The sequence below is a fragment of the Mus musculus genome, chromosome 5 (genome assembly GCF_000001635.26).
Source record: "Mus musculus strain C57BL/6J chromosome 5, GRCm38.p6 C57BL/6J".
Classification (NCBI taxonomy): Eukaryota; Metazoa; Chordata; class Mammalia; order Rodentia; family Muridae; genus Mus; species Mus musculus.
This window is the reverse complement of record NC_000071.6, coordinates 11,651,794-11,940,151: the sequence shown is the minus strand read 5'-3', so window position 1 is coordinate 11,940,151 and position 288,358 is coordinate 11,651,794. Positions and strand designations below refer to the sequence as shown.

General features: G+C 37.9%; 1 protein-coding gene, 6 long non-coding RNA genes and 7 pseudogenes across 19 annotated transcripts; 6 read left to right on the top strand and 8 right to left on the bottom strand.

The window, feature by feature from the left end:
- On the bottom strand, window positions 11,434-12,530 carry Gm5288 (predicted gene 5288; annotated as a pseudogene).
- On the bottom strand, window positions 17,348-22,109 carry 4933402N22Rik (RIKEN cDNA 4933402N22 gene). Its single transcript, NM_001177510.1, has 5 exons — window positions 22,005-22,109; window positions 20,797-20,956; window positions 19,374-19,523; window positions 18,580-18,752; window positions 17,348-17,867 (listed from the first exon to the last, which is right to left on the bottom strand). The coding sequence occupies exons 1-4, from the start codon at window positions 22,009-22,011 to the stop codon at window positions 18,596-18,598; spliced, it is 474 nt and encodes a 157-aa protein (NP_001170981.1). The 5' UTR covers window positions 22,012-22,109; the 3' UTR covers window positions 17,348-17,867; window positions 18,580-18,595.
- Window positions 22,110-27,388: 5,279 nt separating this feature from the next.
- On the top strand, window positions 27,389-39,455 carry Gm43131. Of its 3 annotated transcripts, none has more exons than XR_001784797.1 (5): window positions 27,389-27,674; window positions 32,214-32,433; window positions 35,725-35,855; window positions 37,390-37,436; window positions 39,390-39,455. It is a non-coding gene; the product is annotated as a predicted gene 43131 (long non-coding RNA). The 3 variants fall into 3 exon arrangements; XR_001784798.1 differs by lacking the exon at window positions 27,389-27,674 and adding an exon at window positions 28,193-28,224; XR_001784799.1 differs by lacking the exon at window positions 37,390-37,436.
- Window positions 39,456-41,923: 2,468 nt separating this feature from the next.
- On the top strand, window positions 41,924-45,523 carry Gm34493. 2 transcript variants are annotated; one of them, XR_868275.2, is made up of 3 exons: window positions 41,924-42,055; window positions 42,877-42,931; window positions 45,235-45,523. It is a non-coding gene; the product is annotated as a predicted gene, 34493 (long non-coding RNA). The 2 variants fall into 2 exon arrangements; XR_868276.2 differs by lacking the exon at window positions 45,235-45,523 and adding an exon at window positions 43,332-43,459.
- A 38,467-nt stretch (window positions 45,524-83,990) lies between these two features.
- Gm29755 lies at window positions 83,991-85,392 on the bottom strand (annotated as a pseudogene).
- A 4,413-nt stretch (window positions 85,393-89,805) lies between these two features.
- Gm6465 lies at window positions 89,806-94,751 on the bottom strand (annotated as a pseudogene).
- Window positions 94,752-95,552: 801 nt separating this feature from the next.
- Window positions 95,553-162,671, top strand: Gm43132. 6 transcript variants are annotated; one of them, XR_003955859.1, is made up of 11 exons: window positions 95,553-95,908; window positions 100,152-100,197; window positions 104,759-104,978; window positions 108,108-108,238; window positions 109,798-109,844; window positions 114,376-114,480; window positions 115,319-115,373; window positions 118,952-119,191; window positions 131,937-132,077; window positions 154,433-154,480; window positions 162,120-162,671. It is a non-coding gene; the product is annotated as a predicted gene 43132 (long non-coding RNA). The 6 variants fall into 6 exon arrangements; XR_003955855.1 differs by having other exon boundaries at window positions 154,303-154,480; XR_001784794.2 differs by lacking the exon at window positions 162,120-162,671 and adding an exon at window positions 155,765-155,891 and having other exon boundaries at window positions 154,303-154,480.
- Window positions 158,924-160,029, bottom strand: Gm8929 (predicted gene 8929; annotated as a pseudogene).
- Window positions 162,672-164,857: 2,186 nt separating the features above from the next.
- Gm8926 lies at window positions 164,858-170,612 on the bottom strand (annotated as a pseudogene). Its single transcript, XR_376780.3, has 6 exons — window positions 170,591-170,612; window positions 169,526-169,682; window positions 168,309-168,468; window positions 166,898-167,047; window positions 166,104-166,276; window positions 164,858-165,387 (listed from the first exon to the last, which is right to left on the bottom strand). The product of XR_376780.3 is annotated as a predicted gene 8926 (transcript).
- Window positions 170,613-170,843: 231 nt separating this feature from the next.
- 1700003C15Rik (RIKEN cDNA 1700003C15 gene) lies at window positions 170,844-190,319 on the top strand. Its single transcript, NR_045478.1, has 4 exons — window positions 170,844-170,931; window positions 182,500-182,719; window positions 185,983-186,113; window positions 190,050-190,319. It is a non-coding gene; the product is annotated as an RIKEN cDNA 1700003C15 gene (long non-coding RNA).
- A 2,321-nt stretch (window positions 190,320-192,640) lies between these two features.
- On the top strand, window positions 192,641-251,171 carry LOC108169027. The gene is made up of 6 exons (XR_003955864.1): window positions 192,641-192,718; window positions 195,899-196,138; window positions 197,628-197,715; window positions 220,407-220,547; window positions 242,734-242,911; window positions 250,574-251,171. It is a non-coding gene; the product is annotated as an uncharacterized LOC108169027 (long non-coding RNA).
- Window positions 247,385-248,670, bottom strand: Gm8924 (predicted gene 8924; annotated as a pseudogene).
- A 2,130-nt stretch (window positions 251,172-253,301) lies between the features above and the next one.
- Gm8922 lies at window positions 253,302-259,125 on the bottom strand (annotated as a pseudogene). Its single transcript, XR_376769.4, has 6 exons — window positions 259,104-259,125; window positions 258,046-258,202; window positions 256,759-256,918; window positions 255,339-255,488; window positions 254,545-254,717; window positions 253,302-253,831 (listed from the first exon to the last, which is right to left on the bottom strand). The product of XR_376769.4 is annotated as a predicted gene 8922 (transcript).
- A 286-nt stretch (window positions 259,126-259,411) lies between these two features.
- Gm33847 lies at window positions 259,412-275,985 on the top strand. 3 transcript variants are annotated; one of them, XR_376773.2, is made up of 6 exons: window positions 259,412-259,444; window positions 263,669-263,714; window positions 267,359-267,578; window positions 270,686-270,816; window positions 272,348-272,394; window positions 275,713-275,937. It is a non-coding gene; the product is annotated as a predicted gene, 33847 (long non-coding RNA). The 3 variants fall into 3 exon arrangements; XR_376772.2 differs by lacking the exon at window positions 272,348-272,394 and having other exon boundaries at window positions 275,713-275,985; XR_001784787.1 differs by lacking the exon at window positions 270,686-270,816.
- Window positions 275,986-288,358: the final 12,373 nt, after the last annotated feature.

Genomic DNA, 288,358 nt, shown 5'->3' with positions numbered 1-288,358 from the left:
TCTGCCATCTCCCTAGCTTATTCGGGTGCATTTTTTGGATGCCTTTGTTACCTACTTTGTCATTAATTTCAGAGAAGTCATTATAATATTTATGAAAGGATAAAATCAGACAAACTTCCCTTTTTCTACTCACGTTCTACTGAATTTGTTTGTAAAACAAACAACAACAATAAAAAAATGAAACTCACTAGCTATCTTTGAAAAATTCATCACTGAATTTGTAAGTAGAGTTAATGTATAGAGATTCTAAAAAGGTTAGAGTGCCCCTCATGCTAACAAAGAATGAGTGAGTTCTGGTCTAACCTTCCAGAAACAAGGTGCTTGTGCTTGGTTGTGTGTGTCTGGGTTGACTTGTGATAATGATTAATTCTGTAACTTCCAAATAAGCAATTTTGTCATTTATATACTGATTCCATTTAACAATGAATTGTTTACACTTGAGTGTTTAAAATGGACAACATAAAGAAAAGCTGTCCGTTTTGGCATTTTTCATTTGGTCACATATTTTACTGTCTACATGAAATCACATCCTCATCATAATAATAATAAATGGGCAATTAACATGCCTGACAAATTAAGGTATATATATATATATATATATATATATATATATATATATATATATATATATATAGAGAGAGAGAGAGAGAGAGAACTGTAATTGTTGTTAAGTATATAAACTTGAAGATCATTACTTGTTTGATGATTAAAAAAACCCTACATTTAAAGACTTATTTTCTTCTATCTTAGAGAATAATTTTCTTCTTATTCTTTTTTATTATTAGATATTTTCTGCATTTTCATTTCAAATGCTATCCCAAAAGTCCCCTATACTCTGCACCCACCTTGCTCCCCCATTCACCCACTCCTGCCTTCTGGCCCTGGCATTCCCCTGTACTGGGGCATATAATCTTCGCAAGACCAAGGGCCTCTCCTCCCAATGATGGTCGACTAGGCCATCTTCAGCTACATCTACAGCTAGATATATGAGCTCTGGGGGTATTGATTAGTTCATATTGTTTTTCTTCCTATAGGGTTGCAGAACCCTTCAGCTCCTTGGGTACATTCTCTAGCTACTTTATTGGGGGCTCTGTGTTCCATCCAATAGCTGAATGTGAGCATCCACTTCTGTATTTGCCAGGCACTGGCATAGCCTCACAAGAGACCCACATCAGGTCCTGTCAGCAAAATCTTGTTGGCATATGCAATAGTGTCTGAGTTTGGTGGCTTTTTATGGGATCGATTCCCTGGTGGAGCATTCTCTGAATGGTCCATCCATCTCAGCTCAAAACTTTGTAACTCTGTAACTCCTTCCATGGGTATTTTGTTCCCCTTTCTAAAGAGGAATGAAGTATCCACACTTTGGTCTTACTTCTTCTTGAGTTTGATGTGTTTTGCAAATTGTATCTTGGGTATTCTAAGTTTCTGGGCTAATGTCCACTTATCAGTGAGTGCATATCGTGTGAGTTCTTTTGTGCTTGGGTTACCTCCCTCAGGATGATATCCACCAGATCCATTCATTTGCTTAAGAATTTCATAAATTTATTGCTTTTAATAGCTGAGTAGTACTCCATTGTGTATATGTACGACATTCTGTATCCATTCCTCTGTTAGGGACATCTGGGTTCTTTCCAGCTTCTGGCTATTATAAATAAAGCTGCTATGAACACCGTGGAGAATATGTCCTTATTACAAGTTGGAAAATATTCTAGGTATATGCCCAGGAGAGATATTGCTGGATCCTCCAGTAGTACTATGTCCACTTTTCTAAAAAACCACCAGACTGATTACCAGAGATTTTGAACCAGCTTCCAATCCCACCAACAATGGAGGAGTGTCCCTCTTTTTCCACATCTTCACAGGCATCTGTTGTCCCCTAAATTTTTGATCTTAGCTTTTCTGACTGGTTTGAGGTACAATCTCAGTGTTGTTTTGATTTGCATTTCCCTGATGATTAAGGATGTTGAACATTATTTCATGGGCTTCTTAGCCATTCCATATTCCTCAGTTGAGAATTCTTTGTTTAGCTCAATAACCCATTTTTTTTAATGGGGTTATTTGATTTTCTGGAGTCCAGCTTCTTGAGTTCTTTGTATATATTGGATATTAGTCCCCTATCAGATTTAGGATTTGTAAAGATCCTTTCATAATCTGGTGGTGGCCTTTTTGTCTTATTGACAGAGTCTTTTGCCTCACAGAAGCTTTGCAATTTTATGAGATCCCATTTATCGATTCTCAATCTAACAGCACAAGCCATTGCTGTTCTGTCCAGGAATTTTTCCCCTTTGCCCATTTCTTTGAGGTTTTTCCCTACTTTCTCCTCTATAAGTGAAAATATCTCGATTTCATGTGAACTTCCTTGATCCACTTAGACTTGTGCTTTGTACAAGGAGAAAAGAATGAATCAATTTTCATTCTTCTACATGATAACCACCAGTTTTGCCAGCAACATTTGTTGAAAATGCTGTCTTTTTTTCCACTGGATATTTTTAGCTCCTTTGCCAAAGATCAAGTGACCATAGGTGTGTGGATTCATTTCTGGGTCTTCAATTGTATTCCATTGATCTACCTGTATGTCGCTGTACCAGCACCATGCAGTTTTTAAAACAATTGCTCTGTAGTGCAGTTTTAGGCCAGGCATAGTGATTTCACAAGAGGTTCTTTTATTGTTGAGAAGAGTTTTTGCTATCCTAGGATTTTTGTTATTCCAGATGAATTTGCAAATTGCCCTTTCTAACTCTGTGAAGAATTGAGTTGGAATTGTTATGGGGATTGCACTGAATCTATAGATTGCTTTCGGCAAGTTAGCCATTTTGTACTATATTAATCTTTCCAACCCATGTGCATGGGAGATCTTTCCATCTTCTAAGATCTTCATTTATTTCTTCCTTCAGAGACTTGAAGTTCTTATCATACACTTCCTTAGTTGGAGTCAAACCAAGGTATTATATCTTATTTGTGACTATTGTGCAGGGTGTTGTTTCCCTAATTTCTTTCTCAGCCTATTTATCATTTGTGTAGAGAAGGGCCACTGATTTGTTTGAGTTAATTTTATATCCAGCTACTGCACTGACGCTGTTCATCAGGTTTAGGAGTTCTCTGGTGGAATTTTTAGGGTCACTTACATTTACTATCATATCATCTGCAAATAGTGATATTTGGACTTCTTCCTTTAATTTGGATCACTTGATCTCCTTCTGTTGCTTAATTGCTCTGGGTAGGTCTTAGAGTACTATATTGAATAGGTAGGGAGAAAGTAGACTGCCTTGTCTAGTCCCTGACTTTAGTAGGATTGCTTTCTGCTTCTCTCCATTAAGTTTGATGTTGGCTAATGGTTTGCGGTATATTGCTTTTATTATGTTAAGGTATGGGCCTTGAATTCCTGATCTTTCAAAGACTTTCATCCTGAGTGGGTATTGGATTTTTTCAAATGTTTTCTCAGAATCTAAAGAGATGATTATGTTTTTTTTTTCCCGTTGAGTTTGTTTATATAGTGGATTACGTTGATGGATTTCTGTATATTAAGCCATACCTGCATCCCTGGGTTGAAGCTTACTTGATTATGATGAATGACTATTTTGATGTGTTCTTGGATTAGGTTTACAAGGATTTTATTGAGTATTTTTTGCATTGATATTCATAAGGGAAATTTGTCTGAAGTTCTCTTTCTTTGTTGGATCTTTGTGTGGTTTAGGTATCAGAGTAATTGTAGCTTCATAGAATGAATTGGGTCAAGTACCTTATGTTTCTATTTTGTGAAATAGTTTGAGGAGAATTGGAATTAGGTTTTCTTGGAAGGTCTGATAGAACTCTGCACTAAACCCATTTGGTCCTGAGCTTTTTTTTTTTTTTTTTTTTTTGATTGGGAGACTATTAATGACTCCTTCTATTTCTTTAGGAATATGGGGCTGTTTAGATCGTTAATCTGATCCTGATTTAACTTTGGTACCTGGTATCTGTCTAGAAATTTGTCCATTTCATCCAAGTTTTCCAGTTTTTTTAAATATAGCTTTTTTTTTAGTAGAATCTGATGATGTTTTGGATTTCAGTTTGTGTTGTTATGTCTCCCTTTTCATTTCTGATTTTGTTAATTAATATACTGTCCCTTGCCCTCTAGATAGTCTTGCTAAGTGTTTATCTATCATGTTGATTTTTCTCAAAAGAACCAGCTCCTGGTTTGGTTGATTCTCTGGATAGCTCTTTTTTTTTTTTTTTCCAACTTGGTTGATTTCTGCCCTGAGTTAGATTATTTCCTGCCATCTACACCTCTTGGTTGAATTTGCTTCCTTTTATTCTAGAGCTTTTAGGTGTGCTGTCAAGCTGCTAGTTTGTGCTCTCTCTAGTTTCTTTTAGGCAGCATTCAGAGCTATTAGTTTTCCTCTTAGGACTGCTTTCATTGTGTCCCATAAGTTTGGGTATGTTGTGGTTTCATTTTCATTAAACTCAAAAAAAAACCAAAACACTTTAATTTCTTTATTCCTTCTTTGACCAAGTTATCTTTGAATAGAGTATAGTTCAGCTTCTAAGTCAATGTTGGCATTCTATTATTTATGTTGTTATTGAAGATCAGCCTTAGTCCATGGTGATCTGATAGGATGCATGGGATAATTACAATTTTTTTTTTATCTGTTGAGGCCTGTTTTGTGACCGATTATATTGTCAATTTTTGAGAAGGAACCATGAGGTGCTACAAAGAAGTTATATCCTTTTGTTTTAGGATGAAATGTTCTGTAGATATCTGATAAATCTATTTCTTTCATAACTTCTGTTTCAATGTGTCTCTGTTTAGTTTCTGTTTCTAGGATATGTCCATTTGTGAGAGTGGAGTGTTGAAGTCTCCCACTATTATTGTGTGAGGTGGAATGTATGCTTTGAGCTTTACCAAAGTTTCTTTAATGAATGTGGCTCTCCTTGCCTTTGGGGCATAGATATTCAGGATTGAGAGTTCATCTTGTTAGATTTTACCTTTGATGAGTATAAAGTGCCCCTCCTTGTCTTTTTTGATAACTTTGGGTTGGATGTCAATTTTATTCGACATTAGAATGGCTACTCCAGCTTGTTCCTTCATACTGTTAGCTTGGCAAATTGTTTTCCAGCCTTTCAGTCTGAGGTATTGTTTATCTTTTTTCCTGAGGTGGGTTTCCTGTATGCAGCAAAATGTTGGGCAAATGGATGTATCTGGAGGATATCATCCTGAGTGAGGTAACCCAATCACAAAAGAAGTCACTTGATATGCACTCACTGATAAGTGGATATTAGCCCAAAAACCTAGAATACCCAAGATACAACTTCCAAAACACAAGAAAATCAAAAAGGAAGACCAACGTGTGGATACTTCATTCCTCCCTATAATACAGAATAAAATATCCATGGAAGGAGTTGCAGAGACAAAGTTTGGAACTAAGAGGAAATGATGGACCATCCAGAGACTGCCCCACCTGGGGGTCCATCCCATAATCAGCCACCAAACACAGACACTATTGCATATGTATGCCAGCAAGATTTTGTTGATGGGACCCTGATAAGGCTGTCTCCTATGAGGCTTTGCCAGTGCCTGGCAGATACATAAGTGAATGCTCACATTCATCAATAGGATGGAACACAGGGTCCCCAATATAGGAGCTAGAGAAAGTACCCAAGAGCTGAAGGGGTCTGTAACCCTATAGGTTGAGCAACAATATGAACTAATCAGTACCCCCAGAGCTTATATCTCTAGCTTCATATGTAGCAGAAGATGGCCTAGTCGGCCATCATTGGAAAGAGACCCCTTTGTCTAGCAAACTTTATATGCCCCAGTACAGGAGAATGCCAGGGCCAAGAAGTGGGAGGGAGTGGGTAGGGGAGTAGGGCAGGGGGAGGATATAGGGGACTTTTGGGATAACATTTGAAATGTAAATGAAGAAAATATCTAATTAAAAAAAATCTGTCCAGGATCTTCTGGCTTTCATAGTCTCTGGTGAGAAGTCTGGTGTAATTCTAATAGGCCTGCCTTTATATGTTACTTGACATATTTCCCTTACTGTTTTTAATATTCTATCTTTAGTTAGTGCATTTGTTGTTTTGATTATTATGTGTCTGGAGGAATCTCTTTTCTGGTCCCATCTATTTGAAATTCTATATGCTTCTTGCATGTTCACTGGCATCTCTTTCTTTAGGTTAGGGAAGTTTTCTTCTATAATTTTGTTGAAGATATTTGCTGGCCCTTTAAGTTGAAAATCTTCTTTACTATCTACTCCTATTATCTATAGGTTTGGTCTTCTCATTGTGTCCTGGATTTCCTGGATGTTTTGAGTTCGGATCTTTTTGCATTTTGCATTTTTTTTTATTGTTGTGTTCATGTTCTTTATGGAATCTTCTGCATCTGAGATTCTCTCTTCCAACTCTTATATTCTGTTGCTGATGCTAGCATCTATGGTTCCGGTTCCTGATTTCTTTCCTAGGGTTTCTATCTCCAGAGTTGCCTCCCTTTGGGTTTTCTTTATTGTTTCTACTTCTGTTTTTAGATCTTGGATGGCTTTGTTCAATTCCATCACTTGTTTGGTAGTATTTTCCTGTAATTCTTTAAGGTATTTTTGTGTTTCTTCTTTAAGGGCTTCTACTTGTTTAGATGTGTTTTCTTATAATTCTTTCAGAGATTTTTGTGCTTCTTCTTTAAGTACTTCTACCTGTTCTGCAGTGTTCTCCAGTTTATCTTTAAGTGTATTATTAATGCTCTTCTTAAAATCCTCTACCAGCATCATGAGATATGATTTTAAATCTGAACCTTACTTTTCGTGTGTGTTGGGGTATCCAGGATTTGCTGTTGTTGGATTACTGGGTTCTTATGATGCCATGTGGTCTTGGTTCCTGTTAGTAAGTTTCTTAAGTTTGCCTTTCGCCATCTGGTAATCTCTGGTGTTAGATGTTCTAGCTGTCTGTGGCTGGAGGTTGTTCCTCCTGTGATTCTGTAAGCCTCTGACAGCACCTCTGGGAGTCCAACTCTCTCTTGAGTCCCAGTGGTCAGAGCACTCTCTGCAGTCTAGCGCTCCTCCTGTAGGGAAGGTGCACAGAGGTCTGGGTCTAAGCTCTACCTCCTGACTGAAGATGAAGGCCCGAAGGGACCCGGTCCAAGAAGCTCTGTTGCTTTTCCCAGCTGTCCACCCTCCTGCACCGACTGGTCTCTGAGAGACCCTGGATACAAGATGGTGCTCTCACCTGAGTCCTGGGGTCAGAGCCCTCCTGGAGGGCGAATCTCCTCTAGCGGGGACGGTGACCAGAGAATGTTCGCTTCTTAAAGAAAGTTTGTTTTTGATGTCTAGCTGCAAACCATTTTTATAAAAATAATTTAGGTGCTTTAAAAATATAATTTAGAACCAAGATTCCTTATTTGATTCTTATTTCCCTCATATAGCTATTTTAGAAAAGACACTCACCTATCACTGATGCTTACTGAATGATACATCCCTATTTATTTACTAATTCCAATATTTTGTCAAAAACCTGTGCTCTGCTCATGTGTCTTTAAGGGTTCTAGACTTGCTTCAAAATGTACATCATACCCTGTGTATTTCACTCATTTTGCCATTAGACAGTATTTTGTTTGTTTTTATAAGTGTGTTTATTCTTCTAGGCTCCTCCCAACATTTCTTCTAGGTTCCTCCCAACAGTTATCTAGTAACAGCCAAGTAGGAGCCTGGCTTGCTACTTGTTATCAAAGAACTGTTTGACCTCTTTCTACTCTCTCTCCTTCTCTGTGCCTCTCTTTCTCTGCCTCCACTCCCTTCTCAAACCCCTTCTTATGCTTCAAAATAAACCTCATTTTATACTAGATCTGTCTTATGGCTGGGATCCCAGTGCAGGATGCCTTCAGCAGGACCCACTAAGGGGACCCCTTCTTGTCATGTCATACTGCATTTAAGAATAGGAACCAGAGAAAGTCATGCACCAGTAAGCTTTATGCATAATGGCAAGTAAAGCCAGAACCAGCAGGTAAAATGTAAAATTCTTGCTTGTTTCTCATATAGCTCAGACTTTCCTTGAACTGTTTCATCTTAACTCCTCTGTATGGGAAATACAGACATTTGCTCCCTTGCCTGGCAAAAATATTTTTTAAAAAAGTATTTCTTGTATTTGTACTTTAGGATTAAGAGGAATTGTTCATTTTATGACCTTTCTAATCTACCAATTGCATTCTATTTTTATATTTCCTAAAAACACTAGCCACTCAGTTGAGTGACCTTTCTAATCTACCAATTGCATTCTATTTTTATATTTCCTAAAAACACTAGCCACTCAGTTGAGTGAATGAATAGTTGCAGGTTTTGATTGTCATTTTGAATAACTTATTCTTTATAAATAAGTTTCAAAACCCTTCATTTTACTTTTTTTTCATCAATCTTTTTGAAAAGAATTTCAAGTAATTTTTTTCTATTGAATTGCTATTTCTATCAAATGCCAACAAAGGCACTTCATAGTGAATTCCAACCACTTGATTGCTTTTTAAACCACGTACACTAGTTATCTCTTTTTACTAAAGAAAATCCATTGTTGAGGTTAATCAGATACAGTTTTGACTTTAAATTTAAACCTGGATACAACAGTATTATGGCAGAACACTTAAAGAAAGTTTGGTGAGTATGCAGAGGAATTGGAAGCTGAAAGGGCCTGAAAGACTTCAAATGTGAGAGTAATGGACTTATTACACATTCTAAATCCTAAAATTCCTGACTTTAACAGACCAATCCTAAATTGCAATTGATAGCTCTGGACTGAAGGGATAATGCTTGTCACTATGAAGAGAGCCTGTGAGATGTTATTGCTGAAGCCTAGTTGCAACTGAAGATCCCAGTGTATTGGAGATGCCAGTACCATGTGATGATCACTAAGAGCAGCAGCAAGAGTAGAGAAGATCAACCTAGAGAAGATCAACCTAAGCTTAGAATGCCACAGAGTGCAGAGCTGGAGAAGTGAAGCAAGCCCATTGGAGGAGCCCAAAAGTTCATATGTGGAAGGAGCTATATCATTGAAGTTTCCTTGGAGAATCAAGATTTTTGAGATGCCAGAGCCACAGGCTAATCGCTGAAGAAAGCTGATAACAGGGAGTAGAACCAGCCCAGGAAAAAGAATTTTGCAGTAAACAAAGATGAAAATGGCTTTGGAGATTTGAAGACCACTTTGATATAAGACAAGGAGATGTTTGTAATTTGCCCAGGCCATTTGCTGTCATGCTTTGAGGATTCCAGTTAAGTGATTGGATGAATCTCAGTAGAGAGTTTGAACATTGGCCTTTTAACATGGACAATACTATAGACTATGGGAATTTAGAAGTTGGACTAAATGTATGTTTTTATTTTGCTAAGGCTAAATATGGCCCCCACAGATTTATGTGTTAGGACAAGCCTATGGAGGTTAGGGAGTAGAATGAAATGGTTTATAAATACTCATCCCAGGGAGTGGTGCTACTTGGACATGTGGCCTTGTTGGAATAGGTGTATCACTGTGGGTGGTGGCTTTAATATCCTAGCTCTAGCTCCCTGGAGGCTTTGACTCTGCTAGCAGCCTTCAGATTAAGATGCAGAACTCTCAGCTCCTCCTACACCTTGCCTGCCTGGATGGTGACATGTTGCAGCCTTGATAATACTGGACTGTACTTCTGAAGCTGTAAGTAGCTCCAATTACACATTGTCATTTTTAAGATTTGCCTTGGTCATGGTGTCTGTTCACAGCAGCAAAAGCCTAACTGAGACAGTGGGATGGTTGTTTCAATATGCTAGTCTTAGAGAATATCACTATTAAGAGGTGAGGCCATGCTAAATTAGATTTGGCCTTGGTGGAAGAAATGTGTCACTGTGGGGGTGGGAATTGAGACCCTTCTCCAAGCTACCAATGACAAAAGCTTCTCCTGTTTGAATTCAGAAGTGGATACACATTCTTACCTCTTCAAATGCTATGGCTATCTAGACCTATGAACCAATAAGCCAGCCCCAATTCACAATTGTTTTTTATTAACGTTGCTTTGGTCATGTTGTCTCTGTAGAACAATAGAAACCCTAAGTCAGTCTTTGCCAACAGGAGTGAGATATTGACATAATAGGCCTGACCATGTGTTTGTTTGGAGGAATGTGGATTTCGGGACTTTTGATTTGGGAAGTGGTGCAATGCATTAAGGGTGCCTTTGGCCCATCCTACAAGAAATATGGAAGAAATTGGTACTGAGGGTGACTTAAAGTGATGCAAAGGTTTTATAGTAGGAAGATATCAGTATGTGGCCTAGAAACTGTTTGAGTGGTATTTTGGTGAAAAATATGGCTGCTTTTGCCATTATATGAAGAGACTTAGGAGGCACAGTCTAGCATGAAGAGAGTCAGAAAAATTGCATGACAACTGAAGTCTAACAAGAGCCCAGCATAGACTTTGTTCTCTGGTTCACTCTCATGACAGTGTTTTGATGAAGTTTACCAAGCTCATAAAGGAAAAATACAAAATATGAGGGGCAAGACTTAAAGGAGCACTAAGAAGTGAAATGGAGCTGGATCCTGTGTGGAAGAAGCAGCTTAAGGGAGTGATGATCTCAGGGCAAGATTCCAACTAGCTAAGCTCATGGTTATTGCACGTAAACTAGCAATAGTTATGTGATATTCAGCAGTATTACCTGGTTATAGTTTTTATTTGTACTTTTATTTGTACTTTTAATGTGGAATGAACTACTATCCGGGAATGGAGGGTCCTCTTGTGATCCAGAACTTGAGGCTGAATGCACTGGCTTTTGATTTATATCTTGAAGAACCATGGCAATGAGAAGCTTAAAGAGATCTCCAAATTCAAGGCCAATCTAGAACAGAGAGAGTTGCAGGTAGAGAAAAGCTTAGAGCCGGGTATGGTAGACCATGCCATTTATCCCAGCATTCAGAAGACAGAGCCCTGAAGATCTCTGAGTTCAAGGTCAGTAGACAGAGCAAATTCCAGGACCACCAAGCTTAGGCAGTGAGTGAAATCATTAAAAATGGAGATTTGGTGATGATGTAATAGAACTAGGGCGCATTTTCCAGCCCCAGCAAGAAGCAGAACTTGGCAGCTTCAGCCACATGGCTGTGCTTTTACAGTCAAGAGTAGAGTGGGTTACTGGAACAGTTGATACTGCATAGCAGGAGCTTAGAAATTTGCAGTGGTTACGAAGACACCAGCAGAGTAGACCCTCTGGCATCACTTACATATACTATCATATCATGTGCAAATAGCTGTCCTTTCACTTCTTCTTTCCCATTTGCATCCCCCTGATCCCCTTTAGGTGTCCTATTGCTTATTAATTTGATGCTGTCTATTGGTTTGTTATTTATTGCTTTTTTAAATTTTAAACATTTTTTTATTATTTTTTTATCAGAACAGTTTATTGACAAGATAGCATGTAATGACCCAGTCCTTAAATATACAACATCAAACAGAGAGTCCTGTCTAGAGATGGTTAATCAAGGGCACCCCATGGGCGGGCAACTCCTGGTGCAGCTGCTGGAAGATCATGGCACAATGGTTCCTCTCCTGGGTCTTGCCAAGAGCGTGGTACAGCCTGGCCTGGAATTAAACAGCATCCCTGATGCGCTCTCTGCAGTCGACTTGTGCAAAGTAGTTCTTGGCTTCACTGAGTTTCTGAATGGCCGCTTCCAGACCTTCCGCTTTATTCACTGGGTCATAGGAAGCTGCCGAAGCCACTTGGCACTTGGACACTAAGAACATGCACGACCTTTGTCCAGGATAGCCCCGTCAGCTAGGATGGGCTCGATAGCCATGTGAAGAAGGGTTAAGGCCTGTTCTGGGATTCTAAGGATGAGCTGGACATAAGCCAAGTTGAGCACAGTTTCGAAGGCCAAGTACTGTAATCGCTATTCTTTGGAGAGGGCCAGAGCTTCCAGGAGCACAGGCATGGTGATAGTCGGGGACTAAAGAGCACCAGTACAGCTCTGTCACTGACAGGAGGACACTGATGACTATTTCTATATTCTTTAACTTCTGACAGTATGTCAGCAACTTCTGCAGAAGCTTGTGTGCCTCTGTCATTTGGTTCTGAGCTTGCAGTACGACTGCTTTCCTGTATACACCTTCTATGCCATTAAGCACTGTGATTCCTGTAACAAGTGAATCAGCCCAATGAATTTGCCTTCATTCAGTGCTCTGTCAAACTGTATTTTTTGATCCCACAGCATCCATTTCTGGGCGTGCTGACTGTTGGGTGGAAATCGGTCTTTCAAGTGCTTTAATACTTCACCAGCAGCCACGAAACAGCTCTGTTTTGCATGGAACTCTGCAAGATGGCAGAGAGCGAAGGCAAAGGACTCAGTATTGTTCTGATGCACGCCCGCATTCAGCAACTCCAGGCTGTTCATGCTAGGCAACATCTGGGCTTGATGCAGTGCCATGGTGCTGCGGCCGTACAGCCTCCAGATGGCCGTTTTCTGTGCAATGCGGATATCGATAAGTTCCAACAAGCTGTGTTTCCAGTGCAGGAGGTCAGAGTCCTTTAGGGCATCCATCAATCTGTTGGCCTTTTTCCCAGCAAAACCTCCGTGTTCAAAACTTTTTCAGCTCAACGCACAGTCTCCTGCATTATTTTGACCACCTGATTCTCACTGGACCAGAGGACAAAAGTAATGGGGAAGAAGGTTATGGTGGGAGCCTGAGATATGCTGCTCTCAACCTGGCTGCCCTGCACTGCCTCTTCTGTCACTATTAAAAGGCAGAGCTCGCCCTGCAGGAGGCAATTAGGATTGCCCAGGAGTCCAAGGATCATGTGTGTCTGCAGCACTGTTTGAGCTGGCTTTATGTGCTGGGGCAGAAGAGAGCCCATAGCTATGTTCTGTTGGAGCACTCTGTGAAGAATGCAGTACATTTTGGGTTATTTATTGCTTTTATTATGTTTAGGGATGTATCTTGTATCCTTCTATTCTGGAGGACTTTTAACAAGAAGTTGTGTAGGGTTTTTCAGCATCCAAAAGATGATAATTTTTTTACTTATTTTTATTTTATTTATTTTTTTCTATTTTGGTGGATTGAGTTGATGGGCTTTGCTATCTATCAACACCTGAATCCCTGAAATGAAGCGTACTTGAACATCCTAGATGGTGTCTTTGATGTGTTCTTGGATTCTGTGTGTGATATTTGAATTTTCATGATGGAACTTCTTCTCTGATTCCCTTTCCATGTTGTGTGTTTGTGTGATTTAATTACCAGGTTGCTTGTGGCCTCAGAGAAGGAGTTTGGCCATGATCATTCTGTTTCTATTTAGTTGAATATTTAGAGGACTATTGGTATTAGGTCTTCATTAAAAGTCTTGGAGAATTCTGCACTAAAAGCATGTGGCCCTGGCTTTGTTTTTTTTTTTTTGGGGGGGGGGTGGGGCAGTGAATGACTTTTGATGACTTTTTCTTGTCTCTTAGGGAATATAGAATCATTTAGTTACTTTTCTAGATCTAGATTAACCTTTGGTAATTGGTGTCTATCTAGAATTTCAACAATTTCATATTGATTTCTTTTCAGTATTTTAGAGTATAGGCTTTTGAAGCCAGACCTAATGATTTTTTGAAGTTCCTCAGTGTTCATTGTTATGTCCCTCTTTTCATTTCTGATTTTGGTAATTTGGGTATTGTCTCTTTGCCTTTTAGTTCATTTGGGAAAGGGGTTGTCTATCTTGTTGATTTTCTCAAAGAGCCAGCTCTTGGATTCCTTGACTCTTTTAAATATCCTCTTTGTTTCTCATTGATTGATTTGATTTCTGTTTTATTTCCTGCCATCCAACCTACCAAACTCTCAATGGGATGAGACTTTGCCTCACCTTGGGAACTGAAGCATGTAATAAACAAAGCTCTTGCTGTTCTCTGTGGTGGGTGATGCACATGACAGCCTCACTGCAAACCCTGCATAGCCAGGTTTAAGGGTGTATTGAATTAGCCCACTTTGTCAGTGTTACCTGCAAGGTGCCATGACACATTAACCAAAGTCAGTATACACCTCCACTATATTTTTTACTTCGGTCTTTCCAGTCATATTGGAAAATATTATAATGCGTTCATGAATGCACACACATACACACACACACACACACACACACACACACACATACACACACACACAGAGAAAGAGAGAGAGAGAGAGAGAGAGAGAGAGAGAGAGAGGAAGAGAGAGAGAGAGACACACAGACCGACAGAGACAGAGAGACAAAGTGACAGACAGGTAGAAAGAACTTGTCGAAGATCTGTTCCTTCTACTCTTTTATTTGCTAAGAAGGAACCCGTGTTTCTAGGATTGATACCAAGGATGAATACCAGTTGATGCATCTCATTAGCTGATCATCTCAACCAAAACATTTCATGAGTTTTATCTATATTTATGTTCTATGTGATGTTTGTGTTTGTGAGTGTATGTGTGTGTGTGTGTGTGTGTGTGTCGTTTATTAAAATTGTGAACATTCTTTGCAACCTTAGAATAATGTGTAAATTAACAAAAAGACAGTACAAATGGAATCCCTGGAGGAAGCTGGGGGTGGGTAGCTTGGAGGTTAAAGTGACTTGCAGCCCCTCTAGAGACTTTCTTTTCATTGTATGTTACAACTCAAATGCAATACTGCTCGTTATTTTATTTTTTTCTGCTATAGCCCCCAGACTAGAGATGAACCTACTACATTGTGAATGCTGGCAAATACTCTACAACTGTATTACATCCCAGGGCTGGAACCCAACTCATCTTCTGCAACAATTACAGGGCAGGCTGGATGAAGACACTCAACCTACAATGTGGCCATCTCAGGACTGGTTCATGAGAATGGCTTCCAAAATGCTTTCAAGACTGGGAATGTTTAGCTATCTGGGAGAGAAAATAAGGAGACTCAGTCTACACTGTACATTAAGGGCTGTTTTCTGTTAAAGGCTGACATAGATTATTGACTCATGTCACATGTGAAAGTAAATAAAATTTCAGGTTAATGTATGCATCTGGTAGGATTTACCAAACACACCATCATACATGAGTGGACTTAGAAAGACCCAGGCCCCTCAGGTTTCTAAGGTATTCAAGGAGTCCCCACAAATACAATAGTAACATGCTAGTGTAGTCTAAATTTTCTCTTACTGGTCTCACCTCAGTTCTAGTGTACTGCTGAGTGGGGTATTGGGCTATGCACAGACAGGCTGGTCTCCAGTTGAGCTGTGGTCTGAACCCCAGAAGGGTGATAATTCACCTACATGATATGGTAGACATGCCCTCTTGCTCCTGGGAACTCTGGCTCCTGCCTAAGTTACCACCCCCCACAGCACCCACATGGGAAGCATGGCTAGAAGTAAAGTAGGCAATTTTCCAAGCTTCTTACCTTCAGTCTCAACTCCTCCCCAGTTACCTAGCAACAGTAAAGAATGAATATAAGGGTGGCTGCCTGGCTCCACCTTGCTCTCTTCTTGCTCTCACTCTCTCTTCTCCTCTGTCTTCTCCTACCCTGTCTCCTCTCATCTCACTCTCTCCTTCTTACTCTTTCTCTCTAGCCTTCCCCCATCTCTCTCTTGCTCTCTCTCTCTCCCTTCTATCTTTCCCATGCCTTTCTATAATAAAGCTCAAAAATCATAGATTGTCTCTGTTCATCAAGGCTACACTCACTCTCAATAGACTGGGAACCTCTCTTTCCTCATCCCTCTCTCCCATCACCCCAGGGCTTTTGAGAGTAGCCCCAGGGCTCACACGTTGGGTTGCCCATTGACCACCCAAAAAAGAGTTAGTCAGAGGCTTGGATGGCCACCTGGGGCTGAGTGGAAAGAGGCTGACAGCCCTCCCATGTCCACCTGACCAGAGCATAGATGGGACTCTGGTTGGGCTTTGGGTCTTTCCTCTCTCTCTTCACCAGGGCCCCCTTTTAGCTTCCACACTGCTGATGAACTTCTGTCACTTCATGAAAATTAGAAGACCTAAAGTAGAGAGTAGCCAAAGCCTCTATCCTGATACTCTGCTGAGATTTTAAATGTTCTGGTGTGTCAATACTATTTGTAGATTACTTCCTCCACACTATAATGCTCTGACTAATCTCCAGTCTCAATTAATTATTTCTATTCCATTAATTGGACAGCAGTCATCTGGAAGAAGCTCTTCCTCAATATACTCCCAGATATGCTATGGGAAAAGGTCAGCTGCACATGTGTCTCCTAGGTTCCCCACTTGCACGGACATGCTCTCTACCAGAAACATGTGGCCACAGCTGCAGGCTCCATTCACGGTGGCTGCTCTTGAGCTTCCTCCCCACATTGCTCATGTTGATACTTTTGTTCTTACTAAGAAGGTTTCATCAGCCCAACACAGCCTACAGGAGGCCAGACTCAATTCTGAATTTTAAGGATATGCATAATCTACATGGTCATCCTAGATTAGAGGTAAAAGATCTGCTCTAAAATTGAAAATAAGGGATGCTGGGGTATGATCCTGAGTACACAGTGAGCAGTGGTAACACCAGAGCCCTGCATACATGCCAGGCAGCCTAGGAGAATGAGCATGCACAGCTCAAGCACCTGCACCTACACATCTCCTGAGATTTCTCCACTTACTTGGAGGTGATCCAGTCAACCTAATATAGCACATGCACTAGAAGGAGAATTGGTACCTGCAGAAGGTGTGGGGATGCCTCACAGTTTAGGGAATCTACTGCTCTCTCAAAAGACCCACATTGGTCCTAACAGTCATGTAAAACAGGGGTTATTATTCCTTCTTCTGGCCTCTGAGTTTACTACACTCAGGAAGTGCTGCAGACATACAGTAGGAAAAACAAACATTCACATAAATAACAATATCTCTAAACAGCACAAAAACAAAACAATAAACCAAAAAACCACAGGAAATGTGTGTTCAAGAACAACATCATCTACCAAATGACATTTCAAAGCCTGACTTAGAAAGCCATTATCTCTATTGTGTGGTTGTCACTGATGCTGTATTGCAGGCAAAACTGAGGTACATGGCTCTGGCCTTCCTGATTTATTTCCTATTCCTTTGGGAATGTTTTTATTTCCTCAGCAGCATTAGAGCAATGACTGTATATTAATCAAAATCTGGTCCACAGTGTCAGTCAAAAATGTGCTTTATAGAGTGCTATAATTTAGGTGTAGGAGAATACATAGCAGCATGGATAGAGTATGGAAATGATTGCATTATAAAGTGTGTTTCCATGGGGTAAGCCACATTATCCACAAGAGACCATCTTCCTGTATACCCCTTGGTGACATTTACTTCACTCTGTAGCCTAGGCTGCCTGACACTTACAGAAATCCATCTCTGGCTGTGGGTTCTAGGTTTACAGGAGTGGAGAGGAAACCTGAATAAGGAAGATGGTCTTAGAGTCAAGAGTTGTAAATCAATTTTTATTTACTAGAAATACAATGTTTAATAAACAGGCTTTAAAAGTACAATACTAAAAAGAGATGAAAAGAAAAATTCAACCATGAAAACCAAATAAGAACATATAACTTCAGCAAAACCTAAAAACTAAATAAAACAATAAAGAGCAAAACTTTAACCAAAACTTGAACAGAAAATGATTGAACATCAGCACCCTTTCACTGCATGTTAAGGAGTATAGACCTACAGCCTGTATCTCCTCTTGGACTGCTGTTGGAGGGGCAGTCACCTCAGTTGTTTCTCAAGAGGTGTTGCCAGAACAGGAAAGGGAACAACACCCTGAATCAGCTGGCTCACTGGCTTCCTCCCATTCACACCGTGTAAATGTACTGAGTGTAAGAAGATTCATTCAAGGTAGACTGTGGATGTTGGGGATGGAGTTCAGCAGGGGGCTCCTGAGGTGGAAACTCATTCTGCAGGAGGCTCTCTTCCTGGGATGTGGACATTTCAGCTCTTGCTGGAGTCGCTGAGTCCTAGGAGAGGAAGGCAGTTCTTAAGACACAAGCTTGGTGGAGAGCTAAATGTCATCTGTCAGACTGCTGTCTCCCACTACCTCAACAGGACAGTTAACAATGATCTATTAACTGAAACCATTGCTGTTATATACATGTAGGGCAAAATGTCAAACAATACTCACAAACACATGGACTGGCAAGCTGTCACTCAGACTTCTATGCTTGCAAACCAAGAATTGGGCAATAGGAAGAGACCTCATTGGATTGCAAGAAGAAAGGAGAAGCCCACCTGCCCCCTAGATTAATGACCATGAGAAGCATTCATTTGATATGTGCATTTGATTTTAACCCTGGAAGATTCTTCCCACCTCTAGTCACATAACCCTTGCGTGACCTCTGTCCCAGGACCTAGATGCTGCTCAATGCTCTGCATACCATCCCACTTATCATGAACACATGCAGAAATGTGGCATGTTATTCATCTGTCACCCTTTCTAGACTTCAGATTAAAGCAGAGCAGCAAGGTCCACTTGCCAATGATTTAGTTTCTCACAAGAGGCTAACTTCCCAGAATATGTGTGTATAAAAAGGGCAATGAACAACTACATGCCAAGAGGTGGGTGGCTGTTTGGGAGTGTGGATTAGAAAGGTAGTAGGGGAAAGCAAAGATGAATCCAATGGGGCAAATGGTGTCAAACAGTATTTGCTTGAGTGAGCTGCTTGTCCCTACCTGAAGTTGTTGGGTCTCATGGTTGCTGGTCTGCTCCTGTTCGTCCATTCAGGTTCAAGTCAACCAAATATTTCTCAATGAGAGCCCAATCAATCTCTACTTCCTTGTTCTTCTGGTTCTGTGTGATGGACATCTTAAGATTCTTCTCCATCAGGAGCTGGCTATGTAGGTTTCTGGAAAATACCTCTGCATAGTAAGATCCTGCAGCCTCCTCCTCTCATTCTTATGTATAGGCTCAATAACCCCACCAGGACCCAGGCTCCCATGAAGACATAATACAAACCATCTCAATAAACACATGACAGCTGCACAAACAGCAAACAGCCATTTCAGAGAAGAAGAAATCATTGCTGCAGTTGGAACACCAATAAGGGTCCATGTCTCTCCAAAAGAAAGAGGGATCTCCATCGATCATTGACCGCCCAATGCATTAAGGCAACATCAATTAGTAGGGTGCAAATACCATCAGAGTAGATCAGCAGAACGAAAGGGAGGGCATCTATCCTTGTGTTATATCACACTCAGCTCTCTAAAACACTGCCTGATAACCAGACTCTCAGTAATGCATAATAACTATGCACAATCACTCTTCTACTGAGGCTTTTAAGGATGCCTGGACAATGCTGGGAGGGGTAACAGTGTCTTACGGATTTATGAAAACTGAGTCTATTATCCCAAGGCACACTCATGGCTAAAGGCAGAACTGGCAGAAGCAGAACTGCGGACTCTCCAGTCCAGAAACCAAGGAATGCAGAAATTGCCATTCCACTGTTGACTTGCTAACTGGTACTTACGTAAAGTAGTCTATCCACTTATTGAGCTCCTGGATATTCTCTTGGGCCTCAATTATCCCCATCTCTAACTTATGCACAGAAGACAGGACCTGGTTCTTCGTTGATCTCAGTTGTTCATAGAATGGATTTTTCTTCTGGGTGGGCTTGGTCCTAGGAAGACAGAACTCCGTGAACATGGGCTTTTAGGAACACATTTCTCAGGCTGAGTGCTGGACTACCCCAGCCATGGAAAGCATATTCTGGATTCTATATACTGGGATGATCTTCAGCTTTGAATATTTGTTATCCTGGTCCAGGACAGCAGAAGCTAAGCATCAAGATGGAGGGTTCCCTGGCTCCCTGTGTTCACGCAGTAGGGTTGGATGTAGCAGTCTAACCAGCTATGCTCTCAAGAGCCTAGGCCACAGGTCTTTGCCCACCAGAAACCTGTGATTACATTTTTCCTGTTTTCACAACTGGGGTGGTAAATCCTGAATAACTTATACCATAGAAACAGACCTTACACATAATCCTGGAGTTGTGATCAGACATCAGCACAGCTTTATAACATGCCCAAGGGATACAAGTGCATGGACAACTGTGACCACATAGGCAAAGAACACTGTTGAATAAAGTGGGAGCTCTGAAACTTTAGCACTAACATCACCTTGAAATTGTTGTGAAGATGAATCCCCACACCAAAACACAGACCCCATAGGTTCCCAAGTTTGGGGGGAAAATTAAACTTACAAAAATCATGCACATGTAGGTACATGTGCACACACACAGTCTCACACACTTGAACACACTCACACAATTGAACACACACACACACACACACACACACACACAAACACACACACACACACAGGATAAAAGGAAACAGAATGAGAGACACAGACAGAAACAGAGAGCACAGTGCGATGCAAAAGAAATGTATGCAGCATTACTGTCTTGCAGTATAAGGCAACAGAGAGGAACAGGAATGAGCCTCAGGCCTTCTAGATATACACTGAGAAGGAAAATGTGGGAACAGGCCCCTCTAGATACTACGAGGAGCTTCTAAGCACTCAGGCACCTGCCAGGCAAGTATAAACACTCAGCATTCACTCAAATCACCTACAACCTTACAAAGCCACATCCTGTCAAGTGCCTTCCAAATGCATGCTGGGAACTCACTCTCCACTGCCTCTATCCCTGAATTCTTCATTCAGAATACAAGTCCTTCTTTTCTACTGGAGGAAGCAGAAGAGTCCATTTCTCATCTCCCTCCTGACCAAGCTTCAGGTTCTGCCTCTCTGCTATGAAGCATTCATGGACATGAGGTTGGGCATAGGGACAATCTGGTGGTACAGCTTCATAGAACCCACCTCCTATAAAGGATATGATGAGGCTGACATTGAAGACCCCAGACTGACACCACAGGGTTTGGAGCAGTGCATACCTATTGTAATTGGAACTCTTTTTGAAATCGATCAGGTGATCTCTCTGCTCATTTCTCAGCTGGATGAGGAGGTGCAGCTCTGTGGTCAGCCTCTCTTTTTCCTTTTTGAACTCCTTCTTACTTAGGTCAGGTGCAGTGGATGATGTGTGTCTTCGAGCCCCTTTAGGTAGAAGAATACAAAAATACTTTCATGTGAGAATTCAAAGAGTGTAGGCAGACCACCAAAAGAGAGACAATGCCTGGAAACTATTGACACCAGAAAGAGTTTGTTCTGGGCTTGAGATGCCTCCACAGTGGGTCTCAGTTCTACCAGTACTCTAGAGAGACCAGGAGATGTAAACAGCCAGGTGTTTCCTCTGTCTCCCTAAACAAGCTTATTATTACCAGAGAGATGTCTCCCTAAACAAGCTTATTATTACCAGAGAGACAGCTTTCTCAGGATGATTATCAATTGAACAGAGTGTAATTTGGCTTCAGAGCCATCAGTCCCGTGGTTTCACAAGTCAGATGGTAAAATCACAATTCTCAAGTACTTTAGTGCTTGGAGATGCTCAGATCTCCTACCCAGTTATGCTAGGCCCAGGACTTGGGCTTCAAAAGTCACGCAGTGAGAGAACATGGTCAAAATACTATCAATTGCCCCTACTGAAACACCAAACACCCAAGAAGTAGCAATAGGATCCCTTCTCTGTCTGGGTGTCTCCACTCTGTGGTTACAGTGTAGAAATGCCTGCCACTCACAACTGGTGATTAAGAAAGGTAAAGTGGGAACTGTCATGGACAGGATGTCAGAGTCATTCTGAGAACATGAGGTCATGGCCTGGAGCACAATTCTCTCTATTATACTACTCCCAAATAGCCACTGAAGTTAAAGAGCCCTGAGAGTGAAATACAGTCATGCCCTTCCCTAAAAGGGCATAGGTTAGACACTCTGTGACTCCTGATGGCCTCATTGTGTCGCCATGTAATACACACAGTACTCAGTGAATATAAATACTTAAGAGTTCTTAGCATAACAGTTTTGGCCTTGCCAGCTCCTGCTTAGGGGATGGAGAAAGTAATGTTCTGAAATCCTTGATGTTCAAGAATTTTGATAATTATGGAAATTCTTTGCTACCCAGAGACTCCAGTTCCTGATCCCCATTACTAGAAAGGCCATCTCAGGCCACCCCTTCCAGGGAGCTCAACATCCACTTCCCAGGACTTACTCCACATTCTCCAAGTCCACCTCCTTCGTCCTTCATTACTCTCAGATGGAAGGCCAGCACCCTTCCTCCTCTCTCTGGTCTCTCTCCCATCCACACTGGCTCTCCCAAAAAGATTGCAGAGTCGAGCAAACATGTTCACCAACCTAGTGGCTAGACACTGAGTGAGAATCCTATATGAGCTTGTTGTTACAACACTGGTGACATCACAGGAGATGCCAAGAACTCTCCAGGAGACAATAGAGTTTCCAAGAAGAGATTGCTGATGTCATGGTCTACAGCCTTTGACTCCCTGCACATGTTCATGTGTTTCAATACCAGAACACTTGTCAGAGGGCTTGATTTCTATTCTATAAAGGAGGGAACTTCACTGACTTCTGTTGCAGGATATTTGATTGCATTTTAAACCCCAAGATTGTACTATTTTCTGAAAACAAAAACAAAAACAAACAAACAAACAAAAAACCCCCAAACAAACAAAAACCCTTTTTATAGTGTAGCTCATCCCTACCACAGACTTTTAACTCAAGAGCTTTCTGTTTGCTGTACTTTCTTGTCTGGCTCAGGTGTAGCACAGACCTTTATTGTAAGACAAAATAAAGTCAACTCCAGGTCAAGAGGTAGAAGAATTAACCAGTTGAGAGGGAATGAAAACAACTAAAACAATGGAAGGTCTTTAAGTTCAAGGATATTTAAGATAGTGTGGAGAGAGATAAAAAATGCGTTCCTTCTTAGAGGTCAGCAGGGCAGGAAGGTCAGCTGGGTGCTTTCCTGACTCTTTGAGCTGGCTCCTGAGTCTTCATTTGTAAAATGAAATGCGTTGCATATGTATGTGTGTGTGTGTTTTTTAAATGTATTTATTAGTTATTCCATTCGATTACATCTCACATGATATACCACTTCCTGGTTACCCCTCCACCAATCCCTCAAGCCATATCTTCCCTCTCCTCCTCCCCTTCACCTGGATGAGGGTGCTGCTTCAACCCACTCACCCTTTCCTTCCCTACTGCCCTCTATACTAGGGCATCAAAACTCTCCACAACCAAGGGCCTCACCTCCCACTGCTTTCAGCAAGGCCATCCTCTGTTACAATGTACCTGGAGCTATAGATCCCTCCTTATACACTCCTGGGTTTGTAGTCTAGTCTCCGGGAACACTGGGTGGTCCTGTCAGCAGTTGTTGTTCTTCCAATAGAGTTGCAATCCCCCTCTGCACTTCCAGTTTTTCCCCAAGCTCCCCCAAGGAGTTCTGTTAGCTCAGTCTAATGGTTGGTTCCAACTGTCAGTTGCTGGCCAGACCTCCCAAAGAACTGCCACTCCAGGTTCCTGTCTGCAAGCACCTCTTGACCACAGGAACAGTGTCTGGTTTGGTTTCTGCAGACAGGATGGATCCCCAGGTAGGGCATTCCCTGGATGGCCCTTCCTTCAGTCTCTGCCTCATTTCTTGTCCCTGTTCTTCCTTTGCTCAGGAACATTTCTGGGTTAAAAACTTTGAGATGGGTGGGTGTAACCAACCCTTGACAGAGGGCAATATCGGGGTGGGGGTAGGCAGACGCACAGCTAACCTCTGGAGTTGGTCTCTACAGGTTTTATCTTCCCCTTCGCTGTGCATTTCTGCTAAAGTCATCCCCTTTGTGTCTTGGGAGCCTCACGATTCCCTGATGTCTGAGACCCACAAGAGGCTATCCTCTGTTCCTCACCCCCCAACCCCTACATATTTTTGTTCAATTTCCTGACCCTTTTTTTTCATACTTTTTTTTTCTTGGACCTTTGTACCTGTCTCCCCTCCCTTTCAGTAGCTTATACTTGCCCCCACCCCGTTATTTCCTTCCCTTCCTCTGTCTCTCCTATGTCCCATTCTACCTCCATCTCATATGATCATCTGTTCTCCCCTTAATGAAGGACTGAAGCATCCATACTCTGGTCTTCCTTCTAAGCACCATATGTTCTGTGGGTTGTATCATGAGCATTGTGATTTTTGGGTTAATATCCACTTATCAGTGAATACATACATGTGTGTTCTTTTGTGTCTGGTTTACCTCACTCAGGATGATATTTTCTAGTTTCCTTCCCATTGCCTTCGAATTGTATGAAGTCGTTGTTTTTAATAGCTGACTAGTACTCCATTCTGTGAATGTACCACACTTTCTGTATCCATTCTTCTGTTGAGGGAAATCTGGGTTGTTTCCAGCTTCTGGCTATTTTACATAAGACTGCTACAAATATACTGGAGCAGGAGTCCTTGTTATATGTTGGAATATTTTTTGGGTATATGCTTAGGAGCAGTATTGCTGGGTCTTTAGGTAAAACTATTTCCAACTTTCTCAGGAACCACCAGATTGATTTCCAAAGTGGTTTTACCAGCTTGCTGTCCTACCAGCAGTGGAGGAGTGTTTCTCTTTCTCCAGGGCCTGTTCAACATCTGCTGTCACCTTCATATTTGATCTTAGCCAATATGACTTGTTTGAGGTGGAATCTCAAGGTTGTTTTCATTTGTATTTTCCTAATAACTAAGAGTGTTGAACATTTATTTAAGTGTTTTTCAGCCATTTGTGATTCATCCGTTGACAATTCTCTGGCTCTGTATTCTACATTTTAATAGGGTTATTTAGTTCTCTAGAGTCTAACTTCTTTAGTTCTTTGTATATTTTAGATATGAGACCTCTATCAGATGTAGAGGTTTAAACGATCTTTTCGCAATCTGTGGATTCCCATTTTGTCCTTTTGACAGTGTCCTTTTCTTCCAGAAGCTTTTTAATTCTATGAGGTCCCATTTGTTGATAGTTGATCTTAAAACATAAACCATTGTTTTTCCATTCAGAAAGTTTCTCCTGTGCTCAAGTATTCCAGGGTCTTCCCCACTTTCTCTTCTATTCGATTCAGCAAATCTGGTTTTATGTGGAGATACTTGATCCACTTGGACTTGACCTTTGTACAAGGAGATAAGAATGGATCAATTTGCATTGTTCTTCATGCTGACTGCCAATTGAACTAGGATCATATGTTGAAAATGCTGTCTATTTTCCACTGGCTGGATTTAGCTGCTTTGTAAAAGATCAATTGACCATAGGTGTGTGGGTTCATCTCAGGGTCATCAGTTCTGTTCCAATTCTGTACCTGCCTGTCTCTGTACCAATACCATGCAGTTTTATTACTATTACTCTGTAATACAGCTTAAGGTCAGGGATGGTGTGTTTCCCCCAGAATTTCCTTTATTGTTAAGAATATCTTTCGCAAGTGAAAGATCTGTATGACTAGAACTTCATATCCCTGAAGAAAGAAATTGAAGAAGAACCCAGAAGATGGAAAAACATCCCAAGCTCATGGGTCAGTGTAATTAACAGTAAAAATGGGCATCTTACTAAAAGCAGTCTACAGATTCAATGCAATCCCCATCAAAATTCCAACTCAACTCTTCATAGAGTTAGAAAGAGCAATTTGCAAATTCATTTGAAATAACAAAATGCCAAGAAAAATATTCGAAATATTTTGGTTAGAATCACACCAAATTTTTTTATATTATTTGTAACTATTGTGAGAGTAATATTCAATGGAGTGATTGTCTTTCGAATTTTTAGAGGAAATCCACATGGCTCACTGACAGACATCCAAAGAAGTGACATATCATTTTTGTTTCGTTTGTCTTTACCTCTCTTCTTCCTGAACTTTAACTGAAAAGCACAAGACAATCAATGCAAATGAAAGAATTGTCCATTTCATGTTGATGATAAATTGAATCATGGAAAATGTATGCATCCTCTTGCGGTTTTACCCAGAATAAAGAATATTAAATTATTTTAGTCCGGATGGCTATATTAGTTTAATGGACCTATTAGGAAAGGAGAATCAATTACTTCTTTGTCATCAATATATTGACTCCTTTTCACTAAGACCATTAGATTCTCAAGCTACTCAGATCTCCAAGCAGCCTTCTGGTAGATACATTCAAATAATGTTAAAATTATACTTTGAAAACATTTTTGAAAAAAAAATCCTTTCATCAAGAAACCTGTAAATTTGAATCTTGAAAAAATCTATCGAATGTATTTGTTATCTATCATTTTTCCATCTATCTATCTATCTATCTATCTATCTATCTATCTATCTATCTATCATCTTCTTTTTTATTATTGTTGACTGATACAACAACTACTTTTAGACACACTTGTTTTATTACGGAAAATACCACATTATATAGAGTAAAATCTATTTACTATTTCATTTCTGAGTTTGTGTTTAGATCTTGGCAATTGGGTAAAATGACACAGTGGGGATGGTGAGTAAACATCAATTGGATATGCCAATTTCAATTTTTTTGGTATTTATTTGGTCGTTGGAGGGCTGGCCTTTATGTAAATTTTAATTTTGTTTTCTGAAGTACCTTTTTAGTGTTTTAAATTTTCTTGTAATTTTATTACCAGCACATGTGAATTTCATTTTGCTAGTGTATTGCACCAGAATTTATCTAAAACATGAATTCATTATTTTGAAGTCAAGTTTTTCAAGATATAGAGGTAAGGTTTATAAACAACTAAGAAAAAAATAATTTCATAGCATTGCTTTGAAATATCTACGTAGTCTTATCAGAAAGCAGTTGGTAGCAAATATTTCTTCTGTCACATGAGGTATGCATACACATGTCAGTCTTACATCTTCTTGGTTATGACTATTTTAACAAGTGTGAGATTAGAGTTCATTGGGGTTATTACTTATGTTTATCCAAGACACTGTATAATCTTTCATGGGTTTTCTGTATGTTTGTATGATTTCTTTAGGAGGTGTGATGCCAATCCTTTATACACAGATGCAGGCTTTATTATTAAAAAATAAATTACATATTTGAATTAATGGTCAAATTTGAAGGTCTTGTGCTCTGTTGTGTACATCTTACATTGCATAAAATTCAGATACAAAACACATTTTTCCTTTATCTTTTCATATTTTTTTCAATAGCTTGGGCATTTCATCGTGGAAGAGGGGGTAGAGCAATTCTAGCAGACTTTGCCTCCTTAAACTATTAGAAAAGTTACACCAGTAAGCCTCAACAGCATGGCTGCCTATACATAATCTGAACAAGGACAACCGACAGATGTACTGCTGTCGAAGGGAGAAGACTCAGGAGGCCTCGAACCTAGAGAAAGAATTCATGCCATCTAAGGGATGTTGAAAGTGAGAGAATGGCCTTTCAAGGGAATACAACACCAACTGGTTATTTAATGCCATGAAAACACATATAAAAAGTAACATCAGTTACTAGAGACTGATCAAGCTGTATTTATGTATTAAAGAATACCACCATTACCCCACACTAAGGCCAATAACAATTAACACAAAAAGAGCCCATGAATTTGAAAAAGAGTAGGTGTGAAGATGAAGTTTATGGAGGAAAGGGAAGGGGAGATATGATATACAATTACTTTATCATTTCAGGGACATAAAAACTATATACAATAAAAAAGAATGAAGGGATTAATTTGGCTAGAAATTCAAAGGTGCAGTGCATCATCAAGGCAGAGAGGTCATGGACTCAGAAATCTCAGGCACTTGGCCACTCATGAAACTGTGGTCAGGAAGTCGTGACACCGAAATGATTTATTGTGTTTTGCTATCTTACTTCTCTTTTTTCAGTGTGGGAGCCTATCTGATAAAGTCATTTCTCGCACAGTGAGAGGAGGTTAGTCTATCTTTTTTTTTTGTTTCTTTTTTGTTTTCTCTAATGTATTTTATTCTATTTTTATTAGATATTTCCTTCATTTACATTTCAAATACTATCCTGAAAGTTCCCCATACCCTCCCCACATCCCGTGCTGCTACCCACCCACTCCCACTTCTTGGCCCTGGCGTTCCCCTGTCCTGCGGCATATAAAGTTTGCAAGACCAAGGGTCCTCTCTTCCCAATGATGGCCGACTAGGCCATCTTCTGCTACATATGCAGCTAGAGACACAAGCTCTGGGGGGTACTGGTTAGTTACCTGGGGATACATCCCACAAATCAGCCACCAAACCCAGACACTATTGCATATGTCAGCAAGATTTTTCTGAAAGGACCCTGATATAGCTGTCTCGTGTGAGTCTATGCCAGTGCCTGGCAAATACAGAAGTAGATGCTCACAGTCATCTATAGGATGGAACACAGGGCCCCCAGTGGAGGAGCTAGAGAAAGTACCCAAGGAGCTGAAGCGGTCTACAACCCTATAGGTGGAACAACAACATGAACTAACCAGGTTAGTCTATCTTAATTAACCTAATCCTTATAACCTATTACAGATTAGTCTAATATCTTTACTTCAAGGTGATTCTATATCATATTAAATTTTCAGGTAATATAAACATTCCCATTTATAATATCTAATTTATAACACTCTACAACTACTATAAGTAAATTTGAAATAGCTTTTCTGGAAGAAAGATGCTAAGAACTTCACTTCTCATTTTTATAAAGTAATTCTTTCCTTCAATCAGTAGTCCTGATTACTTAGCATCATTCTCTGCTCCCTGAAAAACTGTACACCAGCTCCCTCTATTTTACACCTCATAGACTTATTGATAATTGATTTAGAAACCGTAAAACACCATGGCCATTGTTCAGTCAATGTTCAGTCATGTTTGTCTGCAGTTAGAATGAGAGAAAAGTGTTCTCCTCTGAAACCTGTGATCTCAATTTTCTTATTGTCTTGGTAGATTATTATATCACACTTGTCTCTTGACATTTGTTGAAACATCTCAACCAAAAATAAATGGTCTGCTGTACATACACCAGTAATATTGTTACTTACTAGTTCACATTTAAAAGAAAGCAAACAAATATCCAGAACTAAAGCATTTTAATGTCTGTACTAATATTCTATGGGTGGCAAAATAAATATTTATATGAACGGTAAAAATGAAAGTTATTGTCAAATGACAGAAGGCCTTAATCCAGTAAAGATTTTACATTGTTTTTAATTTTCAAATTTCAGAATTATTTATAATAAAACAGACAAGAAATTCCTTATACATAGTACCTTAGTTACATTTCTAATTCTGTGAAGAGACATTATGATCAAGCAACTTTTCAAAAAAAAGTGTTTATTGGAATTTAGAGTTTAGAAGCAGGATCCATGATCATCATATTGGAGGAGATGACACTAGCTACATAGGCATGGTATTACAGAAGTAGCTAGTAATTTACATCTTATCTGCAAGTAGGACGGAGAAAGAGAGAGACAGAGACAGAGAGACAGGAGACAGAGAATGACAGAGAGACACAGAAAGAGACAAAGAGTGGACCACAGACAGAGAGACAGACAGAGACAGGTAGAGACAGAGAAAACCACAGAAGACACACTAACTTGCAGAGAGAGAGAGAGAGAGAGAGAGAGAGAGAGAGAGAGAGAGAGAGAGAGAGAGAGAGAAGCTAACAGAGCATGATGTGTTTTTTTGAAACTCAAAGCTCACTGCCAGTGACATATGTCCTCCAACAAAGCCACAACTCTTTCCCACAGGGTCCCACTAACTGGGTCCATTGTTCAAATGTATGAATCTATGGGGCCATTATTATTCACACCACCATAGATAGGAACCCCACTTCATACCTTGATATTTTTGTTTTGTTTACAGCTGATTGAAACAAAAATTGACAATGACCTCAAAGCCTAGTCTTCAGAAGCAGGTGTTTTGAATTTGATATGTTGTTTTCCAAAAGATCTGTTAAGCATTGACATTTTTATTAAGGATGAGGTCTGAAAAATTATAGATGACAATATGTAATATTGAAAAATAATTTAGTAAAACTGTGCATGGGAAAATGAAAGATATATAGAGAAACTAGTGAACAGAATCTATGAGACACAGAAGAAGCAGAGTCTTAATGGTAGAAAAAAAGGAGCATAATATAGTTTAGAATTGTAAGGGAAATGGTAATAAATGAAATAAAATGAGAAAATATGCTCTAAAATTTAAGTAGAAAGAAACAGACAACTGAAGTTGATATGCTTGTAGGCTCCCAATGTATCAATGTAAACATGATCTGATAATTAAAGCTGCTATTGACATCTTGGACCCATTAGATTCTCCATGAGTCTGAAATGGATATCTTTGAGATAATTTCTTCCTTTCCCTATTGAGACAAATATAATTGATGTGTGAGGCTAAATTCATACTGAAAACCGTTTATTTTGTCATATGGCAAAGGGTGGAAAGTCAGATCCTAAATTTTCCAGTCTGACCTAACCCAGTAGTAACTGTGAAGCTCTGTTCTGGTGACTGCATTTTAAGAGGAAATCTGCTGCAAGGGCTTCTGGAAAAGCCTTTTATACTTCAGATGAAAATGGAAAAATTCATCTGGAGAACTTTCCTACCTACTTTACTCTTTTCAGGCATGGTTTTTGGCGAGGGAACAGCCACCCTAGGCTCATAGAACCTTAAGTTAATATGCCTATGAAAGTAAAGCTGAAATGCAGATAGAACCACAACCTAATGTCATCTCTCTCTCTCCCTCTCTCTCTCTCTCACACACTCTCTCTCTCTCCCTCTCTCCTCCCCTCCCGCCCTCCCTCCCTCTCTCTCTTGTATATACATATATATATATATATATATATATATATATATATACATTTTTTTTTTTTTCTTCCCCGAGACAGGGTTTCTCTGTATAGCCCTGGCTGTTCTGGAACTCACTTTGTAGACCAGGCTGGCTTCGAACTCAATAATCCGCCTGCCTCTGCCTCACAAGTGCTGTGATTAAAGGCATGTGCCACCACGCCCGGCTCTATATTTTACTTTTATATATATATATTTTTTACTTATATATATATTTTATATAGCATTGGATCATCAGATATTCATGCTCTGTAGTACCAGGAAGCATTTGTGAACTCTGAAAGACCAATCAGGAGAGGATCTGATACAATCACACAAGAGTCTTCATATATATATATATATACATATATACATATATGCATATATATGACTTTTATATATTGTATATATATATATATAAATTTTATATAGTTTATAATGACTTTAATATATTTTATAATGAGATGATATATCTCATTATATACATATATGACAGAGAGAGTGATAGACATAGATATACATTTAAAACGAACATATATCAAAATTGCATTTGAATAGTCATTTTCAGAAAACTGAAAGCTTAGACAGTATGTTATCTGAAGATAATGGCAAATAAATGCTTGCACAAAGGTTACTTATTTCTTAAACAAATGTTACTAAATGACTCACTGTAACTTAAAGTAACAATAATAAACATGTCACATAGGACTTATGGTATAAAAAGAAATAATTCAATAGAATTATCCATAATCATAAAAGTTAACAATAAGGTAAATGGGATGATATGCCTTTATTAATATAAATGGGAAATTTAAGTATCAGGGAATGATACACAACATTAATTTTAAATATTATTGTCAACTTGGGAATAATAATTAGTGATAGAATCTCCAATTACGTAATTAATCATGAAAAGTAAATATAGTCTATAGTCTTAAACAAATGAAATATAAAATTGAACTAAGTATTACTATAAATTTGTGAAATTTAAAAAAATAAGTTTCTGTGTGTGTGTGTCAAGAGAGTTACACTTAAATCCATAAAGAGCTTTCATTTCTCACTCAGTAAAATGTCAATAGTTAAAACACACTACCATCTATGAAGATGAATTCTGCAACAAAATGAGATAGTGACTAGGCAATATTTTTTGACCTTTCTTTTAAAAGCCAAATATATTTTGGTATTTTCAAAAATGAAATAAAAGTAGATGTGTATCACTGACGTTCACATACATTTACAACTGCTTTATTTGTAATATATTTCAATTGTAGAAGAAACATGCAGACAAATATGTAAGTAGAAAGACTAATACATCAGCAGAAATCAGCTGCTTCACACATGAGCCAAAATGTGCACCGATCTCAAATACAACAGGAATCAAACGAAGCCAAAGCCAAGTATCTGATACCATGTGATCACTTTACATGACAACATAGGAAATGTAAATGAAATTTTTTTTGTCACAGATAGTAACTTCCTAATTTTTTAAGGTGAATATATGGGAGCAAATTAGTTGAAAGAACTCAAGAAGAAATTTCTAAAGTGACAGAAATCTTCAATTTTTTTGTGATGACTGTGATATATTTACATTCTGTTTCCACCAAGGCAACCCAGGCCCAGAAATCATGTATTTTCTCTCCTTTCATGGTGTTAGCATTGGATCATCAGAGATTCATGTTCTGTAGTACCAGGAAGCATTTGTTAACTCCGAAAGACCAATTAGGTGCCGATCCGATCTGATACAATCACACAAGAGTCTTTATTCACAAGTTCAAACTCGGGCTTAAGTCATGCTGACACACAGGATGGTTTCGGTGGATAAAAGCCCCAAACACTCCTCAGGACAAGATTTTATAGGAAATATCAAGAGAAGGGTGAGTGTTTCTAGTCTGGTTAAGCATGTAATTGGGGGTGGGGCTACTATGGTCTTCATCATAATTGGCTGGCGCTAGAAGCCAAACCATAAACTTAACTTCTGTTTTCCTCATGACTGGTGATTGTTAGGCAGGGAGGGCTTGTAATATGGAGGTGCAAATTTGTTGAGAGAATAACCTGGAGAGACAGGTCGTGTGTGTGTGTGTGTGTGTGTGTGTGTGTGTGTGTGTGTGTTTGTGTGTGTGTGTGTGTGTGTGGCCGGTGGGGGGTGGGGGTGCCTGGAAACTGGTGCCAGGCGCCAGGCACTGGCCTATTAGTTTGCTTGAGTTCAAACTTGGGTTAGGTTCTATAAGATGGAGTCTAAACCCAAAAAAGTTGGTCTCTAAGTTCTACTCGGAATACCGAGATAGTCTAGAAATTTAGTCAGGGGATATTTACGAGGAACAGAAAGACAGAAGACAGAGCACAGTAGTATAAAGAGTTAAGGGCAATAATAGAACTGTAATCATTAGATTTGATAGGAACTGGAAGGCAGGGTGTTAGCATTCTGTCTAAACTCCACCCCAAAGTTACCTGGCAAAGGCAGGTAGGCCTGACCCACTATAAAAAGGGGTGCTCATACCCTCCTCCTTCTCTTGTTCCTTTCTTGCTCTCTTGGGATCTTGCTCCCTTACTCTTCCCTCTCCCCGCCTCACCTCCATGTGGTCATGACTGGCTTCTACTTCTCTACTCTCTCTCTACCTTTCTCTGACTCTACTACTCTCTTAATTCCCCTCCCCATACCCTGAATAAACTCTATTCTATACTATACCTTCATATGACTGGTCGCTCAGTGGGAAGGGATGCCTTGTCATGGCCCCGCTGTGACACCCCCTTCCCCCATACCTGACTACACCCCCATAGAACATATTCCTTCTCTACTTAACTTTTTATAAACACATCACAGGGTAAACAGGGAATATTGGGAGGAATAATTAACACACATGGTCTTTTGGAAAAGCCACATGGAACTCTGCTACTATAAGAATTTCATAAAATATATCCTTCTATACATGCAAAGATTTTATGGGGGAGGCCATATTAAAAGTAATTTCCCCTGCTACCAGATTAAATATCCAGTTGCAGGAATGGGTCACCTCTTGGTGAAATGTTAGTAAATAGGTTCATAAAGACATCCCCCTCCCTCAAATTAGAGAATATTCCAAGTAGTGGCTACCCTCTGGAAATTGACAGTAGGACCCTAAAGCTAAAACATCACATATTTGAATCATAGAACCTGTAGACATTAATCTGGTACTCAACTTCAAGCTTCAACTCTACTGTCTTCAGTGCTATGCAGGCTGTTAGAGGAGAACTGTTAGCCTCAACCTCACCCAGATGTGAGCTCTTAAAGCCACAATGACTGGATTGACAAATTAGGCCCACACTTTGAATGGTAACATACATTTCACTGGAGTACCCAAACAAATGTTTGGATTAATGGCCTGTTCCATGAGATCAAACCTAACCTTAGAAATATTAAGTACAACAAAACTTGTGGCTAGGTAAGTCAAAGTTTCTAGTGGAGAATGAAGTACTATTATTTTGTTTAATAGATATAGTATTAAAACCACTCCCAGTGACTTTCTCCTGTACCCGTAGATCAGAGTCTCTCTGACCTCTAAAGAAAAGCCTCTATTTGTTGTAGTAGGTAGTAGTCAATACAGAGCCTCAAGCATTTCAACAGGAAGAATAAAACAAGCTGTCTAGTACTCAGCTGTAAATCAGACATTTATGTGTCATATTTAGGCCCAGCAAATTATCTAGAAGTGGGCCAGAAAGCTTAGAAAGGCCAAGGTTGTAGATAACATCAAGAAAACTGTTTTTCCAAGCACATGGAAAATAAACATATGAATTCACAATTATGTGACAGCACACATAAGGTATGCAAAAATTCCAGCTAGGAAAAACTACAGTGTACTTGAGGAAAGTTGGTATGTAATTTCACCACTAGCTGAGAAGCTATTAGCGCTTCCTAGCTATTGAGGAGGAAAAGCTAATATTTTGATATTATGACTCCTGGTAGACTCACCACACAACAGAACAGGGTTCTATTCCAAGGTAAGTTAAGTATCAAAAACTGGAGAAAGACGAAAACCAAGAAATCATCTCATAGTTGGGTAGGAAGGAAAAGGAGGGTTGAAAGGTGTTAAATGATGGGCAGTCATATGTCCCAATATATTATGTAAAGTTTTCAAGGAATTAATAAAATATCTTTTAAAGCCTATGCAGGTACCATAATATCAAACAGTTAGAATGCATGTGCATTGTGTAATGAATTATACATTTAAAAAGTGGGAGTTAATTAGGCAATGAAGGTAATCTTGATGAATGAGGTTCCTGCTTTTACACAAAGGTGCACAGAAGTCTCTGCCTCTGTCTATGTTCCTCTCTCTGTCTCTGTCTATGTTCCTTTTTCTGTCTCTGTCTATGTTCCTCTCTCTGTCTCTGTCTATGTTCCTCTGTCTGCCTCTGTCTATGTTCCTCTCTCTGTCTCTGTCTATGTTCCTCTCTCTGTCTCTGTCTATGTTCCTCTGTCTGCCTCTGTCTATGTTCCTCTCTCTGTCTCTGTCTATGTTCCTCTCTCTGTCTCTGTCTCTATTTATGTTCCTGTCTCTGTTTGTCTTCGTCTCTATCTGTCTCTGTCAGGCTCTGCCTCAGTTTCTCTTCCTCTCTCCCTCCTTCCCTTCCTGTGCTTTAGAGTTTTTTCTCCATCCACTCTTCCTTTATTCTCTCACCCTCTCCCTTTCTCCACATACTTATCTCCTCCCTTCTCCCTTTGCCCTTTTCATTCTCTTCCTTTTCTCCTTCCTTCCCCTACCATCTTCCTTCCAGGTTTTTTGTTCTGTCTATTCCAATCCCTCTAGCCTCTTCCTTTATACACCCTTTAGTCTCCATTTTCTTCTTTATTCTCTTGCCTCCCTACCTTCTTACCTTCTTTTTTTGTTTCCTCCTATTCCCATTCTTCACCATCTTTGCCTCCTCTGACATCCACTTCCCCTCTTCTCTTTCTTCTTTCCTTTCATATATTGGCCCCCACTTTTTTCCTTATTTTCAATGTTTCTCTTTCTCTATCTTTTCTTCCTTTATCACCTGAGGAAACAGTAAGGCAATATTTATGATCAGAAATATGGCTTTCAATAGATACCTTTTTACTTCAGAACCCTTGTTTTTTAATAGAATACATACCTACTTAGAAGAAAAAAACTGTTTGATTGCTAAATCACCTACTCAACATTATTCCATTACAGCAGCCAGAATCTAGCACTTCAGAAACAAAGTACCAGAGAAACAAATGGGCAGCAAACATCAACTCTGAAATACATTGTCTCTGATCTATTCAGCTTGGATAGTGAATTTCTTTCCATAAATAGTTAATAAGGTATGTTAAAAATATGAGTATATATATATATATATATATATATATATATATATATATATATATTTGAAGTAGTTACATAATTTTCATTTAACTTGTCATTCTTTCATTGACAGACCTGTGGAGCTTGGTCCACTCATACTATTTTTGGGAAGCCATTTGAAAATACTGTGAAATTTAGGACAAATGGGTATATAAAAATCTCTTCTTTGGTATAGTTTCAGAGACTACTTTGTAGCAGTGGTGAACTATCAAGATCATTTCAAAATTAAATTTATATTTTATTCAACAATTATGTAGTTGTTTTTATTTTTTCCTGGAAAGATAGATTACATATACCATTTAATCTTAAAATTATTTTAAAAGCATATATTTCTTATAAAATTTTAATTTCTCTTTAATTATTTTTGAATCCATCAAATGTAAACGGTTTCAATAAAATTGCAAATGCCACAAAACCCAAAAACCCAACCAACTACCAGATGGAACTTTTCTAAAAGGTGAAACAGAAGTATTTGGACAAATTTGCCAAGGATTAAAGTTAACTATGCTGAGAAGGCAGAAGTAGCCAACCTTGAGGAGATTAATATTCTCATAGAAAGAGAAAGTGTCCCATACATGGGAAAGATTAAGGGTGAAATGCCACAGAATTTGACTTGTGACAACAATTCTCTATTGTTTATATCTTACGGCAGCAGCTGATATATATATAACTCTTCTTTGGCTAAAACAAAGTGACTGATATAAATGGACTGTCCTAATAGACATTAAAAGCAAGGGACTCTGAAGGCTTTTCATATTTCCTGGAGAAGGTTACATTTCCTCCTATGCTTGAACACATTTTTTGACTAATTTCAAGATGCAATGTATTCAGATATTTTCTGTAAGCATTGAAATGCTATATTGAATTGGATAGTATTCAGCTTTACTCTGTCACCTCACATATGATAAAACTCTGCCTTGATTGAAACTGGAATCAGACGTGCTAAAAACTAAATTCTTGCTAGCAGAGAGATAGCCATGCTTGTAACCCGGGTCAGCAGTGAGTTATATATTGATATGAGCAAGTTACTGGAACTTTTGCTCATTTCCCTTTTTTGGTAAAGGAGAATATCAATGAAAGCCACACCACAGGGCCACAGAGCTCTTAAGAAAGGAGGAAGAAGCACTAGGAACAGTGTGTTTCTTTTGAAGTATTACTTGCTAAGTACCAGCTCTCACAAGAGGGCTATTTCCATGCTAGGCCACAAGTCTAATATGCATGAAGTACACTATTGTGGCAATGCAAAGTTTTTCTCATACCTTTATTGTGATCCATTATTTCAACCCACAGTATATGATCTTCCTAAATTATCTTTACATTTTCCAAAAATGGGGTCGAATGATGTAGTGAATAATAGAGTAAAAATAATGTTCATGAGTCTTCAAAACTATGTGTTAATATAACGCAGGTATCTACTGTCTTTGGTTGAGAAATCCTAAGCCTGAACTTAATTTTCTTAATGCAGAGTATTAAATTAGATATTGTTTTCCTTAGATATCAGCTCTAATGACAAGAATAAACTGTTAAACCAATTCATTTAGGTAAGTGTATAAAATATCGATTTATTTCAAAATATCATGTTTAGTTACAAAACACAACTCAAAATAGCGTCTACTGTTATTTTAAAATTTCAAAATATTTTTAAAATTAATTTCGTGTGTGTGTGCACATCTGTGCATTCATTTGTGTGTGTGCATGTGTGTGTGCATGTGTGTGCATTCGTTTGTGTGTGTGCATGTGTGTGTGCATGTTTGTGCATGTGTGTGCGTGTGTGCATGTGTGTGCATGTGCGTGTGTGTGTTCATGTGTGTGTGTGTGTGTGTGTATGCCCGCATTCGTGCGCATGTTTGTGTAGCGTAGTGTGCATATGAGTATAGAGTGCTCTAGCAGCCAGAAGAAGGTAATACATTCCCTGAAGCTTTGGCTAAACATGGGAACAGGAACAGAACCTAGGTCCTCTGTCTACCAGCAAGTAGACTTAACTATTAAGCCATTTTTCTAGCCCCATTATTTAACATCAAAGTTTTAAAAATATTTTATTCATTTTATGTTTTTGTATTTGTGGGTGTCTATGTATCTGAACATAGTGTGTGTCATGGAACACACATATAGGTTTTAGGACAAGTAGAGGAATAGGTTCTCTCCTTCTACTATGTGGGATCCCAAGAACAAAATCTCTTTGCTATGCTTGGCAGGAAGTACCTTTGCCAATTGAGCCATTTTGCTGGCCTGGATTAGCATTTCCATTGTATAAAGAGATTAAAATTAATTCTGACTTTCCACTGAATTATTGTTAAAGAACGGTAGTAGACAGCTCATAGTTCTTATGGAGAGCCTACTACCATCATTCTGTTCAAGTGGGCATATAATAAACTGACTCCTAATAACTTATCATCAAAGAAGAATTTTCTTAGTGTTTTATAGATAGAAAACAACACAAAGACCCACAACTGGTCAAGGCATAGAGAGAACAAGAGGCTAAGGAATACTCAACACTAACTGGAACATATATATTCCATCTCCTCATCTTAAGGTTGAAAGATCATTGCAGAATAAGGGTGTAAAAAGATTTTAATACCCAAAATTGTGAATCACTACAGCAAGTCTTTTTCAAGACACACATATGGTACCCTCCTTAAATCTTCACAAATGCTTAGTAGGATCCAAACTTTCTTCTTTCTAGCAAAATCATATCTTTGTTAGTAGGTGGTTCTCATTGCAAACAATAATAAGAAATGCGAAGGATCCATGGCTTTTATTATATATTGGTAATTTGTCATTAATTTATAAAATGATAAAACAATAACAATAATTTATTTTTACCAAAAATACTCAAATGAAGAAGAAACTATTTAAAACTTTAAGATTTATTATTATTTTATGGGTATGACTTATTTTTTTCTGAATGTATGTACACACATCCTGTACATACAGTACCCTCAATGGTTACAGATATCATTTGATCTTCTGGCACTCTATTCATAGGAGATTTTGAGCAACCATATGAGTGCTGGGAAATCAATCCAGATTCCCTGCATGAGTAGTAACAAGTGCCCTTAGCCATTGAACCATCTCTTTAGGACAGAATAATTTTATTATATCAAAACATGATTGAAAATAGTATAATACTTGCATATGGTTCTCCATGCTCTAGCTAACCACGGTTACATAAAATATTTGTGATACTTGGAAGTAAAATATGTTGTTTTATATACGAGCATAAGACCAAATATGAGGCTGTCTCATTAATTAACTAATTAATTGTTTATTACACATTAGAAACATTGTACAGGTAAACAACTAATAAATTCTCCCTCTTAGTGAAAAACAGTCTTCATAATCTACATGGATATTGATCGACACAGCACACACAGAAACTTCTCAGCATACTGATGCATTTCTGTCCTAGTAGGCAAGACCAAACAATGTCTTGAGTTTGAAAATCCTACAAGCTAAAAAGAGGAATAATTGTGCCGTGTTTCTTAAGTTTTCAGATTAAAATATTTGGTGCACAATTTAAAAAGAAAGGTCATGGGGAGGAATATCCAGAGGATGATACTTTGCCCCAGGAAAATGTACAGCTCATTGCCTACGTTAAATGACTATGCAACTGCACAAGAACCTAAGAGATGGTACTCACTGCTCTAATATAAGGAGCAAACAGCCAAGCTTTGTGCTTGTTTTTTTTTTTTCCACAAATTGCTTGTTTTTTTTTTCCCTAAAATGTTGAACATCAGTTAAACATTACCAGAAAATAAATTATTACTCACCATCTGTCTTAGAATCTGAGTATTATATTCCCCATTATAGAAATTTAGTAATCACAACCTTAGAAATGGTTATGGAAATTCATCATTCATTTGATATACAGACAATACAGAATTGTGAGAACAAAATAATCAGCACTAAATAATTATTGTTAGAAATTGCAATAACAAAACTTCAATAATACCTCATGGTAAAATGAGTACTATTACTTTGCTTTTCATCCTGGGGTGGCAGTTGTAAAGTTAGTTACCATAGCACATTTATTCACAAAAAGACAATTCTTTAATATTAAGCAGAAGAAATTGTGTTGGACACCGTTACCCACATTACTGCTCACAGTGATGGAACAATAAAAGGAGTGCAGAGAATTATCATAGGGAGTACTGTGCATAGAATAGAGGCAATAATACCTGTTCTATTATCAGTCTGTTCCTGCATACAAAATCCATACCATATAGTGTGCCCCGAATTCTACCTCACAATAATATTAATCAATTTAAAATCAGGACTTTATGGAATTGTTTTGGTAATATCAACTTAAGTTGATATTCAATGCCTTAATGCAGCTACCACTTTGTGTATCTCAATGGAACAAAGACCGGTACAAAGTGGTTCTTCTGGCCTTGATTTTTCAGATTTCATGCCCCAGCTAGAAGAAATGACCAGTGAGCTTACTAAGAGTCTAGTCTTATAATAAACTATAAACTTTTGTGCTAGAAGAATCTAAGGATGGAATTTTCCTAAGACAGGCACCAAAACTTACATTTAAGAGCATTACCAAACTCATGGTTTCACTACATATATTTACGTTTTGAAGGGAAAATACTGTGTTTAAATTTTAGCAGCCTCTGAGCACAACTTGAGGGATTTAAAAGTTTAAATGATTTACTGAGTTGATTTCCTTTGCATGATGATGCCTTGACAAGGCATACTTTCTTTGGTTGCCTGATTAAAATCAACTATTAGGTGAAAATTGGAGCGGGTCATGAAATGAGTGTGTGAGTGTTTGACCTGATTAATGATTTCAGTGAGCTGTGTGGTGCCAAAAAGGTGCAAATACCCAATTTCTGGTCACATCAGAATGGGCTAAAGAGTTTACTCTTTTGATCTGCATTTACTCTTCACAAATGTCTACTAAATTCTATGTTGTTTGATTATAAATCCACTTAAAGATGTTTAGATTTAACTAATAAATAAATGTGGCTTTTTTTTTTTTTTTTTTTGCTTTCGACTAAAGCCTCCAATCTGTACCACAAACACCTCAGTCCCTTGTGCGTTCTATTCTTTTTTCTAATTTAATGATTTAATGTGGTTAATTATCTCTAAATCACACCTCCAGTTTATTCCCTTGTCTGACTTAGTTCTTCTAAGACAATGCTCATTAGACTCATCCATGTTTCATAAGGAATTATATACTTATTTTGTCATGTTGATACAAAGTTTTGCTACAGAGTCCCAGACTAGGTTGAAACTCAGCAAAACAAAACCACCTTGAACTTGCTATCCTGCCTCTGCTTCTGGAAGGCTGTTTCTATAGAATTGCATCAGTATCCTTGGAATATATATTGCCTGTTCTAATCTTTAGTGTTTCATGCAGAAATATTCTTTTGATATGACATTCTAGTGAATGGATGTTGTCCCAACTTCTTTGTCAAAAAAAATAAAAATAAAATAAAATAAACCTGTGATGAGAATCCAAACGACAATGGCAAGTAAAAGTACCATGTGAACGAAGCTTTTCCTTATTCCCCCACTAAGTGATTGATAAAAGATGAGATAGCTGGATAAACTAGACACAACCAAAGTTTACACTGAATTTCAATAATGCCATGAGTGTATGTTATCAAGTAAAGATCAAAGCATTATAGATTAATATGTTGTATGGTAGGAAGAACTTCTAAAAAAATTTTGTATTTCTTAAAGTAGCATCATTCTTTGCCTGTGGTATCTCTTATAATTCCCACATTCTTTATCTCAAGAAAATTACTTAAGGAAATGCATGCTCTTTGAAATGAGTACTAAGATCACCTCTCATTCATGTGGAGTATAGTCTTGGGGATGACTTTACTTTAAGAATAATTTTTACCCTAAAATATGTAAGTACAAACCTATTCTCTGAGAATTTACATGCAGATTCACTTACACATTGAATATATACAATCAGTATAATGTATTTTTATATCTCCCATACATTTATTTTTTTTTTTTTAGCTGTGTAAGTTACTAAACAGTTTTGGCTATTAAACTTCAGTTAATATCACTGACGACAATAACTGCTTACTGATAGGAGCTCGGTATTGGCTGTTCCCTGAGAGGTTGTACAAGTACCTGACCAATTCAGATGCAGATACAGCCAACCATCAGAAGGAGCCCAGGGACCCCCAAGGAAGAGGTAGGAGAACGACTTTAGGAGCTGAAGGGGATTGTAATCTCATAGGAAGAACAATATTAGCTAATTGGACCACCCAGAGCTTCCAGGTATTAGACTGCCAACCAAAGAGTATACAGGAGGGAGCCATGACTCCCTCATGATACATATGTAGCAGACGAAGGCCTTATCTGAAATAAATGGGAAGAAAGGTCCTTGGTCCTGTGGAGTCTTGATGCCCCAGCATAGGGTAATGCTAGAGCAGTGAAGCAGGAGTAGGTGAGTGGGTAGAGGAACTCCCTCGTATAGGCAAAGGGGATGGGGGAGAAGACGGATAGGATGGGTGGATTGTGAAGGGGTAACCGGTAAGGGGTATATCGTTTGAAATGTAAGTGTATAAAATGATTAATAAAAATAATATTTCTTATCATTCAGAGAGCATTGCCCAAATAATGTATGTGCAAGAGGGCATGCCCCATGGTCCCAAGTGATATGATGATGTTGCTATTGTAACTTTCCATGATGCTACATCCATAGGAAACTGTTTACTATTCCTTCTTGGAAGGTAGATTTATCGTGAACATAATGACTAAATGACTAGAAATAAAGATTAAGCTTGGCATTATTAAAATGCCTTAAAATTTCAAGAGAATTTCGTAGCCGTTCAGGGGTATACCTGAAAGGGAGGTTGGGAATGAAATAGGATGGGCGGGCAAGAGAAGAAGGAAGCCAAGACAAAGGTTCTCTGATCAAGGCTCAAAGTTTAATTTTCAGCTGTGCGTTTATATAGGGGAAACCCAAAGACCCATCCTTTGTTTCAGCTAGGTTGTGTTGCTTGGTTTCAGCTGGATTCTGTGGCAGAAGAAGCTCAGCAGCTCAGCAGGCAGTCTGCTTCTGCAGGTGGGCAAGGCAGGAGATTTTTATCTAGGTCAGAAGACTCCACCCAGTTTGGTGGAAGATGGACTGTGGCAAACAGTTAAGGTCTGATTAGCCTGCTCAGGACTGAAGGGGAGGGCACAGAACTTTTTTGAAAATAACAAAACAAAACAAAACAAACAAACAAAAAACTGCCTTAGAATGAAAGACCTATCCTTGAGATGTGAATTTTCACATGAATAGAGGACCTCCTTGCAGGAGTCTTCCTGTGTGTAAGTATCTGATCACAACGGGAACAAAATAAGAAAAATTCACATGCTATGAATGTGGAAACAAACTTAGAGATCTCACTCACACAATAATCGACATTCTTTTAGAATGTACCAAGAGTTCCCCCTAATACTCATGTTCTTGGCTTTTGAAGCTATGTTGCCAAAAATCAGGGCACAACTCACTGTTGCCAGGTGTGCCATGTCTCACAGGCTGTCAGAGAAACCCTGAAGGCTGTTTGTAAGATGTCATGCTTGTGGTGGGCTGGGTATTTCCTAAGACTTTAATATACACAAAAGTAGCTTGTAATAATTACTTGAAATGGAGAACAATATAGCTTGAATGTTAAAGTGTTAGATGAAAACTACATTGCCATACCTGCAAAGAAAATACATTGAGTGTAAGATAAAAATGAAAGATTTAGGAAGATGATTGTGCATACTATTTAGTAAGTTGTGGAGCAGAATACACGTAGCTTGGTTTTGAGAATTCCCACACCTTGATTCTTGTAGATATCAATGCATTCTTTAATTAAATACTTATTTAAAATAGTGAATTTTATACTGATTACCCTGGATAATGCCCAGATTTCTTATCAGTTAGATTGAGAAATGCCCCCTGGACTTTCATTGCATCTTGAGTATACTATTTCTGTCATTGAAATAAGTTTACACATTTGAATTTTAATTTTGTTCATCAGAACCTACAAAGTTTCTCATATTTCCCTGAAAATTTGGTACCAGACAGTATTCCTGCAGCTCACATTCCTGAACTAGAAATTGATGTAAGCGACTGTGATGCCCATGACTCCTACGAGAGTTGTTCTTATCCTTTACTCTCAAATTTCATAAGATTTAGAGATAAGACAAGCAATTATGAAATAAGCACATCAGACACAGTTTTGTATTTTTATGAAAAAGATGTTTCAACGGACTGTGGATACACTTGATCCAAAATATGCAACTGCAACTTTGGTCAGAGAATTGTGAGAGATCAGCTTACAGTGTAGATTCTCATGTGGATGGAAGATATGTGACACACATTCCTTAAGTCATGCGCAAATGTGATAACATACAGTGGTTTATAAGAGAACATTAAATGTTGTGAGTTCCTTGCAGATAAAGATTGTTCCTTATTCATATATGTACATATTACACACACAGTATGTCCCTGAAAAGTTCTTTATGATGAAGTTATGCTTATTGAATTTGCTGTTTTGAGTTATACTACTTCACTAGAGTGAATATAGGAGTCTGTAAACCTAGGTCAGTGCCATGCGTAGGAATCCCATGAAGAGCTTAATAAAATATCTCATTTTTTCTATGATATTCTTTTTCTATGTGACATAGACGCTTAATTCAATTAGGAATGAGTTAGCAGTGTAAAATAAAAATAATGTAAAAAAGAGGAAAAAGATAACAGAAATTTTGGTTATAAAATTAAAAGTAGCAACTAAGAAAAGAAAAGGTTATATTTATTTAACATTTTTTAAGGTTTTTCTTTAATAAGATATCTTCTTTATTTACATTTCAAATGTTATCCCCTTTCCTAGTTTCCCCTCTGAAAATCCTCTATCCCCTACGCTCTCCCCCTGCTCCACAACCCACCCACTCCCATTCCTGGCCCTGGCATTCCCCTATACTGGGGCATAGAGCCTTCACAGGACCAAGGGCTTCTCCTCCCATTGATGACTGACTAGGCCATCCTCTGCTATGAATATAGCTAGAGCCACAAGTTCCACCATGTGTTTCTTTGACTGGTGGTATAATTCCAAGGAGCTCTGAAGATACTGGTTAGAAACTTTTTATATAATTATATAATGTTACAATTATATAGTAGCAAAATCAATATTCATCTAATTTTATTGTAATTATACATAAAGACAGTAAAGATTAAGCAAAATAAATTGCAGAATATATATTCATTTAACCAGCCATTAGCAATTTGATTTTTGAAACATGTACCTTAATTTAAAATATCATTAGAAAATAAGATGAATTCTTCTTGGAAGAGGATAGCTGATTTTAATTCATAAAAGTCATCTTCTTTTCTTTCAGGTTGTGACAAAACATTCTTACCAAAGAAAGCAATATACATGAGAGGAAATGTTTCTTTAGCTGATAATTCTAGATTATAGTACATGTCAGTAAGAAAGGCAAAATAGCAAGGAAGTTAAAGTATTGCTCCACAACCTTAGAGCAGAGAAAATAAATGGATGCATTCTTCAAGTATTTAACTGACTTCCCTTTTCAATCAATCCCAGTTTATTCAGTCCAAGAGTGCTCCCTATATTCAAGGTGTATTAGTCAGGGTTCTCTAGAGTCACAGAACTTAAGGATAGTCTCTATATAGTAAAGGAATTTATTGATGACTTACAGTCGGCAGCCCAATTCCCAACAATTGTTCAGTCACAGCTGTGAATGGAAGTCCAAGGATCTAGCAGTTACTCAGTCTCATGCAGCAAGCAGGTGAAGGAGCAAGACTCCCTTCTTCCAATGTCCTTATATTGTCTCCAGTAGAAGGTGTAGCTCAGATTAAAGGTGTGTTCCACCACACCCTTAATCCCAGATGAAAAGGTGTAGCCCAGATCAAAGTTCTGTTCCTTAAACATGGAGATTTGATCTTCTGCAATCCATAGCCACTATGGCTCAAGATCTCCATACCAAGATCCAGATAAGGATCTCCAAGCCTCCAGATAAGGGTCACTGGTGAGCCTTCCAATTCTGGATTGTAGTTCATTCCAAATATAGTCAAGTTGACAACCAGGAATAGCCACTAAACAAGGTAAGTGCTCCGACCACCATTAAACAATTAAGAAAATTCCTAACAGTCATATCCACAGACCAAACTTATTGAGGAAATTCCTCATTGAGAATCTCTTTCGAGGTGTTTTTATACTCTTTCAAGCTGACAGTTAAAACTAATTATTGCACAAGTATTCTCTTTCTCTCCCTAAGTACACCCAAACCAAGCCAATATTTAAAGAAACAAAATGAGAACAAAGAAATAACTCACAACAAAGGTCTTGCTATTGTCCACAGACCCTCAAAGACTCATTTAGGTTCATATTTTATATAAATAGACTATAGCCCATCACAGGCTGCTTAGACGTTCATACAAGACTTTCTTGGAGAAAGTATATCTTCTATCATTTTTTTAGTTTAAACAAATTTGAGTTCTTTGTAAAGTTTAGATATTAGAGCTTGGCGACTCTTATAGAAGAATAGGAAGGATCGGGGCCAGAAATGGGATAGAAACTCCACAGGAAGACCAACAGAGTCAACTAACCTGGACTCTTCAGGCTTTCAAGAGTCTTTACCACCAATCAAAGAACATACATGGGCTGGGCCTGCTAGACCTCCCCACCCATATGTAGCAGATGTGCAGGGTAGTCTTCATCTGGGCCTGGAACAACTAGAACAGGGACTGTCCTAAAAGCTATTGGCTGTACTTGAGACGTGTTCTTCTAGCTGTGCTGCCTTGTCTTGTCTCACTGGAAGAGGAGATGCCTAGCTGTGCTGCCTTGTCTTGTCTCACTGGAAGAGGAGATGCCTAGCCCTGCAGAAGTGTCCAGATTAGAGCATACCCAGGGGAGCTCCACCCACTCAGAGGAAAAGGGGAGGGGTGACCAGGAGGGGGTAGCAGTGAGTAGGATGTAAAGTGAATAAGGAAAACAATAAATTTAAAAATAAACAAAAGCAAGATCAAAACAAACATATGATTTGAGCATTTTGATATTGTGGTAGTTATTTTGCAGACTTTGTAGTAGCATAGAGTCTGTAGGTTTCTGCTTCACTCTGATGGCTGTTATTAGAAATCCTCATGAGTTTACCAAATGTAATCTATGAGGAAAGCCTTCAGCTAGCTACTACCAAGTGAAACCTGGGACTTAGCAGTTGAAATACTTGGTTAAAGAACACGAGTAACTAACTTTGCCTTTTGAATAAATGCTTTCCACAGCTTCTCCTTTTACAGATGTGTTTATTATTCACTGTAGCATATCTTATGCTTTTTGCTGTTTTTCAGTGTTTGTTAATGCACAATATGAATAAATTGTGTTACCAAATTACATTTCTCAAAGTAAATTTTGTGAATTTTGATTGAATGCTTTGATTTTTTACAAATTACTAAAATGTATACCGCCAAAGAATATATGTATAATAAAATTTAATACGATTATTGTTAATAATAAATAATGTTTCCTATTTATTGTCATTTCCTTCATCTATTGATTTTTTTCCTATGTTTTCCCCTTACAGAGCTGACATAGATGAATCTTTAGCTCATGGACTGAAGAGATAAATGAGAAAAACAAAGAGTTTCCATGGAATAATCATCAGATTTTATGGTAATTTCAAAATGAGAAGTCTACTAGAGAGGCAAACTTGATCTCTTTCTAATAAGGTCCAGAGACCTTTGAAGTTATGTGTATGTAACTGTAACACATTCTTGCTTGCCAGAGGGTTTAATTCAGAACAAAAAATATAAGTTAATAACATCCTGAAAGCTTTCCTAATATGATGCATTGTTGTGCCTTGTTGGAGATCTCCAGAAGACCAGCAAAGAGTCAACTCTGAAGCAATCACACTAGGATCTCTTTATTCCAAGCTAAAGCTTGGGTCACACCACCTACTCTGATGCAGCAGAGCAGGAGGAAGGAGTCCCTAGTTCTCAGTGGGACATGGTTTTATAGAACATGTTAGGCAAGTGAGGGAGTTTCTAGTCTGGCACATATTCGATTGTGGGGGCCATTACAAAATTTTTGGTGCCTTTAGCGTAATTGGTGCTGCTGGGAGTCGAATCATACACTTCTGCTTTCCTCCTGAATGGTGGTTGGAAGTGGATTGCCAGGGGAGTAACCTGGAGACTGTTAGTTAACTCAAGTTCAACCCTGGATCAGGTTCTCTAAGATGGAATCTGAATCCAAGATCACTAACAATTACTAATTGCTTTATGTGTGTTTTCTTCTTATCTTCACACAATTAGCTCTTCATTACCATAAGCTCTTAAATTTATAATTTTATCACCCACGGTATATAAATAAGAAAGCTGGTGCCTATAATTATTCAGCAGTTTTGTCCAGTGCCCACAGCTGGAATGTACCTATATAACAAACATTTTACCTTCTTACTTCTGTACTACCTATAAAGGTGTCTGTGGATATCAGCACTTATTAACCTAGCAGAAGCTACAATCACCCTGAGAAGAAACCTCCAGGCAGCTACAGGGAGTAATTTTGATTAGGTTAGCCTCTGTACACACCTATGGGTGATTATCTTGGTTAGGTTAATTGAAAAGGCTGACCTACCCTAACATTGTAGCATACCTCTTGCTTGGATCCTGTACCTCTTGCTTGGATCCTGTACCTCTTGCTTGGATCCTGTACCTCTTGCTTGGATCCTGTACCTCTTGCTTGCATCTTGGACTGAAAAAGAGGAAAGTTTGTCGAGTCTGAGTTTTCCTCATACTCTACTCCTGGCAGGTTCTTCTACTGTAATTTTTTTCACCGTGGTGGAGTTTAATCCTGAACTGTAACTTAAAATTAACCCATTGTTTAAGAGACTTTTTTGTCAAGGATTTTAATACAAGATCATAGGAGGCAATACCCAGGTTCCAGATATGCTAAGCACTTAAACTGTCTAGCTGCTGTTGTTTTTTTTTTTCTTGATAAAGAAATGGAATTGTGTATGTGTTTCAGAGAGACCAATGAAGCTTCTTTAATTAACATTGCACTCTATAGCAGGTTTCCATATGGAGTCCATTCAAAGTTGTCATTTTTATTTATATCTTGAAAGCCCAGCTGGGTGACAACTGTTGAAACAATACAATTTCAAGAATACACAGCAAAAGTGAGAAAAGTAAAATTCTTCTCAGGCTGCATGACTTCTCCATATTTGTACTTTGTACAAGCAAGCTGATGTGCCAATACATATTTTAGAAAGACAAGAACTCAAGCATATTGTGTTAGGGAAAATATCCAAAATAATTTAAGTCATTGATTAGATGCTGATCTTTCCACAACGACTCAAGTGATTGTCACTTACTCTTGCAAATGTAATTCAGATATTTTTCTGCATTTATAAACTCAAAACAACTAATCATTCATATTTAAGGATACTTATGATATATGATGAAACAAATTTACTTATCAACAATAAATATCAAAATTCAGTGTATTAGTAATCTGTATTGTGAAATAGAGGAAGAAAAGGGGAATTCCGGACAAAAATTACAAAGGATCTGTAGATATAGATTAGCAAATATGTGTGTGCTTGTTTTTATTTTGGATTAGCTTAAGAGTTTTTGAGTGTGTTATACTTTTGTAATAACAAAAATTAACTCAATGCTGTATAAACAGAAACTGTACTTTTTAAGCATATGGATATATAAAAGTACACTTAAAGAGGATTATGCATACAGCAAGGGAATTATATATTATCAGTCTAGTATATCATGATGGCTTTATGTCCATTGTAAACCACTGACTTAACTATGTCTGGCCAAATATGGGTAGGTACCTTTCCAGATAATTTCTTCCCACATGCATTCTGACAGTTGCCAGTAAGTTTTTGATTATGACTCATCAAAAATCTAAAAGAATATATATTTCATTCAATTATCTCCAGAGGCTCAGGCAGTGTTAAAGCTAAAATAGCTCTTGATGTTTAAAAGAATGAAATAATGATGGCTATTTTGTTTGTTTGTCAAAGTGTTTATTTTTTTTTTTCTGCCTTGATTCTCTGAGTTTATCATTATGTTATATTTTCAACAAAATAGTATTTTTGTGCCTTGCTCATTTGGTATGAAAATTAAAGAATAAATGTCACCTGCACTCCTAAAGTCATGTGAAATATAAGCATTCTCACTCTTCCATAGAAAAAGAAACAGCTTGTGGCTTAGTATGCCAAGACAATGACTTAGAACATTAGCCATGTACTTGTCTCAGCCAATGTGGCAAAACCAGCACAGTGAGAATGAGAAGTTACTCTCCTCATTCTATTTTTCAGAACTTTATCGTTGAACTTATCAGTCCACACTTAACATGATTATTATATAAACTCCAAGTGAGTGTCAAAACCACTGAGAGCATGGGACAAGGCAATAGCTCCATGCAAACGTTGCTTAGAATATATCAGCTATAGGAGCCTCTTATTCAAATAGGACATCATAGTTGCCTAATGAAAGAAGTGTGTGTATTTATATCAGTAAGAGTTCATGATTATGAGGGTTTAGAAGTAAAAATTTCAATTCTGATAAAGTTAGGTAGATTTCAACAATTTTCTCTTCCAAAACCTAGTGCCGACTCTATTTTGTACACTTTGCACAATAAATTGCAATTTTGTTCCACTACTCTAAGATTCTGCTTCCTTGTGGTAATCAGAGAGATGGTAATTGCTGGAAAATTTATCAAGGCTGCCCTCGGGCACACAGGGAAGCCTTGGTTTTCTGTAATCATCATTTATTAATTCCTTAACTTCAAATTTCATCAGATTATCAACATCTTAATAAATACTTTGAAAATTTGGCCAGGCAGAACATCACATAAAGTAAATGCCACTGGCAAATAATTGTGGTTTCTTTTTCTCTCCAATTATTGATTTTCTCTTTATGTTCAAATTTTTTCCACCTGTTCCTAAGACGTGATCTGTGCCAGCTAATACTTTGCATTTGTGCTGATGTTTTATAGGTGGTAACTCTCCAGGTTCTATTCCATTCCAGTTAACACATTTTGACCAAACCTAAAACATTCACACACACACACACACACACACACACACACACACACACACACAATTAATGAGAGTGTCTTAATTATGGTTTTATTGTGTGAAATAATATACCATGACAGTGGCAACTCTTATAATAGAAAGCATTTAATTAAAGCTTCTTACAGTTCAAAAGTTTAGTCCATTACAATCTTGGCAGGAAAGCATTGTGGCATGAAGTCAGATAAGGGGAGAGAAAAGGCCCTGAGAGTTCTACATCCTGATCAACAAGCACTTTTTCCAACAAGACCATAATACTCCAACAAGGTTGCTCCTCCTAATAGTGTCACTCTCAATGGGCTTATTGGGGGAAATTTTAATTCAAACTACTACATTCCATACTCCCTGGTCCCAATAGGCTGATAGTTGTATCATAATGCAAAATACTTTTAGTCCAACTTCAACAGTCGCCATCGGCTAACAGTTTTATTTATTTATTTATTTATTTATTTATTCATTTATTTAGTTATTTAGGTTTTTCGTTTATTTTGGTTTTTCGAGACAGGGTTTCTCTGTATAGCCCTGACTGTCCTGGAACTCACTTTGTAGAACAGGCTGGCCTCAAACTCAGATATCCACCTGCCTCTGCCTCCAAGTGCTGGGATTAAAGGTGTGCGCCACCATGCCCTGCTAGGCTAACACTTTTGACCCTGTGAAAAGTTTCTTTTGAGACTCATGGCTATTTCTTAACTGTAATCACCTATAAAATTAGAATATTAAAGCATATCACATACCTTCAATATATAATGGCATTCCAAAAAAAAAAAAAAAAAAAAAAAAAAAAAAAAAAAAAAAAACCAAAACAGGAACATAATGAGAATATACTGGAACCAAATGAGATAGAATACCAGCTGGGCAAACGCCCAACTCTGCATGTCCATAACTAATGTCAAAGTGATCTTCAGATCTCCAATGGCATTCAGCTTTATTGACTGCAATGTACTTCTTTTTCTTTGGCTGTTTCAACTCCTTGTTCCATGTTTTCTTGTCAGATATCCTGTGGTTCTGTCATCTCCAACATGTTGGAGTTTTCAATGCAATTTAGGCTTCACTTTCAGAGCTTCACACAATGGTATCAATGTAGGGAACATCTCTGACACATGTATGGCCTCAGCACCTTTTCCTTATCTTTTGAGGGAGACTCCATAACCCCTTTGTTCTATCCCTCATTCTAAAGGCAGAGCCACATGGCTGAAGCTGCCAACTTCTGCACCTTGCTGGCACTAGATCGTGGCTGGTTGTTCAAGCTTCTGTTTTATAGCTCTCTATATTGTGGTTGGCTTCCTTCCCTGCCTAAACCTGGGTGCTCTGAAGACCAGACAAGCCTGAAAGACAGAGATATACTTACCCCTGTCTCCTGGGTGCTGGGATTAGAGGTGTGTACCAACAAAACCTGGCCTATATTTATATTGAATTTCTTTGGACAAGTTGGAAGCTTAGCTGGGTGGCATCTTGCCATGAGGTCACCACTCATTTTATTTCATTTTAACATCAAGATTTTTTTTAGTCTTTATCTCATAGAACAGAAAATTTCCACTTTCTTTTGCTCCTTTTCCCCTTATAGTGTACATTTTGTATTTTTCCATACTGAGCTTGCTACTTTTTCTTATAAATCTCTATAAGAATTAACACTAATAACCAGACAACACAGTCAACTCTTTGAGGTTTCCTCTGCCAATGTCATTAATCCAAAACTCTTTAATTTAGCCTCAGACAGACTTTTAGGACAAATGAAAAAAAACAGTTTTATTCTTTGCCAAAATATCATAAGAGACTGCCATACCTAGGGATCCTTCCCCTCTGTTGACATCAAACTCAGACACTATTGCTGATGCTAAGAAGTGCTTACTTACAGGAGCCCAGTGTAGCTGTCCCCTGAGAGTCTCTGCCAGAGCCTGACCATTACAGATGCTGATGTACACATCCAAACATTGGACTGAGTGCAGGGACTCCAATGGGGAAGTTAAGGCAAGGACTGTAAGCTGAAGGGGATTGCAGCCTCATAGGAAGAACAACAATATTAACCAACATGGCCCTCTAAAGCTCCCAGGGACTAAATCCCAAACCAAAGAGTAAACAGGGGAAGCCCATAGCTCCTTCTGGGTATATAGCAGATGATTGCCTTATCTGGCAGCACTGAGAGGGGAGGTCCTTGGTCCTATGGAGGCTTGATTATCCAGGATAGGCTAGGAAGCAGGGGGAGGGAGGAGGGGATGGCGAGTTGTGGATGGGAAACTGGGAAGGGGGAAATAACATTTGAAATGTAAATAAATAAAATAAGCAATAAAAAAATTAAAAAACAAAAACATTCTCTAGTCCAATAAAAATATTCTTCTTGTCTAAAACCACATAAGCCGAGCTCCCATGCTTCAAATAACCTTCAGCTGTCTTGTCACCCTTGTTCTTACTAGTATGGCCCATTGAGCCCCACTTAAAGCTTCATTTCAAACAAAAGAATACCCAGGCCTATCACAGCAATGCCTCAGTCCCTGATAACAACTTCTGTTTCAGTTATGGTTTTATTGCTATGAAGAGACACTGTGACAAAGGCCACTTTTATAAAATTTTAAGCATTCAAACAGATCATGGTGTAAGTCAATTTTTAAAGCATTTAAAAATAGGTGTGCTCTTCCCTGGAGAAGACCATTGATCCCAATTTGCTTATGATCCTTTGCCTAGACTTGAGGCTCATTACCTTTCCAGTAGTCCAGGCTATCATGTCTGTTAGTGTTGTCCTTGCTTAGGGTATCCATTACTAAATAACCCACTCAAGAATATACACATACAAAACTATTGCATAGGCAGATCAGGCTATATTTGTATGTTTTCACACACATATACAAACATAATTAAAGAGAAAAAATCATGAATTTGAACATAGCTGAGACAGGGGTATATAGTAGACTTAGAAGTAGGGAAAATAATGTTACTATAATCTCAAAAATATTTGACGTTTTGGAAAATAGATTGTAAGAGAATTAAGACAAATATAAATTTATTCTATAATGTGGAATAATACTACTTTTGTTTCTCTGGATAGTCAAATCTGAAGCTGAATTAGTCAGTCTCTAAATATAACTCATGATATAACGTGCATGAAATCATAGTAATAAAACATAACTTTCATGGAAAATGAACAGGCTCTTTAGTGCTGGGGAAATATAAGAACTGCTGAGGTAGAATCTGGTCTGTTCTCTCTACAGGGCAATGCTAGTTTTAGAAGCAAAAGAAGTTTTTAAAAAGTCAGTGGTACCAACACTAATGTTGATGTTTTTAAACTGTACAGTAAAAACCATTAGCAGAAGGCTATCGGCTGAGTCATTTCAGAGAAGAGAAGGAAGCAATTGCCTTAGTCCCATGGTAGCAGTATTTCATGTGCACGAGTACCAGTGAAAGAGGCCTTGGGCTTTTTTCTTGTTTTGTTTTAGGATTCATAATACCATGCTCCATTTCTATCTTCTTTGGAAATAAAAATGGTTTGCCCCAGGGTCCATAGATCTTCCTATTAGAATTTATTTTTGAGATGATCAGTGATTGTGGGCCAGGCAGTCTGAGACAAGCACACATAAGTTAAAGCACAGCAAGAGTTTGTAGCTCAGTAATTCATAAGCAAATTAAGATTTCCTTTCCATTAAGTTACTTGATTCTCTTGATGATTGAAAATTTACAGTGTCTATCAAATTTGTTCTTAGACATGAATTTATGGTTTTTTCAATTATGCTCTTAAATTGATTTTAAGTAAATGCTTTCTTTGGAATTATAAAAGAGAGTAGATTTGAAACAGAGTAACAGGATATAATAATTCACTTTCTTGTTCTTTATCATGTCTTACAACATTTGAACCATGAGACAATTTAAAATCCACTATTTACTCACTGCCTGTTATTTATGGAGTATTGTTTAATACTTCACATCTAAAAATCACTTCACCACACATTTCCCTCATATTTCATGCAACCTTGGCATGATTATTCTACTTTAAAAATATAATCTGATGCCAACACTTCAATATCTGTTAAAGAAGAGATGATGAAGCATTAGAAGTTAAAATAAAGAAAAGAAGTTAAAAAGGATCCAAAGGATAAGAAAAATCAAGGAACGTATGGTAGCACAACATCAGTTCATGAACACAGGAACTCTCTGTCTTGCGAGTATAAGAAAGGAACATGCCAAACACAAAGCAGAACACGAATTTACATGGCTACTGCCTGCACCAAGTATATCAAACAAGTTTATTCTGGGATCAGCCCTCTAGAATAGATCTAAAAGATGATAGTTTACAGCAGGCATATTTGTCTTCTGCCTCCTAAAATCTTTCCATCACCTCTTCTGGGGGCTTCCCTGAGTGTTGGGTTGGGTTCAACATGTATCAGTTAGGGTTGGATGTCTCCCAGTCAGTGATTAAATCTTCTACAATTGTATGTCCCTCTACTCTTGTAACTTCCATCCAAGCTACAGCAGACTCTATGTTAAATCATGACGAATGAAAATACCACGTAGCACTAAAATAAATTTGGACATTCATCATTATTAATTTCCACAGGAGAGCTAATTTTCACATTTGTAATTGAATTCCCCCTTTTAAAATTGTCAGTTAGTTACATAACTGTTAACTTTATGACTTACTGCATCATTTGCATTATTAATCACAAATAATTTGATAAATATGATGTCATAAATGTATTAATATATTAACCTTATAACATTCATATTTAGTTCATTACTTGATAAACAAATATGGACACCAAATTATTTTAGGTTTTAATTTAAGATTATTTTCTGGAATATAAAATTGCTAATATAATTTGTCACAACCCTGTTTTGAAATGTAAACATATTGTATGATATGTTTAAACTTGAGAGTACCTATTTTCTATAAATCCTACATTTTAGTTATATGATTTCATTCAAACTTTTTCTTACAGATTTACAAAATATAAAAATATATCATCATTTACACATCATTCACAGTTACCATACTATGCAACAGCATTCCAAATTTCTTGCCACTAATTACAACTTAAACAGAGTAATCAACTTCTGACATGACACCCTCTCTTCCACTTTTCCTTGGTATCCACCATTCTATTCTTATCAATTTAGATTCCTCATATGATCACAGTCATGTGGCTCTGATCGTCTGTTTCAGGATTTTTCATAGAACATAATGTTCTCTCTCTACCCATGTTGCCATCAATAACAGAATTTCATTGTTTTGTTAATCCTGAATAACATTTCATGAAATATAAGGATATTTATTTAGTCAAGATTTTATATGTATCATAACTCAAATGTAATATTATATATTCATAAATATTTAAATTGACACATACTTATAAAAGCTCATAAATATATGAGCTTCAAAGTAATGATTAAATTAAAATCCACTATTTTAACTGATAATCTTATTAAAGAACCTCATATATGACACCTGTAATGATTATCAATTAAAATTAGGATTAAATTACTACCCCTAAAAGCAAAGATCCAGACAAATAAATATTCCTCTAGCTTGTAATTTTGTATGATATTTAAAACTGCAGAAGGAACTACATTTCTGGCATGCCCTGTCATTTGAAGTATGATAGAAATTTGTGATAAAAAGACACTGGTCCTTTAATTACCTTATTCATTCTAAAATATACTTATGTTTCATTTCATAATTGATATATATTGATCATTTGAATAACATTATGTTTATAAAAAAACCAAATCATGTAAGAAACTTGAGAGATTTCCAGAACTATAACAGAAATTTGTTTTTTTTTTTTTTTTCCTGAACAGCAAGTCACCAAGAAGATTATAGCACAGTCAGCCTCTGAGGAAGCTATGAGGTCCAGTGACTATTGTCCATGTCTTCAGTGATGCTTATCACATTCTTTATGAGGCTCAAAACTACTTGAGCTCAGTCTTTGGCCTAGAATTTTGTTAATGTCTAATACATTGTATAGGACACACAGAAGAACTGACTTTTCAAGGGGCTTAGGTTTCAATTCTGTTGTGTAAATTAGGCTAAGGAAAACACTAATTTTGCCCTTTGTCTCCTTGTTTGGAATTATTCATTGTTATGTTGTTTAATTTGGTATTCCTATTCTGAGTGCCTTAATTTCTTTGCACAGTTGTGGGCATAACACCTGAAATGGAAAAGGTCTACAATGTCAGAATTTCTGGTTTCTGTTCATAAATAAAATAGGTGATATCTCAAAGGAGTGACAGGTCACATCTTGACTCTTACCTGCATCTGATCTCCTTTCAAGACTTGAACTTTCACCTGTGCTTTGCCTTGTAATGCTACATTTGTTATTGTTTCCTTGTATCTCCCTAGCTTCACCAGTTCCTGTCACTTCCCTATAGCATGATGCTGAAGACTGGATTTTACTATGTAAACATTTTCAAGACACTGAAGATTTGAAGTATTTTTTAATATAGCCAACTTTTCTCATAACAAGTCCTTTATTTGAATCAGGTAAACACATGCATTGTTAACATCATGACTGTAGAAGATTAAACTCCTTTTCACGGTTCCTTTTATTTATTATTGTTGTATTTCTTTGTCTAGATTTGCTACTGTCTTCCATATGTTCCTAGTGTGCTTCTTTCTACTTCATATCCCCCTTTTGACACAAGCCTTCTCCTGAATCACTTAACTTGACCTTTTCATTAAGGAACATAATATGTAGCCTCACTACAAACTCAGAGTCATAAAGACCAATCAGGAATGGATAGAATCTACTAAAAACATGAGCAAAAGCCAACACTCTGACCTATCTCATACATCAGTGTTTCAGAAAGAAAAAAAATTACGTTGGTTTGAAAGGAATAAGTTCAGGTCATGAGAAGAACTGCAGAAGGGTAATAGGCATAAAATATATTGGAAGAAAAACACTTTCAATAAAATGGTGTAGGGGGGAATCCAATCTTCAAATATTTATAGTATCCCTCCACTGAATAAAGCAATGATTTCTACATGGATGTGCCTATACTACAACATGGACAACATACTGTACTCTAAATACAGCTTTGCAGAAAAATGTTTTCTATATGTATGTGATAATTCCCTTGTCCAGGTGTATAGTCAAAATATAACACCTACAGTATATTATGTTCATGTACCATTCTAGCTTTTATTGAAAATATATGTTTAAAAAAGAACATCAGATAGACTGCTCTGTACTTTCTGTTAAATTGGTTGGAGTAAATAATGAAATATTTCATCTCTCAAAATAATGATGCTGTAGACAGATCAGAATGTTGGCTTTGACTCATCATTTTGTAAGACGCTATGTCCAATTGGCCTTTATAATTCTGGGTTTTTAGTGAGGTAACATAATATATTGGAATGTCAAAACTGCTTTTTTTTTTTTTCGAATTTCATAAAGAAACAATTCCTTCAAGTTAGACCAGTCATTGGTTGACCACTCCCACAAGCTTTGAGCCACCACTACCCAATGCTTCTTGAAGGTAGGACAGGTTGATAGATTTTGTGTCTGGGTTGGTGTCCTATTCTCACCATCCAGAGCATAACCTGGTCACAGAAGATGACCAGTTCAGGCTCCATATCCTCTATTATGAGGAGTCCTTGCTAGGGTTACCTTCACAGGTTCCAGGAAATTTCCACTCCATGAAGTTTCCACATTACTCCTAAATGCTTAAACATTTCACTCATCTCTCCCACTACTCTCTGCCTCCATCCTTTCCTCCCCAACTTAACCCTCCTTTACCCATCACTACCTGCCCTGAGTTCAATCACTCAATCTATTGTAATTCTTCTCCCTAGACATAAGTGAATATCCTTTATTTAATAGCTAATATGCAATTGTAAGTGAGTACATATGTTTGTATTTATGTGTTTTTGTTTCCTTACTCAGGATGATATTTTTCCTATTTCAACCCATTTGCCTGTAAATTTCTTGATATCAGTTTTCTCTAATACCTGTGAAATAATCCATTAGGTAAATGTATTGCACTTTCTTCATCCATTTTCAGTTCAGGGATATCTAGATTGTTTCCAGTTTCTGGGTATTATGAATAAAGCTATGAACATAATTTTAAAAAAATGTTCTGGTGGCAGGATAGGGTATCATTGGGGTATATGACCAAAAGTGGTATAGCTGTTTCATGACAGATATCAATTTTCAATGATTTTCTTTGGAATAACCCAATTGATTGAAAGTGGATGTACAAATTTGCAGTCCCACCACCACTGGTCAAGTCTTTGCCTTGCTCTACATCCTTGCCAACATGAACAGTCATTTGGGCTATTTATCTTTGCCATTCTGGCAGGTATAATATGGAATCTTTGGGCCGTTTTGATTTGCATTTTCATGATAGTTAAAAATGTTGAACATTTAACTGTTTCTTGGCCATTTGAAATCTCTCTAATAATACCTGTCTGTTTAGATCTGTACCCCAAATTTAATTTGAATCTTACATTCTTCTTAAAATGTACACATTCCAATAATAGTTGTATGTATACTTCCAGTTGGTTTATAAACCCTCATTATATGTATATGCCTAAATATATGTATCTATATCTAATCTATATCATATATATACATAACTATTATAAATGTATACAGTCATATTGTATGTAAGTTCTACATGCTGCTTTATTAATTAGGTCCTTTAAATTATAGTTCCTTATCTTTGAATTTCACTGTCATTCTTTCAAGTGATCTTCCTAATGTAATCAAGTGACCTTACTCTGCAATCTTTGACTTCTCCAATGACTTTCAAATTAAGCTTAATACAAACGGAGGTTCCTGTAGTTTACTTGCAAAATCTCTCTTTTATGAGCTCCCTTCTATGAAACAAGCATATAAAGTTAAATCTATTTGGCTACAGGCTTAGAGTTCTGCTTGCTCTGATTTGGCCAGTTATTACTACATGGTCACACTGAGTTTCAAGGATGTGCAAGATTCTGTACAAAACAATGTCATTCATAGTTGAACCAAGAACAGCATCTTTACCAGAAGGTAGCTCTTCATCTTTTAAAATGAGGACTCAGCATTCAAGTGTACATTTAGCAAACCACAAGACACCTACTTTTCTATTCAAAGCTGGCAAACAAGTTAAAGTTTTCTTTTTTTAATTTTTCTTTTTCTCTTCTTTTCTTTTTCCTTTTTTTTTTTTTTTTTTTTTAATTTTTAAGACGTGTTTTCTTTGTGAATTCCTGGCTCTCCTGGAACTCACTCACTCTGTAGACCAGGCTGGACTTGAACTCAAAAATCTGCCTGCCTCAAAGTTTTCTTATTTTAGAAAACATAAGCTACTAAAAGAATGAAAATACAGTTAAAACATTCCAAAAGCTGTTCTGTAGGAAAAAGCATGATAATGTATGAGTTGTAAATAAATGGAAAAAGGACACATGAAAAAATAAGTTAGAAATTTTATGAACACATGAGATAGGAAGAAATCTCAAATACTGTCAACAAATCATACACATACCTATTTCTGATGTAAAACCCCATCAAAACTACGTATATTTATACTTTGTTTTCAAAACTGTGATTACATGATTTTTTTTAAAGGCCATTGACTTGTTTGAGTTTATTTTATATCCAGCTACTTCACTGAAGCTGTTTATCAGGCTTAGGTGTCCTCTGGTGGAATTTTTAGGGTCACTTATATATACTATCATATCATCTGCAAAAAGTGATACTTTGACTTCCTCTTTTCCAATTTGTATCCCCTTGATCTCCTTTTGTTGTCGAATTGCTCTGGCTAATACTTTAGTGCTATGTTGAAAAGGTAGGGAGAAAGTGGGCAGCCTTGTCTAGTCCCTGATTTTAGTGGGATTGCTTCCAGCTTCTCTCCAATTACTTTGATGTTGGCTACTGGTTTGCTGTAGATTGCTTTTATCATGTTTAAGTATGGGCCTTGAATTCCTGATCTTTCCAAAACTTTTATCATGAATGGGTGTTGGATCTTGTCAAATGCTTTTTCTGCATCTAACGATATTTTTAAGATAATGGATTATATCAAGTTGTAATGGAAGGGAAGTTCCATCCATTATAATAGTCTTAGGGTTTCTATTGCTGTGATGAGACATGACCATGGAAACCTTTCTAAGGGAAAACATTTAATTTGGGTCTAGCTCAGAGTTTCAGAAGTTCAGTCTATTATTAATGCAGGAAACATGGCAGACATGGTGCTCAGGAAGGCATTGAAAGTTCTAAGTCTTGGTCCACAGACAGTAGAATGACATCATTCTGTAGTGGACATAACTTGAGCATATGAGATTACAAAGTCCACCCACACAGTAACACACTTTCTCCAACAAGGCCACACCTACTCCAAGAAAACCACATCTCCTAATACTTCCATTCATTCAAATACATCAGTCTGTGTGGTCACATATTTAAATCACCACCATACAGACATTCTGTGAGAAAAATTAGAATATGTAATTTACTAATGTTCATGTAATAAAAAATCACATGTCGAAAAATTCATGGAGGTTTCTGATAACAAAATCCTCAATAAGTTATGGAAAGTACAAATAATACAGTAGAAATCTCTATGATTTAAGTCTCTAATTAAAAGAAAGATGACCAAATAACTATCCAAATAGTGGTTACCTGTGTAATATGCTTATAATGAAGTATTAAAAATAAAAAATACATTCATGTAATTACAAAAATACAGCCACATAGTCTTTAAGAAAAGCTCCAGTGTATAATATTGTCAATGCAAAAACACAACTTTTACATTGAATATGAGATCGTTAATTTTGTATCCAAATTATGTGTTGACAATATATACTAGAGTCTTTTCTTATGTTGTAACTCAAATGATTTGTAGAAATCAGAGAAAAATGTTCTAATCTAAGGAAAGAGGTGCTAACCAAGGTACAAAAAGCATAAGACTCACAAAATAGACAGGACCACAAAAGTAAATTCTCCACCTCAGAAGTGTTTAAAATTTTTTTTTCTTTTATCCCAACTTGCCCTGTGGTATAACAGCTTTATGAGACTTAGAGAGAAGTAATTAGATGATTATCTGTCTTTTCTCATTATAAATACACATAAAGTTATTGTGGATACACAATTGGAATTTTCCATTTGAGTCCTAACCTAGCAAATAACAGTTGTGTTCATAAGTTCATCAGCTGTATTTTGTCTTGAAGGCATTATTTCTTTTGTTTTCTTTCTTTTTGTTGTTGGTGGGTTTTTTGTTTGTTTGTGTGTTTGTTTGTTTTTTTCTGAGACAGGGTTTCTCTGTATAGCCCTGGCTGTCCTGGAAATCACTTTGTAGACCAGGCTGGCCTCGAACTCAGAAACCTGCCTGCCTCTGCCTCCCAAGTGCTAGGATTAAAGGCATGAGCCACCACACCAGGCAAAGACATTATTTCTTTTTTTTCCCCATTTTTTATTAGGTATTTAGCTCATTTACATTTCCAATGCTATACCAAAAGTCCCCCATACCCCCTCCCCACTCCCCTAACCACCCACTCCCCCTTTTTGGCCCTGGCATTCCCCTGTACTGGGGCATATAAAGTTTGCAAGTCCAATGGGCCTCTCTTTGCAGTGATGACCGTCTAGGCCATCTTTTGATACATATGCAGCTAGAGACAAGAGCTCCGGGGTACTGCTTAGTTTATATTGTTGTTCCACCTATAGGGTTGCAGTTCCCTTTAGTTCCTTGGGTGCTTTCTCTAGTTCCTCCATTGGGGGCCCTGTGGTCCATTCAATAGCTGACTGTGAGCGTTCACTTCTGTGTTTGCTAGGAATCTTGCTACTGTATGCAATGGTGTCAGCATTTGGAAGCTGATCATGGGATGGATCTCTGGATATGGCAATCATTAGATGGTCCAACCTTTTGTCACACTTCCAAATTTTGTCTCTGTAACTCCTTCCATGGGTGTTTTGTTTCCTATTCTAAGAAGGGGCAAAGTGTCCACACTTTGGTCTTCGTTCTCTTGAGTTTAATGTGTTTAGCAAATTGTATCTTATATCTTGGGTATCCTAAGTTTCTGGGCTAATATCCACTTATCAGTGAGTACATATTGTGAGAGTTCCTTTGTGATTGGGTTACCTCACTCAGGATGATGCCCTCCAGGTCCATCCATTTGCCTAGGAATTTCATAAATTCATTCTTTTTATAGCTGAGTAGTATTCCATTGTGTAAATGTACCACATTTTCTGTATCCATACCTCTGTTGAGGGGCATCTGTGTTCATTCCAGCTTCTGGCTATTATAAATAAGGCTGCTATGAACATAGTGGAGCATGTGTCCTTCTTACCAGTTGGGGCATCTTCTGGATATATTTCCACCGGATCGTGCAATATGTCTTTTGCCTCTTCAACAAAGTTCTTTGAGCCTTGAAGAGAAAGATTTGATGGAGACATACAATTTAGCATTTAGTGAGTGTATCAAGATCTTTCAATTTCTGCACAGTGTTTATTTATAGGTCTACATTTGATTCCAACTACTGAAAGTAAAATCTTCGCAGAAGATGGCTGAGCAAGGCAATAAATTTAAAATTAACTTTCTCTAATGCTGTTCCAGTGATCAGTAGACAAACCACATTTAAAGGCAAGCCCCATTACCAGCAATAGATGGCCAAGTTAGAACAAACTCAGTGGTACTTTTCTAGATATTTGTCTCATAATGATCTGTCTGGGGAATTTTCTTGGTGCTATGAAGAAAGAACAACACACATACAAAGCCAGGCACCCTAAAATGCCAGCAGATTTTAAAGGCCATGAAAATCAAAGGGTATTAAAACAGTGTATAACACAATAGATACCTAGTTCAGACCACTATATCCAGAAATATGACAGTCATAATCAAAGGACCATATACTTGCGATATTCTTAAATCTTAAATATTAATAAATACTAATAAACAATATTGTGAGGTAATATGTGTTCATTACAATGATACACATTAGAATCTTATTCATAAATAGAAAATATGATAATTGGAGTAAGTTGTTTTTCTTGAGAATGTATACAAGTATTGAAGGAATAAAAGAAATACTAAAAATAAATACAACAGAATCCATGTCTAGCAATTATCTTCAAATATGTAAAATCACATATTCATAGCTTATGCTAAATAAATTTTAAAATACATTTTAATTTTATTTTTGACATATTTAAGTTATATTTATCTCTAATTTGCAAAAGATAACAAAATAATGCAACAACTTCTCTACCACATATTGCTGTATTTCCAAATAGAATATCTCTGAGCATATTATATTTCATTAACAAGTCATATTAATGAGCTGTGTTTCTTTTCATCATCATGAAAGTTTTATGTGTATATTTTTATATATTTATATATACACATATAAATTAATTCTATCAGAACAAAGACTATTTCTTTAAATTATATCTACATCTATATATCTATATTTATCTATCTACCTATTTATTTAATTCCAATCCTTTGCATGCTCAGCAGCATTGTTATATTTTATATAATTATATATTATACTATATATTTAATATAGCATATAATTATGCATAGCAGCAAAATATATTACAGATAACATATTATTATACATTTATGCTACTGTAAATTCTACCTTATTTGAATCAATTAATTAAATTATGAAGTGTATGAAAGGATTTTCTTCAAGAAATTTGTTTTTTTAATTTAATTTTGTTTGTATTTCATTTTTACACTCCATATTCCATTCCCACCCTTCCCTATCCACCCTCTGACTGTTCCAGATCCCACCCCTCCTCTCCACCCCACCCCATCTCCCCTTGAATAGCCCCACCTCCACCTCACTAGACCTCAAAAAACCTGGGGCCTCCAGTCTCTTGAGGGATAGGTTCATCATCTCTGAATGAACACAGACCTGGAAGTCCTCTACTGTATGGATGTTGGGAGCCTCATATCAGTTAGTGTATGCTGTCTGTTTGGTGGTCCAGTGATTGAAAGTTTTGGGGGGGGGTCCAGATTAATTAAGCTGAATTAGGGAAGGCTGAAACAAATCTGTTAATGAAGTTTAGTATGATAGTAAATTAGGGTAAAAGACATCAATTGTCTCAATACATGCTAAAATGGCACTTTCAAATTTAACTTGGAGGCTGTAGAGATGACTCTGAATAAATCACTCTTATATAGGGCCTAAGTTTAGTTTCGAGAATCCATGTCTGTGACTCATAATTGACTATAGTTCAAGTTTCTGGTGGTATTGTTCTTTATCTAACCTTTTCAGGTATCTGCATGCTTGTGGATATATCCACACACAGACACATATAAATATACACAATGAAAATAAAACAAATCTTCAAAATTGATATTTATTGCCAAAACATATCTCAGCATATAATACAGCATAAAGTACATTACAAAATTAAACCTTTACTTTTACTTTGAATCCAAATTGTTTACAATCTCACCATAATTATTTCTCATTCTCTTCTAAATGAAGATAATTTTCAAGTGTGCAACCATAATACAAAATTCTTAGAGCAATTCTGCAATTGCTTTTCTTCTGCCACTTCCCTTATTCTTTGCCTTGGTGCACTTTTAGATTTAATAAAGTTTCCTTAGAAAGTCAAAGAGCTTTTCCCAAACTACATCTTGAAACCATAAGAAACATGTTCTTTGGCCCAATGTCTATTACTTCCCATTTCACACATATATTTTAGAAACCACAGATTAGAAGCATGTTTACTTTCTTGAAGAATAACACTTTTGTGTAAATCTACAGTTGTTAGTCATTAATGCCATTTGTGGATATATCTTTAGAATGTGAGCCAAACTCACATTTACTCAAGGAACATCAGAGATCAGGCTGGGATTAAAAACCCCAGAATAAACCTTTTTATCCTATTAAGCTTGTTCAACTTCCTCTTTTTCTACATAAGTTGGAATATTATTAATATTTGCCAGGAATCACTGCTGAAACTTTGACTCAGTTGAATGTACTTCAAATGTGTAAATTACCTTCAATACCTTTTAGGAAATTTTGAGTTGAATAGGGCAAGTTCAGCAGTTATGAATTGGGAAGTAAGAAAAACATAGTTTTTGAAACCTGAAGTTTCTGCCTCCTTATTCCTATAGTCTCTTCATTTTATAATACCATGGGTAGGTAAGGGAATAGTGAATGATAATAAATGTGCAACTAAATAGCTACATCCATGCCAAAGACTTCAAGCAATTCTGTTATGTATCTTCTCTGAGTTTTGATTTTCATGCTTCCTAAAGAGGTAAATTTTAAATATATGTGAAATAGAAACCCATGTGTCATATAAGATATGATCTAATTAATTAATAAAATAGTTATAATATCTGTATTCCCCAAATTAGGTTTTATATTAGGGTGTAAGTACACTACTATAAGTTCTTTTAGTTAAACCATGTAATGACCCTGAAAATACACAGACCACTCACCCAGATGTAGGAGAAAAACTGACTGACAGGCCCACTCTTGACAGTCTACATCATGCCATGGCCTCTTTCACCACTCTCCTGCAGCCAGGCAGTAACCAGGGCAAAGTACCAATTCAGATCCCTAGAATCACCCATCCTTCAATAGGCTTCCCAACAATTTGACAGTAGTAGTCCCTTCCTCTTCAACTGTTTCCATTCGACCTTATTCCAGAGACTAAGTGTTGTTGCAATTGTCTTAATTCCTTTATCTTCTAAAGAAGATAAGCACCCTGGTTATACCCTTTCTTTACAGTTTCCTTTTCCTCTTCCCTTTAAATCTTTTTATTTATACATCCATGTTGTCACCTCTTCTTGGACACATAATCTGACAGGTTTGCTCTGTGTGTGACATTGAATTTTATGTTTACATTACATTTTATTTACAAGCAGGATTTCACAAAATGGAAAGAAAGAACTTTGAAACATTCTTCAAATGTACTGAATATATTTTCATCAAATGTAATACAAATCACCACATACTATACAAAGAGAAAGAAAAAATAAATAAGCTACTGAATGTTTTAAATCCTTAAAATGATAAATGTATCTCCCTTCTAGGTTGGGCTTAGTTGTTTGATTTTTAATTACAAACCTGTTTGTTGTTTTAGAATCAGTAAAACCGAGATCTAATGTTTTCATTGTAAATATATTTTCTCAATATGGATAGGAATAATAAAAATTTAATTTCTTGTAGCTAATGTCTTGGCAAATAACAATTTTAATCTCAAAAGTTATACTAATAAAATACCTTGCCTTGTTTATTTACAAATGTGTGCTTACATGTTTGACAGCCAAAGAAGAAAGATAAATGGTAAGGTATACATTTTGTACATCTACTTTAGTTCAGAGGCCCTTGGGAAAAACAGTGAATAAATCCCTAATGTGTTAGTGACAATTTGATTTTATTTTTGGCTTTCATAATTTTAAAAATAGCATTTTTTTGAAGAACTAGCTAACTTATTTTTAGCACTATTTTGAAATAAGTGAGAGATTTTTAAAGTGAGCTTCTGAAGGATGGAAAATTGAGAAGTTCAGAAACTTCTCAAGGTCATATCTAAAAAAATAACAAAACAAAACAAAAAAAAGAGTCCAGGTAAATTCAATCTGTAGTAACTGCACAGCTAGGCTAATTGACGAGTCTGATTGCTTAAATGCCTTTGGCTTTCTGAAATTAGTTATAGAGATTGCACAATTATGCTTGGAAAACTGGATTTTTCCCTTTCATTGATTTATAGAACTTGAAAAAACATTAACTATGTTATACCAGGCTAAGTTTTAGAACTCTAAATTTCTTGGATTTTATCCACTTTTATAATGTCATTCTGACTATTTAAACATAGAGGTTGTGTTTTTGACACCTGTGTTATGGCAATACTATTAGCAAAATAGCCTATGCAAAGTTGATGAGAACTTGGACAAACATTTTAACAACTAAAGCCTTTTAAGTAGTTACCATGCCACCAAGAAGCTTCCACTCATCTGACAATCACTGAAGATTGATAGGTGTGTGTGTGTGTGTGTGTGTGTGTGTGTGTGTGTGCGTGTGTGTTTGTGTGTGTGTGTTACTTACATGTGGTCTGGAAAATGCTACTGAGGACTTCCTCATGTATTTGCTATTAGTTTTCTTCTTGCCAATCATTTCAAATGTTGCAGTGCAGTATTTTATGAAACTATATAAAATTATTTGTATCTTTCACAGTGTGCTTCATACCTCTCCCTTTATCTATCTATCTATCTATCTATCTATCTATCTATTACTTAAAAATAGACATCAGTTCATTTCTAGTTCATTTTAGATGAGAATGGAAACAGTTTCTTACTACTGAATTTTAACACTGGTCTTGAATAAGAGCTAAATAAGGTGTTTTTCCCATTCCTTCAGTATTCTTTGAAATCCTTAAGTTTCTATAGCATTCACAGGCTTATTTTTGAAATAAGATGTTACACCTCTTACTGTTGTATTAATTAAGAAGTATTTTATAATTGCTAGCTTAGTTTCAAGTTGTTTGTCTCTATTATAATATTTTTTATTAAGGAAAGAGGAAAAGGAAGAAATAAAAAAAAGTAGTAAAGGAAAATGAGAGAGGGGAAGGGGAGGGAGAGGGGGAGGAAGAGGGAGAGGGAGAGAGGGAGGGGGAGGGAGAGGGAGGAGAGGAGGAAGGCCTGCAAGTAGTCAGACTGGCTGTGGTGTCTCCTAGGCCTATAATCCTAGCATACAGGAGAAGATATGTGAGACGTACAAAGGTCACCATCATCTGATTAGAGTTAGGGTGACTAGCTTAAACTCTAGGGGATTTGTTTCAAAATTATACATGGCAACACAAAATAGACTAGGAAGAAAATTCTCAGTACTTTAGGGTGTCAATGAGGTAGGGACTCACAATTCTCTTACCTCATCACTCCTATTTCTAGTGATACCTAGTATCTTTCTGTGACTTCATGATATTAGTCACTGTAGTCAAACATATAAGTTTAGACATTGAAGAGGGGTTCCAAACCTTACATTTCTGCTTGTATCCTTCTCTATTGCTTTCAATGCACTCATGGCATGTTGTTAGCACCCATTCACCTAATGTCAACATTTAGATTCAAGTAAACTTTATTGATAAAATACTAATACAGACTTTAATATTACATTGTTTTGAATATTACCTATGGGTTAATAGTTATACTGATATGGCTTTTAAACATTTTATGTCTGTCCTAAGTGTAATGAATTTCATTTATATGAATCTCATTATTTTACTATGAAAAATTTAGTAGCACTTATTGTACTTAAGATATCTTAACAGTAGATATTTCTTGTCTTACTTTCTGATATTTAATTCTATTTCACTGATACTTTCTTCTTCACTAACTATTCCTACTTGTTTACATTTAAAGAGATTTTGTTTGTTTGCTTTTGCTTTGAGACAGCCTCTTACTTTACAACTCAGGGTTGTCTAAGATTGATAGGAATCCTCCTACTGTAATCTCTGGAGATTACAGATGGGAGCTACCTTGATTGCCTAAGAGGTTTTGTTTTGTTTATTTTTTAATTGAATACAATGCAATATGATTACATCTACACAACACTACATTCTCCAATTAAATTCCCTCCAATATGACACTCAACACATACCTGACCGTCAGTTTCATCCCTCTGCCGTGCTTCTCTCACATGACTCACTAAGGCCATAACTACATTGTAGGACCCTATTGCTGGATAGACCACAGAGTTTTGCTACAGGACATAGAGAAATCAGCCTGAATTCCACGTGAAAATGTCTTCCCTACTGGCTATATTTCTTAGTGCCAGAAGGTAATACGCAGGCTGATAGGGGAGAAGAGATATCAGTGGTCTTACCCAGTACTACAAATAACCGCCCTCCCCCCCCCCCCCCCCAAGGAGAAGTTTGTCAACTGCTTCAATACTGACGTAGCTGCTATGGAATGATTCATCCTCATCACATTCTGATTATTCTGATTTTCTGTGTCAAGTGCACCATGGAAAATTAACAGTGGACACATGCTCAAAAGAGAATTATATTCCCTTTCCTAGTGAAAGAAAGATGACATTTCAAGACCTGTAAGTCATATAAAGTACTCAGAAATTGCTGGTTGTTTGTGAGTCTAGAGGCTGCCTGGGGCTGAGAAAAAAGAAAAGCAAACCTGGGTATGCCCTGTAGTTAAAATATTCCTGGGAACAGCTTAACCTTAAAGATAAAGAGGAATGTGAGGACATAACAGGGCTATCTAAACTGAGTCAACAATTCACAGAACTCTGACAACCTGCACGTACATGTAATTTTTCTGCTGATGTTTTAATAAGCCAATAGTGTGTTGATATGCTGAATTCCACATCCTTAAGACCCTTAACCCATAAAAACTCCTAGCTTCTTAGCCTCGTGGCCATCATCTGTTATCTCCTGTGTAGGATGCATGTCAGCCCGGAGCTCCATAATTAAATGACCTCATGTAATTACATCAAGATGATACTTCACGATTTTTTGTGTGCACGCCGAATCGGGTATTGAATTGGGGTTTCCCCACTAGGTTCTATCACTAGCAACTAACCATTGAGAGTAGTTCCACCAATAAGGGACATGGCATGAAGAACACCCTTATTATCTATGCTCAGATTAGGCTTGCTGTGTTTTCAGCAAGTCTTGTGCAAGTAGCAACACATGAGCTCCTCTCAGTTCATGAGTGTAATAGTTATGTCATCCTTAGGAGACAGAATTTCCTAGCACTCTTCTTCACCCTTAAGAACTTCCATTCTTTCTACTTCCTCTTCAACAGGGTTTCCACAGCTTTGGCCAAGCTTGGAGGGGCACAAGTGTTAACTTCTATGCTCCATTCAGGCCTGAGTCCTCAGTCTGTGATTCTCTGCACTTTGACCAGAAGCATCTCATCTTTCATTAATTACTTCACATGGAAAGAAAAGTTGATCTGACAAAGTTTAAGAACAGTCTGTATCTATGAGTTTATTTAGAAGGTATTTTTTGGGGGGAGGGGGGTGGAGACAGGGTTTCTCTGTGTAGCCCTGGCTGTCCTGTAACTCACTCTGTAAACTGGTCTCAAACTCAGAAATTCTCCTGCCTCTGCCTCCCAAGTGCTGGGATTAAAGGTGTGTGCCACCAGGCCCGACTTTAGAAGGTAATTTTAATGAAATGGAAATGTCTAGTTCTATGGAAAGATAGTTCTATCAAATAATGTTTTGCTGGGGCACACAGGTGAAAGAAGGTCTTGTAAAGCAAATGCATGAAAGACTCTTTTCCTGAAGCAGATACAGGGGAAAGGATGTTTTGATATAGAAAACATGAGAAAGGACCTGGAATGAAGGAGTATAAATATGATCCCATAGACAGTGGGAGATGAGCACGGAGCCTTGGTTTGGTTTGCTCTGCCTTGTTATTCTTCACTAAAGACACACATATATTGGTTCTCCTTACATAGCACTGTTAAATTGTGATAACTCTGCCATTGAGAGAAACTTGCCAAGAACTGCTTGTGAGGTTCCTGAGGCAGCTTTCTGCTCCTGCAGCCTCATCCCAGGCTAGGTGGTGGGGCTGTTGGTTTCTTCAGGATTGACTTACAGGTGCTTAATGTCTGATGTCTCCTTGTTGAAAGGACTGGACTACAGCTGCTGGTTCTTGTCTGGTAGCTACCTGCTTTGAGGACTGGTCTGTGGCTGCTGAATCATATATGGTGTTTGATATGGAACTGAACTGCTGACAAAGAAGATCAATCTTGTCCCAAAGAAATATTGCTGAACTGCTCCACTTCCCCTGTATCCTAATAACTTTTTTCCCACTACCTCTGCTGGGTGGTGGGCTAGATGAGAGGTTGAGTCCTCTAAAAATCTCTAAAAGTAGGTTCCCAAAAATGTATGTACAACTTGACAACTCTGACAATTAGCAAAATTACCATAGCACATTCTACTCTAGGATATAGATTACAGTATTAAGGATGAAATTTCTTCTTGCAAAGACAAACCCAAAACAGATCAGAAACCAGTGATTCACTTACAACAATCATGTCGATATTGTATTGTATCTATATACCTATAGCTACCTTTCTCTTGGATAATGGTTATTAAATTATGCAGTGTCCAGGTCCAAATCAAACCATTGATGTGTTTTCTCCCTGAGCATCCTCCAAAACAGCATGAAACCTATGTAGAAGAGAGGCATTTCTAGGCGAGATAGAGATTAAATTTCTAGAAAGTTCTTTCCAAAAGTGGGTGGTATTTTCAGCAGAATCATCTTTACCATATAGATATGGTAAGGAAATAAGGAGAGTGGTAATCTGTGTGGTTTTGGAGCCTTCCTCATATGGCCTGAGGAATAAATTATAGGGAGGCATCTTGTGCCTCGCCTTGTGATAGTCATTGAATAAACGTGTCTGCATAGGCTCATGAATGCAGAACAAGTTCTCAAGCTCATTTAATCTTTTAAAACATATTTTGAGATTAGCTTACTAATTAGCTGGTTCCTATTAAGTTTTTTCATGTGTACTTTGTTTTGGTTTACCCAACTATTATTTATTATACTTATTGTCCACTGCCCTCACCTCCAGTTAATCCTTTAATCTCCCATATCTTTCACATAGCAAATATTATACAACACATCAAATTTTATTTATATTCTTTTTGCCTAGCCCTCTTTTTTGGTTTTATTTCCTGACACACCTGTTCCCATCACTGTTTAAGGCTTTCCACACTTAGCCAATATCTCTACTTTGTAGCTGTTTAAAGCAAACTATATTGATTTCATGAAATCAGATTCCCCTTACTTTGCATTGGAGAAGCCAAATCATAAAAAGTACTATCATGGGTGTAAAGTCCTAGTTTTGATAAAGACATCAGAAATCAACTCTTAGAGCACAATTGCTTCTATAGCTGCCAATTGACACCACATTATCACAGGAACACTATGATATGGGCAGTGATACATAAACACCTGCGTCTCCAGGACACTGAGGGGAAATAAAACCTGCACTTTATTCCGTTCTCACATAAGTTATCAGCTACTAGAACCAATATATAGAGAAACACATCAAGAACTTAGTTTCAAAGAACTGTGAGGAAACAAATTTTAAGTTTACCAAACTCTGTCAATTCAAACACTGCTTGAAAGAAATTTTTGCAGAATATTTTTCAGTCTGTGTATGAGGAAAGGGCACTATGTTACACCCTGTACTAGCTGAACACAGCAAGGAGACCAATACAAGGATGAGACAAAATGGTTAATTTTAAATTGAATAACTGTTGTCTTAAATGCAAAGACTTTAATTAATATTTAGAAACATGCTCACTTGTTTATTCTTTAAACCTTTTTATTAATTTTTCATATATTATTTTTGGATCATATATTTTCACTCCCTCAGCGCTTCCCCAATTTCCCCAACATTCCTGTAGAATTCATATTCTTTCCCTCTTTTATCCTCTCTCAAAAACAAAAACAAAAAGACAAAAAACCAAAACAAACATTCCAGTATAACACACACAAAAAAACCCCAAAATACAAAGAGTATGAAATTTGTTTTTGTTGTTGTTTGTTTGTCTGGGCTACCCACTTTTGTGCATGACACTAGCCTTGAAGACAGCCTATTTTCCTCTTCCCAACAGTTATTGATTACAAATAGCTTCTTGGTTGAGGATGATATTTTGTGTCCACTTATCATCTCATTACTAGGATTTTTGCATATTTTGAAACTCTGAAGAACTTGTGGAATCTTTGTGAGCTCATGTTTATCAGACCTGTTAGGTTTAGATAGTATTCTTGCCTTGAAGTTATCCACCAACTCTGGCTCATTCTGTTTTCAGTTCTTCATAGACTTTTGAGCTTTGAGAGGAAGTTTTTTTGAAAAAGGCTGAGTGCTCCTAAGTCCTTCACTTTCTGCACATTGTCCAGTTGAAAATATGTGTTAATAACCACCTACTGCAAGAAGTTTCTTCCTTGAGGGTTTAGTGATACTCTGATCTATGAGTATAGCAATATGCCATAGGCATCATTTTATTGCTACACTCTTTTGCAAAATAGTAGTTTCTTTTTTCTTTAAGGTCCATAACCTAGCTAGTTTCTGTTTGTTTTATTTTTTATTTACTAATATACTTCTTTACAATCCAGCCATTGACTCCCTTTTGGTCCCCCATAATTTGTCCATCCTATTCCTCCTTCCCCTGTCTCCAAGAGGATGCTCCCTCCAATACCAGGCACACCCTTCCCTGGAGACTCAAGGCTCTGGAGGATTAGACTCATCTTCTACTGAGGCCAGACCAGGCAGTCCTCTGCTATGGATGTGCCAGGGGCCTCGAACCAGTGCTTATAGGCTACATGGTTGGTGGCTGAGCTTCTGGGAGATGCCAGGGGTCCTGTCTATTTAATATTGCTGGCCATCCTAGGGGGTCATTCTTCAATTCAGCTTCTTTAATCCTTCAGCTTATTCAACCATAGGGGCCTCCAACTTTAATCCAATGGTTGGATGTAAGTATCTGCATCTGTCTCAGTCAGCTGTTGGGTAGACCTCTCAGAGAGTAGCCATGCTAGTCCCCAGTCTGTAAGCACATCACAGCATCAGCAATAGGGTCAGACTTTAGTCCTCCCTGCCCCATGAGATGAATCTCAAGTTGGGCTGGTCACTGGATTACCTTTCCTTCAGTCTCTTTTCATTTTTTATTCCTGCAATTCTTTTAGACAGTAACAATTCTGGGTCAAAAATTTTGACTTTGGGTTTGTAAAACCATCCCCACTTGGGGACTCTTTCTATCTACTGGAAGTGGACTCTTCAAGTTCCCTCTCTCCACTGTTGGGCATTTTGGCCATGGTCACCTCCAGTAAGCACTGAGAATTTTTCACCTTGCAAGTCTCTCACACTTTCAAAGGGGTCCGCATCACAACCACCCATCCTTGAGGCTACATATTTCCGTTCATCCTGCTGACCCTATATGCTTCTTTCCTGTCTTCCTTTATACCTGATTCTGCTGATTTTTCCTCCACACCCTACCCTCTCCCACCCAGGTCCCACCCTGCCTGTGCCTTCTGTGATTATTTTCTTCCCCACTTCTGAGTGTGATTGAAGCATCCTCACTTGGGCCCTCTCTTTGTTAACATTTTTGAGTTCTGTGGATTGTATCGTGGATATTTTGTGCATTTGTGACTAATATCCACTGATTAGTGAGTTCATACCATGCATGGACTTTTGGGTCAGAGATACCTTACTTTTTATTCAATTTCTCTTCTATTAGATTCATAGTATCTAGTTTTATGTCTAGGTCCTTGATCCACTTGGATTAGAGCTTTGTGCAAGGTGACAAATATGGATCTATTTTCATTTTTCTACTGACAGACTTCCAGTTAGTCCAGCACCATTTATTGAAGATGCTTTTGCCCCCGTGTATGTTTTGTTGCTTCATTGTCAAAGGTCAAATGTCCATAAGTGTATGGGTTTATATTGGGTCTGCAACTCTATGCCACTGTTTTATCTCTGTGTTTCTGTACCAATACCATGGAGTTTTTATCACTAAGCTCTGTAGTACAGCATAAGGTCAGAGATGGTGATTCCCATAGAAGTTATTTTATTCTTGAAAATTAGTTTCACTATCCTGGGTATTTTTTACTTGTCTATATGAAATTGAAAATTGCTCTTTCCATGTCTTTGAAGAATTGTGTTTTAATTTTGAAGTGGATTGCATTGCATCTGTAGATTGTTTTTGGTAAGTGTTAATCCTATTGGTCCATGATTATGGGAGATCTTTCCATCTTCTGAAGTTTTCTTTGATTAATTTCTTCAGAGACCTTGAAGTTCTTTTCACACAGATCTTTCTATTGTTATGTGAGAGCTACCTCAAGATATTTTATATTATTTTTGACTATTGTGAAGGGTATTGTTTGTCTATTTTCTTTCTCAGCCCATTTATCATTTGTATAAAAGAAGGCTCCTGATTTATTTGAGTTAATTTAACTTCCAACCACTTTGCTGAAGTTGTTGATCATCTGTGGAAGTTCTCTGGTAGAATTTTTGGGGTTGCTTATGTATACTATCTTATCATCTGCAAATAGTAAAACCTTGACTTCTGCTTTGCCAATTTTTATCCCCTTTAATCTTTTGTTGTCTAATTTCTTTAGCTAGAACTTTGAGCTATATTGAATAGATATAGAGGAAGGGGCACCCTTGTCTTGCCCCTGCATTTAGTAGGATTACTTCAAGATCTCTCCCTTTAAATACTGGCTGTTGGTTTACTGTATACTGCTTTTATTATGTTTAAATATGGGCTTTGAAGTACTCATCTCTTCAATACTTTTAACATGAAGGAGTATCGAATTTCGTCAAAAGCTTTTTTTCAGCATCTAATAAGGTAAACATGTGTTTTTTTTCTTTTGAATTTGTTTATATAATTGATTGCATATTAAGCCATCCATGTGTTCCTGGGATGAATCCTATTTGATCATAGTGAATGATGACTTTGATCTGTTCTTGGATTCAGTTTGTGAGAGTTGTATTGAGTATTTTTGCCTCAATATTCATAAGGGAAATTGGTCTAAAATTCTCTTCATTGTTGAGTCTTTTGTAATTTATGTATCAGCATAACTGTGGCTTCATATAATGAATTATGTAGTATTCTTTTTGTTACTATTTTATGGAATAGTTTGAGGAGTATTGGTATTATTCTTTTAAGGTCAGGAAGTATTTTGCTCTAAAACCACCTGACCCTTTCTTTCTTTCTTTCTTTTTTTCTTTTTCTTTCTCCTTTTTTCCTTAGGGGTAATCAGACTGTATAAATAGTTTATTTACTCTTCATTTAACTTGAGTACCTGGTATCTGTTTAGAAAATCATCCATGATCAACAGTCTACTAAAAGTCCAGTTGTTCACCAGTTGTTTGGTAGTTTGTTTATTTTCATAATGTGAGTACATAATTGGTGTATTCTTTCCATTGGTTGTTTTTAAATCTTCAATTTTTTCATGAATATAATTTTCAAATACTAACTATAGTTTCTCTATTTACTTTTATTTTCAAAACTACTGGTTTGATATAGCAAATGACATTTAGATTGCCTGAGACATCACATATGTATGATATAATAAGCCCATGAATTTCTGAACTTGATCTTAGCTGCCTTTCTTTTGCACCATATCCATGAGAAAATGGTGAAGGATGCCTGGTTTATCATCTTCTTTCTGGACACTAATTCTCCTGTAGGTTATGTTTTGGACATTGAGGATTAGAGGTTTTGCTACTGTTGAAGGAACAGTAATTTCAGCTTGTAAGTGAGCCATCTCCAATCCACCTTCATCATAGTCTCCTTTAGATCCTTAAAGTTTCTAGCTTGAATAGGGCCCTATTTTTACCTTTCAGTTCCTCCTGGCTCTTGGTACACATAACATGCAAAGTCTTGTCCAGTTAATCTGGAGGTATAGAGGGAAGTGCATCTTCTACATCCTAGAAGTGAAAAGCATTCATTTGATTGATTTGGGTGGGGTGGTGGTAGAGGTATATCAGTCCTTATTTTTCCTAATTAGAAGCATATACATTCTCTAAGGCAAAACTGTATTCTGGCAATTCATATCAGCTTCACTAGGCAATCTATGAAAATCTAATCTGTGGTTACTCTCGAAGTAAGTGTTTGGCATACTACATAAATAGTCACAGAATCTCGTAACTTCTGTGGCCCTAGATACCACATGTGCCACGAATGCTGCTGGTTTATCCCCAGTCCAGATCCTTAGCCTCAGGCATTTGTTTGAAAGAAACATCACCTGGAAACTTTTCCTTTCATTCTTAAAACTCATAGCACAAAATGCTAGGTTCTGAAACATTGCTATGTATTGACTATATCCTATACTTACATAATACAGATATTTCTAGATATCCTTCTTATTTCTGCCTACTGCATAAATACATTTTTCTTCAAAGTCCTTTCATATACCTCCATAAAGGTCTTTTTTCAAGGAAACTGATGATACAAATTTTAACACATTCTTGTTTAGTCTGTACTGAACATTTTTACAATTCATGAAGAACAATTGAGTTTGAAGCTGTGATAAGACTTTGTTGTGCTATGTGCTTTTTTCCTGTGGGCTAACTTTACCTTCCACCCTCTACTGAGTAGAAGGGATCTGAGGAGGCCATTGTTTGTTGTGGGTTCACATTTGTTTTGATGAGCCTGTTGTTATAATTATTGCATTTTATCCTTTCTAAGTAATTGAGATCCACCTCTGCTGACCTTTTTTTTTTTTTTTTCATTGTTTATCTTCTAATCATCTCACATCCAAATGAGGGTGTTAGCTTGGCTGTCTGAGGTTTTCTTTCTTTTGTCTTTTGAGTAGTCTCCCTTTTATGGCACTCTGCTGCTGAATCCCTCTCTTCAATCAGTTTCTTAGATATCTAAGATGTGTAACTCATCCATCATTTTTATTTACTGGAAACTGTTCGTTAAAGAAGCCATAGCAAAGGTGCTTACGGTTTTCAGATTATTTTTGAATTCAAGTTATTTAAAGAATACTTCACTAATCCCCCTATAAACCTCATAATTTTATTTTATATAATCTTATTTTATATAAGTATACATGCTGCAAAAATATAAGTCCATATTTTATATACACAGTCATAAATCACAGGTTGCCTATTTATAACTGAATTTTGTCATCTTTTCTAGTTTAAATTATAAAAGTTGTATTACTAGGCCCAACAACATTCTTCTGTGATATTTCATTGTTTGACACTCTTATGAGAATGCCTGAACAAATGTAAGTAAAGAATGTGGAATCTGGCTAGCAACATGGCATGCCAAGTTGCTAACAATTTTTTTTAATTCATATTTTTCTTATTCTTCATATAGGATAGAATTATACTTTTACTTCTTACTGGTAGACATTATAGTTGGTAACAAATTTGTGTATGTTTATTGCAAAAATATAATCTGATTTTCTGAGCAACGTTCATTAATTTTACTTGGGTATAGAATGCATACTTTAGTCAAGATCAATTAGTGCCACCTACCAATGGAGACAAATGTCTGGCCATCGAAGTGTGATTTTTACAAAATGTACTTTGTATGACTGTACAGCTTAAGCTTTGTTGATAAGTTTTTATTGATAATTACTTATGAATTTCTATGTTATTCTCATGGAAGTTCCCTTAAATACAATATCATTTGGTCAGGCATGTCTTGAGTTTCCTGAACAAGGTGACCTTATTGGTGTGATTCTATAAACTATGCCTGATTCAGTGAGAGCAGTGTTTGTGTGGTTTGTGGGCTGACTCCTGAATCCCTACTTTTCTATTCAGTAGCACTTAGGACAATAAGCCAAAATCAGAAATGGTGATACCTTGCCATAAATTATGTGACAAGAGGGATAGGAAATTCATTCTTGTCAAAAGCCTGGGTTTTCAGAGCTGGAGAGATGGCTCAGAGGTTAAGAGCACTGGCTGTTCTTCAAGAGATCCTGAGCTCAATTTCTAGCAACTACATGGTGACTGATAACCATCTAGAAAGTTAACCTTGAGATCTGGTTCCCTTTTCTGGCCTGCAGGCAAATATGCAAACAGAATGCTGTTGTAAGACTCCAGGGAGCCTTAGCTTTCTGGAGATCCTGTGAATAAAACACATGAAGCTGGGATTGAGGCAAAAAGCAAGAGGAATTTAATGTTCCTGTGCACCAAGTTCGTCCCAGACCCAAAGGAGAGGCAGTGGCCCCCAGCACCCAACTGGTGAGTTTTTATATGGTTTCCAGGGTTAGAATAGAGCATCAGCAACTAGGCACAATATGATTGGCAGAGCAGTGCACCATTTAAACTGGTCTTTAGGGAATGAGTTGACAAGGACATCCCTTGTCTGAAGGTGAGCAACAGTCAGTCCTGTGGAATGTGTCCCCATCTGTAGGTCAGTTCCCACCCTGTGGTCTGAGAAATGTTAATTAGCCTCTCCCTTCCAGAGGGGCAAGTGTTTCAGGACCTTACCAACATTCCTAAGCTGATCTTTTCACTGTAAATTTAATAAATTAATAAATCAGGGTTTCCTAGGTGATTTTGGGTCCCTGTTGGTCATGTGCAACAGCTTGAAGAGCCAAGTTGTGATATTCCTTGGAATTCCCATAATGACACACTCAGACATGCCTAGAAACAACCAGAAAAGTGGCCAGAGAGCTCCATTTATACAATGAACAGGGCATTACTGGCTAATGCTGCAGGATGTTTGATCACACTTGAACCCCAGGACTGTGTTTCCTACTGAAAATCCCTTGCTGTGGTGTAACTCACCCCTAGCACAGAGCTTTAAACCAAGAGCTGTCTATTTATTGTAAAAAAAGGCTATCTCTTTCTTTTGTTGTGCCTCAATCCTAGCACACAACTTTTATTCCAAAGGTAAATAATGTCAACCACTAGTCAGTAGGCAGAGCAAGTAACCAGCTGACAGGGAAAAAATATAAGTAAACAGAAAGGAGTTTTTTTGAACAAAGGGTATTTAAGACAACATACAGGAGGAGAAAGGACTAAATCATCAACCACAGGGGACACATGCAGTGACCTATTACTCTAGGTGAATATGTAGCAGAGAATGGCCTTGTTGGACATCAATGGGAGGACAGACCCTTGGTCCTGTGAAGACTTGATGCCCCAGTACAAGGAAATGCCAGCACCAGGAAGATGAGCAGGGTGAGAGGGATGAGATAGGGGGTTTTCAAAGGGGAAACCGTGAAAGAGGATAACATTTGAAATGTAAATAAAGAAAATACCTAATTAAAAATATACCTAAGATGAAAAAAAAGAAAATTAAAAAACATTTAAAAAAAAGAAATGTAAGTAAAAAATATCTAATTTAAAAAGAAGAACATTGGATAGTAAAGACTTGTATAACAGTTGAGAAAATTAATGAAAAACATAAAGGGAGAAGAGGAAAAAAAAAAGAATGTTTCCCTTCTAGATGTAAGCAGAATAGGATGGTCAGTTGGGTGTTTTCCTATGTCTCTGAATTTAAGGTCACTCTACAGAGCAAGATTCGGAACAAACAAGCATAGACAGTGAAGGAGTTGGAAAACAGAGCTACTGATAATGTAATAGAACAAGAGGGCCATGTTCCAGTTTCTGCAAGTTGCAGAACTAGGCAGCTTCAGCCATGTGTCTCTGGCTTTATAGTCAAGAGGAGCAAGAAACTACTGGGACAGATGATTGATGCTGGTTGGCTGTAGCTAAGAAATTAGTGGTGATTAAGAAGAAACCAGCATCACAGAGGTGATATCTTCTGGGAAGTATTTTCTCAGAGCAAAAAGAAGCAATGTTCTAGAGATAGCTAAGGTTGTACCTTGTGATGCAGCTGTACTTGGCAATGTGTAAGAGTCACCCTGGTGATACTGGTATTAAAGGCATGAAGGGGTGATAAAGAGCAGCTGAGGCATGGCACTATCAGAAGCCATAGAAGGCCATTGGTGGAGAGGTAGCCTCCATTGCAATTGATAGCTCTGGACTGAAGTGATAATGTTTGGCACTATGAAGAAAGCCTGTGAGATGTTATTGCTGAAGCCTAGTTACAACTGAAGATCCCAGTGTATTGGAGATGCCAGTACCATGTGATGATCACTAAGAGCAGCAGCAAGAGTAGAGAAGATTAACCTAAGCTTAGAATGCCACAGAGTGCAGAGCTGGAGAAGTGAAGCAAGCCCATTGGAGGAGCCCAAAAGTTCATGTGTGGAAGGAGCTATATCACTGAAGTTTCCTTGGAGAATCAAGATTTTTGAGATGCCAGAGCCACAGGCTATTTGCTGAAGAAAGCTGATAACAGGGAGTAGAACCAGCCCAGGAAAAAGAATTTTGCAGTAAACAAAGATGAAAATGGCTTTGGAGATTTGAAGACCACTTTGATATAAGACAAGGAGATGTTTGTAATTTGCCCAGCTCATTTGCTGACATGCTTTGAGGATTCCAGTTAAGTGATTGGATGAATCTCAGTAGAGAGTTTGAACATTGGCCTTTTAACATGGACAATAATACAGACTATGGGAATTTAGAAGTTGGACTAAATGTATGTTTTTATTTTGCTAAGGCTAAATACAGCCCCCACAGATTTATGTGTTAGGACAAGCCTATGGAGGTTAGGGAGTAGAATGAAATACTCATCCCAGGGAGTGGTGCTATTTGGACATGTGGCCTTGTTGGAATAGGTGTATCACTGTGGGTGGTGGCTTTAATATCCTAGCTCTAGCTCCCTGGAGGCTTTGATTCTGCTAGCAGCCTTCAGATTAAGAGGCAGAACTCTCAGCTCCTCCTACACCATGCCTGCCTGGATGGTGACATGTTGCAGCCTTGATGATACTGGACTGTACTTCTGAAGCTGTAAGTAGCTCCAATTACACATTGTCATTTATAAGATTTGCCTTGGTCATGGTGTCTGTTCACAGCAGCAAAAGCCTAACTGAGACAGTGGGATGGTTGTTTCAATATGCTAGTCTCAGAGAATATCACTATTAAGAGGTGAGGCCATGCTGAAGTAGATTTGGCTTTGCTGAAAAAAATGTGTTACTGTGGGGGTGGGAATTGAGACCCTTCTCCTGGCTACCAATGACAAAAGCTTCTCCTGTTTGAACTCAGAAGATGATATACAAGATGATATACATTCTTACCTCTTCAAATGCTATGACTATCTAGACCTATGAACCAATAAGCCAGCCCCAATTCAAAGTTTTTTTTTTTTTTTTTTTTTTTTTTTTTTTTATTAAAGTTTCTTTGGTCATGCTGTCTCTGTAGAACAATAGAAACCCTGAGTCAGACTTTGCCAACAGGAGTGAGATATTGACATAATAGGCCTGACCATGTGTTTGTTTGGAGGAATGTGGATTTGGGGACTTTTGATTTAGAAAGTGGTGCAATGCATTAAGGGGTGTCTTTGGCCCATCCTACAAGAAATATGGAAGAAATTGGTACTGAGGGTGACTTAAAGTGATGCAAAAGGTTTTATAGTAGGAAGATATCAGTATGTGGCCTAGAAACTGTTTGAGTGGTATTTTGGTGAAGAATCTGGCTGCTTTTGCCATTATCTGAAGAGACTGAGGAGGCACAGTCTAGCATGAAGAGAGTCAGAAAAATTGCATGACAACTGAAGTCTAACAAGAGCCCAGCATAGACTTTGTTCTCTGCTTCACTCTCATGAAAGTGTTTTGATGAAGTTTACCAAGCTCATAAAGGAAAAATACAAAATATGAGGGACAAGACTTAAAGGAGCACTAAGAAGTGAAATGGAGCTGGATCCTGTGTGGAAGGATATAAGCAGCTTAAGGGAGTGATGATCTCAGGGTAAGATTCCAACTAGCTAATCTCATTGTTATTGCACATAAACTAGCAATAGCTATGTGATATTCAGCATTATTACCTGGTTATAGTTTTTATTTGTACTTTTATTTGTACTTTTAATGTGGAATGAACTACTATCTGGAAATGGAGGGTCCTCTTGTTATCCAGATCTTGAGGCTGAATGCACTGGCTTTTGATTTATATCTTGAAGAACTATGGCCATGAGATGCTTAAGGAGATCTCCAAATTCAAGACCAATCTAGAACAGAGAGAGTTGCAGGTAGAGAAAGCTTAGAGCCGGGTATGGTAGACCATGCCATTTATCCCAGCATTCAGAAGACAGAGCCCTGAAGATCTCTGAGTTCAAGGTCAGTAGACAGAGCAAGTTCCAGGACCACCAAGCTTAGGCAGTGAGTGAAATCATTAAAAATGGAGATTTGGTGATGATGTAATAGAACAAGGGGGCATTTTCCAGCCCCAGCAAGAAGCAGAACTTGGCAGCCTCAGCCACTTGGCTCTGCTTTTACAGTCAAGAGTAGAGGGGGATACTGGAACAATTGATACTGCATAGCAGGAGCTTAGAAATTTGCAGTGGTTACGAAGACACCAGCAGAGTAGACCCTCTGGCATCACTTACATATACTATCATATCATGTGCACATAGCTGTCCTTTGACTTCTTCTTTCCCATTTGCATCCCCCTGATCCCCTTTAGGTGTCCTATTGCTTATTAATTTGATGCTGTCTATTGGTTTGTTATTTATTGCTTTTTAAAATTTTAAACATTTTTTTATTATTTTTTTATCAGAACAGTTTATGGACAAGATAGCATGTAATGACCCAGTCCCTAAATATACAACATCAAACAGAGAGTCCTGTCTAGAGTTGGTTAATCAAGGGCACCCCATGGGCGGGCAACTCCTGGTGCAGCTGCTGGAAGATCATGGCACAATGGTTCCTCTCCTGGGTCTTGCCAAGAGCGTGGTACAGCCTGGCCTGGAATTAAGCAGCATCCCTGATGCGCTCTCTGCAGTCGACTTGTGCAAAGTAGTTCTTGGCTTCACTGAGTTTCTGAATGGCCGCTTCCAGACCTTCTGCTCTCTTCACTGGGTCATAGGATGCTGCAGAAGCCTTTTGGCACTTGGACACTAAGAACATGCACGACCTTTGTCCAGGATAGCCCCTTCAGCTGGGATGGGCTCGATAGCCATGTGAAGAAGGGTTAAGGCCTGTTCCGGGATTCTAAGGATGAGCTGGGCATAAGCCAAGTTGAGCACAGTTTCGAAGGCCAAGTACTGTAATCGGTATTCTTTGGAGAGGGCCAGAGCTTCCAGGAGCACAGGCATGGCGATAGTCGGGGACGAAAGAGCTCCAGTACAGCTCTGTCACTGACAGGAGGACGCTGATGACTATTTCTATATTCTTTAACTTCTGACAGCACGTCAGCAACTTCTGCAGAAGCTTGTGTGCCTGTGTCATTTGGTTCTGAGCTTGCAGTACGACTGCTTTCCTGTATTCACCTTCTATGCCATTAATCGCTGTGATTCCTGTAACAAGTGAATCAGCCCAATGAATTTGCCTTCATTCAGTGCTCTGTCAAACTGTATTTTTGATCCCACAGCATCCATTTCTGGGCGTGCTGACTGTTGGGTGGAAATCGGTCTTTCAAGTGCTTTAATACTTCACCAGCAGCCACGAAACAGCTCTGTTTTGCATGGAACTCTGCAAGATGGCAGAGAGCGAAGGCAAAGGACTCAGTATTGTTCTGATGCACGCCCGCATTCAGCAACTCCAGGCTTGATGCAGTGCCATGGTGCTGCGGCCGTACAGCCTCCAGATGGCCGTTTTCTGTGCAATGCGGATATCGATAAGTTCCGACAAGCTGTGTTTCCAGTGCAGGAGGTCAGAGTCCTTTAGGGCATTCATCAGTCTGTTGGCCTTTTCCCAGCAAAACCTCCGTGTTCAAATCGTTTTCAGCTCAACGCACAGCCTCCTGCATTATTTTGACCACGTGATTCTCAGTGGTGCAGAGGGAAAAAGTAATGGGGAAGAAGGTTATGGCAGGAGCCTGAGATATGCTGCTTTCAACCTGGCTGCCCTGCACTGCCTCTTCTGTCACTATCAACAGGCAGAGCTCGCCCTGCAGGAGGCAATTAGGATTGCCCAGGAGTCCAAGGATCACATGTGTCTGCAGCACTGTTTGAGCTGGCTTTATGTGCTGGGGCAGAAGAGAGCCCATAGCTATGTTCTGTTGGAGCACTCTGTGAAGAATGCAGTACATTTTGGGTTATTTATTGCTTTTATTATGTTTAGGATGTATCTTGTATCCTTCTATTCTGGAGGACTTTTAACAAGAAGTTGTGTAGGGTTTTTCAGCATCCAAAAGATGATAATTTTCTTACTTATTTTTATTTTATTTATTTTTTCTTATTTGGTGGATTGAGTTGATGGGCTTTGCTATCTATCAACACCTAAATCCCTGAAATGAAGCCTACTTGAACATCCTAGATGGTGTCTTTGATGTGTTCTTGGATTCTGTGTGTGATATTTGAATGTTCATGATGGAACTTCTTCTCTGATTCCCTTTCCATGTTGTGTGTTTGTGTGATTTAATTACCAGGTTGCTTGTGGCCTCAGAGAAGGAGTTTGGCCATGATCATTCTGTTTCTATTTAGTTGAGTATTTAGAGGACTATTGGTATTAGGTCTTCATTAAAAGTCTTGGAGAATTCTGCACTAAAAGCATGTGGCCCTGGCTTTGTTTTTTTTTTTGGGGGGGGGGGCAGTGAATGACTTTTGATGACTTTTTCTTTTCTCTTAGGGAATATAGAATCATTTAGTTACTTTTCTAGATCTAGATTAACCTTTGGTAATTGGTGTCTATCTAGAATTTCAACAATTTCATATTGATTTCTTTTCAGTATTTTAGAGTATAGGCTTTTGAAGCCAGACCTAATGATTTTTTGAAGTTCCTCAGTGTTCATTGTTATGTCCCTCTTTTCATTTCTGATTTTGGTAATTTGGGTATTGTCTCTTTGCCTTTTAATTCATTTGGGAAAGGGGTTGTCTATCTTGTTGATTTTCTCAAAGAGCCAGCTCTTGGATTCCTTGACTCTTTTAAATATCCTCTTTGTTTCTCATTGATTGATTTGATTTCTGTTTTATTTCCTGCCATCCAGTCCTACCAAACTCTCAATGGGATGAGACTTTGCCTCACCTTGGGAACTGAAGCATGTAATAAACAAAGCTCTTGCTGTTCTCTGTGGTGGGTGATGCACATGACAGCCTCACTGCAAACCCTGCATAGCCAGGTTTAAGGGTGTATTGAATTAGCCCACTTTGTCAGTGTTACCTGCAAGGTGGCATGACACATTAACCAAAGTCAGTATACACCTCCACTATATTTTTCACTTCAGTCTTTCCAGTCATATTGGAAAATATTATAATGTGTTCATGAATGCACACACATACACACACACACACACACACACACACAGAGAGAGAGAGAGAGAGAGAGAGAGAGAGAGAGGAAGAGAGAGAGAGAGACACAGAGACCGACAGAGACAGAGAGACAAAGTGACAGACAGGTAGAAAGAACTTGTGGAAGATCTGTTCCTTCTACTCTTTTATTTGCTAAGAAGGAACCTGTGTTTCTAGGATTGATACCAAGGATGAATACCAGTTGATGCATCTCATTAGCTGATCATCTCAACCAAAACATTTCATGAGTTTTATCTATATTTATGTTCTATGTGATGTTTGTGTTTGTGAGTGTATGTGTGTGTGTGTGTGTGTGTGTCGTTTATTGAAATTGTGAACATTCTTTGCAACCTTAGAATAATGTGTAAATTAACAAAAAGACAGTACAAATGGAATCCCTGGAGGAAGCTGGGGGTGGGTAGCTTGGAGGTTAGAGTGACTTGCAGCCCCTCTAGAGACTTTCTTTTCATTGTAGGTTACAACTCAAATGCAATACTGCTCGTTATTTTATTTTTCTTCTGCTATAGCCCCCAGACTAGAGATGAACCTACTACATTGTGAATGCTGGCAAATACTCTACAACTGTATTACATCCCAGGGCTGGAACCCACCTCATCTTCTGCAACAATTACAGGGCAGGCTGGATGAAGACACTCAACCTACAATGTGGCCATCTCAGGACTGGTTCATGAGAATGGCTTCCAAAATGATTTCAAGACTGGGAATGTTTAGCTATCTGGGAGAGAAAATAAGGAGACTCAGTCTACACTGTACAGTAAGGACTGTTTATTCTGTTAAAGGCTGACATAGATTATTGACTCATGTCACATGTGAAAGTAAATAAAAATCCAGGTTAATGTATGCATCTGGTAGGATTTACCAAACACACCACCATACATGAGTGGACTTAGAAAGACCCAGGCCCCTCAGGGTTCTAAGGTATTCAAGGAGTCCCCACAAATACAATAGTAACATGCTAGTGTAGTCTAAATTTTCTCTCACTGGTCTCACCTCAGTTCTAGTGTACTGCTGAGTGGGGCATTGGGCTATGCACAGACAGGCTTGTTTCCAGTTGAGCTGTGGTCTGAAGGGTGATAATTCACCTACATGATATGGTAGACATGCCCTCTTGCTCCTGGAACTCTGGCTCCTGCCTAAGTTACCACCCCCCACAGCACCCACATGGGAAGCATGGCTAGAAGTAAAGTAGGCAATTTTCCAAGCTTCTTACCTTCAGTCTAAACTCCTCCCCAGTTACCTAGCAACAGTAAAGAATGAATATAAGGGTGGCTGCTTGGCTCCACCTCTCTCTCTTACTTCTTGCTCTCACTCTCTCTTCTCCTCTGTCTTCTCCTCCCCTGTCTCCTCTCATCTCACTCTCCTTCTTACTCTCTCTTTCTCTCTAGCCTTCCCCCATCTCTCTCTCTTGCCTTTCTATAATAAAGCTCTAAAATCATAGATTGTCTCTGTTCATCAAGGCTACACTCACTCTCAATAGACTGGGAACCTCTCTTTCCTCATCCCTCTCTCCCATGACCCCAGGGCTTTTGAGAGTAGCCCCAGGGCTCCCAGGTTGGGCTGCCCATTGACAACCCAACAAAGAGTTAGTCAGAGGCTTGGATGGCCACCTGGGGCTGAGTGGAAAGAGGCTGGCAGCCCTCCCATGTCCACCTGACCAGAGCATAGAAGGGACTCTGGTTGGGCTTTGGGTCTTTCCTCTCTCTCTTCACCAGGGCCCCCTTTTAGCTTCCACACTGCTGATGAACTTCTGTCACTTCATGAAAATTAGAAGACCTAAAGTAGAGAGTAGCCAAAGCCTCTATCTGGATACTCTGCTGAGATTTTAAATGTTCTGGTGTGTCAATACTATTTGTAGATTACTTCCTCCACACTATAATGCTCTGACTAATCTCCAGTCTCAATTAATTATTTCTATTCCATTAATTGGACAGCAGTCATCTGGAAGAAGCTCTTCCTCAATATACTCCCAGATATGCTATGGGAAAAGGTCAGCTGCACCTGTGTCTCCTAGGTTCCCCACTTGCACGGACATGCTCTCTACCAGAAACATGTGGCCACAGCTGCAGGCTCCATTCACGGTGGCTGCTCTTGAGCTTCCTCCCCACATTGCTCATGTTGATACTTTTGTTCTTACTAAGAAGGTTTCATCAGCCCAACACAGCCTACAGGAGGCCAGACTCAATTCTGAATTTTAAGGATATGTGTAATCTACATGGTCATCCTAGATTAGAGGTGAAAGATCTGCTCTAAAATTGAAAATAAGGGATGCTGGAGTATGATCCTGAGTACACAGTGAGCAATGGTAACAACAGAGCCCTGCATACAATGCCAGGCAGCCTAGGAGAATGAGCATGCACAGCTCAAGCACCTGCACCTACACATCTCCTGAGATTTCTCCACTTACTTGGAGGTGATCCAGTCAACCTAATATAGCACATGCACTAGAAGGAGAATTGGTACCTGCAGAAGGTGTGGGGATGCCTCACAGGTTAGGGAATCTACTGCTCTCTCAAAAGACCCACATGGGTCCTAACAGTCATGTAAAACAGGGGTTATTATTCCTTCTTCTGGCCTCTGAGTTTACTACACTCAGGAAGTGCTGCAGACATACAGTAGGAAAAACAAACATTCACATAAATAACAATATCTCTAAACAGCACAAAAACAAAACAATCAAACCAAAAAACCACAGGAAATGTGTGTTCAAGAACAACATCATCTACCAAATGACATTTCAAAGCCTGACTTAGAAAGCCATTATCTCTATTGTGTGGTTGTCACTGATGCTGTATTGCAGGCAAAACTGAGGTACATGGCTCTGGCCTTCCTGATTTATTTCCTATTCCTTTGGGAATGTTTTTATTTCCTCAGCAGCATTAGAGCAATGACTGTATATTAATCAAAATCTGGTCCACAGTGTCAGTCAAGAATGTGCTTTATAGAGTGCTATAATTTAGGTGTAGGAGAATACATAGCAGCATGGATACAGTATGGAACTGATTGAATCATAAAGTGTGTTTCCATGGGGTAAGCCACATTATCCACAAGAGACCATCTTCTTGTATACCCCTTGGTGACATTTACTTCACTCTGTAGCCTAGGCTGCCTGACACTTACAGAAATCCATCTCTGGCTGTGGGTTCTAGGTTTACAGGAGTGGAGAGGAAACCTGAATAAGGAAGATGGTCTTAGAGTCAAGAGTTGTAAATCAATTTTTATTTACTGGAAATACAATGTTATTAAACAGGCTTTAAAAGTACAATACTAAAAAGAGATGAAAAGAAAAATTCAACCATGAAAACCAAATAAGAACATATAACTTCAGCAAAACCTAAAAACTAAATAAAACAATAAAGAGCAAAACTTTAACCAAAACTTGAACAGAAAATGATTGAACATCAGCACCCTTTCACTGCATGTTAAGGAGTACAGACCTACAGCCTGTATCTCCTCTTGGACTGCTGTTGGAGGGGCAGTCACCTCAGTTGTTTCTCAAGAGGTGTTGCCAGAACAGGAAAGGGAACAACACCCTGAATCAGCTGGCTCACTGGCTTCCTCCCATTCACACCGTGTAAATGTACTGAGTGTAAGAAGATTCATTCAAGGTAGACTGTGGATGTTGGGGATGGAGTTCAGCAGGGGGCTCCTGAGGTGGAAACTCATTCTGCAGGAGGCTCTCTTCCTGGGATGTGGACATTTCAGCTCTTGCTGGAGTCGCTGAGTCCTAGGAGAGGAAGGCAGTTCTTAAGACACAGGCTTGGTGGAGACCTAAATGTCATCTGTCGGACTGCTGTCTCCCACTACCTCAACAGGACAGTTAACAATGATCTATTAACTGAAACCATTGCTGTTATATACATGTAGGGCAAAATGTCAAACAACACTCACAAACACATGGACTGGCAAGCTGTCACTCAGACTTCTATGCTTGCAAACCAAGAATTGGGCAATAGGAAGAGACCTCATTGGATTGCAAGAAGAAAGGAGAAGCCCACCTGCCCCCTAGATTAATGACCATGAGAAGCATTCATTTGATATGTGCATTTTGATTTTAACCCTGGAAGGTTCTTCCCACCTCTAGTCACATAACCCTTGCGTGACCTCTGTCCCAGGACCTAGATGCTGCTCAATGCTCTGCATACCATCCCACTTATCATGAACACATGCAGAAATGTGGCATGTTATTCATCTGTCACCCTTTCTAGACTTCAGATTAAAGCAGAGCAGCAAGGTCCACTTGCCAATGATTTAGTTTCTCACAAGAGGCTAACTTCCCAGAATATGTGTGTATAAAAAGGGCAATGAACAACTACATGCCAAGAGGTGGGTGACTGTTTGGGAGTGTGGATTAGAAAGGTGGTAGGGGAAAGCAAAGATGAATCCAATGGGGCAAATGGTGTCAGACAGTATTTGCTTGAGTGAGCTGCTTGTCCCTACCTGAATTTGTTGGGTCTCATGGTTGCTGGTCTGCTCCTGTTCGTCCATTCAGGTTCAAGTCAACCAAATATTTCTCAATGAGAGCCCAATCAATGTCTACTTCCTTGTTCTTCTGGTTCTGTGTGACAGGCATCTTAAGATTCTTCTCCATCAAGAGCTGGCTATGTAGGTTTCTGGAAAAAACCTCTGCATAGTAAGATCCTGCAGCCTCCTCCTCTCATTCTTATGTATAGGCTCAATAACCCCACCAGGACCCAGGCTCCCATGAAGACATAATACAATCCATCTCAATAAATCCATGACAGCTGCACAAACAGCAAACAGCCATTTCAGAGAAGAAGAAATCATTGCTGCAGTTGGAACACCAATAAGGGTCCATGTCTCTCCAAAAGAAAGAGAGATCTCCATCGATCATTGACCGCCCAATGCACTAGGACAACATCAATTAGTAGGGTGCAAATACCATCAGAGTAGATCAGCAGAACGAAAGGGAGGGCATCTATCCTTGTGTTATATCACACTCAGCTCTCTAAAACACTGCCTGATAACCAGACTCTCAGTAATGCATAATAACTATGTACAATCACTCTTCTACTGAGGCTTTTAAGGATGCCTGGACAATGCTGGGAGGGGTAACAGTGTCTTACGGATTTATGAAAACTGAGTCTATTATCCCAAGGCACACTGATGGCTAAAGGCAGAACGGGCAGAAGCAGAACTACAGACTCTCCAGTCCAGAAACCAAGGAATGCAGAAATTGCCATTCCACTGTTGACTTGCTAACTGGTACTTACGTAAAGTAGTCTATCCACTTATTGAGCTCCTGGATATTCTCTTGGGCCTCAATTATCCCCATCTCTAACTTATGCACAGAAGACAGGACCTGGTTCTTCGTTGATCTCAGTTGTTCATAGAATGGATTTTTCTTCTGGGTGGGCTTGGTCCTAGGAAGACAGAACTCTGTGAACATGGGCTTTTAGGAACACATTTCTCAGGCTGAGTGCTGGACTACCCCAGCCATGGAAAGCACATTCTGGATTCTATATAGTGGGATGATCTTCAGCTTTGAAAATTTGTTATCCTGGCCCAGGACAGCAGAAGCTAAGCATCAAGATGGAGGGTTCCCTGGCTCCCTGTGTTCATGCAGTAGGGTTGGATGTAGCAGTCTAACCAGCTATGCTCTCAAGAGCCTAGGCCCCAGGTCTTTGCCCACCAGAAACCTGTGATTACATTTTTCCTGTTTTCACAACTGGGGTGGTAAATCCGGAATAACTTATACCATAGAAACAGACCTTACACATAATCCTGGAGTTGTGATCAGACATCAGCACAGCTTTATAACATGCCCAAGGGATACAAGTGCATGGAAAACTGTGACCACATAGGCAAAGAACACTGTTAAATAAAGTGGGAGCTCTGAAACTTTAGCACAAACATCACCTTGAAATTGTTGTGAAGATGAATCCCCACACCAAAACACAGACCCCATAGCTTCCCAAGTTTGGGGGGAAAATTAAACTTACAAAAATCATGCACATGTAGGTACATGTGCACACACACAGTCTCACACACTTGAACACACTCACACACACACACACACACACACACACACACACACACACACAGGAGAAAAGGAAACAGAATGAGAGACACAGACAGAAACAGAGAGCACAATGCGATGCAAAAGAAATGTATGCAGCATTACTGTCTTGCAGTATAAGGCAACAAAGAGGAACAGGAATGAGCCTCAGGCCTTCTAGATATACAATGAGAAGGAAAATGTGGGAACAGGCCCCTCTAGATACTACGAGGAGCTTCTAAGCACTCAGGCACCTGCCAGGCAAGTATAAACACTCACCATACACTCAAATCACGTAGAACCTTACAAAGCCACATCCTGTCAAGTGCTTTCCAAATGCATGCTGGGAACTCACTCTCCACTGCCTCTATCCCTGAATTCTTCATTCAGAATACAAGTCCTTCTTTTCTACTGGAGGAAGCAGAAGAGTCCATTTCTCATCTCCCTCCTGACCAAGCTTCAGGTTCTGCCTCTCTGCTATGAAGCATTCATGGACATGTGTTTGGGCATAGGGACAATCTGGTGGTACAGCTTCATAAAACCCACCTCCTATAAAGGATATGATGAGGCTGACATTGAAGACCCCAGACTGACACCACAGGGTTTGGAGCAGTGCATACCTATTGTAATTGGAACTCTCTTTGAAATCGATCAGGTGATCTCTCTGCTCATTTCTCAGCTGGATGAGGAGGTGCAGCTCTGTGGTCAGCCTCTCTTTTTCCTTTTTGAACTCCTTCTTACTTAGGTCAGGTGCAGTGGATGATGTGTGTCTTCGAGCCCCTTTAGGTAGAAGAATACAAAAATACTTTCATGTGAGAATTCAAAGAGTGTAGGCAGACCACCAAAAGAGAGACAATGCCTGGAAACTATTGACACCAGAAAGAGTTTGTTCTGGGCTTGAGATGCCTCCACAGTGGGTCTCAGTTCTACCAGTACTCTAGAGAGACCAGGAGATGTAAACAGCCAGGTGTTTTCTCTGTCTCCCTAAATATGCTTATTATTACCAGAGAGATGTCTCCCTAAACAAGCTTATTATTACCAGAGAGATGTCTCCCTAAACAAGCTTATTATTACCAGAGAGATGTCTCCCTAAACAAGCTTATTATTACCAGAGAGACAGCTTACTCAGGATGATTATCAACTGAACAGAGTGCAATTTGGCTTCAGAGCCATCAGTCCCGTGGTTTCACAAGTCAGATGGTAAAATCACAATTCTCAAGTACTTTAGTGCTTGGAGATGCTCAGATCTCCTACCCAGTTATGCTAGGCCCAGGACTTGGGCTTCAAAAGTCATTCAGTGAGAGAACATGGTCAAAATACTATCAATTGCCCCTACTGAAACACCAAACACCAAAGAAGTAGCAATAGGATCCCTTCTCTGTCTGGGTGTCTCCACTCTGACAGGTCTGTGGTTACAATGTAGAAATGGCTGCCACTCACAACTGGTGATTAAGAAAGGTAAAGTGGGAACTGTCATGGACAGGATGTCAGAGTCATTCTGAGAACATGAGGTCATGGCCTTCAGCACAATTCTCTCCATTATACTACTCCCAAATAGCCACTGAAGTTAAAAAGCCCTGAGAGTGAAATACAGTCATGCCCTTCCCTAAAGGGGCATAGGTTAGACACTCTGTGACTCCTGATGGCCTCATTGTGTCGCCAGGTAATACACACAATACTCAGTGAATGTAAATACTTAAGAGTTCTTAGCATAACAGTTTTGGCCTTGCCAGCTCCTGCTTAGGGGATGGAGAAAGTAATGTTCTGAAATCCTTGATGTTCAAGAATTTTGATAATTATGGAAATTCTTTGCTACCCAGAGACTCCAGTTCCTGATCCCCATTACTAGAAAAGCCATCTCAGGCCACCCCTTCCAGGGAGCTCAACATCCACTTCCCAGGACTTACTCCAAATTCTCCAAGTCCACCTCCTTCGACCTTCATTACTCTCAGATGGAAGGCCAGCATCTTTCCTCCTGTCTCTGGCCTCTCTCCCATTCACATTGGCTCTCCCAAAAAGATTGCAGAGTCGAGCAAACATGTTCACCAACCTAGTGGCTAGACACTGAGTGAGAATCCTATATGAGCTTGTTGCTACAACACTGGTGACATCACAGGAGATGCCAAGAACTCTCCAGGAGACAATAGAGTTTCCAAGAAGAGATTGCTGATGTCATGGTCTACAGCCTTTGACTCCCTGCTTATGTTCATGTGTTTCAATACCAGAACACTTGTCAGAGGGCTTGATTTCTATTCTATAAAGGAGGGAACTTCACTGACTTCTGTTGCAGGATATTTGATTGCATTTTAAACCCCAAGATTGTACTATTTTCTGAAAACAAAAACAAAAACAAAAACAAACAAACAAACAAAAAACCCCAAACAAATAAAAACCCTTTTTATAATGTAGCTCATCCCTACCACAGATTTTAAATCAAGAGCTTTCTGTTTACTGTACCTTCTTGTCTGGCTCAGGTGTAGCACAGACCTTTATTGCAATACAAAGTCAACTCCATGTCAAGAGGCAGAAGAATTAACCAGTTGAGAGGGAATGAAAACAACTAAACCAATGGAAGGTCTTTAAGTTCAAGGATATTTAAGACAGTGTGGAGAGAGATAAAAAATGTGTTCCTTCTTAGAGGTCAGCAGGGTGCTTTTCCTGACTCTTTGAGCTGGCTCCTGAGTCTTCATTTGTAAAATGAAATGCGTTGCATATGTGTGTGTGTGTGTTTTTTAAATGTATTTATTAGTTATTCCATTCGATTACATCTCACATGATATACCACTTCCTGGTTACCCCTCCACCAATCCCTCAAGCCATATCTTCCCTCTCCTCCTCTCCTTCACCTGGATGAGGGTGCTGCTTCAACCCACTCACCCTTTCCTTCCCTACTGCCCTCTACACTAGGGCATCAAAACTCTCCACAACCAAGGGCCTCACCTCCCACTGCTTTCAGCAAGGCCATCCTCTGTTACAATGTACCTGGAGCTATAGATCCCTCCTTATACACTCCTGGGTTTGTAGTCTAGTCTCCGGGAACACTGGGTGGTCCTGTCAGCAGTTGTTGTTCTTCCAATAGAGTTGCAACCCCCCTCTGCACTTCCAGTTTTTCCCCAAGCTCCCTGAAGAAGTTCCATGAGCTCAGGCTAATGGTTGGTTCCAACTGTCAGTTGCTGGCCAGACCTCCCAAAGAACTGCCACTCCAGGTTCCTGTCTGCAAGCACCTCTTGACCACAGGAGCAGTGTCTGGTTTGGCTACTGCAGACAGGATGGATCCCCAGGTAGGGCAGTCCCTGGATGGCCCTTCCTTCAGTCTCTGCCTCATTTCTTGTCCCTGTTCTTCCTTTGCTCAGGAACATTTCTGGGTTAAAAACTTTGAGATGGGTGGGTGTAACCAACCCTTGACAGAGGGCAATATCGGGGTGGGGGTAGGCAGACGCACAGCTATCCTCTGGAGTTGGTCTCTACAGGTTTTATCTTCCCCTTCGCTGTGCATTTCTGCTAAAGTCATCCCCTTTGTGTCTTGGGAGCCTCATGATTCCCTGATGTCTGAGACCCACAAGAGGCTATCCTCTGTTCCTCACCCCCCAACCCCTACATATTTTTGTTCAATTTCCTGACCCTTTTTTTTCATACTCTTTTTTTCTTGGCCCTTTGTACCTGTCTCCCCTCCCTTTCAGTACCTTATACTTGCCCCCACCCCCTTATTTCCTTCCCTTCCTCTGTCTCTCCTAGGTCCCATTCTACCTCCATCTCATATGATTATCTGTTCTCCCCTTAATGAAGGACTGAAGCATCCATACTCTGGTCTTCCTTCTAAGCACCATATGTTTTGTGGGGTTGTATCATGAGCATTGTGATTTTTGGGTTAATATCCACTTATCAGTGAATACATACATGTGTGTTCTTTTGTGTCTGGTTTACCTCACTCAGGATGATATTTTCTAGTTTCCTTCCAATTGCCTTCGAATTGTATGAAGTCATTGTTTTTAATAGCTAACTAGTACTCCATTCTGTGAATGTACCACATTTTCTGTATCCATTCTTCTGTTGAGGGAAATCTGGGTTGTTTCCAGCTTCTGGCTATTTTACATAAGACTGCTACAAGCATACTGGAGCAGGAGTCCTTGTTATATGTTGGAATATTTTTTGGGTATATGCTTAGGAGAGGTATTGCTGGGTCTTTAGGTAAAACTATTTCCAACTTTCTCAGGAACCACCAGATTGATTTCCAAAGTGGTTTTACCAGCTTGCTGTCCTACCAGCAGTGGAGGAGTGTTTCTCTTTCTCCAGGGCCTGTTCAACATCTGCTGTCACTTACATATTTGATCTTAGCCAATATGACTTGTTTGAGGTGGAATCTCAAGGTTGTTTTCACTTGTATTTTCCTAATGACTAAGGATGTTGAACTTTTCTTTAAGTGTTTTTCAGCCATTTGTGATTCCTCTGTTGAGAATTCTCTGGCTCTGTATTCCACTTTTTAATAGGGTTATTTAGTTCTCTAGAGTCTAACGTCTTTAGTTCTTTGTATATTTTAGATATGAGACCTCTATCAGATGTAGAGTTGGTAAAGATCTTTTCGCAATCTGTGGATTCCCATTTTGTCCTATTGACAGTGTCCTTTGCCTTCCAGAAGCTTTTTAATTCTATGAGGTCCCATTTGTTGATAGTTGATCTTAAAACATAAACCATTGTTTTTCCATTCAGAAAGTTTCTCCTGTGCTCAAGTATTCCAGGGTCTTCCCCACTTTCTCTTCTATTCGATTCAGCAAATCTGGTTTTATGTGGAGATACTTGATCCACTTTGACTTGACCTTTGTACAAGGAGATAAGAATGGATCAATTTGCATTGTTCTTCATGCTGACTGCCAATTGAACTAGGATCATATGTTGAAAATGCTGTCTATTTTCCACTGGCTGGATTTAGCTCCTTTTTTAAAAGATCAAGTGACCATAGGTGTGTGGGTTCATCTCAGGGTCATCAGTTCTGTTCCAATTCTGTACCTGCCTGTCTCTGTACCAATACCATGCAGTTTTATTACTATTACTCTGTAATACAGCTTAAGGTCAGGGATGGTGTGATCCCCCCAGAATTTTCTTTATTGTTAAGAATATCTTTCGCAAGTGAAAGATCTGTATGACTAGAACTTCATATCCCTGAAGAAAGAAATTGAAGAAGAACTCAGAAGATGGAAAAATATCCCAAGCTCATGGGTCAGTGTAATTAACAGTAAAAATGGGCATCTTACTAAAAGCAGTCTACAGATTCAATGCAATCCCCATCAAAATTCCAACTCAACTCTTCATAGAGTTAGAAAGAGCAATTTGCCAATTCATTTGAAATAACAAAATCCCAAGAAAAATATACGAATTATTTTGGTTAGAGTCACACCAAATTTTTTAAAATTATTTGTAACTATTGTGAGAGTAATATTCAATGGAGTGATTGTCTTTCGAATTTTTAGAGGAAATCCACATGGCTCACTGACAGACATCCAAAGAAGTGACATATCATTTTTGTTTCGTTTGTCTTTACCTCTCTTCTTCATGAACTTTAACTGAAAAGCACAAGACAATCAATGCATATGAAAGAATTGTCCATTTCATGTTGATGATAAATTGAATCATGAAAAGTGTATGCATCCTCTTGCGGTTTTACCCATTGTAAAGAATATTAAATTATTTCTGTCAGGATGGCTATATTAGTTTAATGGACCTATTAGGAAAGGACCATCAATTACTTCTTTGTCATCAATACATTGGCTCCTTTTCACTAAGACCATTAGATTCTCAAGCTACTCAGATCTCCAAGCAGCCTTCTGGTAGATACATTCAAATAATGTTAAAATTATACTTTGAAAACATTTTTGAAAAAAAAATCCTTTCATCAAGAAACCTATAAATTTGAATCTTGAAAAAATCTATCGAATGTATTTGTTATCTATCATTTTTCCATCTATCTATCTATCTATCTATCTATCTATCTATCTATCTATCTATCTATTATCATTTTCTTTTTTATTGTTATTCACTGATACAACATCTACTTTTAGACACACTCATTTTATTACAGAAAATACCACATTATATATAGTCAAATCTATTTACTATTTCATTTCTGAGGTTGTGTTTAGATCTTGGCAATTGGGTAAAATGACACAGTGGGGATGGTGAGTAAACATCAATAGGACATGCCAATTTCATTTTTTTTTGGTATTTATTTTGGTGGTGGAGGGCTGGCCTTTATGTAAATTTTAATTTTGTTTTCTGAAGTACCTTTTTAGTGTTTTAAATTTTTTTGTAATTTTATTACCAGCACATGTGAATTTCATTTTGCTAGTGTATTGCAGCAGAATTTATCTAAAACATGAATTCATTATTTTGAAGTCAAGTTTTTCAAGATATAGAGGTAAGGTTTATAAACAACTAAGAAAAAAATAATTTCATAGCATTGCTTTGAAATATCTATGTAGTCTTATCAGAAAGCAGTTGGTAGCAAATATTTCTTCTGTCACATGAGGTATGCATACACATGTCAGTCTTACATCTTCTTGGTTATGGCTATTTTAACAAGTGTGAGATTAGAGTTCATTGGGGTTATTACTTATGTTTATCCAAGACACTGTATAATCTTTCATGGGTTTTCTGTATGTTTGTATGTTTTCTTTAGGAGGTGTGATGCCAATCCTATATACACAGATGCAGGCTTTATTATTAAAAAATAAATTACATGTTTGAATTAATGGTCAAATTTGAAGGTCTTGTGCTCTGTTGTGTACATCTTACTCTGCATAATATTCAGATACAAAACACATTTTTTCCTTTATCTTTTCATATTTTTTTCAATAGCTTGGGCATTTCATCGTGGAAGAGGGGGTAGAGCAATTCTAGCAGATTTTGCCTCCTTAAACTATTAGAAAAGTTACAGCAGTAAGCCTCAACAGCATGGCTGCCTATACATAATCTGAACAAGGACAACCGACAGATGTACTGCTGTCGAAGGGAGAAGAGTCAGGAGGCCTCAACCCTAGAGAAAGAATTCATGCCAACTAAGGGATGTTGAAAGTGAGAGAATGGCCTTTCAAGGGAATACAACACCAACTGGTTATTTAATGCCATGAAAACACATATAAAAAGTAACATCAGTTACTAGAGACTGATCAAGCTGTATTTATGTATTAAAGAATACCACCATTACCCCACACTAAGGCCAATAACAATTAACACAAAAAGAGCCCATGAATTTGAAAAAGAGTAGGTGTGAAGATGAAGTTTATGGAGGAAAGGGAAGGGGAGATATGATATACAATTACTTTATCATTTCAGGGTCATAAAAACTATATACAATAAAAAAGAATGAAGGGATTAATTTGGCTAGAAATTCAAAGGTGCAGTGCATCATCAAGGCAGAGAGGTCATGGACTCAGAAATCTCAGGCACTTGGCCACTCATGAAACTGTGGTCAGGAAGTAGTGACACCGAAATGATTTATTGTGTTTTGCTATCTTACTTCTCTTTTTTCAGTGTGGGATCCTATCTGATAAAGTCATTTCTCGCACAGTGAGAGGAGGTTAGTCTACCTTTTTTTTTCTTTTTTGTTTTCTCTAATGTATTTTATTCTATTTTTATTAGATATTTCCTTCATTTACATTGCAAATGCTATCCTGAAAGTTCCCCATACCCTCCCCACATCCCGTGCTGCTACCCACCCACTCCCACTTCTTGGCCCTGGCATTCCCCTGTCCTGGGGCATATAAAGTTTGTAAGACCAAGGGTCCTCTCTTCCCAATGATGGCCGACTAGGCCATCTTCTGCTACATATGCAGCTAGAGACACAAGCTCAGGGGGGTACTGGTTAGTTACCTGGGGATACATCCCACAAATCAGCCACCAAACCCAGACACTATTGCATATGTCAGCAAGATTTTTCTGAAAGGACCCTGATATAGCTGTATCGTGTGAGTCTATGCCAGTGCCTGGAAAATACAGAAGTAGATGCTCACAGTCATCTATAGGATGGAACACAGGGCCCCCAGTGGAGGAGCTAGAGAAAGTACCCAAGGAGCTGAAGCGGTCTACAACCCTATAGGTGGAACAACAACATGAACTAACCAGGTTAGTCTATCTTAATTAACCTAATCCTTATAACCTATTACAGATTAGTCTTATATCTTTACTTCAAGGTGATTCTATATCATATTATATTTTCAGGTAATATAAACATTCCTATTTATAATATCTAATTTATAATACTTTACAACTACTACAAGTAAATTTGAAATAGCTTTTCTGGAAGAAAGATGCTAAGAACTTCACTTCTCATTTTTATAATGTAATTCTTTCCTTCAATCAGTAGTCCTGATTACTTAGCTTCATTCTCTGCTCCCTGAAAAACTGTACACCAGCTCCCTCTATTTTACACCTCATAGACTTATTGATAATTGATTTAGAAACCGTAAAACACCATGGCCATTGTTCAGTCAATGTCCAGTCATATTTGTCTGCAGTTAGAATGAGAGAAAAGAAATCTGAAACCTGTGATCTCAATTTTCTTATTGTCTTGGTAGATTATTATATCACACTTGTCTCTTGACATTTGTTGAAACATCTCAACCAAAAATAAATGGTCTGCTGTACATACACCAGTAATAGTGTTACTTACTAGTTCACATTTAAAAGAAAGCAAACAAATATCCAGAACTAAAGCATTTTAATGTCTGTACTAATATTCTATGGATGGCAAAATAAATATTTATATGAATGGTAAAAATGAAAGTTACTGTCCAATGACAGAGGGCCTTAATCCAGTAAAAATTTTACATTGTTTTTAATTTTCAAATTCCGGAATTATTTATAATAAAACAGACAAGAAATTCCTTATACATAGTACCTTAGTTACATTTTTCAATTCTGTGAAGAGACATTATGATCAAGCAACTTTTCAAAAAAAAGTGTTTATTGGAATTTAGAGTTTAGAAGCAGGATCCATGATCATCATATTGGAGGAGATGACACCAGCCACATAGGCATGGTATTACAGAAGTAGCTAGTAATTTACATCTTATCTGCAAGTAGGAGGGAGAAAGAGAGAGACAGAGACAGAGAGACAGGAGACAGAGAATGACAGAGAGACACAGAAAGAGACAAAGAGTGGACCACAGAAGAGAGACAGACAGAGACAGGTAGAGACAGAGAAAACCACAGAAGACACACTAACTTGCAGAAAGAGAGAGAGAGAGAGAGAGAGAGAGAGAGAGAGAGAGAGAGAGAGAGAGAAGCTAACAGAGCATAATGTGTTTTTTTGAAACTTCAAAGCTCACTGCCAGTGACATATGTCCTCCAACAAAGCCACAACTCTTTCCCACAGGGTCCCACTAACTGGGTCCATTGTTCAAATGTATGAATCTATGGGGCCATTATTATTCACACCACCATAGATAGGAACCCCACTTAATACCTTGATATTTTTGTTTTGTTTACAGCTGATTGAAACAAAAATTGACAATGACCTCAAAGCCTAGTCTTCAGAAGCAGGTGTTTTGAATTTGATATGTTGTTTTCCAAAAGATCTGTTAAGCATTGACATTTTTAATAAGGATGAGGTCTGAAAATTATAGATGACAATATGTAATATTGAAAAATAATTTAGTAAAACTGTGCATGGGAAAATGAAAGATATATAGAGAAACTAGTGAACAGAATCTATGAGACACAGAAGTAAAGAAGCAGAGTCTTAATGGTAGAAAAAAAGGAGCATAATATTGTTTAGAATTGTAAGGGAAATGGTAATAAATGAAATAAAATGAGAAAATATGCTCTAAAATTTAAGTAGAAAGAAACAGACAACTGAAGTTGATATGCTTGTAGGCTCCCAATGTATCAATGTAAACATGATCTGATAATTAAAGCTGCTATTGACATCTTGGACCCATTAGATTCTCCATGACTCTGAAATGGATATCTTTGAGATAATTTCTTCCTTTCCCTATTGAGACAAATATAATTGATGTGTGAGGCTAAATTCATACTGAAAACCGTTTATTTTGTCATATAGCAAAGGGTGGAAAGTCAGATCCTAAATTTTCCAGTCTGACCTAACCCAGTAGTAACTGTGAAGCTCTGTTCTGGTGACTGCATTTTAAGAGGAAATCTGCTGCAAGGGCTTCTGGAAAAGCCTTTTATACTTCAGATGAAAATGGAAAAATTCATCTGGAGAACTTTCCTACCTACTTTACTCTTTTCAGGCATGGTTTTTGGCGAGGGAACAGCCACCCTAGGCTCATAGAACCTTAAGTTAATATGCCTATGAAAGTAAAGCTGAAATGCAGATAGAACCACAACCTAATGTCATCTCTCTCTCCCTCTCTCTCTCTCTCACACACTCTCTCTCTCTCTCTCCCTCTCTCCTCCCCTCCCGCCCTCCCTCCCTCTCTCTCTTGTATATATATATATAAATATATGTGTGTGTGTATATATATATATATATATATTTTTTTTTTTTCTTCCCCGAGACAGGGTTTCTCTGTATAGCCCTGGCTGTTCTGGAACTCACTTTGTAGACCAGGCTGGCTTCGAACTCAATAATCCGCCTGCCTCTGCCTCACAAGTGCTGTGATTAAAGGCATGTGCCACCACGCCCGGCTCTATATTTTACTTTTATATATATACTTTTTACTTATATATATATTTTATATAGCATTGGATCATCAGATATTCATGTTCTGTAGTACCAGGAAGCATTTGTGAACTCTGAAAGACCAATCAGGAGAGGATCTGATACAATCACACAAGAGTCTTCATATATATATATATATATATATATATATATATATATATATATATATATATATACATATATGCATATATATGACTTTTATATATTGTATATATATATATAAATTTTATATAGTTTATAATGACTTTTATATATTTTATAATGAGATGATATATCTCATTATATACATATATGACAGAGAGAGTGATAGACATAGATATACATTTAAAACGAACATATATCAAAATTGCATTTGAATAGTCATTTTCAGAAAAATGAAAGCTTAGACAGTATGTTATCTGAAGATAATGGCAAATAAATGCTTGCACAAAAGTTACTTATTTCTTAAACAAATGTTACTAAATGACTCACTGTAACTTAAAGTAACAATAATAAACATGTCACATAGGACTTATGGTATAAAAAGAAATAATTCTATAGAATTATCCATAATCATAAAAGTTAACAATAAGGTAAATGGGATGATATGCCTTTATTAATATAAATGGGAAATTTAAGTATCAGGGAATGATACACAACATTAATTTTAAATATTATTGTCAACTTGGGAATAATAATTAGTGATAGAATCTCCAATTACGTAATTAATCATGAAAAGTAAATATAGTCTATAGTCTTAAACAAATGAAATATAAAATTGAAGTAAGTATTACTATAAATTTGTGAAATTTAAAAAAATAAGTTTCTGTGTGTGTGTGTCAAGAGAGTTACACTTAAATCCATAAAGAGCTTTCATTTCTCACTCAGTAAAATGTCAATAGTTAAAACACACTACCATCTATGAAGATGAATTCTGCAACACAATGAGATAGTGACTAGGCAATATTTTTTGACCTTTCTTTTAAAAGCCAAATATATTTTGGTATTTTCAAAAATGAAATAAAAGTAGATGTGTATCACTGACGTTCACATACATTTACAACTGCTTTATTTGTAATATATTTCAATTGTAGAAGAAACATGCAGACAAATATGTAAGTAGAAAGACTAATACATCAGCAGAAATCAGCTGCTTCACACATGAACCAAAATGTGCACCGATCTCAAATACAACAGGAATCAAACGAAGCCAAAGCCAAGTATCTGATACCATGTGATCACTTTACATGACAACATAGGAAATGTAAATTAATTTTTTTTTGTCACAGATAATAACTTCCTAATTTTTTAAGGTGAATATATGGGAGCAAATTAGTTGAAAGAACTGAAGAAGAAATTTCTAAAGTGACAGAAATCTTCAATTTTTTTGTGATGACTGTGATATATTTACATTCTGTTTCCACTAAGGCAACCCAGGCCCAGAAATCATGTATTTTCTCTCCTTTCATGGTGTTAGCATTGGATCATCAGAGATTCATGTTCTGTAGTACCAGGAAGCATTTGTGAACACCGAAAGACCAATCAGGTGCCGATCCGATCCGATACAATCACACAAGAGTCTTTATTCACAAGTTCAAACTCGGGCTTAAGTCATGCTGACCCACAAGATGGTTTCGGTGGATAAAAGCCCCAAACACTCCTCAGGACAAGATTTTATAGGAAATATCAAGAGAAGGGTGAGTGTTTCTAGTCTGGCTAAGCATGTAATTGGGGGTGGGGCTACTATGGTCTTCATCATAATTGGCTGGCGCTAGAAGCCAAACCATAAACTTAACTTCTGTTTTCCTCATGACTGGTGATTGTTAGGCAGGGAGGGCTTGTAATATGGAGGTGCAAATTTGTTGGGAGAATAACCTGGAGAGACAGGTCTTGTGTGTCTGTGTGTGTGTGTGGCGACTGGCCTATTAGTTTGCTTGAGTTCAAACTTGGGTTAGGTTCTATAAGATGGAGTCTAAACCCCAAAAAAACTTGGTCTCTAAGTTCTACTCGGAATACCGAGATAGTCTAGAAATTTAGTCAGGGGATATTTACGAAGAACAGAAAGACAGAAGACAGAGCACAGTAGTACAAAGAGTTAAGGGCAATAATAGAACTGAAATCATTAGATTTGATAGGAACTGGAAGGCAGGGTGTTAGCATTCTGTCTAAACTCCACCCCAAAGTTACCTGGCAAAGGCAGGTAGGCCTGACCCACTATAAAAAGGGGTGCTCATCCCCTCCTCCTTCTCTTGTTCCTTTCTTGCTCTCTTGGGATCTTGCTCCCTTACTCTTCCCTCTCCCCGCCTCACCTCCATGTGGTCATGACTGGCCTCTACTTCTCTACTCTCTCTCTACCTTTCTCTGACTCTACTACTCTCTTAATTCCCCTCCCCATACCCTGAATAAACTCTATTCTATACTATATGGTCATATGGCTGGTCGCTCAGTGGGAAGGGATGCCTTGTCATGGCCCTGCTGTGACACCCCCTTCCTCCATACCTGACTACACCCCCATAGAACATATTCCTTCTCAACTTTTTATAAACACATCACAGGGAAAACAGGGAATATTGGGAGGAATAATTAACACTCATGGTCTTTTGGAAAAGCCACATGGAACTCTGCTACTATAAGAATTTCATAAAATATATCCTTCTATACATGCAAAGATTTTATGGGGGAGGCCATATTAAAAGTAATTTCCCCTGCTACCAGATTAAATACCCAGTTGCAGGAATGGGTCACCTCTTGGTGAAATGTTAGTAAATAGGTTCATAAAGACATCCCCCTTCCTCAAATTAGAGAATATTCCAAGTAGTGGCTACCCTCTGGAAATTGACAGTAGGACCCTAACGCTAAAACATCACATATTTGAATCATAGAACATGTAGACATTAATCTGGTACTCAACTTCAAGATTCAACTCTACTGTCTTCAGTGCTATGTAGGCTGTTAGAGGAGAACTGTTAGCCTCAACCTCACCCAGATGTGAGCTCTTAAAGCCACAATGACTGGATTGACAAATTAAGCCCACACTTTGAATGGTAACATACATTTCACTGGAGTACCCAAACAAATGTTTGGATTAATGGCCTGTTCCATGAGATCAAACCTAACCTTAGAAATATTAAGTACAACAAAACTTGTGGCTAGGTAAGTCAAAGTTTCTAGTGGAGAATGAAGTACTATTATTTTGTTTAATAGATATAGTATTAAAACTACTCCCAGTGACTTTCTCCTGTACCCGTAGATCAGAGTCTCTCCGACCTCTAAAGAAAAGCCTCTATTTGTTGTATTAGGTAGTAGTTAATACAGAGCCTCAAGCATTTCAACAGGAAGAATAAAACAAGCTGTCTAGTACTCAGCTGTAAATCAGACATTTATGTGTCATATTTAGGCCCAGCAAATTATCTAGAAGTGGGCCAGAAAGCTTAGAAAGGCCAAGGTTGTAGATAACATCAAGAAAACTGTTTTCCAAGCACATGGAAAATAAACATATGAATTCACAATTATGTGACAGCACACATAAGGTATGCAAAAATCCAGCTAGGAAAAACTACAGTGTACTTGAGGAAAGTTGGTATGTAATTTCACCACTAGCTGAGAAACTATTAGTGCTTCCTAGCTATTGAGGAGGAAAAGCTAATATTTTGATATTATGACTCCTGGTAGACTCACCACACAACAGAACAGGGTTCTATTCCAAGGTAAGTTAAGTATCAAAAACTGGAGAAAGACGAAAACCGAGAAATCATCTCATAGTTGGGTAGGAAGGAAAAGGAGGGTTGAAAGGGTGTTAAATGATGGGCAGTCATATGTCCCAATATATTATGTAAAGTTTTCAAGGAATTAATAAAATATCTTTTAAAGCCTATGCAGGTACCATAATATCAAACAGTTAGAATGCATGTGCATTGTGTAATGAATTATACATTTAAAAATTGGGAGTTAATTAGGCAATGAAGGTAAACTTGATGAATGAGTTTCCTGCTTTTACACAAAGGTGCACAGAAGTCTCTGCCTCTGTCTATGTTCCTCTCTCTGCCTCTGTCTATGTTCCTCTCTCTGCCTCTGTCTATGTTCCTCTCTCTGTCTCTGTCTATGTTCCTCTCTCTGTCTCTGTCTATGTTCCTCTCTCTGTCTCTGTCTATGTTCCTCTCTCTGTCTCTGTCTCTATTTATGTTCCTGTCTCTGTTTGTCTTCGTCTCTATCTGTCTCTGTCAGTCTCTGCCTCAGTTTCTCTTCCTCTCTCCCTCCTTCCCTTCCTGTGCTTTAGAGTTTTTTCTCCATCCACTCTTCCTTTATTCTCTCACCCTCTCCCTTTCTCCACATACTTATCTCCTTCCTTCTCCCTTTGCCCTTTTCATTCTCTTCCTTTTCTCCTTCCTTCCCCTACCATCTTCCTTCCAGTTTTTTTGTTCTGTCTATTCCAATACCTCTAGCCTCTTCCTTTATACACCCTTTAGTCTCCATTTTCTTCTTTATTCTCTTGCCTCACTACCTTCTTACCTTCTTTTTTTGTTTCCTCCTATTCCCATTCTTCACCATCTTTGCCTCCTCTGACATCCCCTTCCCCTCTTCTCTTTCTTCTTTCCTTTCATATATTGGCCCCCACTTTTTTCCTTATTTTCAATGTTTCTCTTTCTCTATCTTTTCTTCCTTTATCACCTGAGGAAACAGTAAGGCAATATTTATGATCAGAAATATGGCTTTCAATAGATACTTTTTTACTTCAGAACCCTTGTTTTTTGATAGAATACATACCTACTTAGAAGAAAAAAACTGTTTGCTTGCTAAATCACCTACTCAACAGTATTCCATTACAGCAGCCAGAATATAGCACTTCAGAAACAAAGTACCAGAGAAACAAATGGACAGCAAACATCAATTCTGAAATACATTGTCTCTGATCTATGCAGCTTGGATAGTGAATTTCTTTCCATAAATAGTTAATAAGGTATGTTAAAAATATGAGTATATATATATATATATATATGTATGTATGTATATATATATATATATATATATATATATATATATATATGTATTTGAATTAGTTACATAATATCCATTTAACTTGTCATGCTTTCATTGACAGACCTGTGGAGCTTGGTCCACTCATACTATTTGTGGGAAGCCATTTGAAAATACTGTGAAATTTAGGACAAATGGGTATATAAAAAGCTCTTATTTTGTGTAGTTTCAGAGACTACTTTGTAGCATTGGTGAACTATCAAGATCATTTCAAAATTAAATTTATATTTTATTCAACAATTATGTGGTTATTTTTATTTTTTCCTGGAAAGATAGATTACATATACCATTTAATCTTAAAATTATTTTAAAAGCATATATTTCTTACAAAATTTTAATTTCTCTTTAATTATTTTTGAATCCATCAAATGTAAACGGTTTCAATAAAATTGCAAATGCTACAAAACCCAAAAACCCAACCAACTACCAGATGGAACTTTTCTAAAAGGTGAAACAGAAGTATTTGGACAAATTTGCCAAGGATTAAAGTTAACTATGCTGAGAAGGCAGAAGTAGCCAACCTTGAGGAGATTAATATTCTCATAGAAAGAGAAAGTGTCCCATACATGGGAAAGATTAAGGGTGAAATGCCACAGAATTTGACTTGTGACAACAATTCTCTATTGTTTATATCTTACGGCAGCAGCTGATGTATAACTCTTCTTTGGCTAAAACAAAGTGACTGATATAAATGGACTGTCCTAATAGACATTAAAAGCAAGGGACTCTGAAGGCTTTTCATATTTCCTGGAGAAGGTTACATTTCCTCCTATGCTTGAACACATTTTTTTGACTAATTTCAAGATGCAATGTATTCAGATATTTTCTCTAAGCACTGAATTGCTATATTGAATTGGATAGTATTCAGCTTTATTCTGTCACCTCACATATGATAAAACTCTGCCTTGATTGAAACTGGAATCGTACCTGCTAAAAACTAAATTCTTGCTAGCAGAGAGATAGCCATGCTTGTAACCCGGGTCAGCAGTGAGTTGTATATTGATATGAGCAAGTTACTGGAACTTTTGCTCATTTCCCTTTTTTGGTAAAGGAGAATATCAATGAAAGCCACACCACAGGGCCATAGAGCTCTTAAGAAAGGAGGAAGAAGCACTAGGAACAGTGTGTTTCTTTTGAAGTATTACTTGCTAAGTACCAGTTCTCACAAGAGGACTATTTCCATGCTAGGCCACAACTCTAATATGCATGAAGTACACTATTGTGGCAATGCAAAGTTTTTCTCATACCTTTATTGTGATCCATTATTTCAACCCACAGTATATGATCTCCCTTAATTATCTTTACATTTTCCAAAAATGGGGTCGAATGATTTAGTGAATAATAGAGTAAAAATAATGTTCATGAGTCTTCAAAACTATGTGTTAATATAACGCAGGTATCTACTGTCTTTGGTTGAGAAATCCTAAGCCTGAACTTAATTTTCTTAATGCAGAGTATTAAATTAGATATTGCTTTCCTTAGATATCAGCTCTAATGACAAGAATAAACTGTTAAACCAATTCATTTAGGTAAGTGTATAAAATATCGATTTATTTCAAAATATCATGTTTAGTTATAAAACAGAACTCAAGATAGCCTCTAGTGTTATTTTAAATTTTCAAAATGTTTTTAAAATTAATTTCGTGTGTGTGTGTGTGCACATGTGTGCATTCATTTGTGTGTGTGCATGTGTGTGTGCACGTGTGTTCATTCGTTTGTGTGTGTGCATGTGTGTGCATGTGTGTGTGTGTGCGTGTGTGTGTGCATGTACGTGTGTGTGTGCATGTGCGTGTGCGTGCATGTGTGTGTGTGTGTATGCCCGCATGCGTGTGCATGTTTGTGTATCTTAGTATGCATATGAGTATAGAGTGCTCTAGCAGCCAGAAGAAGGTAATACATTCCCTGAAGCTTTGGTTAAACATGTGAACAGGAACAGAACCTAGGTCCTCTGTCTACCAGCAAGTAGCCTTAACTATTAAGCCATTTTTCTAGCCCCATTATTTAACATCAAAGTTTTTAAAATATTTTATTCATTTTATGTTTTTGTATTTGTGGGTGTCTATGTATCTGAACATAGTGTGTGTCATGGAACACACATATAGGTTTTAGGACAAGTAGAGGAATAGGTTCTCAACTTCTACTATGTGGGATCCCAGGAACAAAATCTCTTTGCTATGCTTGGCAGGAAGTACCTTTGCCAATTGAGCCATTTTGCTGGCCTGGATTAGCATTTCCATTGTATAAAGAGATTAAAATTAATTCTGACTTTCCACTGAATTATTGTTAAAGAACGGTAGTAGACAGCTCATAGTTCTTATGGAGTACCTACTACCATCACTCTGTTCAAGTGGGCATATAATAAACTGACTCCTAATAACTTATCATCAAAGAAGAATTTTCTTAGTGTTTTATAGATAGAAAACAACACAAAGACCCACAACTGGTCAAGGCATAGAGAGAACAAGAGGCTAAGGAATACTCAACACTAACTGGAACATATATATTCCATCTTCTCCTCTTAAGGTTGAAAGATCATTGCAGAATAAGGATGTAGAAAAATTTTAATACCCAAAATTGTGAATCACTACAGCAAGTCTTTTTCAAGACACACATATGGTACCCTCCTTAAATCTTCACAAATGCTTAGTAGGATCCATACTTTCTTCTTTCTAGCAAAATCATATCTTTGTTAGTAGGTGGTTCTCATTGCAAACAATAATAAGAAATGCGAAGGATCCATGGCTTTTATTATATATTGGTAATTTCTCATTAATTTATAAAATGATAAAACAATAACAATAATTTATTTTTACCAAAAATACTCAAATGAAGAAGAAACTATTTAAAACTTTAAGATTTATTATTATTTTATGGGTATGACTTATTTTTTTCTGAATGTATGTACACACATCCTGTACATACAGTACCCTCAATGGTTACAGATATCATTTGATCTTCTGGCACTCTATTCATAGGAGATTTTGAGCAACCATATGAGTGCTGGGAAGCTTTGTGCTTGTTTTTTTTTTCCACAATCAATCCAGATTCCCTGCATGAGTAGTAACAAGTGCCCTTAGCCATTGAACCATCTCTTTAGGACAGAATAATTTTATTATATCAAAACATGATTGAAAATAGTATAATACTTGCATATGGTTCTCCATGCTCTAGCTAACCACAGGTTACATAAAATATTTGTGATACTTGGAAGTAAAATATGTTGTTTTATATACGAGCATAAGACCAAATATGAGGCTGTCTCATTAATTAACTAATTAATTATTTATTACACATTAGAAACATTGTACAGGTAAACAACTAATAAATTCTCCCTCTTGGTGAAAAACAGTCTTCATAATCTACATGGATATTGGTCGACACAGCACACACAGAAACTTCTCAGCATACTGATGCATTTCTGTCCTAGTAGGCAAGACCAAACAATGTCTTGAGTTTGAAAATCCTACAAGCTAAAAAGAGGAATAATTGTGCCGTGTTTCTTAAGTTTTCAGATTAAAATATTTGGTGCACAATTTAAAAAGAAAGGTCATGGAGAGGAATATCCAGAGGATGATACTTTGCCCCAGGAAAATGTACAGCTCATTGCCTACGTTAAATGACTATGCAACTGCACAAGAACCTAAGAGATGGTACTCACCACTCTAATATAAGGAGCACACAGCCAAGCTTTGTGTTTGTTTTTTTTTTTTCCACAAATTGCTTGGTTTTTTTTTTTCCCTAAAATGTTGAACATCAGTTAGACATTACCAGAAAATAAATTATTACTCACCATCTGTCTTAGAATCTGAGTATTATATTCCCCATTATAGAAATTTAGTAATCACAACCTTAGAAATGGTTATGGAAATTCATCATTCATTTGATATATAGACAATACAGAATTGTGAGAACAAAATAATCAGCACTAAATAATTATTGTTAGAAATTGCAATAACAAAACTTCAATAATACCTCATGGTAAAATGAGTACTATTAATTTGCTTTTCATCCTGGAATGGCAGTTGTAAAGTTAGTCACCATAGCACATTTATTCACAAAAAGACAATTCTTTAATATTAAGCAGAAGAAATTATGTTGGACACCGTTACCCACATTACTGCTCACAGTGATGGAACAATAAAAGGAGTGCAGAGAATTATCATAGGCAGTACTGTGCATAGAATAGAGGCAATAATACCTGTTCTATTATCAGTCTGTTCCTGCATACAAACTCCATACCATATAGTGTGCCCTGAATTCTACCTCACAATAATATTAATCAATTTAAAATCAGGACTTTATGGAACTGTTTTGGTAATATCAACTTAAGTTGATATTCAATGCCTTAATGCAGCTACCACTTTGTTTATCTCAGTGGAACAAAGACCGGTACAAAGTGGTTCTTCTGGCCTTGATTTTTTCAGATTTCATGCCCCAGCTAGAAGAAATGACCAGTGAGCTTACTAAGAGTCTAGTCTTATAATAAACTATAAACTTTTGTGCTAGAAGAATCTAAGGATGGAATTTTCCCAAGACAGGCACCAAAACTTACATTTAAGAGCATTACCAAACTCATGGTTTCACTACATATATTTACATTTTGAAGGGAAAATACTGTGTTTAAATTCTAGCAGCCTCTGAGCACAACTTGAGGGATTTAAAAGTTTAAATGATTTACTGAGTTGATTTCCTTTGCATGATGGTGCCTTGACAAGGTATACTTTCTTTGGTTGCCTGATTAAAATCAACTATTAGGTTAAAATTGGAGCGGGTCATGTAATGAGTGTGTGAGTGTTTGACCTGATTAATGATTTCAGTGAGCTGTGTGGTGCCAAACAGGTGCAAATATCCAATTTCTGGTCACATCAAAATGGGCTAAAGAGTTTACTCTTTTGATCTGCATTTACTCTTCACAAATGTCTACTAAATTCTACGTTGTTTGATTATAAATCCACTTAAAGATGTTTAGATTTAACTAATAAATAAATGTGGCTTTTTTTTTTTTTGCTTTCTACTAAAGCCTCCAATCTGTACCACAAACACCTCAGTCCCTTGTGCGTTCTATTCTTTTTTCTAATTTAATGCGGTTAATTATCTCTAAATCACACCTCCAGTTTATTCCCTTGTTTGACTTAGTTCTTCTAAGACAATGTTCATTAGACTCATCCATGTTTCATAAGGAATTATATACCTATTTTGTCATGTTGATACAAAGTTTTGCTACAGAGTCCCAGACTAGGTTGAAACTCAGCAAAACAAAACCACCTTGAACTTGCTATCCTGCCTCTGCTTCTGGAAGGCTGTTTCTATAGAATTGCATCAGTATCCTTGGAATATATATTGCCTGTTCTAATCTTTAGTGTTTCATGCAGAAATATTCTTTTGATATGACATTCTAGTGAATGGATGTGGTCCCAACTTCTTTGTCAAAAAAATAAAAATAAAATAAAATAAACCTGTGATGAGAATCCAAAAGACAATGGCAAGTAAAAGTACCATGTGAACGAAGCTTTTCCTTCTTCCCCCACTAAGTGATTGATAAAAGATGAGATAGCTGGATAAACTAGACACAACCAAAGTTTACACTGAATTTCAATAATGCCATGAGTGCATGTAATCAAGTAAAGATCAAAGCATTATAGGTTAATATGCTGTATGGTAGGAAGAACTTCTAAAAAAATTTTGTATTTCTTAAAGTAGCATCATTCTTTGCCTGTGGTTTCTCTTATAAATCCCACATTCTTTCTCTCAAGAAAATTACTTAAGGAAATGCATGCTCTTTGAAATGAGTACTAAATTCACCTCTCATTCATGTGGAGTAGAGTCTTAGGGATGACTTTAAGAATAATTTTTACCCTAAAGTATGTAAGTACAATCCTATTCTCTGAGAATTTACATGCAGATTCACTTACACATTGAATATATACTTAGTATAATGTATTCTTATATCTCCCATTCATTTATTTTTTTTTTTAGCTGTGTAAGTTACTAAACAGTTTTGGCTATTAAACTTCATTTACATATCACTTATTGCTGACTACAATAACTGCTTACTGATAGGAGCTCAGTATTGGCTGTTCCCTGAGAGGTTGTACAAGTACCTGACCAATTCAGATGCAGATAGAGCCAACCATCAGAAGGAGCCCAGGGACCCCTAAGGAAGAGGTAGGAGAAAGACCTTAGGAGCTGAAGGGGATTGTAATCTCATAGGAAGAACAATATTAACTAATTGGACCACCCAGAGCTTCCAGGTATTAGACTGCCAACCAAAGAGTATACAGGAGGGAGCCATGACTCCCTCATGATACATATGTAGCAGACGAAGGCCTTATCTGAAATAAATGGGAAGAGAGGTCCTTGGTCCTGTGGAGTCTTGATGCCCCAGCATAGGGTAATGCTAGAGCAGTGAAGCAGGAGTAGGTGAGTGGGTAGAGGAACTACCTCGTAGAGGCAAAGGGGATGGGGGAGAAGAGGGATAGGATGGGGGGGGGTTGTGAAGGGGTAACCGGTAAGGGGTATATCGTTTGAAATGTAAGTGAATAAAATGATTAATAAAAAATAATATTTCTTATCACTCAGAGAGCATTGCCCAAATAATGTATGTGCAAGAGGGCATGCCCCATGGTCCCAAGTGATATGATGATGTTGCTATTGTAACTTTCCATGATGCTACATCCATAGGAAACTGTTTACTATTCCTTCTTGGAAGACAGATTTATCATGAACATAATGACTAAATGAATAGAAATAAAGATTAAGCTTGGCATTATTAAAATGCCTTAAAATTTCAAGAGAATTTTGTAGCCGTTCAGGGGCCACGAAGAACTGGGTATACCTGAAAGGGAGGTTGGGAATGAAATAGGATGGGCAGGCAAGAGAAGAAGGAAGCCAAGAAAAGGTTCTCTGATCAAGGCTCAAAGTTTAATTTTCAGCTGTGTGTTTATATAGGGGAAACCCAAAGACTCATCCTTTGTTTCAGCTAGGTTGTGTTGCTTGGTTTCAGCTGGATTCTGTGGCAGAAGAAGCTCAGCAGCTCAGCAGGCAGTCTGCTTCTGCAGGTGGGCAAGGCAGGAGATTTTTATCTAGGTCAGAAGACTCCAGCCAGTTTGGTGGAAGATGGACTGTGGCAAACAGTTAAGGTCTGATTAGCCTGCTCAGGACTGAAGGGGAGGGCACAGAACTTTTTTGAAAATAACAAAACAAAACAAAACAAAACAAAACAAAACAAAACAAAACAAAACAAAACAAAACAAACAAAAAACTGCCTTAGAATGAAAGACCTATCCTTGAGATGTGAATTTTCACATGAATAGAGGACCTCCTTGCAGGAGTCTTCCTGTGTGTAAGTATCTGATCACAACGGGAACAAAATAAGAAAAATTCACATGCTATGAATGTGGAAACAAACTTAGAGATCTCACTCACACAATAATCAACATTCTTTTAGACTGTACCAAGAGTTCCCCCTAATACTCATGTTCTTGGCTTTTGAAGCTATGTTGCCAAAAATCAGGGCACAACTCACTGTTGCCAGGTGTGCCATGTACAACCACTCTGGAAATCAGTCTGGCGGTTCCTCAGAAAACTGGACATAGTACTACCGGAGGATCCAGCAATACCTCTCCTGGGCATATATCCAGAAGATGCCCCAACAGGTAAGAAGGACACATGCTCCACTATGTTCATAGCAGCCTTATTTATAATAGCCAGAAGCTGGAAAGAACCTAGATGCCCCTCAACAGAGGAATGGATACAGAAAATGTGGTACATCTACACAATGGAGTACTACTCAGCTATTAAAAAGAATGAATTTATGAAATTCCTAGCCAAATGGATGGACCTGGAGGGCATCATCCTGAGTGAGGTAACACATTCACAAAGAAACTCACACAATATGTATTCACTGATAAGTGGATATTAGCCCCAAACCTAGGATACCCAAGATATAAGATATAATTTGCTAAACACATGAAACTCAAGGAGAATGAAGACTGAAGTGTGGACACTATGCCCCTCCTTAGATTTGGGAACAAAACACCCATGGAAGGAGTTACAGAGACGGAGTTTGGAGCTGAGATGAAAGGATGGACCATGTAGAGACTGCCATAGCCATAGCCAGGGATCCACCCCATAATCAGCATCCAAACGCTGACACCATTGCATACACTAGCAAGATTTTATTGAAAGGACGCAGATGTAGCTGTCTCTTGTGAGACTATGCCGGGGCCCAGCAAACACAGAAGTGGATGCTCACAGTCAGCTAATGGATGGATCATAGGGCTCCCAATGGAGGAGCTAGAGAAAGTAGCCAAGGAGCTAAAGGGATCTGCAACCCTATAGGTGGAACAACATTATGAGCTAACCAGTACCCCGGAGCTCTTGACTCTAGCTGCATATATATCAAAAGATGGCCTAGTCGGCCATCACTGGAAAGAGAGGCCCATTGGACTTGCAAACTTTATATGCCCCAGTACAGGGGAATACCAGGGCCAAAAAGGGGGAGTGGGTGGGCAGGGGAGTGGGGGTGGGTGGATATGGGGGACTTTTGGTATAGCATTGGAAATGTAAATGAGTTAAATACCTAATAAAAAATGGAAAAAAAAAAAAAAGAAAGAAAAATTCACATGCTATGAATGTGGAAACAAACTTAGAGATCTCATTCACACAATAATTGACATTCTTTTAGACTATATGGAGAGTTCCCCCTAATACTCATGTTCTTGGCTTTTGAAGCTATGTTGCCAAAAATCAGGGCACAACACACTGTTGCCAGGTGTGCCATGTCTCACAGGCTGTCAGAGAAACCCTGAAGGCTGTTTGTAAGATGTCATGCTTGTGGTGGGCTGGGTATTTCCTAAGACTTTAATATACACAAAAGTAGCTTGTAATAATTACTTGAAATGGAGAACAATATAGCTTGAATGTTAAAGTGTTAGATGAAAACTACATTGCCATACCTGCAAAGAAAATACATTGAGTGTAAGATAAAAATGAAAGATTTAGGAAGATGATTGTGCATACTATTTAGTAAGTTGTGGAGCAGAATACACGTTGCTTGGTTTTGAGAATTCCCACACCTTGATTTTGTAGATATCAATGCATTCTTTAATTAAATACTTCTTTAAAATAGTGAATTTTATACTGATTACCCTGGATAATGCCCAGATTTCTTATCAGTTAGATTGAGAAATGCCCATTGGACTTTCATTGCATCTTGAGTATACTATTTCTGTCATTGAAATAGCTTTGCACATTTGAATTTTTAATTTTGTTCATCAGAACCTACAAACTTTCTCATATTTCCGTGAAAATTTGGTACCAGACAGTATTCCTGCAGCTCACATTCCTGAACTAGAAATTGATGTAAGCGACTGTGATGCCCATGACTCCTACGAGAGTTGTTCTTATCCTTTACTCTCAAATTTCATAAGATTTAGAGATAAGACAAGCAATTATGAAATAAGCACATCAGACACAGTTTTGTATTTTTATGAAAAAGATGTTTCAACGGACTACGGATACACTTGATCCAAAATATGCAACTGCAACTTTGGTCAGAGAATTGTGAGAGATCAGCTTACAGTGTAGATTCTCATGTGGATGGAAGATATGTGACACACATTCCTTAAGTCATGCGCAAATGTGATAACATACAGTGGTTTATAAGAGAACATTAAATGTTGTGAGTTCCTTGCAGATAAAGATTGTTCCTTATTCATATATGTACATATTACACACACAGTATGTCCCTGAAAAGTTCTTTATGATGAAGTTATGCTTATTGAATTTGCTGTTTTGAGTTATACTACTTCACTAGAGTGAATATAGGAGTCTGTAAACCTAGGTCAGTGCCATGCGTAGGAATCCCATGAAGAGCTTAATAAAATATCTCATTTTTTCTATGATATTCTTTTTCTATGTGACATAGACGCTTAATTCAATTAGGAATGAGTTAGCAGTGTAAAATAAAAATAATGTAAAAAAGAGGAAAAAGATAACAGAAATTTTGGTTATAAAATTAAAAGTAGCAACTAAGAAAAGAAAAGGTTATATTTATTTAACATTTTTTAAGGTTTTTCTTTAATAAGATATCTTCTTTATTGACATTTCAAATGTTATCCCCTTTCCTAGTTTCCCCTCTGAAAATCCTCTATCCCCTACCCTCTCCCCCTGCTCCACAACCCACCCACTCCCATTCCTGGCCCTGGCATTCCCCTATACTGGGGCATAGAGCCTTCACAGGACCAAGGGCTTCTCCTCCCATTGATGACTGACTAGGCCATCCTCTGCTATGAATATAGCTAGAGCCACAAGTTCCACCATGTGTTTCTTTGACTGGTGGTATAATTCCAAGGAGCTTTGAAGATACTGGTTAGAAACTTTTTATATAATTATATAATGTTACAATTATATAGTAGCAAAATCAATATTCATCTAATTTTATTGGAATTAAACATAAAGACAGTAAAGATTAAGCAAAATAAATTGCAGAATATATATTCATTTAACCAGTCATTAGCAATTTGATTTTTGAAACATGTACCTTAATTTAAAATATCATTAGAAAATAAGATGAATTCTTCTTGGAAGAGGATAGCTGATTTTAATTCATAAAAGTTGTCTTCTTTTCTTTCAGGTTGTGACAAAACATTCTTACCAAAGAAAGCAATATACATGAGAGGAAAAGTTTCTTTAGCTGATAATTCTAGATTATAGTACATGTCAGTAAGAAAGGCAAAATAGCAAGGAAGTTAAAGTATTGCTCCACAACCTTAGAGCAGAGAAAATAAATGGATGCATTCTTCAAGTATTTAACTGACTTCCCTTTTCAATCAATCCCAGTTTATTCAGTCCAAGAGTGCTCCCTATATTCAAGGTGTATTAGTCAGGGTTCTCTAGAGTCACAGAACTTAAGGATAGTCTCTATATAGTAAAGGAATTTATTGATGACTTACAGTCGGCAGCCCAATTCCCAACAATTGTTCAGTCACAGCTGTGAATGGAAGTCCAAGGATCTAGCAGTTACTCAGTCTCATGCAGCAAGCAGGTGAAGGAGCAAGACTCCCTTCTTCCAATGTCCTTATATTGTCTCCAGTAGAAGGTGTAGCTCAGATTAAAGGTGTGTTCCACCACACCCTTAATCCCAGATGAAAAGGTGTAGCCCAGATCAAAGTTCTGTTCCTTAAACTCGGAGATTTGATCTTCTGCAATCCATAGCCACTATGGCTCAAGATCTCCATACCAAGATCCAGATAAGGATCTCCAAGCCTCCAGATAAGGGTCACTGGTGAGCCTTCCAATTCTGGATTGTAGTTCATTCCAAATATAGTCAAGTTGACAACCAGGAATAGCCACTAAACAAGGTAAGTGCTCCGACCACCATTAAACAATTAAGAAAATTCCTAACAGTCATATCCACAGACCAACATTATTGAGGAAATTCCTCATTGAGAATCTCTTTCGAGGTGTTTTTATACTCTTTCAAGCTGACAGTTAAAACTAATTATTGCACAAGTATTCTCTTTCTCTCCCTAAGTAAACCCAAACCAAGCCAATATTTAAAGAAACAAAATGAGAACAAAGAAGTAACTCACAACAAAGGTCTTGCTATTGTCCACAGACCCTCAAAGACTCATTTAGGTTCATATTTTATATAAATAGACTATAGCCCATCACAGGCTGCTTAGACGTTCATACAAGACTTTCTTGGAGAAAGTATATCTTCTATCATTTTTTTAGTTTAAACAAATTTGAGTTCTTTGTAAAGTTTAGATATTAGAGCTTGGCGACTCTTATAGAAGAATAGGAAGGATCGGGGCCAGAAATGGGATAGAAACTCCACAGGAAGACCAACAGAGTCAACTAACCTGGACTCTTCAGGCTTTCAAGAGTCTTTACCACCAATCAAAGAACATACATGGGCTGGGCCTGCTAGACCTCCCCACCCATATGTAGCAGATGTGCAGGGTAGTCTTCATCTGGGCCTGGAACAACTAGAACAGGGACTGTCCTAAAAGCTATTGGCTGTACTTGAGACGTGTTCTTCTAGCTGTGCTGCCTTGTCTTGTCTCACTGGAAGAGGAGATGCCTAGCCCTGCAGAAGTGTCCAGATTAGAGGATACCCAGGGGAGCTCCACCCACTCAGAGGAAAAGGGGAGGGGTGACCAGGAGGGGGTAGCAGTGAGTAGGATGTAAAGTGAATAAGGAAAACAATAAATTTAAAAATAAACAAAAGCAAGATCAAAACAAACATATGATTTGAGCATTTTGATATTGTGGTAGTTATTTTGCAGACTTTGTAGTAGCATAGAGTCTGTAGGTTTCTGCTTCACTCTGATGGCTGTTATTAGAAATCTTCATGAGTTTACCAAATGTAATCTATGAGGAAAGCCTTCAGCTAGCTACTATCAGGTGAAACCTGGGACTTAGCAGTTGAAATACTTGGTTAAAGAACACGGGTAACTAACTTTGCCTTTTGAATAAATGCTTTCCACAGCTTCTCCTTTTACAGATGTGTTTATTATTCACTGTAGCATATCTTATGCTTTTTGCTGTTTTTCAGTGTTTGTTAATGCACAATATGAATAAATTGTGTTACCAAATTACATTTCCCAAAGTAAATTTTGTGAATTTTGATTGAATGCTTTGATTTTTTACAAATTACTAAAATGTATACCGCCAAAGAATATATGTATAATAAAATTTAATACGATTATTGTTAATAATAAATAATGTTTCCTATTTATTGTCATTTCCTTCATCTATTGATTTTTTTTCCTATGTTTTCCCCTTACAGACCTGACATAGATGAATCTTTAGCTCATGGACTGAAGAGATAAATGAGAAAAACAAAGAGTTTCCATGGAATAATCATCAGATTTTATGGTAATTTCAAAATGAGAAGTCTAGTAGAGAGGCAAACTTGATCTCTTTCTAATAAGGTCCAGAGACCTTTGAAGTTCTGTGTATGTAACTGTAACACATTCTTGCTTGTCAGAGGGTTTAATTCAGAACAAAAAATATAAGTTAATAACATCCTGAAAGCTTTCCTAATATGATGCATTGTTGTGCCTTGTTGGAGATCTCCAGAAGACCAGCAAAGAGTCAACTCTGAAGCAATCACACTAGGATCTCTTTATTCCAAGCTAAAGCTTGGGTCACACCACCTACTCTGATGCAGCAGAACAGGAGGAAGAAGTCCCTAGTTCTCAGTGGGACAAGGTTTTATAGAACATGTTAGGCAAGTGAGGGAGGTTCTAGTCTGGCACATATTCAATTGTGGGGGCCATTACAAAATTTTTGGTGCCTTTAGCGTAATTGGCTGCTGGTGGGAGTCAAACCATACACTTCTGCTTTCCTCCTGAATGGTGGTTGGAAGTGGATTGCCAGGGGAGTAACCTGGAGACTGTTAGTTAACTCAAGTTCAACCCTGGATCAGGTTCTCTAAGATGGAATCTGAATCCAAGATCACTAACAATTACTAATTGCTTTATGTGTGTTTTCTTCTTATCTTCACACAATTAGCTCTTCATTACCATAAGCTCTTAAATTTATAATTTTATCACCCACGGTATATAAATAAGAAAGCTGGTGCCTATAATTAATCAGCAGTTTTGTCCAGTGCCCACAGCTGGAATGTACCTATATAACAAACATTTTACCTTCTTACTTCTGTACTACCTATAAAGGTGTCTGTGGATATCAGCACTTATTAACCTAGCAGAAGCTACAATCACCCTGAGAAGAAACCTCCAGGCAGCTACAGGGAGTAATTTTGATTAGGTTAGCCTCTGTACACACCTATGGGTGATTATCTTGGTTAGGTTAATTGAAAAGGCTGACCTACCCTAACATTGTAGCATACCTCTTGCTTGGATCCTGTACCTCTTGCTTGGATCCTGTACCTCTTGCTTGCATCTTGGACTGAAAAAGAGCAAAGTTTGTCGAGTCTGAGCTTTCCTCATACTCTACTCCTGGCAGGTTCTTCTACGGTAATTTTTTTCACCGTGGTGGAGTTTAATCCTGAACTGTAACTTAAAATTAACCCATTGTTTAAGAGATTTTTTTGTCAAGGATTTTAATACAAGATCATAGGAGGCAATACCCAGGTTCCAGATATGCTAAGCACTTAAACTGTCTAGCTGCTGTTGTTTTTTTTTTCTTGATAAAGAAATGGAATTGTGTATGTGTTTCAGAGAGACCAATGAAGCTTCTTTAATTAACATTGCACTCTCTAGCAGGTTTCCATATGGAGTCCATTCAAAGTTGTCATTTTTATTTCTATCTTGAAATCCCAGCTGGGTGACAACTGTTGAAACAATACAATTTTAAGACTTACAGCAAAAGTGAGAAAAGTAAAATTCTTCTCAGGCTTCATGACTTCTCCATATTTGTACTTTGTACAAGCAAGTTGATGTGCTAATACTTATTTTAGAAAGATAAGAACTCAAGCATATTGTGTTAGGGAAAATATCCAAAATAATTTAAGTCATTGATTAGATGCTGATCTTTCCACAATGACTCAAGTGGTTGTCACTTACCCTTGCAAATGTAATTCAGATATTTTTCTGCATTTATAAACTCAAAACAACTAATCATACATATTTAAGGATATTTATGATATATGATAAAACAAATTTAATTAACAATAAATATCAAAATTCAGTGTACTAGTATTCTGTATAGTGAAATAGAGGAAGAAAAGGGGAAGGACAAAAATCACAAAGGATCTGTAGATATGGATTAGCAAATATGTGTGTGCTTGCTTTTATTTTGGATTAACTTATGAGTTTTTGAGTGTGTTATACTTTTGTAATAACAAAAATTAACTCAATGCTAAGTATAAACAGAAACTGTATTCTTTAAGCATATAGATATATAAAAGTACACTTAAAGAGGATTATGCATACAGCAATGGAATTATATATTATCAGTCTAGTATATCATGATGGCTTTATGTCCATTGTAAACCACTGACTTAAATATGTCTGGCCAAATATGGGTGGGTACCTTTCCAGATAATTTCTTCCCATATGCATCCCGACAGTTGCCAGTAAGTTTTTGAATATGACTCATCAAAAATCTAAAAGAATATATATTTCATTCAATTATCGCCAGAGACTCAGGCAGTGTTAATGCTAAAATAGCTCTTGATGTTTAAAACAATGAAATAAGGATGGCTATTTTGTTTGTTTGTCAAAGTGTTTATTTTTTTTCTGCCTTGATTCTCTGAGTTTATCATTATATCATATTTTCAACAAAAGAGTATTTTTGTGTCTTCCTCATTTTGTCTGAAAATTAAAGAATAAATGTCACCTGCACTCCTAAAGTCATGTGGAATATAAACATTCTCACTCTTCCATAGAAAAAGAAACAGCTTGTGGCTTAGTATGCCAAGACAATGACTTAGAACATTAGCCATGTACTTGTCTCAGCCATTGTGGCAAAACCAGCACATTGAGAATGATAAGTTACTCTCCTCATTCTATTTTTCAGAACTTTATCGTTGAACGTATCAGTCCACACTTAAAATGATTATTATATAAACTCCAAGTGAGTGTCAAAACCACTGAGAGCATGGGACAAGGCAATAGCTCCATGCAAACATTGCTTAGAATATATCAGCTATAGGTGCCTCTTATTCAAATGGGACATCATAGTTGCCTAATGAAAGAAGTATGTGTATTTATATCAGTAAGAGTTCATGATTATGAGGGTTTATAAGTAAAAATTTCAATTCTGATAAAGTTGGGTAGATTTCAACAATTTTCTCTTCCAAAACCTAGTGCCGACTCTATTTTGTACACTTTGCACAATAAATTGCAATTTTGTTCCACTGCTCTAAGATTCTGCTTCCTTGTGGTAATCAGAGATGGTAATTGCTGGAAAATTTATCAAGGCTGCCCTCGGGCACACAAGGAAGCCTTGGTTTTCTGTAATCATCATTTATTAATTGCTTAACTTCAAATTTCATCAGATTATCAACATCTTAATAAATACTTTGAAAATTTGGCCAGGCAGAACATCACATAAAGTAAATGCCACTGGCAAATAATTGTGGTTTCTGTTTCTCTCCGATTATTGATTTTCTCTTTATGTTCAAATTTTTTTCCACCTGTTCCTAAGACGTGATCTGTGCCAGCTAATACTTTGCATTTGTGCTGATGTTTTATAGGTGGTAACTCTCCAGATTCTATTCCATTCCAGTTAACACATTTTGACCAAATTAAAACACATACATTCACACACACACACACACACACACACACACACACACACACACACACACACACACACACAATTAATGAGAGTGTCTTAGTTATGGTTTTATTGTGTGTAATAATATACCATGACAGTGGCAACTCTTATAATAGAATGCATTTAATTAAAGCTTCTTACAGTTCAAAAGTTTAGTCCATTACAATCTTGGCAGGAAAGCATGGTTGCATGAAGGCAGATAAGGGGAGAGAAAAGGCCCTGAGAGTTCTACATCTTGATCAACAAGCACTTTTTCCAACAAGACCATAATACTCCAACAAGGTTGCTCCTCCTAATAGTGTCACTCTCAATGGGCTTATTGAGGGAAATTTTAATTCAATCTACTACATTCCATACTCCCTGTTCCCAATAGGCTGATAGTTGTATCATAATGCAAAATACTTTTAGTCCAACTTCAACAGGCGCCATCGGCTAACAGTTTTATTTATTTATTTATTTATTTATTTATTTATTTATTTAGGTTTTTCGTTTATTTTGGTTTTTCGAGACAGGGTTTCTCTGTATAGCCCTGACTGTCCTGGAACTCACTCTGTAGAACAGGCTGGCCTCAAACTCAGATATCCACCTGCCTCTGCCTCCCAAGTGCTGGGATTAAAGTTGTGCGCCACCATGCCCTGCTAGGCTGACAGTTTTGACCCTGTGAAAAGTTTCTTTTGAGACTCATGGCTATCTCTTAACTGTAATCACCTATAAAATTAGAATCTTAAAGCACATCACATACCTTCAATATATAATGGCATATTACCATTCCAAAAAAAAAAAACCAAAACAGGAACATAATGAGAATATACTGGAAGCAAATGAGATAGAATACCAGCTGGGCAAACGCCCAACTCTGCATGTCCATAACTAATGTCAAAGTGATCTTCAGATCTCCAACGGCATTCAGCTTTATTGACTGCAATGTACTTCTTTTTCTTTGGCTGTTTCAACTCCTTGTTCCATGTTTTCTTGTCAGATATCCTGTGGTTCTGTCATCTCCAACATGTTGGAGTTTTCAATGCAATTTAGGCTTCACTTTCAGAGCTTCACACAATGGTATCAATGTAGGGAACATCTCTGACACATGTATGGCCTCAGCAAATTTTCCTTATCTTTTGAGGGAGACTCCATAACCCCTTTGTTCTATCCTTTATTCTAAAGGCAGAGCCACATGGCTGAAGCTGCCAACTTCTATACCTTGCTGGCACTAGAACGTGGCTGGTTGTTCAAGCTTCTGTTTTATAGCTCTCTATTGTGGTTGGCTTCCTTCCCTGCCTAAACTTGGGTGCTCTAAAGACCAGACAAGCCTGAAAGACAGAGATATACTTACCCCTGTCTCCTGGGTGCTGGGATTAGAGGTGTGTACCACCAAAACATGGCCTATATTTATATTGAATTTCTTTGGACAAGTTGGAAGCCTAGCTGGGTGGCATCTTGCCATGAGGTCACCACTCATTTTATTTCATTTTAACATCAAGTTTTTTTTAGTCTTTATCTCATAGAACAGAAAATTTCCACTTTCTGTTGCTCCTTTTCCCATTATAGTGTACATTTTGTATTTTTCCTTACTCAGCTTGCTACGTTTTCTTATAAATCTCTATGAGAATTAACACTAATAACCAGACAACAGAGTCAACTCTTTGAGGTTTCCTCTGCCAATGTCATTAATCCAAAACTCTTCAATTTAGCCTTAGGTAGACTTTTAGGACAAATGCAAAAAAACAAAATACAAAAAACCAACAAACAAACAAAAAACAGTTTTATTCTTTGCCAAAATATCATAAGAGACTGCCTTACCTAGGGATACATCCCCTCTGCTGACATCAAACTCAGACACTATTGCTGATGCTAAGAAGTGCTTACTTACAGGAGCCCAGTGTAGCTGTCCCCTAAGAGACTCTGCCAGAGCCTGACCATTACAGATGCTGATGTACACAACCAAACATTGGACTGAGTGCAGGGACTCCAATGGAGAAGTTAAGGCAAGGACTGTAAGCTGAAGGGGATTGCGGCCTCATAGGAAGAACAACAATATTAACCAACAGGGCCCTCTAAAGCTCCCAGGGACTAAATCCCAAACCAAAGAGTAAACAGGGGAAGCCCACAGCTCCTTCTGGGTATGTAGCAGATGATTGCCTTGTCTGGCTGCACTGAGAGGGGAGGTCCTTGGTCCAGTGGAGGCTTGATTATCCAGGATAGGGGAAGCAGGGGGAGGGAGGAGGGGATGGCGAGTTGTGAATGGGAAACTGGGAAGGGGGAATAACTTTTGAAATGTAAATAAATAAAATAAGCAATAAAAATAAAAAATTAAAAAACAAAAACATTCTCTAGTCCAATAAAAATAATCTTCTTGTCTAAAACCACATAAGCCGAGCTCCCATGCTTCAAATAACCTTCAGCTGTCTTGTCACCCTTGTTCCTACTAGTAGGTCCCATTGAGCCCCACTTAAAGCTTGAACTCAAACAAAAGAATGCCCAGGCCTATCACAGCAATGCCTCAGTCCCTGGTAACAACTTCTGTGTTAGTTAGGGTTTTATTGCTATGAAGAGACACCGTGACAAAGGCCACTTTTATAAAATTTTAAGCACTCAAACAGATCATGGTGTAAGTCGATTTTTAAAGCATTTAAGAATAGGTGTGATCTTCCCTGGAGAAGACCATTGATCCCACTTTTGCTTATAATCCTTTGCCTAGACTTGAGGCTCATTACCTTTCCCTAGTCCAGGCTATCATGTCTGTTAGTGTTGTCCTTGCTTAGGGTATCCATTACTAAATAAACCACTCAAGAATATACACATACAAAACTATTGCATAGGCAGATCAGGCTATATTTGTATGTTTTCACACACATATACAAACATAATTAAAGAGAAAAATCATGAATTTGAAGATAGCTGAGACAGAGGTATATAGTAGACTTAGAAGTGGGGAAAATAATGTTACTATAATCTCAAAAATATTTGAAGTTTTAGAAAATAGATTGTAAGAGAATTAAGACAAATCTGAATTTATTCTATAATATGGAATAATACTACTTTTGTTTCTCTGGATAGTCAAATCTGAAGCTGAATTAGTCAGTCTTTAAATATAACTCATGATAGGATGTGCATGAAATTGTAGTAATAAAACATAACTTTCATGGAAAATGAACAGGCTCTTTGGTGCTGGGGAAATATAAGAACTGCTGAGGTAGAATCTGGTCTGTTCTCTCTACAGAGCAATGCTAGTTTTTGAAGCAAAAGAATTTATTAAAAAGTCAGTGGTACCAACTCTAATGTTGATGTTTTTATTTTATTTTATTTTTTTTAAGCTAGACACAGGAACATTTATTTATTTTTTTTAAATTTTTATTAGGTATTTAGCTCATTTACATTTCCAATGCTATACCAAAAGTCCCCCATACCCACCCACCCCACTCCCCTAACCACCCACTCCCCCTTTTTGGCCCTGGCGCTCCCCTGTACTGGGGCATATAAAGTTTGCGTGTCCAATGGGCCTCTCTTTCCAGTGATGGCCGACTAGGCCATCTTTTGATACATATGCAGCTAGAGTCAAGAGCTCCGGGGTACTGGTTAGTTCATAATGTTGTTCCATCTATAGGGTTGCAGATCCCTTTAGCTCCTTGGGTACTTTCTCTAGCTCCTCCATTGGGAGCCCTGTGATCCATCCATTAGCTGACTGTGAGCATCCACTTCTGTGTTTGCTAGGCCCCGGCATAGTCTCACAAGATAGGCTGAGAAAGAAATTAGGGAAACAACACCCTTCTCAATAGTCACAAATAATATAAAATATCTCGGCGTGACTCTAACTAAGGAAGTGAAAGATCTGTATGATAAAAACTTCAAGTCTCTGAAGAAAGAAATTTAAGAAGATCTCAGGAGATGGAAGGATCTCCCATGCTCATGGATTGGCAGGATCAACATTGTAAAAATGGCTATCTTGCCAAAAGCAATCTACAGATTCAATGCAATCCCCATCAAAATTCCAACTCAATTCTTCAACGAATTAGAAGGAGCAATTTGCAAATTCATCGGGAATAACAAAAAACCTAGGATAGCAAAAACTCTTCTCAAGGATAAAAGAACCTCTGGTGGAATCACCATGCCTGAACTAAAGCTTTACTACAGAGCAATTGTGATAAGAACTGCATGGTACTGGTATAGAGACAGACAAGTAGACCAATGGAATAGAATTGAAGACCCAGAAATGAACCCACACACCTATGGTCACTTGATCTTCGACAAGGGAGCTAAAACCATCCAGTGGAAGAAAGACATCATTTTCAACAATTGGTGCTGGCACAACTGGTTGTTATCATGTTGATGTTTTTAAACTGTAAAGTAAAAGACATTAGCAGAAGGCTATTGGCTGAATCATTTCAGAGAAGAGAAGGAAGCAATTGCCTTAGTCCCATGGTAGCAGTATTTCATGTGCACGAGTGCCAGTGAAAGAGGCCTTGGGCTTTTGTCTTGTTTTGTTTTAGGATTCATAATACCATGCTCCATTTCTATCCTCTTTGGAAATAAAAATGGTTTGCCCCAGGGTCCATAGATCTTCCTATTAGAATTTATTTTTGAGATGATCAGTGATTGTGGGCCAGGCAGTCTGAGACAAGCACACATAAGTTAAAGCACAGCAAGAGTTTGTAGCTCAGTAATTCATAAGCAAATTAAGATTTCCTTTCCATTAAGTTACTTGATTCTCCTGATGATTGAAAAATTACAGTGTCTATCAAATTTGTTCTTAGACATGCATTTATGCTCTTAAATTGATTTTAAGTAAATGCTTTCTTTGAAATTACAAAAGAGAGTAGATTTGAAACAGAGTAACAGGGTATAATAATTCACTTTCTTGTTCTTTATCATGTCTTACAACATTTGAACCATGAGACAATTTAAAATCCACTATTTACTCACTGCCTGTTATTTATGGAGTATTGTTTAATACTTCACATCTAAAAATCACTTCACCACACATTTCACTCATATTTCATGCAACCTTGGCATGATTATTCTACTTTAAAAATATAATCTGATGTTAACACTTCAATATCTGTTAAAGAAGAGATGATGAAGCATTAGAAGTTAAAATAAAGAAAAGAAGTTAAAAAGGATCCAAAGGATAAGAAAAGTCAAGGAACGTATGGTAGCACAACATCATTTCATGAACACAGGAACTCTCTGTCCTGCGAGTGTAAGAAAGGAACATGCCAAACACAAAGCAGAACACGAATTTACATGGCTACTGCCTGCACTAAGTATATCAAACAAGTTTATTCTGGGATCAGCCCTCTAGAATAGATCTAAAAGATGTTAGTTTAAAGCAGGCATATTTGTCTTCTGCCTCCTAAAATCTTTCCATCACCTCTTCTGGGGGCTTCCCTGAGTGTTGGGTTGGGTTCCACATGTATCAGTTAGGGTTGGATGTCTCCCAGTCAGTGATTAAATCTTCTACAATTGTATGTCCCTCTATTCTTGTAACTTCCATCGAAGCTACAGCAGACTCTATGTTAAATCATGACAAATGAAAATACCACGTAGCACTAAAATAAATTGGGACATTCATCATTATTAATTTCCACAGGAGAGCTAATTTTCACATTTATAATTGAATTCCCCCTTTTAAAATTGTCAGTTAGTTACATAACTGTTAACTTTATGACTTACTGCATCATTTGCGTTATTAATCACAAATAATTTGATAAATATGATGTCATAAATGTATTAATATATTAACCTTATAATATTTATATTTAGTTACTACTTGATAAACAAATATGGACACCAAATTATTTTAGGTTTTAATTTAAGATTATTTTCTGGAATATAAAATTGCTAATATAATTGGTCACAACCCTGTTTTGAAATGTAAACATATTGTATGATATGTTTAAACTTGAGAGTACCTATTTTCTATAAACCCTACGTTTTAGTTATATGATTTCATTCAAACTTTTCCTTACAGATTTACAAAATATAAAAACTATCATCATTTACACATCATTCACAGTTACCATACTATGCAACAGCATTCCAAATTTCTTGCCACGAATTACAACTTAAACAGAGTAATCAACTTCTGACATGACACCCTCTCTTCCACTTTTCCCTGGTATCCACCATTCTATTCTTATCATTTTAGATTACTCATATGATCACATTCATGTGGCTCTGATCGTCTACTTCAGGATTTTTCAAAGAACATAATGTTCTCTCTCTACCCATGTTGCCATCAATAACAGAAATTCATTGTTTTGTTAATCCTGAATAACACGTCATGAAATATAAGGATATGTATTTAGTCAAGATTTTATATGTATCATAACTCAAATGTAATATTATATATTCATAAATATTTAAATTGACACATACTTATAAAAGCTCATAAATATATGAGCTTCAAAGTAATGATTAAAGTAAAATCCACTATTTTAACTGATAGTCTTATTAAAGAACCTCATATATGACATCTGTAATGATTATCAATTAAAATCGGGATTAGGTTACTACCCCTAAAAGCAAAGATCCAAGCAAATAAGTATTCCTCTAGTTTGTAATTTTGTATGATAGTTAAAACTGGAGAAGGGACTACATTTCTGGCATGCACTGTCATTTGAAGTATGATAGAAATTTGTGATAAAAAGACACTGGTCCTTTAATTATCTTATTTATTCTAAGATATGATTATGTTTCATTTCATAATTGATATATAATGATCATTTGAATAACATTGTTTATAGAAAAAACACCAAATCATGTAAGAAACTTGAGAGATTTCCAGAACTAGAACAGAAAACATTTTTTTTTTACCTGAACAGCAAGTCACCAACTAAGATTATAGCACAGTCAGCCTCTGAGGAAGCTATGAGGTCCAGTGACTATTGTCCATGTCTTCAGTGATGCTTATCACATTCTTTATGAGGCTCAAAATTACTTGAGCTCAGTCTTTGGGCCTATAATTGTGTTCATGTCTAATACATTGTATAGGACACACAGAAGAACTGACTTTTCAAGGGGCTTTGGTTTCAAATCTGTTGTGTAAATTAGGCTAAGTAAAACACTAATTTTGCCCTTTGTCTCCTTGTTTGGAATTATTCATTGTTATGTTGTTTAATTTGGTATTCCTATTCGGAGTGCCTTAACTTCTTTGCACAGTTCTGTGCATAACACCTGAAATGGAAAAGGTCTACAATGTCAGAATTTTTGGTTTCTGTTCATAAATAAAATAGGAGATATCTCAAAGGAATGACAGGTCACATCTTGACTCTTACCTGCATCTGACCTCCTTTCAAGACTTGAACTTTCACCTGTGCTTTGCCTTGTAATGCTACATTTGTTATTGTTTCCTTGTATCTCCCTAGCTTCACCAGTTCCTGTCACTTCCCAATAGCATGATGCTGAAGACTGGATTTTACTATGTAAACGTTTTCAAGACACTGAAGATTTGAAGTATTTTTTAATATAGCCAACTTTTCTCATAACAAGTCCTTTATTTGAATCAGGTAAACACACGCATTGTTAACATCATGACTGTAGAAGATTACACTCCTTTTCATGGTTCCTTTTATTTATTATTGTTGTATTTCTTTATCTAGATTTGCTACTGTCTTCCATATGTTCCTAGTGTGCTTCTTTCTACTTCATATCCCCCTTTTGACACAAGCCTTCTCCTGAATCACTTAACTTTACCTTTTCATTAAGCAACATAATATGTAGCCTCACTACAAACTCAGAGTCATAAAGACCAATCAGGAATGGATAGAATCTACTAAAAACATGAGCAAAAGCCAACACTCTGACCTATCTCATACATCAGTGCTTCAGAAAGAAAAAAAAATTAAGTCGGTTTGAAAGGAAGAAGAGCAGGAAATGGGAAGAACTGAAGAAGGGTAATAGGCATAAAATATATTGGAAGAAAAACATTTTCAATAAAATGGGGGGGGGAATCCAATTCTCAAATATTTTTAGTATCCCTCCACTGTATACAGCAATGATTTCTACATGGATGTGCATATACTACAACATGGACAACATACTGTACTCTAAATACAGCTTTACAGAAAAATGTTTTCTATATGTATGTGATAATTCCCTTGTCCAGAAGTATAGTCAAAATATAACACCTACAGTGTATTTTATTCATGTACCATTCTAGCTTTTATTGAAAATATATGTTTAAAAAAGAACATCGTGTAGACTGCTCTGCACTTTCTGTTAAATTGGTTGGAGTAAATAATGAAATATTTCATTTCTCAAAATAATGATGCTCTAGACAGATCAGAATGTTGGCTTTGACTCATCATTTTGTAAGATGCTATCTATGTCCAATTGGCCTTTATAATTCTGGGTTTTTAGTGAGGTAACATAATATATTGGAATGTCAAAACTGCTTTTTTTTTTCAAATTTCAAAATGAAACAATTCCCTCAAGTTAGACCAGTCATTGGTTGGCCACTCCCACAAGCTCTGAGCCACCACTACCACAGTGCTTATTGCAGGTAGGATAGGTTGATAGATTTTGTGTCTGGGTTGGTGTCCTATTCTCACCATCCAGAGCCTAACCTGGTCACAGAAGATGACCAGTTCAGGCTCCATATCCTCTATTACTAGGAGTCCTTGCTAGGGTTACCTTCACAGGTTCCAGGAAGTTTCCACTCGATGAAGTTTCCACATTACTCCTAAATGCTTACACATTTCACTCATCTCTCCCACTACTCTCTGCCTCCATCCTTTCCTTCCCACCTTAACCCTCCTTTACCCACCACTACCTGCCCTGAGTTCAATCACTCAATCTATTGTAATTCTTCTCCCTAGACATAAGTGAATATCCTTCATTTAATAGCTAATATGCAATTGTAAGTGAGTACATATGTTTGTATTTATGTGTCTTTGTTTCCTTGCTCAGGATGATATTTTTCCTATTTCAACCCATTTGCCTGTAAATTTCTTGATGTCAGTTTTCTCTAATACCTGTGAAATAATCCATTAGGTAAATGTATCACATTTTCTTCATCCATTTTCAGTTCAGGGATATCTAGATTATTTCCAGTTTCTGCGTATTATGAATAAAGCTATGAACATAATTTTAAAAAAAATGTTCTGGTGGCAGGATAGGGTATCATTGGGGTATGTGACCAAAAGTGGTATAGCTGTTTCATGACAGATATCAATTTTCAATGATTTTCTGTGGAATGACCAAATTGATTGACAGTGGATGTACAAGTTTGCCGTCCCACCACCACTGGTGAAGTTCTTTGCCTTGCTCTACATCCTTGCCAACATGAGCAGTCATTTGGGCTGTTTATCTTTGCCATTCTGGCAGGTATAATATGGAATCTTTGGGCCATTTTGATTTGCATTTTCATGATAGTTAAAAATGTTGAACATTTAACTGTTTCTCATCCATTTGAAATCTCTCTAAAAATACCTGTCTGTTTAGACCTGTACCCCAAATTTAATTTGAATCTAACATTCTTCTTAAAATGTACATATTCCAATAATAGTTGTATGTATACATCCAGTTGGTTCATAAATCCTCATTATATGTATATACCTAAATATATGTATCTATATCTAATCTATATCATATATATATATATATATATATACATAACTATTATAAATCTATACAGTCATATTGTACGTAAGTTCTACATGCTGCTTTAGTAATTAGGTCCTTTAAATTCTAGTTCCTTATCTTTGAATTGCACTGTCATTCTTTCAAGTGATCTTACTAATGTAATCAAGTGATCTTACTCTGCAATCTTTGAGTTCTCCAATGACTTTCAAATTAAGTTTAATACAAATGGAGGTTCCTGTAGTTTACTTGCAAAAGCTCTCTTTTATGAGCTCCCTTCTATGAAACAAGCATATAAAGTTAAATCTATTTGGCTACAGGCTTAGAGTTCTGCTTGCTCTGATTTGGCCAGTTATTACTACATGGTCACCCTGAGTTTCAAGGATGTGCTAGTTTCTGTACAAAACAATGTCATTCATAGTTGAACCAAGTACAGCATCTTTACCAGAAAGTAGCTCTTCATCTTTTAAAATGAGGACCCAGCATTCAAGTGTATATTTAGCAAACCACAAGACACCTACTTTTTTATTCTCAGCTGGCAAACAATTTAAAGTTTTCTTTTCTTAATTTTTCTTTTTCTTTTATTGATTTTTAATTTTTCAAGGCATGGTTTCTTTGTGCATTCCTGGATGTCCTGGAACTCACTCTGTAGACCAGACTGGACTTGAACTCAGAAATCTGCCTGCCTCAAAGTTTTCTTATTTTAGAAAACATAAGCTACTAAAAGAATGAAAATAAAGTTAAAACATAGCAAAAGCTGTACTGTAGGAAAAAGCATGATAATGTATGAGTTGTAAATAAATGGAAAAAAGACACATGAAAAAATATGTTAGAAATTTTATGAACACATGAGATGGGAAGAAATCTCAAACACTGTCAATAAATCATACACATACCTATTTCTGATATAAAAACCCCATCAAAACTACATATATAGAACTTTTGTTTTCAAAACTGTGATTACATGATATTTTTAAGATAATGGATTATATCAAGTTATAATGGAAGGGAAGTTCCATCCATTATAATAGTCTTAGGGTTTCTATTGCTGTGATGAGACATGACCATGGAAACCTTTCTAAGGGAAGACATTTAATTTGGGTCTAGCTTAGAGTTTCAGAGGTTCAGTCTATTATTAATGCAGGAACCATGGCAGGCATGGTGCTCAGGAAGGCATTGAAAGTTCTAAGTCTTGGTCCACAGACAGTAGAATGAGATCATTCTATAGTGGACATAACTTGAGCATATGACATTTCAAAGTCCACCCACACAGTAACACACTTTCTCCAACAAGGCCACACCTACTCCAAGAAAACCACATCTCCTAATACTTCCATTCATTCAAAGACATCAATCTATGTGGTCAAATATTTAAATCACCACAATACAGACATTCTGTGAGAAAAATCAGAATATGTAATTTACTAATGTTCATGTAATATAAAAACACAAGTTGAAAAATTCATGGAATTTTCTGATAACAAAATCCTCAACAATTTATGGAAAGTACAAATAATACAATAGAAATCTCTATGACTTAAGTCTCTAATTAAAGGAAAGATGACCAAATAACTATCCAAATAGTGGTTACCTGTGTAATATGCTTATAATGAAGTATTAAAAACAAAAAATAGATTCATCTAATTACAAAAATACAGCCACATAGTCTTTAAGAAAAGCTCCAGTGTATAATATTGTCAATGCAAAAACACAACTTTTACATTGAATATGAGATAGTTAATTTTGTATCTAAATTATGTGTTGGCAATATATACTAGAGACTTTTCTTATGTTGTAACTCAAATGATTTGTAGAAATCAGAGAAAAATTTTCCTATCTAAGGAAAGAGGTGCTAACCAAGGTTCAAAAAGCATAAGACTCAAGAAATAGACAGGACCACAAAAGTAAATTCTCCACCTCAGAAGTGTTTAAAATTTTTTTTCTTTTATCCCAACTTGCCAAGTGGTATAACAGCTTTATGAGACTTAGAGAGAAGTAATTATATGATTATCTGTCTTGTCTCGTTATAAATACACATAACGTTATTGTGGATACATAATTGGAATTTTCCATTTGAGTCATAACCTAGCAAATAACAGTTGTGTTCATAAGTTTATCAGCTGTATTTTGTCTTGAGGGCATTATTTCTTTTGTTTTTGTTCTTTTGTTGTTGTTGGGTTTTTTGTTAGTTTGTTTATTTGTTTGTTTTTCTGAGACAGGGTTTCTCTGTATAGCCCTGGCTGTCCTGGAACTCACTTTGTAGACCAGGCTGACCTCGAACTCAGAAACCTGCCTGCCTCTGCCTCCCTAGTGCTGGGATTAAAGGCGTGCACCACCACACCAGGCAAAGACATTATTTCTTGAGGTACTCAATTTCCACCGGATCGTGCAATATGTCTTTTGCCTCTTCAACAAAGTTCTTTGAGCCTTGAAGAGAAAGATTTGATGGAGACATACAATTTAGCATTTAGTGAGTGTATCAAGATCTTTCAATTTCTGCACAGTGTTTATTTATAGGTCTACATTTGATTCCAACTACTGCAGGTAAAATCTTCGCAGAAGATGGCTGAGCAAGGCAATAAATTTAAAATTAACTTTCTCTAATGCTGTTCCAGTGATCAGTAGACAAACCACATTTAAAGGCAAGCCCCATTACCAGCAATAGATGGGCAAGTTAGAACAAACTCAGTGGTACTTTTCTAGATATTTGTCTCATAATGATCTGTCTGGGGAATTTTCTTGGTGCTATGAAGAAAGAACAACACGCATACAAAGCCAGGCACCCTAAAATGCCAGCAGATTTTAAAGGCCATGAAAATCAAAGCGTATTAAAACAGTGTATAACACATTAGGTACCTAGTTCAGACCACTATATCCAGAAATATGACAGTCATAATCAAGGACCATATACTTGTGAAATTCTTAAATTTTAAATATTAATAAATACGAATAAACAATATTGTGAGGTAATATGTGTTCATTACAATGATACACATTAGAATCTTATTCATAAATAGAAAATATGATAATTGGAGTAAGTTGTTTTTCTTGAGAAGGTATACAAGTATTGAAGGAATAAAAGAAATTCTGAAAATAAATACAACAGAAATCCATGTCTAACAATTGTCTTCAAATATGTAAAATCACATGTTCATAGCTCATGCTAAATAAATTTTAAAATACATTTTAAATTTATTTTTGACATATTCAAGTTATGTTTATCTCTAATTTGCAAAAGATAACAAAATAACACAGCAACTTCTCTACCACATATTGCTATATTTCCAAATAGAATATCTCTGAGCATATTATATTTCATTAACAAGTCATATTAATGAGCTGTGTTTCTTTTCATCATCATGAAAGTTTTATGTGTATATTTTTATATATTTATATATACACATATAAATTAATTCTATCAGAACAATGACTATTTCTTTTAATGATATCTATATCTATATATCTATATTTATCTATCTACCTATCTATTTAATTCCAATCATTTGCATGCTCAGAACCATTATTATATTTTATATAATTATATATTATACTATATATTTATATATAGCATATAATAATATATAGCAGCATAAATATATTACAGGTAACATATTGTTATACATTTATGCTACTGTAAATTCTACTTTATTTGAATCAATTAATTAAATTATTAAGTGTATGAAATGATTTTCTTCAAAAAATCTGTTTTTTTTAAATATAATTTTATTTGTGTTTCATTTTTACACTCCATATTCCATTCCCCACCCTTCCCTATCCACCCTCTGACTGCTCCAGATCCCACCCCTCCTCTCCACCCCACCCCATCTCCACTTGGATGCCCCCAACCCTACCTCACCAGACCTCAAAACTCCTGGGGCCTCCGGTCTCTTGAGGGTTAGGTGCATCATCTCTGAATGAACACAGACCTGGAAGTCCTCTACTGTATGGATGTTGGGAGCCTCATATCAGTTGTTGTATGCTGTCTGTTTGGTGGTCCAGTGTTTGAAAATTTTGGGGGGGTCCAGATTAATTAAGCTGAATTAGGGAAGGCTGAAACAAATCTGTTAATGAAGTTTAGTATGATAATAAATTGGGGTAAAAGACATCAATTGTCTCAATACATGCTAAAATGGCATTTTCAAATTTAACTTGGAGGCTGTAGAGATGACTCTGAATAAATCACTCTTATATAGGGCCTAAGTTTAGTTTCCAGAATCCATGTCTGTGACTCATCATTGACTATAGTTCAAGTTTCTGGTGGTATTGTTCTTTATCTAACCTTTTCAGGTATCTGCATGCTTGTGGATATATCCACACACAGACACATATAAATATACACAATGAAAATAAAACAAATCTTCAAAATTGATTTTTCTTGTCAAAACATATCTCAGCATACAGTAGAGCATAAAGTATATTACAAAATAAAACCTTTACTTTGAATCCAGATTGTTTACAATCTCACCGTAATTATTTCTCATTCACTTCTAAATGAAGAATATTTTCAAATGTGCAACCATAATACAAAATTCTTAGAGCAATTCTGCAATTGCTTCTCTTCTGCCTTGGTGCATTTTAGATTTAATATAGTTTCCTTAGAAAGTCAAAGAGCTTTTCCCAAACTACATCTTGAAACCATAAGAAACATGTTCTTTGGCCCAATGTCTACTACTTCCCATTTCACACATATATTTTAGAAACCACAGATTAGAGGCATGTTTCCTTTCTTGAAGAATAACACTTTTGTGTAAATCTACAGTTATTAGTCATTAATGCCATTTGTGGATATATCTTTAGAATGTGAGCCAAACTCACATTTACTCAAGGAACATCACAGATCAGGCTGGGATTAAACCCCAGAATAAACCTTTTTATCCTATTAAGCTTGTTCAACTTCCTCTTTTTCTACATAAGTTGGAATATTATTAATATTCTCCAGGAATCACTGCTGAAACTTTGACTCAGTTGAATGTACTTCAAATGTGTAAATTACCTTCAATACCTTTTAGGAAATTTTGAGTTGAATAGGGCAAGTTCAGCAGTTATGAATTGGGAAGTAAGAAAAACATAGTTTTTGAAACCTGAAGTTTCTGCCTCCTTATTCCTATAGTCTCTTCATTTTATAATACCATGGGTAGGTAAGGGAATTGTGAATGATAATAAATGTGCAACTAAATAGCTACATCCATGCCAAAGACATCAAGCAAATCTGTTATGTATCTTCTCTGAGTTTTGATTTTCATGCTTCCTATACAGGTAAATTTTAAATATATGTGAAATAGAAACCCATGTGTCATATAGGATATGATCTAATTAATTAATAAAATAGTTATAATATCTGTATTCCCCAAATTAGGTTTTATATTAGGATGTAAGTACACTACTATAAGTTCTTTTAGTTAAACCATGTAATGACCCTGAAAATACACAGACCACTCACCCAGATGTAGGAGAAAAACTGACTGACAGGCCCACTCTTGACAGTCTACATCATGCCATGGCCTCTTTCACCACTCTCCTGCAGCCAGGCATAACCAGGGCAAAGTACCAATTCAGATCCCTAGAATCACCCAAAAGCCCCATCCTTCAATAGGCTTCCCAACAATTTGACAGTAGTAGTCCCTTTCTCTTCAACTGTTTCCATTCGACCTTATTCCAGAGACTAAGTGTTGTTGCAATTGTCTTAATTCCTCTATCTTCTAAAGAAGATAAGAACCCTGGTTATACCCTTTCTTTAGAGTTTCCTTTTCCTCTTCCCTTTAAATCTTTTTTTACTTATACATCCATGTTGTCAGTTCTTCTTGGACTCATAATCTGACAGGTTTGCTCCGTGTGTGACATTGAGTTTTATGTTTACATTATATTTTATTTACAAGTAGGATTTCACAAAATGGAAAGAAAGAAGTTTGAAACATTCTTCAAATGTACTGAATATATTTTCATCAAATGTAATACAAATCACCACATACTATACAAAGAGAAAGAAAAAATAAATAAGCTACTGAATGTTTTAAATCCTTAAAATGATAAGCATATCTCCCTTCTAGGTTGGGCTTAGTTGTTTGATTTTTATTTTTATTTATTTATTTATTTATTTATTTTCCATTTTTTATTAGGTATTTAGCTCATTTACATTTCCAATGCTATACCAAAAGTCCCCCTTACCCACCCACCCCCACTCCCCTACCCACCCACTCCCCCCCTTTGGCCCTGGCGTTCCCCTGTACCGGGGCACACAAAGTCTGCGTGTCCAATGGGCCTCTCTTTCCAGTGATGGCCGACTAGGCCATCTTTTGATACATATGCAGCTAGAGTCAAGAGCTCAGGGGTACTGGTTAGTTCATAATGTTGTTCCACCTATAGGGTTGAAGATCCCTTTAGCTCCTTGGGTACTTTCTCTAGCTCCTCCATTGGGAGCCCTGTGATCCATCCATTAGCTGACTGTGAGCATCCACTTCTGTGTTTGCTAGGCCCCGGCATAGTCTCACAAGAGACAGCTACATCTGGGTCCTTTCGATAAAATCTTGCTAGTGTATGCAATGGTGTCAGCGTTTGGATGCTGATTATGGGGTGGATCCCTGGATAAGGCAGTCTCTACATGGTCCATCCTTTCATCTCAGCTCCAAACTTTGTCTCTGTAACTCCTTCCAAGGGTGTTTTGTTCCCACTTCTAAGGAGGGGCATAGTGTCCACACTTCAGTCTTCATTTTTCTTGAGTTTCATGTGTTTAGGAAATTGTATCTTATATCGTGGGTATCCTAGGTTTTGGGCTAGTATCCACTTATCAGTGAGTACATATTGTGTGAGTTCCTTTGTGATTGTGTTACCTCACTCAGGATGATGCTCTCCAGGTCCATCCATTTGGCTAGGAATTTCATAAATTCATTCTTTTTAATAGCTGAGTAGTACTCCATTGTGTAGATGTACCACATTTTCTGTATCCATTCCTCTGTTGAGGGGCATCTGGGTTCTTTCCAGTTTCTGGCTATTATAAATAAGGCTGCTATGAACATAGTGGAGCATGTGTCCTTCTTACCAGTTGGGGCTTCTTCTGGATATATGCCCAGGAGAGGTATTGCTGGATCCTCCGGTAGTACTATGTCCAATTTTCTGAGGAACCGCCAGACTGATTTCCAGAGTGGTTGTACAAGCCTGCAATCCCACCAACAATGGAGGAGTGTTCCTCTTTCTCCACATCCTCGCCAGCATCTGCTGTCACCTGAATTTTTGATCTTAGCCATTCTCACTGGTGTGAGGTGGAATCTCAGGGTTGTTTTGATTTGCATTTCCCTGATGATTAAGGATGTTGAACATTTTTTCAGGTGCTTCTCTGCCATTCGGTATTCCTCAGGTGAGAATTCTTTGTTCAGTTCTGAGCCCCATTTTTTAAGGGGGTTATTTGATTTTCTGAGGTCCACCTTCTTGAGTTCTTTATATATGTTGGATATTAGTCCCCTATCTGATTTAGGATAGGTAAAGATCCTTTCCCAGTCTGTTGGTGGTCTTTTTGTCTTATAGACAGTGTCTTTTGCCTTGCAGAAACTTTGGAGTTTCATTAGGTCCCATTTGTCAATTCTCGATCTTACAGCACAAGCCATTGCTGTTCTGTTCAGGAATTTTTCCCCTGTGCCCATATCTTCAAGGCTTTTCCCTACTTTCTCCTCTATAAGTTTCAGTGTCTCTGGTTTTATGTGAAGTTCCTTGATCCACTTAGATTTGACCTTAGTACAAGGAGATAAGTATGGATCGATTCGCATTCTTCTACACGATAGTTGTTTGATTTTTAATTACAAACCTGTTGTTTTAGAATCAGTAAAACCGAGATCTAATGTTTTCATTGTAAATATATGTTTTCTCAATATGGATAGGAATAATAAAAATTCAATTACTTGTAGCTAATGTCTTGGCAAATAACAATTTTAATCTCAAAAGTTATACTAATAAAATACCTTGCCTTGTTTATTTACAAATATGTGCTTACATGTTTGACAGTCAAAGAAGAAAGATAAATGGTAAGGTATACATTTTGTACATCTACTTTAGTTCAGAGGCCCTTGGGAAAAACAGTGAATAAATCCCTAATGTGTTAGTGACAATTTGATTTTATTATTGTCTTTCCTAATTTTAAAAATAGCATTTTTGAAGAACTAGCTAACTTATTTTTAGCACTATTTTGAAACAAGTGAGAGGTTTTTAAGTGAGCTTCTGAAGGATGGAAAATCGAGAAGTTCAGGAACTTCTCAAGGTCATATCTAAAAAAAGAGTCCAGGTAAATTCAATCTGTAGTAACTGCACAGCTAGGCTAATTGACGAGTCTAGTTACTTAAATGCCTTTGGCTTTCTGAAATAACTTATAGAGTTTGCACAATTATGCTTAGAAAACTGGATTTTTCCCTTTCATTGATTTACAGAACTTGAAAAAACATTAACTATGTTATACCAGGCTAAGTTTCAGAACTCTAAATTTCTTGGATTTTATCCACCTTTATAATGTCATTCTGACTATTTAAACATAGAGGTTGTGTTTTTGACATCTGTGTTATGGCAATACTATTATCAAAATAGCCTATGCAAAGTTGATGAGAACTTGGACAAACATTTTAACAACTAAAGCCTTTTAAGTAGTTACCATGCTACCAAGAAGCTTCCACTCATCTAACAATCACTGAAGATTGATGTGTGTGTGTGTGTGTGTGTGTGTGTGTGTGTGTGTGTTACTTACATGTTCTCTGGAAAATGCTACTGAGGACTTCCTCGTGTATTTGCTATTAGTTTTCTTCTTGCCAATCATTTCAAATATGCAGTGCAGTATTTTATGAAACTATATAAAATTATTTGTATCTTTCACAGTGTGCTTCATACCTCTCCCTTTATCTATCTATCTATCTATCTATCTATCTATCTATCTATCTATCTATCTATTACTTAAAAATAGACATCAGTTCATTTCTAGTTCATTTTTAGATGAGAATGGAAACAGTTTCTTACTACTGAATTTTAACACTGGTCTTGAATAAGAGTTAAATAAGGTGTTTATACCATTCGTTCAGTATTCTTTAAAATCCTTAAGTTTGTATAGCATGCACAGGCTTATTTTTGAAATAAGATGTTATACCTGCTACTGTTGTATTAATTAAGAAGTATTTTTATAATTGCTAGCTTAGTTTCAGGTTGTTTGTCTCTATTTTTTAAGGAAAGAGGAAAAGGAAGAAATAAAAAAAAGTGGTAAAGGAGAATGAGAGAGGGGAAGGGGAGAGAGAGGGGAGGGGAGGGGGGAGGGGGAGGGGGAGAGGGAGAGAGAGGAGGAAGGCCTGCAAGTAGACAGACTGGCTGTGGTGTCCCCTAGGCCTATAATCCTAGCATACAGGAGAAGACATGTGAGATGTACAAAGGTCACCATCATCTGATTAGAGTTAGGGTGACTAGCTTAAACTCTAGATCTTGTTTCAAAATTATACATGGCAACACAAAATAGACTAGAAAGAAAATTCTCAGTACTTTAGGGTGTCAATGAGGTAGGGACTCACAGTTCTCTTACCTCATCACTCCTATTTCCAGTGATACCTAGTATCTTTCTGTGACTACATGATATTAGTCACTGTAGTCAAACATATAAGTTTAGACAGTGAAGTGGGGTTCCATACCTTACATTTCTGCTTGTATCCTTCTCTATTGCTTTCAGTCCACTCATGACATGTTGTTAGCACCCATTCACCTAATGTCAACATTTGGATTCAAGTACTTTATTGATAAAATACTAATACAGACTTTAATATTACACTGTTTTGAATATTACCTATGGGTTAATAGTTATACTGATATGGCTTTTAAACATTTTATGTCTGTCCTAAGTGTAATGAATTTCATTTATATGAATCTCATTATTTTACTATGAAAAATTTAGTAGCACTTATTGTACTTAAAATTTCTTAACAGTAGATATTTCTTGTCTTACTTTCTGATATCTAATTCTATTTCACTGATACTTTCTTCTTTACTAACTATCCCTACTATTTTACATTTAAAGAGATTTTGTTTGTTTGCTTTTGCTTTGAGACAGCTTCTTACTTTACAACTCAGGGTTGTCTAAGATTGATAGGAATCCTCCTACTGTAATCCCTGGAGATTACAGATGGGAGCTACCTTGATTGCCTAAGAGGTTATTTTTTTAAATTGAATACAATACAATATGATTACATCTACACAACACTACATTCTCCAATTAAATTCCCTCCAATATGACACACAACACATACCTCACCGTCAGTTCCATCCCTCTGCCGTGCCTCTCTCACATAACTCACTAAGGCCGTAACTACATGGTAAGTCCCTATTGCTGGATATACCACATAGTTTTGCTACAGGACATAGAGAAATCAGCCTGAATTCCATGTGAAAATGTCTTCCCTACTGGCTATATTTCTTAGTGCCAGAAGGTAATACGCAGGCTGATAGGGGAGAAGAGACATCAGTGGTCTTACCCAGTACTACAAATACCCCTCCCCCCCAAGGAGAAGTTTGTCAACTGCTTCAATACTGACGTAGCTGCTATGGAATGATTCATCCTCATCACATTTTGATTATTCTTATTTTCTGTGTGAAGTGCACCATGGAAAATTAACAGTGGACACATGCTCAAAAGAGAATTATATTCCCTTTCCTAGTGAAAGAAAGATGAAATTTCAAGACCTGTAAGTCATATAAAGTCCTCAGAAATTGCTGGTTGTTTGTGAGTCTAGAGGCTGCCTGGGGCTGAGAAAAAAGAAAAGCAAACCTGGATATGCCCCGTAGTTAAAATATTCCTGGGAACAGCTTAACCTTAAAGATAAAGAGGAATGTGAGGACATAACAGGGCTATCTAAACTGAGTCAACAATTCACAGAACTCTGACACCCTGCACGTACATGTAATTTTTCTGCTGATGTTTGAATAAGCCAATAGTGTGTTGATATGCTGAATTCCACATCCTTAAGACCCTTAACCCATAAAAACTCCTAGCTTCCTAGCCTCGTGGCCATCATCCGTTATCTCCTGTGTGGGATGCATGTCAGCCTGGAGCTCCATAATTAAATGACCTCATGTAATTACATCAAGATGGTCCTTCACGATTTTTTGGGTGCACAACGAATCGGGTATTGAGTTGGGGTTTCCCCACTAGGTTCTATCACTAGCAACTAACCATTGAGAGTAGTTCCACCAATAAGGGACATGGCATGAAGAACACCCTTATTATCTATGCTCAGATTAGGCTTGCTGTGTTTTCAGCAAGTCTTGTGCAAGTAGCAACACATGAGCTCCTCTCAGTTCATGAGTGTAATAATTATGTCATCCTTAGGAGACAGAATTTCCTAGCACTCTTCTTCACCCTTAAGACCTTCCATTCTTTCTACTTCCTCTTCAACAGGGTTTCCACAGCTTTGGCCAAGCTTGGAGGGGCACAAGTGTTAACTTCTATGCTCCATTCAGGCCTGAGTCCTCAGTCTGTGATTCTCTGCACTTTGACCAGAAGCATCTCATCTTTCATTAATTACTTCACATGGAAAGAAAAGTTGATCTGACAAAGTTTAAGAACAGTCTGTATCTATGAGTTTATTTAGAAGGTATTTTTTGGGGGGAGGGGGGTGGAGACAGGGTTTCTCTGTGTAGCCCTGGCTGTCCTGTAACTCACTCTGTAAACTGGTCTCAAACTCAGAAATTCTCCTGCCTCTGCCTCCCAAGTGCTGGGATTAAAGGTGTGTGCCACCAGGCCCGACTTTAGAAGGTAATTTTAATGAAATGGAAATGTCTAGTTCTATGGAAAGATAGTTCTATCAAATAATGTTTTGCTGGGGCACACAGGTGAAAGAAGGTCTTGTAAAGCAAATGCATGAAAGACTCTTTTCCTGAAGCAGATACAGGGGAAAGGATGTTTTGATATAGAAAACATGAGAAAGGACCTGGAATGAAGGAGTATAAATATGATCCCATAGACAGTGGGAGATGAGCACGGAGCCTTGGTTTGGTTTGCTCTGCCTTGTTATTCTTCACTAAAGACACACATATATTGGTTCTCCTTACATAGCACTGTTAAATTGTGATAACTCTGCCATTGAGAGAAACTTGCCAAGAACTGCTTGTGAGGTTCCTGAGGCAGCTTTCTGCTCCTGCAGCCTCATCCCAGGCTAGGTGGTGGGGCTGTTGGTTTCTTCAGGATTGACTTACAGGTGCTTAATGTCTGATGTCTCCTTGTTGAAAGGACTGGACTACAGCTGCTGGTTCTTGTCTGGTAGCTACCTGCTTTGAGGACTGGTCTGTGGCTGCTGAATCATATATGGTGTTTGATATGGAACTGAACTGCTGACAAAGAAGATCAATCTTGTCCCAAAGAAATATTGCTGAACTGCTCCACTTCCCCTGTATCCTAATAACTTTTTTCCCACTACCTCTGCTGGGTGGTGGGCTAGATGAGAGGTTGAGTCCTCTAAAAATCTCTAAAAGTAGGTTCCCAAAAATGTATGTACAACTTGACAACTCTGACAATTAGCAAAATTACCATAGCACATTCTACTCTAGGATATAGATTACAGTATTAAGGATGAAATTTCTTCTTGCAAAGACAAACCCAAAACAGATCAGAAACCAGTGATTCACTTACAACAATCATGTCGATATTGTATTGTATCTATATACCTATAGCTACCTTTCTCTTGGATAATGGTTATTAAATTATGCAGTGTCCAGGTCCAAATCAAACCATTGATGTGTTTTCTCCCTGAGCATCCTCCAAAACAGCATGAAACCTATGTAGAAGAGAGGCATTTCTAGGCGAGATAGAGATTAAATTTCTAGAAAGTTCTTTCCAAAAGTGGGTGGTATTTTCAGCAGAATCATCTTTACCATATAGATATGGTAAGGAAATAAGGAGAGTGGTAATCTGTGTGGTTTTGGAGCCTTCCTCATATGGCCTGAGGAATAAATTATAGGGAGGCATCTTGTGCCTCGCCTTGTGATAGTCATTGAATAAACGTGTCTGCATAGGCTCATGAATGCAGAACAAGTTCTCAAGCTCATTTAATCTTTTAAAACATATTTTGAGATTAGCTTACTAATTAGCTGGTTCCTATTAAGTTTTTTCATGTGTACTTTGTTTTGGTTTACCCAACTATTATTTATTATACTTATTGTCCACTGCCCTCACCTCCAGTTAATCCTTTAATCTCCCATATCTTTCACATAGCAAATATTATACAACACATCAAATTTTATTTATATTCTTTTTGCCTAGCCCTCTTTTTTGGTTTTATTTCCTGACACACCTGTTCCCATCACTGTTTAAGGCTTTCCACACTTAGCCAATATCTCTACTTTGTAGCTGTTTAAAGCAAACTATATTGATTTCATGAAATCAGATACCCCTTACTTTGCATTGGAGAAGCCAAATCATAAAAAGTACTATCATGGGTGTAAAGTCCTAGTTTTGATAAAGACATCAGAAATCAACTCTTAGAGCACAATTGCTTCTATAGCTGCCAATTGACACCACATTATCACAGGAACACTATGATATGGGCAGTGATACATAAACACCTGCGTCTCCAGGACACTGAGGGGAAATAAAACCTGCACTTTATTCCGTTCTCACATAAGTTATCAGCTACTAGAACCAATATATAGAGAAACACATCAAGAACTTAGTTTCAAAGAACTGTGAGGAAACAAATTTTAAGTTTACCAAACTCTGTCAATTCAAACACTGCTTGAAAGAAATTTTTGCAGAATATTTTTCAGTCTGTGTATGAGAAAAGGGCACTATGTTACACCCTGTACTAGCTGAACACAGCAAGGAGACCAATACAAGGATGAGACAAAATGGTTAATTTTAAATTGAATAACTGTTGTTTTAAATGCAAAGACTTTAATTAATATTTAGAAACATGCTCACTTGTTTATTCTTTAAACCTTTTTATTAATTTTTCATATATTATTTTTGGATCATATATTTTCACTCCCTCAGCGCTTCCCCAATTTCCCCAACATTCCTGTAGAATTCATATTCTTTCCCTCTTTTATCCTCTCTCAAAAACAAAAACAAAAAGACAAAAAACCAAAACAAACATGCCAGTATAACACACACAAAAAAAACCCCAAAATACAAAGAGTATGAAATTTGTTTTTGTTGTTGTTTGTTTGTCTGGGCTACCCACTTTTGTGCATGACACTAGCCTTGAAGACAGCCTATTTTCCTCTTCCCAACAGTTATTGATTACAAATAGCTTCTTGGTTGAGGATGATATTTTGTGTCCACTTATCATCTCATTACTAGGATTTTTGCATATTTTGAAACTCTGAAGAACTTGTGGAATCTTTGTGAGCTCATGTTTATCAGACCTGTTAGGTTTAGATAGTATTCTTGCCTTGAAGTTATCCACCAACTCTGGCTCATTCTGTTTTCAGTTCTTCATAGACTTTTGAGCTTTGAGAGGAAGTTTTTTGAAAAAGGCTGAGTGCTCCTAAGTCCTTCACTTTCTGCACATTGTCCAGTTGAAAATATGTGTTAATAACCACCTACTGCAAGAAGTTTCTTCCTTGAGGGTTTAGTGATACTCTGATCTATGAGTATAGCAATATGCCATAGGCATCATTTTATTGCTACACTCTTTTGCAAAATAGTAGTTTTTTTTTTCTTTAAGGCCCATAACCTAGCTAGTTTCTGTTTGTTTTATTTTTTATTTACTAATATACTTCTTTACAATCCAGCCATTGACTCCCTTTTGGTCCCCCATAATTTGTCCATCCTATTCCTCCTTCCCCTGTCTCCAAGAGGATGCTCCCTCCAATACCAGGCACACCCTTCCCTGGAGACTCAAGGCTCTGGAGGATTAGACTCATCTTCTACTGAGGCCAGACCAGGCAGTCCTCTGCTATGGATGTGCCAGGGGCCTCGAACCAGTGCTTATAGGCTACATGGTTGGTGGCTGAGCTTCTGGGAGGTGCCAGGGGTCCTGTCTATTTAATATTGCTGGCCATCCTAGGGGGTCATTCTTCAATTCAGCTTCTTTAATCCTTCAGCTTATTCAACCATAGGGGCCTCCAACTTTAATCCAATGGTTGGATGTAAGTATCTGCATCTGTCTCAGTCAGCTGTTGGGTAGACCTCTCAGAGAGTAGCCATGCTAGTCCCCAGTCTGTAAGCACATCACAGCATCAGCAATAGGGTCAGACTTTAGTCCTCCCTGCCCCATGAGATGAATCTCAAGTTGGGCTGGTCACTGGATTACCTTTCCTTCAGTCTCTTTTCATTTTTTATTCCTGCAATTCTTTTAGACAGTAACAATTCTGGGTCAAAAATTTTGACTTTGGGTTTGTAAAACCATCCCCACTTGGGGACTCTTTCTATCTACTGGAAGTGGACTCTTCAAGTTCCCTCTCTCCACTGTTGGGCATTTTGGCCATGGTCACCTCCAGTAAGCACTGAGAATTTTTCACCTTGCAAGTCTCTCACACTTTCAAAGGGGTCCGCATCACAACCACCCATCCTTGAGGCTACATATTTCCGTTCATCCTGCTGACCCTATATGCTTCTTTCCTGTCTTCCTTTATACCTGATTCTGCTGATTTTTCCTCCACACCCTACCCTCTCCCACCCAGGTCCCACCCTGCCTGTGCCTTCTGTGATTATTTTCTTCCCCACTTCTGAGTGTGATTGAAGCATCCTCACTTGGGCCCTCTCTTTGTTAACATTTTTGAGTTCTGTGGATTGTATCGTGGATATTTTGTGCATTTGTGACTAATATCCACTGATTAGTGAGTTCATACCATGCTTGGACTTTTGGGTCAGAGATACCTTACTTTTTATTCAATTTCTCTTCTATTAGATTCATAGTATCTAGTTTTATGTCTAGGTCCTTGATCCACTTGGATTAGAGCTTTGTGCAAGGTGACAAATATGGATCTATTTTCATTTTTCTACTGACAGACTTCCAGTTAGTCCAGCACCATTTATTGAAGATGCTTTTGCCCCCGTGTATGTTTTGTTGCTTCATTGTCAAAGGTCAAATGTCCATAAGTGTATGGGTTTATATTGGGTCTGCAACTCTATGCCACTGTTTTATCTCTGTGTTTCTGTACCAATACCATGGAGTTTTTATCACTAAGCTCTGTAGTACAGCATAAGGTCAGAGATGGTGATTCCCATAGAAGTTATTTTATTCTTGAAAATTAGTTTCACTATCCTGGGTATTTTTTACTTGTCTATATGAAATTGAAAATTGCTCTTTCCATGTCTTTGAAGAATTGTGTTTTAATTTTGAAGTGGATTGCATTGCATCTGTAGATTGTTTTTGGTAAGTGTTAATCCTATTGGTCCATGATTATGGGAGATCTTTCCATCTTCTGAAGTTTTCTTTGATTAATTTCTTCAGAGACCTTGAAGTTCTTTTCACACAGATCTTTCTATTGTTACGTGAGAGCTACCTCAAGATATTTTATATTATTTTTGACTATTGTGAAGGGTATTGTTTGTCTATTTTCTTTCTCAGCCCATTTATCATTTGTATAAAAGAAGGCTCCTGATTTATTTGAGTTAATTTAACTTCCAACCACTTTGCTGAAGTTGTTGATCATCTGTGGAAGTTCTCTGGTAGAATTTTTGGGGTTGCTTATGTATACTATCTTATCATCTGCAAATAGTAAAACCTTGACTTCTGCTTTGCCAATTTTTATCCCCTTTAATCTTTTGTTGTCTAATTTCTTTAGCTAGAACTTTGAGCTATATTGAATAGATATAGAGGAAGGGGCACCCTTGTCTTGCCCCTGCATTTAGTAGGATTACTTCAAGATCTCTCCCTTTAAATACTGGCTGTTGGTTTACTGTATACTGCTTTTATTATGTTTAAATATGGGCTTTGAAGTACTCATCTCTTCAATACTTTTAACATGAAGGAGTATCGAATTTCGTCAAAAGCTTTTTTTCAGCATCTAATAAGGTAAACATGTGTTTTTTTTCTTTTGAATTTGTTTATATAATTGATTGCATATTAAGCCATCCATGTGTTCCTGGGATGAATCATATTTGATCATAGTGAATGATGACTTTGATCTGTTCTTGGATTCAGTTTGTGAGAGTTGTATTGAGTATTTTTGCCTCAATATTCATAAGGGAAATTGGTCTAAAATTCTCTTCATTGTTGAGTCTTTTGTAATTTATGTATCAGCATAACTGTGGCTTCATATAATGAATTATGTAGTATTCTTTTTGTTACTATTTTATGGAATAGTTTGAGGAGTATTGGTATTATTCTTTTAAGGTCAGGAAGTATTTTGCTCTAAAACCACCTGACCCTTTCTTTCTTTCTTTTTTTCTTTTTCTTTCTCCTTTTTTCCTTAGGGGTAATCCGACTGTATAAATAGTTTACTTACTCTTCATTTAACTTGAGTACCTGGTATCTGTTTAGAAAATCATCCATGATAAACAGTCTACTAAAAGTCCAGTTGTTCTAGTTGTTCACCAGTTGTTCGGTAGTTTGTTTATTTTCATAATGTGAGTACACAATTGCTGTACTCTTTCCATTGGTTGTTTTTAAATCTTCAATTTTTTCATGAATATAATTTTCAAATACTAACTATAGTTTCTCTATTTACTTTTATTTTCAAAACTACTGGTTTGATATAGCAAATGACATTTAGATTGCCTGAGACATCACATATGTATGAGATAATAAGCCCATGAACTTCTGAACTTGATCTTAGCTGCCTTTCTTTTGCACCATATCCATGAGAAAATGGTGAAGGATGCCTGGTTTATCATCTTCTTTCTGGACACTAATTCTCCTGTAGGTTATGTTTTGGACATTGAGGATTAGAGGTTTTGCTACTGTTGAAGGAACAGTAATTTCAGCTTGTAAGTGAGCCATCTCCAATCCACCTTCATCATAGTCTCCTTTAGATCCTTAAAATTTCTAGCTTGAATAGGGCCCTATTTATACCTTTCAGTTCCTCCTGGCTCTTGGTACACATAACATGCAAAGTCTTGTCCAGTTAATCTGGAGGTATAGAGGGAAGTGCATCTTCTACATCCTAGAAGTGAAAAGCATTCATTTGATTGATTTGGGTGGGGTGGTGGTAGAGGTATATCAGTCCTTATTTTTCCTAATTAGAAGCATATACATTCTCTAAGGCAAAACTGTATTCTGGCAATTCATATCAGCTTCACTAGGCAATCTTTGAAAATCTAATCTGTGGTTACTCTCGAAGTAAGTGTTTGGCATACTACGTAAATAGTCACAGAATCTCGTAACTTCTGTGGCCGTAGATACCACATGTGCCACGAATGCTGCTGGTTTATCCCCAGTCCAGATCCTTAGCCTCAGGCATTTGTTTGAAAGAAACATTACCTGGAAACTTTTCCTTTCATTCTTAAAACTCATAGCACAAAATACTAGGTTCTGAAACATTGTTATGTATTGACTATATCCTGTACTTACATAATATAGATATTTCTAGATATCCTTCTTATTTCTGCCTACTGCATAAATACATTTTTCTACAAAGTCCTTTCATATACCTCCATAAAGGTCTTTTTTCAAGGAAACCGATGATACAAATTTAAACACATTCTTGTTTAGTCTGTACTGAACATTTTTACAGTTCATGAAGAACAATTGAGTTTGAAGCTGTGATAAGTCTTTGTTGTGCTATGTGCTTTTTTCCTGCGGGCTAACTTTACCTTCCACCCTCTACTGCATAGAAGGGATCTGAGGAGGCCATTGTTTGTTGTGGGTTCACATTTGTTTTGATGAGCCTGTTGTTATAATTATTGCATTTTATCCTTTCTAAGTAATTGAGATCCACCTCTGCTGACCTTTTTTTTTTTTTTTTCATTGTTTATCTTCTAATCATCTCACATCCAAATGAGGGTGTTATCTTGGCTGTCTGAGGTTTTCTTTCTTTTGTCTTTTGAGTAGTCTCCCTTTTATGGCACTCTGCTGCTGAATCCCTCTCTTCAATCAGTTTCTTAGATATCTAAGATGTGTAACTCATCGATCATTTTTATTTACTGGAAACTGTTCATTAAAGAAGCCATAGCAAAAGTGCTTACGGTTTTCAGATTATTTTTGAATTCAGGTTATTTAAAGAATACTTCACAAATCCCCCTATAAACCTCTTAATTTAATTTTATATAATCTTATTTTATATAAGTATACATGCTGCAAAAATATAAGTCTATATTTTATATACACAGTCATAAATCACAGGTTGCCTATTTATAACTGAATTTTGTCATCTTTTCTAGTTTAAATTATAAAAGTTGTATTACTAGGCCCAACAACATTCTTCTGTGATATTTCATTGTTTGACACTCTTATGAGAATGCCTGAACAAATGTAAGTAAAGAATGTGGAATCTGGCTAGCAACATGGCATGCCAAGTTGCTAACAATTTTTTTTTAAATTCATATTTTTCTTATTGTTCATAATAGGATAGAATTATACTTTTACTTCTTACTGGTAGACATTATAGTTGGTAACAAATTTTTGTATGTTTATTGCAAAAATATAATCTGATTTTCTGAGCAACGTTCATTAATTTTACTTGGGTATAGAACGCATACTTTAGTCAAGATCAATTAGTGCCACCTACCAATGGAGACAAATGTCTGGCCATCGAAGTGTAATTTTTACAAAATGTACTTTGTATGACTGTGCAGCTTAAGCTTTGTTGATAAGTTTTTATTGATAATTACTTATGAATTTCTATGTTATTCTCATGGAAGTTCCCTTAAATACAATATCATTTGGTCACGCATGTCTTGAGTTTCCTGAACAAGGTGACCTTATTGGTGTGCATTCTATAAACTATGCCTGATTCAGTGAGAGCAGTGTTTGTGTGGTTTGTGGGCTGACTCCTGAATCCCTACTTATCTATTCAGTAGCAGTTAGGACAATAAGCCAAAATCAGAAATGGTGATACCTTGCCATAAATTATGTGACAAGAGGGATAGGAAATTCATTCTTGTCAAAAGCCTGGGTTTTCAGAGCTGGAGAGATGGCTCAGAGGTTAAGAGCACTGGCTGTTCTTCAAGAGATCCTGAGCTCAATTTCTAGCAACTACATGGTGACTGATAACCATCTAGAAAGTTAACCTTGAGATCTGGTGCCCTTTTCTGGCCTGCAGGCAAATATGCAAACAGAATGCTGTTGTAAGACTCCAGGGAGCCTTAGCTTTCTGGAGATCCTGTGAATAAAACACATGAAGCTGGGATTGATGCAAAAAGCAAGAGGAATTTATTGTTTCTGTGCACCAGGTTCGTCCCAGACCCAAAGGAGAGGCAGTGGCCCCCAGCACCCAACTGGTGAGTTTTTATATGGTTTCCAGGGGTAGAATAGAGCATCAGCAACTAGGCACAATATGATTGGCAGAGCAGTGCACCATTTAAACTGGTCTTTAGGGAATGAGTTGCAAGGACAACCCTTGTCTGAAGGTGAGCAACAGTCAGTCCTGTGGAATGTGTCCCCATCTGTAGGTCAGTTCCCACCCTGTGGTCTGAGAAATGTTAATTAGCCTCTCCCTTCTGGAGGGGCAAGTGTTTCAGGACCTTATCAATGTTCCTAAGCTGATCTTTTCACTGTAAATTTAATAAATTAATAAATCAGGGTTTCCTAGGTGATTTTGGGTCCCTGTTGGTCATGTGCAACAGCTTGAAGAGCCAAGTTGTGATATTCCTTGGAATTCCCATAATGACACACTCAGACATGCCTAGAAACAACCAGAAAAGTGGCCAGAGAGCTCCATTTATACAATGAACAGGGCATTACTGGCTAATGCTGCAGGATGTTTGATCACACTTGAACCCCAGGACTGTGTTTCCTACTGAAAATCCCTTGCTGTGGTATAACTCACCCCTAGCACAGAGCTTTAAACCAAGAGCTGTCTGTTTATTGTAAACAAAGGCTATCTCTTTCTTCTGTTGTGCCTCAACCCTAGCACACAACTTTATTCCAAAGGTAAATAATGTCAACCACTAGTCAGTAGGCAGAGTAAGTTACCAGCTGACAGGGAAAAAATATAAGTAAACAGAAAGTAGTTTTTTTGAACAAAGGGTATTTAAGACAACATAGAGGAGGAGAAGGGACTAAATCACCAACCAAAGAGGACACATGCAGGGACCTATTGCTCTAGGTGAATATGTAGCAGAGAATGGCCTTGTTGGACATCAATGGGAGGAGAGACCCTTGGTCCTGTGAAGACTTGATGCCCCAGTACAGGGAAATGCCAGCACCAGGAAGCAGGAGTGGGTGGGTTGATGAGCAGGGTGAGAGGGATGAGATAGGGGGTTTTCAAAGGGGAAACCATGAAAGAGGATAACATTTGGAATGTAAATAAAGAAAATACCTAATTAAAAATATACCTAAGATGAAAAAAAAAACAAAATTAAAAAACATTAAAAAAAATAAATGTAAGTAAAAAATATCTAATTTTAAAAAGAAGAGCATTGGATAGTAAAGACTTGTATAACAGTTGGGAAAATTAATGAAAAACATAAAGGGAGAAAAGGGGAAAAAAAGAATGTTTCCCTTCTAGATGTAAGCAGAATTGGATGGTCAGTTGTGTGTTTTCCTGTGTCTCTGAATTTAAGGTCACTCTACAGAGCAAGATTCGGAACAAACAAGCATAGACAGTGAAGGAGTTGGAAAACAGAGCTACTGATAATGTAATAGAACAAGAGGGCCATGTTCCAGTTTCTGCAAGCTGCAGAACTAGGCAGCTTCAGCCATGTGTCTCTGGCTTTATAGTCAAAAGGAGCAAGAAACTACTGGGACTATTGATGCTGGTTGGCTGTAGCTAAGAAATTAGTGGTGATTAAGAAGAAACCAGCATCACAGAGGTGATATCTTCTGGGAAGTATTTTCTCAGAGCACAAAGAAGCAATGTTCCAGAGATAGCTAAGGTTGTACCTTGTGGTGCAGGTGTACTTGGCAATGTGTAAGAGTCACCCTGGTGATACTGGTATTAAAGGCATGAAGGGGTCATAAAGAGCAGCTGAGGTATGGCACTATCAGAAGCTATAGAAGGCCATTGGTGGAGAGGTAGCCTCCATTGCAATTGATAGCTCTGGACTGAAGGGATAATGTTTGGCACTATGAAGAGAGCCTGTGAGATGTTATTGCTGAAGCCTAGTTGCAACTGAAGATCCCAGTGTATTGGAGATGCCAGTACCATGTGGTGATCACTAAGAGCAGCAGCAAGAGTAGAGAAGATCAACCTAAGCTTAGAATGCCACAGAGTGCAGAGCTGGAGAAGTGAAGCAAGCCCATTGGAGGAGCCCAAAAGTTCATGTGTGGAAGGAGCTATATCACTGAAGTTTCCTTGGAGAATCAAGATTTTTGAGATGCCAGAGCCACAGGCTATTTGCTGAAGAAAGCTGATAACAGGGAGTAGAACCAGCCCAGGAAAAAAAAGTTTGCAGTAAACAAAGATAAAAATGGCTTTGGAGATTTGAAGACCACTTTGATACTTATATCAAGGAGATGTTTGTAATTTGCCTAGCTCATTTGCTGTCATGCTTTGAGGATTCCAGTTAAGTGATTGGATGAATCTCAGTAGAGAGTTTGAACATTGGCCTTTTAACATGGACAATAATACAGACTATGGGAATTTAGAAGTTGGACTAAATGTATGTTTTTATTTTGCTAAGGCTAAATATGGCCCCCACAGATTTATGTGTTAGGACAAGCCTATGGAGGTTAGGGAGTAGAATGAAATGATTTATAAATACTCATCCCAGGGAGTGGTGCTATTTGGACATGTGGCCTTGTTGGAATAGGTGTATCACTGTGGGTGGTGGCTTTAATATCCTAGCTCTAGCTCCCTGGAGGCTTTGACTCTGCTAGCAGCCTTCAGATTAAGAGGCAGAACTCTCAGCTCCTCCTACACCTTGCCTGCCTGGATGGTGACATGTTGCAGCCTTGATAATACTGGACTGTACTTCTGAAGCTGTAAGTAGCTCCAATTACACATTGTCATTTATAAGATTTGCCTTGGTCATGGTGTCTGTTCACAGCAGCAAAAGCCTAACTGAGACAGTGGGATGGTTGTTTCAATATGCTAGTCTCAGAGAATATCACTATTAAGAGGTGAGGCCATGCTAAATTAGATTTGGCCTTGGTGGAAGAAATGTGTCACTGTGGGGGTGGGAATTGAGACCCTTCTCCAGGCTACCAATGACAAAAGCTTCTCCTGTTTGAATTCAGGAGAGGATATACATTCTTACCTCTTCAAATGCTATGGCTATCTAGACCTATGAACCAATAAGCCAGCCCCAATTCAAAGTTGTTTTTTTATTAAAGTTGCTTTGGTCATGGTGGCTCTGTAGAACAATAGAAATCCTAACTAAGTCAGTCTTTGCCAACAGGAGTGAGATATTGACATAATAGGCCTGACCATGTGTTTGTTTGGAGGAATGTGGATTTGGGGACTTTTGATTTAGAAAGTGGTGCAATGCATTAAGGGGTGCCTTTGGCCCATCCTACAAGAAATATGGAAGAAATTGGTACTGAGGGTGACTTAAAGTGATGCAAAAGGTTTTATAGTAGGAAGATATTAGTATGTGGCCTAGAAACTGTTTGAGTGGTATTTTGGTGAAGAATCTGGCTGCTTTTGCCATTATCTGAAGAGACTTAAGAGGCACAGTCTAGCATGAAGAGAGTCAGAAAAATTGCATGACAACTGAAGTCTAACAAGAGCCCAGCATAGACTTTGTTCTCTGCTTCACTCTCATGAAAGAGTTTTGATGAAGTTTACCAAGCTCATAAAGGAAAAATACAAAATATGAGGGGCAAGACTTAAAGGAGCACTAAGAAGTGAAATGGAGCTGGATCCTGTGTGGAAGGAGATAAGCAGCTTAAGGGAGTGATGATCTCAGGGCAAGATTCCAACTAGCTAAGCTCATTGTTATTGCACGTAAACTAGCAATAGTTATGTGATATTCAGCAGTATTACCTGGTTATAGTTTTTATTTGTACTTTTAATGTGGAATGAACTACTATCCGGGAATGGAGGGTCCTCTTGTGATCCAGAACTTGAGGCTGAATGCACTGACTTTTGATTTATATCTTGAAGAACCATGGCCATGAGAAGCTTATAGAGATCTCCAAATTCAAGGCCAATCTAGAACAGAGAGAGTTTCAGGTAGAGAAAAGCTTAGAGCCGGGCATGGTAGACCATGCCATTCATCCCAGCATTCAGAAGACAGAGCCCTGAAGATCTCTGAGTTCAAGGTCAGTAGACAGAGCAAGTTCCAGGACCACCAAGTTTAGGCAGTGAGTAAAATCATTAAAAATGGAGATTTGGTGATGATGTAATAGAACAAGGGGTCATTTTCCAGCCCCAGCAAGAAGCAGAACTTGGCAGCCTCAGCCACTTGGCTCTGCTTTTACAGTCAAGAGTAGAGGGGGATACTGGAACAATTGATACTGCATAGCAGGAGCGTAGAAATTTGCAGTGGTTATGAAGAGACCATCAGGGTAGACCCTCTGGAATCACTTACATATACTATCATATCATGTGCAAATAGCTGTCCTTCGACTTCTTCTTTCCCATTTACATCCCCCTGATCCCCTTTAGGTGTCCTATTGCTTATTAATTTGATGCTGTCTATTGGTTTGTTATTTATTGCTTTTTTTTAGTTAAAAAATTTTTTTTATTATTTTTTTTTTGATCAGAACTGTTTATTGACGAGATAGCATGTAATGACCTAGTCCCTAAATATACAACATCAAACAGAGAGTCCTGTCTAGAGATGGTTAATCAAGGGCACCCCATGGGCGGGCAACTCCTGGTGTGGCTGCTCAGAGATCATGGCACAATGGTTCCTCTCCTGGGTCTTGCCAAGAGCTTGGTACAGCCTGGCCTGGAATTAAGCAGCATCCCTGATGCGCTCTCTGCAGTCGACTTGTGCAAAGTAGTTCTTGGCTTCACTGAGTTTCTGAATGGCCGCTTCCAGAGCTTCTGCTTTCTTCACTGGGTCATAGGAAGCTGCCAAAGCCACTTGGCACTTGGGCAATAAGAACATGCACGACCTTTGTCCAGGATAGCCCTGTCAGCTAGGGTGGGATCGAAAGCCATGTGAAGAAGGGTTAAGGCCTGTTCTGGGATTCTAAGGATGAGCTGGGCATAAGCCAAGTTGAGCACAGTTTCGAAGGCCAAGTACTGTAATCGGTATTCTTTGGAGAGGGCCAGAGCTTCCAGGAGCACAGGCATGGCGATAGTCGGGGACGAAAGAGCGCCAGTACAGCTCTGTCACTGACAGAAGGACGCTGATGACTATTTCTATATTCTTTAACTTCTGACAGTACGTCAGCAACTTCTGCAGAAGCTTGTGTGCCTCCGTCATTTGGTTCTGAGCTTGCAGTACGACTGCTTTCCTGTGTACACCTTCTATGCCATTAATCGCTGTGATTCCTGTAACAAGTGAATCAGCCAAATGAATTTGCCTTCATTCAGTGCTCTGTCAAACTGTATTTTTTGATCCCACAGCATCCATTTCTGGGCGTGCTAACTGTTGGGCGGAAATCGGTCTTTCAAGTGCTTTAATACTTCACCAGCAGCCACGAAACAGTTCTGTTCTGCATGGAACTCTGCAAGATGGCAGCGAGCGAAGGCAAAGGACTCAGTATTGTTCTGATGCACGCCCGCATTCAGCGACTCCAGGCTGTTCATGCTTAGCAACATCTGGGCTTGATGCAGTGCCATGGTGCTGCGGCCGTACAGCCTCCAGATGGCGGTTTTCTGTGCAATGCGGATATCAATAAGTTCCAACAAGCTGTGTTTCCAGTGCAGGAGGTCAGAGTCCTTTAGGGCATCCATCAGTCCGTTGGCCTTTTTCCCAGCAAAACCTTCATGTTCAAAACGTTTTCAGCTCAACGCACAGTCTCCTGCATTATTTTGACCACCTGATTCTCACTGGACCAGAGGACAAAAGTAATGGGGAAGAAGGTTATGGTGGGAGCCTGAGATATGCTGCTCTCAACCTGGCTGCCCTGCACTGCCTCTTCTGTCACTATTAAAAGGCAGAGCTCGCCCTGCAGGAGGCAATTAGGATTGCCCAGGAGTCCAAGGATCACGTGTGTCTGCAGCACTGTTTGAGCTGGCTTTATGTGCTGGGGCAGAAGAGAGCCCATAGCTATGTTCTGTTGGAGCACTCTGTGAAGAATGCAGTACATTTTGGGTTATTTATTGCTTTTATTATGTTTAGGGATGTATCTTGTATCCTTCTATTCTGGAGGACTTTTAACAAGAAGTTGTGTAGGGTTTTTCAGCATCCAAAAGATGATAATTTTTTTACTTATTTTTATTTTATTTATTTTTTTCTATTTTGGTGGATTGAGTTGATGGGCTTTGCTATCTATCAACACCTGAATCCCTGAAATGAAGCGTACTTGAACATCCTAGATGGTGTCTTTGATGTGTTCTTGGATTCTGTGTGTGATATTTGAATTTTCATGATGGAACTTCTTCTCTGATTCCCTTTCCATGTTGTGTGTTTGTGTGATTTAATTACCAGGTTGCTTGTGGCCTCAGAGAAGGAGTTTGGCCATGATCATTCTGTTTCTATTTAGTTGAATATTTAGAGGACTATTGGTATTAGGTCTTCATTAAAAGTCTTGGAGAATTCTGCACTAAAAGCATGTGGCCCTGGCTTTGTTTTTTTTTTTTTGGGGGGGGGGGCAGTGAATGACTTTTGATGACTTTTTCTTTTCTCTTAGGGAATATAGAATCATTTAGTTACTTTTCTAGATCTAGATTAACCTTTGGTAATTGGTGTCTATCTAGAATTTCAACAATTTCATATTGATTTCTTTTCAGTATTTTAGAGTATAGGCTTTTGAAGCCAGACCTAATGATTTTTTGAAGTTCCTCAGTGTTCATTGTTATGTCCCTCTTTTCATTTCTGATTTTGGTAATTTGGGTATTGTCTCTTTGCCTTTTAGTTCATTTGGGAAAGGGGTTGTCTATCTTGTTGATTTTCTCAAAGAGCCAGCTCTTGGATTCCTTGACTCTTTTAAATATCCTCTTTGTTTCTCATTGATTGATTTGATTTCTGTTTTATTTCCTGCCATCCAACCTACCAAACTCTCAATGGGATGAGACTTTGCCTCACCTTGGGAACTGAAGCATGTAATAAACAAAGCTCTTGCTGTTCTCTGTGGTGGGTGATGCACATGACAGCCTCACTGCAAACCCTGCATAGCCAGGTTTAAGGGTGTATTGAATTAGCCCACTTTGTCAGTGTTACCTGCAAGGTGCCATGACACATTAACCAAAGTCAGTATACACCTCCACTATATTTTTCACTTCGGTCTTTCCAGTCATATTGGAAAATATTATAATGCGTTCATGAATGCACACACATACACACACACACACACACACACACACACACACACACACATACACACACACACAGAGAAAGAGAGAGAGAGAGAGAGAGAGAGAGAGAGAGAGAGAGAGAGAGAGAGGAAGAGAGAGAGACACACACAGACCGACAGAGACAGAGAGACAAAGTGACAGACAGGTAGAAAGAACTTGTGGAAGATCTGTTCCTTCTACTCTTTTATTTGCTAAGAAGGAACCCATGTTTCTAGGATTGATACCAAGGATGAATACCAGTTGATGCATCTCATTAGCTGATCATCTCAACCAAAACATTTCATGAGTTTTATCTATATTTATGTTCTATGTGATGTTTGTGTTTGTGAGTGTATGTGTGTGTGTGTGTGTGTGTCGTTTATTGAAATTGTAAACATTCTTTGCAACCTTAGAATAATGTGTAAATTAACAAAAAGACAGTACAAATGGAATTCCTGGAGGAAGCTGGGGGTGGGTAGCTTGGAGGTTAGAGTGACTTGCAGCCCCTCTAGAGACTTTCTTTTCATTGTATGTTACAACTCAAATGCAATACTGCTCGTTATTTTATTTTTCTTCTGCTATAGCCCCCAGACTAGAGATGAACCTACTACATTGTGAATGCTGGCAAATACTCTACAACTGTATTACATCCCAGGGCTGGAACCCAACTCATCTTCTGCAACAATTACAGGGCAGGCTGGATGAAGACACTCAACCTACAATGCGGCCATCTCATGACTGGTTCATGAGAATGGCTTACAAAATGCTTTCAAGACTGGGAATGTTTAGCTGTCTGGGAGAGAAAATAAGGAGACTCAGTCTACACTGTACATTAAGGGCTGTTTATTCTGTTAAAGGCTGACATAGATTATTGACTCATGTCACATGTGAAAGTAAATAAAAATCCAGGTTAATGTATGCATCTGGTAGGATTTACCAAACACACCACCATACATGAGTGGACTTAGAAAGACCCAGGCCCCTCAGGGTTCTAAGGTATTCAAGGAGTCTCCACAAATACAATAGTAACATGCTAGTGTAGTCTAAATTTTCTCTCACTGGTCTCACCTCAGTTCTAGTGTACTGCTGAGTGGGGCATTGGGCTATGCACAGACAGGCTGGTCTCCAGTTGAGCTGTGGTCTGATCCCCAGAAGGGTGATAATTCACCTACATGATATGGTAGACATGCCCTCTTGCTCCTGGAACTCTGGCTCCTGCCTAAGATACCACCCCCCACAGCACCCACATGGGAAGCATGGCTAGAAGTAAAGTAGGCAATTTTCCAAGCTTCTTACCTTCAGTCTAAACTCCTCCCCAGTTACCTAGCAACAGTACAGAATGAATATAAGGGTGGCTCCTTGGCTCCACCTCGCTCTCTTGTCTCTCTTACTTCTTGCTCTCACCCTCTCTCCTCTCTGTCTTCTCCTCCCCTGTCTCCTCTCATCTCACTCTCTCCTTCTTACTCTCTCTTTCTCTCTAGCCTTCCCCCGTCTCTCTCTCTTGCTCTCTCTCTCTCTCCCTTCTATCTTTCCCATGTGTTTCTATAATAAAGCTCTAAAATCATAGATTGTCTCTGTTCATCAAGGCTACACTCACTCTCAATAGACTGGAAACCTCTCTTTCCTCATCCCTCTCTCCCATAACCCCAGGGCTTTTGAGAGTAGCCCCAGGGCTCCCACGTTGGGCTGCCCATTGACCACCCAACAAAGAGTTAGTCAGAGGCTTGGATGGCCACCTGGGGCTGAGTGGAAAGAGTCTGGCAGCCCTCCCATGTCCACCTGACCAGAGCATAGATGGGACTCTGGTTGGGCTTTGGGTCTTTCCTCTCTCTCTTCACCAGGGCCCCCTTTTAGCTTCCACACTGCTGATGAACTTCTGTCACTTCATGAAAATTAGAAGACCTAAAGTAGAGAGTAGCCAAGGCCTCTATCCTGATACTCTGCTGAGATTTTAAATGTTCTGGTGTGTCAATACTATTTGTAGATTACTTCCTCCACACTATAATGCTCTGAATAATCTCCAGTCTCAATTAATTATTTCTATTCCATTAATTGGACAGCAGTCATCTGGAAGAAGCTCTTCCTCAGTATACTCCCAGATATGCTATGGGAAAAGGTCAGCTGCACCTGTGTCTCCTAGGTTCCCCACTTGCACGGACATGCTCTCTACCAGAAACATGTGGCCACAGCTGCAGGCTCCACTCACGGTGGCTGCTCTTGAGCTTCCTCCCCACATTGCTCATGTTGATACTTTTGTTCTTACTAAGATGGTTTCATCAGCCCAACACAGCCTACAGGAGGCCAGACTCAATTCTGAATTTTAAGGATATGCGTAATCTACATGGTCATCCTAGATTAGAGGTGAAAGATCTGCTCTAAAATTGAAAATAAGGGATGCTGGGGTATGATCCTGAGTACACAGTGAGCAGTGGTAACACCAGAGCCCTGCATACATGCCAGGCAGCCTAGGAGAATGAGCATGCACAGCTCAAGCACCTGCACCTACACATCTCCTGAGATTTCTCCACTTACTTGGAGGTGATCCAGTCAACCTAATATAGCACATGCACTAGAAGGAGAATTGGTACCTGCAGAAGGTGTGGGGATGCCTCACAGGTTAGGGAATCTACTGCTCTCTCAAAAGACCCACATGGGTCCTAACAGTCATGTAAAACAGGGGTTATTATTCCTTCTTCTGGCCTCTGAGTTTACTACACTCAGGAAGTGCTGCAGACATACAGTAGGAAAAACAAACATTCACATAAATAACAATATCTCTAAACAGCACAAAAACAAAACAATCAAACCAAAAAACCACAGGAAATGTGTGTTCAAGAACAACATCATCTACCAAATGACATTTCAAAGCCTGACTTAGAAAGCCATTATCTCTATTGTGTGGTTGTCACTGATGCTGTATTGCAGGCAAAACTGAGGTACATGGCTCTGGCCTTCCTGATTTATTTCCTATTCCTTTGGGAATGTTTTTATTTCCTCAGCAGCATTAGAGCAATGACTGTATATTAATCAAAATCTGGTCCACAGTGTCAGTCAAGAATGTGCTTCATAGAGTGCTATAATTTAGGTGTAGGAGAATACATAGCAGCATGGATACAGTATGGAACTGATTGCATCATAAAGTGTGTTTCCATGGGGTAAGCCACATTATCCACAAGAGACCATCTTCTTGTATACCCCTTGGTGACATTTACTTCAATCTGTAGCCTAGGCTGCCTGACACTTACAGAAATCCATCTCTGGCTGTGGGTTCTAGGTTTACAGGAGTGGAGAGGAAACCTGAATAAGGAAGATGGTCTTAGAGTCAAGAGTTGTAAATCAATTTTTATTTACTGGAAATACAATGTTATTAAACAGGCTTTAAAAGTACAATACTAAAAAGAGATGAAAAGAAAAATTCAACCATGAAAACCAAATAAGAACATATAACTTCAGCAAAACCTAAAAAGTAAATAAAACAATAAAGAGCAAAACTTTAACCAAAACTTGAACAGAAAATGATTGAACATCAGCACCCTTTCACTGCATGTTAAGGAGTACAGACCTACAGCCTGTATCTCCTCTTGGACTGCTGTTGGAGGGGCAGTCACCTCAGTTGTTTCTCAAGAGGTGTTGCCAGAACAGGAAAGGGAACAACACCCTAAATCAGCTGGCTCACTGGCTTCCTCCCATTCACACCTTGTAAATGTACTGAGTGTAAGAAGATTCATTCAAGGTAGACTGTGGATGTTGGGGATGGAGTTCAGCAGGGGGCTCCTGAGGTGGAAACTCATTCTGCAGGAGGCTCTCTTCCTGGGATGTGGACATTTCAGCTCTTGCTGGAGTCGCTGAGTCCTAGGAGAGGAAGGCAGTTCTTAAGACACAGGCTTGGTGGAGACCTAAATGTCATCTGTCAGACTGCTGTCTCCCACTACCTCAACAGGACAGTTAACAATGATCTATTAACTGAAACCATTGCTGTTATATACATGTAGGGCAAAATGTCAAACAACACTCACAAACACATGGACTGGCAAGCTGTCACTCAGACTTCTATGCTTGCAAACCAAGAATTGGACAATAGGAAGAGACCTCATTGGATTGCAAGAAGAAAGGAGAAGCCCACCTGCCCACTAGATTAATGACCATGAGAAGCATTCATTTGATATTTGCATTTTGATTTTAACCCTGGAAGGTTCTTCCCACCTCAAGTCACATGACCCTTGCATGACCTCTGTCCCAGGACCTAGATGCTGCTCAATGCTCTGCATACCATCCCACTTATCATGAACACATGCAGAAATGTGGCATGTTATTCATCTGTCACCCTTTCTAGACTTCAGATTAAAGCAGAGCAGCAAGGTCCACTTGCCAATGATTTAGTTTCTCACAAGAGGCTAACTTCCCAGAATATGTGTGTATAAAAAGGGCAATGAACAACAACTACATGCCAAGAGGTGGGTGACTGTTTGGGAGTGTGGATTAGAAAGGTGGTAGGGGAAAGCAAAGATGAATCCAATGGGGCAAATGGTGTCAGACAGTATTTGCTTGAGTGAGCTGCTTGTCCCTACCTGAATTTGTTGGGTCTCATGGTTGCTGGTCTGCTCCTGTTCGTCCATTCAGGTTCAAGTCAACCAAATATTTCTCAATGAGAGCCCAATCAATCTCTACTTCCTTGTTCTTCTGGTTCTGTGTGACAGGCATCTTAAGATTCTTCTCCATCAAGAGCTGGCTATGTAGGTTTCTGGAAAAAACCTCTGCATAGTAAGATCCTGCAGCCTCCTCCTCTCATTCTTATGTATAGGCTCAATAACCCCACCAGGACCCAGGCTCCCATGAAGACATAATACAATCCATCTCAATAAATCCATGACAGCTGCACAAACAGCAAACAGCCATTTCAGAGAAGAAGAAATCATTGCTGCAGTTGGAACACCAATAAGGGTCCATGTCTCTCCAAAAGAAAGAGGGATCTCCATCGATCATTGACCGCCCAATGCATTAAGGCAACATCAATTAGTAGGGTGCAAATACCATCAGAGTAGATCAGCAGAACCAAAGGGAGGGCATCTATCCTTGTGTTATATCACACTCAGCTCTCTAAAACACTGCCTGATAACCAGACTCTCAGTAATGCATAATAACTATGCACAATCACTCTTCTACTGAGGCTTTTAAGGATGCCTGGACAATGCTGGGAGGGGTAACAGTGTCTTACGGATTTATGAAAACTGAGTCTATTATCCCAAGGCACACTGATGGCTAAAGGCAGAACGGGCAGAAGCAGAACTACAGACTCTCCAGTCCAGAAACCAAGGAATGCAGAAATTGCCATTCCACTGTTGACTTGCTAACTGGTACTTACGTAAAGTAGTCTATCCACTTATTGAGCTCCTGGATATTCTCTTGGGCCTCAATTATCCCCATCTCTAACTTATGCACAGAAGACAGGACCTGGTTCTTCGTTGATCTCAGTTGTTCATAGAATGGATTTTTCTTCTGGGTGGGCTTGGTCCTAGGAAGACAGAACTCCGTGAACATGGGCCTTTGGGAACACATTTCTCAGGCTGAGTGCTGGACTACCCCAGCCATGGAAAGCACATTCTGGATTCTATATACTGGGATGATCTTCAGCTTTGAATATTTGTTATCCTGGCCCAGGACAGCAGAAGCTAAGCATCAAGATGGAGGGTTCCCTGGCTCCCTGTGTTCATGCAGTAGGGTTGGATGTAGCAGTCTAACCAGCTATGTTCTCAAGAGCCTAGGCCCCAGGTCTTTGCCCACCAGAAACCTGTGATTACATTTTTCCTGTTTTCACAACTGGGGTGGTAAATCCTGAATAACTTATACCATAGAAACAGACCTTACACATAATCCTGGAGTTGTGATCAGACATCAGCACAGCTTTATAACATGCCCAAGGGATACAAGTGCATGGAAAACTGTGACCACATAGGCAAAGAACACTGTTAAATAAAGTGGGAGCTCTGAAACTTTAGCACTAACATCACCTTGAAATTGTTGTGAAGATGAATCCCCACACCAAAACACAGACCCCATAGCTTCCCAAGTTTGGGGGGAAAATTAAACTTACAAAAATCATGCACATGTAGGTACATGTGCACACACACAGTCTCACACACTTGAACACACTCACACACACACACACACACACACACACACACACACACACACACACACAGGAGAAAAGGAAACAGAATGAGAGACACAGACAGAAACAGAGAGCACAATGCGATGCAAAAGAAATGTATGCAGCATTACTGTCTTGCAGTATAAGGCAACAAAGAGGAACAGGAATGAGCCTCAGGCCTTCTAGATATACACTGAGAAGGAAAATGTGGGACCAGGCCCCTCTAGATACTACGAGGAGCTTCTAAGCACTCAGGCACCTGCCAGGCAAGTATAAACACTCACCATACACTCAAATCACGTAGAACCTTACAAAGCCACATCCTGTCAAGTGCTTTCCAAATGCATGCTGGGAACTCACTCTCCACTGCCTCTATCCCTGAATTCTTCATTCAGAATACAAGTCCTTCTTTTCTACTGGAGGAAGCAGAAGAGTCCATTTCTCATCTCCCTCCTGACCAAGCTTCAGGTTCTGCCTCTCTGCTATGAAGCATTCATGGACATGTGTTTGGGCATAGGGACAATCTGGTGGTACAGCTTCATAAAACCCACCTCCTATAAAGGATATGATGAGGCTGACATTGAAGACCCCAGACTGACACCACAGGGTTTGGAGCAGTGCATACCTATTGTAATTGGAACTCTGTTTGAAATCGATCAGGTGATCTCTCTGCTCATTTCTCAGCTGGATGAGGAGGTGCAGCTCTGTGGTCAGCCTCTCTTTTTCCTTTTTGAACTCCTTCTTACTTAGGTCAGGTGCAGTGGATGATGTGTGTCTTCGAGCCCCTTTAGGTAGAAGAATACAAAAATACTTTCATGTGAGAATTCAAAGAGTGTAGGCAGACCACCAAAAGAGAGACAATGCCTGGAAACTATTGACACCAGAAAGAGTTTGTTCTGGGCTTGAGATGCCTCCACAGTGGGTCTCAGTTCTACCAGTACTCTAGAGAGACCAGGAGATGTAAACAGCCAGGTGTTTCCTCTGTCTCCCTAAACAAGCTTATTATTACCAGAGAGATGTCTCCCTAAACAAGCTTATTATTACCAGAGAGACAGCTTTCTCAGGATTATTGTCAACTGAACAGAGTGTAATTTGGCTTCAGAGCCAACAGTCCCGTGGTTTCACAAGTCAGATGGTAAAATCACAATTCTCAAGTACTTTAGTGCTTGGAGATGCTCAGATCTCCTACCCAGTTATGCTAGGCCCAGGACTTGGGCTTCAAAAGTCATGCAGTGAGAGAACATGGTCAAAATACTATCAATTGCCCCTACTGAAACACCAAACACCCAAGAAGTAGCAATAGGATCCCTTCTCTGTCTGGGTGTCTCCACTCTGACAGGTCTGTGGTTACAGTGTAGAAATGCCTGCCACTCACAACTGGTGATTAAGAAAGGTACAGTGGGAACTGTCATGGACAGGATGTCAGAGTCATTCTGAGAACATGAGGTCATGGCCTGGAGCACAATTCTCTCCATTATACTACTCCCAAATAGCCACTGAAGTTAAAAAGCCCTGAGAGTGAAATACAGTCATGCCCTTCCCTAAAAGTGCATAGGTTAGACACTCTGTGACTCCTGATGGCCTCATTGTGTCGCCACGTAATACACACAATACTCAGTGAATGTAAATGCTTAAGAGTTCTTAGCATAGCAGTTTTGGTCTTGCCAGCTCCTGCTTAGGGGATGGAGAAAGTAATGTTCTGAAATCCTTGATGTTCAAGAATTTTGATAATTATGGAAATTCTTTGCTACCCAGAGACTCCAGTTCCTGATCCCCATTACTAGAATAGCCATCTCAGGCCACCCCTTCCAGGGAGCTCAACATCCACTTCCCAGGACTTACTCCACATTCTCCAAGTCCACCTCCTTCGACCTTCATTACTCTCAGATGGAAGGCCAGCATCTTTCCTCCTCTCTCTGGCCTCTCTCCCATCCACATTGGCTCTCCCAAAAAGATTGCAGAGTCGAGCAAACATGTTCACCAACCTAGTGGCTAGACACTGAGTGAGAATCCTATATGAGCTTGTCATGAGCTTGTCGCTACAACACTGGTGACATCACAGGAGATGCCAAGAACTCTCCAGGAGACAATAGAGTTTCCAAGAAGAGATTGCTGATGTCATGGTCTATAGCCTTTGACTCCCTGCTTATGTTCATGTGTTTCAATACCAGAATACTTGTCAGAGGGCTTGATTTCTATTCTATAAAGGAGGGAAATTCGCTGACTTCTGTTGCAGGATATTTGATTGCATTTTAAACCCCAAGATTGTACTATATTCTGAAAACAAAAACAAAAACAAAAACAAACAAACAAACAAAAAACCCCAAACAAATAAAAACCCTTTTTATAGTGTAGCTCATCCCTACCACAGACTTTTAACTCAAGAGCTGTCTGTTTACTGTACCTTCTTGTCTGGCTCAGGTGTAGCACAGACCTTTATTGCAAGACAAAGTCAACTCCAGGTCAAGAGGCAGAAGAATTAACCAGTTGAGAGGGAATGAAATCAACTAAACCAATGGAAGGTCTTTAAGTTCAAGGATATTTAAGACAGTGTGGAGAGAGATAAAAAATGCGTTCCTTCTTAGAGGTCAGCAGGGCAGAAAGGTCAGCTGGGTGCTTTTCCTGACTCTTTGAGCTGGCTCCTGAGTCTTCATTTGTAAAATGAAATGCGTTGCATATGTGTGTGTGTGTGTGTTTTTTTAAATGTATTTATTAGTTATTCCATTCGATTACATCTCACATGATATACCACTTCCTGGTTACCCCTCCACCAATCCCTCAAGCCATATCTTCCCTCTCCTCCTCCCCTTCACCTGGATGAGGGTGCTGCTTCAACCCACTCACCCTTTCCTTCCCTACTGCCCTCTACACTAGGGCATCAAAACTCTCCACAACCAAGGGCCTCACCTCCCACTGCTTTCAGCAAGGCCATCCTCTGTTACAATGTACCTGGAGCTATAGATCCCTCCTTATACACTCCTGGGTTTGTAGTCTAGTCTCCGGGAGCACTGGGTGGTCCTGTCAGCAGTTGTTGTTCTTCCAATAGAGTTGCAATCCCCCTCTGCACTTCCAGTTTTTCCCCAAGCTCCCCCAAGGAGTTCTGTTAGCTCAGTCTAATGGTTGGTTCCAACTGTCAGTTGCTGGCCAGACCTCCCAAAGAACTGCCACTCCAGGTTCCTGTCTGCAAGCACCTCTTGACCACAGGAACAGTGTCTGCTTTGGTTTCTGCAGACAGGATGGATCCCCAGGTAGGGCAGTCCCTGGATGGCCCTTCTTTCAGTCTCTGCCTCATTTCTTGTCCCTGTTCTTCCTTTGCTCAGGAACATTTCTGGGTTAAAAACTTTGAGATGGGTGGGTGTAACCAACCCTTGACAGAGGGCAATATCGGGGTGGGGGTAGGCAGAGGCACAGCTATCCTCTGGAGTTGGTCTCTACAGGTTTTATCTTCCCCTTCACTATGCATGTCTGCTAAAGTCATCCCCTTTGTGTCTTGGGAGCCTCACGATTCCCTGATGTCTGAGACCCACAAGAGGCTATCCTCTGTTCCTCACCCCACAACCCCTACATATTTTTGTTCAATTTCCTGACCCTTTTTTTTTCATACTTTTTTTTTCTTAGCCCTTTGTACCTGTCTCCCCTCCCTTTCAGTACCTTATACTTGCCCCCACCCCCTTATTTCCTTCCCTTCCTCTGTCTCTCCTATGTCCCATTCTACCTCCATCTCATATGATCATTTGTTCTCCCCTTAATGAAGGACTGAAGCATCCATACTCTGGTCTTCCTTCTAAGCACCATATGTTCTGTGGGTTGTATCATGAGCATTGTGATTTTTGGGTTAATATCCACTTATCAGTGAATACATACATGTGTGTTCTTTTGTGTCTGTTTTACCTCACTCAGGATGATATTTTCTAGTCTCCTTCCAATTATCTTCGAATTGTATGAAGTCATTGTTTTTAATAGCTGACTAGTACTCCATTCTGTGAATGTACCACATTTTCTGTATCCATTCTTCTGTTGAGGGAAATCTGGGTTGTTTCCAGCTTCTGGCTATTTTACATAAGACTGCTACAAATATACTGGAGCAGGAGTCCTTGTTATACGTTGGAATATTTTTTGGGTATATGCTTAGGAGCGGTATTGCTGGGTCTTTAGGTAAAACTATTTCCAACTTTCTCAGGAACCACCAGATTGATTTCCAAAGTGGTTTTACCAGCTTGCTGTCCTACCAGCAGTGGAGGAGTGTTTCTCTTTCTCCAGGGCCTGTTCAACATCTGTTGTCACCTTCATATTTGATCTTAGCCAATATGACTTGTTTGAGGTGGAATCTCAAGGTTGTTTTCATTTGTATTTTCCTAATAACTAAGAGTGTTGAACATTTATTTAAGTGTTTTTCAGCCATTTGTGATTCATCCGTTGACAATTCTCTGGCTCTGTATTCTACTTTTTAATAGGGTTATTCAGTTCTCTAGAGTCTAACTTCTTTAGTTCTTTGTATATTTTAGATATGAGACCTCTATCAGATGTAGAGGTTTAAACGATCTTTTCGCAATCTGTGGATTCCCATTTTGTCCTTTTGACAGTGTTCTTTTCTTCCAGAAGCTTTTTAATTCTATGAGGTCCCAGTTGTTGATAGTTGATCTTAAAACATAAACCATTGTTTTTCCATTCAGAAAGTTTCTCCTGTGCTCAAGTATTCCAGGGTCTTCCCCACTTTCTCTTCTATTCGATTCAGCAAATCTGGTTTTATGTGGAGATACTTGATCCACTTGGACTTGACCTTTGTACAAGGAGATAAGAATGGATGAATTTGCATTCTTCTTCATGCTGACTGCCAATTGAACTAGGATCATATGTTGAAAATGCTGTCTATTTTCCACTGGCTGGATTTAGCTGCTTTGTAAAAGATCAAGTGACCATAGGTGTGTGGGTTCATCTCAGGGTCATCAGTTCTGTTCCAATTCTGTACCTGCCTGTCTCTGTACCAATACCATGAAGTTTTATTACTATTACTCTGTAATACAGCTTAAGGTCAGAGATGGTGTGATTCCCCCAGAATTTCATTTATTGTTAACAATATCTTTCGCAAGTGAAAGATCTGTATGACTAGAACTTCATATCCCTGAAGAAAGAAATTGAAGAAGAACCCAGAAGATGGAAAAACATCCCAAGCTCATGGGTCAGTGTAATTAACAGTAAAAATGGGCATCTTACTAAAAGCAGTCTACAGATTCAATGCAATCCCCATCAAAATTCCAACTCAACTCTTCATAGAGTTAGAAAGAGCAATTTGCAAATTCATTTGAAATAACAAAATCCCAAGAAAAATATTCGAAATATTTTGGTTAGAATCACACCAAATTTTTTTATATTATTTGTAACTATTGTGAGAGTAATATTCAATGGAGTGATTGTCTTTCGAATTTTTAGAGGAAATCCACATGGCTCACTGACAGACATCCAAAGAAGTGACATATCATTTTTGTTTCGTTTGTCTTTACCTCTCTTCTTCCTGAACTTTAACTGAAAAGCACAAGACAATCAATGCAAATGAAAGAATTGTCCATTTCATGTTGATGATAAATTGAATCATGGAAAATGTATGCATCCTCTTGCGGTTTTACCCAGAATAAAGAATATTAAATTATTTTAGTCCGGATGGCTATATTAGTTTAATGGACCTATTAGGAAAGGAGCATCAATTACTTCTTTGTCATCAATACATTGACTCCTTTTCACTAAGACCATTAGATTCTCAAGCTACTCAGATCTCCAAGCAGCCTTCTGGTAGATACATTCAAATAATGTTAAAATTATACTTTGAAAACATTTTTGAAAAAAAAAATCCTTTCATCAAGAAACCTGTAAATTTGAATCTTGAAAAAATCTATCGAATGTATTTGTTATTTATCATTTTTCCATCTATCTATCTATCTATCTATCTATCTATCTATCTATCTATCTATCATCTTCTTTTTTATTATTGTTGACTGATACAACATCTACTTTTAGACACACTTGTTTTATTACGGAAAATACTACATTATATAGAGTAAAATCTATTTACTATTTCATTTCTGAGTTTGTGTTTAGATCTTGGCAATTGGGTAAAATGACACAGTGGGGATGGTGAGTAAACATCAATTGGACATGCCAATTTCAATTTTTTTGGTATTTATTTGGTCGTTGGAGTGCTGGCCTTTATGTAAATTTTAATTTTGTTTTCTGAAGTACCTTTTTAGTGTTTTAAATTTTCTTGTAATTTTATTACCAGCACATGTGAATTTCATTTTGCTAGTGTATTGCAGCAGAATTTATCTAAAACATGAATTCATTATTTTGAAGTCAAGTTTTTCAAGATATAGAGGTAAGGTTTATAAACAACTAAGAAAAAAATAATTTCATAGCATTGCTTTGAAATATCTACGTAGTCTTATCAGAAAGCAGTTGGTGGCAAATATTTCTTCTGTCACATGAGGTATGCATACACATGTCAGTCTTACATCTTCTTGGTTATGGCTATTTTAACAAGTGTGAGATTAGAGTTCATTGGGGTTATTACTTATGTTTATCCAAGACACTGTATAATCTTTCATGGGTTTTCTGTATGTTTGTATGATTTCTTTAGGAGGTGTGATGCCAATCCTTTATACACAGACAGGCGTTATAATTAAAAAATAAATTACATATTTGAATTAATGGTCAAATTTGAAGGTCTTGTGCTCTGTTGTGTACATCTTACTCTGCATAAAATTCAGATACAAAACACATTTTTCCTTTATCTTTTCATATTTTTTTTCAATAGCTTGGGCATTTCATCGTGGAAGAGGGGGTAGAGCAATTCTAGCAGACTTTGCCTCCTTAAACTATTAGAAAAGTTACACCAGTAAGCCTCAACAGCATGGCTGCCTATACATAATCTGAACAAGGACAACCGACAGATGTAAGCTGTCGAAGGGAGAAGTCTCAGGAGGCCTCAACCCTAGAGAAAGAATTCATGCCAACTAAGGGATGTTGAAAGTGAGAGAATGGCCTTTCAAGGGAATACAACACCAACTGGTTATTTAATGCCACGAAAACTCATATAAAAAGTAACATCAGTTACTAGAGACTGATCAAGCTGTATTTATGTATTAAAGAATACCACCATTACCCCACACTAAGGCCAATAACAATTAACACAAAAAGAGCCCATGAATTTGAAAAAGAGTAGGTATGAAGATGAAGTTTATGGAGGAAAGGGAAGGGGAGATATGATATACAATTACTTTATCATTTCAGGGTCATAAAAACTATATACAATAAAAAAGAATGAAGGGATTAATTTGGCTTGAAATTCAAAGGTGCAGTGCATCATCAAGGCAGAGAGGTCATGGACTCAGAAATCTCAGGCAGTTGGCCACTCATGAAACTGTGGTCAGGAAGTCGTGACACCGAAATGACTTATTGTGTTTTGCTATCTTACTTCTCTTTTTTCAGTGTGGGATCCTATCTGATAAAGTCATTTCTCCCACAGTGAGAGGAGGTTATTCTATCTTTTTTTTTTCTTTTTTGTTTTCTCTAATGTATTTTATTCTATTTTTATTAGATATTTTCTTCATTTATATTTCAAATGCTATCCTGAAAGTTCCCCATACCCTCCCCACATCCTGTGCTGCTACCCACCCACTCCCACTTCTTGGCCCTGGCATTCCCCTGTCCTGGGGCATATAAAGTTTGCAAGACCAAGGGTCCTCTCTTCCCAATGATGGCCGACTAGGCCATCTTCTGCTACATATGCAGCTAGAGATACAAGCTCTGGGGGGTACTGGTTAGTTACCTGGGGATACATCCCACAAATCAGCCACCAAACCCAGACACTATTGCATATGTCAGCAAGATTTTTCTGAAAGGACCCTGATATAGCTGTCTCGTGTGAGTCTATGCCAGTGCCTGGCAAATACAGAAGTAGATGCTCACAGTCATCTATAGGATGGAACACAGGGCCCCCAGTGGAGGAGCTAGAGAAAGTACCCAAGGAGCTGAAGCTGTCTACAACCCTATAGGTGGAACAACAACATGAACTAACCAGGTTAGTCTATCTTAATTAACCTAATCCTTATAACCTAATACAGATTAGTCTAATATCTTTACTTCAAGGTGATTCTATATCATATTAAATTTTCAGGTTATATAAACATTCCCATTTATAATATCTAATTTATAACACTCTACAACTACTATAAGTAAATTTGAAATAGCTTTTCTGGAAGAAAGATGCTAAGAACTTCACTTCTCATTTTTATAAAGTAATTCTTTCCTTCAATCAGTAGTCCTGATTACTTAGCATCATTCTCTGCTCCCTGAAAAACTGTACACCAGCTCCCTCTATTTTACACCTCATAGACTTATTGATAATTGATTTAGAAACCGTAAAACACCATGGCCATTGTTCAGTCAATGTTCAGTCATGTTTGTCTGCAGTTAGAATGAGAGAAAAGTGTTCTCCTCTGAAACCCATGATCTCAATTTTCTTATTGTCTTGGTAGATTATTATATCACACTTGTCTCTTGACATTTGTTGAAACATCTCAACCAAAAATAAATGGTCTGCTGTACATACACCAGTAATATTGTTACTTACTAGTTCACATTTAAAAGAAAGCAAACAAATATCCAGAACTAAAGCATTTTAATGTCTGTACTAATATTCTATGGGTGGCAAAATAAATATTTATATGAACGGTAAAAATGAAAGTTATTGTCAAATGACAGAAGGCCTTAATCCAGTAAAGATTTTACATTGTTTTTAATTTTCAAATTTCGGAATTATTTATAATAAAATAGACAAGAAATTCCTTATACAGCCAGCCGTGGTGGCGCACGCCTTTAATCCCAGCACTTGGGAGGCAGAGGCAGGTGAATTTCTGAGTTCGAGGCCAGCCTGGTCTACAAAGTGAGTTCCAGGACAGCCAGGGCTACACAGAGAAACCCTGTCTCGAAAAACCAAAAAAAAAAAAAAAAAGAAATTCCTTATACATAGTACCTTAGTTACATTTCTAATTCTGTGAAGAGACATTATGATCAAGCAACTTTTCAAAAAAAAGTGTTTATTGGAATTTAGAGTTTAGAAGCAGGATCCATGATCATCATATTGGAGGAGATGACACTAGCCACATAGGCATGGTATTACAGAAGTAGCTAGTAATTTACATCTTATCTGCAAGTAGGACGGAGAAAGAGAGAGACAGAGACAGAGAGACAGGAGACAGAGAATGACAGAGAGACACAGAAAGAGACAAAGAGTGGACCACAGACAGAGAGACAGACAGAGACAGGTAGAGACAGAGAAAACCACAGAAGACACACTAACTTGCGCAGAGAGAGAGAGAGAGAGAGAGAGAGAGAGAGAGAGAGAGAGAGAGAAGCTAACAGAGCATGATGTGTTTTTTTGAAACTTCAAAGCTCACTGCCAGTGACATATGTCCTCCAACAAAGCCACAACTCTTTCCCAAAGAGTCCCACTAACTGGGTCCATTGTTTAAATGTATGAATCTATGGGGCCATTATTATTCACACCACCATAGATAGGAACCCCACTTCATACCTTGATACTTTTGTTTTGTTTACAGCTGATTGAAACAAAAATTGACAATGACCTCAAAGCCTAGTCTTCAGAAGCAGGTGTTTTGAATTTGATATGTTGTTTTCCAAAAGATCTGTTAAGCATTGACATTTTTATTAAGGATGAGGTCTGAAAAATTATAGATGACAATATGTAATATTGAAAAATAATTTAGTAAAACTGTGCATGGGAAAATGAAAGATATATAGAAAAACTAGTGAACAGAATCTATGAGACACAGAAGTAAAGAAGCAGAGTGTTTTTTTATTTGTTTGTTTGTTTTTTTGTTTTTTTTCCATTTTTATTAGGTATTTAGCTCATTTACATTTCCAATGCTATACCAAAAGTCCCCCATACCCACCCACCCCCACTCCCCTACACACCCACTCCCCTTTTTGGCCCTGGCGTTCCCCTGTACTGGGGCATATAAAGTTTGCGTGTCCAATGGGCCTCTCTTTCCAGTGATGGCCGATTAGGCCATCTTTTGATACATATGCAGCTAGAGTCAAGAGCTCCGGGGTACTGGTTAGTTCATAATGTTGTTCCACCTATAGGGTTGCAGATCCCTTTAGCTCCTTGGGTTCTTTCTCTAGCTCCTCCATTGGGAGCCCTGTGATCCATCCATTAGCTGACTGTGAGCATCCACTTCTGTGTTTGCTAGGCCCCAGCATAGTTTCACAAGAGACAGCTACATCTGGGTCCTTTCGATAAAATCTTGCTAGTGTATGCAATGGTGTCAGCGTTTGGATGCTGATTATGGGGTGGATCCCTGGATATGGCAGTCTCTACATGGTCCATCCTTTTATCTCAGCTCCAAACTTTGTCTCTGTAACTCCTTCCATGGGTGTTTTGTTCCCACTTCTAAGGAGGGGCATAGTGTCCACACTTCAGTCTTCATTCTTCTTGAGTTTCATGTGTTTAGCAAATTGTATCTTATATCTTGGGTATCCTAGGTTTGGGGCTAATATCCACTTATCAGTGAGTACATATTGTGTGAGTTCCTTTGTGAATGTGTTACCTCACTCAGGATGATGCCCTCCAGGTCCATCCATTTGGCTAGGAATTTCATAAATTCATTCTTTTTAATAGCTGAGTAGTACTCCATTGTGTAGATGTACCACATTTTCTGTATCCATTCTTCTGTTGAGGGGCATCTGGGTTCTTTCCAGCTTCTGGCTATTATAAATAAGGCTGCTATGAAGATAGTGGAGCATGTGTCCTTCTTACCAGTTGGGGCATCTTCTGGATATATGCCCAGGAGAGGTATTTCTGGATCCTCCGGTAGTACTATGTCCAATTTTCTGAGGAACCGCCAGACGGATTTCCAGAGTGGTTGTACAAGCCTGCAATCCCACCAACAATGGAGGAGTGTTCCTCTTTCTCCACATCCTTGCCAGCATCTGCTGTCACCTGAATTTTTGATCTTAGCCATTCTGACTGTTGTGAGGTGGAATCTCAGGGTTGTTTTGATTTGCATTTCCCTGATGATTAAGGATGTTGAACATTTTTTCAGGTGCTTCTCTGCCATTCGGTATTCCTCAGGTGAGAATTCTTTGTTCAGTTCTGAGTCCCATTTTTTAATGGGGTTATTCGATTTTCTGAAGTCCACCTTCTTGAGTTCTTTATATATGTTGGATATTAATCCCCTATCTGATTTAGGATAGGTAAAGATCCTTTCCCAATCTGTTGGTGGTCTTTATGTCTTATTGACGGTGTCTTTTGCCTTGCAGAAACTTTGGAGTTTCATTAGGTCCTATTTGTCAATTCTCGATCTTACAGCACAAGCCATTGCTGTTCTGTTCAGGAATTTTTCCCCTGTGCCCATATCTTCAAGGCTTTTCACCACTTTTTCCTCTATAAGTTTCAGTGTCTCTGGTTTTATGTGAAGTTCTTTGATCCACTTAGATTTGACCTTAGTACAAGGAGATAAGTATGGATCGATTCGCATTTTCTACATGATAACAACCAGTTGTGCCAGCACCAATTGTTGAAAATGCTTTCTTTCTTCCACTGGATGGTTTTAGCTCCCTTGTCGAAGATCAAGTGACCATAGGTGTGTGGGTTCATTTCTGGGTCTTCAATTCTATTCCATTGGTCTACTTGTCTGTCTCTATAGCAGTACCATGCAGTTTTTATCACAATTGCTCTGTAGTAAAGCTGAAGTCAGGCATTGTGATTCCACCAGAGGCTCTTTTATCCTTGAGAAGACTTTTTGCTATCCTAGGTTTTTTGTTATTCCAGATGAATTGCAAATTGCTCCTTCTAATTCGTTGAAGAATTGAGTTGGAATTTTGATGGGGATTGCATTGAATCTGTAGATTGCTTTTGGCAAGATAGCCATTTTTACAAGGTTGATCCTGCCAATCCATGAGCATGGGAGATCTTTCCATCTTCTGAGATCTTCTTTAATTTCTTTCTTCAGAGATTTGAAGTTTTTATCATACAGATCTTTCACCTCCTTAGTTAGAGTCACGCCAAGATATTTTATATTATTTGTGACTATTGAGAAGGGTGTTGTTTCCCTAATTTCTTTCTCAGCCTGTTTATCCTTTGTGTAGAGAAAGGCCATTGACTTGTTTGAGTTAATTTTATATCCAGCTACTTCACCGAAGCTGTTTATCAGGTTTAGAGTTCTCTGGTGGAATTTTTAGGGTCACTTATATATACTATCATATCATCTGCAAAAAGTGATATTTTGACTTAATCCTTTCCAATTTGTATCCCCTTGATCTCCTTTTGTTGTCGAATTGCTCTGGCTAATACTTCAAGTACTATGTTGAAAAGGTAGGGAGAAAGTGGGCAGCCTTGTCTAGTCCCTAATTTTAGTGGGATTGAAGAAGCAGAGTCTTAATGGTAGAAAAAACGGAGCATAATATAGTTTAGAATTGTAAGGGAAATGGTAATAAATGAAATAAAATGAGAAAATATGCTCTAAAATTTAAGTAGAAAGAAACAGACAACTGAACTTGATATGCTTGTAGGCTCCCAATGTATCAATGTAAACATGATCTGATAATTAAAGCTGCTATTGACATCTTGGACCCAGTAGATTCTCCATGAGTCTGAAATGGATATCTTTGAGATAATTTCTTCCTTTCCCTATTGAGACAAATATAATTGATGTGTGAGGCTAAATTCATACTGAAAACCGTTTATTTTGTCATATGGCAAAGGGTGGAAAGTCAGATTCTAAATTTTCCAGTCTGACCTAACCCAGTAGTAACTGTGAAGCTCTGTTCTGGTGACTGCATTTTAAGAGGAAATCTGCTGCAAGGGCTTCTGGAAAAGCCTTTTATACTTCAGATGAAAATGGAAAAATTCATCTGGAGAACTTTCCCACCTACTTTATTCTTTTCAGGCATGGTTTTTGGCGAAGTAACATCCACCCTAGGCTCATAGAACCTTAAGTTAATATGCCTATGAAAGTAAAGCTGAAATGCAGATAGAACCACAACCTAAAGTCATCTCTCTCTCTCTCTCTCTCTCTCTCTCTCTCTCTCTCTCTCTCTCTCTCTCTCTCTCTCCTCCCCTCCTGCCCTCCCTCCCTCCCTCCCTCCCTCTCTCTCTCTCTCTCTCTCTTGTATATATATTTCTTCCCCTAGACAGGGTTTCTAGGTATAGCCCTGGCTGTTCTGGAACTCACTTTGTAGACCAGGCTGGCTTCAAACTCAGAAATCCGCTTGCCTCTGCCACACATGTGCTGTGGTTAAAGGTATGTGCCACCATGCCCGGCTCTATATTTTACTTTTATATATATATTTTTTACTTATATATATATATTTTATATAGCATTGGATCATCAGATATTCATGTTCTGTAGTACCAGGAAGCATTTGTGAACTCTGAAAGACCAATCAGGAGAGGATCTGATACAATCATACAAGAGTCTTTATATATATATATATATATATATATATATATATATATATATATACATATATACATATATGCATATATATGACTTATATATATATGACTTATATATTGTATATATATTTAAATTTTATATAGTTTATAATGACTTATATATTTTATAATGAGATGATATATCTCATTATATATATATGACAGTGATAGACATAGATATACATTTAAAACGAACATATATCAAAATTGCATTTGAATAGTCATTTTCAGAAAAATGAAAGCTCAGACAGTATGTTATCTGAAGATAATAGTAAATAAATGCTTGCACAAAAGTTACTTATTTCTTAAACAAATGTTACTAAATGACTCACTGTAACTTAAAGTAACAATAATAAACATGTCACATAGGACTTATGGTATAAAAAGAAATAATTCAATAGAATTATCCATAATCATAAAAGTTAACAATAAGGTAAATGGGATGATATGCCTTTATTAATATAAATGGGAAATTTAAGTATCAGGGAATGATACACAACATTAATTTTAAATATTATTGTCATCTTGGGAATCATAATTAGTGATACAATCTCCAATTATATAATTAATCAAGAAAAGTAAATATAATTTATAGTCTTAAATGAAATATAAAATTGAAGTAAGTATTACTATAAATTTGTGAAATTTGAAAAATAAGTTTCTGTGTGTATCAAGAGAGTTACACTTAAATCCATAAAGAGCTTTCATTTCTCACTCAGTGAAATGTCAATAGTTAAAACACACTACCATCTATGAAGATGAATTCTGCAACAAAATGAGATAGTGACTAGGCAATATTTTTTGACCTTTCTTTTAAAAGCCAAATGTATTTTGGTATTTTCAAAAAGGAAATAAAAGTAGATGTGTATCACTGATGTTCACATACATTTACAACTGCTTTATTTGTAATATATTTCAATTGTAGGAGCAACATGCAGACAAATATGTAAGTAGAAAGACTAATACATCAGCAGAAATCAGCTGCCTCACACATGAGCCACAATGTGCACTGATCTCCAATACAACAGGAATCAAACGAAGCCAAAGCCAACTATCTGATAACATGTGATCACTTTACATGACAACATAGGAAATGTAAATTATTTTTTTTTGTCACAGATATTAACTTCCTAATTTTTAAAGGTGAATATATGGGAGCAAATTAGTTGAAAGAACTCAAGAAGAAATTTCTAAAGTGACAGAAATCTTCAATTTTTTGTGATGACTGTGATATATTTACATTCTGTTTCCACCAAGGAAACCCAGGCCCAGAAATCATGTATTTTCTCTCCTTTCATGATGATAGCATTGGATCATCAGAGATTCATGTTCTGTAGTACCAAGAAGCATTTGTGAACTCCGAAAGACCAATCAGGTGCCGATCCGATCCGATCCAATCACACAAGAGTCTTTATTCATAAGTTCAAACTCGGGCTTAAGTCATGCTGACACACAGGATGGTTTCGGTGGATAAAAGCCCCAAACACTCCTCAGGACAAGGTTTTATAGGAAATATCAAGAGAAGGGTGAGTGTTTCTAGTCTGGCTAAGCATGTAATTGGGGGTGGGGCTACTATGGTCTTCATCATAATTGGCTGGCGCTAGAAGCCAAACCATAAACTTAACTTCTGTTTTCCTCATGACTGGTGATTGTTAGGCAGGGAGGGCTTGTAATATGGAGGTGCAAATTTGTTGGGAGAATAACCTGGAGAGACAGGTCGTGTGTGTGTGTGTGTGTGTGTGTGTGTGTGGCGGCAGGGGGGGGGGTGGCGGCGGCAGGGGGGGGGGGTGCCTGGAAACTGGTGCCAGGCACTGGCCTGTTAGTTTACTTGAGTTCAAACTTGGGTTAGGTTCTATAAGATGGAGTCTAAACCCAAAAAACTTGGTCTCTAAGTTCTACTTGGAATACAGGGATAGTCTAGAAATTTAGTCAGGGGTTATTTACGAGGAACAGAAAGACAGAAAACAGAGCACAGTAGTATAAAGAGTTAAGGGCAATAATAGAACTGTAATCATTAGATTTGATAGGAACTGGAAGGCAGGGTGTTAGCATTCTGTCTAAACTCCACCCCAAAGTTACCTGGCAAAGGCAGGTAGGCCTGACCCACTATAAAAAGGTGTGCTCATACCCTCCTCCTTCTCTTGTTCCTTTCTTGCTCTCTTGGGATATTGCTCCCTTACTCTTCCCTCTCCCCGCCTCACCTCCATGTGGTCATGACTGGCTTCTACTTCTCTACTCTCTCTCTACCTTTCTCTGACTCTACTACTCTCTTAATTCCCCTCCCCATACCCTGAATAAACTCTATTCTATACTATATGGTCATATGGCTGGTCGCTCAGTGGGAAGGGATGCCTTGTCATGGCCCTGCTGTGACACCCCCTTCCCCCATACCTGACTACACCCCCATAGAACATATTCCTTCTCTACTTAACTTTTTATAAACACATCACAGGGTAAACAGGGAATATTCGGAGGAATAATTAACACTCATGGTCTTTTGGAAAAGCCACATGGAACTCTGCTACTATAAGAATTTCATAAAATATATCCTTCTATACATGCAAAGATTTTATGGGGGAGGCCATATTAAAAGTAATTTCCCCTGCTACCAGATTAAATACCCAGTTGCAGGAATGGGTCACCTCTTGGTGAAATGTTAGTAAATAGGTTCATAAAGACATCCCCCTTCCTCAAATTAGAGAATATTCCAAGTAGTGGCTACCCTCTGGAAATTGACACTAGGACCCTAACGCTAAAACATCACATATTTGAATCATAGAACCTGTAGACATTAATCTGGTACTCAACTTCAAGCTTCAACTCTACTGTCTTCAGTGCTATGCAGGCTGTTAGAGGAGAACTGTTAGCCTCAACCTCACCCAGATGTGAGCTCTTAAAGCCACAATGACTGGATTGACAAATTAGGCCCACACTTTGAATGGTAACATACATTTCACTGGAGTACCCAAACAAATGTTTGGATTAATGGCCTGTTCCATGAGATCAAACCTAACCTTAGAAATATTAAGTACAACAAAATTTGTGGCTAGGTAAGTCAAAGTTTCTAGTGGAGAATGAAGTACTATTATTTTGTTTAATAGATATAGTATTAAAACCACTCCCAGTGACTTTCTCCTGTACCCGTAGATCAGAGTCTCTCCGACCTCTAAAGAAAAGCCTCTATTTGTTGTAGTAGGTAGTAGTTAATACAGAGCCTCGAGCATTTCAGCAGGAAGAATAAAACAAGCTGTCTAGTACTCAGCTGTAAATCAGACATTTATGTGTCATATTTAGGCCCAGCAAATTATCTAGAAGTGGGCCAGAAAGCTTAGAAAGGCCAAGGTTGTAGATAAAATCAAGAAAACTGTTTTCCAAGCACATGGAAAATAAACATGTGAATTCACAATTATGTGACAGCACACATAAGGTATGCAAAAATTCCAGCTAGGAAAAACTATTGTGTACTTGAGGAAAGTTGGTATGTAATTTCACCACTAGCTGAGAAGCTATTAGTTCTTCCTAGCTATTGAGGAGGAAAAGCTAATATTTTGATATTATGACTCCTGGTAGACTCACCACACAACAGAACAGGGTTCTATTCCAAGGTAAGTTAAGTATCAAAAACTGGAGAAAGACGAAAACCAAGAAATCATCTCATAGTTGGGTAGGAAGGAAAAGGAGGGTTGAAAGGGTGTTAAATGATGGGCAGTCATATGTCCCAATATATTATGTAAAGTTTTCAAGGAATTAATAAAATATCTTTTAAAGCCTATGCAGGTACCATAATATCAAACAGTTAGAATGCATGTGCATTGTGTAATGAATTATACACTTAAAAAGTGGGAGTTAATTAGGCAATGAAGGTAAACTTGATGAATGAGTTTCCTGCTTTTACACAAAGGTGCACAGAAGTCTCTGCCTCTGTCTATGTTCCTCTCTCTGTCTCTGTCTATGTTCCTCTCTCTGTCTCTGTCTATGTTCCTCTCTCTGTCTCTGTCTATGTTCCTCTCTCTGTCTCTGTCTATGTTCCTCTCTCTGTCTCTATGTTCCTCTCTCTGCCTCTGTCTATGTTCCTCTCTCTGTCTCTGTCTATGTTCCTCTCTCTGCCTCTGTCTATGTTCCTCTCTCTGTCTCTGTCTCTATTTATGCTCCTGTCTCTGTTTGTCTTTGTCTCTATCTGTCTCTGTCAGTCTCTGCCTGGATCTCTCTTCCTCTCTCCCTCCTTCCCTTCCTGTGCTTTAGAGTTTTTTCTCCATCCACTCTTCCTTTATTCTCTCACCCTCTCCCTTTCTCCACATACTTATCTCCTTCCTTCTCCCTTTGCCCTTTTCATTCTCTTCCTTTTCTCCTTCCTTCCCCTACCATCTTCCTTCCAGTTTTTTTTGTTCTGTCTATTCCAATACCTCTAGCCTCTTCCTTTATATACCCTTTAGTCTCCATTTTCTTCTTTATTCTCTTGCCTCCCTACCTTCTTACCTTCTTTTTTTGTTTCCTCCTATTCCCATTCTTCACCATCTTTGCCTCCTCTGACATCCCCTTCCCCTCTTCTCTTTCTTCTTTCCTTTTATATATTGGCCCCCACTTTTTTCCTTATTTTCAATGTTTCTCTTTATCTTTTCTTCCTTTATCACCTGAGGAAACAGTAAGGCAATATTTATGATCAGAAATATGGCTTTCAATAGATACTTTTTTACTTCAGAACCCTTGTTTTTTGATAGAATACATACCTACTTAGAAGAAAAAAACTGTTTGCTTGCTAAATCACCTACTCAACAGTATTCCATTACAGCAGCCAGAATCTAGCACTTCAGAAACAAAGTACCAGAGAAACAAATGGGCAGCAAACATCAACTCTGAAATACATTGTCTCTGATCTATGCAGCTTGGATAGTGAATTTCTTTCCATAAATAGTTAATAAGGTATGTTAAAAATATGAATATATATATATACAAATATATATATATATATTTGAAGTAGTTACATAATTTCCATTTAACTTGTCATTCTTTCATTGACAGACCTGTGGAGCTTGGTCCACTCATACTATTTTTGGGAAGCCATTTGAAAATACTGTGAAATTTAGGACAAATGGGTATATAAAAATCTCTTATTTGGTATAGTTTCAGAGACTACTTTGTAGCAGTGGTGAACTATCAAGATCATTTCAAAATTAAATTTATATTTTATTCGACAATTATGTAGTTGTTTTTATTTTTTCCTGGAAAGATAGATTACATATACCATTTAATCTTAAAATTATTTCAAAAGCATATATTTCTTATAAAATTTTAATTTCTCTTTAATTATTTTTGAATCCATCAAATGTAAACAGTTTCAATAAAATTGCAAATGCTACAAAACCCAAAAACCCAACCAACTACCAGATGGAACTTTTCTAAAAGGTGAAACAGAAGTATTTGGACAAATTTGCCAAGGACTAAAGTTAACTATAATGAGAAGGCAGAAGTAGCCAACCTTGAGGAGATTAATATTCTCATAGAAAGAGAATGTGTCCCATACATGGGAAAGATTAAGGGTGAAATGCCACAGAATTTGACTTGTGACAACAATTCTCTATTGTTTATATCTTACGGCAGCAGCTGATGTATAACTCTTCTTTGGCTAAAACAAAGTGACTGATATAAATGGACTGTCCTAATAGACATTAAAAGCAAGGGACTCTGAAGGCTTTTCATGTTTCCTGGAGAAGGTTACATTTCCTCCTATGCTTGAACACATTTTTTTGACTAATTTCAAGATGCAATGTATTCAGATATTTTCTGTAAGCACTGAATTGCTATATTGAATTGGATGGTATGCAGCTTTATTCTGTCACCTCACATATGATAAAACTCTGCCTTGATTGAAACTGGAATCAGATGTGATAAAAACTAAATTCTTGCTAGCAGAGAGATAGCCATGCTTGTAACCCGGGTCAGCAGTGAGTTGTATATTGATATGAGCAAGTTACTGGAACTTTTGCTCATTTCCCTTTTTTGGTAAAGGAGAATATCAATGAAAGCCACACCACAGGGCCACAGAGCTCTTAAGAAAGGAGGAAGAAGCACTAGGAACAGTGTGTTTCTTTTGAAGTATTACTTGCTAAGTACCAGCTCTCACAAGAGGACTATTTCCATGCTAGGTCACAACTCTAATATGCATGAAGTACACTATTGTGGCAATGCAAAGTTTTTCTCATACCTTTATTGTGATCATTATTTCAACCCACAGTATATGATCTCCCTTAATTATTTTTACATTTTCCAAAAATGGGGTCAAATGATTTAGTGAATAATAGAGTAAAATTAATGTTCATGAGTCTTCAAAACTATGTGTTAATATAACGCAGGTATCTACTGTCTTTGGTTGAGAAATCCTAAGCCTGAACTTAATTTTCTTAATGCAGGAAGTACCTTTGCCAATTGAGCCATTTTGCTGGCCTGGATTAGCATTTCCATTGTATAAAGAGATTAAAATTAATTCTGACTTTCCACTGAATTATTGTTAAAGAACGGTAGTAGACAGCTCATAGTTCTTATGGAGTGCCTACTACCATCATTCTGTTCAAGTGGGCATATAATAAACTGACTCCTAATAACTTATCATCAAAGAAGATCTTTCTTAGTGTTTTATAGATAGGAAACAACACAAAGACCTACAACTGGTCAAGGCATAGAGGGAACAAGAGGCTAAGGAAGACTCAACACTAACTGGAACGTATATATTCCATCTCCTCCTCTTAAGGTTGAAAGATCATTGCAGAATAAGGGTGTAGAAAGATTTTAATACCCAAAATTGTGAATCACTACAGCAAGTCTTTTTCAAGAAACATATATGGTACCCTCCTTAAATCTTCACAAATGCTTAGTAGGATCCAAACTTTCTTCTTTCTAGCAAAATCATATCTCTGTTAGTAGGTGGTTCTCATTGCAAACAATAATAAGAAATGCGAAGGATCCATGGCTTTTCATTTATTTATATTAGTAATTTGTCATTAATTTATAAAATAATAAAACAATAACAATAATTTATTTTTACCAAAAATACTCAAATGAAGAAGAAACTATTTAAAACTTTAAGATTTATTATTACTTTATGGGTATGACTTATTTTTTTCTGAATGTATGTACACACATCCTGTACATACAGTACCCTCAATGGTTACAGATATCATTTGATCTTCTGGCACTCTATTCACAGAAGATTTTGAGCAACCATATGAGTGCTGGGAAATCAATCCAGACTCCCTGCATGAGTAACAAGTGCCCTTAGCCATTTCACCATCTCTTTAGGACAGAATAATTTTATTATATCAAAACATGACTGAAAATAGCAGAATACTTGCTTATGGTTCCCCATGCTCTAGCTACCCAGGGTTACATAAAATATTTGTGATACTTGGAAGTAAAATATGTTGTTTTATATATGAGCATAAGACCAAATATGAGGCTGTCTCATTAATTAACTAATTAATTATTTATTACACATTACAAACATTGTACAGATAAACAACTAACAAATTCTCCCTCTTGGTGAAAAACAGTCTTCATAATCTACATGGATATTGATCGACGAAGCACAGAAACTTCTCAGCATACCAATGCATTTTTGTCCTACTAGGCAAGACCAAACAAAAATATTCACTTGGTTTGCCCTTATGATATTATACAATACTAAAAGCAAACTAGACCACTCAAATTATGAGTGAATAATACATTCAGAAACAGAACATGTAGTAATATTTAATGACTATGTCTTAATTTTAATTGTAAATCTGAAGGAAATAAAATAAAAACAAGCTTACTAATTTTATTTCTCACATGGCAAAAACTCTACTATTATCAAGCAGGGGAGGGGTTTTCAAGGAAAGAAAAAAAAGAACCTCCTATCTTAAAAATATTGGAAATTTAGCTTATTTCTATTGCTGGTTAGAGAGGGAAAATTTTTTAGAATTGGAATACTATTAGAAAGTCAATCAATGAAAATTTAATATTAAACTTTCCAGCTGAAAACTTTGTAATATAAGAGATAGAACTGCCCTCAAGACTTATGAGTAAAACTTAAGAAAATAAAGACTATATATTTGATCTGGTCCTATGTTAGCATGGCTGAGAATCTTTTGTTATCTTTAAAGTTTATTAGTACTGTTCAGACTACTTTCATTTTTTAACCATTTCTAGTGTGAATTCTAATACTATTTCAATAGAATAACCTAGCTAATATGTAGCTCTACATTACAAAATATAAAGGCTCTTTTCAAAATGCTTCTGTAGTTGTTAAATTAATTCCAAATACATCTGTATTAACTTGTCTGTTAAGCTTTTTGGAATTGTAATACATTTGTGTTTATGGCATGAAATTCATTCAGTAGTTTGAGTACAAGTAAATATAAAGGGTTAACACAAAGCTGGAATATGATGGTGAGCTCTGGCACTTAACTAAATATCCTTATATTATGGTATGAACTATGTCAGACATTCTGCCTTTACCTTGCTACCAACAACATATACAAGCAAAACCCAATGAAACTGAAGAAAACAAAACAAAACAAGAAGATAGTGTCAAAATAATGCATAATTTACGATTATTGGTAAATCATATCGTTTTGGAGAATTATAATTGCCCACTTTCAGTGCTTATTTGCTTTATTAAAGCTTACAGTTAGAGTAATTATCTTTTGAAAACCCAGTTAGGATTAAATTAAATCCCAGAATGAGCTACATATGCAAAATTTTCTCAGACCTTACTGTCATCTAGCATTTTTTAAAAAAATAAAATGTCTTAAACTGTCTTGAGTTTGATAATCCTACAAGCTAAAAAGAGGAATAATTGTGCCGTGTTTCTTAAATTTGCAGATTAAAATATTTGGTACACAATTTAAAAAGAAAAGTCATGGGGAGGAATATCCAGAGGATGATACTTTGCCCCAGGAAAATGTACAGCTCATTGCCTACGTTAAATGACTATGCAAAACCACAAGAACCTAAGAGATGGTACTCAGCACTCTAATATAAGGAGCACACAGCCAAGCTTTGTGGTGATTTTTTTTCACAAATTGCTTAGTTTTTTCCCCTAAAATGTTCAACATCAGTTAAACATTACCAGAAAATAAATTATTACTCACCATCTGTCTTAGAATCTGAGTATTATATTCCCCATTATAAAAATTTAGTAATCACAACCTTAGAAAGTGTTATGGAAATTCATCATTCATTTGATATACAGACAATACAGAATTCAAGAACAAAATAATCAGCACTAAATAATTATTGTTAGAAATTGCAATAACAAAACTTCAATAATACCTCATGGTAAAATGAGTACTATTACTGTACTTTTCATCCTGGGGTGGCAGTTGTAAAGTTAGTCACCATGGCACATTTACTCACAAAAAGTCAATTCTTTAATATTAAGCAGAAGAAATTATGTTGGACACCGTTACCCACATTACTGCTCACAGTGATGGAACAATAAAAGGAGTGCAGAGAATTGTCATAGGCAGTACTGTGCATAGAATAGAGGCAATAATACCTGTTCTATTATCAGTCTGTTCCTGCATACAAAATCCATACCATAGGCTGTCCTCAGATGTCTACCTCACAATAATATTAATCAATTTAAAATCAGGACTTTATGGAACTGTTTTGGTAATATCAACTTAAGTTGATATTCAATGCCTTAATGCAGCTACCACTTTGTGTATCTCAATGGAACAAAGACCAGTACAAAGTGGTTCTTCTGGCCTTGATTTTTCAGATTTCATGCCCCAGCTAGAAGAAATGACCAGTGAGCTTACTAAGAGTCTAGTCTTGTAATAAACTATAAACTTTTGTGCTAGAAGAATCTAAGGATGGAATTTTCCCAAGACAGGCACCAAAACTTACATTTAAGAGCATTACCAAACTCATGGTTTCACTACATATATTTACGTTTTGAAGGGAAAATACTGTGTTTAAATTCTAGCAGCCTCTGAGCACAACTTGAGGGATTTAAAAGTTTAAATGATTTACTGAGTTGATTTCCTTTGCATGATGATGCCTTGACAAGGTATACTTTCTTTGGTTGCCTGATTAAAATCAACTATTAGGTGAAAATTGGAGCGGGTCATGAAATGAGTGTGTGAGTGTTTGACCTGATTAATGATTTCAGTGAGCTGTGTGGTGCCAAAAAGGTGCAAATATCCAATTTCTGGTCACATCAGAATGGGCTAAAGAGTTTACTCTTTTGATCTGCATTTACTCTTCACAAATGTCTACTAAATTCTATGTTGTTTGATTATAAATCCACTTAAAGATGTTTAGATTTAACTAATAAATAAATGTGGCTTTTTTTTTTTTTTTTTTTTTGCTTTCGACTAAAGCCTCCAATCTGTACCACAAACACCTCAGTCCCTTGTGCATTCTGTTCTTTTTTCTAATTTAATGATTTAATGTGGTTAATTATCTCTAAATCACACCTCCAGTTTATTCCCTTGTCTGACTTAGTTCTTCTAAGACAATGCTCATTAGACTCATCCATGTTTCATAAGGAATTATATACTTATTTTACTTATTTTGTCATGTTGATACAAAGTTTTGCTACAGAGTCCCAGACTAGGTTGAAACTCAGCAAAACAAAACCACCTTGAACTTGCTATCCTGCCTCTGCTTCTGGAAGGCTGTTTCTATAGAATTGCATCAGTATCCTTGGAATATATATTGCCTGTTCTAATCTTTAGTGTTTCATGCAGAAATATTCTTTTGATATGACATTCTAGTGAATGGATGTGGTCCCAACTTCTTTGTCAAAAATAAAATAAAATAAAATAAACCTGTGATGAGAATCCAAAAGACAATGGCAAGTAAAAGTACCATGTGAACGAAGCTTTTCCTTATTCCCCGACTAAGTGATTGATAAAAGATGAGATAGCTGGATAAACTAGACACAACCAAAGTTTACACTGAATTTCAATAATGCCATGAGTGTATGTTATCAAGTAAAGATCAAAGCATTATAGATTAATATGTTGTATGGTAGGAAGAACTTCTAAAAAAATTTTGTATTTCTTAAAGTAGCATCATTCTTTGCCTGTGGTTTCTCTTATAATTCCCACATTCTTTATCTCAAGAAAATTACTTAAGGAAATGCATGCTCTTTGAAATGAGTACTAAGATCACCTCTCATTCATGTGGAGTAGAGTCTTGGGGATGACTTTACTTTAAGAATAATTTTTACCCTAAAATATGTAAGTACAAACCTATTCTCTGAGAATTTACATGCAGATTCACTTACACATTGAATATATACAATCAGTATAATGTATTTTTATATCTACCATACATTTATTTTTTTTTAGCTGTGTAAGTTACTAAACAGTTTTGGCTATTAAACTTCAGTTAAATATCATTTATTGCTGACGACAATAACTGCTTACTGATAGGAGCTCAGTATTGGCTGTTCCCTGAGAGGTTGTACAAGTACCTGACCAATTCAGATGCAGATACAGCCAACCATCAGAAGGAGCCCAGGGACCCCCAAGGAAGAGGTAGGAGAACGACTTTAGGAGCTGAAGGGGATTGTAATCTCATAGGAAGAACAATATTAGCTAACTGGACCACCCAGAGCTTCCAGGTATTAGACTGCCAACCAAAGAGTATACAGGAGGGAGCCATGACTCCCTCATGATACATATGTAGCAGAAGAAGGCCTTATCTGAAATAAATGGGAAGAAAGGTCCTTGGTCCTGTGGAGTCTTGATGCCCCAGCATAGGGTAATGCTAGAGCAGTGAAGCAGGAGTAGGTGAGTGGGTAGAGGAACTCCCTCGTATAGGCAAAGGGGATGGGGGAGAAGACAGATAGGATGGGTGGGTTGTGAAGGGGTAACCGGTAAGGGGTATATCGTTTGAAATGTAAGTGAATAAAATGATTAATAAAAATAATATTTCTTATCATTCAGAGAGCATTGCCCAAATAATGTATGTGCAAGAGGGCATGCCCCATGGTCCCAAGTGATATGATGATGTTGCTATTATAACTTTCCATGATGCTACATCCATAGGAAACTGTTTACTATTCCTTCTTGGAAGGTAGATTTATCGTGAACATAATGACTAAATGACTAGAAATAAAGATTAAGCTTGGCATTATTAAAATGCCTTAAAATTTCAAGAGAATTTCGTAGCCATTCAGGGATATACCTGAAAGGGAGGTTGGGAATGAAATAGGATGGGCGGGCAAGAGAAGAAGGAAGCCAAGACAAAGGTTCTCTGATCAAGGCTCAAAGTTTAATTTTCAGCTGTGCGTTTATATAGGGGAAACCCAAAGACCCATCCTTTGTTTCAGCTAGGTTGTGTTGCTTGGTTTCAGCTGGATTCTGTGGCAGAACAAACTCAGCAGCTCAGCAGGCAGTCTGCTTCTGCAGGTGGGCAAGGCAGGAGATTTTTATCTAGGTCAGAAGACTCCACCCAGTTTGGTGGAAGATGGACTGTGGCAAACAGTTAAGGTCTGATTAGCCTGCTCAGGACTGAAGGGGAGGGCACAGATCTTTTTTGAAAATAACAAAACAAAACAAAACAAACAAACAAAAAACTGCCTTAGAATGAAAGACCTATCCTTGAGATGTGAGTTTTCACATGAATAGAGGACCTCCTTGCAGGAGTCTTCCTGTGTGTAAGTATCTGATCACAACGGAAACAAAATAAGAAAAATTTACATGCTATGAATGTGGAAACAAACTTAGAGATCTCACTCACACAATAATCAACATTCTTTTAGACTGTACCAAGAGTTCCCCCTAATACTCATGTTCTTGGCTTTTGAAGCTATGTTGCCAAAAATCAGGGCACAACTCACTGTTGCCAGGTGTGCCATGTCTCACAGGCTGCCAGAGAAACCCTGAAGGCTGTTTGTAAGATGTCATGCTTGTGGTGGGCTGGGTATTTCCTAAGACTTTAATATACACAAAGGTAGCTTGTAATAATTACTTGAAATGGAGAACAATATAGCTTGAATGTTAAAATTTTAGATGAAAACTACATTGCCATACCTGCAAAGAAAATACATTGAGTGTAAGATAAAAATGAAAGATTTAGGAAGATGATTGTGCATACTATTTTGTAAGTTGTGGAGCAGAATACATGTAGCTTGGTTTTGAGAATTCCCACCCCTTGATTCTTGTAGATATCAATGCATTCTTTAATTAAATACTTATTTAAAATAGTGAATTTTATACTGATTACCCTGGATAATGCTCAGATTTCTTATCAGTTAGATTGAGAAATGCCCATTGGACTTTCATTGCATCTTGAGTATACTATTTCTGTCATTGAAATAGCTTTACACATTTGAATTTTAATTTTCTTCATCAGAACCTACAAACTTTCTCATATTTCCGTGAAAATTTGGTACCAGAGAGTATTTCTGCAGCTCACATTCCTGAACTAGAAATTGATGTAAGCGACTGTGATGCCCATGACTCCTAAGAGAATTGTTCTTATCCTTTACTCTCAAATTTCATAAGATTTAGAGATAAGATGAGCAATTATGAAATAAGCACATCAGACACAGTTTTGTATTTTTATGAAAAAGATGTTTCAACGGACTATGGATACACTTGATCCAAAATATGCAACTGCAACTTTGGTCAGAGAATTGTGAGAGATCAGCTTACAGTGTAGATTCTCATGTGGATGGAAGATATGCGACACACATTCCTTAAGTCATGCACAAATGTGATAACATACAGTGGTTTATAAGACAACTTTAAATGTTGTGAGTTCCTTGAAGATAAAGATTGTTCCTTATTCATATATGTACATATTACACACACAGTATGTCCCTGAAAAGTTCTTTATGATGAAGTTATGCTTATTGAATTTGCTGTTTTGAGTTATACTACTTCACTAGAGTGAATATAGAAGTCTGTAAACCTAGGTCAGTGCCATGCGTAGGAATCCCATGAAGAGCTTAATAAAATATCTCATTTTTTTCTATGATATTCTTTTTCTATGTGACATAGACAATTAATTCAATTAGGAATGAGTTAGCAGTATAAAATAAAAATAAGGTAAAAAAGAGGAAAAATATAACAGAAATTTTGGTTATAAAAAGAAAAGTAGCAACTAAGAAAAGAAAAGGTTATATTTATTTAACATTTTTTAGGTTTTTCTTTAATAAGATATCTTCTTTATTTATATTTCAAATGTTATCCCCTTTTCTAGTTTCCCCTCTGAAAATCCCCTATCCCCTACCCTCTCCCCCTGCTCCCCAACCCACCCACTCCCAATCCTGGCCCTGACATTCCCCTATACTGGGGCATAGAGCCTTCACAGGACCAAGGGCTTCTCCTCCAATTGATGTCTGACTAGGCCAACCTCTGCTATGAATATAGCTAGAGCCACAAGTTCCACCATGTGTTTTCTTTGATTGGTGGTATAGTTCCAAGAAGCTCTGAAAGTACTGGTTAGAAACTTTTTATATAATTATATAACGTTGCAATTATATAGTAGCAAAATCAATATTCATTTAATTTTATTGGAATTAAACTTAAAGACAGTAAAGATTAAGCAAAAGAAACTGCAGAATATATATTCATTTAACCAGCCATTAGCAATTTGATTTTTGAAATATGTACCTTAATTTAAAATATCATTAGAAAATAAGCTGAATTCTTCTTGGAAGAGGATAGCTGATTTTAATTCATAAAAGTTGTCTTCTTTTCTTTCAGGTTGTGACAAAACATTCTTACCAAAGAAAGCAGTATACATGAGAGGAAAAGTTTCTTTAGCTGAAAATTCTAGATTATAGTACATGTCAGTAAGAAAGGCAAAATAGCATGGAAGTTAAAGTATTGCTCCACAACCTTAGAGCAGAGAAAATAGATGGATGCATTCTTCAAGTATTGAACTGACTTTCCTTCTCAATCAATCCCAGTTTATTCAGTCCAAGAGTGCTCCCTATATTCAAGGTAAGTGCTCCGACCACCATTAAACAATTAAGAAAATTCCTACCAGTCATATCCACAGACCAAACTTATTGAGGAAATTCCTCATTGAGAATCTCTTTCGAGGTGTTTTTATACTCTTTCAAGCTGACAGTTAAAACTATTGCATAAGTATTCTCTTTCTCTCCCTAAGTGCACCCAAACCAAGCCAATATTTAAAGAAACAAAATGAGAACAAAGATAGAAATAACTCACAACAAAGGTCTTCCTATTGTCCATAGACACTCAAAGACTCATTTAGGTTCATATTTTATATAACTAGACTATAGCCCATCACAGGCTGCTTAGATGTTCATACAAGACTTTCTTGGAGAAAGTATATCTTCTATCATTTTTTTTTTTAGTTTAAACAAATTTGAGTTCTTTGTAAAGTTTCGCTATTAGAGCTTGGCGACTCTTATAGAAGAATAGGAATGATTGGGGCCAGAAATGGGATAGAAACTCCACAGGAAGACCAACAGAATCAACTAACCTGGACTCTTCAGGCTTTCAGGAGTCTTTACCACCAATCAAAGAACATACATTGGGTGGGCCTGCTAGACCTCCCCACCCATATGTAGCAGATGTGCAGGGTAGTCTTCATCTGGGCCTGGAACAACTAGAACAGGGACTGTCCTAAAAGCTATTGGCTGTACTTGAGACGTGTCCTTCTAGCTGTGCTGCCTTGTCTTGTCTCACTGGAAGAGGAGATGCCTAGCTGTGCTGCCTTGTCTTGTCTCACTGGAAGAGGAGATGCCTAGCCTTGCAGAAGTGTCCGGATTAGAGGATACCCAGGGGAGCCCCACCCACTCAGAGGAAAAGGGGAGGGGTGACCAGGAAGTGGGTAGCAGTGAGTAGGATGTAAAGTGAATAAGGAAAACAATAAAATAAATTAAAAAAAAAACAAAAGCAAGATCAAAACAAACATATGATTTGAGCATTTTGATTTTGTGGTAGTTATTTTGCAGACTTTGTAGTAGCATAGAGTCTGTAGGTTCCTGCTTCACTCTGATGGCTGTTATTAGAAATCATCATGAGTTTACCAAATGTAATCTATGAGGAAAGCCTTCAGCTAGCTACTACCAAGTGAAACCTGGGATTTAGCAGTTGAAATACTTGGTTAAAGAACACGAGTAACTAACTTTGCCTTTTGAATAAATGCTTTCCACAGCTTCTCCTTTTACAGATGTGTTTATTATTCACTGTAGCATATCTTATGCTTTTTGCTGTTTTTCAGTGTTTGTTAATGCACAATATGAATAAATTGTGTTACCAAATTACATTTCCCAAAGTAAATTTTGTGAATTTTGATTGAATGCTTTGATTTTTTACAAATTACTAAAATGTATACCACCAAAAAATATATGTATAATAAAAATTTAATACAATTATTGTTAATAATAAATAATGTTTCCTATTTATTGTCATTTCCTTCATCTATTGATTGTTTCTTTCCTATGTTTTCCCCTTACAGAGCTGACATAGATGAATCTTTAGTCATGGACTGAAGAGATAAATGAGAAAAACAAAGAGTTCCCATGGAATAATCACCAGATTTTATGGTAATTTCAAAATGAGAAGTCTACTAGAGAGGCAAACTTGATCTCTTTCTAATAAGGTCCAGAGACCTTTGAAGTTCTGTGTAGGTAACTGTAACACATTCTTGCTTGCTAAAGAGTTTAATTCAGAACAAGAAATATAAGTTAATAACATCCTGAAAGCTTTCCTAATATGATGCATTGTTGTACCTTGTTGGAGATCTCCAGAATACCAGCAAAGAGTCAACTCTGAAGCAATCACACTAGGATCTCTTTATTCCAAGCTTGAGCTTGGGTCACACCACCTACTCTGATGCAGCAGAGCAGGAGGGAGAAGTCCCTTGTTCTCAGCGGGACAAGGTTTTATAGGACATGTTAGGCAAGTGAGGGAGGTTCTAGTCTGGCACATATCCGATTGTGGGGGCCATTACAGAATTTTTGTTGCCTTTAGTGTAATTGGCTGCTGCTGGGAGTCAAACCATACACTTCTGCTTTCCTCCTGAATGGTGGTTGGAAGTGGATTGCCAGGGGAGTAACCTGGAGACTGGTGCTAGGTGTCGGCTTGTTAGTTAACTCAAGTTCAACCCTGGATCAGGTTCTCTAAGATGGAATCTGAATCCAAGATCACTAACAATTACTAATTGCTTTATGTGTGTTTTCTTCTTATCTTCACACAATTAGCTCTTCATTACCATAAGCTCTTAAATTTATAATTTTATCACCCACAGTATATAAATAAAAAAGCTGGTGTCTATAATTAATCAGCAGTTTTGTCCAGTGACCACAGCTGGAATGTATCTATATAACAAACATTTCACCTTCTTACTTCTGTACTATCTATAAAGGTGTCTGTGGATATCAGCACTTATTAACCTAGCAGAAGCTACAATCACCCTGAGGAGAAACCTCCAGGCAGCTACTGGGAATAATTTTGATTAGGTTAGCCCCTGTCCACACCTATGGGTGATTATCTTGGTTAGGTTAATTGAAAAGGGTGACCTACCCTAACATGGTCCTGTAGCATACCTCTTGCTTGGATCCTGTACCTCCTGCTTGGATCCTGTACCTCTTGCTTGGATCCTGTACCTCTTGCTTAGATCCTGTACCTCTTGCTTGGATCCTGTACCTCTTGCTTGCATCTTGGAATGAAAAAGAGGAAAGTTTGTCGAGTTTGAGCTTTCCTCATACTCTACTCCTGCCACCTTCTACTACTATAATTTTTTTCACCATGGTGGAGTTTAATATTGAACTGTAACTTAAAATTAACCCATTGTTTAAGAGACTTTTTTTTTTCATTTTTCTTTTTTTTCTTTTTTTTTTCTTTTTTTTAAATTTTTCTTTTTTTTTCCATTTTTTATTAGGTATTTAGCTCATTTACATTTCCAATGCTATACCAAAAGTCCCCCATACCCACCCACCCCCACTCCCCTACACACCCACTCCCCCTTTTTGGCCCTGGCGTTTCCCTGTACTGGGGCATACAAAGTTTACGTGTCCAATGGGCCTCTCTTTCCAGTGATGGCCGATTAGGCCATCTTTTGATACATATGCAGCTAGAGTCAAGAGCTCCGGGGTACTGGTTAGTTCATAATGTTGTTCCACCTATAGAGTTGCAGATCCCTTTAGCTCCTTGGGTTCTTTCTCTAGCTCCTCCATTGGGAGCCCTGTGATCCATCCATTAGCTGGCTGTGAGCATCCACTTCTGTGTTTGCTAGGCCCCGGCATAGTCTCAGAAGAGATAGCTATATCTGGGTCCTTTCAATGAAATCTTGCTAGGGTATGCAATGGTGTCAGCGTTTGGATGCTGATTATGGGGTGGATCCCTGGATATGGCAGTCTCTACATGGTCCATCCTTTCATCTCAGCTCCAAACCTTGTCTCTGTAACTCCTTCCAAGGGTGTTTTGTTCCCACTTCTAAGGAGGGGAATCGTGTCCACACTTCAGTCTTCATTTTTCTTGAGTTTCATGTGTTTAGGAAATTGTATCTTATATCTTGGGAATCCTAGGTTTGGGGCTAATATCCACTTATCAGTGAGTACATATTGTGTGAGTTCCTTTGTGAATGTGTTACCTCACTCAGGATGATGCCCTCCAGGTCCATCCATTTGGCTAGGAATTCATAAATTCATTCTTTTTAATAGCTGAGTAGTACTCCATTGTGTAGATGTACCACATTTTCTGTATCCATTCCTCTGTTGAGGGGCATCTGGGTTCTTTCCAGCTTCTGGCTATTATAAATAAGGCTGCTATGAACATAGTGGAGCATGTGTCCTTCTTACCAGTTGGGGCATCTTCTGGATATATGCCCAGGAGAGGTATTGCTGGATCCTCCGGTAGTACTATGTCCAATTTTCTGAGGAACCGCCAGACTGATTTCCAGAGTGGTTGTACAAGCCTGCAATCCCACCAACACTGGAGGAGTGTTCCTCTTTCTCCACATCCACGCCAGCATCTGCTGTCACCTGAATTTTTGATCTTAGCCATTCTGACTGGTGTGAGGTGGAATCTCAGGGTTGTTTTGATTTGCATTTCCCTGATGATTAAGGATGTTGAACATTTTTTCAGGTGCTTCTCTGCCATTCGGTATTCCTCAGGTGAGAATTCTTTGTTCAGTTCTGAGCCCCGTTTTTTAATGGGGTTGTTCGATTTTCTGAAGTCCACCTTCTTGAGTTCTTTATATATGTTGGATATTAGCCCCCTATCTGATTTAGGATAGGTAAAGATCCTTTCCCAATTGTTGGTGGTCTTTTTGTCTTATTGACGGTGTCTTTTGCCTTGCAGAAACTTTGGAGTTTCATTAGGTCCCATTTGTCAATTCTCGATCTTACAGCACATGCCATTGCTGTTCTGTTCAGGAATTTTTCCCCTGTGCCCATATCTTCAAGGCTTTTCCCCACTTTCTCCTCTATACGTTTCAGTGTCTCTGGTTTTATGTGAAGTTCTTTGATCCACTTAGATTTGACCTTAGTACAAGGAGATAAGTATGGATCGATTCGCATTCTTCTACATGATAACAACCAGTTGTGCCAGCACCAATTGTTGAAAATGCTGTCTTTCTTCCACTGGATGGTTTTAGCTACCTTGTCAAAGATCAAGTGACCATAGTTGTGTGGGTTCATTTCTGGGTCTTCAATTCTATTCCATTGGTCTACTTGTCTGTTTCTGTACCAGTACCATGCAGTTTTTATCACAATTGCTCTGTAGTAAAGCTTTAGGTCAGGCATTGTGATTCCACCAGAGGTTCTTTTATCCTTGAGAAGAGTTTTTGCTTTCCTAGGTTTTTTGTTATTCCAGATGAATTTGCAAATTGCTCCTTCTAATTCGTTGAAGAATTGAGTTGGAATTTTGATGGGGATTGCATTGAATCTGTAGATTGCTTTTGGCAAGATAGCCATTTTTACAATGTTGATCCTGCCAATCCATGAGCATGGGAGATCTTTCCATCTTCTGAGATCTTCTTTAATTTCTTTCTTCAGAGATTTGAAGTTTTTATCATACAGATCTTTCACCTGCTTAGTTAGCATTACACCAAGATATTTTATACTATTTGTGACTATTGAGAAGGGTGTTGTTTCCCTAATTTCTTTCTCAGCCTGTTTATTCTTTGTATAGAGAAAGGCCATTGACTTGTTTGAGTTTATTTTATATCCAGCTACTTCACCGAAGCTGCTTATCAGGTTTAGGAGTTCTCTGGTAGAATTTTTAGGGTCACTTATATATACTATCATATCATCTGCAAAAAGTGATATTTTGACTTCCTCTTTTCCAATTTGTACCCCCTTGATCTCCTTTTGTTGTCGAATTGCTGTGGCTAATACTTCAAGTACTATGTTGAAAAGGTAGGGAGAAAGTGGGCAGCCTTGTCTAGTCCCTGATTTTAGTGGGATTGCTTCCAGCTTCTCTCCATTTACTTTGATGTTGTCTACTGGTTTGCTGTAGATTGCTTTTATCATGTTTAGGTATGGGCCTTGAATTCCTGATTTTTCCAAAACTTTTATCATGAATGGGTGTTGAATCTTGTCAAATGCTTTTTCTGCATCTAAGGAGATGATCATGTGGTTTTTGTCTTTGAGTTTGTTTATATAATGGATTACATTGATGGATTTTCGTATATTAAACCATCCCTGCATTCCTGGAATAAAACCTACTTGGTCAGGATGGATGATTGCTTTAATATGTTCTTGGATTCGGTTAGCAAGAATTTTATTGAGGATTTTTGCATCGATATTCAGAAGAGAAATCGGTCTGAAGTTCTCTATCTTTGTTGAATCTTTCTGTGGTTTAGGTATCAGAGTAATAGTGGCTTCATAAAATGAGTTGGGTAGAGTACCTTCTACTTCTATTTTGTGAAATAGTTTGTGCAGAATTGGAATTAGATTTTCTTTGAAGGTGTGATAGAACTCTGCACTAAACCCGTCTGGTCCTGGGCTTTTTTTGGCTGGGAGACTATTAATAACTGCTTCTATTTCTTTAGGTGATATGGGACTGTTTAGATGGTCAACTTGATCCTGACTCAACTTTGGTACCTGGTATCTGTCCAGAAATTTGTCCATTTCGTCCAGGTTTTCCAGTTTTGTTGAGTATAACCTTTTGTAGAAGGATCTGATGGTGTTTTGGATTTCTTCAGGATCTGTTGTTATGTCTCCCTTTTCATTTCTGATTTGTTAATTAGGATTTTGTCCCTGTGCCCTCTAGTGAGTCTAGCTAAGGGTTTATCTATCTTGTTGATTTTCTCAAAGAACCAACTCCTTGTTTGGTTAATTCTTTGAATAGTTCTTCTTGTTTCCACTTGGTTGATTTCACCCCTGAGTTTGATTATTTCCTGCCTTCTACTCCTCTTGGGTGAATTTTCTTCCTTCTTTTCTAGAGCTTTTAGATGTGTTGTCAAGCTGCTAGTATGTGCTCTCTCCCGTTTCTTCTTGGAGGCACTCAGAGCTATGAGTTTCCCTCTTAGAAATGCGTTCATTGTGTCCCATAGGTTTGGGTACGTTGTGGCTTCATTTTCATTAAACTCTAAAAAAGTCTTTAATTTCTTTCTTTATTCCTTCCTTGACCAAGTTATCATTGAGAAGAGTGTTGTTTCCACGTGAATGTTGGCTTTCCATTATTTATGTTGTTATTGAAGATCAGTCTTAGGCCATGGTGGTCTGATAGGATACATGGGGCAATTTCAATATTTTTGTATCTGTTGAGGCCTGTTTTGTGACCAATTATATGGTCAATTTTGGAGAAGGTCCCGTGAGGTGCTGAGAAGAAGGTATATCCTTTTGTTTTAGGATAAAATGTTCTGTAGATATCTGTCAGATCCATTTGTTTCATAACTTCTGTTAGTTTCACTGGGTCCCTGTTTAGTTTATGTTTCCACGATCTGTTCCTTGATGAAAGTGGTGTGTTGAAGTCTCCCACTATTATTGTGTGAGGTGCAATGTGTGCTTTGAGCTTTACTAAAATGTCTTTAATGAATGTGGCTGCCCTTGCATTTGGAGCGTAGATATTCAGAATTGAGAGTTCCTCTTGGAGGATTTTACCTTTGATGAGTATGAAGTGTCCCTCCTTGTCCTTTTTGATAACTTTGGGTTGGAAGTCGATTTTATCCGATATTAGAATGGCTACTCCAGCTTGTTTCTTCAGACCATTTGCTTGGAAAATTGTTTTCCAGCCTTTCACTCTGAGGTAGTGTCTGTCTTTTTCCCTGAGATGGGTTTCCTGTAAGCAGCAGAATGTTGGGTCCTGTTTGTGTAGCCAGTCTGTTAGTCTATGTCTTTTTATTGGGGAATTGAGTCCATTAATATTAAGAGATATTAAGGAAAAGTAATTGTTGCTTCCTTTTATTTTTGTTGTTAGAGTTGGCATTCTGTTCTTGTGGCTGTCTTCTTTTTGGTTTGTTGAGGGATTACTTTCTTGTTTGTTCTAGGGCGTGATTTCTGTCCTTGTATTGCTTCTTTTCTGTTATTATCCTTTGAAGGGCTGGATTCGTGGAAAGATATTGTGTGAATTTGGTTTTGTCGTGGAATACTTTGGTTTCTCCATCTATGGTAATTGAGAGTTTGGCCGGGTATAGTAGCCTGGGCTGGCATTTGTGTTCTCTTAGTGTCTGTATAACATCTGTCCAGGCTCTTCTGGCTTTCATAGTCTCTGGTGAAAAGTCTGGTGTAATTCTGATAGGCCTTCCTTTATATGTTACTTGACCTTTCTCCCTTACTGCTTTTAATATTCTATCTTTATTTAGTGCATTTGTTGTTCTGATTATTATGTGTCGGGAGGAATTTCTTTTCTGGTCCAGTCTATTTGGAGTTCTGTAGGCTTCTTGTATGATCATGGGCATCTCTTTCTTTATGTTTTGGAAGTTTTCTTCAATTATTTTGTTGAAGATATTTGCTGGCCCTTTAAGTTGAAAATCTTCATTCTCATCAATTCCTATTATCTGTAGGTTTGGTCTTCTCATTGTGTCCTGGATTTCCTGGATGTTTTGAGTTAGGATCCTTTTGCATTTTGTATTTTCTTTGACTGTTGTGTCGATGTTCTCTATGGAATCTTCTGCACCTGAGATTCTCTCTTCCATTTCTTGTATTCTGTTGCTGATGCTCGCATCTATGGTTCCAGATCTCTTTCCTAGGATTTCTATCTCCAGCGTTGCCTCGCTTTGGGTTTTCTTTACTGTGTCTACTTCCCTTTTTAGTTCTAGTATGGTTTTGTTCATTTCCATTACTTGTTTGGATGTGTTTTCCTGTTTTTCTTTAAGGACTTCTACCTGTTTGGCTGTGTTTTCCTGCTTTTCTTTAAGGGCCTGCAACTCTTTAGCAGTGCTCTCCTGTAATTCTTTAAGTGACTTATGAAAGTCCTTCTTGATGTCCTCTATCATCATCATGAAAAATGTTTTTAAGTCTGGGTCTAGATTTTCGGTTGTGTTGGGGTGCCCAGGACTAGGTGGGGTGGGAGTGCTGCTTTCTGATGATGGTGAGTGGTCTTGATTTCTGTTAGTAGGATTCTTACCTTTGCCTTTCGCCATCTGGTAATCTCTGAAGCTAGCTGTTATAGTTGTCTCTGTTAAGAGCTTGTACTTCAGGTGACTCTGTTATCCTCTATAAGCAGACCTGGGAGGGCAGCACTCTCCTTGGTTTCAGTGGGTAGAGTATTCTCTGCAGGAAAGCTCTCTTCTTGCAGGGAAGGTACCCAGATGTCTGGTGTTCGAACCGGACTCCTGGCAGAAGTTGTGTTCCACTCACCAGAGGTCTTAGGATCCCGTGGGGAATCCTGTGTGGGCCCTTGCGGGTGTCAGGCAACTCCTCTGGCCAGGAAGCCCTGGGCTCGAGTGGAGTGGAAGGGGCTTTTGTCCCGGGTCAGGCCCGGGCAGTCTTTAAGAGACTTTTTTGTCAAGGATTTTAATACAAGATCATAGGAGGCAATACCCAAGTTCCAGATATGCTAAGCACTTAAACTGTCTAGCTGCTGCAGTTTTTCTTTCTTGATAAAGAAATGGAATTGTGTATGTGTTTCAGACAGACCAATGAAGCTTCTTTAATTAACATTGCACTCTATAGTAGGTTTCCATATGGAGTACATTCAAAGTTGTCATTTTTATTTATATCTTGAAAACCCAGCTAGGTGACAACTGTTGAAACAATACAATTTCAAGAATACACAGCAAAAGTGAGAAAAGTAAAATTCTTCTCAGGCTGCATGACTTCTCCATATTTGTACTTTGTACAAGCAAGCTGATGTGCCAATACATATTTTAGAAAGACAAGAACTCAAGCATATTGTGTTAGGGAAAATATCCAAAATAATTTAAGTCATTGATTAGATGCTGATCTTTCCACAACAACTCAAGTGATTGTCACTTACTCTTGCAAATGTAATTCAGATATTTTTCTGCATTTATAAACTCAAAACAACTAATCATTCATATTTAAGGATACTTATGATATATGATAAAACAAATTTAATTATCAACAATAAATATCAAAATTCAGTGTATTAGTAATCTGTATTGTGAAATAGAGGAAGAAAAGGGGAATTCTGGACAAAAATTACAAAGGATCTGTAGATATAGATTAGCAAATATGTGTGTGCTTGTTTTTATTTTGGATTAGCTTATGAGTTTTTGAGTGTGTTATACTTTTGTAATAACAAAAATTAACTCAATGCTATATAAACAGAAACTGTACTTTTTAAGCATATAGATATATAAAAGTACACTTAAAGAGGATTATGCATAGGGCAAAGGAATTATATATTATCAGTCTAGTATATCATGATGGCTTTATGTCCATTGTAAACCACTGACTTAACTATGTCTGGCCAAATATGGGTAGGTACCTTTCCAGATAATTTCTTCCCACATGCATCCTGACAGTTGCCAGTTAGTTTTTGAATATGACTCATCAAAAATCTAAAAGAATATATATTTCATTCAATTATCTCCAGAGGCTCAGGCAGTGTTAAAGCTAAAATAGCTCTTGATGTTTAAAACAATGAAATAATGATGGCTATTTTGTTTGTTTGTCAATGTGTTTATTTTTTTTTTCTGCCTTGATTCTCGAGTTTATCATTATATCATATTTTCAACAAAATAGTATTTTTGTGCCTTGCTCATTTGGTCTGAAAATTAAAGAATAAATGTCTCCTGCACTCCTAAAGTCATGTGGAATATAAGCATTCTCACTCTTCCATAGAAAAAGAAACAGCTTGTGGCTTAGTATGCCAAGACAATGACTTAGAACATTAGCCATGTACTTGTCTCAGCCAATGTAGCAAAACCAGCACAGTGAGAATGAGAAGTTACTCTCCTCATTCTATTTTTCAGAACTTTATCGTTGAACGTATCAGTCCACACTTAACATGATTATTATATAAACTCCAAGTGAGTGTCAAAACCACTGAGAGCATGGAACAAGGCAATAGCTCCATGCAAATGTTGCTTAGAATATATCAGCTATAGGAGCCTCTTATTCAAATAGGACATCATAGTTGCCTAATGAAAGAAGTGTGTGTATTTATATCAGTAAGAGTTCATGATTATGAGGGGTTATAAGTAAAAATTTCAATTCTGATAAAGTTGGGTAGATTTCAACAATTTTCTCTTCCAAAACCTAGTGCTAACTCTATTTTGTACACTTTGCACAATAAATTGCAATTTTTTTCCACTACTCTAAGATTCTGCTTCCTTGTGGTAATCAGAGATGGTAATTGCTGGAAAATTTATCAAGGCTGCCCTCGGGCACACAGGGAAGCATTGGTTTTCTGTAATCCTCATTTATTAATTCCTTAACTTCAAATTTCATCAGATTATCAACATCTTAATAAATACTTTGAAAATTTGGCCAGGCAGAACATCACATAAAGTAAATGCCACTGGCAAATAATTGTGGTTTCTGTTTCTCTCCAATTATTGATTTTCTCTTTATGTTCAAATTTTTTTCCACCTGTTCCTAAGACGTGATCTGTGCCAGCTAATACTTTGCATTTGTGCTGATGTTTTATAGGTGGTAACTCTCCAGGTTCTATTCCATTCCAGTTAACACATTTTGACCAAACCTAAAACACACACATTCACACACACACACACACACACACAATTAATGAGAGTGTCTTAGTTATGGTTTTATTGTGTGAAATAATATACCATGACAGTGGCAACTCTTCTAATAGAAAGCATTTAATTAAAGCTTCTTACAGTTCAAAAGTTTAGTCCATTACAATCTTGGCAGGAAAGCATGGTGGCATGAAGGCAGATAAGGGGAGAGAAAAGGCCCTGAGAGTTCTACATCTTGATCAACAAGCACTTTTTCCAACAAGATCATAATACTCCAACAAGGTTGCTCCTCCTTATAGTGTCACTCTCAATGGGCTTATTGGGGGAAATTTTAATTCAAACTACTACATTCCATACTCCCTGGTCCCAATAGGCTGATAGTTGTATCATAATGCAAAATACTTTTAGTCCAACTTCAACAGTCCCCATCGGCTAACAGTTTTATTTATTTATTTATTTATTTATTTATTTATTTATTTATTTAGGTTTTTCGTTTATTTTGGTTTTTCGAGACAGGGTTTCTCTGTATAGCCCTGACTGTCCTGGAACTCACTCTCTAGAACAGGCTGGCCTCATACTCAGATATCCACCTGCCTCTGCCTCCCAAGTGCTGGGATTAAAGGTGTGTGCCACCATGCCCTGCTAGGCTAACAGTTTTGACCCTGTGAAAAGTTTCTTTTGAGACTCATGGCTATCTCTTAACTGTAATCACCTATAAAATTAGAATATTAAAGCATATCACATACCTTCAATATATAATGGCATATTACCATTCCAAAAAAAAAAAAAAAAACCAAAACAGTAACATAATGAGAATATACTGGAACCAAATGAGATAGAATACCAGCTGTGCAAACGCCCAACTCTGCATGTCCATAACTAATGTCAAAGTGATCTTCAGATCTCCAACGGCATTCAGCTTTATTGACTGCAATGTACTTCTTTTTCTTTGGCTGTTTCAACTCCTTATTCCATGTTTTCTTGTCAGATATCCTGTGGTTCTGTCATCTCCAACATGTTGGAGTTTTCAATGCAATTTAGGCTTCACTTTCACAGCTTCACACAATGGTATCAATGTAGGGAACATCTCTGACACATGTATGGCCTCAGCACCTTTTCCTTATCTTTTGAGGGAGACTCCATAACCCCTTTGCTCTATCCTTCATTCTAAAGGCAGAGCCACATGGCTGAAGCTGCCAATTTCTGCACCTTGCTGGCACTAGAACGTGGCTGGTTGTTCAAGCTTCTGTTTTATAGCTCTCTATTGTGGTTGGCTTCCTTCCCTGCCTAAACTTGGGTGCTCTGAAGACCAGACAAGCCTGAAAGACAGAGATATACTTACCCCTGTCTCCTGGGTGCTGGGATTAGAGGTGTGTACCACCAAAATATGGCCTATAATTATATTGAATTTCTTTGGACAAGTTGGAAGCTTAGCTGGGTGGCATCTTGCCATGAGGTCACCACTCATTTTATTTCATTTTAACATCAAGATTTTTTTTTTTAGCCTGTTTATCTCGTAGAACAGAAAATTTCCACTTTCTGTTGCTTCTTTTCCCCGTATAGTGTACATTTTGTATTTTTCCATACTGAGCTTGCTACTTTTTCTTATAAATCTCTATAAGAATTAACACTAATAACCAGACAACAGAGTCAACTCTTTGAGGTTTCCTCTGCCAATGTCATTAATCCAAAACTCTTCAATTTAGCCTTAGGCAGACTTTTAGGACAAATGCAAAAAAAAAAAAAAAAAAAAACCAACAACAACAACAACAACAAAACAAAAACAAACAAACAAAAAACAGTTTTATTCTTTGCCAAAATATTATAAGAGACTGCCCTACCTAGGGATCCATCCCCTCTGCTGACATCAAACTCAGACACTATTGCTGATGCTTAGAAGTGCTTACTTACAGGAGCCCAGTGTAGCTGTCCCCTAAGAGTCTCTGCCAGAGCCTGACCATTACAGATGCTGATGTACACAACCAAATATTGGACTGAGTGCAGGGACTCCAATGGAGAAGTTAAGGCAAGGACTGTAACCTGAAGGGGATTGCAGCCTCATAGGAAGAACAATAATATTAGCCAACAGGGCCCTCTAAAGCTCCCAGGGACTAAATCCCAAACCAAAGAGTAAACAGGGGAAGCCCACAGCTCCTTCTGGGTATATAGCAGATGATTGCCTTGTCTGGCAGCACTGAGAGGGGCGGTCCTTAGTCCTATGGAAGCTTGATTATCCAGGATAGGGGAAGCAGGGTGAGGGAGGAGGGGATGGCGAGTTGTGGATGGGAAACTGGGAAGGGGGAAATAACATTTGAAATGTAAATAAATAAAATAAACAATAAAAATTAAAAATTAAAAAACTAAAACATTCTCTAGTCCAATAATATTATTCTTCTTGTCTAAATCCACATAAGCTGAGCTCCCATGCTTCAAATAACCTTCAGCTGTCTTGTCACCCTTGTTCTTACTAGTATGTCCCATTGAGCCCCACTTAAAGCTTGAACTCAAACAAAAGAATGCCCAGGCCTATCACAGCAATGCCTCAGTCCCTGGTAACAACTTCTGTTTTAGTTAGGGTTTTATTGCTATGAAGAGACACCGTGACAAAGGCCACTTTTATAAAATTTTAAGCATTCAAACAGATCATGGTGTAAGTCAATTTTTAAAGCATTTAAGAATAGGTGTGCTCTTCCCTGGAGAAGACCATTGATCCCACTTTTGATTATAATCCTTTGCCTAGACTTGAGGCTCATTACCTTTCCCTAGTCCAGGCTATCATGTCTGTTAGTGTTGTCGTTGCTTAGGGTATCCATTACCAAATAACTCACTCAAGAATATACACATACAAAACTATTGCATAGGCAGATCAGGCTATATTTGTATGTTTTCACACACATATACAAGCATAATTTAAGAGAAAAAATCATGAATTTGAAGATAGCTGAGACAGGGGTATATAGTAGGCTTAGAAGTGGGGAAAATAATGTTACTATAATCTGAAAAATATTTGACGTTTTAGAAAATTCTTTAGATTGTAAGAGAATTAAGACAAATATAAATTTATTCTATAATGTGGAATAATACTACTTTTGTTTCTCTGGATAGTCAAATCTGAAGCTGAATTAGTCAGTCTCTAAATATAACTCATGATATGATATGCATGGAATCGTAGTAATAAAACATAACTTTCATGGAAAATAAACAGGCTCTTTAGTGCTGGGGAAATATAAGAACTGCTGAGGTAGAATCTGGTCTGTTCTCTCTGCAGGGCAATGCTAGTTTTAGAAGCAAAAGAATTTTTTAAAAAGTCAGTGGTACCAACACTAATGTTGATGTTTTTAAACTGTAAAGTAAAAACCATTAGCAGAAGGCTATCGGCTGAGTCATTTCACAGAAGAGAAGGAAGCAATTGCCTTAGTCCCATGGTAGCAGTATTTCATGTGTGTGGGAAGCCACATGTGCCGTTGCTGAGTGGCACTGACTACTGCTGGCCACCACGCATAAGATTGGACAAACAACCAATGTGTACATATGCAGTAAAGTTTTTTGCAAAGACACTGCCTGGCCCAGGCATGATAATGAGGTTCTGTAAGGTACTGAGAGTATATCCAATCAGATGTGAGACATGCAAATGAGGTATGATAATGAGGTTCTGTAAGGTACTGAGAGTATAACCAATCAGATGTGAGACATGCAAATGAGGTATGATAATGAGGTTCTGTAAGGTACTGAGAGAGAGTAGCCAATCAGATGAGGAACATGCAAATAAGGCTTAGTGCATAACCAATCCGGGTGTGAGACACGCCCCCCCTAGGCCTATAAAAGCAGCACCAGTTCTGGGCTCGAGGTCTTTTCGCCTCTACAATCAAGCTCTCCCAATAAATGTGTGCAGAAGGATCCTATTGCAGCGTCGTTCTTCCTGGCCAGTCGAGCGCGCAAGAAATGGTGCCGAAAACCCGGGACAAGAAACATCTTCAGGCACGAGCGAAGACCCCCTGCTACAGGGAGGATTCAGAACTGCATCACGGGGAGGGAGCAGTTAATAAAGGTTCCCGCAAAACAGACTGCTGAGAAGGATCCGGAGTGGATTCAGAACTCTTCAGCTGAGGAACGGTGGTACCGGTAAGTAGAAAGAAATTAATGTGAGAGGCATGCTCTCCTACGAAATAGATCTGATAATTGTTGCTGGGGTTGCTATCTTTCTTGCCTTGATCTTATATCATGGCTTTAATTGTCAACTCCCAAAATGTAAAGATACAAAAAATAGTATAAAAAATAATAAAAAGCAGAAAATTAAGTCAATTTACCCTCCTCTCGAGGACTCTGAGTCGTTAGAATTGTCTAGCTCAGAGGATTCCAAATGATCAACAGGAGAGGAGGAAGATTTGAAGGAGGCTGCTGCGGAGTATGAAGCAGAAAGATCTGGTCCAATAGGGAGGAGTTTCAGTGCTCCCCCACCTACTCCGCCTTATGCAGATAAGAAAGCAATTGGCAATGGTCACTCTTTTTGCACTCCTAAAGGGTTGCAAAAAATATGTCAGGCTTTTCCTGTTTTTCAGGATCATGCTCAACAGCGATATTATGAGCCAATATCGCATAAACAAGTAAAAGAGCTAGCAGAGTCAGCAAGGACCTATGGAGTTAATGCCTCATTTACTCAGTCCCAAATTGATAGATTGGCTCACAATGCCATGACTCCTTTTGACTGGATGAGTGTGGTAAAGGCATGTCTTACGATGGGACAGTATCTAGATTGGAAGTCTATATGGCATGATCTGTGTTTGAGTCAGGCCCGTGCTGATGCTACTGCAGGGCAATAAGCATGGAGCTTTGAAATGCTTACAGGTCAGGGTATATGGACAAACAATCAATTAGGATACCCAGTGCAGGTCTATGATCAAATTAATCAGGCAGCAGTGAAAGCTTGGAAAGCATTGCCTAATCGAGGAGAGGTATCTGGTAACTTGACAAAAATTATTCAGGGAACTAATGAGCCACTCTCTGAATTTGTGGCTCACATGATGGAAGCGGCAGGACGTATATTTGGTGATGCTGAGACCGCAATGCCATTAATTGAACAATTAGTTTATGAGCAATGTACCAAAGAATGTAGAAATGCTATCACACCATGGAAAGGGAAAGGGCTACAAGCATGGATGAAAGCCTGTAGAGAAATAGGAGGACCTCTTTCAAATGCAGGGCTGGCTGCCGCAGTTTTGATGGTGCAAGCAAAAGAAATAACCTGCTATAATTGTGGACAAACAGGTCATATGCAAAAGCAGTGTACAAAGGGTAGAAAGAGTAGGTTTGAAAAGACAGAACCAGGTACTTGCCCAAAATGTGGGAAAGGAAGACATTGGGCAAATGAATGTAGATCAGTCAGAGATATAAAAGGAAGGCCAATACCTCAGTTTAAAGTGCAACAGCCAAAAAACGGGGTGAGGGGCCCCCGTCCTCAGGGCCCCTAAATGTATGGGGCATTTCAGACCACAGTGTACATGAGGCCACCCAGAGACCGAGGAGAGCCACTCCGGGTTCAGCAGGATTGGACATCTGTGCCACCTCCAGAGTAATTCTTACACCTCAAATGGTGTGCCAACCTATTTCATCAGACTTTAGAGGTCCCTTACCAAAGGATACAGTGGGCCTACTGTTGGGTAGGTCCTCTTCTGCTTTGAAGGGATTGATGATACATCCCGGAGTTATAGACTCAGATTATGAGGGACAAGTTAAGATTATGTGTTCTGCACCCCGAGGTATTGTAGCCATTTCTCCTGGAGATCGCATTGCTCAATTACTGATTCTTCCTAGTTTGCATAACATGTTCCCTAGTAGCCAGGATTCCCGAGGAGACAAGGGACTCGGTTCTACAGGAACTAATGTGGCCTACATATCTTTAGATTTGGATAATCGTCCCACTTTACAATTACAAATAGAAGGAAAAACCTTTCAAGGTATAATGGATACAGGAGCAGATAAAAGCATTATATCCAGTAATTGGTGGCCCGCTTCTTGGCCTGTTAATCAATCGTCACATAGCTTACAAGGATTAGGATATGAGGCTACCCCAACTATAAGTGCAAAATCCTTACAATGGAAAGATAAAGAAGGAAGAACAGGGCTTTTTCAACCTTATGTACTCCCTTTACCTGTAAATTAATGGGGAAGAGATGTGTTGTCAGCCATGAACTTTATATTGACTAATGATTACTCTCAGAAAAGCAAGGAAATGATGAAAAGAATGGGATATATACCTGGACTAGGTCTTGGAAAAAACTTACAAGGTAGAATTTCACCAGTTAAAGCCACAGAAAAAGTAGATAAGAAAGGGCTGAGTTTTTTCTAGGGGCCACTGAGGAGCCTTTGCCCATTCCATGGCATACGGAGGACACGGTGTGGGTGCCTCAGTGGCCTTTACCCTCTGAGAAGTTAAAAGCAGCTAAAGAATTAGTACAAAAACAATTAGACCTGGGACATGTGGAACCCACTCAATCACCCTGGAACACCCCTATTTTCGTTGTAAAGAAGAAGTCAGGTAAATGGAGATTGTTACATGACCTAAGAGCCATTAATGCACAAATGCAAGTTATGGGTCCTGTACAAAGAGGACTCCCCCTACTTTCAGCTCTACCTAAGGATTGGAGAATTATAGTAGTAGATATTAAGGATTGTTTCTTTTCCATTCCATTAAATAAGAAAGATAAACCTAGATTTGCATTTACCTTGCCTTCTATTAATCATATGGAGCCTGATAAAAGGTACCAATGGTGGGTATTACCCCAAGGAATGGCAAATAGCCCTACAATATGTCAGTTATATGTAGGAAAAGCTTTGCAACCGGTTAGGGATGGTTTCCCCTCCTTAAAAATTTGTCATTATATGGACGATATAGTGATTTGTGGACCTGAAGAAGAAAGTATACAGCAAGCTTATGGCTTGCTTAATGAAACTTTAAAAAATAATGGCTTGATTATTGCACCAGAAAAAGTACAGCAGTCTAATGTTAGTCATTTTTTAGGAGCCACTATTACTTTATGATGTGTCACCCCACAAAAGATTAGTATAAGAAAAGATCATCTAAAGACATTAAATGATTTTCAAAAATTATTAGGAGATATAAATTGGATTAGACCTTATTTAAGGATCCCTACTTCGGAATTAAAACCTTTATTTCAAATTTTAGAAGGAGACTCACATATTACCTCATTGAGACAATTAACACCTGAGGCTTCTGATGTTCTTAGGAAAGTGGAAAAGGCAATCCAAGCAGCACAGTTAACTCATATAAATGAGCAAGAACCTTTGTACCTATGCATATTAAGAACCATAAATTTGCCAACTGCTGTGTTATGGCAAGATGGTCCTTTAGTATGGATACATCCACATATATCCCCTAATAAGACTATAGAGCATTATCCCACCATGGTAGCAAACATGGCACACAAAGGGATAAAAACTTCAATTACTCACTTTGGAAAAATGCCTGATAGCATAATTGTCCCTTATACTGTCGCACAAATGCAAATACTGTGTGCTACTATAGATGAATGGGCCATTCTTAGATGCAGTTTTTCTGGTTTAATTGATAATCATTATCCTCAACATCCGTTATTACATTTTATGTTTTTACATCCAGTAATATTTCCAAAGGTAACGGCTAATACCCCTATAAAGGAAGCCATTGATAGTTATACAGATGGATCAAAAACAGGAGTTGGAAGTTATGTAATCAATGAAAAGGCTGTAAGATTGCAATTTACACCAGGAGCCCCTCAATTGGTAGAATGTTTGGTGGTTTTAGAAGTTTTTAAAAGATTTCCTATGCCCATAAATATTATCTCTGATTCTGTTTATGTAGTTAATGCGGTTCTAGCATTAGAGACTGCCGGAAATTTTAAGCAGTCTAGTCCAGTATGTGAAATTTTTAGGAAAATACAAAATTGTATTTTGATGCGTGAGCATCCCTTTATATTCAACATATTAGAGCACATACATCATTACCTGGACCTATGGTTAAGGGAAATGCAATTGCTGACTCAGCCACCAGAGACATGGTTTTCCTATCACAAAGGTCTATAGAAAGTGCTAAGAATTTTCATCAGCTTTATCATGTCCCTGCTTCTACATTACGACAAAAATTTAAGCTCACACGAACAGAAGCCCGAGATATTGTCCTACAGTGTGGTAAATGTGTAGAATTTATTAGTGAACCTTCCGTGGGTGTTAATCCTCGCGGATTGCAACCCCTAGATGTTTGGCAAATGGACGTCACACATATCCCATCTTTTGGGAAATTACAATATGTACATGTATCCATTGATACCAGTTCTGGTGTCCTACATGCCTCTCCCTTGACAGGGGAAAAAGCAGTTCATGTCATATCTCACTGCTTAGAGGCTTAGGCTGCATGGGGCAAGCCCCTAGTGTTAAAGACAGATAATGGTCCTGCATATACTTCTTCTAAATTTAGCCAATTTTGCAAACAAATGCAAGTAAAACATATTACTGGATTGCCCTATAATCCACAGGGCCAAGGCATCATTGAGAGAGCCCACCGCACTCTGAAACAATATTTGCAAAAACAGAAAGGGGAAATAGAGGCTATGACGCCAAAGATGGCTCTATCCCTTGCAATATTTACTCTTAATTTTCTAAAATTAGATGATGCTGGAAGATCACCAGTTGAAAGGCATGGACAATGGCCTCAATCGCCCAATGAAATGGTCAAATGGAAAAATGTCCTTGATAATAAATGGTATGGCCCGGATCCTATCTTAATCAGGTCCCAGAGAGCTATTTGTGTTTTTCCACAGGGTGAAGAAAATCCACTTTGGGTCCCGACGCGACTGACAAGGACCGTGAAAGAGCAAGATGAACCCCAAGATGATTCTCCTGCTCCTGATGATTGAAACCAGGATAAGTATACCTTTATGGGCCATAGTAAGATCATGGCCAGTACCTTTACCGGTACTTTCCAATTCTTCTACCTAGCCTTTATTTTTTGCAAAGGAATGTTTTTTGGATGTGCCTTATGCACGACAAACTCCTCAAGAGCCACGGGTGTATAAGAGTACTAGTTTTCATTTAAATTATACATTATGCTTTGTGCATAATGTGGATAAACCTTTTACACCCTGTATATTTTTTAAGAAAATGATTATCTCTAATTGGGCAGATCAAATTAATACTGCTGACACTATAAGTCAGATAGCAGAAAAAAACGTCTGAGGCATTGCTTACCCTGCAAAGGGTGGATTCTCATATCACCTCAGGGTTAATGTTAGTGAATCAGAGAGTGGATATTTTACAACATGACATGGAACAGATGATGGATGTCATACAAATGAGTTGTGTGGCATCCACTTTGCATGTGTGCATTACTCCCAATAGGTACATTAATAATTCTTTTATTAAAAGTACAGACCTATCGAATTACCTGAAGGGGAACTGGTCGCAGGAGCTGGAAAGGTTGCAGACGAGGCTGCAGATGCAGATCCTGAACCTTAATGGGATCAGAGTGGAACCAGTGACCCTTGGAGACTTTACCTCTTGGCTTACCTCTGCTTTTTCTTACTTTAAGGAATGGGTGGGAGTGATTTTGTTTGGTGCTGCCATATGCTGTGGACTGGTGTTCATGCTCTGGTTGGTATGCAAATTCAGAACCCAACAAAAACGTGACAAGGTGATTATAACTCAGGCACTTTTAGCTATTGAAAACGGCTCCTCCCCTGAAATTTGGTTATCTATGCTCAAGAATTAGTCAGCATGAGATGGGATGAGAGAGACTCAACGATCATTGATCAGCCCTTGCTCATCAATAGGGTGATCATGATTTCCCCACTAATTCATTTTTTGGCTGGCCTCTTTTGCAGAATTCGCCCTAGGTCATTTAGCAGTTATTTTCACACAGCACTGCGGTATCCAGAGACGGGCAACTTTCCTCGTGCACAGTCCAACCTAAGACATGGGGCCTGGTGGCGATAGGGTTACCCTATGACGGGTAAGGCTGTGACATTAGAGGAACGACCTAAAACAGGAGCCACGGCAGATGGGCATAATTGCACAGGCCTAGTTCAGCCTCATTTTATTAAAACAAACAGGGGGAGATGTGGGAAGCCACATGTGCCTTTGCTGAGTGGCACTGACTACTGCTGGCCACCACGCATAAGATTGGACAAACAACCAATGTGTACATATGCAGTAAAGTTTTTTTCAAAGACACTGCCTGGCCCAGGCATGATAATGAGGTTCTGTAAGGTACTGAGAGTATAACCAATCAGATGTGAGACATGCAAATGAGGTATGATAATGAGGTTCTGTAAGGTACTGAGAGAGAGTAGCCAATCAGATGAGGAACATGCAAATAAGGCTTAGTGCATAACCAATCAGGGTGTGAGACACGCCCCTCCTAGGCCTATAAAAGCAGCTCCAGTTCTGGGCTCGAGGTCTTTTCACCTCTACAATCAAGCTCTCCCAATAAACGTGTGCAGAAGGATCCTGTTGCAGCGTTGTTCTTCCTGGCCAGTCGAGCGCACACAAGACATGTGCACGAGTGCCAGTGAAAGAGGCCTTGGGCTTTTGTCTTGTTTTGTTTTAGGATTCATAATACCATGCTCCATTTCTATCCTCTTTGGAAATAAAAATGGTTTGCCCCAGGGTCCATAGATCTTCCTATTAGAATTTATTTTTGAGATGATCAGTGATTGCGGGCCAGGCAGTCTGAGACAAGCACACTTAAGTTAAAGCACAGCAAGAGTTTGTAGCTCAGTAATTCATAAGCAAATTAAGATTTCCTTTCCATTAAGTTACTTGATTCTCCTGATGATGGAAAAATTACAGTGTCTTTAAAAATATAATCTGATGCCAACACTTCAATACCTGTTAAAGAAGAGATGATGAAGCATTAGAAGTTAAAATAAAGAAAAGAAGTTAGAAAGGATCCAAAGGATAAGAAAAGTCAAGGAATGTAAGGTAGCAAAACATCACTTCATGAACACAGGAACTCTCTGTCCTGCGAGTGTAAGAAAGGAACGTGCCAAACACAAAGCAGAACATGAATTTACATGGCTACTGCCTGCACTAAGTATATCAAACAAGTTTATTCTGGAATCAGCCCTCTAGAATAGATCTAAAAGATGTTAGTTTACAGCAGGCATATTTGTCTTCTGCCTCCTAAAATCTTTCCATCACCTCTTCTGGGGGCTTCCCTGAGTGTTGGGTTGGGTTCTACATGTATCAGTTAGGGTTGGATGTCTCCCAGTCAGTGATTAAATCTTCTACAATTGTATGTCCCTCTACTCTTGTAACTTCCATCCAAGCTACAGCAGACTCTATGTTAAATCATGACAAATGAAAATACCACGTAGCACTAAAATAAATTTGGACATTCATCATTAATAATTTCCACAGGAGAGCTAATTTTCACATTTAAAATTGAGTTCCCCCTTTTAAAATTTTCAGTTAGTAACATAACTTAACTTTATGACTTACTGCATCATTTGCATTATTAATCACAAATAATTTGATAAATATGATGTCATAAATATATTAATATATTAACCTTATAATATTTATATTTAGTTCATTACTTGATAAACAAATATGGACACCAAATTATTTTACGTTTTAATTTAAGATTATTTTCTGGAATATAAAATTGCTAATATAATTTATCACAATCCTGTTTTGAAATGTAAACATATTGTATGATATTTTTAAACTTGAGAGTACCTATTTTCTATAAATCCTACATTTTAGTTATATCATTTCATTCAAACTTTTTCTTACAGATTTACAAAATATAAAAACTATCATCATTACACATCATTCACAGTTACCATACTATGCAACAGTATTCCAAATTTCTTGCCACTAATTACAACTTAAACAGAGTAATCAACTTCCGACATGACACCCTCTCTTCCACTTTTCCCTGGTATTCACCATTCTATTCTTATCATTTTAGATTCCTCATATGATCACAGTCATGTGGTTCTGATCGTCTGTTTCAGGATTTTTCATAGAACATAATGTTCTCTCTCTACCCATGTTGCCATCAATAACAGAATTTCATTGTTTTGTTAATCCTGAATAACATTTCATGAAATATAAGGATATTTATTTAGTCAAGATTATATATGTATCATAACTCAAATGTAATAGTATATATTCATAAATATTTAAATTGACACATACTTATAAAAGCTCATAAATATATGAGCTTCAAAGTAATGATTAAATTAAAATCCACTATTTTAACTGATAGTCTTATTAAAGAACCTCATATATGACACCTGTAATGATTATCAATTAAAATCGGGATTAAGTTACTACCCCTAAAAGCAAAGATGCAAGCAAATAAGTATTCCTCTAGTTTGTAATTTTGTATGATAGGTAAAACTGTAGAAGGGACTACATTTCTGGCATGCACTGTCATTTGAAGTACGATAGAAATTTGTGATAAAAAGACACTGGTCCTTTAATTACCTTATTTATTCTAAGATATGCTTATGTTTCATTTCATAATTGATATATAATGATCATTTGAATAACATTGTTTATAGAAAAAACACCAAATCATGTAAGAAACTTGAGAGATTTCCAGAACTAGAACAGAATTTTTTTTTTCCTGAACAGCAAGTCACCAACTAAGATTATAGCACAGTCAGCCTCTGAGGAAGCTATGAGGTCCAGTGACTATTGTCCATGTCTTCAGTGATGCATATCACAATCTTTATGAGGCTCAAAACTACTTGAGCTCAGTCTTTGGGCCTAGAATTGTGTTCATGGCTAATACGTTGTATAGGACACACAGAAGAACTGACTTTTCAAGGGGCTTAGGTTTCAATTCTGTTGTGTAAATTAGTCTAAGGAAAACACTAATTTTTCCCTTTGTCTCCTTGTTTGGAATTATTCATTGTTATGTTGTTTAATTCAGTATTCCTATTCGGAGTGCCTTAACTTCTTTGCACAGTTCTGTGCATAACACCTTAAATGGAAAAGGTCTACAATGTCAGAATTTCTGGTTTCTGTTCATAAATAAAATGGGAGATATCTCAAAGGAATGACAGGTCACACCTTGACTCTTACCTGCATCTGACCTCCTTTCAAGACTTGAACTTTCACCTGTGCTTTGCCTTGTAATGCTACATTAGTTATTGTTTCCTTGTATCTCCCTAGCTTCACCAGTTCCTGTCACTTCCCAATAGCATGATGCTGAAGACTGGATTTTACTATGTAAACATTTTCAAGACACTGAAGATTTGAAGTATTTTTTAATATAGCCAACTTTTCTCATAACAAGTCCTTTATTTGAATCAGGTAAACACATGCATTGTTAACATCATGACTGTAGAAGATTACACTCCTTTTCATGGTTCCTTTTATTTATTATTGTTGTATTTCTTTATCTAGATTTGCTACTATCTTCCATATGTTCCTAGTGTGCTTCTTTCTACTTCATATCCCCCTTTTGACACAAGCCTTCTCCTGAATCACTTAACTTGACCTGTTCATTAAGGAACATAATATGTAGCCTCACTACAAACTCAGAGTCATAAAGACCAATCAGGAATGGATAGAATCTACTAAAAACATGAGCAAAAGCCAACACTCTGACCTATCTCATACATCAGTGTTTCAGAAAGAAAAAAAAAATTAAGTTGGTTTGAAAGGAAGAAGAGCAGGACATGGGAAGAACTGAAGAAGGGTAATAGGCATAAAATATATTGGAAGAAAAACATTTTCAATAAAATATGGGGGGAATCCAATCTTCAAATATTTTTAGTATCCCTCCACTGTATACATCAATGATTTATACATGGATGTGCATATACTACAACATGGACAACATACTGTACTCTAAATACAGCTTTGCAGAAAAATGTTTTCTATATGTATGTGATAATTCCCTTGTCCAGTTGTATAGTCAAAATATAACACCTACAGTGTATTTTATTCATGTACCATTCTAGCTTTTATTGAAAATATATGTTTAAAAAAGAACATCGTGTAGACTGCTCTGCACTTTCTGTTAAATTGTTTGGAGTAAATAATGAAATATTTCATCTCTCAAAATAATGATGCTATAGACAGATCAGAATGTTGGCTTTGACTCATCATTTTGTAAGATGCTATCTATGTCTAATTGGCCTGTATAATTCTGGGTTTTTAGTGAGGTAACATAATATATTGGAATGTCAAAACTGCTTTTTTTTTTTTCAAATTTCAAAAAGAAACAATTCCCTCAAGTTAGACCAGTCATTGGTTGGCCACTCCCACGAGCTCTGAGCCACCACTACTCCAGTGCTTCTTGCAGGTAGGACAGGTTGATAGATTTTGTGTCTGGGTTGGTGTCCTATTCTCACCATCCAGAGCCTAACCTGGTCACAGAAGATGACCAGTTCAGGCTCCATATTCTCTAGGAGAATTACTAGGAGTCTTTGCTAGGGTTACCTTCACAGGTTCCAGGAAGTTTCCACTCGATGAAGTTTCCACATTACTCCTAAATGCTTACACATTTCACTCATCTCTCCCACTACTCTCTGCCTCCATCCTTTCCTCCCCACCTTAACCGTCCTTTACCCATCACTACCTGCCCTGAGTTCCATCACTCAATCTATTGTAATTCTTCTCCCTAGACATAAGTGAATATCCTTCATTTAATAGCTAATATGCAATTGTAAGTGAGTACATATGTTTGTATTTATGTGTCTTTGTTTCCTTGCTCAGGATGATATTTTTCCTATTTCAACCCATTTGCCTGTAAATTTCTTGATGTCAGTTTTCTCTAATACCTGTGAAATAATCCATTAGGTAAATGTATCACACTTTCTTCATCCATTTTCAGTTCAGGGATATCTAGATTATTTCCAGTTTCTGGGTATTATGAATAAAGCTATGAACATAATTTAAAAAAAAATGTTCTGGTGGCAGGATAGGGTATCATTGGGGTATGTGACCAAAAGTGGTACAGCTGTTTCATGACAGATATCAATTTTCAATGATTTTCTGTGGAATGACTAAATTGATTGACAGTGGATGTACAAGTTTGCAGTCCCAATACCACTGGTGAAGTCTTTGCCTTGCTCTACATCCTTGCCAACATGAACAGTCGTTTGGGCTATTTATCTTTGCCATTCTGGCAGGTATAATATGGAATCTTTGGGCCATTTTGATTTGCATTTTCATGATAGTTAAAGATGTTGAACATTTAACTGTTTCTCAGCCATTTGAAATCTCTCTAAAAATACCTGTCTGTTTAGACCTGTACCCCAAATTTAATTTGAATCTAACATTCTTCTTAAAATGTACATATTCCAATAATAGTTGTATGTATACTGCCAGTTGGTTCATAAATCCTCATTATATGTATATACCTAAATATATGTATCTATATCTAATCTATATCATATATATATATACATAACTATTATAAATCTATACAGTAATATTGTGCGTAAGTTCTACATGCTGCTTTAGTAATTAGGTCCTTTAAATTCTAGTTCCTTATCTTTGAATTGCACTGTCATTCTTTCAAGTGATCTTACTAATATAATCAAGGGATCTTACTCTGCAATCTTTGAGTTCTCCAATGACTTTCAAATTAAGCTTAATACAAATGGAGGTTCCTGTAGTTTACTTGCAAAAGCTCTCTTTTATGAGCTCCCTTCTATGAAACAAGCATATAAAGTTAAATCTATTTGGCTACAGGCTTAGAGTTCTGCTTGCTCTGATTTGGCCAGTTATTACTACATGGTCACCCTGAGTTTCAAGGATGTGCAAGTTTCTGTACAAAACAATGTCATTCATAGTTGAACCAAGAACAGCATCTTTATCAGAAAGTAGCTCTTCATCTTTTAAAATGAGGACCCAGCATTCAAGTGTATATTTAGCAAACCATAAGACACCTACTTTTTTATTCTCAGCTGGCAAACAAGTTAAAGTTTTCTTTTCTTAATTTTTCATTTTCTTTTTCTTTTATTTATTTTTAATTTTTCAAGACATGGTTTCTTTGTGCATTCCTGGATGTCCTGGAACTCACTCTGTAGACCAGGCTGGACTTGAACTCAGAAATCTGCCTGCCTCAAAGTTTTCTTATTTTAGAAAACATAAGCTACTAAAAGAATGAAAATAAAGTTAAAACATAGCAAAAGCTGTACTGTAGGAAAAAGCATGATAATGTATGAGTTGTAAATAAATGGAAAAAAGACACATGAAAAAATATGTTAGAAATATTATGAACACATGAGATGGGAAGAAATCTCAAATACTGTCAATAAATCATACACATACCTATTTCTGATGTAAAACCCCATCAAAACTACATATATAGAACTTTTGTTTTCAAAACTGTGATTACATGATATTTTTAAGATAATGGATTATATCAAGTTATAATGGAAGGGAAGTTCCATCCATTATAATAGTCTTAGGGTTTCTATTGCTGTGTTGAGAAATGACCATGGAAACCTTTCTAAGGGAAGACATTTAATATGGGTCTAGCTTAGAGTTTCAGAGGTTCAGTCTATTATTAATGCAGCAAACATGGCAGGCATGGTGCTCAAGAAGGCATTGAAAGTTCTAAGTCTTGGTCCACAGACAGTAGAATGAGATCATTCTATAGTGGACATAACTTGATCATATGACATTTCAAAGTCCACCCACACAGTAACAATTGTGTCTTTGTGGGTATATGCTGTGAGTGCAGGGTCAGGCAGTCCAGAAGAGGCCGTTAGATTTCTGGTGCTCAGTTGAGCCACCTGGTGCTGAGAAGTGACTGGCTAAGCTAAGCTTTCTCCAACAAGGCCACACCTACTCCAAGAAAACCACATCTCCTAATAGTTCCATTCATTCAAATACATCAGTCTGTGTGGTCACATATTTAAATCACCACAATACAGACATTCTGTGAGAAAAATCAGAATATGTAATTTACTAATGTTCCTGTAATAAAAAAACACAAGTTGAAAAATTCATGGAAGTTTCTGATAACAAAATCCTCAACAAGTTATGGAAAGTACAAATAATACAATAGAAATCTCTATGACTTAAGTCTCTAATTAAAGGAAAGATGACCAAATAACTATCCAAATAGTGGTTACCTGTGTAATATGCTTATAATGAAGTATTAAAAACAAAAAATAGATTCATATAATTACAAAAATACAGCCACATAGTCTTTAAGAAAAGCTCCAGTGTATAATATTGTCAATGCAAAAACACAACTTTTACTTTGAATATGAGATAGTTAATTTTGTATCTAAATTATGTGTTGGCAATATATACTAGAGACTTTTCTTATGTTGTAACTCAAATAATTTGTAGAAATCATAGAAAAATTTTCCAATCTAAGGAAAGAGGTGCTAACCAAGGTTCAAAAAGCATAAGAATCACGAAATAGACAGGACCACAAAAGTAAATTCTCAAACTCGGAAGTGTTTAAAAATTTTTTTTTTGCATTTATCCCAACTTGCCATGTGGTATAACAGCTATATGAGACTTAGAGAGAAGTAATTAGATGATTATCTGTCTTTTCTCATTATAAATATACATAAAGTTATTGTGGATACATAATTGGAATTTTCCATTTGAGTCATAACCTAGCAAATAACAGTTGTGTTCATAAGTTTATCAGCTGTATTTTATCTTGAGGGCATTATTTCTTTTGTTTTTGTTCTTTTGTTGTTGTTGGGTTTTTTGTTAGTTTGTTTATTTGTTTGTTTTTCTGAGACAGGGTTTCTCTGTATAGCCCTGGCTGTCCTGGAACTCACTTTTTAGACCAGGCTGACCTCGAACTCAGAAACCTGCCTGCCTCTGCCTCCCGAGTGCTGGGATTAAAGGCGTGCACCACCACACCAGGCAAAGACATTATTTCTTGAGGTACTCAATTTCCACCAGATCGTGCAATACGTCTTTTGCCTCTTCAACAAAGTTCTTTGAGCCTTGAAGAGAAAGATTTGATGGAGACATACAATTTAGCATTTAGTGAGCGTATCAAGATCTTTCAATCTCTTATTTATAGGTCTGCATTTGATTCCATCTACTGCAGGTAAAATCTTCGCAGAAGATGGCTGAGCAAGACAATAAATTTAAAATTAACTTTCTCTAATGCTGTCCCAGTGCTCAGTAGACAAACCACATTTAAAGGCAAGCCCCATTACCAGCAATAGATGGCCAAGTTAGAACAAACTCAGTGGTACTTTTCTAGATATTTGTCTCATAATGATCTGTCTGGGGAATTTTCTTGGTGCTATGAAGAAAGAACAACACACATACAAAGCCAGGCACCCTAAAATGCCAGCAGATTTTAAAGGCCATGAAAATCAAAGCGTATTAAAACAGTGTATAACACATTAGGTACCTAGTTCAGACCACTATATCCAGAAATATGACAGTCATAATCAAAGGACCATATACTTGCGAAATTCTTAAATCTTAAATATTAATAAATACGAATAAACAATATTTTGAGGTAATATGTGTTCATTACAATGATACACATTAGAATCTTATTCATAAATAGAAAATATGATAATTGGAGTAAGTCGTTTTTCTTGAGAATATATACAAGTATTGAAGGAATAAAAGAAATTCTGAAAATAAATACAACAGAAATCCATGTCTAACAATTGTCTTCAAATATGTAAAATCACATGTTCATAGCTCATGCTAAATAAAATTTAAAATACATTTTAAATTTATTTTTGACATATTCAAGTTATGTTTATCTCTAATTTGCAAAAGATAACAAAATAACACAACAACTTCTCTACCACATATTGCTGTATTTCCAAATAGAATATCTCTGAGCACATTATATTTCATTAACAAGTCATATTAATGAGCTGTGTTTCTTTTCATCATCATGAAAGTTTTATGTGTATATTTTTATATATTTATATATACACATATGCTGTAAGATCAAGAATTGACAAATGGGACCTAATGAAACTCCAAAGTTTCTGCAAGGCAAAAGACACCGTAAATAAGACAAAAAGACCACCAACAGATTGGGAAAGGATCTTTACCTATCCTAAATCAGATACGGGACTAATATCCAACATATATAAAGAACTCAAGAAGGTGGACTTCAGAAAATCGAACAACCCCATTAAAAAATGGGGCTCAAAACTGAACAAAGAATTCTCACCTAAGGAATACCGAATGGCAGAGAAGCACCTGAAAAAATGTTCAACATCCTTAATCATCAGGGAAATGCAAATCAAAACAACCCTGAGATTCCACCTCATACCAGTCATGATGGCTAAGATCAAAAACTCAGGTGACAGGAGATGCTGGCGTGGATGTGGAGAAAGAGGAACACTCCTCCATTGTTGGTGGGATTGCAGGCTTGTACAACCACTCTGGAAATCAGTCTGGCGGTTCCTCAGAAAATTGGACATAGTACTACCGGAGGATCCAGCAATACCTCTCCTGGGCATATATCCAGAAGATGCCCCAACTGGTAAGAAGGACACATGCTCCACTATGTTCATAGCAGCCTTAATTATAATGGCCAGAAGCTGGAAAGAACCCAGATGCCCCTCAACAGAGGAGTGGATACAGAAAATGTGGTACATCTACACAATGGAGTACTCCTCAGCTATTAAAAAGAATGAATTTATGAAATTCCTAGCCAAATGGATGGACCTTGAGGGCATCATCCTGAGTGAGGTAACACATTCACAAAGGAACTCACACAATATGTACTCACTGATAAGTGGATATTAGCCCCAAACCTAGGATTCCCAAGATATAAGGTACAATTTGCTAAACACATGAAACTCAAGAAGAATGAAGACTGAAGTGTGGATACTATGCCCCTCCTTAGAATTGGGAACAAAACACCCATGGAAGGAGTTACAGAGACAAAGTTTGGAGCTGAGATGAAAGGATGGGCCATGCAGAGACTGCCATATCCAGGGATCCACCCCATAATCAGCATCCAAACGCTGACACCATTGCATACCCTAGCAAGATTTTATCGAAAGGACCCAGATGTAGCTGTCTCTTGTGAGACTATGCGGGGTCCTAGCAAACACAGAAGTGGATGCTCACAGCCAGCTAATGGATGGATCACAGGGCTCCCAATGGAGGAGCTAGAGAAAGAACCCAAGGAGCTAAAGGGATCTGCAACCCTATAGGTGGAACAACATTATGAACTAACCAGTACCACGGAGCTCTTGACTCTAGCTGCATATGTATCAAAAGATGGCCTAGTCGGCCATCACTGGAAAGAGAGGCCCATTAGAAATGCAAACTTTGTATGCCCCAGTACAGGGGAACGCCAGGGCCAAAAAGGGGGAGTGGGTGAGTAGGGGAGTGGGGGTGGGTGGCTATGGGGGACTTTTGGTATAGCATTGGAAATGTAAATGAGCTAAATACCTAATAAAAAATGGGAAAAAAATAAATTAATTCTATCAGAACAAAGACTATTTCTTTTAATGATATCTATATCTATATATCTATATTTATCTATCTACATATCTATTTGATTTCAATCCTTTGCATGCTCAGAACCATTATTATATTTTATATAATTATATATTTTACTATATATTTATATATAGCATATAATAATATGTAGCAGCATAAATATATTACAGATAACATATTGTTATACATTTATGCTACTGTAAATTCTACTTTTTTTGAATCAATTAATTAAATTAAGTGTATGAAAGGATTTTCTTCAAAAAATCTGTTTTTTTTATTTTAATTTTATTTGTATTTCATTTTTACACTCCATATTCCATTCCCCACCCTTCCCTATCCACCCTCTGACTGCTCCAGATCCCACCCCTCCTCCCCACCCCACCCCATCTCCACTTGGATACCCCCAACTCCCACCTCTCCAGACCTCAAAACTCCTGGGGCCTCCAGTCTCTTGAGGGTTAGGTGCATCATCTCTGAATGAACACAGACCTGCAAGTCCTCTACTGTATGGATGTTGGGAGCCTCATATCAGTTGGTGTATGCTGTCTGTTTGGTTGTCCAGTGTTTGAAAATTTTGGGGGGGTCCAGATTAATTAAGCCGAATTAGGGAAGGCTGAAACAAATCTGTTAATGAAGTTTAGTATGATAATAAATTGGGGTAAAAGACATCAATTGTCTCAATACATGCTAAAATGGCATTTTCAAATTTAACTTGGAGGCTGTAGAGATGACTCTGAATAAATCACTCTTATATAGGGCCTAAGTTTAGTTTCCAGAATCCATGTCTGTGACTCATCATTGACTATAGTTCAAGTTTCTGGTGGTATTGTTCTTTATCTAACCTTTTCAGGTATCTGCATGCTTGTGGATATATCCACACACAGACACATATAAATATACACAATGAAAATAAAACAAAACTTCAAAATTGATATTTACTGCCAAAACATATCTCAGCATATAATAGAGCATAAAGTATATTACAAAATAAAACCTTTACTTTGAATCCAGATTGTTTACAATCTCACCGTAATTATTTCTCATTCACTTCTAAATGAAGATAATTTTCAAATGTGCAACCATAATACAAAATTCTTAGAGCAAATCTGCAATTGCTTCTCTTCTGCCACTTCCCTTATTCTTTGCCTTGGTGCATTTTAGATTTAATATAATTTCCTTAGAAAGTCAAAGAGCTTTTCCCAAACTACATCTTGAAACCATAAGAAACATGTTCTTTGGCCCAATGTCTACTACTTCCCATTTCACACATATATTTTAGAAACCACAGATTAGAGGCATGTTTCCCTTCTTGAAGAATAACATTTTGTGTAAATCTACAGTTATTAGTCATTAATGCCATTTGTGGATATATCTTTAGAATGTGAGCCAAACTCACATTTACTCAAGGAACATCACAGATCAGGCTGGGATTAAACCCCAGAATAAACCTTTTTATCCTATTAAGCTTGTTCAACTTCCTCTTTTTCTACATAAGTGGAATATTATTAATATTCTCCAGGAATCACTGCTGAAACTTTGACTCAGTTGAATGTACTTCAAATGTGTAAATTACCTTCAATACCTTTTAGGAAATTTTGAGTTGAATAGGGCAAGTTTAGCAGTTATGAATTGGGAAGTACGAAAAACATAGTTTTTGATACCTGAAGTTTCTGCCTCCTTATTCCTATAGTCTCTTCATTTTATAATACCATGGGTAGGTAAGGGAATTGTGAATGATAATAAATGTGCAACTAAATAGCTACATCCATGCCAAAGACATCAAGCAAATCTGTTATGTATCTTCTCTGAGTTTTGATTTTCATGCTTCCTATACAGGTAAATTTTAAATATATGTAAAATAGAAACCCATGTGTCATATAAGATATGATCTAATTAATTATTAAAATAGTTATAATATCTGTATTCCCCAAAGTAGGTTTTATATTAGGATGTAAGTACACTACTATAAGTTCTTTTAGTTAAACCATGTAATGACCCTGAAAATACACAGACCACTCACCCAGATGTAGGAGAAAAACTGACTGACAGGCCCACTCTTGACAGTTTACATCATGCCATGGCCTCTTTCACCACTCTCCTGCAGCCAGGCAGTAACCAGGGCAAAGTACCAATTCAGATCCCTAGAATCACCCAAGAGCCCCATCCTTCAATAGGCTTCCCAACAATTTGACAGTAGTAGTCCCTTTCTCTTCAACTGTTTCCATTCGACCTTATTCCAGAGACTAAGTGTTGTTGCAATTGTCTTAATTCCTTTATCTTCTAAAGAAGATAAGAACCCTGCTTATAGCCTTTCTTTAGAGTTTCCTTTTCCTCTTCCCTTTAAATCTTTTTTTATTCATACATCCATGTTGTCAGCTCTTCTTGGACTCATAATCTGACAGGTTTGCTCTGTGTGTGACATTGAGTTTTATGTTTACATTATATTTTATTTACAAAAGGATTTCACAAAATGGAAAGAAAGAAGTTTGAAACATTCTTCAAATGTACTGAATATATTCATCAAATGTAATACAAATCATCACACACTATACAAAGAGAAAGAAAAAATAAATAAGCTACTGAATGTTTTAAATCCTTAAAATGATAAGCATATCTCCCTTCTAGGTTGGGCTTAGTTGTTTGATTTTTAATTACAAACTTGTTTGTTGTTTTAGAATCAGTAAAACCGAGATCTAATGTTTTCATTGTAAATAGATGTTTTCTCAATATGGATAGGAATAATAAAAATTCAATTACTTGTAGCTAATGTCTTGGCAAATAACAATTTTGATCTCAAAAGTTATACTAATAAAATACCTTGCCTTGTTTATTTACAAATATGTGCTTACATGTTTGACAGTCAAAGAAGAAAGATAAATGGTAAGGTACACATTTTGTACATCTACTTTAGTTCAGAGGCCCTTGGGAAAAACAGTGAATAAATCCCTAATGTATTAGTGACAATTTGATTTTATTATTGGCTTTATTAATTTTAAAAATAGCATCTTTTGAAGAACTAGCTAACTTATTTTTAGCACTATTTTGAAGCAAGTGAGAGGTTTTAAAGTGAGCTTCTGAAGGATGGAAAATTGAGAAGTTCAGGAACTTCTCAAGGTCATATCTAAAAAAAGAGTCCAGGTAAATTCAATCTGTAGTAACTGCACAGCTAGGCTAATTGACGAGTCTGATTGCTTAAATGCCTTTGGCTTTCTGAAATAAGTTATAGAGTTTGCACAATTATGCTTAGAAAACTGGATTTTTCCCTTTCATTGATTTACAGAACTTGAAAAAGCATTAACTATGTTATACCAGGCTAAGTTTTAGAACTCTAAATTTCTTGGATTTTATCCACTTTTATAATGCCATTCTGACTATTTAAACATAGAGGTTGTGCTTTTGACATCTGTGTTATGGCAATACTATTAGCAAAATAGCCTATGCAAAGTTGATGAGAATTTGGACAAACATTTTTACAACTAAAGCCTTTTAAGTAGTTACCATGCCACCAAGAAGCTTCCACTCATCTGACAATCACTGAAGATTGATAGGTGTGTGTGTGTGTGTGTGTGTGTGTGTGTGTGTGTGTGTGTGTTACTTACATGTGGTGTGGAAAATGCTACTGAGGACTTCCTCGTGTATTTGCTATTAGTTTTCTTCTTGCCAATCATTTCAAATGTTGCAGTGCAGTATTTTATGAAACTATATAAAATTATTTGTATCTTTCACAGTGTGCTTCATACCTCTCCCTTTATCTGTCTATCTATCTATCTATCTATCTATCTATCTATCTATCTATCTATCTATTACTTAAAAATAGACATCAGTTCATTTCTTGTTCATTTTTAGATGAGAATGGAAACAGTTTTTTACTACTGAATTTTAACACTGGTCTTGAATAAGAGCTAAATAAGGTGTTTTTAACATTTGTTCAGTATTCTTTGAAATCCTTAAGTTTCTATAGCATTCACAGGCTTATTTTTGAAATAAAATGTTACACCTGTTACTGTTGTATTAATTAAGAAGTATTTTATAATTGCTAGCTTAGTTTCAAGTTGTTTGTCTCTATTATAATATGTTTTTTAAGGAAAGAGGAAAAGGAAGAAATAAAAAAAAGTAGTAAAGGAAAATGAGAGAGGGGAAGGGGAGGGAGAGGGGGAGGAGGAGGGAGAGGGAGAGAGGGAGGGGGAGGGAGAGGGAGGAGAGGAGGAAGGCCTGCAAATAGTCAGACTGGCTGTGGTGTCTCCTAGGCCTATAATCCTAGCATACAGGAGAAGACATGTGAGATGTACAAAGGTCACCATCATCTGATTAGAGTTAGGGTGACTAGCTTAAACTCTAGGAGATCTTGTTTCAAATTTATACATGGCAACACAAAATAGACTAGGAAGAAAATTCTCAGTACTTTAGGGTGTCAATGAGGTAGGGACTCACAATTCTCTTACCTCATCACTCCTATTTCCAGTGACACCTAGTATCTCTCTGTGACTTCATGATATTAATCACTGTAGTCAAACATATAAGTTTAGACATTGAAGTGGGGTTCCATACCTTACATTTCTGCTTGTATCCTTCTCTATTGCTTTCAGTCCACTCATGACATGTTGTTAGCACCCATTCACCTAATGTCAACATTTGGATTCAAGTAAACTTTATTGATAAAATACTAATACAGACTTTAATATTACATTGTTTTGAATATTACCTATGGGTTAATTATTATACTGATATGGCTTTTAAACTTTTTATGTCTGTTCCAAATGTACTGAATTTCATTTATTTGAATCTCATTATTTTACTATGAAAAATTTAGTAGCACTTATAGTACTTAAGATATCTTAATAGTAGATATTTCTTGTCTTACTTTCTGATATCTAATTCTATTTCACTGATACTTTCTTCTTTACTAACTATCCCTACTATTTTACATTTAAAGAGATTTTGTTTGTTTGCTTTTGCTTTGAGACAGCTTCTTACTTTACAACTCAGGGTTGTCAAGGATTGATAGGAATCCTCCTACTGTAATCCCTGGAGATTACAGATGGGAGCTACCTTGATTGCCTAAGAGGTTTTGTTTTGTTTTTTTTTTTAATTGAATACAATGCAATATGATTACATCTACACAACACTACATTCTCCAATTAAATTCCCTCCAATATGACACTCAACACGTACCTCACCGTCAGTTTCATCCCTCTGCCGTGCCTCTCTCACATAACTCACTAAGGCCGTAACTACATGGTAAGACCCTATTGCTGGATAGACCACATAGTTTTGCTACAGGACATAGAGAAATCAGCCTGAATTCCACGTGAAAATGTCTTCCCTACTGGCTGTATTTCTTAGTGCCAGAAGGTAATACGCAGGCTGATAGGGGAGAAGAGACATCAGTGGTCTTACCCAGTAATACAAATAACCGCCCCGCCCACCCCCCCCCCCCCCGAAGGAGAAGTTTGTCAACTGCTTCAATACTGACATAGCTGCTATGGAATGATTCATCCTCATCACATTCTGATTATTCTGACTTTCTGTGTGAATTGCACCATGGAAAATTAACAGTGGACACATGCTCAAAAGAGAATTATATTCCCTTTCCTAGTGAAAGAAAGATGAAATTTCAAGACCTGTAAATCATATATAAAGTACTCAGAAATTGCTGGTTGTTTGTGAGTCTAGAGGCTGCCTGGGGCTGAGAAAAAAGAAAAGCAAACCTGGGTATGCCCCGTAGTTAAAATATTCCTGGGAACAGCTTAACCTTAAAGATAAAGAGGAATGTGAGGACATAACAGGGCTGTCTAAACTGAGTCAACAATTCACAGAACTCTGACAACCTGCACGTACATGTAATTTTTCTGCTGATGTTTGAATAAGCCAATAGTGTGTTGATATGCTGAATTCCACATCCTTAAGACCCTTAACCCATAAAAACTCCTAGCCTCGTGGCCATCATCCATTATCTCCTGTGTGGGATGCATGTCAGCCCGGAGCTCCATAATTAAATGACCTCATGTAATTACATCAAGATGGTCCTTCACGATTTTTTGGGTGCACGCCGAAAAGGTATTGAGTTGGGGTTTCCCCACTAGGTTCTATCACTAGCAACTAACCATTGAGAGTAGTTCCACCAAGAAGGGACATGGCATGAAGAACACCCTTATTTTCTATGCTCAGATTAGGCTTGCTGTGTTTTCAACAAGTCTTGTGCAAGTAGCAACACATGAGCTCCTCTCAGTTCATGAGTGTAATAGTATGTCATCCTCAGGAGACAGAATTTCCTAGCACTCTTCTTCACCCTTAAGACCTCCCATTCTTTCTACTTCCTCTTCAACAGGGTTTCCACAGCTTTGGCCAAGCTTGGAGGGGGCACAAGTGTTAACTTCTATGCTCCATTCAGGCCTGAGTCCTCAGTCTGTGATTCTCTGCACTTTGACCAGAAGCATCTCATCTTTCATTAATTACTTCACATGGAAAGAAAAGTTGATCTGACAAAGTTTAAGAACAGTCTGTATCTATGAGTTTATTTAGAAGGTATTTTTTGGGGGGAGGGGTGTCGAGACAGGGTTTCTCTGTGCAGCCCTGGCTGTCCTAGAACTCACTCTGTAAACTGGTCTCAAACTCAGAAATTCTCCTGCCTCTGCCTCCCAAGTGCTGGGATTAAAGGTGTGTGCCACCAGGCCCGACTTTAGAAGGTAATTTTAATGAAATGGAAACGTCTAGTTCTTTGGAAAGTTAGTTCTATCAAATAATGTTTTGCTGGGGCACACAGGTGAAAGAAGGTCTTGTAAAGCAAATGCATGAAAGACTCTTTTCCTGAAGCAGATACAGGTGAAAGGATGTTTTGATATAGAAAACATGAGAAAGGACCTGGAATGAAGGAGTATAAATATGATCCCATAGACAGTGGGAGATGAGCACGGAGCCTTGGTTTGGTTTGCTCTGCCTTGTTATTCTTCACTAAAGACACACATATATTGGTTCTCCTTACATAGCACTGTTAAATTGTGATAACTCTGCCATTGAGAGAAACTTGCCAAGAACTGCTTGTGAGGTTCCTGAGGCAGCTTTCTGCTCCTGCAGCCTCATCCCAGGCCAGGTGGTGAGGCTGTTGGTTTCTTCAGGATTGACTTACAGGTGCTTAATGTCTGATGTCTCCTTGTTGAAAGGACTGGACTACAGCTGCTGGTTCTTGTCTGGTAGCTACCTGCTTTGAGGACTGGTCTGTGGCTGCTGAATCATATATGGTGTTTGATATGGAACTGAACTGCTGACAAAGAAGATCAATCTTGTCCCAAAGAAATATTGCTGAATTGCTCCACTTCCCCTGTATCCTAGTAACTTTTTTCCCACTACCTCTGCTGGGTGGTGGGCTAGATGAGAGGTTGAGTCCTCTAAAAAGCTCTAAAAGTAGGTTCCCAAAAATGTATGTACAACTTGACAACTCTGACAATTAGCAAAATTACCATACCACATTTTACTCTAGGATATAGATTACAGTATTAAGGATGAAATTTCTTCTTGCAAAGACAAACCCAAAACAGATCAGAAACCAGTGATTCACTTACAACAATCATGTCGATATTTTATTGTATCTATAAACCTATAGCTACCTTTCTCTTGGATAATGGTTATTAAATTATGCAGTGTCCAGGTCCAAATCAGACCATTGACGTGTTTTCTCCCTGAGCATCCTCCAAAACAGCATGAAACCTATGTAGAAGAGAGGCATTTCTAGGCGAGATAGAGATTAAATTTCTAGAAATTTCTTTCCAAAAGTGGGTGGTATTTTCAGCAGAATCATCTTTACCATATAGATATGGTAAGGAAATAAGGAGAGTGGTAATCTGTGTGGTTTTGGAGCCTTCCTCATATGGCCTGACGAATAAATTATAGGGAGGCATCTTGTGCCTCGCCTTGTGATAGTCATTGAATAAATGTGTCTGCATAGGCTCATGAATACAGAACAAGTTCTCAAGCTCATTTAATATTTTTAAACATATTTGGAGATTAGCTTACTAATTAGCTGGTTCCTATCAAGTTTTTTCATGTGTACTTAGTTTTGGTTTACCCGACTATTATTTATTATACTTATTGTCCACTGCCCTCACCTCCAGTTAATCCTTTAATCTCCCATTTCTTTCACATAGCAAATATTATACAACACATAAAATTTATTTATATTCTTTTTGCCTAGCCCTCTTTTTTGCTTTTACTTCCTGACACACCTGCTCCCATCACTGTTTAAGGCTTTCCACACTTAGCCAATATCTCTACTTTGTAGCTGTTTAAAGCAAACTATATTGATTTCATGAAATCAGATTCCCCTTACTTTGCATTGGAGAAGCCAAATCATAAAAATTACTATCATGGGTGTAAAGTCCTAGTTTTGATAAAGACATCAGAAATCAACTCTTAGAGCACAATTGCTTCTATAGCTGCCAATTGACACCACATTATCACAGGAACACTATGATATGGGCAGTGATACATAAACACCTGCGTCTCCAGGACACTGAGGGGAAATAAAACCTGCACTTTATTCCGTTCTCATACAAGTTATCAGCTACTAGAACCAATATATAGAGAAACACATCAAGAACTTAGTTTCAAAGAACTGTGAGGAAACAAATTTTAAGTTTACCAAACTCTGTCAATTCAAACACTGCTTGAAAGAAATTTTTGCAGAATATTTTTCAGCCTGTGTATGAGGAAAGGGCACTATGTTACATCCTGTACTAGCTGAACACAGCAAGGAGACCAATACAAGGATGAGACAAAATGGTTAATTTTAAATTGAATAACTGTTGTCTTAAATGCAAAGACTTTAATTAATATTTAGAAACATGCTCACTTGTTTATTCTTTAAACCTTTTTATTAATTTTTCATATATTATTTTTGGATCATATATTTTCACTCCCTCAGCGCTTCCCCAATTTCCCCAACTTTCCTGTAGAATTCATATTCTTTCCCTCTTTTATCCTCTCTCAAAAACAAAAACAAAAAGACAAAAAACCAAAACAAACATGCCAGTATAACACACACAAAAAAAACCCCAAAATACAAAGAGTATGAAATTTGTTTTTGTTGTTGTTTGTTTGTTTGGGCTACCCACTTTTGTGCATGACACTAGCCTTGAAGACAGCCTATTTTCCTCTTCCCAACAGTTATTGATTACAAATAGCTTCTTGGTTGAGGATGATATTTTGTGTCCACTTATCATCTCATTACTAGGATTTTTGCATATTTTGAAACTCTGAAGAACTTGTGGAGTCTTTGTGAGCTTATGTTTATCAGACCTGTTAGGTTTAGATAGTATTCTTGCCTTGAAGTTATCCACCAACTCTGGTTCATTCTGTTTTCAGTTCTTCATAGACTTTTGAGCCTTGAGAGGAAGGTTTTTGAAAAAGGCTGAGTGCTCCTAAGTCCTTCACTTTCTGCACATTGTCCAGTTGAAAATATGTGTTAATAACCACCTACTGCAAGAAGTTTCTTCCTTGAGGGTTTAGTGATACTCTGATCTATGAGTATAGCAATATGCCACTAGGCATCATTTTATTGCTACTCTTTTTTGCAAAATAGTAGTTTTTTTTTTTTTTCTCTAAGGCCCATAACCTAGCTAGTTTCTGTTTGTTTTATTTTTTATTTACTGATATACTTCTTTAAAATCCAGCCATTGACTCCCTTTCGGTCCTTCATAATTTGTCCATCCTGTTCCTCCTTCCCATGTCTCCAAGAGGATGCTCCCTCCAATACCAGGCACCCCCTTCCCTGGAGACTCAAGGCTCTGGAGGATTAGACTCATCTTCTACTGAGGCCAGACCAGGCAGTCCTCTGCTATGGATGTGCCAGGGGCCTCGGACCAGTGCTTATAGGCTACATGGTTGGTGGCTGAGCTGGGATGTGCCAGGGGTCCTGTCTATTTAATATTGCTGGCCATCCTAGGGGGTCATTCTTCAATTCAGCTTCTTTAATCCTTCAGCTTATTCAACCATAGGGGCCTCCAACTTTAGTCCAATGGTTGGATGTAAGTATCTGCATCTGTCTCAGTCAGCTGTTGGGTAGACCTCTCAGAGAGTATCCATGCTAGTCCCCAGTCTGTAAGCACATCACAGCATCAGCAATAGGGTCAGACTTTAGTCCTCCCTGCCCCATGAGATGGATCTCAAGTTGGGCTGGTCACTGGATTACCTTTCCTTCAGTCTCTTTTCATTTTTTGTTCCTGTAGTTCTTTTAGACAGTAACAATTCTGGGTCAAAGATTTTGACTTTGGGTTTGTAAAACCATCCCCACTTGGGGACTATTTCTATCTACTGGAAGTGGACTCTTCAAGTTCCCTCTCTCCACTGTTGGGCATTTTGGCCATGGTCACCTCCAGTAAGCACTGAGAATTTTTCACCTTGTAAGTCTCTCCCACTTTCAAAGGGGTCCACATCACAACCACCCATCCTTGAGGCTACATATTTCCATTCATTCTGCTGACCCTATATGCTTCTTTCCTGTCTTCCTCTATACCTGATTCTGCTGATTTTTCCCCCCGCACCCTACCCTCTCCCACCCAGGTCCCACCCTGCCTGTGCCTTCTGTGATTATTTTCTTCCCCACTTCTGAGTGTGATTGAAGCATCCTCACTTGGGCCCTCTCTTTGTTAACATTTTTGAGTTCTGTGGATTGTATCGTGGATACTTTGTGCATTTGTGGCTAATATCCACTGATTAGTGATTTCATACCATGCATGGACTTTTGGGTCAGAGATACCTTACTTTTTATTCAATTTCTCTTCTATTAGATTCATAGTATCTAGTTTTATGTCTAGGTCCTTGATCCACTTGGATTAGAGCTTTGTGCAAGGTGACAAATATGGATCCATTTTCATTTTTCTACTTACAGACTTCCAGTTAGTCCAGCACCATTTATTGAAGATGCTTTTGCCCCCGTGTATGTTTTGTTGCTTCATTGTCAAAGGTCAAATGTCCATAAGTGTATGGGTTTATATTGGGTCTGCAACTCTATGCCACTGTTTTATCTCTGTGTTTCTGTACCAATACCATGGAGTTTTTATCACTAAGCTCTGTAGTACAGCATAAGGTCAGGGATGGTGATTCCCATAGAAGTTATTTTATTCTTGAGAATTAGTTTCACTATCCTGGGTATTTTTTACTTGTCTATATGAAATTGAAAATTGCTCTTTCCATGTCTTTGAAGAATTGTGTTTTAATTTTGAAGTGGATTGCATTGCATCTGTAGATTGTTTTTGGTAAGTGTTAATCCTATTGGTCCATGAGTATGGGAGATCTTTCCATCTTCTGAAGTTTTCTTTGATTAATTTCTTCAGAGACCTTGAAGTTCTTTTCACACAGATCTTTCTATTGTTATGTGAGAGCTACCTCAAGATATTTTATATTATTTTTGACTATTGTGAAGGGTATTGTTTGTCTATTTTCTTTCTCAGCCCATTTATCATTTGTATAAAAGAAGGCTCCTGATTTGTTTGAGTTAATTGAACTTCCAACCACTTTGCTGAAGTGATCAGCTGTGGAAGTTCTCTGGTAGAATTTTTGGGGTTGCTTATGTATACTATCTTATCATCTGCAAATAGTAATACCTTGACTTCTGCTTTGCCAATTTGTATCCCCTTTAATCTTTTGTTGTCTAATTTCTTTAGCTAGAACTTTGAGCTATATTGAATAGATACAGAGGAAGTGGCACCCTTGTCTTACCCCTGCATTTAGTAGGATTGCTTCAAGATCTCTCCCTTTCAATACTGGCTGTTGGTTTACTGTATACTGCTTTTATTATGTTTAACTATGGGCTTTGAGGTACTCATCTCTTCAATACTTTTAACATGAAGGAGTATCGAATTTCGTCAAAAGCTTTTTTCAGCATCTAGTAAGGTAAATATGTGTTTTTTTTCTTTTGAATTTGTTTATATAATTGATTCCATATTAAGCCATCCATGTGTTCCTGGGATGAATCCTATTTGATCATAGTGAATGATGACTTTGATCTGTTCTTGGATTCAGTTTGTGAGAAATGTATTGAGTATTTTTGCCTCAATATTCATAAGGGGAATTGGTCTAAAATTCTCTTCATTGTTGAGTCTTTTGTAATTTATGTATCAACATAACTGTGGCTTCATATAATGAATTATGTAGTATTCTTTTTGTTACTATTTTATGGAATAGTTTGAGGAGTATTGGTATTATTCTTTTAAGGTCAGGAAGTATTTTGCTCTAAAACCACCTGACCCTTTCTTTCTTTCTTTTTTTCTTTTTCTTTCTCCTTTTTTCCTTAGGGGTAATCAGACTGTATAAATTGTTTACTTACTCTTCATTTAACTTGAGTACCTGGTATCTGTTTAGAAAATCATCCATGATAAACAGTCTACTAAAAGTCCAGTTGTTCTAGTTGTTCACCAGTTGTTCGGTAGTTTGTTTATTTTCATAATGTGAGTACATAATTGGTGTATTATTTCCATTGGTTGTTTTTAAATCTTCAATTTTTTCATGAATATAATTTTCAAATACTAACTATAGTTTCTCTATTTACTTTTATTTTCAAAACTACTGGTTTGATATAGCAAATGACATTTAGATTGCCTGAGACTTCACATATGTATGATGTAATAAGCCCATGAACTTCTGAACTTGATCTTAGCTGCCTTTCTTTTGCACCATATCCATGAGAAAATGGTGAAGGATGCCTGGTTTATCATCTTCTTTCTGGACACTAATTCTCCTGTAGGTTATGTTTTGGACATTGAGGATTAGAGGTTTTGCTACTGTTGAAGGAACAGTAATTTCAGCTTGTAAGTGAGCCATCTCCAATCCACCTTCATCATAGTCTCCTTTAGATCCTTAAAGTTTCTAGCTTGAATAGGGCCCTATTTATACCTTTCAGTTCCTCCTGGCTCTTGGTCCACATAACATGCAAAGTCTTGTCCAGTTAATCTGGAGGTATAGGGGGAAGTGCATCTTCTACATCCTAGAAGTGAAAAGCATTCATTTGATTGATTTGGGTGGGGTGGTGGTAGAGGTATATCAGTCCTTATTTTTCCTAATTAGAAGCATATACATTCTCTAAGGCAAAACTGTATTCTGGCAATTCATATCAGCTTCACTAGGCAATCTTTGAAAATCTAATCTGTGGTTACTCTCGAAGTAAGTGTTTGGCATACTACGTAAATAGTCACAGAATCTCGTAACTTCTGTGGCCGTAGATACCACATGTGCCACGAATGCTGCTGGTTTATCCCCAGTCCAGATCCTTAGCCTCAGGCATTTGTTTGAAAGAAACATTACCTGGAAACTTTTCCTTTCATTCTTAAAACTCATAGCACAAAATACTAGGTTCTGAAACATTGTTATGTATTGACTATATCCTGTACTTACATAATATAGATATTTCTAGATATCCTTCTTATTTCTGCCTACTGCATAAATACATTTTTCTACAAAGTCCTTTCATATACTTCCATAAAGGTCTTTTTTCAAGGAAACTGATGATACAAATTTAAACACATTCTTGTTTAGTCTGTACTGAACATTTTTACAATTCATGAAGAACAATTGAGTTTGAAGCTGTGATAAGTCTTTGTTGTGCTATGTGCTTTTTTCCTGTGGGCTAACTTTACCTTCCACCCTCTACTGCATAGAAGGGATCTGAGGAGGCCATTGTTTGTTGTGGGTTCACATTTGTTTTGATGAGCCTGTTGTTATAATTATTGCATTTTATCCTTTCTAAGTAATTGAGATCCACCTCTGCTGACCTTTTTTTTTTTTTTTTCATTGTTTATCTTCTAATCATCTCACATCCAAATGAGGGTGTTAGCTTGGCTGTCTGAGGTTTTCTTTCTTTTGTCTTTTGAGTAGTCTCCCTTTTATTGCACTCTGCTGCTGAATCCCTCTCTTCAATCAGTTTCTTAATATCTAAGATGTGTAACTCATCGATCATTTTTATTTACTGAAAACAGTTCGTTAAAGAAGCCATAGCAAAGGTGCTTACGGTTTTCAGATTATTTTTGAATTCAGGTTATTTAAAGAATACTTCACTAATCCCCCTATAAACCTCTTAATTTTATTTTATATAATCTTATTTTATATAAGTATACATGCTGCAAAAATATAAGTCCATATTTTATATACACAGTCATAAATCACAGGTTGCCTATTTATAACTGAATTTAGTCATCTTTTCTAGTTTAAATTATAAAAGTTGTATTACTAGGCCCAACAACATTCTTCTGTGATATTTCATTGTTTGACACTCTTATGAGAATGCCTGAACAAATGTAAGTAAAGAATGTGGAATCTGGCTAGCAACATGGCATGCCAAGTTGCTAACAATTTTTTTAAATTCATATTTTTCTTATTGTTCATAATAGGATAGAATTATACTTTTACTTCTTACTGGTAGACATTATAGTTGGTAACAAATTTGTGTATGTTTATTGCAAAAATATAATCTGATTTTCTGAGCAACGTTTATTAATTTTACTTGGGTATAGAACGCATACTTTAGTCAAGATCAATTAGTGCCACTTACCAATGGAGACAAATGTCTGGCCATCGAAGTGTAATTTTTACAAAATGTACTTTGTATGACTGTACAGCTTAAGCTTTGTTGATAAGTTTTTATTGATAATTACTTATGAATTTCTATGTTATTCTCATGGAAGTTCCCTTAAATACAATATCATTTGGTCAGGCATGTCTTGAGTTTCCTGAACAAGGTGACCTTATTGGTGTGCATTCTATAAACTATGCCTGATTCAGTGAGAGCAGTGTTTGTGTGGTTTGTGGGCTGACTCCTGAATCCCTACTTTTCTATTCAGTAGCAGTTAGGACAATAAGCCAAAATCAGAAATGGTGATACCTTGCCATAAATTACGTGACAAGAGGGATAGGAAATTCATTCTTGTCAAAAGCCTGGGTTTTCAGAGCTGGAGAGATGGCTCAGAGGTTAAGAGCACTGGCTGTTCTTCAAGAGATCCTGAGCTCAATTTCCAGCAACTCCATGGTGACTGATAACCATCTAGAAAGTTAACCTTGAGATCTGGTGCCCTTTTCTTGCCTGCAGGCAAATATGCAAACAGAATGCTGTTGTAAGACTCCAGGGAGCCTTAGCTTTCTGGAGATCCTGTGAATAAAACACATGAAGCTGGGATTGAGGCAAAAAGCAAGAGGAATTTAATGTTCCTGTGCACCAAGTTCGTCCCAGACCCAAAGGAGAGGCAGTGGCCCCCAGCACCCAACTGGTGAGTTTTTATATGGTTTCCAGGGTTAGAATAGAGCATCAGCAACTAGGCACAATATGATTGGCAGAGCAGTGCACCATTTAAACTGGTCTTTAGGGAATGAGTTGACAAGGACATCCCTTGTCTGAAGGTGAGCAACAGTCAGTCCTGTGGAATGTGTCCCCATCTGTAGGTCAGTTCCCACCCTGTGGTCTGAGAAATGTTAATTAGCCTCTCCCTTCTGGAGGGGCAAGTGTTTCAGGACCTTACCAAAGTTCCTAAGCTGATCTTTTCACTGTAAATTTAATAAATTAATAAATCAGGGTTTCCTAGGTGATTTTGGGTCCCTGTTGGTCATGTGCAACAGCTTGAAGAGCCAAGTTGTGATATTCCTTGGAATTCCCATGATGACACACTCAGACATGCCTAGAAACAACCAGAAAAGTGGCCAGAGAGCTCCATTTATACAATGAACAGGGCATTACTGGCTAATGCTGCAGGATGTTTGATCACACTTGAACCCCAGGACTGTGTTTCCTACTGAAAATCCCTTTCTGTGGTGTAACTCACCCCTAGCACAGAGCTTTAAACCAAGAGCTGTCTGTTTATTGTAAACAAAGGCTATCTCTTTCTTCTGTTGTGCCTCAACCCTAGCACACAACTTTATTCCAAAGGTAAATAATGTCAACCACTAGTCAGTAGGCAGAGCAAGTAACCAGCTGACAGGGAAAAAATATCAGTAAACAGAAAGTAGTTTTTTTTTGAACAAAGGGTATTTAAGACAGCATAGAGGAGGAGAAGGGACTAAATCACCAACCAAAGAGGAAACATGCAGGGACCTATTGCTCTAGGTGAATATGTAGCAGAGAATGGCCTTGTTGTACATCAATGGGAGGAGAGACCCTTGGTCCTGTGAAGACATGATGCCCCAGTACAGGGAAATGCCAGCACCAGGAAGCAGGAGTAGGTGGGTTGATGAGCAGGCTGAGAGGGATGAGATAGGGGGTTTTCAAAGGAAAAACCATGAAAGAGGATAACATTTGAAATGTAAATAAAGAAAATATCTAATTAAAAATATACCTAAGATGAAATAAAAGAAAATTAAAAAACATTTAAAAAAAAAGAAATGTAAGTAAAAAATATCTAATTTTAAAAAGAAGAACATTTCATAGTAAAGACTTGTATAACAGTTGAGAAAATTAATGAAAAACATAAGGGAGAAGAGAAAAAAAAAAGAATGTTTCCCTTCTAGATGTAAGCAGAATAGGATGGTCAGTTGGGTGTTTTCCTGTGTCTCTGAATTTAAGGTCACTCTGCAGAGCAAGATTCGGAACAAACAAGCATAGACAGTGAAGGAGTTGGAAAACAGAGCTACTGATAATGTAATAGAACAAGAGGGCCATGTTCCAGTTTCTGCAAGTTGCAGAACTAGGCAGCTTCAGCCATGTGTCTCTGGCTTTATAGTCAAGAGGAGCAAGAAACTACTGGGACAGATGATTGATGCTGGTTGGCTGTAGCTAAGAAATTAGCGGTGATTAAGAAGAAACCAGCATCACTGAGTTGATATCTTCTGGGAAGTGTTTTCTCAGAGCACAAAGAAGCAATGTTCCAGAGATAGCTAAGGTTGTACCTTGTGGTGCAGCTGTACTTGGCAATGTGTAAGAGTCACCCTGGTGATACTGGTATTAAAGGCATGAAGGGGTCATAAAGAGCAGCTGAGGCATGGCACTATCAGAAGCCATAGAAGGCCATTGGTGGAGAGGTAGCCTCCATTGCAATTGATAGCTCTGGACTGAAGTGATAATGTTTGGCACTATGAAGAGAGCCTGTGAGATGTTATTGCTGAAGCCTAGTTGCAACTGAAGATCCCAGTGTATTGGAGATGCCAGTACCATGTGATGATCACTAAGAGCAGCAGCAAGAGTAGAGAAGATCAACCTAAGCTTAGAATGCCACAGAGTGCAGAGCTGGAGAAGTGAAGCAAGCCCATTGGAGGAGCCCAAAAGTTCATGTGTGGAAGGAGCTATATCACTGAAGTTTCCTTGGAGAATCAAGATTTTTGAGATGCCAGAGCCACAGGCTATTTGCTGAAGAAAGCTGATAACAGGGAGTAGAACCAGCCGAGGAAAAAGAAGTTTGCAGTAAACAAAGATGAAAATGGCTTTGGAGATTTGAAGACCACTTTGATATAAGACAAGGAGATGTTTGTAATTTGCCCAGCTCATTTGCTGTCATGCTTTGAGGATTCCAGTTAAGTGATTGGATGAATCTCAGTAGAGAGTTTGAACATTGGCCTTTAAACATGGACAATAATACAGACTATGGGAATTTAGAAGTTGGACTAAATGTATGTTTTTATTTTGCTAAGGCTAAATATGGCCCCCACAGATTTATGTGTTAGGACAAGCCTATGGAGGTTAGGGAGTAGAATGAAATGGTTTATAAATACTCATCCCAGGGAGTGGTGCTATTTGGACATGTGGCCTTGTTGGAATAGGTGTATCACTGTGGGTGGTGGCTTTAATATCCTAGCTCTAGCTCCCTGGAGGCTTTGACTCTGCTAGCAGCCTTCAGATTAAGAGGCAGAACTCTCAGCTCCTCCTACACCTTGCCTGCCTGGATGGTGACATGTTGCAGCCTTGATAATACTGGACTGTACTTCTGAAGCTGTAAGTAGCTCCAATTACACATTGTCATTTATAAGATTTGCCTTGGTCATGGTGTCTGTTCACAGCAGCAAAAGCCTAACTGAGACAGTGGGATGGTTGTTTCAATATGCTAGTCTTAGAGAATATCACTATTAAGAGGTGAGGCCATGCTAAATTAGATTTGGCCTTGGTGGAAGAAATGTGTCACTGTGGGGGTGGGAATTGAGACCCTTCTCCAGGCTACCAATGACAAAAGCTTCTCCTGTTTGAATTCAGGAGAGGATATACATTCTTACCTCTTCAAATGCTATGGCTATCTAGACCTATGAACCAATAAGCCAGCCCCAATTCACAATTGTTTTTTTATTAAAGTTGCTTTGGTCATGCTGTCTCTGTAGAGCAATAGAAACCCTAACTAAGTCAGTCTTTGACAACAGGAGTGAGATATTGACATAATAGGCCTGGCCATGTGTTTGTTTGGAGGAATGTGGATTTGGGGACTTTTGATTTAGAAAGTGGTGCAATGCATTAAGGGGTGCCTTTGGCCCATCCTACAAGAAATATGGAAGAAATTGGTACTGAGGGTGACTTAAAGTGATGCAAAAGGTTTTATAGTAGGAAGATATTTTTATGTGAGCTAGAAACTGTTTGAGTGGTATTTTGGTGAAGAATCTGGCTGCTTTTGCCATTATCTGAAGAGACTTAGGAGGCACAGTCTAGCATGAAGAGAGTAAGAAAAATTGCACGACAACTGAAGTCTAACAAGAGCCCAGCATAGACTTTGTTCTCTGCTTCACTCTCATAAAAGTGTTTTGATGAAGTTTACCAAGCTCATAAAGGAAAAATACAAAATATGAGGGGCAAGACTTAAAGGAGCACTAAGAAGTGAAATGGAGCTGGATCCTGTGTGGAAGGAGATAAGCAGCTTAAGGGAGTGATGATCTCAGGGCAAGATTCCAACTAGCTAATCTCATTGTTATTGCACGTAAACTAGCAATAGTTATGTGATATTCAGCAGTATTACCTGGTTATAGTTTTTATTTGTCCTTTTATTTGTACTTTTATTTGTACTTTTAATGTGGAATGAACTACTATCTGGGAATGGAGGGTCCTCTTGTGATCCAGAACCTGAGGCTGAATGCACTGGCTTTTGATTTATATCTTGAAGAACCATGACAATGAGAAGCTTAAAGAGATCTCCAAATTCAAGGCCAATCTAGAACAGAGAGAGTTGCAGGTAGAGAAAAGCTTAGAGCCGGGCATGGTAGACCATGCCATTTATCCAAGCATTCAGAAGACAGAGCCCTGAAGATCTCTGAGTTCAAGGTCAGTAGACAGAGCAAGTTCCAGGACCACCAAGCTTAGGCAGTGAGTGAAATCATTAAAAATGGAGATTTGGTGATGATGTAATAGAACAAGGGGGCATTTTCCAGCCCCAGCAAGAAGCAGAACTTGGCAGCCTCAGCCACTTGGCTCTGCTTTTACAGTCAAGAGTAGAGGGGGATACTGGAACAATTGATACTGCATAGCAGGAGCTTAGAAATTTGCAGTGGTTACGAAGAGACCAGCAGAGTAGACCCTCTGGCATCACTTACATATACTATCATATCATGTGCAAATAGCTGTCCTTTCACTTCTTCTTTCCCATTTGCATTCTTCTAATCCCCTTTAGGTGTCCTATTGCTTATTAATTTAATGCTGTCTATTGGTTTGTTATTTATTGCTTTTATTTTTTTAATTTTTAAAATTATTTTTTATTATTTTTTTATCAGAACAGTTTATTGACGATATAGCATGTAATGACCCAGTCCCTAAATATACAACATCAAACAGAGAGTCCTGTCTAGAGATGGGTAATCAAGGGCACCCCATGGGCGGGCAACTCCTGGTGCAGCTGCTGGAAGATCATGGCACAATGGTTCCTCTCCTGGGTCTTGCCAAGAGCGTGGTACAGCCTGGCCTGGAATTAAGCAGCATCCCTGATGGGCGCTCTGCAGTCCACTTGTGCAAAGTAGTTCTTGGCTTCACTGAGTTTCTGAATGGCCGCTTCCAGACCTTCTGCTTTCTTCACTGTGTCATAGGACGCTGCCGAAGCCTCTTGGCACTTGGACACTAAGAACATGCACGACCTTTGTCCAGGATAGCCCTGTCAGCTAGGATGGGCTCGATAGCCATGTGAAGAAGGGTTAAGGCCTGTTCTGGGATTCTAAGGATGAGCTGGGCATAAGCCAAGTTGAGCACAGTTTCGAAGGCCAAGTATTGTAATCGGTATTCTTAGGAGAGGGCCAGAGCTTCCAGGAGCACAGGCATGGTGATAGTCGGGGATGAAAGAGCGCCAGTACAGCTCTGTCACTGACAGGAGGACGCTGATGACTATTTCTATATTCTTTAACTTCTGACAGTACGTCAGCAACTTCTGCAGAAGCTTGTGTGCCTCTGTCATTTAGTTCTGAGCTTGCAGTACGACTGCTTTCCTGTATACACCTTCTATGCCATTAATCGCTGTGATTCCTGTAATAAGTGAATCAGCCAAATGAATTTGCCATTATTCAGTGCTATGTCAAACTGTATTTTTTGATCCCACAGCATCCATTTCTGGGCGTGCTGACTGTTGGGTGGAAATCGGTCTTTCAAGTGCTTTAATACTTCACCAGCAGCCACGAAACAGCTCTGTTCTGCATGGAACTCTGCAAGATGGCAGCAAGCGAAGGCAAAGGACTCAGTATTGTTCTGATGCACGCCTGCATTCAGCAACTCCAGGCTGTTCATGCTAGGTAACATCTGGGCTTGATGCAGTGCCATGGTGCTGAGGCCGTACAGCCTCCAGATGGCCGTTTTCTGTGCAATGTGGATATCGATAAGTTCCAACAAGCTGTGTTTCCAGTGCAGGAGGTCAGAGTCCTTTAGGGCATCCATCAGTCTGTTGGCCTTTTTCCCAGCAAAACCTCCGTGTTCAAAACTTTTTCAGCTCAACGCACAGCCTCCTGCATTATTTTGACCACCTGATTCTCAGTGGTGTAGAGGGAAAAAGTAATGGGGAAGAAGGTTATGGTGGGAGCCATATGCTGCTCTCAACTGGCTGCCCTGCACTGCCTCTTCTGTCACCATCAACAGGCAGAGCTCGCCCTGCAGGAGGCAATTAGGATTGCCCAGGAGTCCAAGGATCACGTGTGTCTGCAGCACTGTTTGAGCTGGCTTTATGTGCTGGGGCAGAAGAGAGCCCATAGCTATGTTCTGTTGGAGCACTCTGTGAAGAATGCAGTACATTTTGGGTTATTTATTGCTTTTATTATGTTTAGGATGTATCTTGTATCCTTCTATTCTGGAGGACTTTTAACAAGAAGTTGTGTAGGGTTTTTCAGCATCCAAAAGATGATAATTTTTTTTACTTATTTTTATTTTATTTATTTTTTTCTATGTTGGTGGATTGAGTTGATGGGCTTTGCTATCTATCAACACCTGAATCCCTGAAATGAAGCCTACTTGAACATCCTAGATGGTGTCTTTGATGTGTTCTTGGATTCTGTGTGTGATATTTGAATGTTCATGATGGAACTTCTTCTCTGATTCCCTTTCCATGTTGTGTGTTTGTGTGGTTTAATTACCAGGTTGCTTGTGGCCTCAGGGAAGGAGTTTGACCATGATCATTCTGTTTCTATTTAGTTGAGTATTTAGAGGACTATTGGTATTAGGTCTTCATTAAAAGTCTTGGAGAATTCTGCACTAAAAGCATGTGGCCCTGGCTTTGTTTTTTTTGGGGGGGGGCAGTGAATGACTTTTGATGACTTTTTCTTGTCTCTTAGGGAATATAGAATCATTTAGTTACTTTTCTAGATCTAGATTAACCGTTGGTAATTGGTGTCTATCTAGAATTTCAACAATTTCATATTGATTTCTTTTCAGTATTTTAGAGTATAGGCTTTTGAAGCCAGACCTAATGATTTTTTGAAGTTCCTCAGTGTTCATTGTTATGTCCCTCTTTTCATTTCTGATTTTGGTAATTTGGGTATTGCCTCTTTGCCTTTTAATTCATTTGGGAAAGGGGTTGTCTATCTTGTTGATTTTCTCAAAGAGCCAGCTCTTGGATTCCTTGACTTTTTTAAATATCCTCTTTGTTTCTCATTGATTGATTTGATTTCTGTTTTATTTCCTGCCATCCAGTCCTACCAAACTCTCAATGAGATGAGACTTTGCCTCACCTTGGGAACTGAAGCATGTAATAAACAAAGCTCTTGCTGATCTCTGTGGTGGGTGATGCACATGACAGCCTCACTGCAAACCCTGCATAGCCAGGTTTAAGGGTGTATTGAATTAGCCCACATTGTCAGTGTTACCTGCAAGGTGCCATGACACATTAACCAAAGTCAGTACACACCTCTACTATATTTTTCACTTCGGTCTTTCCAGTCATATTGGAAAATATTATAATGCGTTCATGAATGCACACACACACACACACACACACACACACACACACACACATACACACACACACACAGAGAAAGAGAGAGAGAGAGAGAGAGAGAGAGAGAGAGAGAGAGAGAGAGAGAGAGAGAGAGGAAGAGAGAGAGAGAGACACACAGACCGACAGAGACAGAGAGACAAAGTGACAGACAGGTAGAAAGAACTTGTGGAAGATCTGTTCCTTCTACTCTTTTATTTGCTAAGAAGGAACCCGTGTTTCTAGGATTGATACCAAGGATGAATACCAGTTGATGCATCTCATTAGCTGATCATCTCAACCAAAACATTTCATGAGTTTTATCTATATTTATGTTCTATGTGATGTTTGTGTTTGTGAGTGTATGTGTGTGTGTGTGTGTGTGTCGTTTATTGAAATTGTGAACATTCTTTGCAACCTTAGAATAATGTGTAAATTAACAAAAAGACAGTACAAATGGAATCCCTGGAGGAAGCTGGGGGTGGGTAGCTTGGAGGTTAGAGTGACTTGCAGCCCCTCTAGAGACTTTTTTTTCATTGGAGGTTACAACTCAAATGCAATACTGCTCATTATGTTATTTTTCTTCTGCTATAGCCCCCAGACTAGAGATGAACCTACTACATTGTGAATTCTGGCAAATACTCTACAACTGTATTACATCCCAGGGCTGGAACCCAACTCATCTTCTGCAACAATTACAGGGCAGGCTGGATGAAGACACTCAACCAACAATGTGGCCATCTCATGACTGGTTCATGAGAATGGCTTCCAAAATGCTTTCAAGACTGGGAATGTTTAGCTATCTGGGAGAGAAAATAAGGAGACTCAGTCTACACTGTACGTTAAGGACTGTTTATTCTGTTAAAGGCTGACATAGATTATTGACTCATGTCACATGTGAAAGTAAATAAAAATCCAGGTTAATGTATGCATCTGGTAGGATTTACCAAACACACCACCATACATGAGTGGACTTAGAAAGACCCAGGCCCCTCAGGGTTCTAAGGTATTCAAGGAGTCCCCACAAATACAATAGTAACATGCTAGTGTAGTCTAAATTTTCTCTCACTGGTCTCACCTCAGTTCTAGTGTACTGCTGAGTGGGGCATTGGGCTATGCACAGACAGGCTGGTCTCTAGTTGAGCTGTGGTCTGAACCCCAGAAGGGTGATAATTCACCTACATGATATGGTAGACATGCCAGCTTGCTCCTGGAACTCTGGCTCCTGCCTAAGTTACCACCCCCCACAGCACCCACATGGGAAGCATGGCTAGAAGTAAAGTAGGCAATTTTCCAAGCTTCTTACCTTCAGTCTAAACTCCTCCCCAGTTACCTAGCAACAGTACAGAATGAATATAAGGGTGGCTGCTTGGCTCCACCTCGCTCTCTTACTTGTCTCTCTCTTACTTCTTGCTCTCACCCTCTCTCCTGTCTTCTCCTCCCCTGTCTCCTCTCATCTCAGTCTCTCCTTCTTACTCTCTCTTTCTCTCTAGCCTTCCCCCGTCTCTCTCTGTTGCTCTCTCTCTCTCCCTTCTATCTTTCCCATGCCTTTCTATAATAAAGCTCTAAAATCATAGATTGTCTCTGTTCATCAAGGCTACACTCACTCTCAATAGACTGGGAACCTCTCTTTCCTCATCCCTCTCTCCCATAACCCCAGGGCTTTTGAGAGTAGCCCCAGGGCTCCCACGTTGGGCTGCCCATTGACCACCCAACAAAGAGTTAGTCAGAGGCTTGGATGGCCACCTGGGGCTGAGTGGAAAGAGTCTGGCAGCCCTCCCATGTCCACCTGACCAGAGCATAGATGGGACTCTGGTTGGGCTTTGGGTCTTTCCTCTCTCTCTTCACCAGGGCCTCCTTTTAGCTTCCACACTGCTGATGAACTTCTGTCACTTCTTGAAAATTAGAAGACCTAAAGCAGAGAGTAGCCAAAGACTATCCTGATACTCTGCTGAGATTTTAAATGTTCTGGTGTGTCAAAACTATTTGTAGATTACTTCCTCCACACTATAATGCTCTGACTAATCTCCAGTCTCAATTATTTCTATTCCATTAATTGGACAGCAGTCATCTGGAAGAATCTCTTCCTCAATATACTCCCAGATATGCTATGGGAAAAAGTCAGCTGCACCTGTGTCTCCTAGGTTCCCCACTTGCACGGACATGCTCTCTACCAGAAACATGTGGCCACAGCTGCAGGCTCCATTCACGGTGGCTGCTCTTGAGCTTCCTCCCCACATTGCTCATATTGATACTTTTGTTCTTACTAGGAAGGTTTCATCAGCCCAACACAGCCTACAGGAGGCCAGACTCAATTCTAAATTTTAAGGATATGCGTAATCTACATGGTCATCCTAGATTAGAGGTGAAAGATCTGCTCTAAAATTGAAAATAAGGGATGCTGGGGTATGATCCTGAGTACACAGTGAGCAGTGGTAACACCAGAGCCCTGCATACATGCCAGGCAGCCTAGGAGAATGAGCATGCACAGCTCAAGCACCTGCACCTACACATCTCCTGAGATTTCTCCACTTACTTGGAGGTGATCCAGTCAACCTAATATAGCACATGCACTAGAAGGAGAATTGGTACCTGCAGAAGGTGTGGGGATGCCTCACAGGTTAGGGAATCTACTGCTCTCTCAAAAGACCCACATGGGTCCTAACAGTCATGTAAAACAGGGGTTATTATTCCTTTTTCTGGCCTCTGAGTTTACTACACTCAGGAAGTGCTGCAGACATACAGTAGGAAAAACAAACATTCACATAAATAACAATATCTCTAAACAGCACAAAAAACAATCAAACCAAAAAACCACAGGAAATGTGTGTTCAAGAACAACATCATCTACCAAATGACATTTCAAAGCCTGACTTAGAAAGGCATTATCTCTATTGTGTGGTTGTCACTGATGCTGTATTGCAGGCAAAACTGAGGTACATGGCTCTGGCCTTCCTGATTTATTTCCTATTCCTTTGGGAATGTTTTTATTTCCTCAGCAGCATTAGAGCAATGACTGTATATTAATCAAAATCTGGTCCACAGTGTCAGTCAAGAATGTGCTTCATAGAGTGCTATAATTTAGGTGTAGGAGAATACATAGCAGCATGGATACAGTATGGAACTGATTGCATCATAAAGTGTGTTTCCATGGGGTAAGCCACATTATCCACAAGAGACCATCTTCTTGTATACCCCTTGGTGACATTTACTTCAATCTGTAGCCTAGGCTGCCTGACACTTACAGAAATCCATCTCTGGCTGTGGGTTCTAGGTTTACAGGAGTGGAGAGGAAACCTGAATAAGGAAGATGGTCTTAGAGTCAAGAGTTGTAAATCAATTTTTATTTACTGGAAATACAATGTTATTAAACAGGCTTTAAAAGTACAATACTAAAAAGAGATGAAAAGAAAAATTCAACCATGAAAACCAAATAAGAACATATAACTTCAGCAAAACCTAAAAAGTAAATAAAACAATAAAGAGCAAAACTTTAACCAAAACTTGAACAGAAAATGATTGAACATCAGCACCCTTTCACTGCATGTTAAGGAGTACAGACCTACAGCCTGTATCTCCTCTTGGACTGCTGTTGGAGGGGCAGTCACCTCAGTTGTTTCTCAAGAGGTGTTGCCAGAACAGGAAAGGGAACAACACCCTAAATCAGCTGGCTCACTGGCTTCCTCCCATTCACACCTTGTAAATGTACTGAGTGTAAGAAGATTCATTCAAGGTAGACTGTGGATGTTGGGGATGGAGTTCAGCAGGGGGCTCCTGAGGTGGAAACTCATTCTGCAGGAGGCTCTCTTCCTGGGATGTGGACATTTCAGCTCTTGCTGGAGTCGCTGAGTCCTAGGAGAGGAAGGCAGTTCTTAAGACACAGGCTTGGTGGAGAGCTAAATGTCATCTGTCAGACTGCTGTCTCCCACTACCTCAACAGGACAGTTAACAATGATCTATTAACTGAAACCATTGCTGTTATATACATGTAGGGCAAAATGTCAAACAACACTCACAAACACATGGACTGGCAAGCTGTCACTCAGACTTCTATGCTTGCAAACCAAGAATTGGACAATAGGAAGAGACCTCATTGGATTGCAAGAAGAAAGGAGAAGCCCACCTGCCCACTAGATTAATGACCATGAGAAGCATTCATTTGATATTTGCATTTTGATTTTAACCCTGGAAGGTTCTTCCCACCTCAAGTCACATGACCCTTGCATGACCTCTGTCCCAGGACCTAGATGCTGCTCAATGCTCTGCATACCATCCCACTTATCATGAACACATGCAGAAATGTGGCATGTTATTCATCTGTCACCCTTTCTAGACTTCAGATTAAAGCAGAGCAGCAAGGTCCACTTGCCAATGATTTAGTTTCTCACAAGAGGCTAACTTCCCAGAATATGTGTGTATAAAAAGGGCAATGAACAACTACATGCCAAGAGGTGGGTGGCTGTTTGGGAGTGTGGATTAGAAAGGTAGTAGGGGAAAGCAAAGATGAATCCAATGGGGCAAATGGTGTCAAACAGTATTTGCTTGAGTGAGCTGCTTGTCCCTACCTGAAGTTGTTGGGTCTCATGGTTGCTGGTCTGCTCCTGTTCGTCCATTCAGGTTCAAGTCAACCAAATACTTCTCAATGAGAGCCCAATCAATCTCTACTTCCTTGTTCTTCTGGTTCTGTGTGACGGACATCTTAAGATTCTTCTCCATCAAGAGCTGGCTATGTAGGTTTCTGGAAAAAACCTCTGCATAGTAAGATCCTGCAGCCTCCTCCACTCATTCTTATGTATAGGCTCAATAATCCCACCAGGACCCAGGCTCCCATGAAGACATAATACAATCCATCTCAATAAATCAATGACAGCTGCACAAGCAGCAAACAGCCATTTCAGAGAAGAAGAAATCATTGCTGCAGTTGGAACACCAATAAGGGTCCATGTCTCTCCAAAAGAAAGAGGGATCTCCATCGATCATTGACCGCCCAATGCATTAAGGCAACATCAATTAGTAGGGTGCAAATACCATCAGAGTAGATCAGCAGAACCAAAGGGAGGGCATCTATCCTTGTGTTATATCACACTCAGCTCTCTAAAACACTGCCTGATAACCAGACTCTCAGTAATGCATAATAACTATGCACAATCACTCTTCTACTGAGGCTTTTAAGGATGCCTGGACAATGCTGGGAGGGGTAACAGTGTCTTACGGATTTATGAAAACTGAGTCTATTATCCCAAGGCACACTGATGGCTAAAGGCAGAACGGGCAGAAGCAGAACTGCGGACTCTCCAGTCCAGAAACCAAGGAATGCAGAAATTGCCATTCCACTGTTGACTTGCTAACTGGTACTTACGTAAAGTAGTCTATCCACTTATTGAGCTCCTGGATATTCTCTTGGGCCTCAATTATCCCCATCTCTAACTTATGCACAGAAGACAGGACCTGGTTCTTCGTTGATCTCAGTTGTTCATAGAATGGATTTTTCTTCTGGGTGGGCTTGGTCCTAGGAAGACAGAACTCCGTGAACATGGGCTTTTAGGAACACATTTCTCAGGCTGAGTGCTGGACTACCCCAGCCATGGAAAGCATATTCTGGATTCTATATACTGGGATGATCTTCAGCTTTGAATATTTGTTATCCTGGTCCAGGACAGCAGAAGCTAAGCATCAAGATGGAGGGTTCCCTGGCTCCCTGTGTTCATGCAGTAGGGTTGGATGTAGCAGTCTAACCAGCTATGCTCTCAAGAGCCTAGGCCCAGGTCTTTGCCCACCAGAAACCTGTGATTACATTTTTCCTGTTTTCACAACTGGGGTGGTAAATCCTGAATAACTTATACCATAGAAACAGACCTTATACATAATCCTGGAGTTGTGATCAGACATCAGCACAGCTTTATAACATGCCCAAGGGATACAAGTGCATGGAAAACTGTGACCACATAGGCAAAGAACACTGTTAAATAAAGTGGGAGCTCTGAGACTTTAGCACTAACATCACCTTGAAATTGTTGTGAAGATGAATCCCCACACCAAAACACAGACCCCATAGGTTCCCAAGTTTGGGGGGAAAATTAAACTTACAAAAATCATGCACATGTAGGTACATGTGCACACACACAGTCTCACACACTTGAACACACTCACACACTTGAACACACACACACACACACACACACACACACACACACACACACACACAGGAGAAAAGGAAACAGAATGAGAGACACAGACAGAAACAGAGAGCACAATGCGATGCAAAAGAAATGTATGCAGCATTACTGTCTTGCAGTATAAGGCAACAAAGAGGAACAGGAATGAGCCTCAGGCCTTCTAGATATACACTGAGAAGGAAAATGTGGGAACAGGCCCCTCTAGATACTACGAGGAGCTTCTAAGCACTCAGGCACCTGCCAGGCAAGTATAAACACTCAGCATACACTCAAATCACCTAGAACCTTACAAAGCCACATCCTGTCAAGTGCTTTCCAAATGCATGCTGGGAACTCACTCTCCACTGCCTCTATCCCTGAATTCTTCATTCAGAATACAAGTCCTTCTTTTCTACTGGAGGAAACAGAAGAGTCCATTTCTTATCTCCCTCCTGACCAAGCTTCAGGTTCTGCCTCTCTGCTATGAAGCATTCATGGACATGAGGTTGGGCATAGGGACGATCTGGTGGTACAGCTTCATAGAACCCACTTCCTATAAAGGATATGATGAATCTGACATTGAAGACCCCAGACTGACACCACAGGGTTTGGAGCAGTGCATACCTATTGTAATTGGAACTCTCTTTGAAATCGATCAGGTGATCTCTCTGCTCATTTCTCAGCTGGATGAGGAGGTGCAGCTCTGTGGTCAGCCTCTCTTTTTCCTTTTTGAACTCCTTCTTACTTAGGTCAGGTGCAGTGGATGATGTGTGTCTTCGAGCCCCTTTAGGTAGAAGAATACAAAAATACTTTCATGTGAGAATTCAAAGAGTGTAGGCAGACCACCAAAAGAGAGACAATGCCTGGAAACTATTGACACCAGAAAGAGTTTGTTCTGGGCTTGAGATGCCTCCACAGTGGGTCTCAGTTCTACCAGTACTCTAGAGAGACCAGGAGATGTAAACAGCCAGGTGTTTCCTCTGTCTCCCTAAACATGCTTATTATTACCAGAGAGATGTCTCCCTAAACAAGCTTATTATTACCAGAGAGATGTCTCCCTAAACAAGCTTATTATTACCAGAGAGATGTCTCCCTAAACAAGCTTATCATTACCAGAGAGACAGCTTTCTCAGGATGATTATCAACTGAACAGAGTGTAATTTGGCTTCAGAGCCATCAGTCCCGTGGTTTCACAAGTCAGATGGTAAAATCACAATTCTCAAGTACTTTAGTGCTTGGAGATGCTCAGATCTCCTACCCAGTTATGCTAGGCCCAGGACTTGGGCTTCAAAAGTCACGCAGTGAGAGAACATGGTCAAAATACTATCAATTGCCCCTACTGAAACACCAAACACCCAAGAAGTAGCAATAGGATCCCTTCTCTGTCTGGGTGTCTCCACTCTGACAGGTCTGTGGTTACAGTGTAGAAATGCCTGCCACTCACAACTGGTGATTAAGAAAGGTAAAGTGGGAACTGTCATGGACAGGATGTCAGAGTCATTCTGAGAACATGAGGTCATGGGCTGGAACACAATTCTCTCTATTATACTACTCCCAAATAGCCACTGAAGTTAAAGAGCCCTGAGAGTGAAATACAGTCATGCCCTTCCCTAAAAGGGCATAGGTTAGACACTCTGTGACTCCTGATGGCCTCATTGTGTCGCCATGTAATACACACAGTACTCAGTGAATGTAAATACTTAAGAGTTCTTAGCACAACAGTTTTGGCCTTGCCAGCTCCTGCTTAGGGGATGGAGAAAGTAATGTTCTGAAATCCTTGATGTTCAAGAATTTTGATAATTATGGAAATTCTTTGCTACCCTGGGACTCCAGTTCCTGATCCCCATTACTAGAAAGGCCATCTCAGGCCACCCCTTCCAGGGAGCTCAACATCCACTTCCCAGGACTTACTCCACATTCTCCAAGTCCACCTCCTTCGTCCTTCATTACTCTCAGATGGAAGGCCAGCACCCTTCCTCCTCTCTCTGGTCTCTCTCCCATCCACACTGGCTCTCCCAAAAAGATTGCAGAGTCGAGCAAACATGTTCACCAACCTAGTGGCTAGACACTGAGTGAGAATCCTATATGAGCTTGTTGCTACAACACTGGTGACATCACAGGAGATGCCAAGAACTCTCCAGGAGACAATAGAGTTTCCAAGAAGAGATTGCTGATGTCATGGTCTACAGCCTTTGACTCCCTGCACATGTTCATGTGTTTCAATACCAGAACACTTGTCAGAGGGCTTGATTTCTATTCTATAAAGGAGGGAACTTCGCTGACTTCTGTTGCAGGATATTTGATTGCATTTTAAACCCCAAGATTGTACTATTTTCTGAAAACAAAAACAAAAACAAAAACAAACAAACAAACAAAAAACCCCAAACAAATAAAAACCCTTTTTATAGTGTAGCTCATCCCTACCACAGACTTTTAACTCAAGAGCTGTCTGTTTACTGTACCTTCTTGTCTGGCTCAGGTGTAGCACAGACCTTTATTGCAAGATAAAATAAAGCCAACTCCAGGTCAAGAGGCAGAAGAATTAACCAGTTGAGTGGGAATGAAAACAACTAAACCAAAGGAAGGTCTTTAAGTTCAAGGATATTTAAGACAGTGTGGAGAGAGATAAAAAATGCGTTCCTTCTTAGAGGTCAGCAGGGCAGGAAGGTCAGCTGGGTGCTTTTCCTGACTCTTTGAGCTGGCTCCTGAGTCTTCATTTGTAAAATGAAATGCGTTGCATATGTGTGTGTGTGTGTTTTTTTTAAATGTATTTATTAGTTATTCCATTCGATTACATCTCACATGATATACCACTTCCTGGTTACCCCTCCACCAATCCCTCAAGCCATATCTTCCCTCTCCTCCTCCCCTTCACCTGGATGAGGGTGCTGCTTCAACCCACTCACCCTTTCCTTCCCTACTGCCCTCTACACTAGGGCATCAAAACTCTCCACAACCAAGGGCCTCACCTCCCACTGCTTTCAGCAAGGCCATCCTCTGTTACAATGTACCTGGAGCTATAGATCCCTCCTTATACACTCCTGGGTTTGTAGTCTAGTCTCCGGGAACACTGGGTGGTCCTGTCAGCAGTTGTTGTTCTTCCAATAGAGTTGCAATCCCCCTCTGCACTTCCAGTTTTTCCCCAAGCTCCCCCAAGGGGTTCTGTTAGCTCAGTCTAATGGTTGGTTCCAACTGTCAGTTGCTGGCCAGACCTCCCAAAGAACTGCCACTCCAGGTTCCTGTCTGCAAGCACCTCTTGACCACAGGAACAGTGTCTGGTTTGGTTTCTGCAGACAGGATGGATCCCCAGGTAGGGCAGTCCCTGGATGGCCCTTCCTTCAGTCTCTGCCTCATTTCTTGTCCCTGTTCTTCCTTTGCTCGGGAACATTTCTGGGTTAAAAACTTTGAGATGGGTGGGTGTAACCAACCCTTGACAGAGGGCAATATCGGGGTGGGGGTAGGCAGAGGCACAGCTATCCTCTGGAGTTGGTCTCTACAGGTTTTATCTTCCCCTTCACTGTGCATTTCTGCTAAAGTCATCCCCTTTGTGTCTTGGGAGCCTCACGATTCCCTGATGTCTGAGACCCACAAGAGGCTATCCTCTGTTCCTCACCCCCCAACCCCTACATATTTTTGTTCAATTTCCTGACCCTTTTTTTTTCATACTCTTTTTTTCTTGGCCCTTTGTACCTGTCTCCCCTCCCTTTCAGTACCTTATACTTGCCCCCATCCCCTTATTTCCTTCCCTTCCTCTGTCTCTCCTAGGTCCCATTCTACCTCCATCTCATATGATCATCTGTTCTCCCCTTAATGAAGGACTGAAGCATCCATACTCTGGTCTTCCTTCTAAGCACCATATGTTCTGTGGGTTGTATCATGAGCATTGTTATTTTTGGGTTAATATCCACTTATCAGTGAATACATACATGTGTGTTCTTTTGTGTCTGGTTTACCTCACTCAGGATGATATTTTCTAGTTTCCTTCCAATTGCCTTCGAATTTTATGAAGTCATTGTTTTTAATAGCTGACTAGTACTCCATTCTGTGAATGTACCACATTTTCTGTATCCATTCTTCTGTTGAGGGAAATCTGGGTTGTTTCCAGCTTCTGGCTATTTTACATAAGACTGCTACAAGCATACTGGAGCAGGAGTCCTTGTTATATGTTGGAATATTTTTTGGGTATATGCTTAGGAGAGGTATTGCTGGGTCTTTAGGTAAAACTATTTCCAACTTTCTCAGGAACCACCAGATTGATTTCCAAAGTCGTTTTACCAGCTTGCTGTCCTACCAGCAGTGGAGGAGTGTTTCTCTTTCTCCAGGGCCTGTTCAACATCTGCTGTCACCTACATATTTGATCTTAGCCAATATGACTTGTTTGAGGTGGAATCTCAAGGTTGTTTTCACTTGTATTTTCCTAATGACTAAGGATGTTGAACATTTCTTTAAGTGTTTTTCAGCCATTTGTGATTCCTCCGTTGAGAATTCTCTGGCTCTGTATTCCACTTTTTAATAGGGTTATTTAGTTCTCTAGAGTCTAACATCTTTAGTTCTTTGTACATTTTAGATATGAGACCTCTATCAGATGTAGAGTTGGTAAAGATCTTTTCGCAATCTGTGGATTCCCATTTTGTCCTATTGACAGTGTCCTTTGCCTTCCAGAAGCTTTTTAATTCTATGAGGTCCCATTTGTTGATAGTTGATCTTAAAACATAAACCATTGTTTTTCCATTCAGAAAGTTTCTCCTGTGCTCAAGTATTCCAGGGTCTTCCCCACTTTCTCTTCTATTCGATTCAGCAAATCTGGTTTTATGTGGAGATACTTGATCCACTTGAACTTGACCTTTGTACAAGGAGATAAGAATGGATCAATTTGCATTCTTCTTCATGCTGACTGCCAATTGAACTAGGATCATATGTTGAAAATGCTGTCTATTTTCCACTGGCTGGATTTAGCTCCTTTGTAAAAGATCAAGTGACCATAGGTGTGTGGGTTCATCTCAGGGTCATCAGTTCTGTTCCAATTCTGTACCTGCCTGTCTCTGTACCAATACCATGTAGTTTTATTACTATTACTCTGTAATACAGCTTAAGGTCAGGGATGGTGTGATTCCCCCAGAATTTCCTTTATTGTTAAGAATATCATTTGCAAGTGAAAGATCTGTATGACTAGAACTTCATATCCCTGAAGAAAGAAATTGAAGTAGAACTCAGAAGATGGAAAAATATCCCAAGCTCATGGGTCAGTGTAATTAACAGTAAAAATGGGCATCATACTAAAAGCAGTCTACAGATTCAATGCAATCCCCATCAAAATTCCAACTCAACTCTTCATAGAGTTAAAGAGCAATTTGCCAATTCATTTGAAATAACAATATCCCAAGAAAAATATTCGAAATATTTTGGTTAGAGTCACACCAAAATTTTTTAAATTATTTGTAACTATTGTGAGAGTAATATTCAATGGAGTGATTGTCTTTCGAATTTTTAGAGGAAATCCACATGGCTCACTGACAGACATCCAAAGAAGTGACATATCATTTTTGTTTCGTTTGTCTTTACCTCTCTTCTTCCTGAACTTTAACTGAAAAGCACAAGACAATCAATGCATATGAAAGAATTGTCCATTTCATGTTGATGATAAATTGAATCATGGAAAGTGTATGCATCCTCTTGCGGTTTTACCCATTGTAAAGAATATTAAATTATTTCTGTCAGGATGGCTATATTAGTTTAATGGACCTATTAGGAAAGGACCATCAATTACTTCTTTGTCATCAATACATTGACTCCTTTTCACTAAGACCATTAGATTCTCAAGCTACTCAGATCTCCAAGCAGCCGTCTGGTAGATACATTCAAATAATGTTAAAATTATACTTTGAAAACATTTTTGAAAAAAAAAATCCTTTCATCAAGAAACCTGTAAATTTGAATCTTGAAAAAATCTATCGAATGTATTTGTTATCTATCATTTTTCCATCTATCTATCTATCTATCTATCTATCTATCTATCATTTTCTTTTTTATTGTTGTTCACTGATACAACATCTACTTTTAGACACACTTATTTTATTACAGAAAATACCACATTATATAGAGTAAAATCTATTTACTATTTCATTTCTGAGGTTGTGTTTAGATCTTGGCAATTGGGTAAAATGACACAGTGGGGATGGTGAGTAAACATCAATAGGACATGCCAATTTCAATTTTTTTGGTATTTATTTGGTTGTTGGAGGGCTGGCCTTTATGTAAATTTTAATTTTGTTTTCTGAAGTACCTTTTTAGTGTTTTAAATTTTCTTGTAATTTTATTACCAGCACATGTGAATTTCATTTTGCTAGTGTATTGCACCAGAATTTATCTAAAACATGAATTCATTATTTTGAAGTCAAGTTTTTCAAGATATAGAGGTAAGGTTTATAAACAACTAAGAAAAAAATAATTTCATAGCATTGCTTTGAAATATCTATGTAGTCTTATCAGAAAGCAGTTGGTAGCAAATATTTCTTCTGTCACATGAGGTATGCATACACATGTCAGTCTTACATCTTCTTGGTTATGGCTATTTTAACAAGTGTGAGATTAGAGTTCATTGGGATTATTACTTATGTTTATCCAAGACACTGTATAATCTTTCATGGGTTTTCTGTATGTTTGTATGATTTCTTTAGGAGGTGTGATGCCAATCCTTTATACACAGATGTAGGCTTTATTATTAAAAAAATAAATTACATATTTGAATTAATGGTCAAATTTGAAGGTCTTGTGCTCTGTTGTGTACATCTTACTCTGCATAAAATTCAGAAACAAAACACATTTTTCCTTTATCTTTTCATATTTTTTTTTTCAATAGCTTGGGCATTTCATCGTGGAAGAGGGGGTAGAGCAATTCTAGCAGATTTTGCCTCCTTAAACTATTAGAAAAGTTACAGCAGTAAGCCTCAACAGCATGGCTGCCTATACATAATCTGAACAAGGACAATCAACAGATGTACTGCTGTCGAAGGGAGAAGAGTCAGGAGGCCTCAACCCTAGAGAAAGAATTCATGCCAACTAAGGGATGTTGAAAGTGAGAGAATGGCCTTTCAAGGGAATACAACACCAACTGGTTATTTAATGCCACGAAAACACATATAAAAAGTAACATCAGTTACTAGAGACTGATCAAGCTGTATTTATGTATTAAAGAATACCACCATTACCCCACACTAAGGCCAATAACAATTAACACAAAAAGAGCCCATGAATTTGAAAAAGAGTAGGTGTGAAGATGAAGTTTATGGAGGAAAGGGAAGGGGAGATATGATATACAATTACTTTATCATTTCAGGGACATAAAAACTATATACAATAAAAAAGAATGAAGGGATTAATTTGGCTTGGAATTCAAAGGTGCAATGCATCATCAAGGCAGAGAGGTCATGGACTCAGAAATCTCAGGCAGTTGGCCACTCATGAAACTGTGGTCAGGAAGTCGTGACACCGAAATGACTTATTGTGTTTTGCTATCTTACTTCTCTTTTTTCAGTGTGGGATCCTCTCTGATAAAGTCATTTCTCGCACAGTGAGAGGAGGTTAGTCTACCTTTTTTTTTCTTTTTTGTTTTCGCTAATGTATTTTATTCTATTTTTATTAGATATTTTCTTCATTTACATTGCAAATGCTATCCTGAAAGTTCCCCATACCCTCCCCACATCCCGTGCTGCTACCCACCCACTCCCACTTCTTGGCCCTGTTGTTCCCCTGTCCTGGGGCATATAAAGTTTGCAAGACCAAGGGTCCTCTCTTCCCAATGATGGCCGACTAGGCCATCTTCTGCTACATATGCAGCTAGAGACACAAGCTCTGGGGGGTACTGGTTAGTTACCTGGGGATACATCCCACAAATCAGCCACCAAACCCAGACACTATTGCATATGTCAGCAAGATTTTTCTGAAAGGACCCTGATATAGCTGTCTCGTGTGAGTCTATGCCAGTGCCTGGCAAATACAGGAGTAGATGCTCACATTCATCTATAGGATGGAACACAGGGCCCCCAGTGGAGGAGCTAGAGAAAGTACCCAAGGAGCTGAAGCAGTCTACAACCCTATAGGTGGAACAACAACATGAACTAACCAGGTTTGTCTATCTTAATTAACCTAATCCTTATAACCTATTACAAATTAGTCTAATATCTTTACTTCAAGGTGATTCTATATCATATTAAATTTTCAGGTAATATAAACATTCCCATTTATAATATCTAATTTATAACACTCTACAACTACTATAAGTAAATTTGAAATAGCTTTTCTGGAAGAAAGATGCTAAGAACTTCACTTCTCATTTTTATAAAGTAATTCTTTCCTTCAATCAGTAGTCCTGATTACTTAGCATCATTCTCTGCTCCCTGAAAAACTGTACACCAGCTCCCTCTATTTTACACCTCATAGACTTATTGATAATTGATTTAAAAACCGTAAAACACCATGGCCATTGTTCAGTCAATGTTCAGTCATGTTTGTCTGCAGTTAGAATGAGAGAAAAGTGTTCTCCTCTGAAACCTGTGATCTCAATTTTCTTTTTTCTTGGTAGATTATTATATCACACTTGTCTCTTGACATTTGTTGAAACATCTCAACCAAAAATAAATGGTCTGCTGTACATACACCAGTAATATTGTTACTTACTAGTTCACATTTAAAAGAAAGCAAACAAATATCCAGAACTAAAACATTTTAATGTCTGTTCTAATATTCTATGGGTGGCAAAATAAATATTTATATGAATGGTAAAAATGAAAGTTATTGTCAAATGACAGAAGGCCTTAATCCAATAAAGATTTTACATTGTTTTTAATTTTCAAATTTCAGAATTATTTATAATAAAACAGACAAGAAATTCCTTATACATAGTACCTTAGTTACATTTCTAATTCTGTGAAGAGACATTATGATCAAGCAACTTTTCAAAAAAAAGTGTTTATTGGAATTTAGAGTTTAGAAGCAGGATCCATGATCATCATATTGGAGGAGATGACACTAGCTACATAGGCATGGTATTACAGAAGTAGCTAGTAATTTACATCTTATCTGCAAGTAGGACGGAGAAAGAGAGAGACAGAGACAGAGAGACAGGAGACAGAGAATGACAGAGAGACACAGAAAGAGACAAAGAGTGGACCACAGACAGAGAGACAGACAGAGACAGGTAGAGACAGAGAAAACCACAGAAGACACACTAACTTCCAGAGAGAGAGAGAGAGAGAGAGAGAGAGAGAGAGAGAGAGAGAGAGAAGCTAACAGATCATGATGTGTTTTTTTGAAACTTCAAAGCTCATATGCCTGTGACATATGTCCTCCAACAAAGCCACAACTCTTTCCCAAAGAGTCCCACTAACTGGGTCCATTGTTCAAATGTATGAATCTATGGGGCCATTATTATTCACACCACCATAGATAGGAACCCCACTTCATACCTTGATATTTTTGTTTTGTTTACAGCTGATTGAAACAAAAATTGACAATGACCTCAAAGCCTAGTCTTCAGAAGCAGGTGTTTTGAATTTGATATGTTGTTTTCCAAAAGATCTGTTAAGCATTGACGTTTTTATTAAGGATGAGGTCTGAAAAATTATAGATGACAATATGTAATATTGAAAAATAATTTAGTAAAACTGTGCATGGGGAAATGAAAGATATATAGAAAAACTAGTGAACAGAATCTATGAGACACAGAAGTAAAGAAGCCTGCCTCTGCCTCACAAGTGCTGTGATTAAAGGCATGTGCCACCACGCCCGGCTCTATATTTTACTTTTATATATATATTTTACTTTTAAATATATATTATATAGCACTGGATCATCAGATATTCATGTTCTGTAGTACCAGGAAGCTTTTGTGAACTCTGAAAGACCAATCAGGAGAGGATCTGATACAATCACACAAGAGTCTTCATATATATATACATATATATGCATATATGTGACTTATATATTGTATATATATACATTTTATATAGTTTATAATGACTTTTATATATTTTATAATGAGATGATATATCTCATTATATATATATGAAAGAGAGAGTGATAGACATAGATATACATTTAAAACGAACATATATCAAAATTGCACTTGAATAGTCATTTTCAGAAAAATGAAAGCTCAGACAGTATGTTATCTGAAGATAATGGTAAATAAATGCGTGCACAAAAGTTACTTATTTCTTAAACAAATGTTACTAAATGACTCACTGTAACTTAATGTAACAATAATAAACATGTCACATAGGATTTATGGTATAAAAAGAAATAATTCAATAGAATTATTCATAATCATAAAAGTTAACAATAAGGTAAATGGGATGATATGCCTTTATTAATATAAATGGGAAAATTAAGTATCAGGGAATGATACACAACATTAATTTTAAATATTACTGTCAACTTGGGAATCATAATTAGTGATACAATCTCCAATTATGTAATTAATCATGAAAAGTAAATATAGTCTATAGTCTTAAACAAATGAAATATAAAATTGAAGTATTACTATAAATTTGTGAAATTTAAAAAATAAGTTTCTGTGTGTGTGTGTCAAGAGAGTTACACTTAAATCCATAAAGAGCTTTCATTTCTCACTCAGTAAAATGTCAATAGTTAAAACACACTACCATCTATGAAGATGAATTCTGCAACAAAATGAGATAGTGACTAGGCAATATTTTTTGGCCTTTCTTTTAAAAGCCAAATGTATTTTGGTGTTTTCAAAAAGGAAATAAAAGTAGATGTGTATCACTGACGTTCACATACATTTACAACTGCTTTATTTGTAATATATTTCAATTGTAGGAGCAACATGCAGACAAATAGGTAAGTAGAAAGACTAATACATCAGCAGAAATCAGCTGCCTCACACATGAGCCACAATGTGCACTGATCTCAAATACAACAGGAATCAAACGAAGCCAAAGCCAAGTATCTGATACCATGTGATCACTTTACATGACAACATAGGAAATGTAAATTAAATTTTTTTTTTGTCACAGATAGTAACTTCCTAATTTTTTAAGGTGAATATATGGGAGCTAATTACTTGAAAGAACTCAAGAAGAAATTTCTAAAGTGACAGAAATCTTCAATTTTTTTGTGATGACTGTGATATATTTACATTCTGTTTCCACCAAGGCAACCCAGGCCCAGAAATCATGTATTTTCTCTCCTTTCATGGTGATAGCATTGGATCATCAAAGATTCATGTTCTGTAGTACCAGGAAGCATTTGTGAACTCCGAAAGACCAATCAGGTGCCGATCCGATCCGATACAATCACACAAGAGTCTTTATTCACAAGTTCAAACTCGGGCTTAAGTCATGCTGACACACAGGATGGTTTTGGTGGATAAAAGCCCCAAACACTCCTCAGGACAAGATTTTATAGGAAATATCAAGAGAAGGGTGAGTGTTTCTAGTCTGGCTAAGCATGTAATTGGGGGTGGGGCTACTATGGTCTTCATCATAATTGGCTGGCACTAGAAGCCAAACCATAAACTTAACTTCATGACTGGTGATTGTTAGGCAGGGAGGGCTTGTAATATGGAGGTGCAAATTTGTTGGGAGAATAACCTGGAGAGACAGGTCTTGTGTGTGTGTGTGTGTGTGTGTGTGGCGGCGGGGGGGTGGTGGCAGGGGGGGGGGTGCCTGGAAATTGGTGCCAGGCACTGGCCTGTTAGTTTGCTTGAGTTCAAACTTGGGTTAGGTTCTATAAGATGGAGTCTAAACCTGAAAAAGTTGGTCTCTAAGTTCTACTCGGAATACCGGGATAGTCTAGAAATTTAGTCAGGGGATATTTACGAAGAACAGAAAGACAGAAGACAGAGCACAGTAGTATAAAGAGTTAAGGGCAATAATAGAACGGAAATCATTAGATTTGATAGGAACTGGAAGGCAGGGTGTTAGCATTCTGTCTAAACTCCACCCCAAAGTTACCTGGCAAAGGCAGGTAGGCCTGACCCACTATAGAAAGGGGTGCTCATCCCCTACTTCTCCTCTTGTTCCTTTCTTGCTCTCTTGGGATCTTGCTCCCTTACTCTTCCCTCTCCCCATCTCACCTCCATGTAGTCATGACTGGCTTCTACTTCTCTACTCTCTCTCTACCTTTCTCTGACTCTACTACTCTCTTAATTCCCCTCCATATACCCTGAATAAACTCTATTCTATACTATACCTTCATATGGATGGTCGCTCAGTGGGAAGGGATGCCTTGTCATGGCCTCGCTGTGACACCCCCTTCCCCCATACCTGACTATGCCCCCATAGAACATATTCCTTCTCTACTTAACTTTTTATAAACACATCACAGGGTAAACAGGGAATATTGGGAGGAATAATTAACACTCATGGTCTTTTGGAAAAGCCACATGGAACTCTGCTACTATAAGAATTTCATAAAATATATCCTTCTATACATGCAAAGATTTTATGGGGGAGGCCATATTAAAAGTAATTTCCCCTGATACCAGATTAAATACCCAGTTGCAGGAATGGGTCACCTCTTGGTGAAATGTTAGTAAATAGGTTCATAAAGAAAGACATCCCCCTCCCTCAAATTAGAGAATATTCCAAGTAGTGGCTACCCTCTGGAAATTGACAGTAGGTCCCTAACGCTAAAACATCACATATTTGAATCATAGAACATGTAGACATTAATCTGGTACTCAACTTCAAGCTTCAACTCTACTGTCTTCAGTGCTATGGAGGCTGTTAGAGGAGAACTGTTAGCCTCAACCTCACCCAGATGTGAGCTCTTAAAGCCACAATGACTGGATTGACAAATTAGGCCCACACTTTGAATGGTAACATACATTTCACTGGAGTACCCAAACAAATGTTTGGATTAATGGCCTGTTCCATGAGATCAAACCTAACCTTAGAAATATTAAGTACAACAAAACTTGTGGCTAGGTAAGTCAAAGTTTCTAGTGGAGAATGAAGTACTATTATTTTGTTTAATAGATATAGTATTAAAAACACTCCCAGTGACTTTCTCCTGTACCCATAGATCAGAGTCTCTCCGACCTCTAAAGAAAAGCCTCTATTTGTTGTAGTAGGTAGTAGTTAATACAGAGCCTCAAGCATTTCAGCAGGAAGAATAAAACAAGGTGTCTAGTACTCAGCTGTAAATCAGACATTTATGTGTCATATTTAGGCCCAGCAAATTATCTAGAAGTGGGCCAGAAAGCTTAGAAAGGCCAAGGTTGTAGATAACATCAAGAAAACTGTTTTCCAAGCACATGGAAAATAAACATATGCATTCACAATTATGTGACAGCACACATAAGGTATGCAAAAATTCCAGCTAGGAAAAACTACAGTGTACTTGAGGAAAGTTGGTATGTAATTTCACCACTAGCTGAGAAGCTATTAGCGCTTCCTAGCTATTGAGGAGGAAAAGCTAATATTTTGATATTATGACTCCTGGTAGACTCACCACACAACAGAACAGGGTTCTATTCCAAGGTAAGTTAAGTATCAAAAACTGGAGAAAGACGAAAACCAAGAAATCATCTCATAGTTGGGTAGGAAGGAAAAGGAGGGTTGAAAGGGTGTTAAATGATGGGCAGTCATATGTCCCAATATATTATGTAAAGTTTTCAAGGAATTAATAAAATATCTTTTAAAGCCTATGCAGGTACCATAATATCAAACAGTTAGAATGCATGTGCATTGTGTAATGAATTATACATTTAAAAAGTGGGAGTTAATTAGGCAATGAAGGTAATCTTGATGAATGAGGTTCATGCTTTTACACAAAGGTGCACAGAAGTCTCTGCCTCTGTCTATGTTCCTCTCTCTGTCTCTGTCTATGTTCCTCTCTCTGTCTCTGTCTATGTTCCTCTCTCTGTCTCTGTCTCTATTTATGTTCCTGTCTCTGTTTGTCTTTGTCTCTATCTGTCTCTGTCAGTCTCTGCCTCAGTTTCTCTTCCTCTCTACCTCCTTCCCTTCCTGTGCTTTAGAGTTTTTCTCCATCCACTCTTCCTTTATTCTCTCACCCTCTCCCTTTCTCCACATACTTATCTCCTTCCTTCTCCCTTTGCCCTTTTCATTCTCTTCCTTTTCTCCTTCCTTCCCCTACCATCTTCCTTCCAGTTTTTTTGTTCTGTCTATTCCAATACCTCTAGCCTCTTCCTTTATACACCCTTTAGTTTCCATTTTCTTCTTTATTCTCTTGCCTCCCTACCTTCTTACCTTCTTTTTTTGTTTCTTCCTATTCCCATTCTTCACCATCTTTGCCTCCTCTGACATCCACTTCCCCTCTTCTCTTTCTTCTTTCCTTTTATATATTGGCCCCCACTTTTTTCCTTATTTTCAATGTTTCTCTTTCTCTATCTTTTCTTCCTTTATCACCTGAGGAAACAGTAAGGCAATATTTATGATCAGAAATATGGCTTTCAATAGATACTTTTTTACTTCAGAACCTTTGTTTTTTGATAGAATACATACCTACTTATAAGAAAAAAACTGTTTGCTTGCTAAATCACCTACTCAACAGTATTCCATTACAGCAACCAGAATCTAGCACTTCAGAAACAAAGTACCAGAGAAACAAATGGACAGCAAACATCAACTCTGAAATACATTGTCTCTGATCTATGCAGCTTGGATAGTGAATTTCTTTCCATAAATAGTTAATAAGGTATGTTAAAAATATGAGTGTATATATATATATATATATATATATATATATATATATATTTGAAGTAGTTACATAATATCCATTTTACTTGTCATGCTTTCATTGATCGACCTGTGGAGCTTGGTCCACTCATACTATTTGTGGGAAGCCATTTGAAAATACTGTGAAATTTAGGACAAATGGGTATATAAAAAGCTCTTATTTGGTGTAGTTTCAGAGACTACTTTGTAGCATTGGTGAACTATCAAGATCATTTCAAAATTAAATTTATATTTTATTCAACAATTATGTAGTTATTTTTATTTTTTCCTGAAAAGATAGATTACATATACCATTTAATCTTAAAATTATTTTAAAAGCATATATTTCTTATAAAATTTTAATTTCTCTTTAATTATTTTTGAATCCATCAAATGTAAACGGTTTCAATAAAATTGCAAATGCTACAAAACCCAAAAACCCAACCAACTACCAGATGGAACTTTTCTAAAAGGTGAAACAGAAGTATTTGGACAAATTTGCTAAGGATTAAAGTTAACTATGCTGAGAAGGCAGAAGTAGCCAACCTTGAGGAGATTAATATTCTCATAGAAAGAGAAAGTGTCCCATACATGGGAAAGATTAAGGGTGAAATGCCACAGAATTTGACTTGTGACAACAATTCTCTATTGTTTATATCTTACGGCAGCAGCTGATATATATATAACTCTTCTTTGGCTAAAACAAAGTGACTGATATAAATGGACTGTCCTAATAGACATTAAAAGCAAGGGACTCTGAAGGCTTTTCATGTTTCCTGGAGAAGGTTACATTTCCTCCTATGCTTGAACACATTTTTTTGACTAATTTCAAGATGCAATGTATTCAGATATTTTCTCTAAGCACTGAATTGCTATATTGAATTGGATAGTATTCAGCTTTATTCTGTCACCTCACATATGATAAAACTCTGCCTTGATTGAAACTGGAATCAGATGTGATAAAAACTAAATTCTTGCTAGCAGAGAGATAGCCATGCTTGTAACCCGTGTCAGCAGTGAGTTGTATATTGATATGAGCAAGTTACTGGAACTTTTGCTCATTTCCCTTTTTTGGTAAAGGAGAATATCAATGAAAGCCACACCACAGGGCCACAGAGCTCTTAAGAAAGGATGAAGAACCACTAGGAACAGTGTGTTTCTTTTGAAGTATTACTTGCTAAGTACCAGCTCTCACAAGAGGGCTATTTCCATGCTAGGTCACAACTCTAATATGCATGAAGTACACTATTGTGGCAATGCAAAGTTTTTCTCATACCTTTATTGTGATCCATTATTTCAACCCACAGTATATTATCTCCCTAAATTATCTTTACATTTTCCAAAAATGGGGTCGAATGATTTAGTGAATAATAGAGTAAAAATAATGTTCATGAGTCTTCAAAACTATGTGTTAATATAACGCAGGTATCTACTGTCTTTGGTTGAGAAATCCTAAGCCTGAACTTAATTTTCTTAATGCAGAGTATTAAATTAGATATTGCTTTCCTTAGATATCAGCTCTAATGACAAGAATAAACTGTTAAACCAATTCATTTAGGTAAGTGTATAAAATATCGTTTTATTTCAAAATATCATGTTTAGTTACAAAACACAACTCAAGATAGCGTCTACTGTTATTTTAAATTTTCAAAATATTTTTAAAATTAATTTCGTGTGTGTGTGTGCACATGTGTGCATTCATTTGTGTGTGTGCATGTGTGTGTGCACGTGTGTGCATTCATTTGTGTGTGTGCATGTCTGTGTGCATGTGTGTGCATGTGTGTGTGTGTGTGCATGTGCATGTGTGTGCATGTATGTGTGTGTGTTCATGTGTGTGTGTGTGTGTGTGTATGCCCGCATTCGTGCGCATGTTTGTGTAGTGTAGTGTGCATATGAGTATAGAGTGCTCTAGCAGCCAGAAGAAGGTAATACATTCCCTGAAGCTTTGGATAAACATGGGAACAGGAACAGAACCTAGGTCCTCTGTCTACCAGCAAGTAACCTTAACTATTAAGCCATTTTACTAGCCCCATTATTTAACATCAAAGTTTTTAAAATATTTTATTCATTTTATGTTTTTGTATTTGTGGGTGTCTATGTATCTGAACATAGTGTGTGTCATGGAACACACATATAGGTTTTAGGACAAGTAGAGGAATAGGTTCTCAACTTCTACTATGTGGGATCCCAGGAACAAAATCTCTTTGCTATGCTTGGCAGGAAGTACCTTTGCCAATTGAGCCATTTTGCTGGCCTGGATTAGCATTTCCGTTGTATAAAGTGATTAAAATTAATTCTGACTTTCCACTGAATTATTGTTAAAGAACGGTAGTAGACAGCTCATAGTTCTTATGGAGTACCTACTACCATCACTCTGTTCAAGTGGGCATATAATAAACTGACTCCTAATAACTTATCATCAAAGAAGAATTTTCTTAGTGTTTTATAGATAGGAAACAACACAAAGACCCACAACTGGTCAAGGCATAGAGAGAACAAGAGGCTAAGGAATACTCAACACTAACTGGAACATATATATTACATCTCCTCCTCTTAAGGTTGAAAGATCATTGCAGAATAAGGATGTAGAAAGATTTTAATACCCAAAATTGTGAATCACTACAGCAAGTCTTTTTCTTTTCTTTTTTTTTTTTAAAGATTTATTTATTTATTTATTATATGTAAGTACACTGTAGCTATCCTCAGACACTCCAGAAGAGGGCATCAGATCTCGTTACGGATGGTTGTGAGCCACCATGTGGTTGCTGGGATTTGAACTTCAGACCTTCGGAAGAGCAGTCGGGTGCTCTTACCCACTGAGCCATCTCACCAGCCCCCAAGTCTTTTTCAAGACACGTATATGGTACCCTCCTTAAATCTTCACAAATGCTTAGTAGGATCCAAACTTTCTTCTTTCTAGCAAAATCATATCTTTGTTAGTAGGTGGTTCTCATTGCAAACAATAATAAGAAATGCGAAGGATCCATGGCTTTTATTATATATTTGTAATTTGTCATTAATTTATAAAATAATAAAACAATAACAATAATTTATTTTTACCAAAAATACTCAAATGAAGAAGAAACTATTTAAAACTTTAAGATTTATTATTATTTTATGGGTATGACTTATTTTTTTCTGAATGTATGTACACACATCCTGTACATACAGTACCCTCAATGGTTACAGATATCATTTGATCTTCTGGCACTCTATTCATAGGAGATTTTGAGCAACCATATGAGTGCTGGGAAATCAATCCAGATTCCCTGCATGAGTAGTAACAAGTACCCTTAGCCATTGAACCATCTCTTTACGACAGAATAATTTTATTATATCAAAACATGATTGAAAATAGCATAATACTTGCATATGGTTTTCCATGCTCTAGCTAACCACGGGTTACATAAAATATTTGTGATACTTGGAAGTAAAATATGTTGTTTTATATATGAGCATAAGACCAAATATGAGACTGTCTCATTAATTAACTAATTAATTATTTATTACACATTACAAACATTGTACAGGTAGACAACTAACAAATTCTCCCTCTTGGTGAAAAACAGTCTTCATAATCTACATGGATATTGATCGACGAAGCACAGAAACTTCTCAGCATACCAATGCATTTTTGTCCTACTAGGCAAGACCAAACAAAAATATTCACTTCGTTTGCCCTTATGATATTATACAATACTAAAAGCAAACTAAACCACTGAAATTATGAGTGAATAATACATTCAGAAACAGAACATGTAGTAATATTTAATGACTATGTCTTAATTTTAATTGTAAATCTGAAGGAAATAAAATAAAAGCAAGCTTACTGATTTTATTTCTCACATGGCAAAAACTCTACTATTATCAAACAGGGGAGGGGTTTTCAAGGAAAGAAAAAAAAAGAACCTCCTATCTTAAAAATATTGGAAATCTAGCTTATTTCTATTGCTGGTTAGAGAGGGAAAAATTTTTAGAATTGGAATACTATTAGAAAGTCAATCAATGAAAATTTAATATTAAACTTTCCAGCTGAAAACTTTGTAATATAAGAGATAGAACTGCCCTCAAGACTTATGAGTAAAACTTAAGAAAATGAAGACTATATATTTGATCTGGTCCTATGTTAGCATGGGTGAGAATCTTTTGTTATCTTTAAAGTTTATTAGTACTGTTCAGACTACTTTCATTTTTTAACCATTTCTAGTGTGAATTCTAATACTATTTCAATAGAATAACCTAGCTAATATGTAGCTCTAGATTACAAAATATAAAGGCTCTTTTCAAAATGCTTCTGTAGGTGTTAAATTAATTCCAAATACATCTGTATTAACTTTTCTGTTAAGCTTTTTGGAATTGTAATACATTTTTGTTTATGGCATGAAATTCATTCAGTAGTTTGAGTACAAGTGAATATAAAGGGTTAACACAAAGCTGGAATATGATGGTGAGCTCTGGCACTTAACTAAATATCCTTATATTATGGTATGAACTATGTCAGACATTCTGCCTTTACCTTGCTACCAACAACATATACAAGCAAAACCCAATGAAACTGAAGAAAACAAAACAAAACAAGAAGATAGTGTCAAAATAATGCATAATTACGATTATTGGTAAATCATATCATTTTGGAGAATTACAATTGCCCACTTTCAGTGCTTCTTTTGCTTTATTAAAGCTTACAGTTAGATCTTTTGAAAACCCAGTTAGGATTAAATTAAATCCCAGAATGAGCTACATATGCAAAATTTTCTCAGACCTTACTGTCATCTTGCATTTTTTTTTAAAAATAAAATGTCTTAAACTGTCTTGAGTTTGATAATCCTACAAGCTAAAAAGAGGAATAATTGTGCCGTGTTTCTTAAATTTTCAGATTAAAATATTTGGTGCACAATTTAAAAAGAAAGGTCATGGGGAGGAATATCCAGAGGATGATACTTTGCCCGAGGAAAATGTACAGCTCATTGCCTACGTTAAATGACTCTGCAACTGCACAAGAACCTAAGAGATGGTACTCACCACTCTAATATAAGGAGCACACAGCCAAGCTTTGTGGTTATTTTTTTTTTCACGAATTGCTTGTTTTTTTCCCCCTAAAATGTTCAACATCAGTTAAACATTACCAGAAAATAAATTATTACTCACCATCTGTCTTAGAATCTGAGTATTATATTCCCCATTATAAAAATTTAGTAATCACAACCTTAGAAAGGGTTATGGAAATTCATCATTCATTTGATATACAGACAATACAGAATTCAAGAACAAAATAATCAGCACTAAATAATTATTGTTAGAAATTGCAATAACAAAACTTCAATAATACCTCATGGTAAAATGAGTAGTATTACTTTGCTTTTCATCCTGGGGTGGCAGTTGTAAAGTTAGTTACCATGGCACATTTACTCACAAAAAGACAATTCTTTAATATTAAGCAGAAGAAATTATGTTGGACACCGTTACCCACATTACTGCTCACAGTGATGGAACAATAAAAGGAGTGCAGAGAATTATCATAGGCAGTACTGTGCATAGAATAGAGGCAATAATACCTGTTCTATTATCAGTCTGTTCCTGCATACAAAATCCATACCATATAGTGTGCCCCGAATTCTACCTCACAATAATATTAATCAATTTAAAATCAGGACTTTATGGAACTGTTTTGGTGATATCAACTTAAGTTGATATTCAATGCCTTAATGCAGCTACCACTTTGTGTATCTCAATGGAACAAAGACCAGTACAATGTGGTTCTTCTGGCCTTGATTTTTCAGATTTCATGTCCCAGCTAGAAGAAATGACCAGTGAGCTTACTAAGAGTCTAGTCTTGTAATAAACTATAAACTTTTGTGCTAGAAGAATCTAAGGATGGAATTTTCCCAAGACAGGCACCAAAACATCCATTTAAGAGCATTACCAAACTCATGGTTTCACTACATATATTTACGTTTTGAAGGGAAAATATTGTCTTTAAATTCTAGCAGCCTCTGAGCACAACTTGAGGGATTTAAAAGTTTAAATGATTTACTGAGTTGATTTCCGTTGCATGATGGTGCCTTGGCAAGGCATACTTTCTTTGGTTGCCTGATTAAAATCAACTATTAGGTGAAAATTGGAGCGGGTCATGAAATGAGTGTGTGAGTGTTTGACCTGATTAATGATTTCAGTGAGCTGTGTGGTGCCAAACAGGTGCAAATATCCAATTTCTGGTCACATCAGAATGGGCTAAAGAGTTTACTCTTCTGATCTGCATGTACTCTTCACAAATGCCTACTAAATTCTACGTTGTTTGATTATAAATCCACTTAAAGATGTTTAGACTTAACTAATAAATAAATGTGGCTTTTTTTTTTGCTTTCGACTAAAGCCTCCAATCTGTACCACAAACACCTCAGTCCCTTGTGCGTTCTATTCTTTTTTCTAATTTAATGCGGTTAATTATCTCTAAATCACACCTCCAGTTTATTCCCTTGTCTGACTTAGTTCTTCTAAGACAATGTTCATTAGACTCATCCATGTTTCATAAGGAATTATATACTTATTTTACTTATTTTGTCATGTTGATACAAAGTTTTGCTACAGAGTCCCAGACTAGGTTGAAACTCAGCAAAACAAAACCACCTTGAACTTGCTATCCTGCCTCTGCTTCTGGAAGGCTGTTTCTATAGAATTGCATCAGTATCCTTGGAATATATATTGCCTGTTCTAATCTTTAGTGTTTCATGCAGAAATATTCTTTTGATATGACATTCTAGTGAATGGATGTGGTCCCAACTTCTTTGTCAACAAAAAAAAAAAAAAAAAAAAAAAAAAAAAAAAAAAAAAAACTGTGATGAGAATCCAAAAGACAATGGCAAGTAAAAGTACCATTTGAAGGAAGCTTTTCCTTCTTCCCCCACTAAGTGATTGATAAAAGATGAGATAGCTGGATAAACTAGACACAACCAAAGTTTACACTGAATTTCAATAATGCCATGAGTGCATGTTATCAAGTAAAGATCAAAGCATTATAGATTAATATGCTGTATGGTAGGAAGAACTTCTAAAAAAATTTTGTATTTCTTAAAGTAGCATCATTCTTTGCCTGTGGTTTCTCTTATAATTCCCACATTCTTTATCTCAAGAAAATTACTTAAGGAAATGCATGCTCTTTGAAATGAGTACTAAGTTCACCTCTCATTCATGTGTAGTACAGTCTTAGGGATGACTTTACTTTAAGATTAATTTTTACCCTAAAGTATGTAAGTACAAACCTATTCTCTGAGATTTACATGCAAATTCACTTACACATTGAATATATACAATCAGTATAATGTATTTCTATATCTCCCATACATTTATTTTTTTTAGCTGTGTAAGTTACTAAACAGTTTTGGCTATTAAACTTCAGTTAATATCACTTATTGCTGACGACAATAACTGCTTACTGATAGGAGCCTGGTATTGGCTGTTCCCTGAGAGGTTTTACAAGTACCTGACCAATTCAGATGCAGATACAGCCAACCATCAGAAGGAGCCCAGGGACCCCCAAGGAAGAGGTAGGAGAAAGACTTTAGGAGCTGAAGGGGATTGTAATCTCATAGGAAGAACAATATTAGCTAACTGGACCACCCAGAGCTTCCAGGTATTAGACCACCAACCAAAGAGTATAGAGGAGGGAGTCATGACTCCCTCATGATACATATGTAGCAGACGAAAGCCTTATCTGAAATAAATGGGAAGGGAGGACCTTGGTCCTGTGGAGGCTTGATACCCCAGCATAGGGTAATGCTAGAGCAGTGAAGCAGGAGTGGGTGAATGGGTGGAGGAACTCCCTCGTAGAGGCAAAGGGGATGGGGGAGAAGAGGGATAGGATGGGGGGTTTGTGAAGGGGTAACTGGTAAGGGGTACATCGTTTGAAACGTAAGTGAACAAAATGATTAATAAAAATTAATATTTCTTTTTTTTGATATTATATGGATTTTAATACATCTAAAAGTTATTTAATTTCCTCAACTTTTCTTTTTTTTCCATTTTTTATTAGGTATTTAGCTCATTTACATTTCCAATGCTATAGCAAAAGTCCCCCATATCCACCCACCCCCACTCCCCTGCCCACCCACTCCCCCTTTTTGGCCCTGGTGTTCCCCTGTATTGGGGCATATAAAGTTTGCAAGTCCATTGGGCCTCTCTTTCCAGTGATGGCCGACTAGGCCATCTTTTGATATATATGCAGCTAGAGTCAAGAGCTCCGGGGTATTGGTTAGTTCATAATGTTGTTCTACCTATAGGGTTGCAGATCCCTTTAGCTCCTTGGCTACTTTTTTTGGCTCTTCCATTGGGAGCCCTATGATCCATCCATTAGCTGACTGTGAGCATCCACTTCTGTGTTTGCTAGGCCCCGGCATAGTCTCACAAGAGACAGCTACATCTGGGTCCTTTCAATAAAATCTTGCTAGTGTATGCAATGGTGTCAGCGTTTGGATGCTGATTATGGGGTGGATCCCTGGATATGGCAGTCTCTACATTGTCCATCCTTTCATCTCAGCTCCAAACTTTGTCTCTGTAACTCCTTCCATGGGTGTTTTGTTCCCAAATCTAAGGAGGGGCATAGTGTCCACACTTCAGTCTTCATTCTTCTTGAGTTTCATATGTTTAGCAAATTATATCTTATATCTTGGGTATCCTAGGTTTGGGGCTAATATCCACTTATCAGTGAGTACATATTGTGTGAGTTTCTTTGTGAATGTGTTACCTCACTCAGGATGATGCCCTCCAGGTCCATCCATTTGGCTAGGAATTTCATAAATTCATTCTTTTTAATAGCTGAGTAATACTCCATTGTGTAGATGTACCACATTTTCTGTATCCATTCCTCTGTTGAGGGGCATCTAGGTTCTTTCCAGCTTCTGGCTATTATAAATAAGGCTGCTATGAACATAGTGGAGCATGTGTCCTTCTTACCAGTTGGGGCATCTTCTGGATATATGCCCAGGAGAGGTATTGCTGGATCCTCCGGTAGTACTATGTCCAATTTTCTGAGGAACCGCCAGACTGATTTCCAGAGTGGTTGTACAAGCCTGCACTCCCACCAACAATGGAGGAGTGTTCCTCTTTCTCCACATCCACGCCAGCATCTGCTGTCACCTGAATTTTTGATCTTAGACATTCTGACTGGTGTGAGGTGGAATCTCAGGGTTGTTTTGATTTGCATTTCCCTGATGATTAAGGATGTTGAACATTTTTTCAGGTGTTTCTCTGCCATTCGGTATTCCTCAGGTGAGAATTCTTTGTTCAGTTCTGAGCCCCATTTTTTAATGGGGTTATTTGATTTTCTGAAATCCACCTTCTTGAGTTCTTTATATATGTTGGATATTAGTCCCCTATCTGATTTAGGATAGGTAAAGATCCTTTCCCAATCTGTTGGTGGTCTTTTTGTCTTATTGACGGTGTCTTTTGCCTTGCAGAAACTTTGGAGTTTCATTAGGTCCCATTTGTCAATTCTCGATCTTACAGCACAAGCCATTGCTGTTCTGTTCAGGAATTTTTCCCCTGTGCCCATATCTTCAAGGCTTTTCCCCACTTTCTCCTCTATAAGTTTCAGTGTCTCTGGTTTTATGTGAAGTTCCTTGATCCACTTAGATTTGACCTTAGTACAAGGAGATAAGTATGGATAGATTCACATTCTTCTACACGATAACAAACAGTTGTGCCAGCACCAATTGTTGAAAATGCTGTCTTTCTTCCACTGGATGTTTTTAGCTTCCTATTCGAAGATCAAGTGACCATAGGTGTGTGGGTTCATTTCTGGGTCTTCAATTCTATTCCATTGGTCTACTTGTCTGTCTCTATACCAGTACCAAGCAGTTTTTATCACAATTGCTCTGTAGTAAAGCTTTAGGTCTGGCATGGTGATTCCGCCAGAAGTTCTTTTATCCTTGAGAAGACTTTTTGCTATCCTAGGTTTTTTGTTATTCCAGACAAATTTGCAAATTGCTCCTTCCAATTCGTTGAAGAATTGAGTTGGAATTTTGATGGGGATTGCATTGAATCTGTAGATTGCTTTTGGCAAGATAGCCATTTTTACAATGTTGATCCTGCCAATCCATGAGCATGGGAGATCTTTCCATCTTCTGAGATCTTCCTTAATTTCTTTCTTCAGAGATTTGAAGTTTTTATCATACAGATCTTTCACTTCCTTAGTTAGAGTCACGCCAAGATATTTTATATTATTTGTGACTATTGAGAAGGGTGTTGTTTCCCTAATTTCTTTCTCAGCCTGTTTATTCTTTGTATAGAGAAAGGCCATTGACTTGTTTGAGTTTATTTTATATCCAGCTACTTCACCGAAGCTGTTTATCAGGTTTAGGAGTTCTCTGGTAGAATTTTTAGGGTCACTTATATATACTATCATATCATCTGCAAAAAGTGATATTTTGACTTCCTCTTTTCCAATTTGTATCCCCTTGATCTCCTTTTGTTGTCGAATTGCTCTGGCTAATACTTCAAGTACTATGTTGAAAAGGTAGGGAGAAAGTGGGCAGCCTTGTCTAGTCACTGATTTTAGTGGGATTGCTTCCAGCTTCTCTCCATTTACTTTGATGTTGGCTACTGGTTTGCTGTAGATTGCTTAATTAATATTTCTTATCATTCAGAGAGCATTGCCCAAATAATATATGTGCAAGAGCGCATGCCCCATGGTCCCACGTGCTAGAAGTTGATATGATGATGTTGCTATTGTAACTTTCCATGATGCTACATCCATAGGAAACTGTATACTATTCCTTCTTGGAAGACAGATTTATCGTTAACATAATGACTAAATGACTAGAAATAAAGATTAAGCTTGGCATTATTAAAATGCCTTAAAATTTCAAGAGAATTTTTAGCCGTTCAGGGACCACGAAGAACTGGGTATACCTGAAAGGGAGGTTGGGAATGAAATAGGATGGGCAGGCAAGAGAAGAAGGAAGCCAAGACAAAGGTTCTCTGAACAAGGCTCAAAGTTTAATTTTCAGCTGTGCGTTTATATAGGGGAAACCCAAAGACCCATCCTTTGTTTTGGCTGGGTTGTGTTGCTTGGTTTCAGCTGGATTCTGTGGCAGAACAAGCTCAGCAGCTCAGGAGGCAGTCTGCTTCTGCAGGTGGGCAAGGCAGGAGATTTTTATCTAGGTCAGAAGACTCCACCCAGTTTGGTGGAAGATGGACTGTGGCAAACAATTAAGGTCTGATTAGCCTGCTCAGGACTGAAGGGGAGGGCACAGAACTTTTTTGAAAATAACAAAACAAAACAAAACAAAACATAACAAACAAACAAACAAAAAAACTGCCTTAGAATGAAAGACCTATCCTTGAGATGTGAGTTTTCACATGAATAGAGGACCTCCTTGCAGGAGTCTTCCTGTGTGTAAGTATCTGATCATAACAGGAACAAAATAAGAAAAATTCACATGGTATGAATGTGGAAACAAACTTAGAGATCTCACTCACAGTAATTGACATTCTTTTAGACAGAGTTCCCCCTAATACTCATGTTCTTGGCTTTTGAAGCTATGTTGCCAAAAATCAGGGTACAACTCACTGTTGCCAGGTGTGCCATGTCTCACAGGCTGCCAGAGAAACCCCGAAGGCTGTTTGTAAGATGTCATGCTTGTGGTGGGTTGGGTATTTCCTAAGACTTTAATATACACAAAGGTAGCTTGTAATAATTACTTGAAATGGAGAACAATATAGCTTAAATATTAAAATGTTAGATGAAAACTACATTGCCATACCTGCAAAGAAAATACATTGAATGTAAGATAAAAATGAAAGATTTAGGAAGATTATTGTGCATACTATTTTGTAAGTTGTGGAGCAGAATACACGAAGCTTGGTTTTGAGAATTCCCACACCTTGATTCTTGTAGATATCAATGCATTCTTTAATTAAATACTTCTTTAAAATAGTGAGTTTTATACTGATTACCCTGGATAATGCCCAGATTTCTTATCAGTTAGATTGAGAAATATCCCTTGGACTTTCATTGCATCTTGAATATACTATTTCTGTCATTGAAATAACTTTACACATTTGAGTTTTAATTTTGTTCATCAGAATCTACAAACTTTCTCATATTTCCGTGAAAATTTGGTACCAGACAGTATTCCTGCAGCTCACATTCCTGAAATAGAAATTGATGTAAGCGATTGTGATGCCCATGACTCCTACGAGAGTTGTTCTTATCCTTTACTCTCAAATTTCATAAGATGTAGAGATAAGACGAGCAATTATGAAATAAGCACATCAGACACAGTTTTGTATTTTTATGGAAACGATGTTTCAACGGAGTATGGATACACTTGATCCAAAATATGCAACTGCAACTTTGGTCAGAGAATTGTGAGAGATCAGCTTACAGTGTAGATTCTCATGTGGATGGAAGATATATGACACACATTCCTTAAGTCATGCGCAAATGTGATAACATACAGTGGTTTATAAGAGAACATTAAATGTTGTGTGTTCCTTGAAGATAAAGATTGTTCCTTATTCATATATGTACATATTACACACACAGTATGTCCCTGAAAAGTTCTTTGTGATGAAGTTATGCTTATTGAATTTGTTGTTTTGAGTTATACTACTTCACTAGAGTGAATATAGGAGTCTGTAAACCTAGGTCAGTGCCATGCGTAGGAATCCCACGAAGAGCTTAATAAAATATCTCATTTTTTCTATGATATTCTTTTTCTATGTGACATAGACACTTAATTCAATTAGGAATGAGTTAGCAGTGTAAAATAAAAATAAGGTAAAAAAGAGGAAAAAGATCATAGAAATTTTGGTTATAAAAAGAAAAGTAGCAACTAAGAAAAGGTTATATTTATTTAACATTTTTTTAGGTTTTTCTTTAATAAGATATCTTCTTTATTTATATTTCAAATGTTATCCCCTTTTCTAGTTTCCCCTCTGAAAATCCCCTATCTTCTCCCCTTTCCCCCTGCTCCCCAACCCACCACTCCCATTCCTGGCCCTGGCATTCCCCTATCCTGGGGCATAGAGCCTTCACAGGACCAAGGGCTTCTCCTTCCATTGATGACTGACTAGGCCATCCTCTGCTATGAATATAGCTAGAGCCACAAGATCCACCATGTGTTTTCTTTGATTGGTGGTATAGTTCCAAGGAACTCTGACGGTACTGGTTAGAAACTTTTTATATAATTATATAATGTTACAATTATACAGTAGCAAAATCAATATTCATTTAATTTTATTGGAATTAAACATAAAGACAGTAAGATTAAGGAAAAGAAAATGCAGAATATATATTCATTTAACCAGCCATTAGCAATTTGATTTTTGAAATATGTATCTTAATTTAAAATATCATTAGAAAATAAGCTGAATTCTTCTTGGAAGAGGATAGCTGATTTTAATTCATAAAAGTTGTCTTCTTTTTTTTCATGTTGTGACAAAACATTCTTACCAAAGAAAGCAATATACATGAGAGAAAAAGTTTCTTTAGCTGATAATTCTAGATTATAGTACATGTCAGTAAGAAAGGCAAAATAGCAAGGACGTTAAGGTATTGCTCCACAACCTTAGAGCAGAGAAAATAGATGGATGCATTCTTCAAATATTTAACTGACTTTACTTCTCAATCAATCCCAGTTTATTCAGTCCAAGAGTGCTCCCTATATTCAAGGTAAGTGCTCTGACCACCATTAAACAATTAAGATTCCTAACAGTCATGTCCACAGACCAAGCTTATTGAAGAAATTCCTCATTGAGAATCTCTTTCGAGGTGTTTTTATACTCTTTCAAGCTGACAGTTAAAACTAACCATTGCAGAAATATTCTCTTTCTCTCCCTAAGTGCACCCAAACCAAGCCAATATTTAAAGAAACAAAATGAGAACAAAGATAGAAATAACTCACAACAAAGGTCTTGCTATTGTCCACAGACCCTCAAAGATTCATTTAGGTTCATATTTTATATAACTAGACTATAGCCCATCACAGGCTGCTTAGACGTACATACAAGACTTTCTTGGAGAAAGTATATCTTCTATCATTTTTTTTAGTTTAAACAAACTTGAGTTCTTTGTAAAGTTTCGATATTAGAGTTTGGCGACTCTTATAGAAGAATAGGAAGGATTGGGGCCAGAAATGGGATAGAAACTCCACAGAAAGACCAACAGAGTTAACTAACCTGGACTCTTCAGGCTTTTAGGAGTCTTTACCACCAATCAAAGAACATACATGGGCTGGGCCTGCTAGACCTCCCCACTCATATGTAGCAGATGTGCAGGGTAGTCTTCATCTGGGCCTGGAACAACTAGAACAGGGACTGTCCTAAAAGCCATTGGCTGTACTTGAGACATGTCCTTCTAGCTGTGCTGCCTTGTCTTGTGTCACTGTAAGAGGAGATGCCTAGCCTTGCAGAAGTGTCTGGATTAGAGGATACCCAGGGGAGCCACACCCACTCAGAGGAAAAGGGGAGGGGTGACCAGGAGGGGGTAGCAGTGAGTAGGATGTAAAGGGAATAAGGAAAACAAATAAATTAAAAAAAAAAAAAAAAACAAAAGCAAGATCAAAACAAACATATGATTTGAGCATTTTGATATTGTGGTAGTTATTTTGCAGACTTTGTAGTAGCATAGAGTCTGTAGGTTTCTGCTTCACTCTGATGGCTGGTATTAGAAATCTTCATGAGTTTACCAAATGTAATCTATGAGGAAAGCCTTCAGCTAGCTACTACCAAGTGAAACCTGGGATTTAGCAGTTGAAATACTTGGTTAAAGAACACGAGTAACTACCTTTGCCTTTTGAATAAATGCTTTCCACAGCTTCTCCTTTTACAGATGTGTTTATTATTCACTGTAGCATATCTTATGCTTTTTGCTGTTTTTCAGTGTTTGTTAATGCACAATATGAATAAATTGTGTTACCAAATTACATTTCCCAAAGTAAATTTTGTGAATTTTGATTGAATGCTTTGATTTTTTACATATTACTAAAATGTATACCACCAAAGAATATATGTATAACAAAATTTAATATGATTATTGTTAATAATAAATAATGTTTCCTATTTATTGTCATTTCCTTCATCTATTGATTGTTTCTTTCCTATGTTTTCCCCTTACAGAGCTGACATAGATGGATCTTTAGCTCATGGACTGAAGATATAAATGAGAAAAACAAAGAGTTTCCATGGAATAATCATCAGATTTCATGGTAATTTCAAAATGAGAAGTCTACTAGAGAGGCAAACTTGATCTCTTTCTAATAAGGTCCAGAGACCTTTGAAGTTCTGTGTATGTAACTGTAACACATTCTTGCTTGCCAGAGGGTTTAATTCAGAACAAAAAATATAAGTTAATAACATCCTGAAAGCTTTCCTAATATGATGCATTGTTGTGCCTTGTTGGAGATCTCCAGAAGACCAGCAAAGAGTCAACTCTGAAGCAATCATACTAGGATCTCTTTATTCCAAGCTCAAGCTTGGGTCACACCACCTACTCTGATGCAGCAGAGCAGGAGGAAGAAGTCCCTAGTTCTCAGTGGGACAAGGTTTTATAGAACATGTTAGGCAAGTGAGGGAGGTTCTAGTCTGGCACATATTCAATTGTGGGGGCCATTACAAAATTTTTAGGTGCCTTTAGCGTAATTGGCTGCTGCTGGGAGTCAAACCATACACTTCTGCTTTCCTCCTGAATGGTGGTTGGAAGTGGATTGCCAGGGGAGTAACCTGGAGACTGTTAGTTAACTCAAGTTCAACCCTGGATCAGGTTCTCTAAGATGGAATCTGAATCCAAGATCACTAACAATTACTAACTGCTTTATGTGTGTTTTCTTCTTATCTTCACACAATTACCATTCATTACCATAAGCTCTTAAATTTATAATTTTATCACCCACGGTATATAACTAAGAAAGCTGGTGCCTATAATTAATCAGCAGTTTTGTCCAGTGCCCACAGCTGGAATGTATCTATATAACAAACATTTTACCTTCTTACTTCTGTACTACCTATAAAGGTGTCTGTGGATATCAGCACTTATTCACCTAGCAGAAGCTACAATCACCCTGAGGAGAAACCTCCAGGCAGCTACAGGGAGTAATTTTGATTAGGTTAGCCTCTGTACACACCTATGGGTGATTATCTTCGTTAGGTTAATTGAAAAGGCTGACCTACCCTAACATTGTAGCATACATCTTGCTTGGATACTGTACCTCTTGCTTGGATCCTGTACCTCTTGCTTGCATCTTGGACTGAAAAAGAGGAAAGTTTGTTGAGTCTGAGCTTTCCTCATACTCTACTCCTGGCAGGTTCTTCTACTGTAATTTTTTTCACCGTGGTGGAGTTTAATCCTGAACTGTAACTTAAAATTAACCCATTGTTTAAGAGATTTTTTTTGTCAAGGATTTTAATACAAGATCATAGGAGGCAATACCCAGGTTCCAGATATGCTAAGCACTTAAACTGTCTAGCTGCTGCAGTTTTTCTTTCTTGATAAAGAAATGGAATTGTGTATGTGTTTCAGAGAGACCAATGAAGCTTCTTTAATTAACATTGCACTCTATAGCAGGTTTCCATATGGAGTCCATTCAAAGTTGTCATTTTTATTTATATCTTGAAAGCCCAGCTGGGTGACAACTGTTGAAACAATACAATTTCAAGACTCACAGCAAAAGTGAGAAAAGTAAAATTCTTCTCAGGCTTCATGACTTCTCCATATTTGTACTTTGTACAAGCAAGTTGATGTGCTAATACATATTTTAGAAAGATAAGAACTCAAGCATATTGTGTTAGGGAAAATATCCAAAATAATTTAAGTCATTGATTAGATGCTGATCTTTACACAACGACTCAAGTGATTGTCACTTACTCTTGCAAATGTAATTCAGATATTTTTCTACATTTATAAACTCAAAATAACTAATCATACATATTTAAGTATATTTATGATATATGATAAAACAAATTTAATTAACAATAAATATCAAAATTCAGTGTACTAGTATTCTGTATAGTGAAATAGAGGAAGAAAAGGGGAAGGACAAAAATTACAAGGATCTGTAGATATGGATTAGCAAATATGTGTGTGCTTGCTTTTATTTTGGATTAGCTTATGAGTTTTTGAGTGTGTTATACTTTTGTAATAACAAAAATTAACTCAATGCTAAGTATAAACAGAAACTGTATTCTTTAAGCATATAGATATATAAAAGTACACTTAAAAAGGACTAAGCATACAGCAATGGAATTATATATTATCAATCTAGTATATCATGATGGCTTTATGTCCATTGTAAACCACTGACTTAACTATGTCTGACCAAATATGGGTGGGTACCTTTCCAGATAATTTCTTCCCATATGCATCCCGATAGTTGCCAGTAAGTTTTTGAATATGACTCATCAAAAATCTAAAAGAACATATATTTCATTCAATTATCTCCAGAGACTCGGGCAGTGTTAATGCTAAAATAGCTCTTGATGTTTAAAACAATGGAATAAGGATGGCTATTTTGTTTTTTGTCAAAGTG

Excerpts from the sequence above, each read along its gene's own strand:
- 4933402N22Rik (NM_001177510.1), bottom strand. Across the intron at positions 19,524-20,796 it reads AAGAGTTCCAATTACAATAG|GACCAAGCCCACCCAGAAGA; the intron begins GTATGCACTGCT and ends CTGTCTTCCTAG. Across the intron at positions 18,753-19,373 it reads AAGTGGATAGACTACTTTAC|AAACCTACATAGCCAGCTCC; the intron begins GTAAGTACCAGT and ends GGTATTTTCCAG.